The 243,793-nt window shown below is 41.1% G+C and overlaps 1 long non-coding RNA gene across 1 annotated transcript; it reads left to right on the top strand.

Annotated features, from left to right (window-relative positions):
* Positions 1-13,004: 13,004 nt before the first annotated feature.
* Positions 13,005-128,023, top strand: LOC124883233. The gene is made up of 4 exons (XR_007042122.1): positions 13,005-13,118; positions 21,544-21,732; positions 111,557-111,676; positions 127,829-128,023. It is a non-coding gene; the product is annotated as an uncharacterized LOC124883233 (long non-coding RNA).
* Positions 128,024-243,793: the final 115,770 nt, after the last annotated feature.

Here is a 243,793-nt window from a genome sequence, read left to right as displayed (position 1 = left end):
GCTATTGAAAGTACAAGAGCCAACTGTAAAGCATCCAGCAGAGGCTTAACCAGTCAATAATCTATCCTCCCTGGACCACTGTTGCCCTCATTAGCTCAGACTCTTAACAACATGCTGGTTTGAAATTGTTTCTTACTTTTGCTTGAGGTACTTTACGAGAAAGGTTTGTATATGTAAAATTAAATGCTTTACCTTTTTTCTCTCGCTGTTGAGCTGTCAAATTGTGCTCTTTTAACGGTAAGCAATCCAGTAAACAAAGGCCTATAAAGACCCAAGGCATCAATGAGCTGTAATGATCTATTTGTACCTTAATGAGTCTGTTGAACTTGCATAGTTTATCAGTACATTTGTATTAGGGTCCCATTATTTTTAAAAGAAGGTGAAGTATCTTATGGGAGGACATCTTCAAGTAAGCTTTCAGGGTTGATACGCATTACTCAAAAGTAGGACGTTTTATTTGAGCGTGTGAAGGCCCTGCTATGTATGCAAAGCATTGAGTATGAAATAATGTTTGAATTTCAGATTTTGCATTATCCATTTTGTATACCTGCTTAATCCTTGCTGGATCTTGGGGGGAGATAGCTGCTGATAAATACTATTTTTTTAATTGTCTAATAGATCTGTCTGCCCCCTATTGATATTTTCATTAATCCAGCCATTTGTCCATCTGTTCATCTCTTTGTCTATTTATATTTTCATCCATCCATCAATCCAAACACCCATATTGATCTGCCGTCCATCTCTTTATGTATTCATATTTTTTACTATTTATCTAGCCAAAAAATCCGAATAAATTGAGAATGCTGAGAATTAGGGTCTGGGGAACTTTTTGACATGAAAAATCAAAGCTTATCATTTTTTCAAGGCTTTTTATTTGGCTAAATGTCGTTAACATCATCAGCTGACAGTGCAGGGCTGGTTACAAGAAAGGAATAGGAGCAGCAAAGCCAGGTGTAATGAAAAGTGTCTACACTGTACATGAAGGCGATGGATTCTGCGGACTGTCAGTTACTGCAGTACAACCTTTATCACAAATCAATTTAAGAGGTTAAAGTCTAGGTCAAAGCCAAGATCTAGCCTGCAGACAGAACCGATTCCACTATCTCAGAGGATATTTCTGCTAAGCAATGTTCCAGAGGGAACAACGCTTCATACAGAATCCTGCCTCTAATTGGCTCGTTTATAATTCTTTATGTATGTGCCTTACTTAATGATTTCTATTCTTTGCTGTAAAAGAAATAGATTACAGCAGACTTTGCTTTTAAAGCGTAGACTGTTGAAAACTTTGCAGAGGTTTGTGTGTGCGTCTTCTTTCTGCCTGTCAGGATAACTCTTTCGCTAGATTTCATGAAACTTGATGAAGCAGTGGAGCATAAGCAAGGGCATCCATTGTTAATGTGGTGTTGATTTAGATCACCTTTCTTAAAACTGCAATATACATGTGTGACATTGGCCTGAGTCAAACCATGTTCTAGTTTGTCTCGAAAGATTGTATATTTTATGATTTATTTTTGTGGTAAATTACTCATTTGTATTAGTGAACCACATACTTAGATATACATGAGGTGTGGAGAAATCCTCCTTCTGTATTTTTTTATATGCCTGAACGTACAAAATAGTTCACTCAAAGCAACTTTACACCACAACCCAGTGCCTTACATTTTGAGAGCCTTACAAAAAAATTCATAATCAATTGACACATTTTGTCACATTACAATAACAATCTTCAATGTATTTTAATTTGATAGATCAACAAAAGTTGTACAAAATTGTGAAATAGAAAGCGGGAGTATTATTTTTTGCAATGTGTATCTGAAAAAACTCTGCTTCTGAGGCGAGACTTGTGTGTCTTTTTGGAACCAAGCATTTTCAGCAGCAGTTAGCATTGATTCAAAGCAAGGTGAACAGAGACTTTGTAATGTGTGAATATGAGGGCAATCATAAGCAAGATTAAAGGTGGCAATTTAAGATGTGAAACATTCAAGATCCTTCTAAAAAATCTCTGCTCTTTACCATTTGTCAGTGCACCACTCCAGTGGAACAATACCATTCATCTGACCTTATTCCATGTCACTCCTTGGTTCAAAAGTTCACGTGAAGAGGCACGTGCATGCCGAACATGATTCTCTGCCTGCTCTGCTCCTGTCTTTCATTCAGCGGGCTATCGGGGCTTCATCTGATGCTTGGCTCTAATCTGCCAACTCGGGGGTGTGTTTCCTGCTTCGGGGCTGTGGCCCAATCCATCTGTCTTCATCAGTGAGCTGAGGCGGCTGTATGCTTGGGCCAGCAGGACCCCGCTAAGCACCAGCTGCTAGCTGCCTTTTACACTGATTCCCACCAAGAGGGACATATTTACAGTACAGCGAGCTTCCCAGTAAGACTTGAGGATCTTTCAGTTCCTAATGGCTGAATTTTTGTTTTGTCTTGGGGTTTTTTGTATTGTTTACTCATTACTCTCTTTGGATATTTTTATTCCCTCCACAACCTGTGCTACATGGGGCATTTTGTAATCGCTCATGCTATCAAAACCACATATGTGGATTAAAACTAGAAAAGGTTAATACTCATCAGACTTAATGAAAACATTAGAACATGCCTTTTAAAATTGTGAAGATAATTTGGTCAGCATAGTGAAGATTTGATTGTATTTTTTTCACCTTTGTTTCCACCAAGTTGATTTAATCTACAAATATACTCTCTTCACAAGAACTAGATCTAACATAACATTCTTCACAATTCTTCATTTCTTTATAATGAGATGAAGTCTATAAAAAGCTGTTAAATATTGAAAGGTAGCATCATTATTCAATTAGCATAAAATGCTGTGTTCTACTTGTACTAGAAAGTTGGATATTTCAGTTTCCCATTTGGAAATACAACAAGAATGCTCAAAGTTGGAACGTCAGAGGGCACTAATCAGCCTTGAGCTCGATATCTAATATAGCAGCTATTCATATAATGTTTGGAAATGTTTACAGTATAAAAAAAGGTCTTTGCACTCTGCACAAAGTCAAGCTTGTTTCCAGTGGATGGTTGAACTCTGCCAGGGCTGCCGTTTGTTCCCAATCCTGTTTGTGGCATCAACATGGAGAGGACAGTGTCTATGGTTTGGGGAACTTGTTAGTTTTAGTGATGGTAGGATGGAGCAGGAGATAGAGACCTCAGCCAAAAAGCGAAGCCCTCAATTTACCGTTCTGTCTGCTGCCCAGCTCTTGCATATAGTTATGAGATACAAATCATGGTTTAAAAAATTAGATCCCAGATTCAAAAAGCCAAAATGAGGGATGTTTTGGTTTCCTTCTTGGACCTGTTACCCCCATGATCAGATTGGAGAGATATATATTTAATTTACACTTGTATTTAAGCTACAAATGAAGCATGTGAAATAAGGCATTAAGGTATTCATTTTATTTAAGCTATAGTATAACTTTTAAGGGTGACTATGACATTTAATGCTTGTAGGGTTGATAACAGAGATGGATGACCTCCTGGAATCAGTCACAGTTACTGGATTGATTTTTAAAGGGATGCTGCTAGTTTAGCTATTAAGCTAAACTAATTAACACCCATTAACAACTCCACCCTGGCCTTCAGTAAGGCCATAGTTTATAATGAGTGAAAGGAGAACACTTTGTGTTTCCTGGTCCTTGCTTTGGAAATCAGTTTTCTCACATATCAATCAGATTAGCTTGGTGTAGCTCTGCAGCTCAGGTGCAGGAGACAATCAGATCCATTTTCTTTTAGTTTCCCCAATATGTGGTTCTGAATTTTGTGGAAAGTAAGTTGTTTACTTCACATAGCTTTCCTAAGCATATGTATTTAAACATAGTTTGTACAGTACATTAATTTATTAATTATGTCATGACTACAAAAAAAGGAATATTTTCTGTCTTTGCCAAAGTGTGTAACTGCACATTTGTTTTTTTATTCAACACTTATCTGACACAGATGATGAATACAAGAGAGACATTAGCCGTCAGCTGCACACTTAGCTAAAATATGGAACATACCGGTTGGTGTGGTTTCATGTGTCGCTCTGGTTTTAATGTTTTCGGCGGCAAACGAAGACAGTAATGCACTCGAAAATTGGCAGCTGCAACAATGAGCCACAATGGGAGAGAACGTGAGCGGTCCAATTTGATACTGATAGTACAATGACATCTCTTGGCAGGTTCACAAAAGAAAGCATCATGCCCTCCATCTTGGCTGTGTGAATGGCATTGTCATGGAATGCGATCCAGAGAGGACTGTGAGCCCAACTGCATCTTGTATAGTTTTATTTCTCTGTGGGCCTTTTCTGACAAAATGAAGTGTGAGTGAACACACACATTTGTGTTACTTTACAGTGCCCATGAGGCACTTGTGGTATTTCATGTCTCTTTATGCTTTATACGCTTCAACTGTAGTTGAAATGAAAAATCTTTAAAAAAAACTCAGTGAAGAGCCTATTTAACTATGATTTGCTTTGACCTGGTACATGTTTGCCGTTCTGTTTATCATTTAGCAGATTTAGAGGCGAGTGTGAGTAACATCCCAGAGGAATAAGCACTCACTCCACCATCTGAGGAGCCTTGAAGATAGCTGCAGAATGAGAGCTTGCTTCGCATGGGAATAAGCTGGCTTTCTTCCTATAAAAAGCACAAATGGTAGATCCTACCTTTGGTCTCACTCTTACGCACATGAGATGGTACATTTGGCTTCTCTCTTTAGTGTACCTCTGTTTCTTTAGGGCTGTGGTGCTGTAACAGCATGCTGCAAAGAATAATATGCAGTTCTTTGCAAAAATCTTCTCAATCCATGAGCATCTGGGTGTCTTGCTCACCAGAACTATTTTTTGTTGCAATTGGAAACTGCATGTGTTTTAGGGTTTTCGGGTTTAATCCTACTTGTTTCCTAACGTTCTCACATTGCCCAACTTCCTGCTTCTCTTGCTCTATCCTCTTTGTTCCTGCTCTGCATCCGTGGTGCCTCCTTTTCAACTCGTCCGGGATTTGGGGCTGTAGTTGAGGTGTTATATGAGCTTTTGAAATGTTTATCAGTTGTAAAAAAAATAAAAAATAAAAACCCTTGTTGCTTTGGTGACGCATCATAGCAAATGCCCAAAAGTTATGTCTGGTCTCCGACTGGGCCATTCGAAGATGTGAATGCTTTTATCTAAACCATTACATTTAGTCTCTGAATGTATGTATTTTCTTTTCACAATTACTCTGTATTTAGCTCCATCAATCTCCCAATCAGTTTGCACCATCTACCATGTCCCTGGTGGCAAAAATCATTCCCACAGCAGGATGCTACCATCAACATTTACAATAGGAATGGTATGTTCAGGGTTGCCTAAAGTGTCACCACAAAGTTTTTTTTTTAAGTAGGCCAGAAAAATGTTGTCTCAATTGACCAGAGCGCTTTTTTCTGCTTGTTGCTGCTTGCCCTACATTTTGTATGTTAGGCTGCAAACAGGTCATCTTATGGCTTTCTTACTACAGTGTTTTTGTTTCTTGCCACATAAAGGCCAAATGTGTAGCATCATTGACCACCAGTTATTCTATTGGCAGTTTGTCCCACCAGAGTTGTGGATCTCTGCAGCACCTCCAGAGTTACCATTGGCTTCTTGAGTGCTTCTCTGATTAATTATCTCAATGCCTGGCCTATCTCTGTTCTCTTAAAAGTATAAGAGAACCTTAATAGAGCAGCTGTTTTTATACAAAGATTTCACAGTGGACTATTAACCATGATATCTGAAGGCAATTGGCGACTCTGGATTTTATTTAGAAAACAATCTAAAGAGTTACCTTCACACTTTAGAATTATGCATTACTTTTGTGTTAGCCTGTGATATAAATTACATTAAAATACCTTTGCGGTTGTAAAGTGACAAACTGTGAAAAAAGGCACTATGCATGGGCCTCATTTGGCTACTCAAACTTGTATATCTTTAGCTGTTTATGTGCAATTGCATGCAATCTGAGTCAAATCACTCTCAAAACCTTTATTCGTCTGCCATTCCTGGACCCACTCTCAACAACTCTTGATTGAAGTATGCATTTTTTTTGCTCCTTACTTATACTGAAACACTGCTGAATAACTGCCTTCCCGCAGCATGTTGCTTGGTTTTTCATCATTTTCTCATAATCTTTCTTTTCTCTCTTCTCCCTAAGGAATTATACCTCCACCTTAAGCATGTGTTCCACCTTACATGCGTCAAACTTCTAAAATATGCAGTAAATAAAGCTGGCAATCAACTGCAAGATGGAATGCTGTATACCATTTGTGTTGTGATTGGGACAGCAAGCCAGTTTTTCTGCAAGGATACCTTTAAAATTATATTTGTTGTACTCAATTTCATAATCGGGGAGAAAACTCTTTCCCTAAATATAGCTGTGCTTGCTCACGTAGATGAATGCTGATTTTACATTGCATAGGGAAGACATTTACATCAGCTACCCTATAGGTTTATAACAGCACGTTTAAAGCCATTGCTGAACCTAAAAGCTGCCCAAGAAGGAGTTGTAGAGCAGATCATATCAGCAGAAAAGCACAGAAAGAACTAAGGATAATCTAAAGGCAAGCATTGAGGCCTTTTCTGTAGACTCATTTTATCACCATATTTTATTCGTCCTGATCTCTAGATTTACATACCTTCACTTCTCAGTCCTGTTCTTGCTCAAAAACCATTGTCTCTCCATCACTCTAATGGGAGTTGCATGTATTTTGTCTTTTAGTCATCTTAGGCACATCATAGGCATCCTAGATTTGCTGATTAAAAAAAGGAAGCCTGCTATTTGTCTGTGTGACATGCCGATACCAGCGTATTACAATTTCCTCTCCCAAATTGCCAAATTTAATTTCAGCAGAGAAATGAAAGCCTTATTAAAACGTATCCCAATCTGGGGCACAGGATTTAAGATCTCCCCTTTTTTTATTCACAGTCTGTCTCATCTTCATCATTTTCAAAAGGCTGTGTACTGTAGTTTAAAAGCAAAAATCATAAGAAATCTGTTTTTGTACCCAGGTCATTTGGTTGATTTTACAGTATAATGTGCAAAGTGACCTCATAAGAATGCTTGTTTCCAGTGTTGAACTGTAATATATTGTTTCTGAGGTTGTATCTGATCTCCACTGGCCCAACTGTGTTATCCCAGCAGCAGAAATCTGTTTAATGAAGGACACACAATTATTTAGCATGCTAGCTTCATCAAAGGGCCCCTGATTGCTTTGAAATGTGCTATGTTGTAATGTTTCCTTCTCTCTATCGCTGGCAACAGAACACACAAACGGCACTCTTCCTAACAAAATTCAAGAATGAGTGAGTCACTCCTTTTTTGTGTTTAAGGTGCTGCACAAAATTAGTCATCAAATCGATTTTTGTCTCCAGTTGCAGCCTGAATGTCTTAGTAAAACCTACATGTGCAGTCTCTTTCCAACCAATGGCTTGCTTCATGAAAGACATCTGTGAATGCATTTAGAGTCAAATTAAATATGTACTGTAAACAGGATTTCATCTTGTGTTTAATTCTTAAATATTTCTGGCCTAGAATTTGAAAAGGTCAAATGAAATTGAAATAACCAATCAGAATCAGAATCAGAATCAGAAAAGCTTTATTGCCAAGTACGTTTTTGGACATACAAGGAATTTGTTTTGGCGTAGTCGGTGCAATACAGTACAAGTTAAACAGTACAAACATATCTACAATATAATATAAATATAAGTGCACAGTTTTAAGTGAGTGAGAGTAAATATAGAGCAGTATAAGATGAGTCCAGTATAAGAGAGTCCAAGCTGAGCGTTAATGTAACGCATAGTTACAGGTTACAAGTGTCCTGTCAGCAAAAAAAGGGGGGGTGTGGGGGAAAGGGACAGTGTCAGGGTGGTTTCCGGGCTTTGTTAACCAGGCTGGTGGCAGATGGGAAAAAACTGTTCTTGTGGCGTGAGGTTTTGGTCCGGATGGACCGCAGCCTCCTGCCAGAGGGGAGAGTCTCAAAGAGTCTGTGACCGGGGTGGGAGGGATCAGCCAGAATCTTCCCTGCCCGCTTCAGGGTCCTGGAGGTGTACAGTTCCTGGAGCGACAGTAGACTGCAGCCAATCACCTTCTCAGCAGACCGAATGACACGCTGCAGCCTGCCCTTATCCTTGGCTGTAGCAGCGGCGTACCAGATGGTGATAGAGGAGGTGAGGATGGACTCAATGATGGCTGTGTAGAAGTGCACCATCATAGTCTTTGGCAGGTTGAATTTCTTCAGCTGCCGCAGGAAGAACATCCTCTGCTGGGCTTTCTTGATGAGGGAGCTGATGTTTGGCTCCCACTTGAGATCCTGGGAGATGATGGTTCCCAGGAAGCAGAAAGATTCCACAGTGTCAATTGTGGAGTCACAGAGGGTGATGGGGGCAGGTGGGGCTGGGTTCTGCCTGAAGTTCACAACCATCTCCACTGTCTTTAGAGCGTTGAGCTCAAGGCTGTTCTGGCTGCACCAGTCCAACAGATGGTCCACCTCCCATCTGTATGCGGACTCGTCACCATCAGAGATGAGTCCGATCAGGGTGGTGTCGTCCGCAAACTTCAGAAGCTTGACAGACTGGTGACTGGAGGTGCAGCTGTTGGTGTACAGGGAGAAGAGCAGAGGAGAGAGAACACAGCCTTGGGGGGAACCGGTGCTGATGGTCAGGGAGTCAGAGACATGCTTCCCCAGCCTCACGCGCTGCTTCCTGTCAGACAGGAAGTCAGTGATCCACCTGCAGGTGGAGTCGGGCACACTCAGCTGGGAGAGCTTCTCCTGGAGCAGAGCTGGGACGATGGTGTTGAAGGCAGAGCTGAAATCCACAAACAGGATCCTGGCATAGGTTCCTGTGGAGTCCAGGTGCCGGAGGATGAAGTGAAGGGCTAGGTTGACTGCATCATCTACAGACCTGTTGGCTCTGTAGGCAAACTGCAGGGGGTCCAGGAGGGGGTCGGTGATGTCTTTTAGGTGTGAGAGCACAAGGCGCTCAAAGGACTTCATCACCACAGAGGTCAGGGCGACGGGTCTGAAGTCATTAAGCCCTGTGGTCCTTGGCTTCTTGGGAACAGGGACGATGGTGGAGGACTTGAAGCAGGCTGGCACATGACATGTCTCCAGTGAGGTGTTAAAAATGTCTGTGAAGACTGGAGACAGCTGATCAGCGCAGTGCTTCAGGCTGGCTGGTGAGACAGAATCCGGACCAGCAGCTTTCCGGGGGTTCTGTCTCCTGAAGAGTTTGTTGACGTCCCTCTCCTGGATGGAAAGAGTCGTCCTCGGCGTGGGTAGGGGGCTGGTGGGGGTTGGAGGTGCCAAGGCCCCTCTTGAGGTTGGGGAGGTGGGGGTGGTGGATTGTGGCTGCAGCTGTTGGGGGGCGTCGTGGGAGATGGTTGCAGGACTGTCCCTTTGTCTTTCAAAGCGGCAGTAGAACTCGTTCAGGTCGTTGGCGAGGCGTCGGTCGTTGATGGAGTGGGGGGCTTTCGGCTTGTAGTTGGTGATTTGCTTGAGCCCTTTCCAGACAGACGCAGAGTCGTTGGCTGAGAACTGGATTTGGAGCTTCTCAGAGTACAGTCGTTTGGCCTCTTTCACTGCCTTGCCAAACTTGTACTTAGCCTCTCTGTATATGTCTTCGTCCCCACTCCTGAAGGCCTCTTCCTTATCCAGTCTTAACCTTCTGAGTTTAGCTGTGAACCAGGGTTTGTCGTTGTTGTAACTCACCCTGGTGCATGATGGTACACAGCTGTCCTCACAGAAGCTGATGTAGGAAGTCACAGCCTCTGTGTACTCGTCCAGACTGTTGGTAGTAGTCCTGAACACATCCCAGTCTGTACAGCCTAAACACGCCTGGAGATTCTCCACAGCCTCACTGCTCCACTTCCTTGTCGTCCTCACAACAGGTTTGCAGAGCTTTAGTTTCTGCCTGTATGCAGGAATCAGGTGGACCATGATGTGGTCGGATTGGCCCAGTGCAGCACGTGGGACGGCGTGATAAGCGTCTCTGATGGTGGTGTAACAGTGATCCAGAATGTTGTCCTCTCTGGTCGGACATTTTATAAACTGTCTGTATTTGGGAAGTTCGTGGGTGAGATTACCTTTGTTAAAGTCACCAGCGACGATTACTAAGGAGTCCGGGTTGGTCCGCTCCACACTCAGTATCTGGTCGGCGAGCATGCGCTGTGCGACCTGCACGTTAGCTTGCGGCGGGATGTAAACACCGACCAGAATGAACGAAGCGAACTCACGGGGGGAATAGAAAGGCTTACAGTTTATGATGAAGGATTCCAGGTCTGGAGAACAGTGCTGCTGAATCACTGTCACGTCGTTGCACCAACCACTGTTGAGGTAAAAACAGATTCCTCCACCTTTCGCTTTGCCGGAGAGTTCCGTGTCTCTGTCCGCTCTGTAGAGCTGGAATCCTGCCAGCTGCAGCGCGGAGTCCGGTATTAATCCACACAGCCACGTCTCCGTGAAGCACAAAACTGCCGATGAATAAAAGTCCCTGTTTTTCCCCAACAACAGTTGTAGTTCCTCCATTTTGTTGGGAAGTGAGCGCACGTTAGAGAGAAATATTCCAGGTAACGGTGTTCGTAGTCCACGCTGGCGAAGACGTACCAGCACCCCAGCCCGTTTCCCTCTCTTCCGGCGTTTCACCGCGTGAACAAAGGTGAGCGCACCTTTGACCAGAATGTCCATAAATTCCAGAGCAGTAGGCAGAAAAGTGGGAAATAACTCCTCTGGTGTAGTAGCCCTGATGTTCATGAGTTCTTCTCTGGTGAAAGAGCTCCGGGTACCATCACAGAAGACCGTTTTAAAGCAAAAAACAAAACAAAACAATGCGCACCAACACACCGAGGCGACCATCTGCGGCGCCATCTTGTATGGCGCCTGTATACATAGGATCGAAATCCTATGTATACAGGTCCTTCTCAAAATATTAGCATATTAGCATATTGTGATAAAGTTCATTATTTTCCATAATGTCATGATGAAAATTTAACATTCATATTTTAGATTCATTGCACACTAACTGAAATATTTCAGGTCTTTTATTGTCTTAATACAGATGATTTTGGCATACAGCTCATGAAAACCCAAAATTCCTATCTCACAAAATTAGCATATCATTAAAAGGGTCTCTAAACGAGCTATGAACCTAATCATCTGAATCAACGAGTTAACTCTAAACACCTGCAAAAGATTCCTGAGGCCTTTAAAACTCCCAGCCTGGTTCATCACTCAAAACCCCAATCATGGGTAAGACTGCCGACCTGACTGCTGTCCAGAAGGCCACTATTGGCACCCTCAAGCAAGAGGGTAAGACACAGAAAGAAATTTCTGAACAAATAGGCTGTTCCCAGAGTGCTGTATCAAGGCACCTCAGTGGGAAGTCTGTGGGAAGGAAAAAGTGTGACAGAAAACGCTGCACAACGAGAAGAGGTGACCGGACCCTGAGGAAGATTGTGGAGAAGGGCCGATTCCAGACCTTGGGGGACCTGCGGAAGCAGTGGACTGAGTCTGGAGTAGAAACATCCAGAGCCACCGTGCACAGGCGTGTGCAGGAAATGGGCTACAGGTGCCGCACGCCCCAGGTCAAGCCACTTTTGAACCAGAAACAGCGGCAGAAGCGCCTGACCTGGGCTACAGAGAGGCAGCACTGGACTGTTGCTCAGTGGTCCAAAGTACTTTTTTCGGATGAAAGCAAATTCTGCATGTCATTTGGAAATCAAGGTGCCAGAGACTGGAGGAAGACTGGGGAGAAGGAAATGCCAAAATGCCAGAAGTCCAGTGTCAAGTACCCACAGTCAGTGATGGTCTGGGGTGCCGTGTCAGCTGCTGGTGTTGGTCCAATGTGTTTTATCAAGGGCAGGGTCAATGCAGCTAGCTATCAGGAGATTTTGGAGCACTTCATGCTTCCTTCTGCTGAAAAGCTTTATGGAGATGAAGATTTCATTTTTCAGCACGACCTGGCACCTGCTCACAGTGCCAAAGCCACTGGTAAATGGTTTACTGACCATGGTATCACTGTGCTCAATTGGCCTGCCAACTCTCCTGACCTGAACCCCATAGAGAATCTGTGGGATATTGTGAAGAGAACGTTGAGAGACTCAAGACCCAACACTCTGGATGAGCTAAAGTCCGCTATTGAAGCATCCTGGGCCTCCATAAGACCTCAGCAGTGCCACAGGCTGATTGCCTCCATGCTACGCCGCATTGAAGCAGTCATTTCTGCCAAAGGATTCCCGACCAAGTATTGAGTGCATAACTGTACATGATTATTTGAAGGTTGACGTTTTTTATATTAAAAACACTTTTCTTTTATTGGTCGGATGAAATATGCTAATTTTGTGAGATATAAATTTTGGGTTTTCATGAGCTGTATGCTAAAATCATCCGTATTAAGACAATAAAAGACCTGAAATATTTCAGTTAGTGTGCAATGAATCTAAAATATATGAATGTTAAATTTTCATCATGACATTATGGAAAATAATGAACTTTATCACAATATGCTAATATTTTGAGAAGGACCTGCATATGAAGGGACAAGACCAAATAGGACTTTTACCATCTCAAAAGAGTTCCCATCCAGAACCATCAGGTGGTCGCCGCCACTGATCTTCCTGTGTAAAAACATATGCTGACCAAGGAACATATAACATGTTTCCAGTCAGAGTAAATACTTAATATAAAAGCAAGGCTATTAAAACTGCATAATATAGAGTTGCCTATATAGAGATGAAAGATTGAACAGCTACAAAGACGTCTATTCATTAATCAATGGTAAAATCGTTGAAACTTAGACTGAGGTTCACTCAACAAGGGGTTTTATATTAACTTTATACTTTTATTAACATCATGACAAAAAGTTATGTTTGTTTTAGGGTTTGTAGAGGAATTATCCGAACAAAGACAGATCAGCAGATTAACTTCTAACGTTAAACTGACATTTAGCAACTCCAAATGACAGGACCCAAGAGAAGCCAGGTGCTTACTGAGTGAGGGTAGCTGTACTGATTACTGATAGAAGGCAGGTGTGGGGAGCTTGAAGCAGTGGGTAGTGAATGAAGACCTTAATGGATCGAAAAAGAAGGAATCAACATGTAAGGATTTGTGGCTTTTATGTCAAGGTATGTTTTGACTCACCCACTTTTGATATGTTTGCATGTGGAAGGTTAATTGTGCTAAGGTTAGCTTGTTTCCTCTGTTTTAACATGTGACTTGTTTAATTTAATTTTATGATATTACTGGATGAAAATGAGTAAATCCTCCATCCAAGATTCTAGATTGTTCAGGAGACTGTGTGTCTTCCACCAAAAGATGAATTTTCCTATGTGTCAATTCTTGACATTGCTTTCTAAATGTTGAATGTATTTGTAAAAATGTCCAGATGTTTCTAATTGCTCCAAACTGATTATGACTAATATGTGAACACAACAACCTGTGTTTACTGCATTCTGCAGTGTAGACAGTTTGTTTTAAGCGAGGACAACTTTTTAATACTAGATCAGAGATTCTCTACTTTGGACCCACTGGCATGCATGTTTAGGTGTTTTTCTGCTGTCACACACCTGATTTAAAAGAATGGGTGATTAAAATTCTTCTGCAGAATGATATCATGACTGTAAGGACAATCAATTTCAGTTGGAGTTTGTTTTGAAATTGTTGCATCAAGTATCTTTTTGTGAGTTCTTCGTAATTCAAGTTTAGAGAATTATTAATTGCTGAATTACCAATGGGGGATTCTGAGGAGTATTCCCTGAATGTGTCATTAATTTTAATAAGATCAGTAGCAAGCCTTTATTCACAGTGCTGTGAAAACAGATTGGCTTCCTTACAGATTTATTCAGTTGTTTTTGTTACACTCAAATGATTCAGCTCATCACATTTTAATCTCAGACAAGGATGACCTAAATAAATACCAAAATCATTTTTTAAATAATTTCATTTATTAAAGGAAAAGGTAAAATAAACCAAAAAGTGTCTGCCTCCTAAACTTGTTAACTAGTGGTATTGTCCCTGGCCCAAACAACTCCCATCAAGCATCACTAACTGTAGTTCTTCAAAACAGAAGAAATCCTCACTACTTTATGATATGCATTCTGGCTTTTTAAAGGTTGTCTCTCAGGTTGAGTTACCCTAATATAGCTTCAGTTGCTTGCTGGTGATGAATGAACAGTTTGAATACTTAAGGTGTATTATTGGGGGCCAATATGTTGCCTGTGTAGCTCTTTTGATGTGGAACTTGTTACCATAAAAGTAATCTTGAGGAATTGGTTGACCTCTCAGACATTATTCATTGAGGTCAAGAATAAATTAATTCATCACAGCTCAAAAACTCCTGCATGCTGAAGGCAAAGGCTGGTGGTGCTGATTCATTAGAATCAACTTTAATAAGTGTAAATGGGTTTTTAAATGATGTGGCCCTTTTTTTTTTTTTTTTTTTGCAGGAAGTAATGCATTGTGAGAATTAGCTGACACTGTGTTATTTGCACCGTGTGCTACTCCAATGCATATTCAATATGGGTGAGATTTCTCCAGTTTTGTACTTGTTAGGTCGATTTCACAAACACCCCTCCCCTCCTCTACAGGTGTTGTTTCCCTTCGGGGAGCTGAAAACGTTGCTGTTAATTAACTCGCTGCCGATCCCACATTTGTAGCTCTCTGTCAACACTTCCTTTACAAGAGGAATCTAAACGGTCTGGGAAGCCGCGAGTTCTCACATCTGTGTATGTGCGACTGTGTGTGTGAGTGAGTGAAACTAAATGGCATTCTGTCGCCCTAACACCTGCACAGCTGTAGGAGAGGGAGCAGAGGTTGAAGAGAGCAGTTGACTTCCTCAAGACACTCAAGTTGCATTTTTCCTATATGCAGCATAAACTCTTACTTTGCTCTGTTAAAGCAAAAGTTTTAACAATACAAATAATGAAATGAGTCATTTCTGTTGTGTGGAGAGATTTAATTTCCAGGAAATGACATGTTTTGTTTTGGGTTTTTTTTTCATATTTTTTTAGGACAGGAAATATTCTTTAGATTGCTGTGATGTTTTATGGTTCAACAAATCTTATATCTGTACATTGAGTCTGTCTTTCAGCCTTCAAGTACAATCATGTTTTTGATTGTCTTCTTATTAGAGATGCAGTGCCTTGCAAGCATATTCATTTTCTTTCCTCCATTTTGTTACATTACAGCCATATATTGTGTGTGTGTGCGTGTGTATATATATATATATATATATATATATATATATATATATAGCATCTGCAAGCAGCACTTTTCAAGCCTTGTCACAGATTCTCCATTAGATAAAGACTTTGACTAGGCTATTCTAATAAATATATATGCTTTGACCTAAACCATTCCCTTCTAGTTCTATCTACAGGTCCTTCTCAAAATATTAGCATATTGTGATAAAGTTCATTATTTTCCATAATGTCATGATGAAAATTTAACATTCATATATTTTAGATTCATTGCACACTAACTGAAATATTTCAGGTCTTTTATTGTCTTAATATGGATGATTTTGGCATACAGCTCATGAAAACCCAAAATTCCTATCTCACAAAATTAGCATATTTCATCCGACCAATAAAAGAAAAGTGTTTTTAATACAAAAAACGCCAACCTTCAAAAAATCATGTACAGTTATGCACTCAATACTTGGTCGGGAATCCTTTGGCAGAAATGACTGCTTCAATGCGGCGTGGCATAGAGGCAATCAGCCTGTGGCACTGCTGAGGTCTGATGGAGGCCCAGGATGCTTCGATAGCGGCCTTTAGCTCATCCAGAGTGTTGGGTCTTGAGTCTCTCAACGTTCTCTTCACAATATCCCACAGATTCTCTATGGGGTTCAGGTCAGGAGAGTTGGCAGGCCAATTGAGCACAGTGATACCATGGTCAGTAAACCATTTACCAGTGGTTTTGGCACTGTAAGCAGGGGCCAGGTCGTGCTGAAAAATTAAATCTTCATCTCCATAAAGCTTTTCAGCAGATGGAAGCATTAAGTGCTCCAAAATCTCCTAATAGCTTGCTGCATTGACCCTGCCCTTAATAAAACACAGTGGACCAACACCAGCAGCTGACATGGCACCCAGACCATCACTGACTGTGGCTACTTGACACTGGACTTCTGGCATTTTGGCATTTCCTTCTCTCCAGTCTTCCTCCAGACTCTGGCACCTTGATTTCCGAATGACATGCAGAATTTGCTTTCATCCGAAAAAAGTACTTTGGACCACTGAGCAACAGTCCAGTGCTGCTTTTCTGTAGCCAAGGTCAGGCGCTTCTGCCACTGTTTCTGGTTCAAAAGTGGCTTGACCTGGGGAATGCGGCTCCTGTAGCCCATTTCCTGCACACGCCTGTGCACGGTGGCTCTGGATGTTTCTACTCCAGACTCAGTCCACTGCTTCCGCAGGTCCCCCAAGGTCTGGAATCGGCCCTTCTCCACAATCTTCCTCAGGCTCCGGTCACCTCTTCTCGTTGTGCAGCGTTTTCTGCCACACTTTTTCCTTCCCACAGACTTCCCACCGAGGTGCCTTGATACAGCACTCTGGGAACAGCCTATTCGTTCAGAAATTTCTTTCTGTGTCTTACCCTCTTGCTTGAGGGTGTCAATAGTGGCCTTCTGGACAGCAGTCAGGTCGGCAGTCTTACCCATGATTGGGGTTTTGAGTGATGAACCAGGCTGGGAGTTTTAAAGGCCTCAGGAATCTTTTGCAGGTGTTTAGAGTTAACTCGTTGATTGAGATGATTAGGTTCATAGCTCGTTTAGAGACCCTTTTAATGATATGCTAATTTTGTGAGATAGGAATTTTGGGTTTTCATGAGCTGTATGCCAAAATCATCCGTATTAAGACAATAAAAGACCTGAAATATTTCAGTTAGTGTGCAATGAATCTAAAATATATGAATGTTAAATTTTCATCATGACATTATGGAAAATAATTAACTTTATCACAATATGCTAATATTTTGAGAAGGACCTGTATAATTTTGGGGTCGTCCCACTGGAAGGTGATGCTCTGTGTTGTGGCCTGAGGCCATTTGGGTTGCATGAGACAGCACATTTGCAGGTTGGTGATTTGCTGACCCAGTAGTTGCGTGTCTGGGATTGGATGGCCTCTCCTGACTCCTTGCAATGGACATCCCTCTGTCTGCTGGTTGGACTGTTTATCTCTTGCTCATCCAACCACAGAAAAGACTCACCTACTTATATCCAGTTAGATATAGCGGCTGTCTGTCAATAGTGCTTTTCTTCTTAGCACTCTTTTATAAAGCACAGATTTGTGGAGTGCTTGATAATAATTGTGATCATTATTTTCTGCTTACAGCTAATGAAAACATGACATTTAAGATCAGAATATTATATCAGACCAATGAAAAAACAAGTTTTAGTTCAGAAAGAACAACCTGCGACCAGAGCTGCTGTTGTCCTTCTACCGCTGCTCTGTGGGGTTGGTGCTGAACTGCGGCATCTCGCTGTGGTTCTCCAGCTGCACTGCAGCAGAGAGGAAGCAGCTCCAACGGGTCATCAACATCGCCCAGAGACTGACTGGCTGCCCTCTCCCCTCCCTGGTGGAGATTTACTTCACCCGCTGCCTCAGGAGTGCCTGCAGCATCATCAGGGACTCCTCACACCCCGGTCACTATCTTTTTCAACTGCTCCCCTCTGGGAGGCGTTTCAGGGCAATAACGACAAAAACAAGCAGACTGAAAAACAGCTTTTTTCTGAGAGCTGTTGTTGCCCTGAACGCCTCATGTACACTGTAACAACTGTTACTATCAATAATGACAAACAGTATATACATTCCGTGCAATTTCTTCAACACTAAGTGCAATATGCTACCTCATGTGCAATACTGGAACAACCTGTCAATATTCTTGTATATATATTTTTTTCCACCTGCACAGTCCTTCTTATAACTTTTTAATATTTATTTTATTTAATTTGCACTACTTGACTGCACTGTTTTCTTGTTCTGTTTTGTTATGAAAATTTCGTTGCATCCATGTAGAGCAATGACAAATAAAGAATTCTATTCTAAATGTGGACTTAATGAAAAGTATGTCTAATACCTGCCTAAAAGTTATTTTCAAAAGGTACTTTTAATCTGAAAAACAAACCTCATAGGTGTGCATTTTCTAATTTACTGAAATGTACCTGTAGGTTCAGGTTGGTTTGGATAATTGTTTTTCCAGTTTAACAAGTAAAATCAGTAACTGTAAAAGCATTTGATAGGATACATGATATACCCTAATACTTTGGGATATGCTATGGTGTAATTTGTATTCTGGGTTATGTTTTAAAATCGTTTCGGTGTCTCCGATCCCTGTCAATGTCTTGGAATTCATTTGACTTTGCATACATAAGCAATCTTCCTCTAAATCAAATAGGCTGTCTCCCACTTGCAGCAGTCCGTTTTGGCTCCAGTCCTAAATACAGGTCCTTCTCAAAAAATTAGCATATTGTGATAAAGTTCATTATTTTCCATAATGTCATGGTGAAAATTTAACATTCATATATTTTAGATTCATTGCACACTAACTGAAATATTTCAGGTCTTTTATTGTCTTAATACGGATGATTTTGGCATACAGCTCATGAAAACCCAAAATTCCTATCTCACAAAATTAGCATATCATTAAAAGGGTCTCTAAACGTGCTATGAACCTAATCATCTGAATCAACGAGTTAACTCTAAACACCTGCAAAAGATTCCTGAGGCCTTTAAAACTCCCAGCCTGGTTCATCACTCAAAACCCCAATCATGGGTAAGACTGCCGACCTGACTGCTGTCCAGAAGGCCACTATTGACACCCTCAAGCAAGAGGGTAAGACACAGAAAGAAATTTCTGAACGAATAGGCTGTTCCCAGAGTGCTGTATCAAGGCACCTCAGTGGGAAGTCTGTGGGAAGGAAAAAGTGTGGCAGAAAACGCTGCACAACGAGAAGAGGTGACCGGACCCTGAGGAAGATTGTGGAGAAGGGCCGATTCCAGACCTTGGGGGACCTGCGGAAGCAGTGGACTGAGTCTGGAGTAGAAACATCCAGAGCCACCGTGCACAGGCGTGTGCAGGAAATGGGCTACAGATGCCACATTCCCCAGTCCTGGACTACAGAGAAGCAGCACTGGACTGTTGCTCAGTGGTCCAAAGTACTTTTTTCGGATGAAAGCAAATTCTGCATGTCATTTGGAAATCAAGGTGCCAGAGTCTGGAGGAAGACTGGGGAGAAGGAAATGCCAAAATGCCAGAAGTCCAGTGTCAAGTACCCACAGTCAGTGATGGTCTGGGGTGCCGTGTCAGCTGCTGGTGTTGGTCCACTGTGTTTTATCAAGGGCAGGGTCAATGCAGCTAGCTATCAGGACATTTTGGAGCACTTCATGCTTCCATCTGCTGAAAAGCTTTATGGAGATGAAGATTTCATTTTTCAGCACGACCTGGCACCTGCTCACAGTGCCAAAACCACTGGTAAATGGTTTACTGACCATGGTATCAGTGTGCTCAATTGGCCTGCCAACTCTCCTGACCTGAACCCCATAGAGAATCTGTGGGATATTGTGAAGAGAACGTTGAGAGACTCAAGACCCAACACTCTGGATGAGCTAAAGGCCGCTATCGAAGCATCCTGGGCCTCCATAAGACCTCAGCAGTGCCACAGGCTGATTGCCTCCATGCCACGCCGCATTGAAGCAGTCATTTCTGCCAAAGGATTCCCGACCAAGTATTGAGTGCTTATGATTATTTGAAGGTTGACGTTTTTTGTATTAAAAACACTTTTCTTTTATTGGTCGGATGAAATATGCTAATTTTGTGAGATAGGAATTTTGAGTTTTCATGAGCTGTATGCCAAAATCATCCATATTAAGACAATAAAAGACCTGAAATATTTCAGTTAGTGTGCAATGAATCTAAAATATATGAATGTTAAATTTTCATCATTACATTATAGAAAATAATGAACTTTATCACAATATGCTAATTTTTTGAGAAGGACCTGTACTGTTGTTTTGAAATGCGCGTCTTTGTGTTTGGGTGGCTGCCTAAAGGTAGCAGCCCAGTGGGAATTGCTGATGTTCAGTCATCAGAACGAATGAATGTGAGGAGACAGCTGGAATGATGCAAACACACACTTACTCACACAGGAGAAGGTCCTAAGGGAGGGTGTGCACTATGCCAGGTAGGACAGATGAACAAATGACGCACGCATACTACAGCACACATCACAAATGGGGACCTTGGGCTGGTATACATATGTAGATCTAGGCCTGATTCACCTGGGAAGGAGTGAGGGAGCTGAGCCAAGAAATAGTGAAACAGACAGATGCCAGACACAATGCTGACAAAAAAATAGAACCTTGTTTTTAGGAAAACATCCTCGTAAAACAAATTGTTACTTTCAAATGGTTTATTTTATGGTTAGTTTCAGTTTAAAAGAGCATGAAAACTCTAGAATATATTTTAACAAGCTAGACTAAAATTATTAAAATTCTCAATTTATAAATTGTAACTTGACCAATAATGAGTGATTGGAATTGTAGTTAACTTTTGCCTTTTTTTTAAGTACAAGGGGGTGGAAAAGCATTCTGAGCAAGGACAGTGGGCCTTAAAAAATTAATGCCAGTCAACTGAAGTGTTAATTTATTTTTTTTAGAGGAGCTTTAATAGAGTATGGTTTGTTTTGACCACATTAAACAACAGTCTCTCTGCAGATGAATGGTTGCTTTAAAGGGCAAGATCAGGACAAGCATGCCCCCTCATGTTGAAATAGTTTAAATCATAATTTTAGCTGTGTGCAGGCCTTTCAGTAGGGTATTAAATTGTAAAACTGAACTTTTACAGCACTAATGTAGTCATACTGGGATCTCACAGCCAGTAAGCAGATCAATTTTGGGTAAGTGCCTTACCTAAAGGAACATCAACATGTGTGTAGGAAAAGCTGAAATCAAACTCGCAACATTATGATTGCCAGACAATTACTTCTCCCTCTGAGGCACAGCTGTATAAACTTAGACGAAAGGGTTGGGCCATATGGAGCAAACGCATTACAATGTCAATTAAAATGAAAAATCCTAAACATATATGTGGCCATTGACCTGAGTTGGTCAGCCCAGTAGTAATTATTTTTAATTTTTAATAGGTAAGGTTTAAAAAAAGAGAGCGCTTTCTTGGTAAGATGTTTGTTCTTTCAATTTCTATCCTCCCTATAGGTGAAAGAGGTCTTACAAGGTTTTTCTCATCTATTAACTCCACAACTTAACAATTGTTAACTGAGGGCTTACAAAAATTCCCAGGTATCTGAATCCCTGATTAGTTATTTGAAATTTAAATGTTACCTGTTACGTTTCTCGTTAAGTGACCATCCAGTAGCATCACTTCTGATTTTTTTATGCTTGACTTGATAGCCTGAGAGTTTGCCATATTCCTCTAAAGTTTCTATAAGTATATGAACATAAAATTACCTGTTTGTTTTTGTTCTTCAGTCAGCTTTATTTGTGCTCTGCATTGCTGCAGGAAAAAAAAAAAAACTAACTTTATGTTGAAACCCACTAGGTTTCTGGATAATTTAACATTGAAGCTATTCATGACAACAGACTGGAACGGCAGATCGGATTTTCAAGAGCCAACTATTCAACTGCAGGGACCTACAAAACTGTCAGCCCTAACCATCAAGAATGACCGCCGACTGACTAACCCCAGTCAGTAATCCCCACCATGGCTGCACAAGAAGCACTATTCAAGGTACATTATTAGTCACAACAAAGAACGAGGTGCACTGTAGCAGCTAATTTGAGTGAACATTACATCGCCGTGCCAGATTGATTTTTATACAAGACAGAAAATGAAATCCTCCGCTCTGATTATACATTTTGTAGAGTGTTTAACATACATTTGTTATATACATTTCAGTGGAAATCTGTGATGGAATGAAAATACTTCAGAATCCATGTCAGAATTCAGAATATGCTGAAAACACTCATCCAGGATAGACTTTATTGAGCCAACATTTGACCCTTAAATGCAGATCTTTAAGAGGTTTTTTGTTGTTGAAAAGAAAATGCACATTTGGCAGTTTATTTTAATCTTGATCATGATTATCTTTTTACAAATCATTTTACAAATGTTCAGAAGAACTAAAATGTTTCGTGAACACAAAGGGTCTCTAAGGTTTTATTTCTTTCAGCTCTTTATTTAGGTATTGCACTAATTGCACTAATAGTTTTTGCATCTCGGTGAAGAAGTAAAAAAGTTATGAATATTCAGGTTTCTATAATGCGCTGATTTAATTTTTGCTCATTTGTTGCATGTATAAACAAGTAAAAGGTTGTATTGTACTGCATACACAATCAAGGCTATTTCGTTAAAGGTACAATATAGTTTTTTTTTTTACTTACTTACTGGTGGTTCGCAGCCGAGTGTGAAGCGGCTGGGATGAGGATCAGCTCCTCCAAGTCCGAGGTCATGGTACTCGACCGGAAAAGGGTGGCTTGTCCTCTTCAGGTTGGAGGGGAGTTCCTGCCTCAAGTGGAGGAGTTTAAGTATCTCGGGGTCTTGTTCACGAGTGAGGGAAGAATGGAGCGGGAGATCGACAGACGGATCGGTGCGGCTGCCACAGTAATGGGGCGCTGTGCCGGTCCGTTGTGGTGAAGAGAGAACTGAGCCGAAAAGCAAAGCTCTCAATTTACCGGTCGGTCTACGTTCCTACCCTCACCTATGGCCATGAACTTTGGGTCATGACCGAAAGAAAGAGATCCCGGATACAAGCGGCTGAAATGAGCTTCCTCCGTAGGGTGACCGGGCACTCCCTTAGAGATAGGGTGAGGAGCTCGGCCATCCGGGAGGGGCTCTGAGTAGAGCCGCTGCTCCTCCACATCGAGAGGAGCCAGTTGAGGTGACTTGGGCATCTATAACGGATGCCTACTTTACGCCTTCCTCGGGAGGTGTTCCAGGCACGTCCCACCGAGAGGAGGCCCAGGGGACGGCCCAGGACACGCTGGAGGAACTATGTCTCTCGGCTGGCCTGGGAACGCCTTGGGCTCCACCCGGAGGAGCTGGAGGAGGTGTCTGAGGAGAGGGACGTCTGGGCGTCTCTGCTGAGTCTGCTGCCCCCGCGACCCGGTCCCGGATAAGCGGAAGAGTACGAGTACTTACTTACTGGGCACACCAAAGCTTTAAAAATAATTTTTACTTTTTCAAGGCCATTCAGCCTAAAACCCCCTTAATACCACAAAATCTTGTTGGATTCTTGGAGAAAAAAAAATCTACTAAGCCCCATTGTTTTTCCTAGTAACTGACTAAAAACACCTTCCGTCATAAAATTACAAAACTGATTTTATAGTTTCATAAGATATTAACATCAGGCTATATTGAGAAACTAAGATGCACATTTGCAAGCCTGGAGCATACAACAACCTATGTATGATTACTTTATTACATACCTCTGCTTAACTGTACAGTATTCATGAGTTTTGTTCTGCATGAAATACTTATTGGCAAAGACGAATCTTGTCTGAAGTACACATTGTGAATACATTTCACACTGTTTTAAAACACATTTATATCTGTACCTTCAGCATATCTGCACAGTCTATACATATATTATCTGTTAAAAGGCTGCAGCAAGGCTTGTAGGAGTAGGATAAGGAAAGCTTCAGGACCTGACAATGTCTCCCCCTCGTGCCAGAGAGCCTGCGCTGACCAACTGGCCGCCATCTTCACTCAGATCTTCAACAAGTTTTGGGACTGTGTGAGGTTCCCTCCTGTTTCACTCTATCATCCTATCATCCAGGTCCCCAGGAAATGTACTATCACAGGATTAAATGACTATAGACCCATCACTCTAGCATCTGTGGTCATTAAATCCTTTTTAGCAACTGGTGTTGAAGCATCTGGGGGACATCACAGACCCACTACTGGACCCTGTAGTTTGCTTACCGGGGGAAACGGGTCAGCAGATGATGCAGTCAGTTTGGGACTACGCCAGGATGTACGGCAGGATCTTGTTTGTGTACTTCAACTCGACCTTCAACACCATCAACCCAGACAGGGGCGTTTTTAGGGTCTCAAAACATTGGGGGCTTTAGCCCAAATCCAAAATATTTAGATTTCAATAAGACAATTTATAAGTAATTTAAATTTAAAATAACATAGGACATATTTCACCAGTTCTCTGTCTCGGCTGGTTTTAGACTGAATGTAAATTATTGTGAATCAAACAAAAAAGGTTTGCAATAATTTTACTTGCTGAAGCAAATAATGATACATTTTGAGGTATTTAGAAGAGAACTTAATCTGAATTTTTGCTAACAAAAGTTTTTCTTAAACTCAGAGATGTTTACTGTGGGCCAGATAAATGTGCTTCTTTTGTCATCTACATAAATTAACTTTAAACTTTACATTCTCTTCAAAGTGTTACACTCCTGCGGCTCCATTGTCTTTATTCTTTTATTTCAAAAAATGAAAGTGGTATAAAGTTGATTTTCCTAAATCTTAGTCAAATGGCAAAATCCTAAAACACAGTTATTTTACTATGCCAAGAGCTTTTGAAAGATTTTCTTAAAATTGTTCCTTTTATGAACCTGTTTTTTATCGCCATCTTTTCAGCCCTTCATTCCACCTCTGAAGAAATCTGGCCTGCCTAAAATAATAAATGAAACATTTTTCAACACAGTCTGTTGTTCTGCATGTGAGACATTAGTGCAGTTCTTACTATTAAACATTTTGAGAGGAAAGGGTTTTAAGTTGTGGTGTTTAAAATATAGCATAGAGCCTCATCCTGGACCTTATCAGTACTAATATTACAGTTATTAATAACTGTGTACATATGGTATGTATGTCTCACCTTCAGTAAAACTGTATCCTTGTTTAATTACTCGTACTCATCGTCTTCCGCTTTATCCGGGACCGGGTCGCGGGGGCAGCAGACTACCGCCCAGACGTCCCTCTCCCCAGACGCCTCCTCCAGCTCCTCCGGGGGGAGCCCAAGGCGTTCCCAGGCCAGCCGAGAGACATAGTCCCTCCAGCGTGTCCTGGGCCGTCCCCTGGGCCTCCTTCCGGTGGGACGTGCCTGGAACACCTCCCGAGGAAGGCGTCCAGGAGGCATCCGGTATAGATGCCTGAGCCACCCCAACTGGTTCCTCTCGATGTTTAATTAGTTTAGTTTATATAATATTTCATGTGTAACTCAAAAAAATAAAATGGTTGACTAATCACTGGTCCACCTGTGATTAACAATGATTTATTTCTTAATTATACTGCATCTTTGAAGCCAGAGCTGTATGTTTAGAATCAGCACAGAATATATGAAAGAGAAGAGGGAGGTTTACTTTTGAACTTTCTACTATGTCTTACTGGAACCAGGAGATATTTTCCTGGTTTATTGAGCAACACTTTTTTTCTGTCTACTTGTAGAATTAGACCATAAGACTGGGTGCAGCCATGAGATCAATGTGTTGATCTGAATGACTCTTAATGTGTTCAGCTACGTTAGGATTTAATGCTTTTATTTTGTCTGAAGTAAAGGACCAGATATTTTCACATTATGAGGCAAATCCAGCTAGAAGCTCACAAAGAAGATTGCTACTGTTTTCTATCACAGACGGATCATTTAACTTCACCTGTAGCTCAGGTGAAAGTTCCTCATCATGACCCTGAAGAGTGAATCTCCACCTCATGTCTTGCTGCGTGAATCAGTGATTAGCTGTAACTTACAATTGGCCCATTCTGAGTCAGCATTCAGGTTTTACCGCTATCTTCTCCTGGGTTATACCGCTCGGCGTCCACCTGTTCCTGAACACACACACCCACCAGTCTCCCTCTCTCTGGTTGGCTCCATGGTTGTTCTGAAATGTTCGAGGTGCTTGTCAGGTTGCTCAGTGTAACTTTTCTGGTCATGAAGGAGGCAGGTCGACCTGGAGTGAACTGCTGTTCTGGACTTTTCCAGAATGGAGTCCGTCTCTGGATGTGCGCGTAGTTGCGCATTCGCGGTGCCGCGAGTGCGCAAATAACAATTTTTTTGTCTTCTCCTTTTAACTCATCGTCAGGTTAGGTGGAGCGGGAGGTGATTATATGGAACACAACTGAAAAAAATTTGATAGTAGTTAAATAAAAATGTGAAGTCCATTTTGTGGTTGCATCTTTTTAATACTTCTAAATTTATTCTATCAAGAAGTCCGGGGCTATTCAGAAAACATCAGGGGCTTCCGCCCTGGAAGCCCAGGTCTAACTACGTGCCTGAACCCAGACATCCTCCACCAGAAGCGCACCTGGCGCACAGTGTTGGCCTCTACCTGTCAGTGGATCACCAGCTTCCTGACTGACCAGCAGCAGCAGGTGACACTGGGGAGCATCTTCTCCCACACAAGACCTTTCAGCACTGTCAACCCCCAGGGGTGTGTCCTCTCCCCACTCTTATTTCTGTACACAAATGACTGCACCTCAGCGGACTTGTCTGTGAAACTCCTGAAGTTTGCAGATGACACCAAAGGGATTGGTCTGACCCATGACAGTGAGGAGTCTGCATATAGACTGGAGGTGGATCAGGTGGCCCACTGGTGTGGTCGGAAGCACCTGGAGCTGAATCTACTCAAGACTGTGGAGATAATGTTGGACCTCCGGAAACACCTCTCATACTCTCTCCTCAGTCCTCTAGAACGCTGTCTGCTGTAAATCACTTTTGGTACTTAGGAACCACCCTTTCTCAAGACCTGAGATAGCCCTCACTCATTGGGCCTTTTTCTGAACAGTGTCTGAGACTGTACTTCCTTTGGAAAGTAAAGAACTACAACCTGCCAGAAGAGATACTGGTCCTCCTATATACTGCCATTATTCAGTCTGTCCTATTCATCACTGTGAGGCTTGGCTCATCCAGAAAACAGGACAAGTACAAACCGCAATGTTATCAGGGTCTGCAGACTGGATTATCAGGGCTGACCTTCCCTCCATCCAGAACTTGTACAGATCTAGGGTCTGGTGATGTGTTGGTCATAAACAGAATGGCTCTTAAAGTCGGCTCTTTAAATTCAATGACAGAAGCCGGCACCTTATTGGGAATCATTCTTTTTCCCAGCTTCTCTCTCTCTTTCACTTTTTTCTTCTTCAAACAGATCGTGATTGGTCAATGTGTGTCATCATCTCTGTCTGTACTAAGCAGGGGGTGGAGGGTCGGCAGTTGGATGACAATTTGGCAATGGGTGTGGCCAGCGCTGCAACACCATGTTGCTGCTGGTCCAATTAATCGGGGCCGTTCAACATTGCTTCTTAGGATGGTGATCAATGTTAATACACTCACCGGCCACTTTATTAGGCACACCTTTCCAGCTGCTCGTTAACACAAATTTTTAATCAGCCAATTACATGACATGGTCAAGACGATCTGCTGCAGTTCAAACAGAGTCTCAGAATGGGGAAGAAAGGTGATTTAAGTGACTTTGAACATGGCATGGTTGTTGTTGCCAGACGGGCTGGTCTGAGTATTACAGAAACTGCTGATCCACTGGGATTTTCACGCACTACCATCTCTAGGGGTTTACAGAGAATGGTCAGACAGTAACTCAAATAATCATTCGTTAAAGCCAAGACATACAGAAGAGCATATCTGAACACACGACGCGTCAAACCTTGAGGCGGATGGGCTACAGCAGCAGAAAACCACACCCAGTGCCACTCCTGTCAGCTAAGAACAGGAAACTGAGGCTACAATTTGCACAGGCTCACCAAAATTGGACAATAAAAGATTGGAAAAACGTTTCCTGGTCTGATGAGTCTCGATTTCTGCTGCGAAGTTCGGATGGTAGGGTCAGAATTTGGCATCAACAACATGAAGACATGAATCCATCCTACCTTGTATCAACGGTTCAGGCTGGCGTTGGTGGTGTAATGATGTGGGGGATATTTTCTTGGCACACTTTGGGTCACTTAGTACCAATTGAGCATTGTGTCAATGCCACAGCCTACCTGAGTATTGTTGCTGACCATGTCCATCCCTTTATGACCACAGTGTACCCATCTTCTGATGGTTACTTCCAGCAGGATAACACGCCATGTCATAAAGCACGAATCATCTCAGACTGGTTTCTTGAATGTGACGATGAGTTCATTGTACTCAAATGGCCTCCACAGTCACCAGATCTCAATCCAATAGAGCACCTTTGTCATGTGGTGAAACGGGAGATTCGCATGATGAATGTGCAGTCGACAAATCTGCAGCATCTGTGTGATGTCATCATGTCAATATGGAGGAATGTTTCCAGTACCTTGTTGAATCTATGCCACGAAGGATCAGAGCAGTTCTGAAGGCAAAAGGGGTCCAACCCAGTACAAGCAAGCTGTACCTAATAATGTGGCCGGTGAGTGTATATTGTGAACTAATGGTTGCAAAGCACTGGATTCACACTGAGTGCAATTCTTTCTATTGGTATCTTGGTCTCATTGCATTTTAAATTAATAATTTATTTTGGGTTTGTAATTAAATTATTGTGGGTAATAAATTGATCCTGTTTATATTTTTTACCTTCAGGTCGGTGCTGGCAAAAAAAGCTGATCCTGACAAATTTCATTTTGTCTGCTTCAGTTGATGATCAGTTCTTTTAGGAGCAAAACACAAGATTTTTGTTTTTTGTCTCTTTTTTTTTATATATATGCTGCCAGATGGAATATTTATGTGGTGTAGAATTCCGTGATGCCTTCAAACGGTAAACAAAAATCCAAGGGTAAAATTAAAAACTAAATGATGCCTCTAATTTATCTTACGCCACTACTAATAAAATAACTTTCTATTTTTGTTCCATTACCTATTTTTATCTCACTGTAGACTTGCTGGACATCATGCATACCGAAGAAGTATAGACCAAAACACCTACCTTGCCATAAAACGTACTTTTCATTAAAGAACCAAGATGCTTTGATGCTCCTAGATCATTACATTCCAGATAAATCACATTGAAAAATGCTCCATTACCGACCCAGAGAGGGCACTGTGTTGCTATGCGGGGGAAAGCTGATCCCTCAGATCAGGTGGGAAACTGCAATACTTATCCCTTCTTACACCACCTCTCCTTCTGACAAAGTGCACCGAGCGCTTCAGGGGCATACTAATTTGCCCGATGTGTATTAGCTGCCCGTATCTGCCATTCAACAAAGTGACAGTAATTTGGCAGAATAGTGGGAATAAGTCTTGTGTCTCTTCTGCATCCACTCAGAGGCTGTGTAGATTTTTTGAAGGTTTAGAATCAGCATATAAGGTTGCAGAAACTACACCATAACACAAACTTGCACAAATTTTAATTTGCTATATGTTCACTTTTATTTGAGAAAAAATTTTTCCATACTGTAAAAACAAAACATAGACAAACGTGTTAACATCAATCTTTAAGCAGATGAAAAGATTGCAAAATATACAAACACAGGGTGGCATAAGGTACATATCATGCTTCTATAAACATTAGAACAAACCTCAAATCTTGCAGTTCCTAAGTAAGGCATGAAAAGATGGAACATTGCTTGTGACAAGCATTTGACATGCAGCTGTCCATCTTGGAGACAGAAGGAAGATGGCTTTACTGTAATTATATCACAAGTCAGCTGTATAAAAAGAGGCACAATAAGCTTGATAATGTGCCTCTTTAACATCATCTGTTAACATGTAAAATTTACGTGCCAACATACTAGCTTGCATAAACAACTTGCAGCACTGTCGCTTCACATCATAGTCATAAAGATTAATTTTAAAGGATATGACCTAAATATTTCACATTGCTTACCACATTTAATACTGCTAAAAAAAGATGGAAAGTTTAGCTTTGATCCTCCTTAGTTCCAGCATTCAAAATAACACTCATTTTAAGGTTAAACAAAATGTCATGCTGGACTCCAAAACTAGCAAAACCTCTGATTAGGAGGTGCACACCAGCACTGTAGGGGAGAGACTGTCCAAATCATCATTATAGATTAAATTACTAAAGAAGGTTATCCACCATAAAACTAGTCATTTAGCTTGACAAAAAGATTATCCAGATATAAATTGAGGAGACAATATTCCACCTTGCCTGACTCCATTAGATACAGAAAAGGTTCAGATACCTCTGTACACTACTTAACTTACATAGTTTGATATGAGTACAAAAATTTTAAATTCCCCTCTGCTTTGCAATTTAACAATCAACTTTTGATGATTAAATCTGTTAAAAAGCTCATAAAACTGGTGTTTAGAATTTACGTACAATTTCCTACTATGTACCATGCTTACTTTAAAACCAAACTAATTATCAGTTATGTTTGTGTGTGTGTGTGTGTGTGTGTGTGTGTGTGTGTGTGTGTGTATATATATATAAAAATTGTTCAATCTCATGAAATCAAGAATGTGTTCGAACACTTTAGAAAATACACTTGCCAAGGCCATTGGTCTATAACTATCAATGATAGATATCAGTCTTATCTTTCACTACTGGCACTAAAATAACTGTTAACATAGAATCAGGTTAAATACCTTGGCTTTGAAATCCTCTAAATATCTTTGAGATTTTCACATGGATTCTTTGACTACTGTTGCATACTTCAGGTGCTCTGCTAATAACTGGTCTAAGCCACATGCCTTGTTTAGAGGAATCTTCCCAACAGCAAGATGTACTTCTTCAGATTGAACCACCTTACTATTATTACTAAACTTTATTTCCCTACAAAACTGGAGCTTTTTTAGCCATAGAATTAGCCTAAGTTATCTTCCTTTTTATTTTTACAGCTCTAAAAACTGATCCACTCTGGCAAATTCTCAAAATGTGGTTGCTGTGGTAGATGGGAATGTAATCGGTTATTGCCAAAGGATACAAAATCTCAACCTTAATGAAGTTCTCATGTGCATCAGCAGTACATATACAGTGATCAAGCCAAGCTGTTGTATCCTAGGATTAACAAATATGTATGGCAGTCTATTGGGAGTTTCTCTTTTCTAGAAAAAACAATGTATTGTCTTGGCCAAAGCTGGGGGTTTATACAATTTAGTCGTGCTCAGCGGTCATTTTTAAAAGAGATTCATCGTCTCTGGGCCGTGTTAATCGTTTCACAGAGCACATCTTGATGCAGTTTTTCTTTTGAATAATTTCTTAACTCGAGGTTAAATCAAGGCAAAATTTAGTAACAAAAACAATCAAAAATGTGGCCCTTTTAACATTGATTCTTCCTGCAGTGCTGGTTCCCACAACATATTTTTTTCCTTTTTCTGTTCTGTTGATGCTTAAGCTGCATGGATACTTTCCCAGGAATACGGTTTAAGCACCGGCCATATTTAACCGCTCGACTTCAAACAGTTGACGCTGCCCCTGGATCCATCGACTTCACTCTATCTGACTTACTAGTTTCCAAACAAGGAGCTTCCCGCATTTGGCCACCAGCAGGACCTGTTCCAGCAGGAGCAGTCTTCGTAGTGGTCTGGTCCTCAGTCAAAACTCCATCTTGCCGCTCCGTTTTCTCTGCATTATAACACAGTCAGCAGCTTATCACAAAGCTGGATTAGTTTACCCCATCTGTTTGAGTCGTGTTGTTCGATTACACAAAAGGTTGATTCATATTTGTTGTCACTGTCCGTAGATCCTCACAGAATGTTGTCTGAGCACGCTTGTTTCATAGAGGAAATTTCGGTGCTTAACCTGTTCAATTTTACTAAACAGACAGAAAACGTAGACTAATGGGAGGAATATCCTCATTGCAGCCTGCAGATCTAACTTGTAACTTTTATGAGTTTTGTTTTTTGTTCTAAACATTGTGTTGTTTGACCATAGGGTGAATTGCAAGGTTTGAATGAAGGTGTAATAAATCAAAAACTTTTTTAAGACTCTGTAATAATATTTTTTTATGTTTCTCTTGTCCATTTAACACAGTTTTCATGTTTACATAATGATGGCTTATTGCCAAAACCGAGAAGATGCAATGCTTGGTTTTCCACCGGGTAGCAGTAAAATCAAGTGGGGGGGGGGGGGGGGGGGGGGGGGCTTCGTCAATGCCATTGGAACTCAATGATGTCAGAAAGTCTAATGAGCAAAACATTAAAAACTGCTTATTTTCTTGCATCAAAGTAAGTAACTGGTATGCCAGTGGCATATGCCACTTTTATCATTTTTTATAATTGTTTACCAAATTCCCGACATAGGCGCTAAATGTCATATTCTGAATTTATGGACAAGATATTTTATGCAGTAATGAAAACGAATGTATATGTACGTGTGTGTAACATAGTTCGTGTGTCTGTGTCAGAGAAAACTGTAAACATTTATATTTATAAATCTTTGCCGTAGTTGTTTTCTTTGACAATGTCACCGAGTGCTCTGAAAGTGGTAGTATTTTCGAAGTATTTAAAGTAGTTCAACATATCTGTTTTACTGGTATGCCATTTCTATCTGGTGGCATTCTTTAACTTTCTTTTCTGAGTATTCAAATATTGTTCTTGTGGCATTAACCATTTTAAAAGTTATGTCAGCAGAATGTTTTTTTGTAATTTCTTTTTACTTTTTGAAAGGAATTTGAACCACTTTAAATACTTCGAATTGACACATGACTAAACAAAGAGGTGGCTTTCTGTCTTTAACAACCATGGCTTTTTTTAATGTAGTGCTTGTTTTTATTTTAAGTTTGAATGTATGAAAATTATAGTTTCGCTGATATTAAGCCACATACACCATGTACAATAGGTGGCGGTAGGCATGTTGTTTGCAACCAAAGAAGAAGAAGCAGAGCTCTGCATTTGATCAAGTCAGACTAGATGTGGCTAGGCTAATGCTTAGCAGATCACCCGCTATCAACTGCTTATTGTAATATTGATAACTGGCTGCTGCTTTCAGAACACTGTCACACTGTCAAAATTATGGCAAAGATTCGGTGATATGAATGTTTACGGTTTTCTCCGACAAAGACACACAAACTATGTCACAACCACATACATGTACTTTCATTTGCATTGCTGCATAAAATATCTTGTCAATAAATCCAGAATATGACATTTAGCACCTAGGTAGGGCGCTTGATGAAGCTGGCATGCCACTTTTGAAACTGGCATTCGCCCCCCCCCCTGTCTCGGGTTGGTTTGGATAGCCATTTTAGCCTTTAGAATTTGAAAGTTTGACTTTTTTTATAATTAGGGTCATCTTTGTCTGATATGTTTAATTTTGAACATACAGGGGTTGGACAATGAAACTGAAACACCTGTCATTTTAGTGTGGGAGGTTTCATGGCTAAATTGGACCAGCCTGGTAGCCAGTCTTCATTGATTGCACATTGCACCAGTAAGAGCAAAGTGTGAAGGTTCAATTAGCAGGGTGAGAGCACAGTTTTGCTCAAAATATTGAAATGCACATAACATTATGGGTGACATACCAGAGTTCAAAAGAGGACAAATTGTCGGTGCACGTCTTGCTGGCGCATCTGTGACCAAGATAGCAAGTCTTTGTGATGTATCAAGAGCCACGGTATCCAGGGTAATGTCAGCATACCACCAAGAAGGACGAACCACATCCAACAGGATTAACTGTGGACGCAAGAGGAAGCTGTCTGAAAGGGATGTTCAGTTGCTAACCCGGATTGTATCCAAAAAACATAAAACCACGGCTGCCCAAATCACGGCAGAATTAAATGTGCACCTCAACTCTCCTGTTTCCACCAGAACTGTCCATCGGGAGCTCCACAGGGTCAATATACAAGGCAGGCTGCTATAGCCAAACCTTTGGTCACTCATGCCAATGCCAAACGTTGGTTTCAATGGTGCAAGGAGCGCAAATCTTGGGCTGTGGACAATGTGAAACATGTATTGTTCTCTGATGAGTCCACCTTTACTGTTTTCCCCACATCCGGGAGAGTTACGGTGTGGAGAAGCCCCAAAGTACCACCCAGACTGTTGCATGCCCAGAGTGAAGCATGGGGGTGGATCAATGATGGTTTGGGCTGCCATATCATGGCATTCCCTTGGCCCAATACTTGTGCTAGATGGACGCGTCACTGCCAAGGACTACCGAACCATTCTTGAGGACCATGTGCATCCAATGGTTCAAACATTGTATTCTGAAGGCGGTGCCGTGTATCAGGATGACAATGCACCAATACACACAGCAAGACTGGTGAAAGATTGGTTTGATGAACATGAAAGTGAAGTTGAACATCTCCCATGGCCTGCACAGTCACCAGATCTAAATATTATTGAGCCACTTTGGGGTGTTTTGGAGGAGCGAGTCAGGAAACGTTTTCCTCCACCAGTATCACGTAGTGACCTGGCCACCATCCTGCAAGAAGAATGGCTTAAAATCCCTCTGACCACTGTGCAGGATTTGTATATGTCATTCCCAAGACGAATTGACGCTGTATTGGCCACAAAAGGAGGCCCTAGACCATACTAATAAATTATTGTGGTCTAAAACCAGGTGTTTCAGTTTCATTGTCCAACCCCTGTATGTGGCAAATGGCAGCAACCAAAAATCTTCAGGAGTGCAAATACTTTCTCACAACACTATATGTTATTTTGCACGTAAAGCACTTACCTTTCCAGTTATCTTTGACTGGTAAAACAATACATATTTTGTGAGAAATACTTTTAGTTAGATTTAAACATATTGGGGTGATTTTATTTTTTTTAAGATATTTTTTCGGCACTAGTGGCCTTTAATTTTTGACAGTAGGTAGACAGGAAAGAGGGGTACATAGAGGGGGAGACATTCGGTAAATGTCGCCGGGTCCGGGACTTGAACCTGAACGGTTGCTTCGAGGACTGTAGCCTCTGTATACGGTCGTGCGCTTAACCCCTACACCATCAGCGCCTTATTGGGGTGATTTTAATGTTGCTTGATGTTATGCCTGAAGGTGGCATTACACCCATTCTGGCAACTTTCATAAACACTTTCCACTTGTGAATATTTCTTCCTCTAGAATGATAGTGGACATTGAATACGATGGAAAGGACCTTATAACCAGTCCCAGAATGAAAGGCAGCAAAAATTACTTCTCTATGATCATTGGAGGTGTCTTTCTGCCTTTGCATGGCATTAACATTTGCCAAAAATCCTTCTTTTATAGAGGTGGGCAAACCTTGCCGATTATCAGTTAATCTAGTGCATTCAACCAGCGCCACCTGCCTGATGCTTTCCATCTTAAATCCAATCCAGCAAGGGTGTGGCTAGTTAATCCTGTCAAGAAAACGTTTTCTTTCAGACTGTATGTACATGTCACTATGCTGTCTATTTAAAGCAACATTTAAACAGCTCCAAAAAGTTTTTTTTATTTTTTTTTTATTATAAGCATTTGTAAAAAAGTCCTGCGGTTTTGAACTTTCATTTGAGATACTGGAAATTTCGTTTGCTGGAGTTTGCGGGGCGGGTTCCTGATTCAGCATTTCAATTTCAAACATATTTCTTTCTAGTGCGTAGTCTAATTTCCAGACATCAATTATATTCACCCTTGAAAGCAAATAGTTCAAGGAAATGTTTGCTTCCACTGAGAAAATGCCTGGCTTTGTGAAAGTTCATTTCAAGAGGCAGATTCTGACTCTTAAAGAAAAAAATTCAAGAGTCCATGTGGGATTTATTGCTTCTTAGACATTTTCTTCATTCCTGCAGCAGGAACTGTTATTAATGTGTTTTACTCACCATTCTGCAATGAGCACATTCATCTTTTGGTTGCTTGTAAATCTGATTCATTCAAATGATACGTTTCCTTCTGATGGTTCTGTTTTGTTTGCACTCCTGCACCTTTAGAATAAGTGTTGCAGAAAAATGAGGGAAACGAGATCTCATTTTCTGAATACGCTGCATGCATTGGCATCGTTTGGATTACTTACAGCTGTCTAATCTATGCATCGTTTCTCGTTGGAAATAAACCTGTATATCCTCTTTTCTTCAGAGGGTCTCATTTCTAACTACAAATGAAATTTCTTGATTTGTTTGCCATTTTTAAGATGGAAAAAAATCTGTGCATGGAAATGTTTATGCGGAACCAATGGCACCAATTCTAGAGTGCATATGTTCTTGTTAGATCCACAAACATTACATTTGAATTAATTATGTATTATACAAAACACTGTATAATGGTCAGTTAGACGTAAAATGATGCATGGTTTTCAAAGATTTTTACAAATAAACATTTCAAGTGTGTCTTACTTTTTCATTCCCCTTTACTCTAATTAACAACCAGTTGTGTTCAGAAGTAATCTGATTGGTGAATAGAGTCCAGCTGAAAATGAACTGTACAAATTACCCCTAGCACACCATGCCCATAGTGAAATAGGGTAGTGGCAGCATCATGTTGTGGGGAGTCATCTGCAGGTTGAGGGAAACTGGTCAGAGATAATGGGCAGAAGGATGGACCGCAATTCAGGGCAATCCACAAACAAAACGTGTTTAGAGGCTGCTAAAGGTTTTGGAAAGGGATGGAGGTCCACCTTTCATGTACAGTATGTAATAGTGCAAGTCAAGAGGATCTTTTGTTTCTTGTTCCAGGAAAGCATCAAATAAGGAAAAGCTATGGTCTCAAGATCTGAGGTAAGTATTTATGGTGAGGAGAAATTGAAAATGGTTCTTAGTGGTTCTGAACTTAGAGTGGGCTCCAGAGAGATGTGAATGATCTGGCAACTTTTTAAGTTTGTGTGGTAAAGTGAAGTCTCTCAGAGCTGATTTGAGGAGGCTCAAATTGGTCCGGATAGAAGCAACAGATGGCAGATAGGCATTTGGGGTTTAGATGTATGGGATGGAGAGGCAATGCAATGGGTGAGTTTCCAGGTAGGTAACTGCAGGGTGTTCCTGCTGTGGCATGGAGAATTTCCTTTCCATGTGTTCTTTGAAAAACGTTTGGGAAAACATTGGACACAAGGTAGGACACGGGACACAACAGAGCAGATCTCTAAGAAAACAGGCTTGATATTACCACTCTGGGTCAACACTAAGGCAAAGAAAGGTAATCTGGGAGCTTCTTTATCCAGACAATGCTATGTGGATGTTGAGCTTGGCCATGCCCCCCTAAAGTGGATCAGCATCAGAAAAAAGGAAAATAAACACTACACAACCCTGCATTTTCTGGAATCATGACACTCAGACTCTCTACCTAGTCTGACTGAGCTTGAACTATATTGTAGAGGAGTACTGACTCAATTTTCACTACAGGCAACGCTGGGAGAGATAACAAAAGACTTGCAGCTGTGAATGCAGGACAATATGTAGTTAGTAAATAATGGCCTTGTTTGGCCATCAATGTCTTTTATTAGGTACGGAATTTATTAAGAAAACTGTGATTTGTGATTAAATTACCAAGTCGGGGCATCACCTGATTATCATGAATCAATAGTCAAACACAGTCTACATTGGTTATTGTTCTATAAGTACCAGCCTGGAGGAGGTGTGGCAATATATAGCAATGAATGGAGGAATGAATCCGAGGACTGTTGTTCTCAATAAGCAAGCACCACACATATAGAAAAAATAAACACAAACAACTTCTCTTTAAGTGACAAATAAATTTCACATAATAACTCAACTGCATGGTGGTCCTTGCAGCTAGAAGGTCCTTGGTTCGACTCCCGGCCGGGGGTCTTTCTGCATAGAGTTTGCGTGTTCTCCCTGTACATGCGTGGGTTCTCACCAGGTACTCCGGCTTCCTCCCACAGTCCCACAGGAAATCTGTTGAAAAAGCAAAGGGCCATGTCTGTCCTGTGCTTTAATGTCACAGGGGGTTCCTGCGTTTTAGGGCTATCCTAGGCCAATGGGCTTATGTCACACCTAGGTGTGCAATGCTGTGAATACTGGGATTTAGTAGTTTTAGTTCCTTTGTTGGGCAGCTGCTGCTGTCAGGCATGTGGTCAGTCAAGCAATCAGGTATGTGAAGTTACACACAGTCCTTCATTCACTACATACTTGAATCCCAATCCCATTCTGTTGTATTACATCAATAAAATGCATTGAAGTTTGACAAAATCCAAAAACGTTTATATATATGATATGAATACATTTGCGAGGCACTGTATCCTAGCATTGCAATATCCTCCTTGTGCTTCCTCTACAATGCCAATACAAACACCTGGGTGCAACACTAGGAAATGAAAACTAATGCCACAATGTCTGGTTTGTTTTCTCCCTCAGAAGATGACGGATGAAAAAATGAGGGAATGAGCAAACATTCTAGGCAGAGGGCAACGGCTCAAAAACCCTGAAGAACCCTGTGCAACCAATCTCGGCTTCACAGGTGCAAGTTGAGGTACACTGTGGGGAAATCGCTGTGGTGCACTGCGTCTTGAGAGGGGGGGTGAGAGGCAAAATGAGAGAAAATGGCAGCAAATGAATTTGGCGAGCTGTGGAGTATTGTTCCCTCCTGTTCGTTGTAATGAACAGGCCTTCAGAACAGACTGGGGAAATTGGTCCCCAGAGGACCCCGGGCCTTTTTCATTTGTCAGGTGTGTTTGCCACACACGTAGACTCACACATACACAAACACATACCCCTGTGGATGTACATTTGTCAAAACAGTCAAAACTGTGCATACTGACACGTCCAAGCACAAACCGTTAGAAAGCACAGTATTGTTTGTATATGCAAGGACGTCCAGTTCATCACAACATTTAATCTTAACCTCCTACTAATTCTGTTGATGAAGATAGATAATGGTGCATATTTTCATTTTTGTACACAACTAAAACTGTGACATTTACTTTAATTTTCCTATATTCCAGCAATCTTGACCATATCTTGAAAGTTAATCTGATAAAGATGAGGTTTTTATTTAAGAAGCTTGTGCTTGCTTTTTCCAGTTTGAGATAATGAATAACTAACGTAATGTTACATTTCTCTTGGTTATGTGTTTATTTGTGCTGCAGCAATAAATAAAATATTAATGGCATCGCTGCTTTTCTATATATCAAGCAGTATTAAATGTATTCACTTAATGTGTTTGCTCTTAAGAGTCCCACTCTTTTAAGAGCTGTACAGTATGTTCAGTGGGCCATTAGGGAGCAGTGAACAGCAAATGCACTGAAAATAGGTGCAGGTATGTTTACATTCCAGTGCTGTGCTGGTTCAATAAAGGCTAAAGTGCATATTAGATTCATTGTCACACCTAGCTAACCTTTTAACAACACTGACACTGAAGGATGCATAGTGACTATTGTTAGAAAAAATTTGGACAGGCTAAAATGTTGTTTTTTAAGTGGGTGTTACTGGAAAAGGAAACTTAAAATTCTTATCCTCACTCTCGTCTAAATTATTACAGAAAAGAGCATAGTTATAAAATATATATATACAGGTCCTTCTCAAAATATTAGCATATTGTGATAAAGTTCATTATTTTTCATAATGTCATGATGAAAATTTAACATTCATATATTTTAGATTCATGGCACACTAACTGAAATATTTCAGGTCTTTTATTGTCTTAATACGGATGATTTTGGCATACAGCTCATGAAAACCCAAAATTCCTATCTCACAAAATTTGCATATTTCATCCGACCAATAAAATAAGTGTTTTTAATATAAAAAACGTCAACCTTCAAATAATCATGTACAGTTATGCACTCAATACTTGGTCGGGAATCCTTTTGCAGAAATGACTGCTTCAATGCGGCGTGGCATGGAGGCAATCAGCCTGTGGCACTGCTGAGGTCTTATGGAGGCCCAGGATGCTTCGATAGCGGCCTTTAGCTCATCGAGAGTGTTGGGTCTTGAGTCTCTCAACGTTCTCTTCACAATATCCCACAGATTCTCTATGGGGTTCAGGTCAGGAGAGTTGGCAGGCCAATTGAGCACAGTGATACCATGGTCAGTAAACCATTTACCAGTAGTTTTGGCACTGTGAGCAGGTGCCAGGTCGTGCTGAAAAATGAAATCTTCATCTCCATAAAGCTTTTCAGCAGATGGAAGCATGAAGTGCTCCAAAATCTCCTGATAGCTAGCTGCATTGACCCTGCCCTTGATAAAACACAGTGGATCAACACCAACAGCTGACATGGCACCCCAGACCATCACTGACTGTGGGTACTTGACACTGGACTTCTGGCATTTTGGCATTTCCTTCTCCCCAGTCTTCCTCCAGACTCTGGCACCTTGATTTCCGAATGACATGCAGAATTTGCTTTCATCCGAAAAAAGTACTTTGGACCACTGAGCAACAGTCCAGTGCTGCTTTTCTGTAGCCCAGGTCAGGTGGTTCTGCCGCTGTTTCTGGTTCAAAAGTGGCTTGACCTGGGGAATGCGGCACCTGTAGCCCATTTCCTGCACACGCCTGTGCACGGTGGCTCTGGATGTTTCCACTCCAGACTCAGTCCACTGCTTCCGCAGGTCCCCCAAGGTCTGGAATCTCCTTCTCCACAATCTTCCTCAGGGTCCGGTCACCTCTTCTCGTTGTGCAGCGTTTTCTGCCACACTTTTTCCTTCCCACAGACTTCCCACTGCGGTGCCTTGATACAGCACTCTGGGAACAGCCTATTCGTTCAAAAATGTCTTTCTGTGTCTTACCCTCTTGCTTGAGGGTGTCAATAGTGGCCTTCTGGACAGCAGTCAAGTCGGCAGTCTTACCCATGATTGAGGTTTTGAGTGATGAACCAGGCTGGGAGTTTTAAAGGCCTGAGGAATCTTTTGCAGGTGTTTAGAGTTAACTCGTTGATTCAGATGATTAGGTTCATAGCTCATTTAAAGACCCTTTTAATGATATGCTAATTTTGTGAGATAAGAAATTTGGGTTTACATGAGCTGTATGCCAAAATCATCCGTATTAAGACAATAAAAGACCTGAAATATTTCAGTTAGTGTGCAATGAATCTAAAATATATTAATGTTAAATTTTCATCATGACATTATGGAAAATAATAAACTTTATCACAATATGCTAATATTTTGAGAAGGACATGTACAAGGTTTCTCCACAAAAATATGCAATAGCGAGTGTGAGGACCCACAGACCTGCCCTATGGTCCCTGGATGGACACTGAGGAGATCCGAGCCACAGACATCCAAAGGCCCCCCCCAAAGCACAGGAACCCCAGGAGAACCACCGCCGGGACTACCGCAACCCCCCCAGAGAAGAGCAGTGGAGAGTCCCAGGGGAACCACCCAGCAGCGACAGTGCAGAAGCCCCAGGGAGCCACAGCGACGAGACCACAGGCCCCGCTGGCAGCCGTCCACGCCCAAGCAGATCCAGCCAAGGACCAGAGACCCAAGACCCCAGGACACACCACCCCCCAAGCAGAGGCCCGACAGAGCCCAGGGGGCCGGGCCCCGGCAAGCAGCCACCGGGAGTGAGCCAGCACACACCAAAGCACCCAGCCCCGGACACCGAGAACCACAAGTACACCGGCGGGTAGAGACTCCCAGGGCCAGGCGCCGGTACCCCCTAGGGGCAGCCAGCCCCTGGACCCAAGAGGTGATCCCCTTCCCTCCTGTGGCAGAGACAGGCAGGCAGCGCCGTCACCGCCCAGACCCAGGTGACCCCGGCCTGGACCCCGCCCGCCCTCCCCAAACCCAGTCTCCAACAACCCCCATCCAATATTTCAGTTAGTGTGCAATGAATCTAAAATATATGAATGTTAAATTTTCATCATGACATTATGGAAAATAATGAACTTTATCACAATATGCTAATATTTTGAGAAGGACCTGTAGACATATATACATACATACATTGCTCATAAAAAAGGGAACACTCAAACAACTCATCCTAGATCTGAATGAATGAAATATTCTCATTGAATACTTTGTTCTGTACAAAGTTGAATATGCTGACAACAAAATTACTCAATCATCAATGGAGATCAAATGTATTAACCAATAGAGGCCTGGATTTGGAGTCACACACAAAATTAAAGTGGAAAAAACACACTACAGGCTGATCCAACTTTGATGTAATGTCCTTGAAACAAGTCAAAATGAGGCTCAGTATTGTGTGTTGCCTCCATGTGCCTGTATGACCTCCCTACAACACCTGGGCATGCTCCTGATGACACGGCGGATGGTCTCCTGAGGGATCTCCTCCCTGACCTGGACTTAGGCATCCGCCAACTCCTGGACAGACTGTGGTGGAACGTGACATTGGTGGATGGAGCGAGATATGATGTCTCAGATGTGCTCAATCGGATTCAGGTCTGGGGAATGGGCGGGCCAGTCCATAGCTTCAGTGTCTTCATCTTGCAGGAACTGCTGACACACTCCAGCCACATGAGGTCTAGCATTGTCCTGCATTAGGAGGAACCCAGGGTCTACCGCACCAGCATATGGTCTCACAAGGGGTCTGAGGATCTCATCTCGGTATCTAATGGCAGTCAGGCTACCTCTCGTGAGCGCACTTTTTTTATAACCCAAGATCAGGTTAGACTAGATGGGGAGCATTAGTTTTTCATAAATCAAACATGATCCAAATCATTCCATTGTAGTTGTTGTTTGTCGGTCTTAACATGTTAACCTGAAGCTTTTTTATTCACAATCACACTTCATGCATTTTTATTACCCGTGTAAGGCTTTTCTATCCCTGTTAAACAGCATCCCCACAGTATCATGCTGCTACCACCTTGTTTCACAATTGGGAATGTTTACTCAGGGTTTTGCAGCGTTAGTTTTCCACCCCACATAACATTTTGCCTAAGTAACCTAAAAGGTTTGATCACATCTGACCAAAGCACTTTCTTCCACATGTTTGCTGTGTTCTCTACATGACTTGAGGTGGAATGTAAACATAATTCTTCTTGCTTTCTTTCAACAATGTCTTTCTTCCTGCCCCTCTTCCATAAAAGCCACATCTGTGGTGTGGACGACAAATGGTTGACGTGTTGACAGATTCTCCCACCTGAGCTGCGGATCTTCGCTGTTCCTTGGCTGCTTCTCAGATTAATGTTCTCCTTTCCCAGACTGTCAGTTTAGTTGGAATTCCATGGCTTGGTAGATTAACAGTTGTGCATACTCAATTTACTCTGGAAGATTTGTGAGATGTTCAACGCTTGGGATTTTGTTTCCCATCCCGACCCTTCTAAAGATCTTCACAACCTTAACCCCAACTTGTCTGGTGTGGTCTCCACAATGCTCTGACAAACCTCTAAAGCCTTTAAAAAGCAGCTGGGCTCCTCCTGAGATTTAAATTACACACAACTACTTTCTATTTAGGGGTTTGGTGACCTTTTTGAAGGCAACTGATTGCACTGGATTTCATTTAGCTATGCCGGAGTAAAGGGGGTTATTAAATGCAAAAGCATGCCACAGTTTGTAAATCAAGAGTTTTAATTCAGTTCAGTTTATTTATAGTGCACTGATTTACCACAGATGTCTCCCATTCTACTTTGAGATGGTGACTGATATTTAAGGCTTGACATGTAAGAACGACTACTTTAAATCCTATTCTAGATTTAACTGAGTCAGCGAGGCCTCTAATCAGAACTTTTGCTGCAGTGTTTTGGATAAGCTGATGGCTTTTTATTTAAATTCTTTTGACTACCAGAGTTCATTTGTATTAATTGAGTTAATGTGTATGATTTATCTATTTCTGGCTATTGTAAAGTTCCCTGCTTAAGTGTCTTGTAAATAACATAAATTAGCATTTTATGGGTTATATTATGTGCTGGAAAAAGGTTTTGTCAAGAGGAGAATCAGTCAAAGGAAAACCAAGATGCCTAAATAAGAGTTTTAAAGAATCTTTACTTAAACCTGGTTTATGGTTGATTATTGTTTAAGTTGGGTCGAACTCTTACTTTACTAACTTGATGATTTTTATTTAATATGAACATAATTACATTTTCCAAAGTCATAGGTTTTAGTGTATCACTGCCTCTCTCCTAACTCTCCAGTATAAGTTAGTTAACCCACCAGGTGGAAAGAAAAGCCTTTTCATGTGGTTTTCCTTTTTTTTTAACTTTTCTGCGACATTGGCATTAACCTTATTTTGTAGTTGCACTGTGCTTAAATGACATCGATCCTGCAAATAAAAGAACTGCATGATCCTGCCAAGCTTAATGCTTTTGCAAATAGGAGAAATTGGAGGAATAGTGTGGGTGAGCATCTCCAGTACAAACACCTCTGCAATCCATCAAGGCAAGATGGTAGGTAGTCCCAGATGGCACAGAATGTATGGTGACGGATTGCAGCAGTTGGAAAAAGATGAGACACTCTGTTTAGGAAAAAGTGCTCATTTTTGCTATTTTTGAAATCCATTTTGTTTTTTCGGCAGTGATGAGTGTCTTTTGGAGGAGGATGCTGAAGCAAGGGTGTATATAAGCAGCTAATGAGATGATGTTACACATATCCAGTGTGATGAACATTGCTTCCAGCTCAGTTAAAAAGAATCAATTGGAAAACATACAAAGATTGCCTAACAGCTATTGTCTAACATGTCTTGCTGTGTTAACTAGTTTTAAGGAATAAAGTTGTCAAATCCACAAGAATCTAAAAACACGGAACTGTTTTACTTTATTTTCAACGATGCAACAAATCAGAATAACTTTCATGTTGTAGACCACAACAAATTGTACAACTTTTGTAAAACGTAGATTCTTACCATGCACCATTTTTTCCTATAATCTAAAAGTCTTTTATGTACCTCGTTTTTGCTTCTTATTGTTAAATGCTTTTGAAGAAAACATGCAATGTCAACATTAGGCCCGTATAGCTCTCAATGTTGCATTGAGACTATACCATATGTTTACATACTATATGTAAAATCCCTTTGCACAACATTTTTAAATGTTTTACTTGGGTCAAGCATTGTAGATATTGTTCCACTAGCATCCCATATCAGTTTGCTGGAATTTCGGCCCGTTCCTCCAGACAGAACTAATGTAGCAGAGTCCGCTTTACTGGCTCGCACACACCTTTTGAGCTCTACTCCCAAATCTTCTGTAGAACAGATATAAGAGCTTTTTGACTGCCACTTCAAATCATTGACCCTGTTGTCTTAACTTGTAACACATTTTTCAGTATGCTTAAAGGTTTCACTCCATTTGACAACCTTTTTGTGCCAAAGCTTTAACTTCCTGGTTAATGTCTTGAGGTGTTGCTTCATTATTACCTCATAATGTTTTTTTTTTTCCTAATGATGCCATATTTTTTGTGAGCTATACCAGTTCCTTCTGCACCAAAACATCCACACACCACAATGCTACCAATCCCAAAGTTGGGGTGGTGTTCTCAGGCTTGCAAGCTTCCCCTTTTTCTTCCAAATGTAAATAAGGTGATGACAGAGAAAAACTTTGAATTTATTTTCAGACCACAAGAAATGTCTCAAAAAATAAGGTATTTCCCTCTGAGTGCGTTTGCAAACTAGTCTAGCTTTTCCTGCTCCTTTTTGGAGTCATGGCTTCTTGTTCAGCCTGCTGCCTTTAAACCCATGTCGGTATGGGCACTTGTTTCACTGTGGATAATAACATACTCACCAGCTTCTGTCAGCATCTTTATAAGGTCTTAAGCTTTTCTTCTGAGGCTGATGGGCACATTTTACACCCATAACATATTTGTCTCTGCGCCACAGAACCCATCTTCTTCCTGAACAGCGGGACGGCACCTTCAGGTATCTAGAAATTATACCAAAATGATAAACCAGACATTTTTTTTTTTTTTTACGTCCACAGTTCTCTTTCTGATGTTTTGATTGATTTGTTTTCATTTTTCCATGAGGTCCTAGAAGGAAGCTGTGTGTTTAAGGTGTTCCCTTAAAACTGTCTTCACAGGTCAGCCTCCAGTTGACTCAAATGTTGTCCACGAACTTATCAGAATCTTTTAAAGCAAGGACATCATCTTTTCCAAATTGTTTAAATCAGTCAGTAATCGAAGTGCATTTAAACATTTCATTTTACAGAGAGTAAAGTGGAAATCTATTCTAGCATTTAGAAAATCTAAATAAATTTAGTAATCCTGACTGCCTAAAACAAGTTTACTCTGATTTAATGAGAGATAGAAAAATATTTTTTGTTTTCTTCGTTTTATATACCTTTTTTAGAATTTAGATCATGGACCTATTTCAAACTGAAAAATAGGCAGCTTTTACGTTTCAACTGAGGCAGTTCTCAGGACCAAATATAAACAAATATTAAAATAATAGAAAATAAGTATATTGCTATTACTGAAAATTGCAAGCAGAATTTCAACTACAATTAACCCAGACTGTTCTTACTTTTTTCTTTAAAATATTGTATTTTACCAAGTAATGTGTCCAAGGTGTCCTTTAGGATTGCAATATTCCACACACTGATATTGTGATGGCTTTTGTGATTCGATGTATTGTACAGCTCCACTATTTAGTTATTTGTTGGTGGCTCCTTAAGTGGGCGGACAAGGAAGAAACTTTGACCTCAGAGGGACAACATACAACAACCTGCTTTCTCTTCATATACAAACGCCTGACCGGAAGGGCCCTGCGGTGCATGATTGTAATACATGAAAAGGGACTTTGCAGTAACTGAAGTTGTTTCCAGTAATTTCTGATCTGATTGTAGTGATTAAATGGGCCAGTGGAGGGGTGAGAGCTCTGTCCTCACTTTCAGCACAGTAATGTCCGCCCCCTCTTTAGTACAGCAAGCACCGAGTCTCATTACACACAAGGCCAGGCAGTAATGTGTAAAATTAAAAAGAGGGTGCTCACTTCAAGATTGGGCTGCCCTCTAATCCTCCTTATCTTCCCCTCTCTTTCGCTCAAGCCGCACATCAATTCCTTCAATGTTTATAGTTAATGAAATATTTAGTGAGAGGGGAACCTGTGTGCACAGCTCTCAGGTTTCATCTCACCCTGAAACAATGTGTATGGGAATTTGCACCTTTGTTGATTTAGATTCAGGACCTTGATGCAAAGGTTCTTGATAAGTTTGAATGCTCCATCCATGGCCAGGCTTGTATAGGAGGTGTTTACATCTCAAGGTTCATCTGATTCAATGCAGCTGTCAACAAGCCTTTAGGTAATGCCATATTTTTGTTGGTTGTAACTCTGCTCTGTATACAGAAACTTTTCTGACTTCCAAAAATGCCACAGATCTGTCATTCCCATCACTTTCAGTTTCCAAATTTAACAATTGCAAGCAGTGCTGTGAAGGCTTAATGGGTTTTAGGAGATATATACTCTGGGGTTACAACAAATTCTTAGTGTGTGACATAGATAGTCGTAGATGGCTTTACTCTAAAGCTGCTCAAAACTCACCAGCAAATCAACACATGTAATTCCAGCAGTTAATATTTTATGTTGGAATAAACTTAAAGCTCCAGTTATGATCCCTAAAATTATTGTTGCCCAGGACATTAAGGTCCCTGACATGGATCAGTTAAGCCCGTGTACTGATAGGTACATTTTGTCACAACAACCACAAACTTTAATGTTTTTTATTTGGCTTTTATGCCCTAGACCAGGGGTGGCCAACCAGTTCTGCATCAATAGCAGCATATAATCTAACAGCATTGCAAAGAACTGTACAACAAATTGTTCACACATTTATATTAACTAAATTCCATATAAAACATAAACCTAAAAAGTTTTTTGGTGTTTTTCTTAGTCTGTAACTGAGTACTTGAAAGTAAAAACATCTAAAGACAATTTTTTATTCAGGATCACTTAGGGCTTCAAGGCAAGCCACCCACAAACATGGCGCTCCCATTCAAATAAAAACATTACAACGTGTGTGCTGTGCCATCTTATGAGGGGACAGAACTTTCTGGTTTAACTGTGCTCCCCCTAGTGGATCTGTAGAAATAACTGAAATTAAAATGGCTGGACTGTCGACGTGTGTAAAGTGATCTAGCTGGATAAAGAATAAAAACAAATGCCCCAAAAACTGTAGTTAAAAGAAGAACCTTGACAAATCAGTCAAGTTTCTGCGAGTCGCGCAGGGCTGGGAAAAGAGCTGCATGCTGCTCGTGTGCCACGCATTCGCATCTTCTGCACTAGACAAACACAACATTTAAGGAAAATAATACATGGTCACCCCAAAAGACTTGCAGCTGTAATCCCAGTGAAAGGCACAGTTTCTTTTTTGCTGTTGTGAAAAACAAAAGCTAAAACTGTGTATCATTGTTTTACTTGGTCCAGCTTCCTGTTCCTGTTAAAGAAATGCATGATGTTGATGTTTGATGTTCATGTGAGTGATTATTGCTGTGTATCTTATGACTTTAGCTTTTGTTTGGACCCATTTCCAACTAAACATGTAATCCTAAAGAGAGTTATTACTCAGGATGTTGCTCAGAAGTTCTGTGATTTGTTTGATCCTTCTTTGCTAAGGGATTCCCCTGATGTTGATGTTGCTACACAGTGTTATAATAATCTTTGCTCAGATATTCTTAACATAGTTGCACTCTTGTAAATTGCCTAGTATCACTTACATAAGCTGCTTAATGGATAAATGAATCCATTCAAGTTCTTCATGGTAGAACGCCTGTAGAGATCCACTAAACTCTAGTCTCCACCTCAGAGCACTTTGTCTATAAATGAATTCATAAAAACTGCCAGCATGGAATGTTTCTCAAATTGTATTTCTTTAAATAAGAATAATTCTAAGGTCATTTTTGAAACGATTAACTCTCTTGTGTTTCGCAATGTCCTCTAGAGCTACCAATAATGACTTTCTTGAAGTTTTTTGTGAAGAAACTCAAAAATCTCAGAGAAAGCATTTGTCCATCAATGTGTCACAACTTGGTTCCTGGCTCTCCACTTTCTCAATCTCTGTGTTTGATCCTGTGACAATATATGACATTCTTACTTGATAAAAGGAAATTATCTACCTGTCCTGTACGGTGTTGTTTAAAAAGGTTTTTCCTTCTATTGGCCCTTGTATTGTAGAAATGTGCCACACTTCACTTTTAATAGGTGTGGTTTCATGTTCTTTCAACCATGATGATGTTGAACCAGTCAGTCAGTCATTTTCTACCACTTATTCCATAGTGGGTCGCGGGGGAGCTGGTGCCTATCTCCAGCAGTCTATGGGCGGGAGGCGGGGTACACCCTGGACAAGTTGCCAGTCCATTGCAGGGCAACACACAAACAACCATGCACACACTCATTCATACACCTAAGGGCAATTTAGAGTGACCAATTAACCTAACAGGCATGTCTTTGGACTGTGGGAGGAAGCCGGAGTACCCGGTGAGAACCCACGCATGTATGGGGAGAACATGCAAACTCCATGCAGAAAGACACCCGGCCGGGAATCAAACCCAGGACCTTCTTGCTGCAAGGCAACAGTGCTACCAACTGCGCCACCGTGCAGCCCATGATGTTGAACCATTGTTAAAAAATTGCAATTTGGATCCTAAGCAGCTTAATATTTACAGGCCTATTTCCAAGATCCCTTTTGTGTCAAAACCTCTTGAAAATATGGTGGCAGAATATTTATGTTCTTTTATGGAAAAACACAAGATCTTTGACAAATTTCAGTCTGGCTTTCGCAAGCTCCACTCTACAGAAAATGCTTTACTCAGTGTCTAGCTTAAAAAATAAAAATAAGTGTCTAGTGGCATTTCATTGTCTGCTGACTCCGGGGCATCTGCTGTAATGGTTTTCCTGGGTCTTTGATCTGGTTTTGACACTGTTTACCTCAGTACCTTAACAGGCTCCAAGATGTAGTCTGACTATCAAGTGTGATTCTAGAGTGGTTTACTTCCAGCTTTCTGGAAAAGTAACTGGTGTTTTAAAAACCAGATCATGTCAGACTCCTAAAGTCTGCCATGTGTGGTAGCACAGGGCTCAGGCTTAGAATCGATTATTTCTTTTGCATATTTTCCCCCTAGGTCAAATAATCAGTTTTCTGGAATCTATCATTAATACACTTGTGGGATTCATCTTGTTCTTTTAAGCCAACTAAATATTACACGTTGTCCTCCTTAATAAATTGTATTTGTAATATCAGACAGTAACTCTGACTACACTACAAGTTAACTTTGCTAAGACTAAAACCCTAATTAGTAAAGGGAACAATTATTCTGTTCTCAGTTGTTCTGAGAGCAGAATAACTGAAATCAACAATATCTTGCATTGGCTTCTGCTGTAAAACTGAACCTCAGGACCCTTGGTATTATTTGTGATGTCATTGTAGTGCCATTCTTGTAGTTTACTCAGGAACTGTGTTTTTTCCAGCTAAGAAATATTTCTTGGCTTCAAACTCTGGTGTCAAAAACTGATTTAGAGATCATTATTAATGGTTTTATTTTATCTAGTCTTGATTATTGCAACTACCTTTTTATGTGTTTGAATAAGAGCTTCACCATCTTAGTCAGTTCAGACTGCCGCTGCAAAGGCTTTTAACCAACAAGTAAAACAGACAGCACATTACTACAGTTTTGATCTCTTTACATTGGCTACCAGTACATGGTAGAACTGTTTTAAAAAAGTTTTAGTTCTCACTATTAGAGCCCTGTGTGGTCATTACTCTATCCATACACTTCTTCTCACAGCCTAAGATCTTCCAGTCAAATACTGTAAATGGTTCCATGAACACATTTTAAAACCAGGGGGGTTCATACTTAGATTATGGCCCCTAGATTGTGGAAGGCGTTTTCTCCATCTTTGCGCTCTCTTGATTATGTTGAGTCTTTTAAGAAGCAATTGAAGATTAATTTATTCAGACTGGCTTTTTTTTATTGATCTTCCGCATGAAATCCCAATATAATACATTGATGTTTTCTGCTTCAAATATGACAAAATGGGAAAGCACCATCAGTGTTGTGTTTTTGTGTTGGTTCCAAATGTGAGCATTTGGTACTTTTAGAAAGAATCAAAGCCACACATGAATCTTTGGAGAGTTTTCAAGTGGCAATGTGATCACATTGCGTGGGGGCTGGAAAGCATATTGGTGACTTGATATAATCAAAGAGGCATTATGGATACCTTGGACAGCATGAGTTCACTATGATAGTTTGCAAGCAAAGTTTTGTCTTGTATAGTGTAGTGGCTTATGACACATGTTAAGAATATTCAATTGCTAATCTTATTCTCTTGTACATTTGTATACAGAGCAAGTTTAAATCTGCATTACTATAATTTACTGTTGCAACACTCCATTTAACACAGTTATTGTTGGCAGATGGTAGTGTACATTAAGCTGGTGGCTGGTTTGCATATGAACTGCCTTGCGAGTTTGTTGAGCTAATGTTTATTCCTTTACCATGGTGGGAGCTGAGGGGGAGGTTGGCCTAGTGGTGAGATTTCGTAAAACATCATTAGTCTGAATTTTCTCTAACTAGATGGAAAATAAGCAAATAAATCAACCAAATTGATCTGGCTGGTGTTCTGGTTTACTTTGTTTAAAAGTGTGAAGTTGGGCCTTTGCTTAGAAGATGCCCTTTTTCAGGTCTGATTTATTATGGGGTTAAGAAGGACAGAGAGGTGGGATATTGAGAAAGATCACTTGGCTTTAAGTATGGTGGCAGAATGGTGGAGAGGATGTGGTAAACAAGCCAAACCATTTTTAAATAGATGTGACATCGAGGCCCCCCTGGCCATCACCTCACTTTACAGCTCAGTAAGCGGCCCTGATGGCACCCGACCAACCATCATCCACACACGCTCCTTACTTATACACACAAAAACCGTGTGACACACAGACTGTCCAAACACACATCCACATCTTGAAAGCTGGTGTGTGTTTATGGTAAAAATGCAGACCTCCAGCAAGTTGTTGTAGACAAAAAACACTTGCAATATAAAACATGACTGTACAGATTTTCTATTGGGGGAAAACATCTATATGTTTTGCCTTGCTTTAAGAATCCAAGCAAACCTACTCAGCAGTTCTAAATATAGCTTTGTCTCTTCTAGGGGTTGGCAATTATTTTTCCCAAAGGACAACTTAAGCAGGTATGACTAATGGCCAGACCATAGCTGAACGCAATGTATTTCAAGTACATATTTGATAATAAGCTGTAAAAAATATTGTGGGCTTCCTTGACAACAATGGAAATGGCAAATGAACAAAAAAAAAAATGACCCACCATACTGACTTCCAAAAGCTTTGTTCATAACATAACCCTTGGGGATCATGTAAATTGGTGGGCAGAGTATCCGAGGATGGAAATTCTACAAAAAATGGCAGGAACATAGATTTGTTTTGCAAAGTCTTTAGTTTTTTTCATTCATTGATGGCACATTTAACAAATATTTTCACCCAGTGGAAAATGACAAAACCTAAAATTTCAAATGGATATTAACACCAGAAATAGAAAAAAACATGAATGTATAAATCATTTTGGAGCACTGGAGTATACAAAATGCATTTTGAATGGCAGTCAGTGGTATCAGCAATGCTTTCTGAGCCACAAAATGCACAACTTGACCAATGGACTATAAGTATCTTTATTAAAACCATTGTCAAAACTGATTACGGTCATATATGCCACTATATGTTTGGTCTGATCATTTAGAACCAAGTTGTATTTTCTGAGAACTTTATTTTATTGAATTTTTTTGTAGAACTGAAATTTCTTAAAGTAACCCACGTCTCTATATGTAAGATGACTGACTGCTCATAATCACTCACACAAACCCTTTTATAAACAAGCTCAAACTTTTCCTTGGTGGAGAATATCCTGTACAGTGACACTGGCAGTGAAAGTAATCAGACAACTGGGCTAATGCTTTGACACAAGAACAGGGATGTGTATCTTTATTTTTATGTAACTTGAGCATATGTCTTAAAAAGGAGCAGGCCTGTCTGTCGGGTCTCCGTTTTTTTTTTTTTATAAACTTTGGCAGCAGAAGACAGATCATCGAGCATCAAGCTGCCACACATCCATCCTGCCGAGAGCATCAGCCTTCAGCATGCATTACAGTTTCCCTGAGCTACTTCAAACCAAATTTTTTGCTCCTTTATTTTTGCTGTTCTTGTTTGCTGTGGGAGTAAATCAGTGGGAAGCATCAGTGTGATGATGTCTTTGTGTATATTCAGAGATGCATCTGCTAAAATTCATTCTTCTACTTTTGCCTTTGTTTTTCACAAAACCGTCCCTTCCGTGCATTTCCCATGGTGCATTATTTGCCACTGCAAGTTTGTTTGCCTATTTGTGTGGGCCTCTCAGTGTGTGGTGATGTTTGATATGGTCTGTGTGTAGGTTTATTTGTTTTGTGAGAAAGTGTTTGTGCCAAAGAAGGATTTTTTTTTTTCTCAGTGTAATGGAGACTAAATATAAGTGAAATATTAAACTGTTCAATGTGTCTCTGCTGTCAAAAGTTTAGTACTTTAAATCGATTATCTTTGTATATTAAGGTATTGTATAGAATTAAACGTTGTGTATTTGAGCTTGTAAGAAAGCCAAAGTGTTAAACTATAAAATACATGGCCATGATGATGTGAATGTAAGGACTTTATTCAGGTACTTTAAAAAAACGTTTTTGACAGGTATGGGGATTTGATGTCTTATGAAAAAGCTGGAGAATCCTAAAGTTACACAGTCTGCACAGTGCACCAGTACTGTTGGCAGTAAATACACCCACAGCATGATGCTAACACCACCGTGCTTGTTGACACTCGATTGTGTTTTTAGGTTGGAAAGTCTTGCAGTGATAATTCCAAGCATTCTTTTCGTCTTGGCAAAAAGCTCAGTCTGTCTCTGATCTTTTTCTCAGAAGACAATTGGCACGTCTGTGTCGGCAGCTTCAAGTTTCAGCTGAGCTATAAGGTGTACATTTTGCAGCCAGGGCTTCTTTCTTCCTCGGCACCCAATCAGCTCTTTTCACTTTAGAACTGGCTTTACTGTGGACAGTAATGCCTGTGTTCCCTCTGCGTGCAGTTTATGATCTGATTGAGCTTTGGTGATACCTAGTTTGTTCTTGAAAATGAGAACCAGCTTTCTTTTGTTTTAGGGGGCCAGTAGGGATCAGATAGTTGAAACTTTGGGACTGTGCAAAACAATGCTGGTCAAAACGTGTTGTGAAATGCATAAAAGAGGCAGACATTAAACTCTCCCTAAACCCCTGACCTCAGCCCTACGGAAAACATGTAAACTATGCTTAAAAACCACAACCATTGAAGACATTTGGCGAGTTTAAATGAACTCCACCAATTCAGCAAAGAAGGGTTAGACCAGAATTATGCCGGTAGCTTGTTGATGGCTACAAAAAGCATGCGATTCATGGGAATTTAGTTATACAGTACATTTGACCTTGTGTGTAATGTATGGACCCTGTGTGGATTAGACTGTCTCAGTAAATCAGTAAACATCAGTATAAGGGTTCCTGTGTTGCCATATTTTAACTGAAAAATCAGATGCTGTTTGCATGTTTGTTTGTGAAGGATGGTAACATTTGCCCAACCACACACTCTATCACAAAAGAAATTTGGTAACATCTGTGCAGAAGTAGAAATAGGGCAACATTGTATAACTTGAGTTTAGACTATTTAAGTCAACCTAAAATAGCAGTATTCAGAAATCTGTACCTTTCTGAAACCATGTTCATCAGTTCAGTTCTCTGTGATATCTAGTGTTTCTACTTTAGTTGCAGTGTGCAGTGAAAATATTTTTAGATCATTCTTAAAAAAAGATTATTAGCATTTCATATGCTTGAACATCAGGTACAACATTGAAGACAATATGTTTAATATTTATTTTTTGGGTACACTGGCCAGTCTTGTTTTCAGCAACTTTAGGATGTTCTCACTAAAAGGTTGGCATGTCATCAGACCTTGAAAGCTCTTTGTTTTCTGTGTTGTTCTTAAAAAGCTTGGGAAAAAAAAAAAACTTTGCAGCTGAAGCCAACAACTAAAGATTATTATTTTTCTAAACCTACAGGATATTTGGTGTACTTTCTAAAGAACTCATGGCATTCACATACTTGTGTATAAACTCAGTTTGCACCAGAGAGAATCTGTGAAAACCAAGATCAATGCACACAGTGTGTAACTCATCGTCCTCTCCCTAAAGAGTTGAAGTTGCAATCATGGCCAGTAGTTGTTCGTCATCAAATATTGAATTCAATAGTGTTATGCAAAGCTGATTAACGGCTTTAATTTATATAGTTTTGGGAAAAAATACATTCAGTGAACAGGAAGATATGATATTCCATTGATTAGATTGACAAAGGTTTTATTCCATCATTCTCATCTATGATTCAATTAGCAGCCATACTGTAGCACAATAATTTCCCTTTTTCTCTTTATGGTAGTTGGCACAAAGTTCTGGATTCCCAACAATTAAGCAGTTGAAACCTTTTAACAACATTTGTTTCATACAGTAGTTTGGCACAGTACTCACAGTTAATGTTTTTCAATTTCTTGTTAGTTATGGGAACTTGGATTTTTTTTATATCGTGTTGAGTTATTGTGAGTCGCTCCCCAAACTGAGTCGAGTAATCTGAGTCACTGAATCAGTGACCCTGAGTGTAACACAATGCCTGTCCCCACTGATTCATAGTGCTTAAACCCGATTTAAAACAGGAAAATGTGTTTTTTTTTTTTTTTTTAAACATGAAAGATAACTACTACATTGAGATACAAACTTCATATGACTGGTGAAGTATTTGTTTCTATGCTGCCATGGGGAAATTGGGGTGTTAGGGGACGTAATATAAACTCAGGAAAGAGTAGCAACAAACACAGGAGCAGAAGAGTGAATGAGTGATTTGCTGTACTGGAAATGAGTTATGGATTTGTTGAAGTGGGTTGACTTACCAACATAGTGATTCTTCCATTCTGTGAGTGGTGTAAGGCTACTGAGCTAATGGAAGGGAGGGAAACAGTAAGTCAAGTTGCTTTTCTCTTAGGGTTAATACAGCGGTTAAGTTTAAATACCAATATACATACAATTACAAAAGCAGTTGGACAGCTGGATATTGTGTAAGTTCTGTTCTTTATAGTTGGCTGGCTAGCAATAACAGAAAACAGTCAGGGAATGAGATAATAGAGACAATGTGTCACGAGTCCTGAGTCAGTAAAGACTCTGAGTTTTGAATGATTTGTTTAGGACTTGCAAATGACTATTCCTTGCACACATCTACAATTATTTTGCCAATCAAGTGTTAAGAGCTTTTTTTTTTTTTTTTGAACCATTGAATGATAGCCAGCGGACCAGAAATCCTAAATTGTGGAATTAACTTTATTCTGAGAGTTTGTATATATAATTTAATGCTTTGTTTGGCCCAGCTTGTTAGGCCTACCTACACAGAATTTTGATGGCACCACAATGCAAAGAAAGAAACTGTGCATGGATGGTCTTTAGAGGGTCTTGCATGCGTGAAGATGACAGTACACTATTGTGTTGATGGATCATCAGTTCGCTGATTTTGTACTTGCATGATACTCCTGTAGCAAGGTTGTAGTGGTTTCTTATCATGGGGGCAGTGTATCTGGATACAAGGTGCTGCCCAATGGAGCCTGGTAGCAGTAGTGGTAGCTTATCTCAGAGGTTTGACCTGCCACTAATGTGGATTGGTCTTTATAGACCTAGTAGACAGTCCAAGTTGGACTGGCCACACTGGCTTCATGCCAAAGCTACAACTTCACTGAGCCCAGAGGGGGCTCCCGGGGGGAAGGGCACAAGCAGCATTTCAAAGATTTGCGGCTTATAAGAGTTACACTCCAGACCCTTGGTTTGATTAGCATCCATCCATTTCCTATCCCTGCTTAATCCTGTGTAGAATCATGAGGGTGCTTTTTTTGCCCTCCAGTGGTCAATGATAGGAAGGTATTGTAGACTACTCAGGTTGACTGTTCATCACTTGATTATTAGCTCTGTGTGTTGCTTAAAAAAGGGGTTGATGAAGCTGTCATTCAGATTGCTCTCTTCAGATCTCCTAGACAAATTGCAGACAAACATTAGAATTTGTGCATCAGAATATGTTCCACTACTTTAATAAAACTGCGTCAAACTTTTGTCCACTTTCTCGAATACTGGTTGTATGTTTTCTTCTCATTTCCTACCTCACTTGTTAGAGCAGTTTTGTCAACTAGCACATTTGTGTAAATTTGCATATTTAATAAGACTTGAACATTGCCAAAAGAAGAAAATGTGAATATTGTACACTGTGAGGGTAATGTGTGTTATTTACAAAGTAAAAACCATGAGTGGGTAATGCCTGAACGTGTTTGCACACAACGCTGAGTGGAGGGAAAGGGTGAATTTTAATGTAATGAAATCCTGTCCATGTTAAATTCAGTTCAAAAAAACATTGTTTTTAAGTTCAAGTAGTCCTTTTATTTCAAATGTAACAGAACCGACATTAACAGACCTTTAAAGAAGTTTGCTAGGGGACACCAGTTTGTTGAACAAAACCACAAAGGCAGAGCTTGAGGATGGGCAAGATGGATTCCATCATGACTACAGCTGTGTCTCAAGATAACTAATCTAATCAAAACATGTAGCCAAAAAAACCTTACCAACCAAAAAAGCAATGTAGCAGAGATGGCTAAAGTTGAGTCTTCAATCCATATCCCAAAGCTCTGTGGGCTATGTGTAATGCTAAGTGCCAACTACAGCCTGGAAAAATTAGCACGATCCTGGAGGCCTGCCAGTTCAAATTCTCCGACCAGTCAGTAAAGTAAATGACTAATGCTCTCTCCGCTCACTGAGTAATAACCAAAGAAATAGTATGTCGAAATGGCCTTAAGCATGGCGCTTAATCCCCTGACTGCTACAGAAAAGCTGCTTAGTTGCAGGAGACAGGAGATGACTTTCTCTAAGCAGTCTGAAGGTGTGATTTGTGTAGCTTTTTAAATATGTGCTGCAGAGTGGATTTTAGTAAGGGGCTTGGGTGTTTAGCAAATCCCTACATTCAAATGCACTATTTAACTAGGTTTCGAATTTTGGGTCTGTGGCTATTCAAAAGAAGGAAAATCATCTTTTTGGAAAATAGTTACTTTTACTTTAAATTGTTAATTTGATAGTCAAAACTATGTCATAAAGTCTTAAATAGGTGTTAATACCTGAGGAGATATTCCATAACAAACAGAATGTTCTAACATTTTCTGCGATTGCTTTTACTGACCCGTTTTCCCAATTTCCTGGGACATTGTAATTTAATAATATTCTTTGATCTATGGGTTGTTGTTGTTCCTGATGGAAGGTGAAGTTCCAACCAAGTCCCAAGTATGTTGCAGCTTTTAACATGTTTTGTTCGGGGTCGCCCTGTATTTAGTTCAATCCATCTTCCCAGCAACTTCTACCCCTTTTCTAGCTCTGCTGAGGAAAAGCACCCCCCACAGCATGACAATGCATCTGTATTCAGAGTGATAGTTTCTTCATGGGGCTAAATATTTACATTTTGGTCTGATCTGATTAGAGCACCTAATTTTTAGATTGCTTGGGGGTGACTTAAAATGGGAGTTTCCTATCTAAACTGTGGATCTCTGCAGCTACTCTAGAGCAACTACTGTCCTCTATGCTACTTCTGCAATTAATGCTCTAAGCTGGACAGGTATGTCTTGGTAGGTCTAGATAAATGTTATACTCTTTAGATTTTAGCTATCGACTTGAAAGTTCCTCAGTGAGATGTTTACAGCTTTGTATATTTGTGTTTTTAAATGTTTTAGAGAATACCCATGGCTACCCAACTTCTCCATAACTTTCTCCCAGACCCATCTGCTGTGTCCCCTGGTCTTCAGCATGCTGTTTGTTCACAAATGTTTTCTATCAAACCTCAAACTTACATTTGTGTTTCCCCAGTTTTTTGACCCAAAGAAATCTGGTCAGCCATTGTAGTTTGACAGGCTTATTAAGTATGCATCCCTGGCAATATTTCCAAACTATATCATTCAGCATATGACTGAGATAGGAAATATAAAGTTTTTATCAAGGAATAAACTCAAGGCCTACAGCACAAAAGGAAGGCATGGTTGACCTCTAAACCATCAAGAAACCACACTCCTATATATCAATAGCTTTATCCACTGAAGCTGTTTTAGTCCATGGTTACGGCAGAGAATTGTACTACTCCTTTTTCGGGTGCTGGTGGGCTATTAGTATCAGTTTTATTTTTTATTTTTTTTAATATCCTAACCATTCACTTATATGCTATTTTGTCTCAGTCTATTACATACAATCTTACTAATATACATTGAGGTTTGTGGTTTTAACATGACAAAATATGAAAATGTATGATTTTCTTTCTTTTTTTTTTGCAGCACCCATGGCTGTTATTTTTGTTTTTTTTTCTAAAGTAGCCAGACAGGAAGTGGGATGTAGAGAGGGGAAGGACATGCAGTACAGGTCTCTGAAGTCAGGACTGGAACCAGGGACAGCTGCGTTGAGTACTGAGGCCTTCATATAACGGTCGCGTGTTCTACTGCAACAACAAACTCAATGCCCCAGAGTCAGTTTTTATGCAGTACTTTAAATAGAAAAATACCTAAAATATCCGTGCTTAATGAAAACTACAAATGCTTGTTTTGTTTTTTGATCTTACACACACACACAAACACACACACACACACACCCACACACACACACACGAATAAGATACCTTGTTATTATAACTGACCACAAGTGTGGGTTTTTCAACCCACTTGATGGATTGTTTCCCTTATCCCTAGCTTGTTTCGAACCTTTACTTTTGGGTCTACTCTACAATGAGAAGAAACCACCAGGGACAGCACTGCCCGCTCTACTCCACGGAGCTTTAAATCTGCAGTATGAGGATTCCAGTCTCAGAGAGCGCTATACTCAAGAGCCTAAGGAAAAGCTGAAAGAGGGGAAGACAGATTGTGGGAAAGTAAAAATGGAAAACTACAGAGCGAAGTAAGAAAGTGAAGTGAATCCTTTGTGATTGCAGAGTACAGTGATAGAGATGGAATATTAAAGCTCAGTGAATGAGCTTCTTGTATCAGAAGCATTTTGCTCCTCTAGTGCTTGTAAAAGCTTTTTCATAAGTTCTACTAATCAAAAATTGCATAAATTCCTTTTTGTGTAGCAGATCTAAAAGCAGTGTTCTCCACCAAAAATATTAAACTGATTTTTGGGGATTTGAAGTTATTTAAGGTCTGATATTACATGAAAAAGTCTAAAATTGATACTAAATTGCACATTTGTTTTGTAAATCATAAAATCTAGGCTGTTTGGTATAGCAAGGGTATACATGTTGAGATACCAGGATTTAGAAATCACATGGACCATAGAGGCAACATTACCCCAACGCTGGCATTGAGATTGCTGTGGAATGGGCCAGGAATCCCTCTTTAAGCTCACTATCGTGCCTGGATCAAGGAAGAACTGCCGGAATCCCTGTTGGTTTATTGAGCTTGAAGGAGAAAGATAAAAATAGGCCCACTTTCCTATGACAGTGAAGAATGTCCTGGGTTCAGCTGAACCTCTGCTTGAACGTCCTCGCTCCAAGCACTGTTCCTGGAAATGTGGTGGAAGAACATTGAAAGAAACCCACACAAATATGGTGTTAAAATCTTGATTCAACAAGAGATTGGTTAGAAACAAAAACTCTTATCGTTGTGCAGATGGTCACATTGATTTTTATTTTTATTGTATCCTGTAGGAAAATAAAATTGCCTCCTTGTTAAATCACACTTTTTACTGATATCAGCCACATTCTTTGTGTGTCTAGAGAAACTGAACCAAAGGCCTGATTGCTTCCATACGTATAGAGTCAGGAAATCACTTAAATCAATCCTGACATCTTGAAAACAGGCCGAAAGACATCAAAAAGTAACTTTAATGGCCGATGTAAAGAAATAATATTACAAATGAGAAACAAACTCACAACAGTGGTAAAGGGTAATGGAACTATTTTTAAGGACTAGGTACCCCAGCATACCACAGGCATTAGAAAGCACGGCAAAGATTTTTGAGAGACCTAGTCAAAGTCTGGACTAAAATCCAATTAGAATGTTGTGTGACCTTAACATGCTGTTTATGCATTAAGAGTGGAATACAATTCCTACATAGTGATGTAAAAGACTGATTTCCTGTTATTGCAAATGTCGATGGCAGTTGTTGGTGCCAAGAGTGGCACAACCTTCTATTGAGTTTAGAGGACAAGTCATTTGCCATATATCTATATTTATACATAAATAAAATCCTCAGTTGAAAATTGGTCATCTTTGCCTGATGTTAGTTTGTTTAAATGAACACATTCAAAGAACAAATCCAGAAGAGGCTAAAAGCTTTTTCACGGCACCTTAACATAAATAAAAGTCAAGATAATGGGTCAATTAATCATAAATGTAATGCAGTACCATAATCCCGCAGTGAAAAAATTGGAAAAATCCAACCCGATCAATCGCTTTAAAAATATGTAATTTCATCAATTAATTTTAAATAAATATTTATTTAAGTTGAAATGACTTTATAGGAACCTTTAAACTTAATTGTAACGTAATCCAAAAATCCTCTGGGCATAAATCTGACATGATAAAGTGGCTAATTTCTTTTGGTCACTAGCAACTAGCCCACTGTTGGAGAACTGCGAAGTGACCTCCTGAGGTCATCAAATTTCAGTGACAACTCGTAAATGGAGAGTTTAATACATCCCTGGCCAAGGGGTCCGCCAGATGTTCCCAGCAGACCCTCAATATGTGCTGGGGCCTGCCAAGTCTGTCCGGCTTTCTCCTCCCCCAGCGGATCCAACTCACCACCAGGTGGTGATCAGTGGACAGCTCAGCCCCTCTCTTCACCCGAGTGTCCAAAACATGTGGTCGAAGGCCTGATGATACGACAAAGTCGATCATTGACCTCCTGCCTAGGGTATCCTGGTGCCAAGTGCACTGATGGACACCCTTATGCTTGAACATGGTGTTCATTATGGACAATCCGTGACTAGCACAGACGTCCAATAACAAAACACAGCTCGGATTCAGATCGGGGAGGCCATTCCTCCCGATCACGCCTCTCTGGGTGTCACCGTCGTTTCCCACGTGGGCGTTGAAGTCCCCCAGCATAATAATGGAGTCCCCAGGAGGGGCACTATCCAGCAGCCCCGACAGGGACGCCAAGAAGGCCGGGTACTCCGCACTACCACTCGTAGGCTGAAATGATAGACAGAGACCTCTCCCCAACCCGAAGGCGCAGGGATGCGACCCTCTCATCCACTGGGGTAAACCCCAACATGAGACTGAGCTGGGGGGCGACAAGCAAACCCACCCCAGCCCACTGCCTCTCCCTGTGGGCCACTCCAGAGTAGAAGAGAGTCCAGCCCCTCTCGAGGAGATGGGTTCCAGAGCCCACGCTGTGCGTGGAGGCGAGCCCGACTATTTCTAGTCGATATCTCTCGACCTCCCGCACAAGCTCAGGCTCCTTCCCACCCAGCGAGGTGACATTCCATGTCCCTAGAGCCAGCCTAAGCATCTGGAGATCGGGCCGCCAAGGTCTCCACCTTTGTCCGCCGCTCATTCCTCTTGGCACCGGTCCCTCACGGTTCCCCCTGCGCAGCCAAGGGCCGGAGGGGGTCTGGTTTGGGGACCAGAGGATTTTGTCTCTTCTTTTTGCAGATGACGTGGTCCTGCTGGCCCCCTCTAGCCAAGACCTACAGCATGCACTGGGGCAGTTCGCAGCCGAGTGTGAAGCGGCTGGGATGAAGATCAGCTCCTCCAAGTCCGAGGCCATGGTTCTCGACCGGAAAAGGGTGGCTTGTCCTCTTCCGGTTGGAGGGAAGTTCCTGCCTCAAGTGGAGGAGTTTAAGTATCTCGGGGTCTTGTTCACGAGTGAGGGAAGAATGGAGCGGGAGATCCACAGATGGATCGGTGCAGCTGCCGCAGTAATGGGGGCGCTGTGCTGGTCCGTTGTGGTGAAGAGAGAGCTGAGCCGAAAAGCGAAGCTCTCAATTTTCTGGTCGGTCTACGTTCCTACCCTCACCTATGGCCATGAACTTTGGGCCATGACCGAAAGAACGAAATCCTGGATACAAGCGGCTGAAATGAGCTTCCTCCGTAGGGTGGCCGGGCACTCTCTTAGAGATAGGGTGAGGAGCTCGGCCATCCGGGAGGGGCTTGGAGTAGAGCTGCTGCTCCTCCACATCGAGAGGAGACAGTTGAGGTGGCTCAGGCATCTATACCGGATGCCTCCTGGACGCCTTCCTCAGGAGGTGTTCCAGGCACGTCCCACCGGGAGGAGGCCCAGGGGACGACCCAGGACACGCTCGAGGGACTATGTCTCTCGGCTGGCCTGGGAATGCCTTCGGCTCCCCCCGGAGGAGCTGGAGGAGGTGTCTGTGGAGAGGGGCGTCTCTGCTGAGTCTGCTGCCCCCACGACCCAGTCCTGGATAAAGCGGAAGACGACGAGTACGAGTAAATGGAGTTCAGACAAAAATTTTACGTTGAAGACTCTCCTCTACTTCTGGCTCCGTCTAACTACTCCACTACCTTCTCCGCTCCAACCAATCAGTTTCTGGTCCTCATTCTTCTTCAGCCAATCCATCCCTCAAGGCTTTGCTTTAAAAGACCTTCATACGCAGAATCTCCTGCTCTTCAGCTGAGCTTCGACCCTCCTCCACCCCATCTCCACCATCAGGCTTCAAGCTCTTTCCGACTCCCTTATCTCCTCAGGCCTCCACTCCACCACCAGTATCAGGATCCTGGGGGGAAGACTTCTCCAATTCTAACCCTAAGATGTTCATTCAAGCTCATGTTATTATCAGCATCCATGTCTTCCGCTGGGGTCCAAGCGCCAAAAGAAAACAAACATCAGCTAGTAAACTTTTCTAATTGCCATCTCTGTGTTTCTCTCATTTGTGAGTCTTTTCAGGTTGAAATGCCATCTAAATTTCAAATAGTTGCTTGGGAGTGATGGTATGAATAAGGTATTCGTTCCCACGATCAGAAACACATAGAAGATAATGGAGTTTGCAAATTATTTTGCCACTTGGAACAGTGTATCCTTTGCCCCGATGAAATTGAGATGTATATATTCATTAACAAACATTCCAGTTGGGCTTGGGAAGTAACCAAGCATGAAAATGTGTAAAAGCACCTCATGCCCACTGTTAAGTAAGGTGAAAGATCTTTGGACCTTTTTCTTCAAAAGGCCTTATATAAATAGTTTGTTAAAAGAAGTAATGTCATGAAGTATTTAAAATATTGTTTTTGAAGTTTTTAAATTGTTTGGACTCTACAAGTAGACGTAAAATGCGTCATCACTGAATCTTGTCTGTCAACACAGAAATATTTCAAAAACTGATGTGCAAAGCATTAGAAGCATGGGTAGCCAACATTATTGTTGCATGAGGCCATGAAAGCTGCTTTATCCTTGTTGGGAGTTATGATTATTGATTGATTAATCTTGATCAATGATTATAATTAAAAATTATAACCTGACAAAATCAATTTCTTAACCAAAATCCTCATTTATGAATCGAGACCAGAGATGTTTCTGGTGTTGCAATTGTGGCTCAACGCCTTTGACAATTACAACTGTCAAATACTCAGTAATAATTAATAACTATTGCCGGAGATGTCACTGTTTAATCGACCGTTTCTACCGAAACGTGTGGATCTCTTAACCTTATCTTGACTGACGAATCACTTTTGCACACAATGAACACCAAACGCTCTCTTTTTATCTATGTGAATATTTATTAATCTTTACCTACTCCACATGAAAAATTCTACATAACAAGGGTAACACATCTAACTAAGCAAAATAAAGCAAACAGCAGTGGGTGTGTATTGAATCAACCAGCAGTTATGGCAAAAAGAAGGAATGAGAATATGAAAAAGGGGCGTGGTGGCGAGTGGAGGTGGGGCGCAGCTCCCTTGTACTCAGTGATGTCCGATCATAAAACTTCCCCCAACTCCTGAGCAGACAAAGTATTATAAAACTTTTTGGTGGCAAGCTAGCGAGCAGTGAGATTGGAGACAAAGGAAAATGGTAAATTTCACCATGAGGTTATTTTAACAGTCCAGTCTGACCGCGCACCTGCGCTGACTCTCAGATGGTAAAACACGCACAAAGCTAGGAACGCAGCGGCTCCAGACATCAACACGGTACATCAAAGTTTCAATAAACAAGGTTACATGCACATATCATCCAGCACACATTAGATTCTAACTAGCGATTCTGATCGCTCTACAACCTCTGACCCTGCCCAGGCCTTCTAATAAAGAAATAAAAGATTAAATAAAAGATGGGTTTTATGTGGTGAAGCTTCCTTCTGGGGCAGCGAGTGGGAGGGAAAGAGGGGGGGGGGGAGTGTTTTGAAGCGTTGCTGTGCGTCCGCAATTAAACTCCAAGAAAGCAGTCAGTCCCCGTCCTTTGGCCTTTTTGACGAAAAGGAAAAATATCATCTGACCATCAAAGTCGACTTGGGATGAAAACACGGTGGCGGTTCGTTTCCTCGAACTTTGTGTTTTTAGTTACGTGTTAAACTCACGTCTTCAATTGGCAAAGTGAGATTTCTGGCCTTCCTAGTCCAGAAACCTCAGTTATGAATTGTTCGTTGGCCAACGAGAGAGAATAAATGAAATCCACTCAGGATTCTCCTCCAGGTGATGCTTCAGATGTTGGTGATCGGGTCACGATCTCCAGCTGAAGGCATATGTTCAAAATGGGCGCCTTCATATATAGCGTCCTGTGACGTCAGACTTGGGACGCTCGTCATATCAGTCGCAGTGCTCGACGGGATATGTAGTAGCGGGCTGTCCTGGATACAAAATGGCCGATGCCATTGGAGAGGCACAGTGACGTCCAACAACGTGCAGATAGTCCAATACTCAGCAAACAAGTGGTCCAACATCCTGTTTTCTTTACTACAGTAATTCCAACCATCTAAATTGCCCATTTTATAGAGTATTTGGTGTAAATAGAACCAGTGTTGCCTACAAGTCAAAAACAACTTGACAAAGCCTTAAATTATATCTTTAGGTGCTTTGAAAATAGCAGCTTTTGGTGAAAAGACAATCTGTTACCATTTCTTTGACTAAACTCATTAAAAATATTGCTTGCATGCAACAGTTGGACAAGTACAAAACTATATTTTTCAACCGGCTTACCCATTTAAAGGACTCATTCTATAACATCTTTATTAAAGTATTGCTCATGGGACATTGTGAAAAAAATATTGCATGTGCTATGGTGTGATAAACTAAGCTGGAAAAGGGCCCCAGAATCAAATTCTGTTCAGGGCCGCATAAAACCTGGGGCCATCTGTGGTCAGCACCAGACTAACAATATTGTTGAGTAGCTGGTGAATTTAACAGACCTGACAAGGCCCATTTTTTTCCCCCAAGTGTTTAACATCTAATTAAATTGCCAGGAACTCATCTCTCAGTGAATATTAATGGTTTTCCACGTCTGCTGAATGTGTGCAAATAATAAAAAAAAAAAGCCTGCTCACAGTTGCATTCACAGCTATATTTTCAGTGCCCTGGAGTGGTGAAACAAATCAGTCATTGCCTCATTTATTAATCCACATAGCAGATAAAGGACCAAACTGCTGGCTGCCATTAGGTTCGTAAATTGTCTGTCAGGATGTTGTTGCCTTCAGCTTTTAAAAGGTGATAATACATTCCTCTGGTTTTAATAACAATTTGGAGTGGCAGAATAAAAATATTTTTCCTTTTAGGAAAATGATACATAAAGGATAAACATTGTAAAAGTGTTCATACCCCTTTTTCACATTTTTCTTATGACCACCACTACCTCTGTTTATAATCTGGTTTCAAACGTGCTTCCCTTACTGTAACTGAAGAAATATGCCTGACTTATAGTTTTGATGTTAACAGATTCTCCCAACTAAGTTGTGGTTCTCTGCTGTTCCTCCAGAGTTACCTTGGACACTTTGATTGCTTCTCTAATTAATGCTCAACTTGCCCAACCTGTCAGTTTAGGTGGACGACAATGTCATATCCAAAAACCTACAGTACACTAAGTTTCTTACACGAGGAAAAACATAGGGGAGTTTAGTTTCCAATATCATCACATACAGGTTGGATCTCTGATTTAAAAAAAAACAAAAAAAAAAAACAATTTGAAGAAAATAAAACACATGAGGTCTTGATTGGCTAAGACATGGACCAGGGCACTGATAATATTCAGAGCAGTATATTAAATATTATTTTCTACAGCCAACATAGTGTACTGACTGAATGGACCTCATGTTTTCAACTAGAATGCTGCCTGCATATCATCATGCTACGTAGGAACGAACTCTGCGAACTGTGAATACCCTCATAGCGCCTCATTAGTTCCAGTGGATCATGACATTATGATTACAGATATAACATGGCAACGTGTAATGTATCATTAATTATATTCATTTCCAGTCAGTCTGAAGTCCATGAGCAAAACACGCCAGCAACAAAACAACCATGATCGTCTTAACCCGAGCTGTGTTTCTGCAGTAGTAATGGGCTGCCGAGGCGCTGCATAAATTATTCAGTTTTAATTGTCATTTTAAAATACAACAAACCTCGTTAAAAAGGTCTTGAGTGATGCAGTGTGTGAGCAAGAATGGGGCAGTAATTCAATTATAATATTCTTGCAGGAGCAGTTTCAGAACATGTTACAGCCTTGAAAGATGAAAATGCCTTCAAGTAATAAGTTGTTCAGTCTATCAACTGCAGGAAAATGAACAGCAATGAACCTGATGCAAAGTTAAAGGCACTGGCTGTAAAACTTTCAGTAGTTACAGTTAAAACGTGTATTTTCTGACTCGGTCATATTTTTGGCTCATGGTCTGACGTTAAGTCAGGCTAAACGTTTACTGTTTCAGTTCATATAGGATTGGCAAAATTAACTGCTTGCTAAATGCCAGAATAATAAGCAAGAGGATGTTCAATTACTTTCTTCAAATTCACAAGATTATACCAAGATTACTATGCATTTAAACTATTTTAGAAAGTCTAGATCCTGATATTATGGTGTAAGATTCATTTGAGATTATTGTAAGCAAATATGTGGGCGTATTTTAAGGCAAAACCTCAAACACAGGGTATCCTTGGGTGGCTGCAGGGGAAAACCAAAAGAAGTCAACCAAGGCATCCACAAGATAATTGTGGACCTCCTCAAGCCTGGTTCATCCTTAAGTGCATTATTCCAGATGTCTGAAGGCACCATACTTTTCTGCTCAAATAATAATATAAAATTATAAACATCATGGAAATGTTCAGCTATCATACTGATGGGATCATATTGCACTGTCTCAGAAACGCCTGTGTCAACTTTAGGACAATAGGTAAAAATCTCCTAAAGATGTTGGCTGAAGCAGGTGAAAGAGTTTATTAACTACAATAAAACAAAACCTGTACCAACATGGCCTGAAAGGCCAAATGACATGGACGAAGCAATCCTAAGTCACAATTTAAAAACATCAACCAAAAATAACACAAAATGGCTTAATGACAAAAAAAAGTCATGCTTTTTGGGTCATCACAAAACCCAGTTCACAGTCCCTTTTAGAATTTTGTGTCCGAGCAAGGCGGCCTAGGAACCTGACTCGGTTACGTCACTTCTGTCAGGAATAATGCTTGTGGAAGGATGCGGAAAAGTGTTTGGTCCAAGTCATACCATAACAAAGTTAATTCTACCAAAAGCTTAGCAAATCTTTTATTTTTCAGTTTTAGTGCATTAAGCAGGCAAGAAAACCTTGTTTCTCTTTTGGTAAGGCTTTAAGACTGTGTTGCACTCCAATAATGAATAGTGGTGATTCTTTACTTAAGCAAGCCTCCTTTTGACCCCTGAATTGCACAAGTCTGTTTTACCATAATGGCTCCACTATGTTACCAACTCCCGAGGGAGCCTTGTTGCACTCGCCTCTCTCTGTCTGTGCTTTGCTGGGCTTCTCTTCTAGAGAAGTGTGAATGGGATGAAAGTAGTATACTGGTTTATGAGTGAGCGCTGATGAGGGACAGTTATTATGCTGAGATTATTATTCTCCCCTTGCACTAGGGGGGATTGTCATTGCAGAAGCCGCAGCTATTCATTATTGTTATGAAATATCACCCTACCAATGGTGTGCGCGTGTGTGGTTGTTTTACCCACAAGAAGCTGAAAGCTTTAAGGCTGAAAAATGTTTTACAAAGCATAAACTATTTGACATTATTTAGCTCAGAAATGTGCATTGATATTTGGAATTAAGTCAATATATCTTTGTCCTAATACAGCCAAGATGAACACATTGATGCTAAGGCTTAATTATCTTCTTTGATTTAGTCCAAATTCGCATCTAACATTTAAACCACATTTAGACATTTTTCCACATAGGAAACAAAGGTCTTATTCCCAGTGTGCAAGGTTTTACACAGAAATAAAGGCTGCAAACTTACCATCTATTACTCCCATAAAATCTCTTAAACTCTGCAAATAACAAATCAAACAAGGAGAGTTTAGATGACTCAAAAGAACTTATGTTACACGTGGTTTATCCATTTTGAATACAGAATTGTACCGTTCACTACTGCTTGGCTACTGCAGTGTCAGAATTATTCAACCACTTTACCATCATCTTTAGTCCTTAGTTAGAGTGCTGATTTGCTTAAATGACCTGCAGTAAATGAGGTCCATAGCCAAACAGTGTTGCTGAAGAGTCTCAGGCGACTCCTTATGGCTAAAGGCTTTCAGTTGATTAATATTCTTGTGTCCTGCAACTGTCTTTTTCAAATCCACCAGAGTTTTTCCAAAAGAGTTCAATTCGACTATGATGGGCACTCTAGTATTCTACATGACTCCTGCTGAAAGCCAGCCACGTGAACATTGATGTATGGTTGAGGTTGTTTTTATTCAGGGCATTTGCTTTCTTTTTATATCATTTTAATGCAAGACATTTATCTCTTCTCTGGACAATTATCTTGACTTGGCCATATTGCCAACATGCAAATGTTATCAACAGTCGAGGTATTTGAGGTGTTTTATCTGCATTAGTTCAATCACACCTGATTGAACTAATGAAGCCCTTGAATGGTTGCAATGTGCATGGCTGAGACCACACCTGACTTGTAAATGTGTGCTCTAATAAAGAACTTACATTAAAAGAAGGATTTGGTGTTTCAATTTAGATACAATCCTTGTAAACTTAGAAGTATTTAAGCTCATTTGTTTTCATTATGGACACCGGAACAGTTTTGAATGTCGCCAAGAGGCTTAATTTGAAAAAGAGTTTGAACAATTTCAGGTGCAACTGTATAAAAAACAGCCAAGACCTTGGTGTTGCCCCCCCCCCCCAAAAAAAAAAACAGACCAAAACAGTTTAGAGATGTACCAATCTAATTATTTCTGTTAGGTGGCTGATTTGATCTTTGGTTGTTTAAAACTTTAACCTGATGTACAGATTTTAGACTTCACAATACATTTTCTAGCCTTCCTGCATTGAGCTGATATGTATTTATATTCTCTTTTAAATTGTGCTTACTTACCCAAGTCAGAGATGTCCAAAAGGTTGCTGACATTTTCAAATCCAGCATGTTCTGACAAAGATTGAAGGCTCAAAAGGATTAAACAGGGCATTTATTCTGATACGTTCATGTTACCTGTTATTTGCTTCTGTCTAACTTCCTCTTTAAAATTAGGAAATGCAATGAACAGCCAACAAGTCCCTGTACAAACAGCATATACCCTTTTTTTTTTTTTTTTTTTACCGTGTCCTGTCGGGCAGAGTAGCGCTCAGAATTGTTGTCTGAGTGCCAAGAAATTGCCTAACAGATTTACTTTCACAAGCGGAGCATCACAGCTAATGCTGTAAAGCTCTGCTTAATATTTATAAAATAAACTTTATTATAAACTTCTTTTGGAATATTTCAATTGTTACGGACACGGAGACTGAAATGACAAGAGAAAAAGAAGCTTGCAAAAGGGAGAAAAGGAGGAAAGAGTGGAGGAGAGAAAGAAGGGAGAAGATAATACAAGATTACACCCTGCTTGCTTATACACCTGCAGCTGTTTTTTTTTTTGTTTAACAAAATAATACACAGCACTTATGAATGTAAAATGTACTTTGTGAGAGGTGCAGCCCAATATAGAACATCTGTGTATCTGTCAACACCTGAAGCTTAACACTGGTGAGTATGGATGCGCTTTTGTATACAGGTCCTTCTCAAAATATTAGCATATTAGCTAATAATAATATTAGCATTATTTTCCATAATGTCATGATGAAAATTTAACATTCATATATTTTAGATTCATTGCACACTAACTGAAATATTTCAGGTCTTTTATTGTCTTAATACGGATGATTTTGGCATACAGCTCATGAAAACCCAAAATTCCTATCTCACAAAATTTGCATATTTCATCCGACCAATAAAAGAAAAGTGTTTTTAATACAAAAAACGTCAACCTTCAAATAATCATGTACAGTTATGCACTCAATACTTTGTCAGGAATCCTTTTGCAGAAATTACTGCTTCAATGCGGCGTGGCATGGAGGCAATCAGCCTGTGGCACTGCTGAGGTCTTATGGAGGCCCAGGATGCTTCGATAGCGGCCTTTAGCTCATCCAGAGTGTTGGGTCTTGAGTCTCTCAACGTTCTCTTCACAATATCCCACAGATTCTCTTTGGGGTTCAGGTCAGGAGAGTTGGCAGGCCAATTGAGCACAGTGGTCAGTAAACCATTTACCAGTGGTTTTGGCACTGTGAGCAGGTGCCAGGTCGTGCTGAAAAATGAAATCTTCATCTCCATAAAGTTTTTCAGCAGATGGAAGCATGAAGTGCTCCAAAATCTCCTGATAGCTAGCTGCATTGACCCTGCCCTTGATAAAACACAGTGGACCAACACCAGCAGCTGACACGGCACCCCAGACCATCACTGACTGTGGGTACTTGACACTGGACTTCTGGCATTTTGGCATTTCCTTCTCCCCAGTCTTCCTCCAGACTCTGGCACCTTGATTTCCGAATGACATGCAGAATTTGCTTTCATCCGAAAAAAGTCCTTTGGACCACTGAGCAACAGTCCAGTGCTGCTTCTCTGTAGCCCAGGTCAGGCGCTTCTGCTGCTGTTTCTGGTTCAAAAGTGGCTTGACCTGGGGAATGCGGCACCTGTAGCCCATTTCCTGCACACGCCTGTGCACGGTGGCTCTGGCTGTTTCTATTCCAGACTCAGTCTACTGCTTCCGCAGGTCCCCCAATGTCTGGAATCGGCCCTTCTCCACAATCTTCCTCAGGGTCCGGTCACCTCTTCTCGTTGTGCAGCGTTTTCTGCCAAACTTTTTCCTTCCCACAGACTTCCCACTGAGGTGCCTTGATACAGCACTCTGGGAACAGCCTATTCGTTCAGAAATTTCTTTCTGTGTCTTACCCTCTTGCTTGAGGGTGTCAATAGTGGCCTTCTGGACAGCAGTCAGGTCAGCAGTCTTACCCATGATTGGGGTTTTGAGTGATGAACCAGGCTGGGAGTTTTAAAGGCCTCATGAATCTTTTGCAGGTGTTTAGAGTTAACTCGTTGATTCAGATGATTAGGTTCATAGCTCGTTTAGAGACCCTTTTAATAATATTCTAATTTTGTGAAATAGGAATTTTGGGTTTTCATGAGCTGTATGCCAAAATCATCCGTATTAAGACAATAAAAGACCTGAAATATTTCAGTTAGTGTGCAATGAATCTAAAATATATGAATGTTAAATTTTCATCATGACATTATGGAAAATAATGAACTTTATCACAATATGCTAATATTTTGAGAAGGACCTGTACAAGGTTTCTCCACAAAAATATGCAATAGCGAGTGTGAGGACCCACAGACCTGCCCTATGGTCCCTGGACGGACACTGAGGAGATCCGTGCCACAGACATCCAAAGGCCCCCCCCAAAGCACAGGAACCCCAGGAGAACCACCGCCGGGACTACCGCAACCCCCCCAGAGAAGAGCAGTTGAGAGTCCCAGGGGAACAACCCAGCAGCGACAGTGCAGAAGCCCCAGGGAGCCACAGCGACGAGACCACAGGCCCCGCTGGCAGCCGTCCATGCCCAAGCAGATCCAGCCATGGACCAGAGACCCAAGATCCCAGGACACACCACCCCCCAAGCAGAGGCCCGACAGAGCCCAGGGGGCCGGGCCCCGGCAAGCAGCCACCGGGAGTGAGCCAGCACACACCAAAGCACCCAGCCCCGGACACCGAGAACCACAAGTACACCGGCGGGTAGAGACTCCCAGGGCCAGGCGCCGGTACCCCCTAGGGGCAGCCAGCCCCTGGACCCAGGAGGTGATCCCCATCCCTCCTGTGGCAGAGAAAGGCAGACAGCGCCGTCACCGCCCAGACCCAGGTGACCCCGGCCTGGACCCCGCCCGCCCTCCCCGAACCCAGTCTCCAACAACCCCCATCCACCTCTGGAGAGGGGGCTATGTACAAAAGAGGGGTCCACATGGCTCAAACCAGCCCGCCAACCGGAGCCGCCTCAGGACGGAGCAGTCCCGACCCCCCAAGCTCCGATCCCAACCCCATGAGTCTCCCACTCCCAGTGAACCCCAACATGAACCTCCCCACAGGGCCACCCCCAACAAGGAGACCAACATCGAACGCATGCCCCTGAACCCAAACGCCACGAATACCCTCCCCCACAGGGACATGCCCCACAGGTGAACTCCATAGCCGAGAAGCCAATGAAGCCACACCCACACAGCACAAGCTCCACACACACAGCCCCACTGGTGCAACAGGGCAGACCCCACCGAGCACTGCACCCACAACAGGACCCCTGACCCCGCACCATGACGGGACAAACTTACCCACCAAGAGGTCCTTGGCCAGCGGCAGGCACCCAGGGCCAGCGGCAGGCACCCAGTGCCGGTGTCCCCCACCAAGTCCCCCTCAGCCACAAAAAACATTACATCACTGCCACTGTAACGACATGCTCCGCCACCCCATCCACCCGACCGCCAACCGCAGCCCGGTGCCAGACCATGGGCCAGAACCACAGAAGGAAGTAGTGGAAGAAGGCCATGGCAGCACCAGTTACCGGGCACCCCGCTAACTCCACCCCCAAACCCCGGGGGCGCTCCAGCCCGCCGGCCACCCACACCCCCGCATGGTGCACCACGGCCCACCAAGCAGTCCAGCTGGCCAGCCCCTCCACCAAAACGGGGCCGCATCCCACCCTAACCCTAAGACCCCCTCACCGGAGCCCGGCAACCCACCAGCTGGCAGACCAGGGCCCAAAGCCAGGGGCCGAGATCCAAGGGAACCCAAGCGATCCTAAGAGAGCCTAAACGCCAGCCCAGACAATCCCCAGACAATGCCCAAGACCCGACCCCCAACCCCAGACCAGACCTGACTAGAGGGCCCACTCCCTCTCCCGGCCTCCGACCACAGATGGGAAATAGTGAACGGGGCCTCCGCCAGCTCAAATGTGGTGTTGTGTGTTGTTGTAGTGTGCATTTAAAAAGAAAAAACTGTGGAGAAGAGGGTCTGCTCCCCCCCCCCCCCTTCCAAAAATCGGAACCCTCAATGTCTATATGCAATTATACCCTAAGAGGTGAGCACAGGCACCAGAGGTTAGGCTGCTAGGATATCCTCCCTCTTGATGCCATTGAGTGCGCCCACCCCCAAGGCCCTACATGTGAATGTCATGAAAATGTTATAAGTGAGCGTCTAATGGTAATGTGATGGAGCTGGCGGAGGGAGGTGTCCGGGGATGGGGAGGGAAGGACTGTCGGGCAAACCGCTCTCCCAGGGAGCCAGGTCCCCGGCTGACCCCAATAGGCACCCCCGTTTGCCGAGTCCCAACAAAGGAGAGAGGCAGAGGCACATCTGCCAGGCAAAATATCAGGGACAGGTAACAGGCCCCGAGAACCAACTGAAAACCGGGACCAACGTCCCCAGCCGCCCCCCCTACCCGGAACCACCCAGATCCTCAGACGATGTGGTGTTCAGTTTTTTTAGGATTCACACAAGATGCCACAAGCTAGTCATGCTTTTAACAAGATATTGGCTGCATTTTAACTTCTCAGCTGATACATGTTTCTAAAACTCTGACACTCTTCCTCAGTCAGTATTTTTGGCTTCTTTTGGGATTTCTTTTCCTCTAAAGGACAAATTAATTAGACTTCATCTTTGTTTGTGACTAGAAAATAAATGCTTAGTTGCTCCCTAAACACACAAGTTGTTCAAGTCCTAATACATTTTTTAAAATCTTGGAGCCCAATAAGAGTCTTTCTTGTACAATAAAAGAGAAGCAGAGAAAATTTGAAATTATTTCCTGCTATGGCCCCACTGCTGACCGACTGCAAGCACCAAGGCCCCCCAACGCTTTAAACTATGTTGCCCTTGTGTCTTATTACTTGTCAAGTATCCAGGTACTTTGGGAGCAAAGCCCCTCCCTATCTATCCTGTTCTTGCCACCTCACCTAATGTGTCGCCAGTCCCACGCCACAGCCTGCAGTCCTAACAGAGATTATCTCAGCAGTGATTAATGTTAGAGCAATATAGAGACCCTGCTGCTGACCCACTGTTGCTCCCCAGCCAGCTGTTGGAGTCATCTTGATAGAAAACGCTGCTATGCCTGTCCCCTTTTATCACTATTTTTGCATCCCAATTGCAGAAATCTGCAGCTTATTACATTGTGGTGACAGTAGTTTGGTGAAATATGGGACACTAGGTTGCAAACTGTGATTCAGAGTAATTTTAGCACTGATAAAAGCATCATCGGTAATGTCAATAATTTGCTGTGTATGAATATTCCCACACTTAGTAATCATTCTGTTTTAAGCACCACTTCTGATTTTGTATCTTGTATCCACTGGCAAAATGAAAAACAAAATGTAATTTCCTAAAAGATTTACAATATTGTTTAAATACAATCAGTGGTACTATTTTGGCATGGACAATGTCTTTGTTCTGGGGTTATATTTGAATTTCATATGAAAGCTTTTAGTACTTTGTTTCTGCTGCACTATAAAAATTAATTGTGCCTTTTTTGTTGTTTTTAATTACAGGATTTGCTTCATTGGGGAACATAATTTCATTTAGCTCAAATTACAGCTACATGTCATTGGGGGTATGTCTTTGCACATCTAAGTAAATTTATTTGCATTCGTATTTAGAAAATAGCTCAAGCTCAGTCAGACAGCAACATATTCTCAAGTGGACATGGACATGCTTGGATCTAAACTATTATATTGTAACTCTCACTGTATGTTTAAGGTTGCTGTATTTAGCACCATCCATCTTCCCATCAACTCTGACCAGCTTCCCTCTCCCCAGTGAAGAAAAGCTTCCACAGAATGTTTTCACTACTGTTTTTCACTATAGGGGTGATATGTTAAGCATGGTGTTGTTTTGATAAATATCACCTTTGTTTGCTGTGTTCTCTACAGGACTTGTGGCAAACTGTCTTGGCACTCATGCATGCAGCCTAGATTTGTTAAATGCACAACAATCTATTAATTAGTTGAACAATATTTTAAGGGATAGGAGTAAAAGGGTAAAATTAAGATGCAAACCTCACCTTTAAGATTTTTATTTGATAAAATCTTTAAAAATCTTGTTCCTGTCTTGTTCTATATTGCAAAAATAGGATAGAAAGTATAAATGGTAGGAATGTTTTTGCAAGACTGAATGTATCTACAGGCCAAGTTTGAGTTAGCATTTTATGTTAACTATAATTTATATTTGGAGCACTCTTCTGCAGATCTAATATACCGTTTGTCATCACAGCCTTTCAATCAAAACTCATTTTTGCAGGACTTAAAACATACCAGCCCTTGGTGGCTACTTTCTATGTGGTTGCTAGGGTAACAGGTTAAACCCAGGAGGTGGTTATATGCATTTGTATGTGTGCCGTCCACTGCGTGTCTGCAAAACTGTAACCGCATGATTATTTGAGGGTTTCCCAGTGATAAAACCCTCTTGAAAGGGTACTAGCAGGATAATATGTACAAACACTGTGCCAACTGAATGAGAGGGTTGATGACTGTGTGTTTGGATTATGAGGATGATGATCATGCTGATGGATAAGTGCTTCCTAAAACCAGTGAACCAGCCTCTCTGTCCTACGTTTACAAGCAGAGAACAGTTTGTGCATGTTTGTGCCTTTTAGTCTCTTTCTATTCTGTTATGCATTGTGTATTTCCCAAAACTGCAAGACTTGTCACCTTTTGTGTTGTAGTCAATGGGACTTTTTCCAGAGTGCCCATGGGTCATGGTAGGCTTTAATTGGCGAGCCAGTGATTTTCTGTTGTAGGACCATTGATTTTTATTTGCATAGTTATTTGTTGATGTGTTTACAGCCAGCAGCAGTCTATTGATCGAGAGTACAAAGGACACCATTGAAGTAAGATGGGCAAAATGGAGAGTGGATGATTAATCTTTGAACCTAAACACAGTGGAGCAACAGTAAAGGAGCTGTCTAAAGCCTAGGGTTGTTTTCCACAGAAAATAAAATATTTAGGCTACTAATCTAACATATGCATTAAACATAAATTATTATACAGAAGGGAAATATTGGCAGGTTATAGGTTTTTTTGTCAATTTATTTTTGTGGCTTTATTTTGACAATTTCTGGTCTATAATTTATATTAAATAAGGTTCATGCATCGCAGCCCGGAATTGTAGCCTCCTGTAAATAACCACTGCATACAAACTTGAGAGTTAGAATGTTTAAACCAGCTAATCTGCATTTTTATTTAATTAGGAACCCATAAAACCTTTTCACTGCAGGCAGAACATTATCTTTTTATAACCTTAACCAATCCCCAATTCCAAAATCCTGAACTACTCCTTTAGCATAAAACTGGAGCAAGGGAAACACATTGTCTTGTTAAGATCAATGTGTTGTTTCAAGAAAGATAATCCATTTTCATCTTGTGATAAAAATAAAATGCCAAAAACATCTTCCCTGGTTTTGTGTTTTCAATGCTAACATCTATGAAATTCTCTAATCATTTTGTTTCCTCTCCCTGTGCATATAAATATTTCCTATAGAAGGCAAGATGAAATGGAACAGAAAATACTGATTTCAAAATTTGAAAGCCTAATTTTCATGCGTGCATTTCTGGGAAATTAATTACAAATATTTATCTTATGTTACAGCCTCAAAACACACTTTATACTCATTGGCACATACTTTGAGCCTGGAAACAGAAGGAAATTCCTGACTTGGTTCTGTCCGAAGCGTAATATATTAGGACTACTTGCCGCTTCGAGCTTTGTTTGTTGAAACAAAGAATGTTAAAGATGGTAAAATTAGTTATTGTAGAAAAGATTCCTTGCAGGAACACTGACTGCCAGGTGTTGATTGGACACAGTGGCTTCAGTTTGTTTATTTAACTTAACTGCAAGGGATGAAAAGCCACTGTGAATTTGTGTAGGACTGAGGCATGAATGCATTTAGAAAACAGCAACGTTTCTTCGAAAATCTGGTTGTCTTTCAACCTGAAAAGTTAAAAATTACAAAAATCCTCAGAAACCCTTTGGTCTTATAAAAGATCAACTAAAAGTCAAATAAATTATATATGCACTAATAACCATTTTACTGGCTGATCAGCGGTTTATTGATTTTCTTCCTGTGACTATAAAAGCGCAGATCATAATTACTTTTTCATGTCTAATATTTGTGTATCAGGAAAGTGGAACCTTCCGTAATAGTAACCTGACCAATGAAATCGCCATTCGTTCGTCATTCATTCGTCATCACTTTTGATGTCTTCCGCGTCATACGGGACAAGTCACGGGGCAGCAGACTCAGTAGAGACACCAAGACTCCCCTCTCCCCAGACACCTCCACCAGCTCCTCTGGGGGGAGTCCAAGGCGTTCCCAGGCCTGTCGAGAGACATAGTCCCTCCAGCGTGTCCTGGGCCGTCTCCTGGGACTCCTCCCAGTGGGACGTGCGTGCAACACCTCCCGAGGGAGGTGTCAGTTAGGTATCCGAAATAGATGGCTGAGCCACCTCAACTGGCTCCTCTCGATGTGGAGGAGCAACCACTCTACTCTGAGCCCCTCCTGAACGGATGAGCTTCTCACCCTATCTCTAAGGGAGTGCCCGGCCACCTTATGGAGGAAGCTCATTTCAGCTGCTTGTATCTGGGATCTCGTTTTTTGGGTCATGACCTAAAGTTCATGGCCATAGGTGAGGGTAGGAATGTAGACCTACCAGTAAATCGAGAGCTTCGCTTTTCAGCTCAGCTCTGTCTTAACCACAACGGACTGGCACAGCGTCCCCATCACTGCAGCAGCTGCACCAATCCTTCTGTCGATCTCCTGCTCCATTCTCCCCTCACTCGTGAACAAGACCCCAAGATACTTGAACTCCTCCACTTGAGGCAGGAACTTCTCTCCAACCTGAAGAGGACAACTCTCCCTTTTCCGGTTGAGAACCATGGCCTTGCACTTGGAGGAGCTGATCTTCATCCCAGCCGCTTCACACTCTGCTGCAAACTGCCCCAGTGCATGCTGTAGGTCTTTGCTAGAGGGGGCCAGCAGGGCCATTTTATTTGCAAAAAGAGGAGATGACATTCACTGGTCCCCAAACCAGACCCCCTCTGGCCCTTGGATGCACCTAGAAATCCTGTCCATAACAGTTATAAATGGGTCCGGTGACAAAGGGCAGCCCTGCTGAGTCCAACATGCACCGGGAACAGGTCGGACTCAGTGCCGGCAATGCGGACCAAACTCCTGCTCCGCTTGCACAAAGACCGGATGGCCCCTAATAAAGGACCCCTGACTCAGTACCACCGCCCCGTTGTGCCAGTCCAGAGGCACAGTCCCTGACTGCCACACAATGTTGAAGAGGCGTATCAACCATGACAGCCCCACAACATCCAGAGACTTGAGGTACTTGGGGCAGAACTCATCCACCCCTGAATTCCTGCCACCGTGGAGCTTTTTAAGCAGCTTGGTGACTTCAGCATGGATGATGAAAGAGTCCAACCCTGAGTCCCCAGCCTCTGCTTCCACCATCGAATGTGAGATGGCAGGATTGAGGAGATTCTCGAAGTACTCCTTCCACCGCCTGATAATATCCCCAGTCGAGGTCAGCAGCTCCCCACCCTCACCGACGGTTTGCCAGAATCGCTTCGAGGCCAACTGGTAATCCTTCTCGATTGCCTCACCGAACTTCTCCCAGGCCCGAGTCTTTGCCTCTGCCACAGCCCAGGCCATGGCATGCTTAACCTCATGGTATCCGTCAGCTGCCTTAGGAGTCCCACAAGCCAACCACAGCCGATAGGACTCCTTCTTCAGCTTGACAGCTGAAGTACTATGAAATATTTAAGGCTTTTGTTTTGAATGTTATCTTAAAATGTATTTTTAAAGTCCAAATTACTAACTCTGTTAATGGTTTAGGGCCATTAGGTATTTGAGTCCCTTATTTTTAATGGATCAGTGGACCAAATCTTCACCCTCATTAAACTGCTGAATCAGTCTTGGCAATTTGGTTGTATAGTCTTCATGTGTTTTGTGAATCTGTCGAGGACTTATGTCCGTTTCCATCAAAGCATCCTCTGTACCCCAAGTGGGAGTATGGTTGGTCCTCGTACAACAAAATCAAGAGCAGTGTTCTATCCTCAATTTAAAATGTCAAGGTTGTTTTCAGTACAGGTTGGACTTTGTCCCCGATGTGGCTCCTGATGCACATGGTTAGGATTGTAAGGTTTAGTCATGGAAAGGAGGATGTATAGTTACTGTTCTCATCTTTTTTTGTGGATAATGTGGTTCTGTTGGCATCTTCAAGCCATGTCCTTGTGCTTGCACTTAAGTGGAACGTACTAACGTGCACACATTCATACACCAATACGCAGATCTAGTTGAGGTTAAGTGCCTTGCCCAGGGGCACATCAGCATGTCGGAGGAGGAGGCTGGAACTTCTCTCACTGAGCCACAGTCGACTATAGGTGGAAAAGTTTAAATATCTTGGGGTTTTGTTCATTAGGGATGGTAGGATTGAGTATGAGATGGATAGCCTGACTGTGGGGCCTTATCTGTAGTACTGCAGGTTTTGCTCCAGTCTCACATGGTGATTAAAAACTGTGAGCCAAAAAGCAAAGCTTATTATTTTACTTTCTGTTTACATTTTGAGGCTCACCCATTCTTGAGATATGGATCAAAACAGAAAAAACAAGATTCTGGATACAAGCAGCTGAAACTTGCTTCTTACTCTAAGAGGCTGGACTTGGGTGAGAAACATCTGTCAAACTCTATGTAGCCGTCAAGTAAAGCTGCTGCCCCTCCACTCTGAAAAGAGTCAGTTTAAGGGGTTTGGGTATCTGTACATGAAACCTCCAGGGTGGCTCACTGTGAAGATTGTCCGACCACATCTAACCCAAAGGAGACCCCGATGCAGACCAAGAACTTGCTGGATAGACTACATTTCAATGAAGATTGAAGTGTGGAAAAACTAAAGGAGCAGTATCCATTACTATGACGAGAATGCTGTTTTAAACTAAATGTACCAAGACCTGAGCAGTGGGACTCTGCAGAACTGTTATTTTTACTAGGTGTCATCTTACAGTAAGAATGTCATACCGCCAGCTGGTCCTCTGTATGACATGACAGATAATATTCAAATTTTAAATATTTAAGTTAATATTACAGACCAGACCATTAGCTAAACAAAAATGTTGTATTTTCTGTTCGATTTATCTTTTGTTTTTCTCATGAAGATCATACTTGAGATCAAACTCCTAGTCGTAGCATGTCATGCTAGTGCTTCATGCAGTGTATGCATTCACTCCCTGGTTTGCGTTCCCTTGTAGCAGAACTCTCCTTAGTCTGATTAGTTTTGTTTAACAAGGTTTTTCAGGCTGACTTTGAAACAGCTTGCCTGTTTTGCAAATAATTTATCAAATTCAGAAGAGCCAGAGCAATCCCACTCAATCTCCCCTTTCATGCTAACACCAGTGACAAAGGCCTGTAAATGGATTAGTGTAGGTGATTATTGCAATTGTCACTAGTCACTTTTGGGTGCATGTTGTGTGGTTGCACCCATATACACATGCCTTGTGTTTGAAGTTTGTGTTTAGACGTCTAGGCTAACACCTAATGAAGCAGCATTATTGTAAGAGATTTGCAAGCTCTACTCCAGCCCTGGTAGACTGAGATGAGGGCGAGAAACAGAGAGGAGTCACACAGGAGGGAATGAGCTGGGAGATGCATAACCAGGACAGGTTGGAGGCAGTGACGGGTGAGAACAATTCACACTACAAACGGTGTTAGTGACACTCCCAGCAGAGAGTGAAGGAAATTGACCAGAATGAAGACGGACCAGAAGGGGAAAGCAATGACTGTTGCTTTAGGAGGAAAGCAGGCAACGTTTGCACAATATCTTGGCTGCAGAATAGTCGGGCAGGAGGACACAAGAGGCAACATGGGATGGTGGTGTGGGTACAAGATGCAGGCGGAGAGATAGAGACAGATGGATGGAGGTGAGAGGGAGGCAGTGGGGTATTGACAGGGGAGGAATTGTATTTCAGGAGCTCAGTGCCAGACTTCCACAGATACAGGGAGGAAGAGGAGTGCAGTAAGAAAAAACATGAAGCTTTGAACGAGATAGGCAGGTAGGTTATTGAGGGGTCAGAGAGTCAGCTATAAATAGTTATACCCTTAAGGTTAACATTTTTCATGGATTTTACCTTGCAATGTTGTGTGCAAAAGATGGTGGATTGTATTTTTGTATGATTCAGCAAGTCAAAGTATTATCATCCCATAAATGGCAATCTGTGCACTGTCTACCTCTAATTACTCTCAATCATTTAATGCTAACTCTTTACCAATCTGTGAGCTAGTGCTGAACAGAACTGTAAATGTTTAGGCTTGGATTTGAAAGAAGTGGCACATATACTGTACATCAATCTCTTCGTCATGGCGCCTGTTGAATAGTGTGGTATATTTGTTGACATTTTATTCTTAAGGTTGATACCACCCTGGTCCTCAACCATCATGTCCCGGACTGGTACTGAGAAAATATTAATTTTATACATTTTATTGAATATTATCCTGAAAGATTTTTATTTTGAAAAACCAAATCATTATATCCCCACTTCATGTGTTCTGCTTTTAATGCTTGACACTTGCGCATTGTGCAAAAGAAGAGGACCCCCCAGCAGTGCCTTCTGTGGGAGTTTCCTGCTGCATTCTCATCATGCCACCATGCAATGTGGAGGCAGTAGGTTTGCAACGCACCTGAAAATATGCTGCTACGGGACCAGTCACGGGGCAGCAGACTCAGTAGACACCCAGACTCCCCTCTCCCCAGACACCTCCATCAGCTCCTCTAGGGGGAGCCCAAGGCGTTCCCAGGCCTGTCGAGAGACACATGCTGCTCTGCCTGCACCTGGCAGGGAGAGCAGCATGTGCCCCTGCACAAAATTTACCCTGTAAAACACTTATCCTATATGAAGCCAGTTTGTGGTGCACAAAAGGATGAGAAATGCTGTGCTAGAAGCAGGATGGAGGCCAAGTTTTAGGAATTAAACTAGTTGGGCAAGGGTCAAATCATCTCCTAAACTGCAGCCCCAGTGGGTTGTTCCTGCTCTGCAGTGGGCAGTATCTATCTCAAGTTATGCGTGGAGGGGGGAACCACAGTGACTCAGCAACACGGTCATGGCTGACCCAGGACAACTGATGCCTATGTGGTCCAATCCAACAGGTTACTGGTGGATATTGGCTGTGCAAGATGAAGTAAAGTAATAAAAGTGTTTCACAAAATAACACAAGCACATGTGATGGCCCACTTTATTCCCACTGTTTTTTGCCTTCTGACCATTGTGATTTCTTAACAGAGATTACATTTACCATGATTAGAAAACATATATACTTTAAACTAATAATGACCTGGTCATCCTGGGACCAGGATGCACTATAGAAAGAAGGCAAACCTGCAGAGGCTATATGATGCTGAATGTTCTGCTGGAAACCCTTGGGTCCTGCCATCCGTGTGGTTTGTCAGAGAAACTCCTTTAGTAATGTATCTCACCATACTTGCACAATGTGTTCACCTTTTCATGCAAATCGTAGTCCCCCATGGCAATGGCCTCTTTCAGCAGGATAATATTCCCTGCTACAAAGTAAAAATGGTTAAGAAATGGTTTGAGGAGCACAACATGTGTGGTGTTGCCATGGCCTCCAATCCATTTCAATCCAAACCAGCATGTCCGATCTGTGTCTTTTCAGTACTTAAGATTTACTCCTTACAGTAAATAGTGCCGGATGCCCCACTATAACTTCATGGGTTGAGCAGAGTACATGACTCAATGAGTTAGGGCTGTTTTAGAAAACAGAGGAGGACTAACACACTATTAATATTAAGCATACTGTTATCCCTGATCTAGGTGTAGAATATCATATCTAAACTTTATTATTTTATAGAGGCAGATTAACCTACTATGCATGTTTTTGGACTGTAGGAGGAAGCAGAGTACCTGGAGAGATTGCTCACATGCACAGGGCTCCCTAATTAAATCCGGTATGTTCTTGCTACAAGGCATCATTGCTAACAACTGCACCACTGTGCACCCCTTTATTGAACCCATTTTTTGATAACATGCTGTTCTCAACCATTATGCTTCTCAAAGGACAGGGAGATTCTGACTGTCATTTCTGTGCTAAAGAAGACTCTTACTTTTTTTTCTCCATCGTTAGTTTTCAAGCTCTTGTTGCGTATTTGTTTAATTGGCAAATATAATGGCAAGTTGTGAAGTTTTGAGAGGTGGTGCACAAGGGAATGTCAAATCTGTTGGGGCACCAAGGCGTTTCAGCAGGGCAAGATCAAAAGCGACAACAAAAACAAACTCCAGACTTGCTCCTCCTTTTGAATGTGCAACTCTCCAGAGTAGGTGAGCTACAAAGCACACAGGCTTACAATATGTGTATTCCACCCATGCTGTTTTTCTTCGCCTACTAGTTATGGGTTTCTTAAAGAAAATGGTGTGATTTCAAAGTGTTCCCTGTTGTACCTAATATCTAACTATCTCAACATTCTGAAGTTTACAATTTACCATTCCTAAAAATCACTAAGTGGTAATGGTCTAACATTTTGAAATTATTCCATGTCTTCAGACGATACATATACATTGTGACTGGTGCTCAGTGGGTTTCAAAGGACATGCAAATCTCTTTTCTCAGGCTGGCTCAGGCAAATTCAAATGAAACTGTAAGTTTCTGTTTGCACTCTTCAAGCTGTAACCACAGGGATGGAGTCAACAAATTAAACTGAGAGAAATGTTAAGGCTAAACCTTCAATTTGAACCTGGGTACAACTTGCCTTCTGACAGTTGTCTTTGTTGCAAACATGTCAAATGCATCAAACTGTAGAAGGTGGAAGGCACAAAATCAATGGATACACTGTTTTAAATAGTCAGATTGTATGACCAGGGACTGTCTCCGAAATGTACAGGGACAAAGGGAAAACACAGACCTTCACAGAGATACACTTTGTCTTAAAGATTTGCTTTTTTTAATTTCTGTGTGCAACCAAAATTTGAATGATTCTCTTCAAACAAAGGGGCTTTTGGCTACCAGCAACTCAAAAATCTTACATGCACTGTTCGTTTTAAATACATTTGCGTAAAATGAGTAAAGAAAATGGTGTAATTGTAATTTCATAAAAACAACCACGCTATAATACACGTGACAATGTATTGAATAATACATTAATCATAATAATACAAATCGTATCTGTAAACACATTCCACAAGGTTTAGGATTGTGCTCATAGTTAGATGAGAAAACAAGGGCTCGTATTCACATAGAATGAATATGAGCCCTAGTGACGGAAAGTGACTTATTTTTATTTATTTTGATATTGAGTTGTCTTGTAGAAAATTAGAAATTAGGTTTACAATAGAGCGGTTTCCTTTGTTTAAAAAGTATTAAAATTTATCAAGTTTTAATCTCATGTTTTTTTTTTAAATGACAAAAAAAAAATCTGATTATCCTGCACAGAATTAGGGAACTTCTCCATTAAACTAAAATACTATTTGATGCTTACTGTATGTGAGTTTGGATGGAGGGTTTGCCTTGTTTGATGTTCACTGCTCAAGAAGGGACCTGACAATGCACTGCTTTCAGTCTTAATCATCTATTCTTTGGGCATATGGTCTGTACCAAAACTCACATCGCTAGATTATCAGTGGAGGAAAGGGGAATATGTAAATAGTTTTTGGCAAAAGTAGGAGGTTGGGAATTGGCTAAATAAACTATAACCCTACCCAATGTCAAACGTTTGATAGGTAAATGGAATACTGAATTACAGTAGATGTTTAAAGCCAGGAATTCGCATTGTTAGGTAGGGTATTGCTGGATTGCCTTGGAAGCAAGATTTACTGGGCTTTTATAATTTTGTGTCTGCCAATTGACAAAAAAAGCTAAGTAATTTCATACACATGCAGTGTAGCAATTGATTTGGAACAAACTTTATAGTCTGGAAATGGTCAGTGATGTCTTAGAAGTGATACTTTAGATGTCAAACTTAGCCAACTGTTGGCTGTGCCAGTGATGTAGTCAATCTATTCAGCAGCGATATACAGGTCCTTCTAAAAAAAATTAGCATATTGTGATAAAGTTCATTATTTTCCATAATGTCATGATGAAAATTTAACATTCATATATTTTAGATTTATTGCACACTAACTGAAATATTTCAGGTCTTTTATTGTCTTAATACGGATGATTTTGGCATACAGCTCATGAAAACCCAAAATTCCTATCTCACAAAATTAACATATCATTAAAAGGGTCTCTAAACGAGCTATGAACCTAATCATCTGAATCAACGAGTTAACTCTAAATACCTGCAAAAGATTCCTGAGGCCTTTAAAGCTCCCAGCATGGTTCATCAATCAAAACCCCAATCATGGGTAAGACTGCCGACCTGACTGCTGTCCAGAAGGCCACTATTGACACCCTCAAGCAAGAGGGTAAGACACAGAAAGAAATTTCTGAACAAATAGGCTGTTCCCAGAGTGCTGTATCAAGGCACCTCAGTGGGAAGTCTGTGGGAAGGAAAAAGTGTGGCAGAAAACGCTGCACAATGAGAAGAGGTGACCGGACCCTGAGGAAGATTGTGGAGAAGGGCCGATTCCAGACCTTGGGGGACCTGCGGAAGCAGTGGACTGAGTCTGGAGTAGAAACATCCAGAGCCACCGTGCACAGGCATGTGCAAGAAATGGGCTACAGGTGCCGCATTCCCCAGGTCAAGCCACTTTTGAACCAGAAACAGCGGCAGAACCACCTGACCTGGGCTACAGAGAAGCAGCACTGGACTGTTGCTCAGTGGTCCAAAGTACTTTTTTCGGATGAAAGCAAATTCTGCATGTCATTCGGAAATCAAGGTGCCAGAGTCTGGAGGAAGACTGGGGAGAAAGAAATGCCAAAATGCCAGAAGTCCAGTGTCAAGTACCCACAGTCAGTGATGGTCTGGGGTGCCGTGTCAGCTGCTGGTGTTGGTCCACTGTGTTTTATCAAGGGCAGGGTCAATGCAGCTAGCTATCAGGAGATTTTGGAGCACTTCATGCTTCCATCTGCTGAAAAGCTTTATGAAGATGAAGATTTCATTTTTCAGCACAACCTGGCACCTGCTCACAGTGCCAAAACCACTGGTAAATGGTTTACTGACCATGGTATTACTGTGCTCAATTGGCCTGCCAACTCTCCTGACCTGAACCCCATAGAGAATCTGTGGGATATTGTGAAGAGAACGTTGAGAGACTCAAGACCCAACACTCTGGATGAGCTAAAGGCCGCTATCGAAGCATCCTGGGCCTCCATAAGACCTCAGCAGTGCCACAGGCTGATTGCCTCCATGCCACGCCGTATTGAAGCAGTCATTTCTGCAAAAGGATTCCCGACCAAGTATTGAGTGCATAACTGTACATGATTATTTGAAGGTTGACATTTTTTGTATTAAAAACACTTTTCTTTTATTGGTCGGATGAAATATGCTAATTTTGTGAGATAGGAATTTTGGGTTTTCATGAGCTGTATGCCAAAATCATCCGTATTAAGACAATAAAAGCCAAGCGTGCTGCGGCCCGGGCTGTGGCAGAGGCAAAAACTCGGGCCTGGGAAGAGTTCGTTGAGGCCATTGAGAAGGACTACCGGTTGGCCTCGAAGCGATTCTGGCAAACCGTCCGGCGCCTCAGGAGGGGGAAGCAGTGCTTTGCCAACACTGTTTATAGTGGGGGCGGGAGACTGCTGACCTTGACTGAGGACATTATCGGGCGGTGGAAGGAGTACTTCGAGGATCTCCTCAATCCTGCCATCACGCATTCCGTGGTGGAAACAGAGGCTAGGGACTCGGGGTTGGACTCTTTCATCACCCAGGCTGAAGTCACCGAGGTGGTTAAAAAGCTCCGCGGTGGCAAGGCTTCGGGGGTGGATGAGATCCGCCCTGAGTACCTCAAGTGTCTGGATGTTGTAGGGCTGTCATGGTTGACACGCCTCTTCAACATTGCGTGGCGGTCGGGGACAGTGCCTCTGGACTGGCAGACTGGGGTGGTGGTCCCCCTTTATAAGAAGGGGGACCGGAGGGTGTGTTCCAACTACAGGGGGATCACACTCCTCAGCCTCCCTGGTAAGGCCTACGCCAGGGTATTGGAGAGGAGAGTCCGACCGATAGTCGAACCTCGGCTTCAGGAGGAACAGTGTGGTTTTCGTCCCAGCCGTGGAACACTGGACCAGCTCTATACCCTCTACAGGGTGCTCGAGGGTTCATGGGAGTTTGCCCAACCGGTTCACATGTGTTTTGTGGACCTGGAGAAGGCATTCGACTGTGTCCCTCGTGATGCCCTGTGGGGGGTGCTCCAAGAGTATGGAATCGGGGGCCCTTTATTAGGCGCCATCCGGTCCCTGTACGAGCGGAGCAGGAGTTTGGTCCGCATTGCCGGCACTAGGTCGGACCTGTTCCCAGTGCATGTTGGACTCCGGCAGGGCTGCCCTTTGTCGCCGGTCCTGTTCATAACTTTTATGGACAGGATTTCTAGACGCAGCCAAGGGCCGGAGGGGGTCTGGTTTGGGGACCAGTGGATTTCGTCTCTTCTTTTTGCGGATGACGTGGTCCTGCTGGCCCCCTCTAGCCAAGACCTACAGCATGCGCTGTGGCGGTTCGCAGCCGAGTGTGAAGCGGCTGGGATGAGGATCAGCTCCTCCAAGTCCGAGGCCATGGTACTCGACCGGAAAATGGTGGCTTGTCCTCTTCAGGTTGGAGGGGAGTTCCTGCCTCAAGTGGAGGAGTTTAAGTATCTCGGGGTCTTGTTCACGAGTGAGGGAAGAATGGAGCGGGAGATCGACAGACGGATTGGTGCAGCTGCCACAGTAATGGGGGCGCTGTGCCGGTCCATTGTGGTGAAGAGAGAGCTGAGCCGAAAAGCAAAGCTCTCAATTTACTGGTCGGTCTACGTTCCTACCCTCACCTATGGCCATGAACTTTGGGTCATGACCAAAAGAACGAGATCACGGATACAAGCGGCTGAAATGAGCTTCCTCCGTAGGGTGGCCGGGCACTCCCTTAGAGATAGGGTGAGGAGCTCGGCCATCCGGGAGGAGCTCGGAGTAGAGCCGCTGCTCCTCCACATTGAGAGGAGCCAGTTGAGGTGGCTCGGGCATCTATACCGGATGCCTCCTGGACGCCTTCCTCGGGAGGTGTTCCAGGCACGTTCCACCGGGAGGAGGCCCAGGACACGGCCCAGGACACGCTGGAGGGACTATGTCTCTCGGCTGGCCTGGGAACGCCTTGGGCTCCCCCTGGAGGAGCTGGAGGAGGTGTCTGGAGAGAGGGATGTCTGGGCGTCTCTGCTGAGTCTGCTGCCCCCGCGACCCGGTCCTGGATAAGCGGAAGACGACGAACGAACGAAGACCTGAAATATTTCAGTTAGTGTGCAATGAATCTAAAATATATGAATATTAAATTTTCATCATGACATTATGGAAAATAATGAACTTTATCACAATATGCAAAGTTTTTGAGAAGGACCTGTACATTTGAGAGGGGGAGTGCTGTGGTGTGGACTATAATAGTTAACAGGTGACAGGTATACCCTGGACTGGTGACTAGTTCATTACAGGGTAGTGCAGAGATCTATAGGACAGACAACCATGCTCCCACATACCCATAACTATTTTAAATTCAGATTGGCCCGTTAACCTGCATGCATGTTTTTGGGCTGTTGGAGGAAGATAAAGTACCCATATTATCCTGCTGTGGGACAACTGGGACAGAGAAGTTAAGTGGGGGAGGAAAAGCTGTTTGAGCCTGTGAAATACTTAAGACTAAAGCAAAGATTGACATTCAAGGATGGACTATGGCCCAGTCTTAATGAATTTAAACTAAAACATTCTTTACAGTGCTATAATTTTTGCCTAACCTTTTTGTTAGTTGGTATAGTTGGGATATTTAAGCAGAGACAAAATGCTGTATAGTGTCACAGAAAATCTTACAACTTATAACAGTACAATTCCTACAAAATGCAAAGAATTTGGGTAAATGTAACCTTTTTTAAAAGATTTACAGAAGGCAGAGCCAGGGAACAAGGCAACTTCAAACACTGTGATCCCCAGCCCCTGAGGCAGCCCTGCATTTTAAAAAATACAGCCATTTCTGTTGTGGAAATCACTGCATGGATTTATGAACACGTCTAAATAAAATAACACAGGTTGTTACTACATAAACAATTATGACTAAGATCTCTGCCAAGTAAAAAAGAACGAAAGCATTCTGTATATAAACAAGAGCACTGAACAAGAACACTGCTGCTTTTTTCTTGTTCCAGCCTCATTTAACCCATTAGGTATGAATGCAACATATGCATGCTGCTTCCTTCAGGACCTGGAGAAACATTTATTTTTATTTATTTTAAATGCCTGTGCATGAATTGATGTATCAATAGTAAATTTTGCTTTATAAACAAATAGATTTCTCTTCACATATTTAACATTATCAGTTATTGACAGCAGAATTCAAAATGTTTATCTAAAAAGTATTTTTTTAGGTTTAAGTATTATCCCTTGTTCAACTGAAAAATTAAATTATTGTTATGCTAACTTTAACAATGGAGTGGATTATGGAAAATTATTCACTAGAGGAGCAAAGATCACTACATGTAAAAATGGACAAAGAAAATGGCAATGTGTACATCATTATTTTCCATCCATCCATCCACTCACCCTCCCTCTTCATGTTTTGAAAACTGATAAAAAACAGATCTTTGGGAATTTTGAAAATGTCTTGACAATGTACAAGACTATTGGAAAATATTGTGGGACCTTGGAACCAACAACAACCAGAGCTTCTGAAAAACAATCAAAAGAACAAGAAGCAGTTGTTAATGCAAGTGCATCCACTGTTGCAATGCTGTTCGAAAGAAGGTTAAACAGCACCTCAAATATCATGTGGAACTCATAAAAGCATTTTTTTGTGTTCCAGTCAATCAAAGTAGACATTAGCCCAAAGATCATCACTGATCACATCACTGAAATTTTGCTACATGTGTTTTTGCCTACATGGGTCATCTTCTGGGTGACACATAATTTTGTTTGCCCACACAAGGATATATGCCATGATATTATTCTATATAATTACCACGCTGCCATGGTACATACACACACACTTAGACATATGTATATCCACATTAGTTGAGTTAAAACCGAGAAGCAACAATTAGTACAAACAATTATTATTCTTACTGCTGCAATTAGAATTATGGCATGAATTGTCAAGAAGTGAAATTCATATTAAGTTTTTTTAAAGTTCAAAATCAGGGACTTTTCCTGTAAGCTACTTCGGTCTAAACTAAAACAAACAGCACTTTATATCTCTAGAAAATCAGTAAATGCGAAATTAGCACATCATATAAAGTTGGTAATATAAAATGTATAAAAGTGGGGAATCACAAAATAACCGATTTGTTAATTTTATTTTAACCAACATCCATTTTACTGAATTGAAATAAAACAAGACAAGCATAAACAACCAACCACACAGTATTAACTCTAACCTATAGACTATCTATTATTAGAGTAACACAAGTATAACAAGCTAATTTTTGCTGGTTGCTTAATCAAGATATATGCTCAGGTAGAACACCTGCAGTCTACAGACTTGCTGCTTGTGGTTTGCATACTCTAAAACAGTGTTACCTTAATGAATGATGGGTGGTACTCCTTCAGTTTCTACACCACAACTGTCTGCGGTTTCTGGAAGTACTTCCCATTGGCCAAATTTGTTTTTGTGGTAAGTGAAGAAAAAAACTTTAGAAGCCTTTCCTTTGCCAATTACAATTAAAGTCATGCGTATTTCATTGCATAGCCATTCTGAAACGAGACACATACAGAAAAAACATACCTAGTTGCTTGCTGAAGCTCCCAATGCAGCAGCTCTCTCCTCCTACTCAGAGATGAGTCAACCTTAAATTTCCGTCATTGGGAGGAAGCCTAGAAATCTCTCATTGCTGATGGGATTTTACAGTTTATATTAACATTTTTCAAATGTGAGAAGAATGCATAAAAATAGCAGTAGTTATCAGGCTTATTATTATTATTTGTTTATTTATTTATTTATCCAGAGTACAATGAGTAGATGTGAATTTGCTTGATAATGTTTGACTTGACACAACCTGACAAGTGCATCCACTGCATGGGAGTAGGAGAACCGTCTTTCCTTCGTCCCACACTTTCCCCAACACCAGGAATTTCTGAGGTGTCGGAAGGGTAAAAATGCAATGGAGGTCACACTTTATAATGTTACCTGTCAGACAGCCACTGCAACGATGCCCTGGAAAAAATTTAATTAGCACAAAACGACAGGCGGTAGAGAGGCGACATTAAGGGAATTGAACGATAACCAGCTTTTAATCCTATCCTGGCGAGAGAAGTGAAGAAAAGGAGGGGGAAAAAATCGTTGTCTATCAACAGTCGTGACTTTGATGGAGGTGGAATTCTTTTGACGTGATGTGCTGTGTGATACGTAATGCGCATGCGTTTACCAGATAAAAAAACCCCCAAAAAACACTTACTTGCCTTGATGTGTGATGGAACCATCCTTTGAAAATTCAAACTGGAAAAGACCCGGGGCGGACTCTCCAATGTCAGATGTTTCCAGTGTTGTGAAAACGATTCCGTTACAGGTTTCTTCCATGATTTAATTTGTCACTGTTGAATGTTACAAATTTTAATGAGACAAAGATAACTTCAGTAAATACTAATTACAGTTTACAACTTTTTTCACTGATTAGGGGAAGATAGCTATAACTTTGATTCAGTCACGATGGGAGGTTTTCAAACATGGACGTCCTGTTTAAGATCATGCCACCGCATCTTAATTAGATTTAAGGCCTGACTATGACTATGCCACTCAAAAATCCTCATTCAGCTGTGGATACCCCCCACCATGTCTGACTGTTGGTATAATGTTCTTTTTCAGAAATGCAATTAGTTTTAGATGTAATGGGATGTACACATCATGAAAGTTTAAATTGTGCCATGTCATTCTCCGGAATATTTTCCTAAAAGTCAAAACCTTTTTTGCTAGTTGGGCCTTCGTGTTTTCTTTTAAATCAGCAGTGAGTTTAACCTCAAAACACTCCCATGGATGCAATTTTTGTTTTTCCTTCATGTTGTTGAGTCATGAACACTGGCCTAATCTGAGATATGTGTGGCCTCCAGTACTTCAGATGTTGCCTGGATTATTGTGTAACCTTCTGGATAAGTCGTCAAAGCTAACTTGAACTAATTTTGGAAGGCCAGCCACTCCAGGGAAGGATCACAGCTGATTCAAGTTTTTTCCATTTGTTGGTAATGGCTCTCACTGAGATTCACTAGAATGCCAAAGCCTTAGAAATGGCTATGGTAACAATTTCTAAACTCATAGATGTCAGTGACTTTGTTTCTCATTTGTTCTTTAGTTTCTTTAGAAAAGGTATTTAATTTTTTTACAGCCAACCTCATGTTGTCAGAAGGGTTCTATTTAAATGATTTCTTGATTCTATTGGTCATAATCAAGCCTGTGACTAGTAAAATTGACCCTTAAATTTAGTTAATCACAGTTAATTCATTATTTAACAAATCTATAGAAATTACATTTCTATATGGATAGCTTTTTTCTTTAATAAATGAAATCATAGTTTATAACAGCTATCTTTAAGCTAGCAGATACTTTTGAAATATCTTTTCATGGCATTATATTTCTCTGTGCATACATTTTAATCACAAGTAACCTTGTGATCCATTCTGCAGTTGAACAGATATTAACAGAATTGCAGGTCTTTCATGAAGACAAACACTGGGGAGCATTTAATGTCTCTTGAACTGCTAAAGCCAAGTTTCTTGAAGTATGGCACTTTAATAAAGTGTGCCGTGGCTGTAACTAGGGGAACAGTTTTCTTTCTTACGTGGGGCTGTGTGTAAAGATTGTGACAGGAAAGCAAGGCAAGCATGTTTCTTCACTGAGCTAGAACCTACATTCCTTCAACATACAAATTCTTTATTTATAGCTGAGCATGACACTTCATATTGCTGTCTGTTTGAAGAAAATCATTATTTCCTATTCATTAGGACCTCATTTTGTTAAACTATTGCATATGCCTAAATGATTTACTCAGCTTGCTTCTACTTCATTTTGTCCTTTTCTATTAGCTTTGCCTCAGAAAATTCATTAAATACAAAATAAAAGCTGTGTTGTAAGGCATTTCTTTCTATAAGAGCAGAATAGAATCAAAGCTGCATGGAATCTCAAAAAGATGAAGTAGTTGACTAATTATGACATGCACACATGCTTTTATGTGTGCAGTGAACACATGAACTAAGGTTATTAGAGATTCTGAGCTGGGGAGGAAGTGCTTACACAAGAAGCAGTCTTGGAGGTGTTGTACAGATTTTTTTTTTCAGAAAAATCAATTGTTTATTATGAAGGACAGTTTTCTATAACATTAAAATTCACAATTGTTATTTAGATAGCAATTACTATTGTATTTTTGTTGCAGTACATACATTCCAAATTGATGCTTGTTATCAAACAAGGCAGTCAAGTTCAGTGCATAACTCAAATGGGTTAAAAGGTGTATTATATAAGGAATTCCAACTGATTTTTTTTTTAAATCATTGACTTGTAGCATTCACTCCTCCTGAACAGTGGGCTGTTGCTTGCATTGTCTCATTGTCTTTGCAGCATTCCCTAAAACTGATGATTCATGTAGCGACAGTGGAAAGGAAAACTCGCCTTAAAGAGGAAGAAACCTGTTAAACCGGTAAAAGGTTTCTTCTTGGCTCAGTGTGAGCAGCCATCTGGTATGACTGACTGGGGGTTTGAGAAGTAGTAGATCCTTTGCTGGATTCATCAAGGGCATAAACACAACTAATCAGATAAGGCCTGAGCCACTTCTCATGTTTGTAGGATGAAAGAGGGCACATAAAGTTAGTCACAGCAAAAGTTCAGTCAAATGGCTATGTCTCGGAGAGAGAAAGGGTTAAACATCTAAAGATAGTGCCAAGTTTATCATCAACAGAAGGAGAACATCAAGTTATTGCCAGCAGTAGCCAAGCCGATGCCCCATTCCAGGATGGTGTCACAGCTAAACAGTATGCCAGGCCAGATGCGGCTTCTCCAATGAGAAAAAACCAAGAACATAAAGTTAGAAGCTGAAATAAAAGCAAATAATGTAAAATTGCAGAGTAGTAGAAGAATGTACCAGAGTGAGGGGGAGTTGTCATTATGTCCTCAAGCAACCTAAGCCTTTACCAGCATAACTACAGAAATGTCTAAATATAACTTAAGATACTATAACTATAAGCTTTATCAAAAGGAAAGTTTTAAGCCTTGTTTTAAACGTACGCAGGGTGTCTGCCTCACGGACTAAAACTGGGAGTAGGTTCATTTACCTGAAAGATACAAGAACATTTAGACTTATCCACTTGCGGCTGCGGCATACTTGAGTTTGAACTACAAAAACGCAGTGAGAAATAAAAATGGCAAAATTATATACAAAATTGGTTTTCCAGGTCATTGGCCAGAGGTCCATGACCTTGTTTAGCAGTTCCATAGCAAATTCTGTGATGTAATGGTTCAGAAAAAGTAACGGAGACTAGAGAAAATGGAACGGATTGAAAACTATGACCCAAACAGAATATAAAAATATCTATGCTGCATGGAGAGTCTACATTCAACTTCACTGCACTCCTACAGACTCATGGTAAACAACAAAATTTATTTAAGGCCTAAAAAGTGGATTTTTCATTATATGTTCCCTTTAACTGAATCAAAACAGTCCAAACAATTGATCAGGTTCTACAGTTGCCTCCAATGCTGCTCCACTTACCAAAGACCCAGTTATCACTTTCGGGAGGATACCACAATGTTTTTTTTTGCTTTGTTTTTTTTTTATAGAATCAATTTCATTTATGAAGAGCCCATGACATCATCAATGCTGATGGGAAGACAAATATAATCCTATATTACATCCCAAAATATACAGTATTGGCTGCTGATGCACCTTCTGTCTTTGAGTTTGTTAATCTGCTTCATAAATGTATAAAACCTCAATCTGTCCCTCCGCTCTGGGTCAGGCCGCCTCTCTATCACTTGGATATTATGAAGACACATGCCTCAAGTTTACCAACTGAACCCCTCTCATTTCTGTGTCCTCTTCTCTAGTGGTGCTAATAAACAGCAGTATCTGAGACATGTTGAGTATCTTTGTAACTTTCACTTAAGTGTCATCTTAATAAAAACCTAAGTAATTAGAACAGAGCTGGAAAACGTTAATGGCTGTGCTGCGTCATTACTTTCTCCAGACTGACGTTACTATTAGGCATGTCCTCACCACTGCACACATGATTTGTGGCTGGAGGTGAGTGGCTGTGAATGACATGAAGATAGTGCTCTAGAACCTCAACTGCTAAAGATTCGGACCAAATCTAACAAGTAAAAAATATTGATGATTTGGACCACTTCATGAATGGAAAGCCGCAATTATATAAATTAAAAAGTCCCACAATTGATATTTTTTACATGGGGTAGTAAAAATGATTTAATATGTCATCATCTTAAATAAATTAAAACAAATTTTTTAATGTAAATCTTTGGAATTTCCTTAAAAATATTTTTACTTCATGGTCTTGTGCTTCAGCGCATCATGTTTTTTTGTTTTTTTTTTTTATCTCTCCACTTTACAAATCAAGTCACCCAGTGGGGCTAACGCTGCTGTAGAAAAACTGATTGGTCTGCAGCTGAGCTTCTGTAGAGCTTCACAAATCAGATGGTAAAATTTTTTCATGATGTACTTTAGCACAGAAAGTGAAAATAGTTTTGAAAACATTTAACTTTTTCTGCATGTGTCATAAAGTGTGGTTTTTGGAGTAGAGCCCAGTGCAGACAGGAACATAGAATGAGAAAAATGGCCAGTTGGCCTGATCCAGAATGCATACTACATAGTGTTTAAAGTGTCATGCATGTCACATTCATACATAAACTGAATGTTAAAAAAATTTGTGCCTTTCCTGAGATCCAAAGATTCAGAGGACTACATTAAAAACACAGAGGTCAGAGGCTGGTGAGGAGGAAAATCTTGTTAGACCGTATGCCTTGGTGAATAAGCAATGTTTTTGGTGTTATATCTGTTTATCTTACTTTAAAGTGTCCATACTTACATATGCTACAGTGCTTTGCAGATGTATACTGTTTGAACTTTCATGTTTTATTTTATGCTTCAAACCAAAATCTATAATTTAGAGGGATTTCATAGGAGATGAACATAAGGTAATGCATAACTGTGAAGTGGAAGCAAGAGTAGATATATTTTGCAATTTTATTTGTGGAAATAAACAATCTGAATATTTTACCATACATTTATATTGAGCCCTCCTAAGTCAATAATTAGTAAAACCAACTTTTACTGCTTTACTTGCGTTACCTTTGGGAGTATGTCTGTACCAGCTTTATCCATGTAGACAGAGATTTTTCCCAATTCTTCTATGATTGGGCACTTCTAACAGTCATTCTCTAGCATTACGTTTATGGTCAATGTTCTACTAAAAGGTGAACCTCCAACCCAGCATTTCTTGTATTAAGCTACATCCTTTTTACCACCAGTTTGACCAGCATTCCTGTCCTTGCTAATTAAGAAAAATGAGATTCCCACAGCATAATGCTGCTACTTAGAATTGCAGAACACCTAAACCAAGATCAAGTTAAGGTTTGGTCTTGTGCCTGATGTGTTCTGTTGTAGGTTTTGGAGGGACGCAAAACCAAGTCCAAGATCATACCATTGTGAGATCATTTTCAAACAGGGCTCCAGTCTAACTGATTGCACTTGTGAGCCTAACGTTTTCAGGTATGTCCACAGCCACAACATATAAGTAAACCTTAATTTGTATGTAAGCATGTAACAAGTTACACAGACTGTTCTGAAGAGCACAGACATCCAGCTAAATGACTTAGCATTAGCTGCAGGCAGACTGAGTGGAAGCTACTAGTGGAGGATTTCATTCACTTGGTTTTCTTTCTGCATGTTGTACAGACAGAAAAACATACACTGGAAAAAGTTTCTCTTTATTTTCTCATCCTTTTTATTGGTTGCATTCAATGAAACCTGAAATGTAACACTAAGTTGCAGTAAATGAAATATTGCAGTGGTCTTGAAAACTGAGTCCGACCCATCCAGGACAAGACAAAATAAAAATATAGTAGAGATTAAGATGAGTCCATGACTAAGGTTACATTCACACTGCAGGTCTTAATGCTCACTTCCGATTTATTTTGGTGAAATCCGATTTTTTTTTTTTTTGCGTGGTTGTTCACATTTCCAAATATATGTGACTTGTAGTGATCTCCTGTGTGAACGCATTCATAAAACTCAAGTGTCCCACATGCGCAGTTGACAACGCAATGACGTCACATGTAGCGAGCGTGCTTAGTGTTTGTGGAAGTAAATAAATGTTGGACTGTATCTTGCGAGTTTTATGTAGTTTTTTTAGCTCCAACCTTAGCCAGCACATTAACAATCATGTCCGCCATGGTTGTTGTTTTTCTTCCCGCTTCCACGTAGCAGGACCCAGAATAGTGACGTTTGTCAAGTATCAATGACGTACAGGTTGGATGAATGCAACTTGGCCGTACATACAACGGTCTCATTTGAAAAGATCAGATGCGCATCAGATTTAGGACCACATATCCAAGTGGCCTGGGTCGCATTTGAAAAAATCTGATCTATGTCGTTCAGACTGTGATGAAAAGTGTGGATACAGGTCGCATACAGGCAAAAAAAAAAACGGGTCACTTCAAGCTGTAGTGTGAATGTAGCCTTAGAGAATGTGGTTTCAAGATCAGTCTCAGATAATACAACACTGCCAGTAGCGGTTTATTAATGTGAGGTTGGTGATCTTCAGGGTACATGTAGCACTTTGCAAGTGCTATACTTGTCTGTTGTGTGGCAAAATGCAGAGAGGATTTCCCATGTCCTATGGGTTACTTGTTAAGGTTAAGGAATATTACTAGTTTTTGATGTTTTGTAAAAGAAATTGCAGATATTTGTCAAAAACAGTAATGCTGATCTGTACTACTAATATTGTGTTCTATAGTTTTCATTGACAATTACCAGTAACTAAAGATGGATGATTAATACACACCAGTAGATATTTCTTTACCAATAAGCTTTGGATTTTCTGCCAGTTTATGGTAAATGCATTGTTATAAAGCAAATTATGTTGCTTTGTTGAAACACATGATGCTTTAGGCCTTTTAAGTATAGAAATTTACTCAGATCTGGACGTTTCTTTGAGATTTTCACAACACGATATGATATGTGGGATAAATGATCAGTTGTATGACACACTTATAATATACTTGTAATTCTGATGCATGCAAGTTTTATAGGTGTCTGTGTGTATTATGCACATTATGAGTCAATATAATTAATATATATAAAAGTATTAGTGTCCCACCATTTTAAGCGGGATGAAAACACCACAGCAGTAATCCACCATCAGTTTCCATGAAGTGAAGCAGAGACTGTGCCCATTATAAAAGTTCAGGCCCTCATTGTAGGAGTCAGGAAAATATGGGTCCTCGAGCTTGACAGCAAATCTTTACTAAAAGCATGTGGCAGGAATCCTTTTGTCCCTGCACAAATGCCAACATTATGCCGCGCACATGAGTAATGGATGCAGGGACGCAGGGCTCGTGCCACTCTGCGCTCCGTCAGGCATTTTTAATATTTATTTCATCAAAGTAACAGAACACTTAATTGCAGGATACTGAATGTTAAATAGGGCAGTGTACTCTCTTAGAAGCGCAGGTTTATTAGCCTGCCAGGCTCCAGCGTTGACTTTGATCCAACAGGAAAAGTTCTGCTGACTAATGCCAGCATAAATACTTCAGAAAACATTTAATTTACTTCCAATTACTGTAATAATTTATAAACTGTGCTGGCATTAGGTTATGAGTTCTCTTTTTATTAAAAGTTAGAAACAAAAACACAAGCCGTCAGAATTCTCTAGCTAAGATGCTTCACCCTGGTCATCTCTCTCATCTATTCAGCAGCAGAGGAAGTGGTACGACAATAAATCAAATTCCTCTTTCCTGCTGTAGTGCTCCCCAGGTCCAGTTAGGACAGTGTCCACTTCCTTATACATTAATCTTTTAATGGACTCTCTTTGCCTCTCTGTGGCAGTTCCACTTTCTGCGACAGGTCAGCAACGATTGCTAAGGTCGTTAGTCCTCCGATAGGCTGAAAGATACGATCAGCAACAATGGGGACAAGGTGTGGGAGAGGCAGGGTTGAGCAAGCTGTAGCACTGCAGGTTAAAGAGGGAATCAATTTTGAAAGGTTTTTGCAGAGAGAGAGTGAAAACTGGAGTCAATTAGGCATCCAGGAGCAGTTCCTGTATATCATTTTGGATATGTCTCCATTGCTCTTGAACATCACATTTTTCTGTTAGCCGCCACAAACTTCCAAGTATTCTATTTAGATTGTAAAGCAGAAGGAAATTCTTCCTGAAAAGTGCGGAGTGCATTTGCATTCCAATTACTGGTTTGACCAGTCCATCATGATTTGAAGCAAGTGGACATTTTCTTCACTGGTCCAAGGTATTCTTGCTGGCCCAACGATGATTTTTGTAGAGGATAGTGCTGTTGCTTAAAGTGCCATCAGGAGACTATACATCAATGACGAATCTGCATTTTTCAATACAATTACACCATAAAAAGACAGATGGTGTTAACATTTGCCAATTGTATGCTGTTTTTCAGTCCTGGTTGAAATAGGTGAACATAGCTCACAGACTTAGGTACAGTTCGACTCAGAAGGAGAAAATACATGAAATGAGGTAAACATCTGAAGTGTGCAATACAGTGAGCTTTAAGTACTAGTGTTTGAGACCACTGCTCTACATGACTTTTTGACAAACTGTAAATGAGGTGTCTTATATCTTTCATGAAATCAATGGTTTTCTTCATGCCACTCTTCCTTAAAATACAGATTGGTAGAATAGTTAACAGTTGACTTGTCAATAGATTTTTCCACCTGAGTTGTGGATCTGTGCAGCTCCTCTGGGTTTTATGTAGCGGTGTCAGATTAGGGGGAGCTAAAAACATATGCATGCCTTATTTTTTTGAATTTTTACTTTGTGTTGATCTCTATGATGGCTAAAAAAAATAGTTGTTTGTGGCTTTGACTGGATGTACAAAGGGATATCAACACTTTGGCATGGCACTGTAGTTGTATAGAACTACTAATATGTGCATAGATGCTTCAAGAATAAAGTCAAAGTTATAGCAGTATTGCATCGTCTATACCAGCATTTTAAAATGTTGCTTCATTGGTGCTGACAGTTATCATTGCCAAAATATTTAAGCTTAAAATGATGGCCTACACTTCAAGTCCTCTGCTGTTGGAAGACTACATAAAATGGAAATAAACTGTTTAGGTTTTATAGTGAGCTGGCCAGCAGATCAAGGCTGACTGTGAATACTATGACTGAGATCTCTAGTTTAGATCTGAGAAGTTAAGGCTGGAGGGAAATGTATTTTGTCTCTAATGTGCTCACAGGAGGGTATTTGATAACAAAAGACTAGAGTCTCCTCTCCAACAGTTCTTGCTGTTTGCACAATCTCATCCAAGTTAACATTACATCAAGATGAAATGATACAATGCTTTTTTTTGTCAGACACGGCTAAATGGGCTGATGGGTTGATACTGGGTAAATGTATTTCTTTCTCTACCCTGGGGTCTAAGGGTAACTGGGTAAATGTGGAACACCACTTACAACAAGTCCTGCGAGAGATTATTCAAATTGCCATGTTAGTAAATGAATTCAGTGACCTACAGCAATGTGAAATTTATTTGCACACCGATGACTATTGGGTAGTTGTGTCCAAGCAGGTCCACGCATGTTATTTCCATAAAAGCAGTCTTAACTGAATGGATAAAAAGACGCAACAGAAAAAACGATAGTAGAAGGGACTTTCAGCACGGTATTTGGCTTTGGAGTTATGCAGTGGGTTAAAAAATTGCGTGCCAAATGGCCAATACATTAATTGTTCTTGTTTTTTCCCCATTATGCTGCTTCTTGAAAATAGTTCATTCTAATTACAGTTTAAGAAGTTGTTCCTCAAGAATATTACTTACCCTGTGTATTAGTAAGGGCTGCTGTAACTAGTGAATTTCTCCATTGTGAGATTACTAAAATCTGTCTAAAGCTCAAAACTATATTTGGCTCTTGAGTAACGGACTGGCTGAAAACTGCATGCAAAATGGTGTTTCTGTTTACAATCAGTTTGTTTCCTATTCATTTGGAAACACCATTATTATCTTCTAATTGCCGCTGCTCTTCATTAGCATCCGTAAATGTCTTGTTACTAAAAGAGATTAGGGTTAGGTTTACTCTAAGCTTAGGTTCAATAACAAGTTGTTAATATAACTTCTTAAAATCCTTACAATCTGATGTTTATTGTACCTAACCCACTAGGGTTACCTTTACTCTATACGATAAGTTCAACCAGTTTATCCTACTTACCACATTTTTATGAGAAATGTATTAAATTTACATTATACATACTACTATTGATTTCAAAGTGAATGCCAGCCTTTTATGCTGTTTTTTTCAGATTGCTATTAAGCATAACTTTTTTAAAATCTTTACATTTCTTTTAAGTAGGTACAATGTTTATGTCTACCTAACCCCTATCTTCCAAGAAATGTTAAACAACTAATCAGCCTCTTAAAAATAAATTATATATTTAATAAATATAAATTATATGAAGAATGATCCAGAGTGACATTTGGCTTTGAGGGCCAACTCCAACTGCCTTACAAGTGTGTTGTTTTGTTATTTTCCCCATAATACTAAACATTTGTTTCTTGTTGGTAATAACAGGCACGGGGTTTGTGGTATACTAATCTTGTCCTCCATGTCTGACAAGTTATTAATCAACATTTTAACAGGAAGTACACTCCCAGTCAAAAGTTTGGACACATCTTCAGGAGGGGTAGTTTGCCTTTATTTTTATTGCTGCCACTGGGAACTCCTTCAAGACTTTTAGAAGACCATTTCAGGTGATTATCTTATGCAGCTCATCAGGAGAGTGCCAAGAATATGCAAAGCAGTAATTAAAGCAAAGAAAGGCTATTTTAAGGAATCTAAAACATAAAAGATATATTGATTTATTCACAAATTGTTTGCTACATAATTTCATATATTTTTGCTTGATGGTTTTGATGTCTTCACTATGTATATTGATAAAAATGTGGCGCACTAGACTCTAATTTTACTTTGTAGGATGAGGAATTTCTAAAATGATTTTAGAATATATATAGGACACATAGTATTTGCACTTTATCAGCAATGTTCGGTGCAATCATTTTAATTCCAGAATAAATAGGACCACAAAGATCCAGCAACCTTTACCCAGAAGCAGACTTGTGTGCAGCCATTCATCATAGTCGAAATACAGAAAGCATTTCTGAATAGTGTAGCTCAATCTATTCTTGTTGCTGAGAAATGACAAAACAAGTCCTATAATAAAATACACATTCAATGTTAAATATTTGGGAAATATTGCTGTTTTCTATTCACTTGTAAGGTACCAGCAGCAATGAAGTAAAGTTTTTGGTTTTTTATATCTTCACATTTTTATTTGTTATACCAGCTGGGAAGAGGCCCTGGGACAGACCCAAAACTTGCTAGAGGAAATACACAGCCTGGCCAACAAAAAAGTCATCACCAAGACAAAAAACGGTCACTCACTCAAATATTACGTTTGACCCCCTTTAGCTTTGATTACGGCACGCATTTGCTCTGGAATATTTTCAATGGGTTTCTGCAATGTCACAAGATTTATTTCCACTCAGTGTTGCTTTAATTTTTCACCAAGATCTTGCATTGATGATGGTAGAGTCTGACCGCTGCACAAAGCCTTCTCCAGCACATCCCAAAGATTCTCAATGGGGCTAAGGACTGGACTCTGTGGTGGCCAATCCATGTGTGAGAATGATGTCTCATGCTCCCTGAACCACTCTTTCACAATTCGAGCCCAATGAATCCTGGCATTGTCATCTTGGAATATACCTGCGCCATCAGGGAAGGAAAAACCCATTGATGGAATAACTTGGTCATTCAGTATGTTCAGGTAGTCAGCTGACCTCATTCTTTGAACACAAACTGTTGCTGAACCCAGACCTGACCAACTGCAGCTACCTCAGATCATAGCACTGCCCCCACAGGCGTGTACAGTAGGCACTAGGTATGATAGGTGCATCACTTCACCTGCCTCTCCTCTTGCCCTGATGAGCCCATCACTCTGGAACAGGGTAAATCTGGACTCATCAGACCATATGACCTTCTTCCATTGCTCCAGAGTCCAATCTTTAAGTTCCCTAGTAAATTGAAGCCTTTTCTTCCAGTTAGCCTCACTGACTAGTGGTGTTCCTAAGGCTACACAGCTGTTAAGCCCCAATCCCATGAGTTCTCTTCGCATTGTATGTGTGGAAATGCTCTTACTTTCACTATTAAACATAGCCGGGAGTTCTACTGTTGTTTTTCTTCACTTTGATTTCACCAAATGTTTAAGTGATCGCCGATCATGATTATTCGGGTCACATTTCTTCCTTGAAGACGATGGGTCCCCACTATCCTTCCAGTTTTTAATAATGCATTGGACAGTTCTTACCCAATTTTGGTAGTTTCTGAAATCTCCTTAAATGTTTTCTCTGCTTGATGCATGCCAATGATTTGACATGGTTGTTTAAGAAATGAGAAGCAACTCCTTGCACCAGTTGGGCTTAAACAAAATTACCCATGCAGTAATTATCCAATGGGAGGCTCGTACTTATTTGCTTAGTTAAATCCAGGTGGCGACTATATTTAGGCCAGGCAGTATAGATATATCCCTTCTAGGCTGGTAACACCTAAGGATCCATGAGAATGAGCAGCAGAAAGTTGCTGGGGAGAGGGATGTCCAGATTTTTCTCTTGGACCTGCTACCTCAGTGACCCAATCTCAGATAACTGATGGATGATTTGGAATAACCTTGCCCTACCCTCAAATTTCAATATCAATTTGTTGCTCAACTTATTAACCACATTTTTATAAGAAATTACATACTGAATTCAAATTATGTGAAGCATTTTTTTACATAAATGTCGGGATAATTGTTGCTAGACTCAGTTTTCTTTTAATAACAAGTATTAGTTATTGTTCATATTACCCTGTCTTCTGTTACAAATGTTGTTTAACTTTTTTTAAGAAATAATTGCCTTGACCTTCAATTATATAAAGTTGTTATTACAGAAATTAAATGTTCCCATTAACTGTAATTCATATTTAGGAATATAGCTAACAGATTTTCTATTGACTAATGCAACTCTGGTTAGAACATTTCAAATCCATTTTCCTGCCTTCAACCTAATCAGGATTGAGGAACTTAAACCAGTTCTTGCTATCAAATCAGGGAGAAGGCAATGTTTAACATAAACAAGCAACATCTTTTTCCACAAAATGTGCCCTCTTTTGCTGAGTAATTATATTCTAGTCACTGATCAAATTAGGCTGCGGTTTGTATAACAACTACCCAACAAAGACGTGTGAGCACACAAAATAAAACACGAAAGTCAAATGAAGTAAGCAGCGTGGGCTGTTGAACCCTCACTTAGCGCAACAGCATTTCCTCTTGTTATATTTTAGCAGAGACAAAAACACTTGGACTGATTGGTTCAGGAATAAATGATCTCTAATTAGTTTAAGTGCTTAAAAGGGAATATTTTAAGAAGAATGCCTGGATAGCTACACAAAGAAAAAAATCCAAAAAAATAGAAGCCTTTTCATTTTCTTTGTCTTCTCAAATGCTAAGCTGCAGAGAGGTTTGGAAAAAGAGATGGAAGGTGGGTTAGTGGTGTTTGTGTGAGATCCATGACTGACTCCTCTTGTAGTTAAATCAATAAACCATGAAGCATGAACACTTAAAAAGGAAAAGTCTGGGATCAGACAGTTTCAAAACATGAAAATCAGATATTGTATAATTCTGTATTTGTTATTCACCTCACATGCACCAGGAATCGGAGAGATAGAAAGGAAATGGTATCTTGGTAGCCTGCTCACTCTCTCAGCAGAACAATTACTTTCTGGAACAATTACCTGATATGAGCATAGAAATCAGTCAGGTGAATAATATTGCACAAGACAGATTTAACACAGAGGCTGCTTTACAAGTTCTACTAAATGGATGAGATGAAAAACCCTACAGAAATAAATCTTAATGTCTCTTTGCTTGTTGACTATGGCATTAAACACACTGTCTATTCTGTTTGTCCTATTTCACATTGTTTTATTCTTTCTTATATGATGCGGCTAATTCTGGACAACAACTTTACAGTTCTACGTGATGTTTGATTTTTCTGTCACAAAAATACAAAATTCTTCTACAGCAGGATTCACCAAATAGGCCGTCACTGGAATCACAGCTGCAAGTCTTCTGGAGTCTGTCAGTTTTGCAAATCTAGAGATATAAATTTGTGCCAATTCTTCTTTGTTAAACTGTTAAAACTCATTCACACTGGATGGAGAGCATCTATGAATATCGATTTTTAAGTCCTGGCACTGATTCTTGATTAGTTTTAGGCTTGGATTTTGGCTGGGGCATTATTGATTTAAACTATTTCACTATAGCTGTATGTTAAGGGTCAGGCCAGCAGACTGCTTTTCCTGGGAACGGGACAAGATGCTCTTAGTTGGGCCCCTACTCACAGCATTCTGTAGCTAGTAGAACATTTCTAATATTTTACATATTGTATAATTTACTAATATGTATCATTTCAAGATAAATGATACTTCATTCTATCTTTTTCTCAAACTTTTCATTTTCTCCCTTACTCTCCTCCTTCCCGAGCTTATCTGCTCCATACTTTTTAGGTTTCCTCCTTAGAACAGTTTCTAGAATAGATCATTTATCAAGATGGTCTCAACTTTTAAATTGAAGAATCAAATGACAGTATGAATCACATATATAGTAAAATCACACTCACAATCCCCAGGTGTTTGGTTTTCATTGTTTGTGTTTTGATCACTTCTGAATTCTCTATTATTGCTGTTTAAGGTCTTGCTGTATTCATCCATCTCTCTGTGTTACGTGTGTTAAGTGCTAGTTAGTTCTTGCCTTATTAGTTCATGACATTGTATTTAATTTCTTATTCTATTACTGTGTCCTATTCCCTGTGTATTTTAGATTATTTCCAATGGTTTGGTATTTGTCTTTCTCCATGGTTAAGTGTTTCCTTGTGTCTTAGTTCAGCTTTGCTGTATTAATTTGTCTCCCTTCCTCAGTCTCCATGCTTACCTTCTTCCTCAACTGCTCCATAAATCCCCTGATTGACATAGGTGTATCCAGTGTCATTCTCCTCACATCCCTCTGTATTTTTGCTCTCTGGTTCTCATTGTTCTGTGCTGAATTCTTCTGTTTGACCTTCCATGTGCCTGTTACTGTCGTGCTCTCATGTCCTGCCCATTTGCTCTTCCTGTGCTCCACATCATGTTGTTCTTCTGCCACCTCTGTATGTTTACTCATTTTTAAATAAACCTTCACTACACTCATCCTAAGTTACCATCTGCCTTTGGGTTCTACACCAAAAACCACACTTTGACAAATGCATAAAAATTATTTTTTTTATTGTTTGTTTCTTTTTTTTTTTGCTTCCTGTGCTAAATGAATTATTCAAACTGCTGCTATGTACAGATAAAAAAAACCACAAAAAAAAACCCCTAAATGTATTTAAAATAAATAGTTAAAATTTCCCCTTGTATAAATGTAAATTTTGGGAATTCAGTTTATTGAATAGTGACACTTGTGGCTTTCCGTACTTGACGCGGTCTAAATCGTGTAACATTGTGTAGATCTGAGCTCCAAATGCCAAGGGCCATACCGTCTATTGGTAGTTGCGTTTCTTCATGTCATTCACTGCCGCTCACGTCCAGCCACAATTCCTTTTTGCGAGGACATGCCTGGTAGTAACGTCAATCTAGAGCAAGTTACAACACCGCACAGCCATTGATATTTATCAGCCTCCAAACCTTTCCTATCGGACCTGTTCTAATTACTTTCATGTTTTATTCAGTACTAAAGAGGATTAATAGACTCAAAGTCAGAAGTTGTGTCAGCGGCTAAAACACATCTTTTTTTTCGGGGTGGTGGGGATGTTGTTCTTCCCCATTACAGCAAGGACAGTTGGGAAGAAAAAAAGCAACTTAACTTAAAAGTATAGGTTTATATTTGTCTTCCCTAACAGGCCCCTTCCCACCATGGCCCCACGACAAATGACCTGGTTGTCCCCCCCCCTTTCAGTGGGCATGTCCTTGACAGAGAATGCCAACCTCCTAAGTCCCTTATGAAGAGTCATCCACTTTGGGGTTACTCCTTCACTCTCCACCTCAACTTGTCCTCACACAGGTTAAGTATTACTGTGCAAAAGCCCATTGTGTTGTGATTGCAACACAGAAACCACATTCTGTGCCAAGTGGAGGTTTATGTAAGGAGCTTAAAAAAATGCAGCTTGGCTAACTCTGCAAAGATTTACTGCCCACGTTTTTCAGCATAATAAGCTTTCTTACTATTGCAGCATTTGAACCATTAGCACGCGATGGCTTTGCATCTGAGCCTGACAGAGACGAACAAAGGCGTCAGATGTCATGACAAATAATGAGCAACCTAAGCTAAGTGCTCCTGGCCAGGACAGAACATCAACAATCAGCAGTCCCTATGGCATACACAAAGTACCTTAGAGCAGCTTCCTTTGCCAGGTACTGCTCAGTTAAAGAAAACATTATATTCCTATAAGAGGATAACTTAAACATGCATTAACTGATGTCCTTCTGAAAGTCTCAGGAGAGCAGCAGGGACAAGCTATTACATCAGCAGAGTCATGACACCAATTATCTTATTATTTACTATTAGTCAAGGTAAACAAATTGCTTCAAGGTGTGATGGGTTTATTTTTGACAAGTAAGGTGGGGGTTTTGCAAAACAAACTCTATAAATTATTTATTAAACAGACCAGTTATTGCTTTCATTTAGATGTTGCAAATCTGTTTTTTTAAAGACCACTGCAGCCAAAACAACCATAATGTGAAGCACTTGTTCCATTTTTAGCACCTAGTGAAAGTATTCATACTCCTTGAGCTTTTTCACAGTTTGTTACATTTTTACAAAGACCCTAAATGTCTTTTTAAACACAAAAAAACATGTCTCTAACAGCTTTACTCAGGAGGTAGGAGGTTCTTGCCCATTCTTTGAAAAACAACTATATCTTAATGAGATTGGATTAAACATTTCTTTGCACATTAGTTTTCTAAATAATGCTGCTGATCATCAAGTGTATTTAGGTTTGTACTTTAAATAGGCAATTCTAACACATTAATATGCTTTGATATAAACCATTCCATAGCAGCTGTGGTTGTATGTTTAAGGCCCATACATACAGGTCCTTCTCAAAATATTAGCATATTGTGATAAAGTTAATTATTTTCCATAATGTCATGATGAAAATTTAACATTCATATATTTTAGATTCATTGCACACTAACTGAAATATTTCAGGTCTTTTATTGTCTTAATGCAGATGATTTTGGCATACAGCTCATGAAAACCCAAAATTCCTATCTCACAAAATTAGCATATCATTAAAAGGGTCTCTAAACGAGCTATGAACCTAATCATCTGAATCAACGAGTTAACTCTAAACATCTGCAAAAGATTCCTGAGGCCTTTAAAACTCACAGCCTGGTTCATCACTCAAAACCCCAATCATGGGTAAGACTACCGACCTGACTGCTGTCCAGAAGGCCACTATTGACACCCTCAAGCAAGAGGGTAAGACACAGAAAGAAATTTCTGAACAAATAGGCTGTTCCCAGAGTGCTGTATCAAGGCACCTCAGTGGGAAGTCTGTGGGAAGGAAAAAGTGTGGCAGAAAACGCTGCACAACGAGAAGAGGTGACCGGACCCTGAGGAAGATTGTGGAGAAGGGCCGATTCCAGACCTTGGGGGACCTGCGGAAGCAGTGGACTGAGTCTGGAGTGGAAACATCCAGAGCCACCGTGCACAGGCGTGTGCAGGAAATGGGCTACAGGTGCCGCATTCCCCAGGTCAAGCCACTTTTGAACCAGAAACAGCGGCAGAAGCGCCTGACCTGGGCTACAGAGAAGCAGCACTGGACTGTTGCTCAGTGGTCCAAAGTACTTTTTTCGGATGAAAGCAAATTCTGCATGTCATTCGGAAATCAAGGTGCCAGAGTCTGGAGGAAGACTGGGGAGAAGGAAATGCCAGAAGTCCAATGTCAAGTACCCACAGTCAGTGATGGTCTGGGGTGCTGTGTCAGCTGCTGGTGTTGGTCCACTGTGTTTTATCAAGGGCAGGGTCAATGCAGCTAGCTATCAGGAGATTTTGGAGCACTTCATGCTTCCATCTGCTGAAAAGCTTTATGGAGATGAAGATTTCATTTTTCAGCACGACCTGGCACCTGCTCACAGTGCCAAAACCACTGGTAAATGGTTTACTGACCATGGTATCACTGTGCTCAATTGGCCTGCCAACTCTCCTGACCTGAACCCCATAGAGAATCTGTGGGATATTGTGAAGAGAACGTTGAGAGACTCAAGACCCAACACTCTGGATGAGCTAAAGGCCGCTATCGAAGCATCCTGGGCCTCCATAAGACCTCAGCAGTGCCACAGGCTGATTGCCTCCATGCCACGCCGCATTGAAGGAGTCATTTCTGCAAAAGGATTCCCGACCATGTATTGAGTGCATAACTGTACATGATTATTTGAAGGTTGACGTTTTTTGTATAAAAAACATTTTTCTTTGATTGGTCGGATGAAATATGCTAATTTTGTGAGATAGGAATTTTGGGTTTTCATGAGCTGTATGCCAAAATCATCCGTATTAAGGTAATAAAAGACCTGAAATATTTCAGTTAGTGTGCAATGAATCTAAAATATATGAATGTTAAATTTTCATCATTACATTATGGAAAATAATAAACTTTATCACAATATGCTAATAATTTGAGAAGGACTTGTACTCTGCAAGAATAGAATGTCAGCATTGTGTTCTTCCAGCTGTGGTTTGGAAGTTCTTGCAGCTTGTTCTGAACTAAAACATGCAGTGGGTGTGTTGCAGTTGAAGCCTCAAAGCCTGATTCTGCCATCTCTAGATTTTACTGTGGGTCTATGATGTGATATAGGCAAAGTTAAATTTTGGTGTCATCAAACCAGACCGTTTCCTTCCACTTGTTTGTCGTATCTCCTGTATTCTTGTGTTCTTGGTTTCTTTCAACAATAGCATTCTTCTTCACTACTCTTTCAGAAAGGTCAGATTTGTGAACTTCATCACCAACAATTTTTCTGTTAACAGGTTCCTTCACATGAGTGGCAGACCTCTGCAGCCCCTCCAAAGTGGCGCTTGTGTTCTTGGCTGCTTCTCTGATTAATGCTCTCCTTGCCTGGGCTTGCCTATATGGACATCTATGTCTTGGTAAGTTTGCAGTAGTGCCATACTCTTCATTTCTGAATGATAGATTAAACAGTGTTTAAAGCTTGGGATATTGCTTTAGAACCTAACCCTGGTGCGTTTTTTGGTCTTCGAAATATTCTATAACAAACCTCTAAAGCCTTCACAAAACAGCTGGATTTATACTAAGAATAAATTACACAAAGGTGGACTCTGTTACCAATCAGTGGACTTCTGAGAGCAATAGATGCACTAGATTTAATTTAGGGGAATCAAATGCACACCACATCACCCTCCATTTTTGATAAAAAAAAAACTATTTAGAAAACCATGTGTCCTTTTCATTTCACAATCATGCATTACTTTGTGTTCAATCACTTAAAATCCCAATAAATGCCCTGCATGTGCATACTTGTGAAAGGCAGTGAAATGGGGATGAACGATCAGTCAAATGAATGACAAATTAGAAGAAAAATCCTGCTGTCTCTCTCGCGAGCAAGAGACAGCCTTCATGTGATATTTAAATGAAAAGAGAAGGGTCAACGTCTTACAACAAAATGAAAACCCCTGGCATAAATGCCTTTCTTCTGAAACATGCTGACAGATTGCTCGGTTGTCACCTTGAGGGTGAATTCAGAGTAAGAAAACTTTAGGAGAAGGACTGCCATGTGTCTTTTCTTGCTATTCAGATACTGTTTAGGACATTTTTCAAACATTTCTTAAAACGTGTCTTCTTCAACTTCAGTATAAGGTAATTGCATCAGACTTTGCTTTCTTTTTCTGGCATAACTGCCCCCAGCTGTTCTGAGGGCCCTGTTTTTGACCTAAAAATTTCTTCTTTTGATCCACCTATACAACTTCAAATCAAGATAGGAATAAATAAGATTTGATCTGATATAAGATATAACACAGAATCTAGACTTGACTCAAAGAATACAGCCATGCAATTGATGAAAAGTTACATTGACTTCCAAAAGGCCACAAAATATACATTTTGAGGATGAAACAGTGTATATTTAGATGTATAAATTGTTTGAATCTAAAAAAATTGTTTTGACTAGAGGGTTACTCCTCCAGTCTTCTAAAGAAGTGAACAAAAGCTGAACTGTGGGTTTCATTAATTCATTAGATTTTTCTTTACCACTGAGTTAACAAAAGTTGACAAAAAATAACTACAAGTTTAAACTGGGAGAAGACTGAAATAAAATGCAGTAAATGTTCAACCAGTGATAAGCATTTTTCACACCCAATCACAAGTTCCACTGTTAGTTCGTGGTCTATCAGAAAGTTTGTACCTCTGGAACTGGTTCTTGCAGTGTTACAAAAGGGGGCCACCCAGACAAATACCCTGGTGACTTTAAAAGGATCCTGTAGTGGAAACAAACCCACACAGGCCCTCTCTCCACATACCCGATCACATTCTGTGCTAAAAATCACAACAATAGAGAAGTTGTTCTTATGTTTTCTCCCAACAGCTGTAATGCTTTTTCATGAATATATTTATTTTAAACTCTAGATTTAAAGATAATGAAGTTACTCAGTCACACAGTACTTTACCAAATAGTTTTTTACTCTTACATGAGTACTCTACCCATCTCTGTTTTGGCAATATTCAGGATGTTCTTTTACATTTTAAAGTAGTTGATACAATATCAGGGGTGTAATTTTGGGTCTAGCATTGGGAGGGTTAAGCTCTCTGCCTAATTGTTTTTTTTTATTGAATCATTCACTTTTGTAAAAGGAGCCAGGCTAATTTTGCGTTCCTGTTTTAGAAATTAATTCAAATGCTTTTACTGTGATTTATGTAACTTTCCTGTTTTCTTTGTATTTACTCTGCAATTTTTCTGTTCCACATCACTTCAGCAATTAATAAAAAGCTTACTTTTACTTCATCTTTTTTCTAACACAGAACCAAATATTTAACATTTTTAGAGCACCTTCATATTCATGAATGCTGCATGGTGGTGTTTCAAAAGCTTCATAATAATTTGACTTGGTTTTAATTTTTTGTTAGTAACTTAAGTGAAGGATGAAGATTAACAGTTTACAACTGATGAAAAAAAACATTTGGCTGAAGCAGATAATGACACATTTTGTGATATTTAGAAACATCTTTCTACTCAGTCTATCTGACTTAAGTTGTTCTTAAACTTAGAGAAACTGTCTACTGTGGCTCAAATAACTGTGCTTCTTTTCTCATCTAAGTAAAGGAGATTTTAAAATTTTACTCTCTCTCCCACATCTGAGGCTCCATTGTCATAATTTCTTACATTTCTAAAAAGAAAACTGGTAAAAAAAACATTGTTTTTCTTAAATTTAATGGAATGGTAACCCCCTAAAAACACATTTATTTATTTTAATTTTGTTGTGAGCTATCCCAACATTTCATTAAAATATGTTCCTCCTTTCATGAACCTTTTGACTAAAGATCAGTTATTTTTCACATCATAATGCAGATCCAGCTCACAGAGAGGGTTCTACTGTTTTCTATCACGTCCAGGCCATCCAACTTTACCTGTAGCTCAGGTGAAAGTCCCTCATCATGACCCTGATGATACTCATTAGTGAACCTCCACCTCATGTCTTGCTGGGTGAATCAGTGATTAGCGCTAGCTTACAATTAGCCCATTCTGAGCCACCTCTCAGGTTGAACACTAACTTGAGTCTGGGTTAAGCCGCTCTCCTTCCACCTGTTCCTGGGCGAACACACCCACCAGGCTCCCACTGTCTGGTTGGCTCTGTGGCTGCTCTGAAATGAGCTGTCTCTCCTATTGTAGCCCTGTTTGATGCACTCAGTGTAACTTTTCGAGTGATTAATGAGGCAGGCCGACGCTTCTGGACTTGTCCAGAATGGACAAATTGCGAGTCCGCCTGAGCCTGTGCACGTAGTTGCGCAGTCGCTGTACTCCGTGTGCACACTTTTTGCCTTTTCCTTTAGACTCGTTGTCAAGTTTGGTAGAGCGGGGAATGATTATATGGAACACAATAGAAATTAATCTTATTGTTTTTAATAAAAATGTGAACTCTGTCATTTTGGGGCTTAATGCATCTTTTGAACAGACATGAACTCCTAAATGTCTTCTTTCATGAGATTCGGGGCTGTTCTGAAAACATCTGGAGCTTCAGCCCCAGAGGTCCAGGTGACAGGTATAACAAAGCACCTGGGTACGACTGTATTTCGAAGCTAGTCTTCATGCGCCGCCATTCAGTGTGTCTGCGTGTACAGGCGTGTGGTGAAAACTAACTTAACAATACATATACACTCACCGGCCACTTTATTAGGTACACCTTGCTAGTACCGGGTTGGACCCCCTTTAACCTTCAGAACCGCCTTAATCCTAAGTGGCATAGAGTCAACAAGGTACTGGAGACATTCCTCAGAGAGGTTGGTCCATATTGACATGATAGCATCACACAGATGCTGCAGGTTTGTCGGCTGCACATCCATGATGCGAATCTCCCGTTCCACCACATCTTAAAGGTGCTCTATTGAATTGAGATCTGGTGACTCTGGAGGCCATTTGAGTACATTGAACTTATTGTCATGTTCAAGGAACCAGTCTGAGATGACTCGTGCTTTATGACATGGCGTATTATTCTGCTGGAAGTAACCATCAGAAGATGGGTACACTGTGGTCATAAAGGGATGGACATGGTCAGCAACAATACTCGGGTAGGCTGTGGCGTTGACACGATGCTCAATTGGTACTAAGGGGCCCAAAGTGTGCCAAGCAAATATCCCCCACACTATTACACCACCACCACCAACCATGCTTTCATGTTGTTGACGCCAAATTCTGACCCTACCATCTGAATGTCGCAGCAGAAATCGAGACTCATCAGACCAGGAAACATTTTTCTAATCTTCTATTGTCCAATTTTGGTGAGCCTGTGCGAATCGTAGCCTCAGTTTCCTGTTCTTAGCTGACAGGAGTGGCACCGGGTGTAGTCTTCTGCTGCTGTAGCCCATCCGCCTCAAGGTTCGACGTGTTGTGAGTTCAGAGATGCTCTTCTGCATGCCGTGGTTGTAACGAGTGATTATTTGAGTTACTGTTGCCTTTCTATCAGCTCGAACCAGTCTGGCAATTCTCGTCTGACCTCTGGCATCAACAAGGCATTTGCGCCCACAGAACTGCCGCTCACTGGATATTTTCTCTTTTTCGGACCATTCTCTGTAAATCCTAGATATGGTAGTGCATGAAAGTCCTAGTAGATCAACAGTTTCTGACCAGCCCATTTGGCATCAATAACCATTCCACGTTCAAAGTCACTTAAATCACCTTTCTTCCCCATTCTGATGCTCGGTTTGAACTTCAGCAGATCGTCTTGACCATGTCTACATGCCTAAATGCATTGAGATGCTGTCATGTGATTTGCTGATTGGAAATTTGCGTGAATGAGCAGTTGGACAGGTGTAGCTAATAAAGTGGCCGGTGAGTGTATATTTACCTCATTTTGATTTTCGCTATATTTACAAGGTGGTGTTGTCGACTAACAATGGAAAATCGTTGTCTGTCTGCTTTTTTTTGAGAGTACAACCACTCTCACCAGTGACTGATTCAAAAGTACAGCAAACAGTGAATGCTTACTGGAGAAAGCGGGTTGGGTGATGCCAAGTTTTTGGGAAGAGGAAGGGGGGTTACATTACTAGATGGTGTTATTTTGCTGGCAAATGAAAACAAAAGAAAATCAACACGTTATTTATGCGTTATTTGTAGATCGCAGTGATATTATATTGGGGGGGGGTCATATTGACTTGATCAGATTTTTTGGGGGGGGTCATAACCCCCCTAACCACTGTAAATTACGCTCATGTACAGTATCAACAATATCAGCACCTGCTAGAAGAGCACAGATCTTACTGGTTTGGATTGAAAACCCACAGACGTAGACACATTTTTGTGTTTTGTTTTTCACAGAGGAAATTAATATCTGTTTAAAAACATTTTAATAGTATTGTATATGGGAGCCACAGTCTTTGCAGCATTTCTTCACAAGCATAAATGCTTAATAGGACTGTTTTACCAGATATCTGAGACCTCACAGGCAAAGTGATGAAAAACGTCTAGAAACCTTCCATATTTCTGAAATAGTATGAATTGGAAATGTTGCAATAGAAATGATGGAAACAAACTGGAAATTGGTGGTTATTTATTAAACTGTATCATACATAACTGGAACAATTTTGTTTTTCACATGCACAAACATGTGATATTTGCAAGATAAACATTACCACCATGCATTTAACCAATAATATAATCTAAACTTATTTTGATTCATGCAGTCGACTGGCTCAAATGTGTGGCTTGAATAGTCTTTTGCTCAGAACTCAAAACATTTGACCTCAGTTGTCCATGGTTGTAGAAGAAAATCTTTGGATTTGGTGGGGGAATGAATAATGCATGTAGGGGGCATTGCTTAAATAACCCTGCAGTAAGTAGTGTGCTTTGTGCATGTGACTGAGGAATAGCACAGACACATTTAATTGTACTTGCATGAAATCTGGTTGTTTAGTTAAGATTAGCATTATTATTTTTTCTTCCAGGTTATTCCCATAAATTTCTATTACTTCACATAAATTCCAGTTGATTCCCATTAAAAGTTTCAAACTTTTAATGGGAAATGCTGGAAATGTTGTAAGCCTAAATATTCATAACTGAATCATTGGGTGTTGTCGATAGGGGCACAGTAATATAAACTACCACTGAGTCCAAAATGGTTTGGATAAAGTTGTTCAGTTAGCAGGCAGAGTAAGGTAGCAGTACAGATGAAGAGTGAGAAGTTGGCTGAGCTTTTGATAGGATAGCTTATTGGAATACAAATAAAGCTTTAAAACTGTCTACATGCCTCAAAGTAACATTTATCTTTTAAATCTATCAGCTGTCGATTTTACGTCGTGCTAGGCATCAGCAGGTTCTTGCTGCCATATACAGGTCCTTCTCAAAATATTAGCATATTGTGATAAAGTTCATTATTTTCCATAATGTAATGATGAAAATTTAACATTCATATATTTTAGATTCATTGCACACTAACTGAAATATTTCAGGTCTTTGATTGTCTTAATACGGATGATTGTGGCATACAGCTCATGAAAACCCAAAATTCCTATCTCACAGAATTAGCATATTTCATCCGACCAATAAAAGAAAAGTGTTTTTAATACAAAAAATATCAACCTTCAAATAATCATATACAGTTATGCACTCAATACTTGGTCGGGAATCCTTTTGCAGAAATGACTGCTTCAATGCGGCGTGGCATGGAGGCAATCAGCCTGTGGCACTGCTGAGGTCTTATGGAGGCCCAGGATGCTTCGATAGCAGCCTTTAGCTCATCCAGAGTGTTGGGTCTTGAGTCTCTCAACGTTCTCTTCACAATATCCCACAGATTCTCTATGGGGTTCAGGTCAGAAGAGTTGGCAGGCCAATTAAGCACAGTGATAAAATGGTCAGTAAACCATTTACCAGTGGTTTTGGCACTGTGAGCAGGTGCCAGGTCGTGCTGAAAAATGAAATCTTCATCTCCATAAAGCTTTTCAGCAGATGGAAGCATGAAGTGCTCCAAAATCTCCTGATAGCTAGCTGCATTGACCCTGCCCATGATAAAACACAGTGGACCAACACCAGCAGCTGACAAGGCAGCCCAGACCATCACTGACTGTGGGTACTTGACACTGGACTTCTGGCATTTTGGCATTTCCTTCTCCCCAGTCTTCCTCCAGACTCTGGCACCTTGATTTCCGAATGACATGCAGAATTTGCTTTCATCTGAAAAAAGTTCTTTGGACCACTGAGCAACAGTCCAGTGCTGCTTCTCTGTAGCCCAGGTCAGGCGCTTCTGCCGCTGTTTCTGGTTCAAAAGTGGCTTGACCTGGGGAATGCAGCACCTGTAGCCCATTTCCTGCACACGCCTGTGCACGGTGGCTCTGGATGTTTCTACTCCAGACTCAGTCCACTGCTTCCGCAGGTCCCCCAAGGTCTGGAATCGGCCCTTCTCCAGAATCTTCCTCAGGGTCCGGTCACCTCTTCTCGTTGTGCAGCGTTTTCTGCCACACTTTTTCCTTCCCACAGACTTCCCACTGAGGTGCCTTGATACAGCACTCTGGGAACAGCCTATTCGTTCAGAAATTTCTTTCTGTGTCTTACCCTCTTGCTTGAGGGTGTCAATAGTGGCCTTCTGGACAGCAGTCAGGTCGGCAGTCTTACCCATGATTGGGGTTTTGAGTGATGAACCAGGCTGGGAGTTTTAAAGGCCTCAGGAATCTTTTGCAGGTGTTTAGAGTTAACTCGTTGATTCAGATGATTAGGTTCATAGCTCGTTTAGAGACCCTTTTAATGATATGCTAATTTTGTGAGATAGGAATTTTGGGTTTTCATGAGCTGTATGCCAAAATTATCCGTATTAAGACAATAAAAGACCTGAAATATTTCAGTTAGTGTGCAATGAATCTAAAATATATGAATGTTAAATTTTGATCATTACATTATGGAAAATAATGAACTTTATCACAATATGCTAATATTTTGAGAAGGACCTGTAATTATGCCTGAAATAAAAAGGGCACTTGGGTTGTGGCACTACAGCACAACACAGCTGGTATAATGGACAGTGAGGAATCCATTTGTTATCCTCTGTTCTTTCCTAATTCCTCCTTTCAACCTCACTCCACTTTGTATTTTTCATTCCTCCATCTCAGCCCATTTTAGCCTTTAGTATTTAAGCCATTGTCGTTTGTCTCCTTTGTTGCCACCCTTTGTTATTCCTTCCTGTCCTTGAGTGAAAAGAAAGACTGGGTCGCATAAGCCTCAAAAAGAATCCCATAATAGGAACTAGGAAGCACGAGGGGGGCATTACCAGCTATCCACACAATGTGAATTCAACCAAATTGGAGAACGTAACTGTTCTCTCAGCAGTGAAACCCTTATCAGGCAGCTGGGTGTTGGCAGGTGGTTTAAAAATATTTTGGGTGGCCATTTGGTTCAGTAAGGCCTGTTCAAACCAGATCTGAGTGCAGCACCAATGCCTGCAGAAACTCTGCTTCTGGCAGTTTGGCTACACAGTAGCCCAAAGAAACTGAAGACCTCGGAGCCAGTAGGTGTGTTGATCTGCCTTCAAAAATGTGTGTGTGTGCTTGAGGACCAATTCAGTAATTGGTCCTTGAGGCTTTTACTTGGCACCATTGACTTGCCATCTCCCTGACATTTCTGGCTTTATTTTATTTTCTTCTGGCCTGATACGCTACTTAAACATCATTACTAATAAGTCTGCTAAATGTTCCAAATACCATAAAAGAGGTAGACAGAAATAAAAGGTGTGCATTTTTTTGCATTAATTAGAAGTCAGACTTTTGTTAAAGGTATGCAATCTATTTCCATGCACATCACAAAGGGAGCAAATGTTCATTTCTTTTGCCTTCATTATGGATGAGTTCTGTACAACCTGGCTCTTATTAAAAACAACAGGGGGTTCCGCTCTGTGCCTCTAACGTCTATGTTTTTAAACATGTGCTAATTAATTTAAGACGCCCTGATTAAAATAATAGAATTGCCAGTGAAGACTTTGTTTTTAGCTTATACATATTCAACACAGCTATTAGAAACAGTATGTACAACAGTGTATTTAATCATTAAATACTTTTAGGTGACTCTAAGATGGTCTGGAGCTTAAGCATGTGGATCTTTTAAATGGCGTGTAATGTCACTAAATTCTAAAGTATTGTACTCCTACATTTTATTCCTTCATATCTATAGCCCTTGACCTTTTTGCATGAGTTTTTCTTTAGCCTGTTCGTTCTTGCAAAGCAGCTCAAGCTCAGTCCAATGGAAAGCATCTGTGAAAATCAGTTTTCAAGTCTTCTCATGTATTCACTGCTGGACTTTGACTAGGCAATTCCAACACATGAATATACTTTAACTCCTGCTGTTTTGGGTGATCTGTTAAAAGGTGATCCTCTGACTCAGTTTTAAGTCTTTTGCAGGCTCTAACAGCTTCCCTGTCCCTGCTCAAAAGTATTACCACATTCTGCTGCCACCGTTTTTGGAAAGTTTGTTCAGGCTGGAGTGCAGTTCCAGCATTTTTAATCAGTATTCTGAGAATAACTTATACATAGACAAACTTATTTTACTAATTTGGGGACTTCCGAAGGTATTAATCAGGTGTGTAAATACAACTGCATGTCACACTCTTCAGGTTTTTACTTTTGAAAAGATTTGAAAATCATGTATCACCTTCCTCCAGTTTACAGTTATTTGGTACTTTCTGTTGGCCATCACATAAAATACATATAAAATAAATTTATTTGTAAAATGTGAAAATGGGTGTAAATTCTTTGCAAAGCGTTAGGTGATCGGACACCTTTAAAATCCACTACTGAAGGTGTGTAATGTAGCTGTGAAAATTACTGCTTGCACATGATTGCCAAAGTATGACCTTGCCTGCTTAATGAAGCATCTGTCTGGTGTCTATCCAAAGTGTCAATGAGCAACAGACAGGGTGAGCTTGGGATACATTCCTGGTACATCCCTGAAAAGTGTAGTTTACTTTGTGAGCAGACAGAGAGGATAGACATGAATTAAAACTTTGCTGGATGTTCTACTCCAAATTTGTTCTGCATTGATACTGACAGTGGTACAGTACCTTGTCTTCACCATGATAATGTCACACTGTACCAGTGCTGACAAGCCAGATGTTACTGGAAAAATTAACGACTTCAGAACACAGATGTCTCTTTGAGTACTAAAGGACTTCCGATTTTGTTAGTTGCAACTGTCTATGAAAATTCAAATAAAAAGAAAGCATTTGCTTTTGTTTAACACCTTGTCACTTGGAAACTATTTCTCCATGAACCTTGCATAAAACATCAGTGGTTTTCGGAGGGTAATTGAACGCAGATATAGGTTTAAGGAGTTTGTACCAGTCTGAGAGTAAAGCATTTCAAGAATAATCTGATAGTTCCATCAGCTCAAATCTTGCAAACCTTGCTGAACCTGTAAATCTGCTGCTGTGTGATGAGTTGAGCAACAAAGTTTTCTCAGGGGAACCCCTTTTACACATTTTTGACACCCTGGTGAAGTTGTTTAAGAAAGTATTAAATAAATAAACCTTTTATTGCAGCAGCAAAAAATATTTAAAAAATATCCAACATTTCATTTGAGAACATTCAGTGGTAACAAAATCCAGTGGTTTGTTCATTTTTAAGAAAATCACCACTGCCAAATTTATTGCTAATGTAGCAAACTCTGAAATAAATGTGATGGAAGGATTTGTTTAATTTATACTGTAGTGTTGAACAGAGTGTCCAGGAGCTTACATTTAGAAATCTACAACTTCATGTTTTCTAGGAGTATAAATAAAATAACACAGGCCAGTGTTTTGTTTAACCACTAGCCAGTTGGCTGGATCAGCAACAATTTTACCTTGCAACCACAAATGTTATCTACATGTCAACAGGAAAATGACTTTTCTGTTCTACCTTCAGAAACATGGAAATACACAAATGGATTCTTATTTGAAACGGTGTGCCTTAAGAGTTTTTTTTTTTTTTTTTTTGCAACATTCCAGGTTGATTTGGCATCAAAGAAATGATAAATATGTAGGAAAGCACTTCATACCTACTGTTTAGTATGGTAAAGGATCTGTGATGCTGTGGACCTTTCTGTCTCCCAAAATCTCTGGAAACCTTAAGTTGATTGAATCATAAACACTTTAAAATACTAGGAGGTCTTAAATAAAAATCTGGTGAACAGTTAGAGGACTAGAACTTAGTCATCAGTGGTCCTTAGACCAGGATAACTTGTCGTCACTCTTTAAAATTGAAAAGAAAAGAGGACACCAGTCAAGTCAGGAAATAACTACAAGAAAAAATTCTCCAGGTCTAAAGTTAGAGCAATAACTAAAACATTTAAAACAACTGGAACTGTGAAAAACAAGGTTGAACCAAGGATCCAAGTATACCTGTCACCATTCAGATGGATGGTAAGGAAGGTGAAGAAAAAACTCCATGTTTCACAGTCAGAGAACTGCAACACACTGTTTTTAGGGTCTCTATAACAACAAATAGATGCCATCTACATGACAACCATTTGTTTGATAGACATATCTGATGAAAAAAGCATTTTCTTTTATCCTAATTGCTGCTGTGACTTTTGCTGGAACCATATAGTTTGGTCAGATGATGGACTTCAATTGCTCTTAGAAAAAAGGGATGAATATGTGGCAAAGAACCTTATCCTCACTGTAAAGTACAGAGAGGTTTTCAAATGCTGTAGGCCTTGGAAAACTTGTTGGAGTAAATGGCATAATAAACTCTTTGAAATGCCAGGACATTTTAAATAAAATTGTGATGAACTCTACTTGAAACCTGAAAAGGGATAGTGATTGGGTGTTTAAACAAGATAATGGTCCAAACGATATTTCAAAATCATCACATAAATGGTTCACAAAAAAATCTACTTTCTTCTAATGACAATTGTGTTCTGAGAGCTAGATCAAGTAGAAGTCAAAGCTATATTTACAGTGTAATCGTTTTCATGGTGGAAAAGAGTTGGATGTGAGTCTTGAGGTGGCATCTGTGATGGTTCCCAAAGATGATACTGGATGGTTACATCAAAACTAGAAAAAAAAGACATTAAAAGGTTTGTAATGAAAGCTTTTTTAGTGTGTCAATATTTTTGGTTTTTCTTCCTACAGGCTTTGGGAAACAATTAAACGTTCATGTTTTTTTGTTTTTCATTTATAATTTCAATGTGGTTTTGAGAAGACTCTGAAGATAGCTCGGTGCAACAAGCTGTCCAATATTTGTGCTGATTTCTACTTGCTGTGACACTGTAAGGTAGAAACATGTAATATGTTGTTAATTTGAGTTGAGGCCTTTGGTGGTGAACATATTTTTTTACCTGGTAAATTTAAGCATCCTTTGTCACTTCCAAAGTTATTCTTATTTGCCACCCATTTTAGGAGCTCATTTGTATCAAGGGCCTTTCTTTCTAGAGCCTTCCACATTTGCTCAAAGGGCATATTATGTTGTCAGCTCAAACCAAGGTGCCCTGGTCTTCACTTATCTGCCTGACAGGCTGGTAGCTAAAAGCTCTCTTTGCTTACAGCGAGCTAGAACACACAGAACCTGCGGTTGGAACTCTGAGTGCTCATCACAGACTGACAGCAGCCCGTCCCCCAAGCTTTACCGTAGTTGACAGCAATCTAACACCTAAAATATGCTTTGACCTTAATCATCCTCTTTGTTATGCATTGCTGTTTTTTAAATGATAAACATGAAATGTGCACTGCTTTCCCTAATGTCGTGAAGTTGAGCTCCATTTAGAAATAAATTAAAACTGTAGGGACAAACATTGGCTTCCTAATGTTGAAAAAAGTTCTAACATTTACCTTAAAAGGTAAGTGTTTGGTGACTGCTGAGTTTTCATGCATGTGTGTTTAAATCTAGACATGGTTTGGGCTGTTGCTCACACAGTTAAAACCAAATACTTCCATGCACTATGAAAAGAAACATAACCCTTTCCTCCCTCAATGACTGACATGTAATCAGACAAAGCTTTTCTTGTTTTAGGTCAGTTAGGTTTTCCAAAATTATTTCTGCGTGCTAAATATCAGAATAATAGATACATTTTTGAGAAACTATTTTTATTTTTATTTTTTTAAGTTTGTAAACTTCTGTATTTGAAAAACACTAAGATTACTATGTCTTTAAAACATTTGAGATCACTGGAGACCCAACTGTGGATGTATTAGAAGGCACGTCTCAAACATACTGTTTCGTACTCTACAAGTGTTGTTCATCCTTAGGCAGAATTTTCAGATGCCCAAATATGGAGAAATGTTCTATGTTATAATAAAACTTATAGTGTTGATGTTTTTGGTTGCATTGACCATTGCTAAATTTAGATGAAAGGGGGATTGCAAGCCTAAAAACAAACGTCCTTGTCTGAAAGTACGGGGATGGTTGCATCATGTCGTTTTTTTTTTTTTTTGTTTGTTTGTTTGTTTTGATTTGTTTTTGATTCAGACATTGAAAACATTTGACCCAAGTCAGTACTGCATGCATAAAAAGGGCACAGGTTTTGTGTCTCCTGATATTGATAATTTATGCTTCTCCACTCTCTTTATACCTGACTTTAAGGGCTTTCTCTTCACTTTAAATGTAACAAAGCAAACTGCAGGCTTGTTGCCCAGTTGCCCAATCATCTAAACTGGACCTGGTCTTTGTTGTTGTTGTGTGAGAATTAGATACAGGCAGTGACTGACAGTTTGCCTCCAGAGCAGTCACAGAATAATTGAGTTTGCAGTTTGCAATGCATTCACATCTATTTTTGCTTTTTGAGCATCACAGAGGTGACTATAGCTGATATAACAGCACAGATATTTAAAGACTTTTTGGGGAGCTTTTTGAAGAGAGTCAGGGTTTTATTAAGGAGGAACACAAACCTTGATTACAGTCTTAATGGACAATTCTCTGTACAACTTCACAATTTGTTTCTGACAACTAAAACAAAACAAAAGGTGAAAGAAAGCTGCTTTGAGAGACTGGCCACAATACAATACAGTATGTGTTGGCAAAATGAGAGATATAAGCAGATGTAAATAAGCTGGAAAAGGTTAGATTGCACATAGTGGACAAACCATCAATATGCTAACTGACCCATAATGTCATTATCTATATAATATGATATACTTTATTTCATAAAACAATGATAGTTGAACAAGAATTATGTACAATAGATGACGTAGTTCAGTTTTAAGTGTGTTTTATGTATGACACAGTCTCAAGTATTTTAAGAGATGTGAAGACTTTTGCAAGGCACTGTAAAACGAGAGCTGCTGGACACATAGGTATTTTGCAGTGTTGGCAGAGGGTGGACAGAAGGACTGGCTGATTTATGTGGCTCATATTCCTCCAATAGAATCCTCATTAATTTAGCATTTTCTTCTGGCAGATGAGTGCTTTTGTTGAAGAATACACTGTTGATTGTCATTTTATGCATTTATTTACTCTGCTGCCAGTTTGAGCAATAGGAGGGTGTTTACAGTGACTATCTGCCAATAAAAAAAGAACACATCCAGGCTTACAATAAGAATAGCTCATACTGAAGACCCTTATGGTGTGTATACACAGCGAAACAGTTTCCAAGGCGACATTATCACCCATTACCCATCAGTGGAAGCAACAAAATCCAGGCGCTGCTATCTGTTCTTGTTGTTTTCTCAGAGATGAAGGTGACTGACAGTGTGGGTGGAAGGGAGTAGTTATTGATCAACACAAGCCCAAGCCTGTCCCCTTACTCGTTCTCTGATGGCAATCCTACAGGGCTTCCACAGAGCTCAGCAGTGGGACTATCTTGTTCTGATGTGAAATGTCTGTAGGACGTGAAGGACCATGCAGCACTAAGAAAATAAGAGCCAACTCAACAACATTATTAATTTTTAGACTGGTCTTTCCTCAGTTTATCAGTTTTAGGTCCTTACAAAGCGGCTGTACATTCAGTTATTCAGTCTCCTGTTCCTTGCTCCACTTATAATCAGTCCAGTATTTAGGCTCTTTGTTTTCAGTCTCTCCTTGCTGGACCTTTCTGTCAGACTCTATGTAAACTCTTTTCCTGGTTGTTGCCCAATGTGATAACTCTAGGTTTTGTTTGCCCTTTCTTTACATGACATCCACATATGATTTTGCCTTTCTCCTGTCTGCATTTTGGGCCTCCAAAATCACAAATCCTGACAATAAATAATGAAAGTCTGTTCTTCATCACCAGACACCCAGTTTTGTCTCTTTTTGTAGATGAGAGAAAAGTGTAATACTCTTTTTTTCAGCCAGCTGACCAGTAATATGCATGTTGGAGAGGGGCAACACTGGATTATTAGCAAATGTTTAAAATCTTCATATATTCTGGTACAGAACATCGACAATAAAGATAGCAATATTTTCTCAACGAATATATTTTTTAAGAAGTGCAAGTCATGCCACTAGACCTCACCAGGGGGCGCATTATGCCCTTTGCCACCCAGTGCTTGAATATTAACAACTAGTAGGTCTTCCAGCATGCCAGCTGTTTTTTTAGTCAATCTCATATAAGTCAAACAGGCACTTCATATTAGGTGAAAATTCTACACATAATAAGTTGTCCTTTCTATGGCCCTTGGACATCCCAACTAAGCCTCGTGCAAACCTTAGATTTCTTTGGGACTTAGCTGATACCAGGTCATTGGCTGTTGTCCATTTATAGATTAATATTATTTTAAGTGTTCCAAAGCTCAGTGTAAGCAGGAATGGGCTTTACCAAGGTTGGTTTATCTGTTGGGGGACCATGTTCAAAAACATTAGTCTCACTTGAGGAAAAATGCTTACACTATAATATTAACCTGCCGACTATAGTTGTGTGGTCCTGGGGTTGGTACGTACAAATGTATGAGATACAAATACACAATAAGACTCAGCTTCACCTTTTAGTGACACCTTCCTGAAGGGTTTTTTACCTAATGGTAGTTGAGCTAAATGTAAAAAGAGGAAGGCTGGAGTGGAAAATGAGGAGCGTGACAGGGTGCTTGGTTTTTTGTGTTCTCCAAGTCAAATTCTTTTAATCTAAGCCATTCTAAGCCATTCAGTGATGTGCCAAGCAAGTGCGTAGGCCTTTTTTGTTTGTTCATTCACTAATGTTCTCTAAAAAACCTCTGAAGCCTTCACATAACAGTGGGACTTAAATTGTACCTTCTTGTTTACTAATTAGGTGTCTTCTGAAGGATATAAGGGGAAATGGGTGCTTGATATAAATGCACACTCAGCTTTCATAATTTATTTTTTAATACAAATCATTTTCTTTCCTCTTCATAATTATGCACTACTTTGTGTTGGTATAATACAAAAATGGGAAGCCACTGTGTAACACTTAAGTCCTAAATTTCCCCCACCACCCCTTCACTCCTCTCCACCCCTCGGCGCTCAGTGTAAGAGTAGTGCAACCCATACAAAGATGGCCTTCCTCTGTTAGGAGAGATATATGAGATGGAAGGTACAAAGCCAAGGCTGTTAATAAAAATCATCTATTTTTGTCAAATCTGGCCAGGGGAAAATTTGCAGCAGTATCAGCGGACAGCCTTTTTTTTCCCTCCACTTCTTTATCTCACCCTACATCCATCTCATCCTCTTTCTATCTCCCTCTCCATCAGAGTAGCAGCATGCATTAAACACGGAGAGAAAAAGAACGTCACCTGAACCGGCATTGATACGTCCTCAATCATTGTCTCTTTCTGAAGGCTGACCTCTTTGCTGTATATTTTGGAGCTATCAAGTGGTGCTGAAAGTCACACTTATCACAAGGTAAGGGATGGCGACCAGACTTCCATTCATTTTATGATTTCACCCCGATGGGAATGTGTAGTTGTGATTGAATTCTTCTACTCCTACGTACAACAGCCAACAGTAGGAAATGTTACTCCACTGTCCAAACTGTGGCATGCACTTCTCTAACCAGGATATTGCTCCCTCATTGTCATTACTTGGCTATATGAAGAAAGATATTGGAACAGTGGCGCAGCTTAACCCACACTTCAAATAATGCTCTGCTGATGTTGATGGCTTCTGAATCACTCCCTGTAAATGTAGAGTATTTTGCAGTGAGGATACAGAAGGGTAAATATGATAAGAGAATGCATAAACACATCAGTCATACTGGTGCTGTGGGGGTTGCTGATACGCTCCTGTAGGTGGAATTGTCATGCCTTGGGATGATGGTGCGACTCCTTTCCAGGAGAGCATGAAATGGGATTACAAGCACATCAGCAAACATGCAGACCCCAACCTTTTACACTATGTCGGGCATCTGCTTGTCAAAATTATATGCTTCCTGGCTTTTATCTTTTTTAGGATTTATGGGCTTTGATGAAGCTTGCTTACTTTAACAAACAAGTATTTAGTTTTGTCACATTTTATTCCCAGAACAACATTATAAAAAGAGCACCGTGTGGGACCTGACAAGCATTTTTGAATAGTTTCACAAATATTCTCATCCATACTTATGTGCATAAAAATTCATATCAAATTAACATTTGTGTATAGATATTGCTTCTTTCACAAGTCGCAATGTAGCGTACAGGTTTTAAGTGCTCAATCAAAGACAAGTTTAATCTGCTTTTAGTTTGTCACCCTTAAATGTTTTAGATCATCAAACAAACTTTTATAGATATAAATATCAGTTTTTGAATAAGGATTGCAGTTGAGGGCAAAAGGCAATAAAATCCAATCTGGCCCTATGTTAAAAAGTAGTTGTCCCTTTTTGTTAAATCAAGTAACTGGAATTAACTGAATTCAGCTGTGTGACTCAATCAGACAGCTGTCACTGTAGCTCTGGCTGTATGTTTAGGGTCCTTGTCCTGCTGAAAGGAGCACTGCCAGTCCAGTCTAAGGTATTTTGAAGCTGTTTTTTTTTTTTTTTCCAAGAACTGCCTTGTATTTAATTCTGTCTCTCCTGCCATCAACTGTACCTAGCTTTCCTGTCTCCACTGAAGAAAAGCTATCCCACAGCATAATGCTGCCACCATGTGACACAGTGCCATGCATTGGTTTAAATACTGGCCAGATTTATGAAGTGCATGACTACCACTTGTCCTGTTGACAGATTAACAAGATTGTAAAGTTTTGAAATCATTGGGTAGAAATATTTTGGATTCTTCCTTGAGATTAGGCATTTGTTTCCCTTTAGAATATTCCAAGCTTTTCTGAAAATAGATTTTGGAAAAAATAAATTGTCAAAAAACATCAATGTAAACAGACAGGTCTGTCAAACTTATACTTCGGTACCATTTTTACTCCATTCAGTTTGAGTTGATGTTGCGTATTTCTGGTTGCGTCAATAAAGCCTGTTATTTCTTCATAAGGATGTCATATACCATCTTATCAATACACAACAGAGTGCAAAGGAATTCAGAGCTCTTCACGTGTGTTAAAGTGGTTCTTAACCATGACTGACAGCTTTCCTGCCCGCAGCTCAACCATTTATATCCATGCACGAGCGAGACCTCCTTAGACAGGTTGCAGCAGGAGAGCAGCGGTGCTGTGAAAGTAAATGTTCCCCCCCTCTTAGAAGAATAAGATTGGACCTTGGCTCTCTCCTCCGTGGCGGTTTAACTGGCTTCTGCATTTTCCCCTCTGATGCTCTGTTACCTGTCGTTTTTGTCATCCAGCTCCCATCATGCCACATGTTTCTCGCAGCTATAGCTGTGGGCAACAAACACCTTGTCACCAGCAGGAGCAAGACGATATGCCTACGAGTTAAGAGCACACCCTCATCTTGCATATTGATGTGCGTTTCTTTCTTTTTACGCTTGTCAGATCACATAACCAAACAGTATCAACTGTGCTGTTTACAGACTTCCCCACCGCTTCACCATCTGACCACTTCCTGTCTGTAAATTGCACAAAATCCAATCGCCGCACAGCTTGTAGTGTGAAATGAAAGGCAGCAGACACCCTCTAATATGATCTGTCACAGTCTGTTGGAGGGAGGAAACACAGAGCAGGGGGGAAAGCTCACCTTGATAAACACGAGCCTTTGCTGTTTATACACAATTTTAAAGATGAACACACACTACAAAGATGTATCTCCTCCCACCACCCACATCTTTTTCAAAGGACCCCATCTCCTTTCGTCTCCTCCATGTACTCCAGTCCAACTCTTTTTTTTTTTTTTTTCACTGTCAATGCCTCTATTCACTTTTTTAAGCCTGCTTTTAAATGAACTTGGCTATGGCAAGTCTTTTAAAGATTTAATATCTGGAGATTATTATTAAAAACAAATCCAATTGCTTATTCCGTATAGTATAAATTACCATGTCATTTATCCAGTTGTATGCAGTTCTTGATGTGCAGTGTTGTTTTTTGTGCCAAGCATAGTTTAGTTTTATCATACAGTGGGAAGAACAAGTATCTGATACACTGCCAATTTTGCAGGTTTTTCCACTTGCAAAGCAAGTGTTTAATTTTTATCATAGGTACTCTTCAACTCTGAGTGACAGAATGTAAAACAAAAATCCAGAAAATCACATTGTGTGATTTTTAATTAAGAATAAGTACATCAGAAAAACTTAATTTTATATTTGGTACAGAAACCTTTGTTTGCAATTACAGATACAAGATGTTTCCTGAAGTTCTTGACAAGGTTTGCACTCACTGCAACAGGGATTTTGGACAACTCCTCCATACAGATCTTCTCCAGATCCTTCAGGTTTCAGGGCTGTTGCTGGGCAATACGGACTTTCAGCTCCCCCAAAGATTTTCTATTGGATTCAGGTCTGGAGACTGGCTAGGCCACTTCAGGACCTTGAGATGCTTTTTACAGAGCCACTCCTTAGTTGCTGTGACTCTGTGCCTCGAGTCGTTGTCATGCTAGAAGACCTAGCCACGACCCATCTTTAATGGTCTTACTGACAGAAGGAGGTTGTTGGCTAAGATCTCGCGATGCATGGCCCCATCCATCCTCCCCTTAATACGGTGCAGTCGTCCTGTCCCCTTTGCAGAAAAGCATCCCCAAAGAATGATGTTTCCACCTCCATGCTTCACGGTTGGGATGGTGTTTTTGGGGTTGTACTCATCCTTCTTCCTCCAAACACGGCGAGTGGAGTTTAGACCAAAAAGCTATCTTTGTCTCATCAGACCACATGACCTTCTCCCATTCCTCCTCTGGATCATCCAGATGGTCATTTGCAAACTTCAGACGGACCTGGACATGCGCTGGCTTGAGCAGGGAGACGTGTGCGCTGCGGGATTTTAATCTATGGCGGTCTAGTGTGTTACCAATGGTCTTCTTTGAGACTGTGGTCCCAGCTCTCTTCAGGTCATTGACTAGGACCTGCTGCGTAATTCTGGGCTGATCCCTCACCTTCCCCATGATCATTAATACCCCACAAGGTGAGACCTTGCATGGAGCCCCAGATCGAGGGAGATTGACAGTCATCTTGAACTTCTTCCATCCATTTTCTTATCATGGGGGTCGGGTATTGACGTCACTGAAGTTGCAGCCACACTTCTAGTCCGCCATCTTGGGTGTCACCGTATGGCTTCACGCTTTTCACAACATTGCAACACTGAATACTTTTTCGACCTTGGATAAGTATCTAGAGTTGGTACAGCCTCCTGATAAGGCCATGCACGTCAAGAAAGTGCAGTCATAAACAAGGTGGATCCATATGTCACAGCACAGACTGCTGGGTGGCAGTGCTGAGCTCATGGTCTTGACAGACTACTTTCCAGAATATTATTACAATACATGTAGACGAGCATTATTTACTTACCTGTCACAAAATGTTCACTGCACACTCAGGTGTGAGTGAGGTTCAAGCCGTCTAAATCCGCCAAGGATATCTGATTCAGCCACAGTAGTCGACGTTGTGTACTCAGTGTTTTTGTTTTCTCACACTGATTTTCTATCACGGCTGGCAGACGATAGAATGAACGTTGGTCTTGGCGAACATGCGCAGCACAACCCACAATTAAGCAAGTTTTCCCCATAATTAAATAAATAGTCTGGAATTTTGCTTTACCGATCCCTCTAAAACAACAAAAAGAGGAGGCAGCTGCCACCCAAGATGGCGAATGCGAAGTGTGGTCACGTGATTGCGACTTCATTTGAAATCCCCTATTGCAGCAACAGTTTTTGCCTTCTCACCAAGCTGCTTGGCAATGTTCCTGTAGCATCCCAGCTTTTTGCAGATTTACTATTTTAACCTTGATGTCCTTACACAGCTCTCTGGTCTTGGCCATTGTAGAGAGGTTGGAGTTTGTTTAAGTGGGTGGACAGGTGTATTTTATACAGATAACGAGTTCAAACAGGTGCAGTTAATACAGGTAATCAGTGGAGAACAGGAGGGCTTCTTAAAGAACTAATAGGCCCGTGAGAGACGGGATTCTTACTGGTTATGTGATCAAATACTTATGTCCTGTAATAAAATGCAAATTAATGTTTGTGGGAATACCAGCAAAATTGGCAGTGTATCAAACACTTGTTCTCCTCACTGTACATAGCTTTATTGAACATGGTTTCACAATATCTTAGCCACACCTGGATGTTTTCTTTGTCTTCAACCCTTCTTTATAGACTAGACATAAAAATGATAGATAATTGTTGTGTTGTGCCCCATCCATGGATAAAAAACATGGATAAAACATGAACCCTTGACTGTGTACAAATGAAGATGCTGGTAGGAGACTTTTAAACACTTTTAAATACAGCACTAACCTACTTCTAGTCCAGTCCAGGAAGGAGTCATCACAGTTGGGATCCCTGTGATGTCATGCAGCCACTGACAAAAATACTTTCTCTGCTCATTCTCTGTCCCGCTGATGAGCAGCTAATGAAGAGAAAGCTTGCACAAACTGAATGTTCAACTTGCTGGCAAGCTGGACTAATTCTTGAAACTAGGATCCAGATTTGACTACGATCTGATGTTGGGGAATCAGTCGATCAACAACAACCAAAAGTTAAGTGTGATCTGCTGTTAGAGTACCCAGTGGTCATGCAAAAGGGAAATTCAGACAACCTGTCTTCACCTTTTCTGCCTGAGCTTCTGCAGAATAGCAACCTGTCGTCACGTTTTCTTTCTGAGCTTCTGCAGAAAAGCAACCTGAGCCAGAGGTGTCCCTGAAGAAACGTCGTCTGTAATCACGTCGATTGAAGCGGCTTTCTTCCTTCTTGCTGGAGAGGAGACGACAGAAATCACAGTATTGAATCCTTCCAATGTGCCAGCCCGGGCATAGGTATCTACCCTATTTTCCATAATGAGACTAGCCACAGCTTCTTTGTACGTGCCTACCACGTGGCTGGGCAGACCTATGTTTGATACCCAAACCTGCTCCCTTTGGACCTCCCGTCCTCCTTCTTCAGACTGGTTCACATAAGAGGTGGTCTTTGGGCAGAGAAAATTAGTTGAGGATGAAACAATTAAAATGTTTTGTATTCCATGATGTTTTTGTTTTGTGTTTGTACTTTTAAAGGTTGTACTATAATCATCTAATGTGATCTGACCTTTAAGGCTAGTTATTTGTTCAGAGTTGTGTTTTAAAGTTACAACAAACTTTATATTGTATGGTTTGAAACACAGATCGGCCATAATGTACTGCCATTGCTCATGTGGATGTCAATATTTATATTAATGGTAGTTAAAGGTATGTTTGATTGTAAAGAAGTGTTGAAAAAGCTATTAGCTATTATTATTTCCTTTGTTAGCTAAAACTTCTAACGGCTAATGCTGGTGCCAACCGGTCACATATTTACAGCTGACTCGTCGCCATCATATGAGAGTACAAAGACATTTCTCGAAGCCATTTCAGTAGGTCATTATTCCATGTGTTGGCTAGTAAAAAGTTAGGATCAGTTGTCCAAAAGATTGATTTCTTATCCAGCAAATGATATTTTCTTAAATATTATTTCACTAAGTTAAGGATGGCAAATTAAACATTAAGAATCAATGATCCAAAAGGGTTACAAAGCTATTAGTTTTTTCCTTAATTTTTCCTTGGTAGTTTTAGTGGAATTGTTCTAGCCTAGTAAAGAGTTTGCTAACTGAAAATGTTTAACATGGAGTTGATTTGTTTTTGTTAATACATTCTTATATTTCAAGGAGAAGTAGTGAATGTATTCCATTTTTGTGCAGAGTGTGCTGTTCAATAATGCTAGTGCTCACACTTTCATCTGTTGTCCTACTGCCTCTGCCATATTGGCCTGGAATTCCCATTTGGGATGTCCATTATTTATATGCACCTTTTTAAATGTCAGTAAGAAGATTGACTGGGAACAATGTATTTACAGGTACCTATATAGATATGTAAAATATCTCTTGATTTTTTTTTTTAAATAAAACTTGCAACCCATAAAATTGTTATAGATATTAATAAAACCATTTATCCTAGTCAAAATAAAAATCAGTATTAATCTGAATGGTCATTTCAGATATCCGCATCCACAAAACAGCAGGATTATGAATACCTGAAAATAATGTATAACAGGCTTTTATATGTATCTGCGGCTGCAAACACAACACAAAATTAAAACAAGGACATATTTTTTTCCTAGGAAGACTGATCTTTGAGAACTGACTCATAGAAATGTAAAATAAATATTTTAAAACTGCCATCTAAATATTTTTCAAAGTTGTGGTATGTTAAACATTTTAGAATATTTTTGAGTAGGATGAATGATAAAATTGCCATCAAAAATTATAATTTGAGATTGGTGCATTATTATTAACCTAGCTTGCCATATATCTCCTCATCTTGACCTCTCATGTAGTTTTCATAGAAGCGAAAGTAGCTAGCCTGTTAAATTTAAACATGAGAACAGACGGAAGGTAGCGAACACATGGCATGTGGAACTCAGGAACTGGGTAGATATGTTTGAAAACAAGCCCCATTGGTGTCTCCTGCTAAACCAACATACTGAAAATGTTCATAATTTAAATTTTCACTCAGCTCACAGTCTAGACTGTGAACTCTTTGAAGCTATGTTTCAATAGCATATTTTTGAAGCCTGGGTTTTGTCTTTTCCAAAGGTTCCAAGGTCTCAGTTTACTATGAAGATTATCATTTATGATCTGGAGAAAATAGTATTTGATCAGACATGATCAATTTGGCTCACATGCGCAAACGTTTAATAGAGTGAACACAAATGCACAGAAAAAACACACGCAGCCCTTGACTGTGACATGAATGCAAAAGCAGCAAAGCTATTCCAAAGTTACAATATTGATGATCTTAAACCTGTACAGGTCCTTCTCAAAATATTAGCATATTGTGATAAAGTTCATTATTTTCCATAATGTCATGATGAAAATTTAACATTCATATATTTTATATTCATTGCACACTAACTGAAATATTTCAGGTCTTTTATTGTCTTAATACGGATGATTTTGGCATACAGCTCATGAAAACCCAAAATTCCTATCTCACAAAATTAGCATATTATTAAAAGGGTCGCTAAACGAGCTATGAACCTAATCATCTGAATCAACGAGTTAACTCTAAACACCTGCAAAAGATTCATGAGGCCTTTAAAACTCCCAGCCTGGTTCATCACTCAAAACCCCAATCATGGGTAAGACTGCTGACCTGACTGCTGTCCAGAAGGCCACTATTGACACCCTCAAGCAAGAGGGTAAGACACAGAAAGAAATTTCTGAACGAATAGGCTGTTCCCAGAGTGCTGTATCAAGACACCTCAGTGGGAAGTCTGTGGGAAGGAAAAAGTGTGGCAGAAAACGCTGCACGAGAAGAGGTGACCGGACCCAGAGGAAGATTGTGGAGAAGGGCCGATTCCAGACCTTGGGGGACCTGCGGAAGCAGTGGACCGAGTCTGGAGTAGAAACATCCAGAGCCACCGTGCACAGGCGTGTGCAGGAAATGGGCTACAGGTGCCACATTCCCCAGGTCGAGCCACTTTTGAACCAGAAACAGCGGCAGAAGCGACTGACCTGGGCTACAGAGAAGCAGCACTGGACTGTTGCTCAGTGGTCCAAAGTACTTTTTTCGGATGAAAGCAAATTCTGCATGTCATTCGGAAATCAAGGTGCCAGAGTCTGGAGGAAGACTGGGGTGAAGGAAATGCCAAAATGCCAGACGTCCAGTGTCAAGTACCCACAGTCAGTGATGGTCTGGGGTGCCGTTTCAGCTGCTGGTGTTGGTCCACTGTGTTTTATCAAGGGCAGGGTCAATGCAGCTAGCTATCAGGAGATTTTGGAGCACTTCATGCTTCCATCTGCTGAAAAGCTTTATGGAGATGAAGATTTCATTTTTCAGCACGACCTGGCACCTGCTCACAGTGCCAGAACCACTGGTAAATGGTTTACTGACCATGGTATCACTGTGCTCAATTGGCCTGCCAACTCTCCTGACCTGAACCCCATAGAGAATCTGTGGGATATTGTGAAGAGAACGTTGAGAGACTCAAGACCCAACACTCTGGATGAGCTAAAGGCCGCTATCGAAGCATCCTGGGCCTCCATAAGACCTCAGCAGTGCCACAGGCTGATTGCCTCCATGCCATGCCGCATTGAAGCAGTCATTTCTGCAAAAGGATTCCCGACCAAGTATTGAGTGCATAACTGTACATGATTATTTGAAGGTTGACGTTTTTTGTATTAAAAACACTTTTCTTTTATTGGTTGGATGAAATATGCTAATTTTGTGAGATAGGAATTTTGGGTTTTCATGAGCTGTATGCCAAAATCATCCGTATTAAGACAATAAAAGACCTGAAATATTTCAGTTAGTGTGCAATGAATCTAAAATATATGAATGTTAAATTTTCATCATGACATTATGGAAAATAATGAACTTTATCACAATATGCTAATATTTTGAGAAGGACCTGTATGTTGCTCCATTGATTCTCCATGTTTGAATTCCCAGGACTATTTCAGAGCAGCAAGGCCATTGGGCACACTCAATAAGCACTTTTTGATAAACCTAAGTAATTAAAACATGCAGCACAACAATTTATAATTAGAATCAAGAAAAAGCAAGTGTTGAAAGTCTCATTAATATTGGTGCCATATGCTGTGTCCTGACCTAGACTTAGCTGTGGTATATTATATATACTGTACATTAATGTGAGTTGAGTACAGCAATTCAATTTAATTTTAGTTCATTGACAGTTCATATCCACTTATATGACATCCAAATTAGTCCAAATATATTTCAAAATCAGTTAAGTGAAGTTTATTATATTGCACTAATTCACAAACAACTCTCTTTTATGACACTTTATATCACAACATTGGTACAATTCATACCTCCTGACTTTGGTCCCAATTCAGTTAGAGAATATCCAGTTCACAACCATGAGGTAAATAAAATTCAAGTCAATTTAAAGGGAAAGGAAGAATGATAATGCACATTGTTCATCACAACAATAGTTATTTAAATTGCTTTGCCCAGAAAATGTACACACTTAAGCACAGAACCACTGAGAGCAGTTGGGATGAGAAAGAAAATCAAAGACATTACAGTTAATGACTGCAATAGATTTCCCAGTCGATCCACTTGGATAGAGAGACAGCTAAACACAGAGGTGTTGAGCTGAAGCACTTTCTATGAGGAGAAAATGTAAAGAACAGTTGACAGCAATATTTAAATCAGTGTCCTTGTCCAGAAAGGAAACACAGTTAAACACAAAAACACTTAAGCAGGAGTACTTCCTTTGTCAAAGAAAAAAAAGTACTGAAGCACATAACCAGGTCAACATTCTACAGTAAAGGGCATTTAATAAAGTTATACATTTAATTGCAGAAATAGCTCATTTATATAGTTTCATCCAGGAAAAAGTTAGTGCTAAAAACAGAAGCAATGGGACATGGGAACTTTCTACGGGACAAAGACAAAACTGTGAGCACAGGTAGTTAATGGCGGCAAAAGCTCTGCCATGTCTTCATCTTGGAAAAAGACATAGCTAAGCATTGAGGCACTGTGCATGGTGTCTACTTCCGTCTCTCTGCCTGCTCAGATGCTTTACTCCTAAGCTCCCTGCTTGCTTGCATTATTTTACTTCTAACTGTTTATCTCATAGCAGAAAATTACGGAAATATTGGACTAAAACTACTTACCAGCGACTCCAAGGATTTCTTTTTTTTTTTCTGAAGGGTTTTGATGTTTTTTATAATCGAACTTGAAATAAAGACAAGTTGATGCCAGCTAATCAGCACAAAATGCCTCCCTTCACCACAGAGGACTTGGACAACCTTTTACAGAAATTGGCTGTTTTGGAGATGAAAATTCATCGACTAGAAGTGAATGTGGAGGTGAATATGGGGTACAGCAATGATTCAACTCTGTGACAGCCAGCTTAACGACTCATCCGGCAAACAGAGCAATCGCCACTGGTCTGCCTGTACGTTTATTGTCAGTGTTCTAAGACTGCAAGGGAAGCTCAGCTTCCCCTAAAATGTCAAAAAATAAGTGAACAAATATATACTGTTGTGTGTACATGTCATTGACTACATATACGCTCAACTTTTGTTCAGAATCAGCTTCTTATCGCTGGTAATGACGTGGCTTTCCTCTCACTCATTCCCGCAGCTTCACAGTGCTTTAAACAGTGAGTTCAATAGCGAAGCAAAAATGCTGGGTTTTGTCCTGCCCATCAGCTAAGCGTCTCTGGGGTCTATGGGGCAGCCTCGGCTGCAGCGAAACAAGATGAGTCATTGGGTAAATGGTGGGTTTTCTCCCGCCCATCGGATGCTCAACGTCTCTGGGGGCCTATGGGGCAGCCTCGGCTGCAGCAACATGAGACAAGTCATTGGATAAATGCTGGGCTTTGTCCCCGCCCATTGGATGCTCAGCATCTGTGGGGGTCTATGGGGCAGTGGGCTGGCCATGGCTGGCCCGGATGCTCAGCTTCTGAATGATGATTGGATGATCTGTCTGAGGCTGAATCCCTTTTTGACTGACAGTGAAATGAGCAAATCAGCGATCTTGAAATTGAGCTTCCCCTCCTTAAAAGACCAGCATCCGCCACTGCGGCAGACCCACTTGGCATGTTTTAGGTGCATGCCCAAAAAACCAAGGTTGACGACTCACTGGAAGATCTCGGCAATTAAATAAATTAGAATGGTCAGAATTACAGAGAAATGCCCCCGTTTCCCCTGGGAAAAAGGGACTTCGACAGTGAGCTTCTGGCACAACAACTGATAGGAGTGAGACAGCTGGAAATAATGGAATTCCCCTCCAAAACAGATTGCCCCTCTACAGAATAAAAACCAGGAAAATTATCCATCTTCTGAGAACAATAAAATGTTTGAGAACAACATTCTAAACGGTTTTCTCCTAAATTGCCAGAGAAAAAGCGCCCCATCGGACCAAGAACCTTAATAGTGGGCAACACTGCTGTGGATGGGATTAAAAACTTCTGCAACAAGAAAAACACAGAAGTTATGATTGGTACCAGTAACGTGGTGTCAGACATCTCAGAGAATATTCTTGAAATCACAGAAAACGCCCGTCTCTAGAAAACCTTATTATACACTGTGGAGCCATGGATGACGTGGCTAAGAAAAAATCAGAAGGACTGAAGGAGGAATTCACTCGTCTGCTGAATATTGTAGGAGGTCTCAATATCAAGGTGTTTCTCAGCGGACCCTTTGCACCGATTTTCTGTGGAGGAGATTTTTTTGAGACGTCTGAGGATTAATAAGTGGTTGAAAAAAACGTGCTACTACATCTGTGAATTTCGACAACTTATATATTTTTTGGGAAAAAAGACAACTCTTCAAGCAAGATGGTTTCTGTTTGAACGAGTCGGGAGCTAGACGTCTCACATCTAATCTCTTCTATTCAGTAAATAATCCGCCAGCAGCTTCGACCTTCAGCAGAGAACATGGAGTATCAACAACAATGATAACGCTGCCTCCAACAGCTCCAGCAGAAACAACCAGCCAGTTGGCTGAGAGAGAGAGGTCATCACAAAAGGTCTCCTCATTGAAATCCACAGGAGAAGTGGACCCCCACATTATACCCCCTTCCCCCAGACCCAGACAGACCGCCCCCGTTAAACCCCCCTCACCCCAGACCCCAACCCAGACCGCACAGAACTATTCCATCTCCCCACTGAGCCCGCTTTTTGCTTTACTGGATTTTGATAACATGAAAGGAGCTCTTAAGATTGGGACCCAAATGACTCTGACATCTTCTCCATTCAACACACCCCGTGGCCGAGGACCTGCTACTAAACCAACAACTTCCAAATGCCGCAGAGCCCCACCACCTCCTAATCTATCTCCTCCTAATCAGGACTTTCAAATCACTTCTCTGTGATACAGTCTGGGCCCCAGTGGTAACTCTATCAGAAATGAGCATGTCCAGGAAAAACCTGGGCCCATAATAAGAGAAAGTTGTAAAATCTCTGTGCTTATACATGACAGAAAGAACAAGGCCAAAAGGAAAATCATTTTTAATCAATGACTTCATTACTGACCTCGATCTTGATGTTATGTTTTTAACAGAAACATGGTGACATGAATTTAATGAAGTTCCCATTGTGATAGTCAACGCCTCCGAACTACAACTTTCTTTGTGAGAGCAGACGGCAAAGAAAAGGTGGAGGGGTGGCCACTTTGTTTAAAGATTTACTAAAGTGTAAAAAAGTATTTGGGGGCAAATTTGACTCTTTTGAATATTTGGCTCTCCAGGTAAAGAGCCCGGTCCGAACCATGTTCTTGAATATTTACAGGCCTCCTAAGTCCAAAACAAACTTTATCAGTGATTTTAATGAGGTTTTATCTGTGATATGTGTTGATTTATGACTGTTTAATTATTGTGGGAGACTTCAGCATTAACATGGACAATCCTGAAGACAGAAGTGCAATAGATCTATGCGACACTCTAAGATATTTTGGTTTGACTCAACATGTTAAACAGCAAATGCACAAACAGGGACATATTTTGGACTTGATCATCACTAAGGGTCTAAACATTTCCAAGGTGTCTTTAACTGATGTTGCCCTAACTGACCACTTTTCTGTTATTTTTGAAACCATCATCTACAATGACTCAGTTTGCCAAAGAGACATAAGAAAACGCATCTTTAAGGACGGTGCTGCTGAAACCTTTAACCAGATTTACTCTTCTACCTCCACCTTGCCCTGTAACACTGTAGATGAGCCGACAACTTTCATTCTAAAATCTCGGACATCATTGATTCAATTGCTCCAATTAAAGTGAAAGTCGTTTCTGGGAAGAAAATGTTTCCGTGGAGAAGTGCTCCACCAGTCAGAAGTGGGGAAAAAAAGGAGTGTCCAAAAGCTGAATACAGGTGGCGAAAGACTGGACTCCAGGTTCACTATAGATAGACTATACAGATACAGAAAAATGCAAGGGAATCTTTCTTTTGAGATCATCAGCAAAAACATAAACAATGCTCGTGCATTATTTGCCACGGTCGACAGGCTAACAATCCCTCCTGTAACTGTAGCATCTGAACTCCACTCTACCAGGACCTGCAATGAATTTGCTAACTTGTTCACTGAAAAAACCCAAAAGATCAGAGGGGCAGTAAGCACATCCACATCAACTCCATTACCAAAATTGTCTCAAACTAGAACTGATTTTAACAAAATTTCACCAAATTAACAACATAAACTTAGAAGAAATTGTACACCAACTGAGCTCTTCTTCCTGTTGCCTCAATGTTTTACCCACAGCTTTCCTTAAGAAAGCTTTGCCTGTAATAACATCTAATTTAACACAAATAATAATTTCACGTCCCTTTTGTCAGGTGTTTTCCAACAGGCCCTGAAAACAGCAATTATCAAACCTCTATTGAAAAAGAGCAACTTAGACAAGCTGCTACTGCAGAACTACAAGCCTATATCAAACCCCCCCTTCATCAGCAAGATTATTGAAAAAGCTGTGTTTCAACTGTTAAACAACTTCCTAACAATTTCGATGTCTTCCAGTTAGGCTTCCGTGTTCACCACAGTACAGAGACTGCTCTTGTCAAGGTGTTCAATGACATCCGTATAAATGCAGACTGTGGAAGAACCACAGTGCTGGTATTATTGGACCTTAGTGCAGCATTCGACACTGCTGATCACTCCATTTTATTAGAGTGCCTGGAAAACTGGGTCGGCCTTTCTGTTACAGCACTCAATTGGTTTAAATCCTACTTGAAGGACAGGGACTTTTTTGTGTCAGTAAGTAACTTAATATTAGAGACCACAAAAATAACATGTGGTGTTCCCCAAGGGTCCATCTTTGGGCCCCTACAGTTCAATATCTACATACTGCCCCTTGCTCAGATTTTAATAAACAACAACGTAAGTTGTAACTACGCAGACGACACAGCTATACATTACAATGTCACCAGGTGACTATGAACCCATTCAAGCACTTGGTAAATGCTTAGAAGAAATCAATGCATGGATGTGCCAAAATTTTCTTGAGCTGAATCAAAACAAAACTGAAGTAATAATCTTTGGACCAAAGGAAGAGCGTTTAAAAGTTAGCACATAGCTTCAGTTAATACAGCTAGAAACCACCAATCAGGCTCAAAATCTGGGTGTAGTGATGGACTCAGACCTGAACCTTCAGAGGCACATAAAGATAGTAACAAGGTCAGCCTTCTATCACCTAAAGAACATCTCCAGGATTAAAGCACTAATGTCCCAGCAGGACCCTGAAAAACTAATTCATGCGTTCATCTTTAGTAGAATTGATTACTGCAATGGTGTTTTCACAGGTCTGCCTAAAAAGTCGATCAGACATCTGCGTCCTCGCTAGAACTAAGAAAGTGGAGCACATCACCCCGGTTCCCTACACTGGCTCTCTCTCTCTCTTGCTCTCTCTCTCTCCCTCGCGCTCTCTCTCTCGCTCTCTCCCTCACGCTCTCTCTCTCTCTCTCTCCCTCGCGCTCTCTCTCTCTCTCTCTCGCGCTCTCTCTCTCTCTCTATATATATATATATATTTACGCACACCCATATTTTCATTTAGCTGTTAAACTTGTGGCCTTAAATAACATTTTTTATTGTGTGTTCTTGTAAGGCCTCACAGTGATATTAGTGTACTAACAAAGCTCAATCCCATCCATAATTGGCTCTTGCTTGATGAAACCTTTCCACATGAAGTCAATAAGCACAGTGGTATCCAGACTGCCAATGTGCTGCTAAAGCCCCTAATTGTTAAAGCACCAATCTTTTGTCAATATTTGCCCAGTGTACAGTGTCTCTGACATAGATCTGTGCCACAATAATGAGGCAGAATTGATTAGCTTTGCTCCTCAAATGAGCCCCTCACAAGGAAATTGAAATAACACACCGTCAAACCATATGGACATGATTAATGTTGTTTTAAGATTCGATCTAGTAGTATTTACATAATCAGCAGGCGAGAATTGTCCATTTCCATTATATTGTGTTGCCTGCCTGTGCTTTCTTCGTGGCTCTTCTCTTGCGTCAACCTGTCACTTTGATTGGGCTGTATTGTCTTCAAACCTTGATTTCTCAAAAGGATTTAATGAAGGGATTGGGGAAATGATAACAAGAGAAGTGAATTTCCATCTGTGTAAAACAGAGTTGAGAGTTGGCAAAGCGGCTTTATGATTAAGCTTAATTGACATGTTTTTATGCAATCATGACTATAGACAGTGCACGGAAGTTAGCGCAGTGAACAATATGCCCTCAAAACTTTACATAATTTAACTGCTCACATTGTGAGACATTCTTGAATAATTTAATTGGATAAAATATTTTAGTTTTTAATAACTTTGTGGAAATTGTTTTGTCATATTAATAATATTACATAGCTATTAATAAATGACTGTATAAACATATAAAAGAGAGCCACATTTCAAACTAATATATAAATAACCCTAACCCTATAAATATTTTTTAATCCATAAATAATATGTAATTGCCAAAATAAAAAAAAAAATGTGTCCTTTTCTAAACAGTTTTTCTTAAACAATGCATGAAATGCACCAAAACAGAGATGAAGGAGATGAGGGAGAATAGATCATAAAGCTTGCCGATACGTCTACTATGCAAGCAAAATGTTTAACATGACCCAAACACATAGAGAATATATGTATTATTATCAAGAGGAAGCTGAGACAACAAATCCAACCATTTAGATGAGCTCAATGCTACTTTTAAAGCAACATGGGCTTTATCTCCATGCCATGCCACAGATGCAGTATTTAATCCAAAAGAAGCCCTAACTATTGCATATATGTACAGGATATTCACATACTTTTATTTGGGGTGACATTTTTGTTTTAAAATGAATTTTATATTGGTATTTTTAGTTTGCCAACTTGCTGAGAAATAAAAGTTTGAATTGCGCTTGTATAATCATGGCACTTGATATTATTTTTTGTAATATTCTTTCATACAATAAAGCAGAATATGGTTTATTCAAATTATGATCTGACAATAAATGGTACTTTACAGAATAACAGGGATTTTATGTGTAATAGAATAGCTTTGACGATAAAAGGGTACAATATCCCTTTAAAAAATCCAATTGAGCTATGACAATTAGCCTGAATGGAGTAAGCAATTATCATGTGTTGGTTTGCACAAAATGACCATGCACATTTTCAGTGTTGTGTTTTTGAATACCAAAGAGACCCCCAACCCGCTGCTGCAGCAAAATATAAATTTACCAAAAAGAAAAGGGGTGAAAAAAGTGACATTTGAAAACCATATACCCATCAGATTCTTATTTGGATTTTTAATTGGACTTGTTAAACAGACTGGCCACTGTAACAGTGTAATAAGAAGTGTAAAGTGAAAATCTGGTGCCAGGGACAAACCACCATGAGCATTTCCAAGTGAAGCAGAAGATGGATGGAAAGGCAGACTGCCGAAATGTGTGTCGTCACGGCAGGTGACAATGTGCTCTCAAGAGAGACAGTCAGCAGTCAGGTCAGGTTCTCATACATTCTGTGCTGCATGTCAAAAATTAAATTCCTGCTGTGAAGTGTTTTTTAGCACTACTAAAGTAGAATAGTGGTTAGTACTTCGCAGAAAGAAGGTCACTGATTCAGATCCAAGCTGTGAAGCCTTTTTCTAAGAAGCAAGTAGCTTTTAATTTATTCATATTCACTTCTGTCCAGTAACAAGTTTATAAGGGTTTGAGTTCACAGTCATCTAAGTTGCAGTAGACAGTAGAAGAGAAATGTCAGGTCAGCCTCATGTAATTTTTTTTCCAAAGTTAGTTGTAGACTGTAGTAGAGCAATCTTCTTGTTTGTGTCTTAAGTTAGTGCAAAGATTTTATATAAACTCTAGCTGGCTTCTCATTAAGCGTGTTAAAATGAAACCAAGTTTTTCCTGTTTGAAGTAAACCTGCTGAACTTTGCTTGCAGTTGTAGCTGGAACAAAAAAGTCAAATTAATGCTTTAATGTTAAACACTTGTCCAATTTAATGTGTCCTTCATCTTGACTTTTAAAAACGTAAACGACAAGTGTTATCATATTCCATAGCTGGAAAAACTCAAAGGCTAAAAGTAAATCACAGCCTGTATTTTAAAGAAAGTAAACTATTTTAAATTCATCCCTAGATGCCATGTCATCTAGGGATGAAGAGAGTGATTTAGATTGCCAAATTTCTTTTTACGAGAAATATATTGGGTTTATGTCAGGACACTTATTGCCAACACAGAAAGGAATGCAGTGAGTACTTTTACTTTGCCCAAAATTGTTCTGCCCAAGAAAAGTATTTCTAAAAGTGACGAGGAAGGACAGAAACCACCCAACTGGGGAAAGAGGATACAAAACACTTGGTAATGAGAGATAGCTCTAGTAAAGTCATGGAGACAGTGGATGTTTGTGAGCATAAAGTTTCTCAGGTAAAAAAAAATACATTTTATCTGGGTTTTACCTATGTGTGTGTGCTGTCTTTACAAAATGTCTTCTGATGTCCATCTGTTCGTGTTAATTAAATCAATAATCGCTCTCCGTAAATGCTCCTTCCCTTTTACGTATTGTTTTTCCTCGGTGTATATTATATTTGAATAAGTTTTTATTGCAACTGAACATTTCCCACTGTGGTATATTATGATTTGACCTGACTCATCACATATTGGTGCTGGTTTGTTAGGTTAAGTTGCTGCTTTCAACATTGCTCCAAACATTCTCCTTCTCACTCGATACCTCTATGAAAATCTTTACCGTATGAACTCAGATTCCAGCTAGGGACTTGGCTGGTTATTGTGTTTTGCATTGATACCCAGGTTTGATGTTTCACACACATCACTTTTCATCAACCTTTGACAGTGTGCTCTGCTGCCTTGTGCTTGCTTCCTTTCTTTTAACCTTGCAAAGCAGCTGACAAGTCAAAGTTGAAAAAATGTATCATTTGGGGTGCGGCTGAGAGGGTAACTTTTACATATCACAAAATGCATTTTATAACTCGATTCTTAAAATCCTAACATCTAGCCTTGGGTCTTGTTAACTCATGTGAGCCAAGTATTGGCACAAGCATAAAGGTACGCCTTGGGACAACTACAGCTACTGCATGTCCTCTGCTTGTTCTAATGCAGAAAGGTCACTGCCATGATTTATGCACCTGTTTTGCTACTGAGACTGGAACTGTTTGTGCTTTTAGAGAAACCCGACCGGCTGAAGTAAGTTGTATGAAAATTTAATTCTGCTGATAAATTGATTTGCAAGGTTGATCCAGGGTACAACATCGTGTGACTTTGAGGGGATAAAAATTCATATATTATACTCACATCTTGGCAGCTTGTAGCATTTATTCCATGTGTTTTGTATCTGCATAGGTTGTATTTTGGTTCTACCACTGTCTTGGAAACAACGTGTGCATTTTTAAACATGGCAGCTCAAAGTAAAGTGACATAGATGGATTTTGACTTCCTAGTGGGACAAGATGTACATGGATGATGTGATCATGGTTGACGAGCTGTTTCTTATCTGTATCTTGTGGTGTTTTTATATACAGGTGGGCATTTATATCACTTTGTATTTCTTGTTGGTGGTTAAACAATTAATCCAGGTTAGAATGACATTTACAAATGAATAGTTGATGGAATTCCCACATGAGTATCCGTATTTTATGAAACTGACTAAATACTTTTGCCAGACAATAAAAGTACATTCTGACAAATTAAATAAAATATGAGAAGTGTTTTATTTACCCAATTCTCCCTGGTGGCCTGTACAATGTTCAGACTCTTTTAGTGTCTTGTTAGATACATCAACTGCTCTTTAGCTAGTCTGCAGGGAAGTCCACTTCCATGTGTGTTCTTTCTGACCTACAAAACCATTTAACATGCTGTCCTGCGCCTGTAATATTTACTTACAGAAGCTTCAACTTCATATATGAATCTATTCTAATCAAATAGAGTACAATACACAGCAGATCAGAGATTTCAGCTAATAAAGCAGTAAATGGCAAATATGAAATTCTTGCTGGAGGTAAATAAATGGCACTTGTATGCACAACCTTGTTTAACACAACAGCTGTGTTGGATACATTACTGCATTAAATCAAACTTAATTACTGCTCGCTCATTGCCCCCCCTGCCCCGAGAGGCAGTTGATGCAAACAGATGAAGTGCTTCTTGTCCACAGCAATACTGCGTTAAGTTCAAGATTCTTGTGAAAGATGCAGTGAACAGATGTTGATTTCACAATACATTGTTGCAAATATCCAAGGTTGCACTCCTGATCCAGGAAGTGTATAACAGTCTTTAATGCTTTTGTGTCGTTTTTGAGTTTCCTGCAGTATGCTTGGGAATCTCTCTTGTGTGGCCTAGAGAGCTGATGCAAAATACTGTTTGTGTGCTTTCTGCCTCTTTAGAAGGACAACCAACACACTGATGTCCACTCTGCAGCCTGCATCCTCCATCTTGAGTTGATGAAGCAGGCTTTTGGGGACAGTGCCACTGGGATTGGAGACTAGATAAATAAAGGACACAGATAGAGCAGCATTATTTAGAGCATGTGATAGAATGAAGAGAGAACTGTACTGTCAGACATTAAAATAACAAACAACACCTTGTCTGATCAAAGTGCTGTGCCACCAGTCTTCTCCAGTGGGACACACTGGAGGTGTCTGTCAGGTCAATTAACACTATGGCGCTCACATTTTCCCCCTGACGTCCTTTATTCCTTTTTTTTGTCTGAAGCTTCCACGCAGCTCAGTTTATCTGCATTTTGTAAAGCATTTTCCTTAAACTTGAAGCAGTTCACAACTTCAGAAAGATTCTTCAGCAATAGTAGTGGCATTTACATAATCTCTCAAACTGTTTAAGTATTTCATTAGTAAAATGCAAGTTCATGACCCTAAGAAATATACACTGCTCAAAAATATAAAGGGAACACTCAAATAACACATCCTAGATCTGAATGAATGAAACATTCTCATTGAATGCTCTGTTCTGTACAAAGTTGAATGTGCTGACCACAAAATCACACAAAAATCATCAATTGTAATCAAATTTATTAACCAATGGAGGGCTGGAAAAACACACTACAGGGTGATCCAACTTTGATGTAATGTCCTTAAAACAAGTCAAAATGAGGCTCAGTATTGTGTGTGGCCTCCACGTGCCTGTATGACCTCCCTACAATGCCTGGGCATGCTCCTGATGAGACGGCGGATGGTCTCTTGAGTGATCTCCCCCCTGACCCGGACTTAGGCATCCGCCAAGTCCTGGACAGTCTGTGGTGCAACGTGACGTTGGATGGAGCGAGACATGATGTCCCATATGTGCTCAATTGGATTCAGGTCTGGGGAACGGGCGGGCCATTCCATAGCTTCAATGTCTTCATCTTGCAGGAACTGCTGACACACTCCAGCCACATGAAGTCTAACATTGTCATGCATTAGGAGGAAACCAGGGGCAACCACACCAGCATATGGTCTCACAAGGGGTCTGAGGATCTCATTAATCTCTGTCCCTAATGGCAGTCAGGCTACCACTGACGAGCACATGAAGGGCCGTGCGGCCCTCCAAAGAAATGCCACCCCACACCATTACTGACCCACTGCCAAACCGGTCATGCTGAAGGATGTTGCAGGCAGCAGATCGCTCTCCATGGTGTCTCCAGACTCTGTCACGTCTGTCAGTGTGAACCTGCTTTCATCTGTGAAGAGCACAGGGCACCAGTGGTGAATTTGCCAATCCTGGTGTTCTCTGGCACATACCAAGCATCCTGCACGGTGTTGAGCTGTGAGCACAACCACCATTTGTGGACGTCGAGCCCTCATACCATCCTGATAGTCAGTTTCTAACCGTTTGTGCAGACACACGCACATTTATGGACTGCTGGAGGTCATTTTGCAGGGCTCTGGCAGTGCTCCTCCTGTTCCTCCTTTCACAAAGGCGGAGGTAGCGGCCCTACTGCTGGGTTATTGCCCTCCTATACGGCCTCCTCCACATCTCCTGGTGTACTGGCCTGTCTCCTGGTAGCGCCTCTAGGCTCTGGACACTACGCTGACAGACACAGCATGTGCTGCACTACCTGAGCCACTTGTATGGGTTGTAGAGTCCGTCTCATGCTATCACGAGTGTGAAAGCACCACAAACATTCAAAAGTGACCACAACATCAGCCAGATAGCATAGGTACTGAGAAAGTACCTATGCTATCTGCAGAACCACTTCTTTATTGAGTCCTTGCTAATCGCTAAAGATTTCCCCCTGTTGTCTATTCCATTTGCACAACAGCATGTGAAATTGATTGTCAATCAGTGTTGCTTCCTAAGTGGACAGTTTGATTTCATAGAAGTTTGACTTACTTGGAGTTATATTGTGTTGTTTAAGTGTTCCCTTTATTTTGTTGAGCAGTGTATTAGCCAACCATAGCCATATTAGCCAGTTACTCCAAACAGTCCTTTGCACACACTGATATTACAATGACAATAGATATGTGAGATATTGTGCAGCCTTAGCCACCATGTTTTACGGTGACATTAAGTTTTAAGAGTGAAGTGAACAGTTAGTTTTCTGCCATGTTTTGCATTTTGTCCAACAAATTTAGTTTTGGTCTAACTGACTGAGCTCTGAAATATTGGATAGAGAAACTTTTTTTTATCTTGTCTTTAGCTTCATCAAAATTCTTACCAGCTGTGACCAGCTGCCCTGTCCCTGTTGAGAAAAGCATTCATTCAACAGTATGCTGCTGCCACAAATACAATGATGGTAAAACGTTTATACGTTTTAATGCATTTATAATACAGATTATGTCACCTGAGCTGTGTATCTCTGCAGCTCCTCTAGAGTTGCTGTGAGCTTGTCTGCTTGTCTAATGCCCAGTGTAATATTGATACTCAGGAACATCTCAGTAGGGTCTGGATGTTGAACTGAACATTGCTCCTTCAGATGGCCATAGCTTAGGATATTGTTTCATACCCAAACCTTGGTTTAAAATCATCCTCAACTTTATGCCTGGTGTGTTTCTTTCCCTTCACAATGTTTGGTTAATAACATTCTGAGGCCAATAGCAAACCTGAGGCCCTCACAGTAATGCACTAACTCACTCCCACTAAATAAAATTTAGACCTGCAAAACCAACTGCGCCTTCGAAAAAGAAAGCTGGGTAGGCTTGGAAATATTTATCATTATACAAATGTTTTTTGTTTTAGTTTTTTTTTATTTTGAAATTAACGAAACCACAATTGGTTTGCTCTTTTAGATTTTTGTACAAAGATAAACATTAACCGTTTTATTATAAGCCAAAAAAAAAAAGAATACTCTTTTATGAGCAGAAAGTGGCCAGCTAACTGCTTTTAAAAGAAAAATACCCCATAATACCCCATAATTACCCCATAATTACCCCATAATTCAGAGACCTTATGTCATATAAACACAAACATCCAAATTCCCTTATAATAATTTTGCTAAGATATTGCATAAAAACATACAAATGTGTTAACATGAGCCAACACCTTTTATTTAAAACCAAACCATTGCTTACTTATACATCAGTTTAGTCATTATAGTAATAAAAAACATTGTGTAAGAGCCAAAACACCATGTATAGCTCTATTACATAAAATCCAAATAAAATCTAAAAAAAAATAAAACATAAAATTGACATTTCTGTTTGTAAAGTGAAAAAAATTCTATAGAAATCAAGATGTCTGAATACCTTTGCAAGCCATGTAAATGACTTCATTGTGGCTTTTTCCTCACAGTTTAATCAGTTAATTTGTGAAGTGTGCAACAGTTGCGTCTCATGAGGATCCTGGTTGCCACCAAAGGCTTAAAAACGTTCCCCTACAGGTCCAGAATGGAAATGCTGAAGACAAGATTCATAATCAAGAATTGGCTCATGTGACAAATAAAGAAATTAGCATATTATTAAATAGTAGCTGATTGATTCAAAGTCTACATTAACATGTTATCTTAAGTTCTATTAATTAACTCCCTGTTTGAGTTGCCAAGGGACCAATTATCCTTCCCAATGGTCACCTTCTGCATATTTTTAATTCCAGGAAAGACATAGCTTGTCATGCAATAGGAAATGAAGCCAAAATGGACTGATATATGGATAATTGAAGCACTGATCCCTGGCACTTATTTATACAACCAAGTGTCCGCCCTCAAATGAATAAACCCAGGTTCTGCCAAGCCTTAGAAATTAATGTGTCAGAATGTGTGGTGACTCATACAAATGCAAAATGTACAAACCCAGTATGAAATGCTGAGTCATGAGAGTTCTTTAAAGATTCCTAAAAAACTGCACCGCCGAGGTCTTTTTTTAAACCCGTTCTTTGATGTTCTGGACTGAGAAGGTGAAGTGAACATCTATTTTGTGAAGGCCCGGAAATATGACAGGAAGGTTTTGAAGGTGTGATATGGCAGAGGAGAGATGACTCTTTTTCTTTTGAGCCACCCGCTGGGTCCTGCTATCAAAGCCCCATCAAAGCACTTCACAGCTGCTCATCCCATTTAGGGTTTGTGCAATTAAATACATGCATGCAAGGGATCCATCTGATAGTATTAACAGCCAATTGGCTTGAGCTGGTGTCACAGGTCATTTAGAGATGGCTTTGAATTCATATGGCAGTGACTGTCATTGAGAATGTACCCGAAAAGGTTTCATTCTGAGCAGTACGAGTCATCTATCATATCAAGCTGTGAAACAGGACTGGTCAAGGGACAACCATTTAATTCTACAGCAAATATTGAGCCGTCTCCTCTAATGCAATGCCTTACTAGAACCTATTTCCATTTGTCTTCCCCATCCGTTGGACTACTTTAAGGCCTTACCAACCTTAACTGAGCGAATAAATCGCCTTCACACTCCTCAAACACCGGGATCGCCTGTCACAGCCTTTCACATCAGTTTCCTTTATTGGATGTGGCTTACGCCTCCAGATATTTATATCTTTTTACAGCCCTGGTACTGTAGTGGCTAACAAAAACAAAAGAGGTAGGGAAGCAGTGAAGGAGAAAGACGAGACGGGATGGCTGAGTAGGCAGCTAGGTGAATAATGTCATTGAATACAGAGGAGGGATATGTGGACCTCTGGCCAGAGAGAGGTTCCATCTTTTCTCTGCTTACAGCCTTAGTGCTGTGGTAATGGCCACATGGCATGGGCATTTGTGAGATTACAATACAGGAGATGAGGGATCTAAGGGTAGAGAGGCCAAACTAAGAGGTGGTTTCCCCCCAGCAGAGGCCTCTTTATTTTCAGCGTAGAGGAGGTGACGGCCATGCCACCACAGGTGGAGCCGGGGGGTGAATGAGCAAATTGCTCCCCACTGGAACAGGGCACTGGTGGCTAACTGAATTGAACATGATACACAGCGTCATCTGCTGCACTTCCCCCTCTGTTCTCTTCATACGCCTCCGCACATATGAGGTGCTAATTTCCTCCACTGATCTGTTTATCATTTCCTTTGGTGTTTTGCATGTCTGAGTCTTTACAATCTATGGATTTACTGATGATTACAATATTGTAGTTAGGGAGCAAAAGGGTATCCATGAGGAACGAGCCCAATGAAAAACATTGTGGGAAGAGGAAAACTAGCACCCTAAACACACCATGCCCACTGTGAAGCATGATGTTAGAAGCATCATGCTGTGGAGATGTTCTTCTAATGAAGAGACAGGAAGCCTGGAGAGTAAATGCAAAGATGGATGGAGCTAAATGCAAGGCAATAGTGTAAGAAACATTTTAAGAGGCTGCAAAACACATGTAGGGTTGACTGGCTACTAAGCTTATTTGTGCGGTAAACCGGGCTTATCCAAGGGTCGAAAGCCTTTACAATCCAAGTAGCCGTTTTTGGCCTTAGTTCAGCTAAATAAAACTTGTTTTGAGCTGCAAATGTTACATGACCTCTTGAAAAAAGACAACTTCTCAATTTTGATACATACCTATGATATATTTGGTTTCACTTTTAAAAAGCCACCATTTTACAAATGCAGTAAAAAAATTTAAAAAAAGCAAATGGATCAAAATATCATATTGGTTTCTTTTTGCTTAACTATGTTCAACTTTGTTTTGGTCTATCACTTAAAATCTTATAAAAATATATTAAAATGTGTGGTTGTAATCCAACAAAATGTCAAGAATTTCATTAAAGATTTTTTTTTCAGCACTAGTGGCCTTTAATGACAGTAACTAGACAGGAAATGGGCAGAGAGAGAAGCGGGGAAGACATGCAGCAATGGTCCCAAGGTCAAATCCAGGCCGGCTGCATCGAGGAGTATAGCCTCTGTATATGGGGAGCCTGCTCTACTGCTACATCACACAGCGCCCCAAAATGTAAAGAAATTTGAGGGGCTTTCAAATTTTCTACAAGGCATGTTGTGTGGAAAAAAAGTGGGTTTGTTTGGAAGTCATGAAAAATCCCTTGTTGCTTTGCTTTAGGTTTAAAAGCACTAGCTCTATACATGAAAGCCAACAATACATTGTTTCTGACCCACCAGGAAACATTTGCTGGTTTCACATTTAAATCGGGAGGAATAAAGTCCAGCAATAACGTCGTCTGAGATTGGAAACAAAACATGTAAAGCCTTGTGAGTGGAACAGAATGCAATTCTTGGCGCATTTACATTTCCCTCTAAAGCTGTTAAGGCTGCTCAAGGTTTTTCCCTACAGTGCCGAATAAAATCTTTACCTTCTCACCAGAAAGATGGTGTCTTACTTACTGTTTGGTGCTTCCTAATAAAAGAGTGCAACTTTGTCTTTTGTGAACAAAAGCACTTTTGAATATTGATAACAAAGGTCATACATTTTTTTGACCTAATAGGATATTAGGAAAAGAGAGCATGAAAAAAATTATTATTATTATTATTTTGATAAATACTTGTGATACAGTTATAATCACCCCAACTGGTAAAGCCTTATAGTCATTTTGGCGATAGGACAGCACGTTAGCTGTGATGGACTAGCAATCTGTCCATGATGTACCCCTGTCGTCCATAAACTTGACAGTTGACTTAAGTTTTACTAGATTCCTCTTATGCTTCATGCAAGGTCACCTTAGCTTCATTTAAAGTCTCAGCAGTATCAGCAAACTGCACACTAATGCTTTTGCAATGGTAAAACAGAAACAGACGTTTCCTGACATGGCTCCCAAACCAATGGTTGACATTTAGATGGTGTATAAGGATTGCTAGACTTGACACACCCAAGATTAACGGTGAGATTTAAAAATTGTTTTATCTCCCCCATCCTCCTCACTGTGCCTGGTCCCAAGATAAATATGGGTCCTTGTCCGGCATTTCCACAGTTCGTGTTGTTTTAAACACTTCAGTTATTGCTTTGACTGTAGATATGAACAAGTTTAGAAACGTTTTCTTGTAACCAGTTTGACTTATGAGGAGGAAGATATTTGCTTCACTCTGTTCTTTTGTATTTCCCAATTTGTCGAATGGGTCTACATTGTGTCATATTTACATTCTATGGGATCTATAGTCTTGGTTCTGCTCCCGAAGAAGTACCAGTTGGTTCAATTTAGCCCCTCTCTCATTATTTTAGGTCAAACATTAAGTGTATAATGGTGAAAGCCACATCACTGAGAGTACACCCCTCAGTGCAAAACTTTCAGCCATTTTAATTGATGTCCATATACCACAGGGACATTTTGGGATTAGAGAAGTTTTGAGCCCTGGCCCTCTCCTAAATGTGTGGAATGAATATTATATAAGGGCATAAAATATCCTTATTAGAGCAATATTAAATTGAATTGCTAATAGAAATGGTAATAGATTTGAAGGATCACCAGAGAGAACTGTGTTTTCATTGACATGTTTAACATGCACCAGAGCTCAGATCTTATATAGTAATGAGACAACTACCTCTTGACTAAAAGGGACATAAGCTCTCCAAGAGAAGCAAGTGCTCTTAATTTTCAATCTGCCACAGGATTTTGACATGCTTCTCTAAAACAGTTGACACTTTCTAAATTAAAACAATCCTTCTCTTTTCTTTTGTGGGGAGTACTTCATTAATTTGTATTGTTCATCCATGGCATGAATACGAACGGTTCATATCCAGAGTAGAGAAAAAAAAAAAGAAAACAGGAGCTCTTTCTCTTATAACAACATAAGATAAAAGTGTAAAGCTGTTGAGGAGGTAACGAAATGGGATACAATCAGCTGTGAATGCACAAGGAGCAAAAATAAATGAAGGTGTTGGGAAGGGGAAAATTGCTTCTATGTGCTTTAAGAGTCATGGGATGATTTTAGGTTAGTTAGTTAGTTAGTTAGTTAGCTAGATCTTTTCTTGTCTTTAAGTACAGTTCTGGGCAAAGGTTTACATAAAGCAGGTCTTGAATTTAGGAACTGAAATTGTATATTTGAGCTATTCCTTTCCAAGGTGGTGGTATTTTACAACTGCAATTAATTTTACAAAAAAAACTTGATGCATAAGTTTAAATCTATTGTGGATGACATTTAGCAATTTGCTGAGAGACCATGCACTTTCTGGAGCTATCAACAGGCTTCAGGCATAATTCTGTTCATTTTTTATACCATTCTTCTGATCAGATGTAGGAGACCTGTTTAAAATGTTGATATATCTGCACAAATTAGGGTTTAAAGGTAGTCTGTAAATTTTCATTAGGGTTGAGACTGGGGCTATCCCAACACTGGTATTGATGTACATTTAGGAACTATGCCTTGTTGCAACACTCAGCTTCATTCAAGTTTCAGCGTGCTAGCTGTTTAATCAGCCCAAGTAGCAGACCAGTAAGGCATGAAGTAAGCGTCGTCCCTTATTCCTCTCACTTTGTGCAATGCACTAGTAAACCTAGGACCAAAATAACTCCAGAGCAAGATGTTGCCACCACTATGTTTAACAGGTGGTGAATTGTTCTTGTTGTTTTAACAGCCCACACTTTCTCAAAGAGGAACTAACCCAGCTTTAAAGAATATTCTCCACCATTTTTAATGTTTTATGTCGGGGCCATTCCAAAACCCAATTTTAATTTGTTTGTGATCATCGATCTTTTGGAAAATCCCATTGTGTCCAGGTTTTAACCAGATTAGCAGTTGATAAGAGGCCAGTTGGACAGTTTGAAGGTAGATTTCCTCCTTCATCAATGCACTTTCTGTGATAATCCATTACCTCTGGTAGCAAAACTGCCCCCCACATAATGCTGCCACTACCATGCTTGGCATTGTTCTTTGGTTTGGATTACTCATCTTGATTTCACAAAACATTCTTCTTGTGGCTGATCCTAAAGCTTTTCTCCCGAAGGCATTTGGCATGTCCCTGTGAGCAGCTGAAAATTCCAGCTGAGTTTGAAGGTGTTGATTTTGAAGCAGAGGCTTCTTCTTTGTCCATACTGTTGATGTTAAAAGTATAGTTTAGATATTTTAAAGTACATTTCTGTGAATTTAATATCAATAACCGTTGCCTTCCCTGTAATAGAAATATTTCAGAAATATTTTCATCACCCCCAGCCCCCGAGAGGACTTGTTAAAATACATAATTAAAAGTACAAAATTAATTAATTTTATGCCCATAATGACTGTATATAAACGTTTTGCAGGCATTTTCAAAATAATCTTTGTCTTTTTTAAGGATATAATGTGATTGGGCAAGTTTGTAAATATTTACCAAATGTTGCACAAGTGCGAGCCTTTCCTCCCACGCATCACATCAGATCGGCTTCTGCACACAGCTGAAGGCTTTATGTACGTCTTTGATTGCCAAGGCCGGTGTCGGTGCGAAAGGAGCTGACACCTATCTAAATAGCTCATGGCTGTGTTGTTGTATGTCTTCTGCCAGGACATATATTGAAGCAGTAAAAAAGGAGACACTGACAGTGCTACTGCTAGTATTTCATCTGACTGAGACGTTGTAGTCTGGGTATGGTGGAGGTGATTACTGTGGCACTGCTTTGACAGCCATGAGTGACATTTGCAATGTTTGCTTACATGCTGGGCAGATGGACACACACTGATAGACAGTGAGACAGGGAGTGATGGGGGGGGGGAAGGAGCCAAGGGTAATTCAACTCCATGGACGGCTATGATCAGACATCTCTCCAGGCAGCATTTGTTTGCTTTCATCCTCAGGAGATGATTTACTTGCAGCAATGCTGTGTAAGCGCACTGATTTGAAATGCCACCGGAGCTTGAGTTTGTTTCTTTCCCTATGTTCAGTGCGGTAATTGTTCATCAGCTTTGCAGTTAATGAGCCCTTAAACTGTACATGTGCAAATTATGTGCTGCTTCAGTGGTTGGTTTGATGTCAACTCTTTTACCTAGACCTTCAAAGCTCACCAATTTCTTCCTGTCACTGCATGGACCTACAGACCTGAATGGGACTAACAAGATGGGTGGCAGTGCCTGATTCCCCCATGCCACTTTTCCATGACCTGAAAAGCTCACGCTGTTGTGCTGAGATGTTTCATCACTATTGACAAAACCCTGGGGTTGGTAATGTGGGGCACTTTGTGTTGTGCTGCTTCCACAGCAGCAGTGACCTCTTTTAAGTTAAATCCCCTTACAGCAGCTTGGTTTTTAGTGTAGGTTATTAGTAGACTGCTAAGTTCTACATGAAAGAAATGCACATTACCTAATTAGGGGCAACGCTTTAAATGTTAAACTGTAGCTCAGTGTGCACTGAATACTGAAATTATTGAAGGCTCTCAGCATTGTTCCACAGTGCAGCCCTCATTCACATTTTCTTTCCCACCATTTAAGTTCTAAATATACTATCTTTAATGATATTGTATGTGTTTAACGATTGGTTTGTGCCATCCTCTTGTCTGAAAAGATTTTTTTATATTTTATCTGAAGATTGGCTCATTTAGGGTTTCCCCCTTTTTACGATAGTATTCAGTGTCTGAACTTATTAGTTGTAACTTCTCTTTTGTGTCTATATCTTAAATGGTGTGTGTGCGTGTGTGTGTGTGTGTGTAGAGAGAGAGAGAGATATATCTATATATAGATATAGATCTATATCTATATATAGATCTATATCTATATATATATCCGTGTCCGTAACAACTGAAATAACACCAAAGCAGTTTCTAATAAAGTTTATTTTATAAATATAAAGCAGAGCATTATAGCGTTAGCCGTAATGCTCCACTTGTGATAGTGAATCTATTGGGCTTCTGCTTGTCACTCAGACAACAGTTCTGAGTGCTAATCTGCTGGACAGGACACGGTAAAAAAAAAAAGAAATGTCACATTCAGTGTACATGTGCACCACTGCTACAAAACACATAGAAGAGAAGAATTCTTTATTTGTCCCTCAGCTGGGAACTGCTGTAATGCTGCCGTTCATGGGGCGTAAGACATTGTCCAAGAGTGATGTTATTTCTGCTAGAGATCTACTGTGTCCACAACATGCACTGGATCAATGGGGCATCCTAGGACAGAGCTGGCCTTCCTTATAAGCTTATCCAGCTGTTCCTTTGCACTGTTCAGCTGCCGCACTAGCAGACAACAATATAGAAATTAGACTGATGCCACAACGTAGCCAAAAAGGACTTATGTAGCAACTCCTGCACTTCAGAAGACCTCAGCCCCTCAGCAGTTAGTCGGGTCTGACCATTCCTGTAAAGTGCATCAGAGTTATTTCCGGTCCAGTTAATTGATTAAGTGAACACCCAGGTCCTTATAGCTTTCCACTACCCTAATGTCCATTCCATGGATGTTTAACAGTGTCAGTAAGTGGTACAAAATTGTTGTAGCAATGAATAATAATATTCATTCATCACGTGCAACATAGTTGCTTTATCTGCACTGACAAAGATTCATTTACCTCACCATGCCCAATGCTTAGTGTCTGACATAGCCCTATTTAATAAATAAGCCAACTAACAATCATTTCACTACTTGAGAGCATTAATAGACGGTAAATACAGCACCGAACGTAAGATCTTAAGTAACCATGGTTAGTGATTCAGTAATTATAAAAAACAGAACACGATGCTAAAACCACAATAAAAAGTTTAAATTTCAATGCAGTAGCGCACGGTAAATTGGACACCCTTCATACTATTACACAGGAAATACAAATGTAACCAAACTCCTCATGAATAATACGTGTACTTGATATACATGACAGGGCTTGATGTTTCGGCAAAATGTGCTTAATTTCCTCATGATTGAACCCACGTGAAAAGCATTTTTAAAGATGCCAACATGCATGGCAAGATAAATGGTGACTGCATCTTCTAAAAATCATAGACAAGCTCTCAAGTGCTGACAGTGTAGTTGACCAGTTGTGTGTTTTTCAAACTATTGTGAGTCAGTATGTTAAATTCAACGTACTTTTGTGAGTAAGTTGACTAGTAGTCAAGCACCTCATTGTATATGGATGCCTCACTGAATTTGCACCACTGTGGAGTTTTCCATAATTACAGGTCCTTCTCAAAATATTAGCATATTGTGATAAAGTTAATTATTTTCCATAATGTCATGATGAAAATTTAACATTCATATATTTTAGATTCATTGCACACTAACTGAAATATTTCAGGTCTTTTATTGTCTTAATACGGATGATTTTGGCATACAGCTCATGAAAACCCAAAATTCCTATCTCACAAAATTAGCATATTTCATCCGACCAATAAAAGAAAAGTGTTTTTAATACAAAAAACGTCAACCTTCAAATAATCATGTACAGTTATGCACTCAATACGTGGTCGGGAATCCTTTTGCAGAAATGACTGCTTCAATGCGGCGTGGCATGGAGGCAATCAGCCTGTGGCACTGCTGAGGTCTTATGGAGGCCCAGGATGCTTCAATAGCGGCCTTTAGCTCATCCAGAGTGTTGGGTCTTGAGTCTCTCAACGTTCTCTTCACAATATCCCACAGATTCTCTATGGGGTTCAGGTCAGGAGAGTTGGCAGGCCAATTGAGCACAGTGATACCATGGTCAGTAAACCATTTACCAGTGGTTTTGGCACTGTGAGCAGGTGCCAAGTCGTGCTGAAAAATGAAATCTTCATCTCCATAAAGCTTTTCAGCAGATGGAAGCATGAAGTGCTCCAAAATCTCCTGATAGCTATCTGCATTGACACTGCCCTTGATAAAACACAGTGGACCAACACCAGCAGCTGACACGGCACCCCAGACCATCACTGACTGTGGGTACTTGACACTGGACTTCGGGCATTTTGGCATTTCCTTCTCCCCAGTCTTCCTCCAGAGTCTGGCACCTTGATTTCCGAATGACATGCAGAATTTGCTTTCATTCGAAAAAAGTACTTTGGACCACTGAGCAACAGTCCAGTGCTGCTTCTCTGTAGCCCAGGTCAGGCGCTTCTGCTGCTGTTTCTGGTTCAAAAGTGGCTAGACCTGGGGAATGCGGAACCTGTAGCCCATTTCCTGCACACGCCTGTGCACGGTGGCTCTGGATGTTTCTACTCCAGACTCAGTCCACTGCTTCCGCAAGTCCCCCAAGGTCTGGAATCGGCCCTTCTCCACAATCTTCCTCAGGGTCCGGTCACCTCTTCTCGTTGTGCAGCGTTTTCTGCCACACTTTTTCCTTCCCACAGACTTCCCACTGAGGTGCCTTGATACAGCACTCTGGGAACAACCTATTCGTTCAGAAATTTCTTTCTGTGTCTTACCCTCTTGCTTGAGGGTGTCAATAGTGGCCTTCTGGACAGCAGTCAGGTCGGCAGTCTTACCCATGATTGGGGTTTTGAGTGATGAACCAGGCTGGGAGTTTTAAAGGCCTCAGGAATCTTTTGCAGGTGTTTAGAGTTAACTTGTTGATTCAGATGATTAGGTTCATAGCTCGTTTAGAGACCCTTTTAATGATATGCTAATTTTGTGAGATAGGAATTTTGGGTTTTCATGAGCTGTATGCCAAAATCATCCGTATTAAGACAATGAAAGACTTGAAATATTTCAGTTAGTGTGCAATGAATCTAAAATATATGAATGTTAAATTTTCATCATGACATTATGGAAAATAATGAACTTTATCACAATATGTTAATATTTTGAGAAGGACCTGTATATGCTACTGCTTTTTTACCAGCCCTCAGCTTCTGTCCTCTTATCAGTGTGGTCCAAATCTTATGTTCCTGTTGAATAAAATCATACTTTGTGTTGGGCTGCTGCAGCACAGACATGGAACTGCTTCTGTACTTTCTCTGCTACACTCTGTGGTTTGCATTTGCACCCCCAACATTTGATCTGTAACACTGCTCAGCTTTTAATCAGTGCTTTCAAATTTGACCTTGACTTGAATCCATCAAGCTGACATTTCTGGAGAAAAGGGGGCCTGATGGCGGTCTCTAAAATCCAATGATTATCTCTTTCTCTCCTGTGCTCTGAGTAGATGACGATTCTATGCACTTCGAGCTGTATAATCACGAAGGTAGCTCGATTTCAGCCTCCAGCAAAACGTATGGCACCAGAGAAAGCTAGCAATGGGTAATCATCATAAGAGTTCCTGGAACAGAGCTCCATGCATAGGAGATTATACTTCTCTCCTTCCTCTCTCATTATTTCTTCTCCTATTTGTGAATAACTTTTAACCTACAATCCAAACAGCTTTGACAGGAATTATGGAGTTTTGATGAGAGACAGAAAGAGGCTGCAAGAGAGTGTGTTTGGGGTAATGAAGCAGCAATGTCAAGGAATGATTTATGAGCATTTCCCTTCCCTCCACTCTCCCTTCTCTGGGATTTAGTCAGTTCAAATATCACATTACAGAAAAATTTAATTCTGACCACGCACAAAGTGATCACTGTGCCATTTCAAGAAATTGAATAGCATTGTTTGTTTAATATGGTATTCCAAGCCTTCCACTGATATGTCAGCAGTATTTCCACATAACAGCAGAACAATGCACATTCTTGGCAATAATGGTGAAAGACTGCAAAACAAAATGAAGCATTTATTGAAATTCTCAACTTTTCTTTTTTGTAATGTGCCTCCGAAGCAATGTGTTAGAACTTCAGATGCGGGAGTCAATTGCACACATAGCCTGGGGTTAGTGGTTGAGCTAATGACCTGTTTACAGTCAACATCATTAACCAAAGAAAAGACTACATCGCACTGTTAGAAATAAATCGCTGCACAACATAATGTTCTCAAATAACAAAATAATAGCTAAATTCGGAATTGTTTTTCAATTCTGTAGATTTATAGAAGCATGTTAGATGGCTTGGCTGTCATTCTTCTCTTCCTGATGAGATTAGTGCAGGATTTTCCTGCCAAAGCATATTCATATTTGGGACATTAAGCTGACATTTTTATCCTTTCTTGCCTATAATTAGAAAGTGGGTAAGAGATCCAGGACAAATCAACATAAGAATAATCGCTGATGTTGACACATAGTTACATAACAGTAATAAATTGCGTAGCTTTTGCAGCTAGTTGATGGAGAAGTGATAGTATAAAATAGCTGATAAACTTTTCCTATCTGCCTATATGAATGACCAGCTAAAGAGCAAACTTTTGAAGGGTTCTAAGCATATAAGAAATGGTAATAAAATATTTCACACAATAAACTTATAGCTAAAACAAATCTTCTTAGAGCCTAGAGTTGAAGCTGCCAGATAAATTAAATCTCTTAACTTTAGGATGATGTTGGGTGACTGTGCACAATTGGAAAAGAGATATATCAAGCTAAAAAAAACACTGGTGGCTTTTTTTGTATATCTATGTATATATAGCTATAGGTAGGCAGGTAGGTCTATATACAGAATAAATTACGATATTGTTGAAAAGGTAATTTAGTTCAGTAACTTAACTAAAAAACATCATGCATTTACTTCACTCGAACTGATGTTTTCAAGCCTTTATTTCTGTTAATTGTGAGGATTTTCTGCTTGCAGCCTATTGAAAACACGACATTTAAGATTAGAGTATTTCAAACTAAGAACACTTTTTTACAACAGAAATGTGGGCTTTTTGAAAGGTATGTTTTATAAATGCCTAAAGGTTATTTTCATAAAATAATCTGACTAACAATCCTTATTGGAACACATATTCTATTTTTTAAATACAACTGCATATATATATATATATATATATACACACTGCTCAAAAAAATAAAGGGAACACTTAAACAACACAATATAACTCCAAGTTAATCAAACTTCTGTGAAATCAAACTGTCCACTTAGGAAGCAACACTGATTGACAATCAATTTCACATGCTGTTGTGCAAATGGAATAGACAACAGGGGGAAATTTTTAGCGATTAGCAAGACGCACTCAATAAAGGAGTGGTTCTGCAGGTGGGGACCACAGACCACTTCTCAGTACCTATGGTTTCTGGCTGGTGTTTTGGTCACTTTTGAATGTTGGTGGTGCTTTCACACTCGTGGTAGCATGAGACGGACTCTACAACCCACACGAGTGGCTCAGGTAGTGCAGCTCATCCAGGATGGCACATCAATGCGAGCTGTGGCAAGAAGGTTTGCTGTGTCTGTCAGCGTAGTGTCCAGAGCCTGGAGGCGCTACCAGGAGACAGGCCGGTACACCAGGAGACATGGAGGATGCCGTAAGGGGGCAACAACCTAGCAGCAGGACCGCTACCTCCTTTGTGCGAGGAGGAACAGGAGGAGCACTGCCAGAGCCCTGCAAAATGACCTCCAGCAGGCCACAAATGTGCATGTGTCTGCACAAATGGTTAGAAACCGACTCCATGAGGATGGTATGAGGGCCTAATGTCCACAAATGGGGGTTGTGCTCACAGCCCAACACAGTGCAGGACGCTTGGCATTTGCCAGAGAACACCAGGATTGGCAAATTCGCCACTGGTGCCCTGTACTCTTCACAGATGAAAGCAGGTTCACACTGAGCACATGTGACAGACGTGACAGAGTCTGGAGACACCGTGGAGAATGATCTACTGCCTGCAACATCCTTCAGCATGACCGGTTTGGCAGTGGGTCAGTAATGGTGTGGGGTGGCATTTATTTGGAGGGCTGCACGGCCCTCCATGTGCTCGCCAGAGGTAACCTGACTGCCATTAGGTACCGAGATGAGATCCTCAGACCCCTTGTGAGACCATATGCTGGTGTGGTTGGTCCTGGGTTCCTCCTAATGCAGGACAATGCTAGACCTTATGTGGCTGGAGTGTCAGCAGTTCCTGCAAGATGAAGACATTGAAGCTATGGACGTGGCACCCATTTTAAATATTTTGGTACTTGTGGGTGTTTCTTTGCCTTTTCGTCTTTTTTGGAGCTTTCAAGAGTAAATATAAAATCACTTGCAACATATATTCTTAAATCATCTGTATTTTTACCTGCAAGAAAATCATGTGTAAAATCCCCTCTGTCTCATTTCTACTTTTTCTCTTGTTGGATTCCATTGGTCTTCATCACAACTACCTTACAATCACATTTCCCCAGTGTTCCCAGAACCACGTAGGACGGCAGTGACTGGTGGAGTGATTATGTTTCCTGTACAGGTGATGTTTTTCATTTACAGCACGATGTGGATTTTTTTCACATTTACATTTGACTATGTATTGTTAGAGCTGAGCAAAAGACAATACAAAATGCACGGTTATTGGAGACTGACGCCTCTTATCGCTTGTCTTTGGAAAATGACTGGCTTTATTCATGAAGGCATTAGATGAGTGTTATTGTGTTGTGGGAGGGAATGAGCTGGTTTTTGAATGAGGCCTTGATCATCACAAATGCACATCAACAGACATTTGTTGTGGCGGCACTGCTTTTTATGCAGGATGCAACTTCACTGGTAATCAGGAAGAACAAACTTAACCAAGCTTTTAATTGTTGTTTGTGTAACTGTCTGGTCCCATTTAAATCACACCGTGGGATCTGCACCACATAAAGATCCATAAATTGAATAATAAGGGATTTTACTATAGAATGAAATGGACTTGTGCAAATCATGAGAAAATACATACATATGAAAGGTTTTAGAAAGCACAAAAAAAAACAAATATGCTAAATCATTTCTCAATGGCACATAGGTGCTCTTGTCACCACCTCCTCCAGCTGCTCCATACTGTAGCATTTCATAAAAAAGCATTTTGAGGTGGGTTATAATAATGTAATGATGGCAATCAGTAGAACTCAGCCACTGCAATTCCATTTTGTGATATGCTAGTTATGCTTGTCAAGGTTTAATGGATTATGAATTTATATCTCTGTACCCCATTATCTACTTGAAATGGGGTAACATACAGATTTGCCTAAAATGTGAAATTAAAATAGTTCAGTCAATTACAACAGTCACTGGTTACCATATCTACCCTTATCCCCTTTGCAGTCATTTTATTACGATAAACTAAAAATCTTGTTGGCAGAAAAATATGTTCATCATTTGTTCTTGCTTAAATTAAAACCTAATTGATGTAAGTAAGAAGGTTTTGCAAATAAATGTACAAATTGTTGCCTCCACAGATAATCTATTAAATCTGGTGATAGTAGCACCTGAGAGCCAGACCTCACTTAGTATATTATTTCTGCGTCACCCAATGAAAGCACTGGGTCTGGTACTGAGAAACTGGTGGTATATTAACACCAGCTCTTTGCAAGGAAGAGCTCCTTTAACTCACTCAAGTGCTTAAGAGTGAGTTAAAGGAGATGCACAACCCTTTAAAATGTCCATTGCGCCATGTTTAAATCATCTTAGCTTTGCTTTTAGCCTGCCTGTTTAAATATGTAAACATCTGCTATAGAAATACAGATGTTAATTTTCTCTGGTCTTTCAGTTTTCTTTTTTTTTGCCCATTTGACTACGCCCCTTTGCCAATTTGTACCAACGTTAAGAATCAGTTGTCCAAAAATATTATTGATTTCTAAATCAGTAAATTATTTTTGAAACATTATTTTATTAAAATAGTGTTTTATTTTTGCTTGTGTTGCATTGTGAACTAATTGCTCGAACACCTAGCAAGTTTTGTTCTTTGTTAGTTTTCAGAGCTCATTTGGCATTATCTTCCAATTTCTCAAAACAAACTTTGGTTGTTAAACATGCATATTCCCCCTGAACTGTGATATTCCTGCAATGTTTTGTTGGTTATTGTTTCGTTCGTTCGTTCGTCATCTTCCGCTTATCCAGGACCGGGTCGCGGGGGCAGCAGACTCAGCAGAGACGCCCAGACGTCCCTCTCTCCAGACACCACCTCCAGTTCCTCCTGGGGGAGCCCAAGGCGTTCCCAGGCCAGCTGAGAGACATAGTCCCTCCAGCGTGTCCTGGGCCGTCCCCTGGGCACTCCTCCCGGTGGGACGTGCCTGGAACACCTACCGAGGAAGGCGTCCAGGAGGCATCCGGGATAGATGCCCGAGCCACCTCAACCGGCTCCTCTCGATGTGGAGGAGCAGCGGCTCTACTCCGAGCCCCTCCCGGATGGCCGAGCTCCTCACCCTATTTCTAAGAGAGTGCCCGGCCACCCTACGGAGGAAGCTCATTTCAGCCGCTTGTATCCGTGATCTCGTTCTTTCGGTCATGACCCAAAGTTCATGGCCATAGGTGAGGGTAGGAACGTAGACCGACCAGTAAATTGAGAGCTTTGCTTTTCGGATCAGCTCTCTCTTCACCACAATGGACCGGCACAGCGCCCCCATTACTGTGGCAGCCGCACCGATCCGTCTGTCGATCTCCCGCTCCATTCTTCCCTCAATCGTGAACAAGATCCCGAGATACTTAAACTCCTCCACTTGAGGCAGGAACTCCCCTCCAACCTGAAGAGGACAAGCCACCCTTTTCCGGTCGAGTACCATGGCCTCGGACTTGGAGGAGCTGATCTTCATCCCAGCCGCTTCACACTCGGCTGCGAACCGCCACAGCGCATGCTGTAGGTCTTGGCTAGAGGGGGCCAGCAGGACCATGTCATCCGCAAAAAGAAGAGACGAAATCCACTGGTCCCCAAACCAGACCCCCTCCGGCCCTTGGCTGCGTCTAGAAATCCTGTCCATAAAAGTTATGAACAGGACCGGCGACAAAGGGCAGCCCTGCCGGAGTCCAACATGCACTGGGAACAGGTCCGACTTAGTGCCGGCAATGCGGACCAAACTCCTGCTCTGCTCGTACAGGGACCGAATGGCCCCTAATAAAGGGCCCCCGATTCCATACTCCTGGAGCACCCCCCACAGGGCATCACGAGGGACACAGTCGAATGCCTTCTCCAGGTCCACAAAACACATGTGAACCGGTTGGGCAAACTCCCATGAACCCTCGAGCACCCTGTAGAGGGTATAGAGCTGGTCCAGTGTTCCACGGCTGGGACGAAAACCACACTGTTCCTCCTGAAGCCGAGGTTCGACTATCGGTCGGACTCTCCTCTCCAATACCCTGGCGTAGGCCTTACCAGGGAGGCTGAGGAGCGTGATCCCCCTGTAGTCGGAACACACCCTCCGGTCCCCCTTCTTATAAAGGGGGACCACCACCTAAGTCTGCCAATCCGAAGGCACTGTCCCCGTCCACCACGCAATGTTGAAGAGCCGTGTCAACCATGACAGCCCTACAACATCCAGAGACTTGAGGTACTCAGGGCGGATCTCATCCACCCCCGAAGCCTTGCCAACGTGGAGCTTTTTAACCACCTCGGTGACTTCAGCCTGGGTGATGAAAGAGTCCAACCCCGAGTCCCCAGCTTCTGTTTCCACCACGGAATGCGTGATGGCAGGATTGAGGAGATCCTCGAAGTACTCCTTCCACCGCCCGATGATGTCCTCAGTCGAGGTCAGCAGTCTCCCGCCCCCACTATAAACAGTGTTGGCAAAGCACTGCTTCCCCCTCCTGAGGCGCCAGACGGTTTGCCAGAATCGCTTCTAGGCCAACCGGTAGTCCTTCTCCATGGCCTCACTGAACTCTTCCCAGGCCCGAGTTTTTGCCTCTGCCACAGCCCGGGCCGCAGCACGCTTGGCCTCACGGTACCCGTCAGCCGCCTCAGGAGTCCCACAAGCCAACCACAGCCGATAGGACTCCTTCTTCAGCTTAACAGCATCCCTTACTGCCAGTGTCCACCACCGGGTTCTGGGATTGCCGCCACGACAGGCACCACAGACCTTACGGCCGCAGCTATGGGCAGCAGCATCGACAATAGATGCGGAGAACATGGTCCACTCGGACTCTATGTCTCCAACATCCCCCGGGATCTGGTCGAAGCACTCCCGGAGGTGGGAGTTGAATACATCCCTGGCCGAGGGCTCCGCCAGGCGTTCCCAGCAGACCCTCACTATGCGCTTGGGCCTGCCAAGTCTGTCTGGCTTTCTCCTCCTCCAGCAGATCCAACTCACCACCAGGTGATGATCAGTGGACAGCTCAGCCCCTCTTCACCCGAGTGTCCAAAACATGCGGCCGAAGGTCTGATGATACGACAACAAAGTCGATCATCGACCTCCTGCCTAGGGTGTCCTGGTGCCAAGTGCACTGATGGACACCCTTATGTTTGAACATGGTGTTCGTTATGGACAATCCATGACTTGCACAGAAGTCCAAAAACTGAACACCACTCGGGTTCAGATCAGAGAGGCCATTCCTCCCAATCACACCCCTCCAGGTCTCACTGTGGTTCCCCACGTGGGCGTTGAAGTCCCCCAGCAGAATAATGGAGTCCCCGGGAGGGGCACTATCCAGCGCCCCCGACAGGGACGCCAAGAAGGCCGGGTACTCTGCACTACCACTCGGCCCGTAGGCTGAAATGATAGTCAGAGACCTCTCCCCAACTCTCTCCCCATCCCGAAGGCGCAGGGATACGACCCTCTCATCCACTGGGGTAAACCCCAACACGAGACGGCTGAGCTGGGGGGCAACAAGCAAACCCACACCAGCCCGCCGCCTCTCCCCATGGGCCACTCCAGAGTAGAAGAGAGTCCAACCCCTCTCAAGGAGATGGGTTCCAGAGCCCACGCTGTGCGTGGAGGCGAGCCCGACTATTTCTAGTCGATATCTCTCGACCTCCCGCACAAGCTCAGGCTCCTTCCCCCCCAGCGAGGTGACATTCCACGTCCCTAGAGCCAGCCTAAGCATCCGGGGATCGGGCCGCTGAGGTCTCCACCTTCGTCCGCCACCCAATCCTCTTTGCACCGGTCCCTCACGGTTCCCCCTGCAGGTGGTGGGCCCACTGGGGGATGGCCTCGCGTCTCTCGTTCGGGCTTGGCCCGGCCGGGTCCCGCGAGGAGCAACCCGGCCACCAGGCGCTCTCCGACGAGTCCCGACCCCAGGCCTGACTCCAGGGTGGGACCCCGGCTCCACCATACCGGGCGACGTCACGTGCCTCGATATTTTGTTCTTCATGAGGGGTTCTTGAACCATTCTTTGTCTGACCCATCACCTAGAGCCTGTTTGCCATGGGAGACCCTACCAGGGGCATTTAGGCCCCAGACAACATAGCCTCTAGGATCATTTGAGCACTCAAACCCCTCCACCACGTTAAGGCGACGGTTCAAGGAGGGGGGTTATTGTTTTGTTTATGCAATTATTTGTTCCTTTTTAAAAATTTTTTAGAGTTCATTAGTTTTGCTTATTCTTTTCATTGTTACCTAGTAGTTTTGTTATGTTACTACCCTAGGTAAAGAGTTTCTTGACTAAAATATTTAACTGAAATTAGAAGTATTTTGTTGATAAATTCTTGTATTTTGGAGAGAAGTTGTTGGTGTTTTTTCTGTATACTGTATGTGTGCATGGCTTTCTGTTTGAGAACACCAGTGCGCAAATTCACCCCTTGCTTTATTGTTCTATAATACCACACCTCACCTGGCAGGTATTCATAAAACAATAACTAAAAGAGATTCAGAATTGTTTGATTAATAATTTCTGATAATCAGGTGGTGCCCCAACGTGTTACTTTTGATTAAAAAGTACCAGCTTTATTAATATTTGGCCTTGACACTTCTTAATTATTCATAGCAGGAGCAATCCTATTGTTGCACAACTAGTGTATAAATAATAATCAGAGTTTGGAAATGCTAGATGTCACTGTAAATAATATTTACAAATATTGATTGCTGTTTAAGTTGAATTATTTCCTTGTACCCTATTAATTTTATTCTTTCTGATGTCCTGTTCCATCCCAGTGCATCTCACTTATACTCAAAATCCCACTTTAAGCTTTTTCTGACATTTGAATAAAAGAACACATGCAACTGTGGTTTCATTACTGAATTCTGTCTGCTGCAAAGCCAGACCTCAGCTGAAAACCTGCTGACAACTCACAGAAGGAAAGACTGGATATGAGCTGTTCAGCACATGAATTACAGCCCGAGTTGAAACAATTATGGCGCCGAATTCCTTCTAGGCATCTGAGTGACAGATCAACGAGCGTCACTATTTCTGTTAAATAAGACATTGGCCATTATGTTGAATGAAAGAGAATTCTGTAGTCATTCCCCCAAGTGGTGCTGTTGAATTGAATTTGTAATAGAATCCACAATATTTTAAACATGACAAGGTTTTTGTCTCACTTAGTACCAGTTTTATTGCACAGTATTCATTGGCAGTAAAAGTTTGTCACAGTTCTGCTTTTAGAATAATATCAGGAGGAAGTTCAAACCCTGAATTGGAAAGCAGGCACAAGTATTAGCTCATCTCCAATAACTGACCTAGTATTCTACTTGATGCTTATCTTTTTAGACATTTGGACCTCCAATGTACAGGAACTGATTAAAACGAGTACATATTATTTAAAAGCAAATTCCAGTTTGGAGTTTTCACTTCTCTGCATTAACCATCCTCACCATCAATAAACAGTGAATTAATTTGATAAAAGCATCCAAAAAAGCAAATATTCCTGAAGATCTGGCTTCTCTTTCTAAAGATGAGCACCACACCACACTAAAGGCAGAATGTCGGAAAACAGACTTCCCAGCAGAATCCAAACCCACTTCCTAGCTCCTGTACATGAAATATGGAAGCAGGATGAATTATACACAACACCTGTTCATTTGACATGCCAAATATACTTCCCACCCCGATGCAGCAGCTACAGGATCCTGTATGGCAGCACACCTGTTCCCCGATGTGACAAGTCACTGATGCCTCATTTAGGTGCCCCCGCTGAATCATTCGGCCGGATGCATTATTGATACATTTAATCTTTCATGTCGCTCAGTGTTTGACCTCTCATTGCGGGCTTCAGAGGCTGGTTGCATCATAGACTGTACACTCTTTGATTTGTCAGTGTTTAATTGCTTTTTGTGAAGAGATTAATGTGTTTTAGAGGCGACAGGTATTGATTTGAGGTTGAGCTTGAGGTAATTTTGTGTTTTACTCTGAAGATTGCCAGTCACATGAGCTTTGCCGGTTGACGTTCATGATCTCAATGTGATACTCAAAGTGCACTGATAAAATAAACATTTAGAACTAAAACAAGAAGAATGTAATTTGCATGCATTTTATTTCTGTAAATAATAAACATTATAGAGTTTAAATTGTTCAAGCTTAACAGCTGAAGGACATTTGAATAAATTAAATACAATTCCAATACATTTTTCTAATCCACGAAAGATATTTAGTTAGTGTTGTAATGCTTTGCAGTTCATTAGTGAAATAACAGTGGAAACATATGCACAATTAGTTTCAGTTCATAAACAGAAGAGTAATGGCATGTATTTCAAAATTCCCAATCCAGAATCATGTTCCTTAATATATTAAAACATGCAATAACAATAAACACCAGATACGCTGTAGAATAGTTTCACAGCTGCACGCATTAATGGCTGCAGAGGAGCCCCTCTATCACAACAGTTACCTTTGCTAGTAGACTAATATATAACAAGTACCTTCACTGTTTCTTTTATTAACCTATCTGATTTGTCTTCCATATAAAAAAATTATAAATACGTTATTAGGTAATAAAATGTTACTGACAGTGCAATACTGTATAACTTTTAATATCTGTTCTAACAAGATGATATGTAGACTTTTTCTTTGACCACAAGATGTGCCGACTCAGGGTTTAAAATCTCCACTTGCTATCAGCATTGTTGATGTTGCTGCATTGGCTTAAACTAGACACAAGCTTGAATTCTTGAAAACAGCATCCAGAATCTGAATGATCCATCTTTGGAGAGAATTATTCTGAGTCAAATCTTTGCTGTCACACACAGTTAGTCAAAATATGAAAAATATGTCTGTCGGTACCTGGTATATCAAAAACCGAACCCTAGAACCCTAGTCAGATATATTTGACCGACAATCATGCCCGAGTTTGCGCTGTTACGCCATGCTTTTCCTCTCATTGCCTCTTTGTTATTTTATGATACATACCCCCCGTCTTCCTCTGCCTACTCACACTCATGATGATAGTCATTATAACATTCACAAGACCTATAATGGCGAGTGCCAAGGAACACTTCTGAAAGGTTACACAGGAGGAGCGGCTAAAGGGAGCTTAGACAGGATGGAGTGGGTCACTGAATCACTGAGCAAATATCTATAAGCCAAATCAAGACGAAACACAGGTGTGGGAACAACAGTCTAGGTCATAATGCATGAATGAAGATTCTGCAAATAGGAAAAATACCAGAGCATGGGCTGAACCCAGATGGTTGCATCTGTCCTCTGGACCCTCTCAAAAAATGGGTTTAAAACTCTAGAAATAAATAGGGAGTAGCTACTAATGGCAATATTTCGTCTCACCTACTGTTGCATTTTTGTTGCCTGGGGAATCATTAATGTAAAGCAAAGTCAGTCAGGTTCCAACATTCTAATACCACCTTATGGGTCAACTTTGCAGGAAGGAGCTCTGCCATGCTTCATTTTTATTCCATTGGTTACCTATAATACCCCATTTAATTAAGATCCAGATTGTTTGCAGGCCATTTCAATGATGGAGATGGGATTTGTGGAATTGGAAAACTGATATTTAATTCTGTAAGCACCAGACTTGATGGCAAAAAGCCCGAGAACCAAACAAGTGCAACGCAGTTTGTATTATTCATTTTAAAGAGCAGGTGAAATGTTTTGGCTCATTTGTGAAAATCACAATTCTAACCAACGATTTGTTCTGCTTGTCCTGATGAAAAGTGACCTTATAACTATACAAGCATTTGATTAATGAAATGAGAAACTTGTCAATACTTCCAGCTAACAGGAAGTGACAGTATACAAAATGGCTTCATAAGAACGACATGAGGCAATATTTTTTTCATTATTTTAAGACAAATGAGAGTCCTCCCAGTTTACTTAATATTTTAAAAAATGTAATTATTATTTCACATCTCACAGCTGCTGTGTTAAAAGATAATCAATGTACAATAATTCAGCCCAGGTTTGACCAATTTATTATAATTACATTTTTTGCTTACTTGTCAAATTGTAAATTGGTCCTAATCCCATAAATATTATTGAAGATGCTGAAGATGATGTCATCAGCCTTTTTTACTTCCATGCTTTGAGATCCCTATCAATAAAGATCACAAATCAAAACCAGGTCAATAACAAGACGTAGACCTATTGGGCTCCAATCCGTCCTGGGGTTATGCTTGACCCCATGCCAAAAATGCAAACCACACTTCTTGTTTTTTATACTAGCACTAGACAGCCCTTAAAAGGATGTGAACATGATATAAGTAAGTAAACATTTTCAACACAGTAAATTTCTCCCCAATCTGTGCAATACTCTTGGGGCACCAAGCAGAAGAAAACTATGCAGAGATGCTAATTCATTGTTAAAGCATGAGCTTTTTGTAGTCTTTAAAAACTAATAAACTAGATTACATTACTCTTTTTTTTATTTTATTGAGCATAAGTATGGCTCATTTACAGTCAATGGAATAGACCGTAAGATATTGGGGTATTAGAAAAATGTTAGTTGATTAATGGATTCAGCCGATTTATAGGACAACAAAGCAACAATTTCAAGATAATTATAGAAAGGAAAGTATATTTAAGCAACCTTTTTAGAAAAAATGATAATTGCACCACTGCTGCAGACTATAAATTAAATTTTGAACTAAGATAGCAAAGACCCTCCTGTTAAACAGGATTAGACAAAATTATACAAACACCCATCCAGATGACTCTTTAGAATAGGCAAGGAGAAAATGTGAAAAGACTGTTTTTACCTAAACTTAAATAGCTAGTCAGATATTGCACAATGCTCAAAATAACCTTTAAATGTATTTTATTAGTAATTAGGCTTTTCACATATTTTACATTTGAAATTTAATGTAAAATTTCAAACAGTTAAATTTGTTAGGCCATTTTTGAGATATGAAGCTGGGGGCACACTGCACAAATTACATAGTCTTCACAGATTTTGAAAAGACCTGGAGTTCACACTAACAGGCTGGTTGTAGCAGATTTTTGTTTTGTCAATTGAAAGGATCACACACTTAACTGTGTCTGCTGAGGGATCAAAGACTACAGGAGCTGTCGGTCCAACTAAAGCAAATTGAATGTAATAAACTGTTTTGGAAAAACTCACAAGGTCAACAGATTAAAGGGTAAAAAAAACACCAGCTGGTGGTGGTGAAAGAAAAAATTCTCAGAATTTTGGACAGTCTAAGTTACTTTTCTTTTTGGCTCAACAAATTCAAACATGGTTGACTGCAACAAAGTGTGGTTCCTCTCACACACCTGCAAACTCCCATCTTAACCTCCCTCTCGCACTAATGCATTCTTTTGCCAACTCACCCTGCAGATTGCTCCCAACTATTGCAGATGGATGCAGACTTTTCCCAACTGGGAACTGCAGGTTAAACCTTGCAAAAAAAAGTATGTAGTTTGTCCCCAGCTTAAGGCTCAGCTCCGACCATCAACCTGTTTGGCATAACTAGTCCAGAAGTATTTTCCAGTCAAGCTTTCAAATTTATTTATGCATGCATAAAGCATTTGACTGACAGAACAGTCAGACATTTTAACATTGTTTGATGTTTTAAAGCAAAAAAAAGTGCAACTACTGAGAAGTACTTTTTCACTCAATTGGTGTAGTTTTAGCTGACATTAACCCTACAGTAGGAATCTAGGAAAGCATGCCACATGTCACATTAGCCATTTTGAAAAATGTATTCTAATGTTTTCTTACCCTGTCGGTTGCATTTCAGATTAAGTTCCCAAACACTTGTTAGGAATATATTTCTGGTAAACTAGCAGAAAAATGTGAAAAGTGATTGCTTTTAAAGGGCATTATTTGATATGTATTCATATCAAATAATGCCCTTATTTTCAGTGATAATACATATGTATATTCCCTTGATGTACCAACATATCATTTACTCTAAAATGACCAGTTTCACCTAGATAAGTTGAGCTCTCGAGCTTGTTTTTGTCTCACGAGTTTCAGTTTTTCTAGACACATACTTATCTAGTATTGCAATTTTTATTTAATAATCCTCACATACCTATGCATAGGGTCAACATTTCAAATCTGTGTTTGTGAGACTTTAATGTTCCAGAAAATGGAACAAGATAAATTGTTTCTTGTCATACCTGTATAGACTTTAAAAATGCTCAAAGCAAATTCCCAGTTTCCAAAACTGTGTTGGAACCCTTAGTGACAGTTTCAGTCAACTCAGCATGTGCTAAATTAGACAAAATACAAGAAAATGTTGATGACACAGAAAATGACAGAATTTTACAAAATGACAGAGGCTTTATTAGAAAGATTAAATAATGTGGTACAAAAAGCATTCAATCCATTTACGCCTGTGCAGATCTGCCTTCACTTTGTTAAATGCGATTAGGCCCATCCACTCTGTCCAAGTGACACTCAGAAAGCCTTTTAAGAAGTCAGCACACATAGATCCCTGGGCTGAAAAGAAGAGAGAGGGAGAAAAGATGAGGCAAAGAGAGAGGAAGGATAAAGCAGAGACGGAAAAGGACTATCCCATTTTGGTTTGGTGCTTGAGATAACCAAAAAGAAAGAAGTACAGACCTTCAAAGGAGTCAGCATTGTTTAGTCCAACAGGGACACAGGCATGGATGAAAAGCAAAAGAAGCGTTCATAAATCATACTTTGCTGTTTATTCACCTACCAACCAAACCCGTCCATGCATCTTTTGTTTTCAGCACTCGTTCTTGCTCTCCGCTGAAAAAAGCAAATAATACATTGAGGTTGTAAAAGAGCAAGGAGGCCTGCTAAGCTGTGTTGTGCAGTTATCTTCTCCCATGTGATCTTCCTCATCAGATCAAACACAACAGACATACCTCAGAGCGGCAAACAGAACGCGTGAAACCAGCCAAAGTATTTCTTGCTTTCTGTACTGTCTTTGCTTCACTTTGTTTCTGCTTGTCTTGCTACATTTGTCTTCACTGGGTCTTGCTTGTGGATGCTACCCCCCACCACCAACATCCACACACTGCATGATCTCACTTTGTAACAGAAGCCTTCAGTGTCTGCTCAGTGAACTGATTTCAATGACCAGTATCTATAAAAAACTGTTTTTTAGGCATCACAGCTCTGTTGTTTGTCCAGTTCAACAATATCCAGGACATCAAGCCACTGATGGTGAGTGCATGTGTGTGGGCCTCTGGTAGGTGGTTGGAGAGCTTCTGTGTGAAACAAGTTTCTTTTTTTTTTCATTTTACACTCAGTCTTGCAGAAGTACAGCCCTTCATCCATGTCAACAGGTTCGATTTGATTCTCTCTGTAGCACAGCTATCTGTCATGGCAGTGAGCACAGGACTGTTGAGTTGTAAAAACTGAGACTCCACAGCGGAAGCTCTACTTGCCGGCAGGCTGACTTTTGCCGTGACCCTGTGATCCACATTAAAAAGTAGACCTGGCTCCTGCTAGCATTTCTTAGGAACTTGGCGAAAGTTGCACTTAACCTGAGGGAATTTTGCTGCTTCAAACACATAGTATTTTTATTGATGAAAAGAATGCTTTATAATTTGTAATTGTTACATAGTAAAAAAGAAAGAATTTAGCTGCAAAAACTGGGTAAACTATGCAGTGTGAGATTTTTGTCATTCTTAATCTATTTAATAATTAATGACTAATCGGTTGCATTAAAACACAATTATTGTTGTTTTTAATTAGGAAAATAAATTATATTTAAAGCAACCAACAGAACCAAACTCGTATCTAAAAATAACCTACAAAAAAGATGCATTCCAAAAGACAATAAACCCCATAAATCTTATTTAATTCATTTCAATTCAATTCATAAATACTTTATTAATCCCAAAGGGAAATTAAATGTTGTTGTAGCTCATTATGAAGGTTTCTTCAAAGAGCAATTGTAGATGCTGATGGCTGTGGGCAGGAAGGATCTCCTGTAGCGCTCCGTCTTACAGCAGATCTGAAGAAGCCTCTGACTGAAGACACTCTGTTGTTGTAGGACAGTCTCATGAAGACCTCTGGGTTCTCCATAATGTTCTTTATTTTATGAAGAATCCTTCTTTGCACAATGATCTCCAGAGGTTCCAGAGGAGTCCCCAGAACAGAACTAGCCTTCTTTATCAGCTTGTTGAGCTTTAAGACCCTGGCTCTGATGCTGCTTCCCCAGCAGATGATGGCAGAGATCACCCTCTCCACAACAGACATATAGAAGATATGCAGCATCTTACTGCAAACAACAAAAGACCTAAGCTTCCTCAAGAAGTACAGTCTGCTCTGTCCCTTCTTGTAGATGGCTTCACAGTTGCATCTCCACTCCAGTCTGTTGTCCAGGTGAACACCGAGGTATTTATACTCCACCACCTCCACTTCTTCTCCCATGATGGAAATAGTTTTTGACTTATTCCTGTTTCTCTTAAAATCTATAATCATCTCCTTTGTTTTCGTCACGTTCAAGATCAGATGATTGTTTCCACACCATGCCACAAAGCGGTCCACCACCTTCCTGTACTCAGCTTCTTGTCCATCTCTGATCCACCCCACAACTGCAGAATCATCAGAGTATTTCTGCAGATGACAGGAGTCTGTCTTGTACTGGACGTCTGAGGTGTACAGAGTGAAAAGGAATGGTGAGAGTACAGTCCCCTGTGGTGCTCCTGTGCTGTTGACGACCTGGTTAGACTCACAACCCTTCAGTCTCACAAACAGTGGACTGTTTGTCAGGTTGTCTTTGATCCAGGAGATTGTTGAGGCCTCTTCCTGAGTCTTCTGGAGTTTCTGACAAAGCAAATCAGGTTGGATTGTATTAAATGCACTGGAGAAATCAAAGAACATGATCCTCACAGTGCTGCTGGCTTTGTCCAGATGACAGTGGGTTTGTTGAAGCAGGTGTATGATGGCATCTTCAACTCCACAGCGATAAGCAAACAGAAGGGGGTCCTGATAGTTTGTCTGCTTACTCAGGTGGGCCAACACGAGTCTCTCAAGGACCTTCATCATAAGTGATCATATTCATAATACTGATGGTCATGTTTAGTTTAAAATGTGAAGACACTGGCAAGATATTCATGACAACTATACGTTGTAATTTATACAGATATAAACTACAATGAAACAAATAAAAAAATGAAACAAGATAGTGGCATCATACCTAAAGTAATGTAATTAGTTGGGATGCAGCAGAGCACTGTGAATTTCACAACATTGATCCCAATACACATGCACTATTCAGAAAAGGAGCACATGAAAAGCACACACATTTCAAAAACAGCTTTATTTACCAGGTTTGTGCACACAAACAAGGAATTTGGCTTCTGTTTCACTTTCTTTCAATGAAGACAGCCTCAAACACTTGGAGCTCATCCGTTTTTTTTATTGATTCTCCTTTTACATTGATCTTCTGAGAGATGCCTATCTCATTCCCTGTCAGAAACAAACTTATTGGTGTGATGAAAGTAATTTCAAATCTAAATCCACCAGGCATATGAATAATTTGATGCTAACTGGACATTTCTATCCTGCTAACAGGAATTATAATTTGGATATTTTTTTTTTATTTGGATTTTTTTAAAGATCTTTAATTTTTTTATTTTTTTTTTTATTAGAGTCTAATGTCCTTACCATAACTTTTGAGGCACATTTCAGGAATTAATGAGAAGAACTGCATGGCTTTGCCACCACTGGCATTAGGGTTTGAACTTCAAACAGAAACCATATCAGCATATTCTCCTGCTAGGACAGACTGAATCTGAAAAGCCCCGACAATCACTAAAATCCAGATGCCTGAGTCAGTGCTTTCTGAGAGGCCTAAATATCTTCCTTGAGCAAGTTCTGTAACATCAGCAACAGGCTCTGGCTGTTCTTTTTTTCAAAAATTAGCAAGCTGGACAACCACACTAGTTGCTGTCGTCTGTTTAAAAAAAAAAGTAGATTTAACAGAAATGGTAATATTCAGATTAATATTTATTTATTTATTAATTGTTTGCTATTTGCATTTTACAAGCGAAGAGTTTTCAAATATTTTCATAAACTAACTTCCAGATGCAGCTTATCTCACATGCACAACCTCAACTGGTGGCAATATGTTCACTGACAGGTTAATCAACTTAGCTGACAAGATGCTAACCCATATAAGCTCATCAGGTTGCTTCCTTTCACCCTGGCATTTCAAACGCTTCATATTTATGCAAACTGAGAGTGAGCGTGAAAGAGAAAAGATTAAATACTCAATGGTTGCTGTCCTCTGAGTTCTCTTTGTTCCTGCTGGTTTTAAATTTGTTTTCTGACAGCATTGAGTAATGGTGTGCATTAATGTGTTGGAGTGTGAGGATGAGTCTGTGTTACGCTACTTTTAATTAGAGGGTCATAGTTCTATCTTGTGCTTTTTTTCTGCTCTCACACCAGTTTTTTGGCAGAGTAATGCTTCTTCACATGAGTCATTACACCGATTGTCCCAATTATTTAATCAAGGCTTCAGTATCTGCTTAACCTTGAATTTTATCTCTTTACCTTTTTTTACTAAGTTTGTCTGTTAAACATGCCGGTAATATTCCCTTTTTGTGCGTTCATGCAGAAAGATACTTTCTCTGTATGGAGATTGTCTGGTCCTGGAAATTTCTCTATGGCACACTTTCAAATAAAGGCTGCAAAGCAGTTGAAATGCAAAGCTGAAACTTTTTTTTCCCCTCAGATAAAACTATTTTGTCACAACTATTACAATGTTAAAGAATTTCTCCCAGTTATTTTTTACCCCCCAAAAAACTGAAAGGAGGAGCAGTGTGGTTTTCGTCCAGGCCGTGGAACCCTGGACCAGCTCTATACCCTCTACAGGGTGCTCGAGGGTTCATGGGAGTTTGCCCAACCAGTTCACATGTGTTTTGTGGACCTGGAGAAAGCATTCGACTGTGTCCCTCGTGATGCCCTGTGGGGGGTGCTCCAGGAGTATGGAATCGGGGGCCCTTTATTAGGGGCCATGCGGTCTCTGTACAAGCGGAGCAGGGGTTTGGTTCGCATTGCTGGCACTAAGTCAGATCTGTTCCCGGTGCATGTTGGACTCCCTTTTCCCTTTGTCACCAGTCCTGTTCATAACTTTTATGGACAGGATTTCTAGGCGCAGCCAAGGGCCGGAAGGGGTCTGGTTTGGGGACCAGAGGATTTTGTCTCTTCTTTTTGCAGATGACGTGGTCCTGCTGGCCCCCTCTAGCCAAGACCTACAGCATGCACTGGGGCGGTTTGCAGCCGAGTGTGAAGCGGCTGGGATGAGGATCAGCTCCTCCGAGGCCATGGTACTCGACTGGAAAAGGGTGGCTTGTACTCTTCAGGTTGGAGGGGAGTTCCTGCCTCCAGTGGAGGAGTTTAAGTATCTCGGGGTCTTGTTTACGAGTGAGGGAAGAATGGAGCGGGAGATCGACAGACAGATCGATGCGGCTGCCACAGTAATGGGAGCGCTTTGCCGGTCCGTTGTGGTGAAGAGAGAGCTAAGCCGAAAAGCAAAGCTCTCAATTTACCGGTCGGTCTACGTTCCTACCCTCACCTATGGCCATGAACTTTGGGTCATGACCGAAAGAACGAGATCCCAGATACAAGCGGCTGAAATGAGCTTCCTCCGTAGGGTGGCCGGGCACTCCCTTAGAGATAGGGTGAGGAGCTCGGCCATCCGGGAGGGGCTCGGAGTAGAGTCTCTGCTCCTCCACATCGAGAGGAGCCATTTGAGGTGGCTCGTTCATCTATACCGGATGCCTCCTGGGCTCCTTCCTCGGGAGGTGTTCCAGGCACGTCCCACCGGGAGGATGCCCAGGATACGCTGGAGGGACTATGTCTCTCAGCTGGCCTGGGAACGCCTTGGGCTCCCCCTGGAGGAAGTGGAGGAGGTGTCTGGAGAGAGGGACGTCTGGGCGTCTCTGCTGAGTCTGCTGCCCCCGCAACCTGGTCCCGGATAAGCGGAAGACGAGTATGAGAAAACTGAAAAAAAAAATTAACTGAACACATCAAAAATTCTAATGAGTTTCGGCAAGAAAAGTAGGTCAAAAACACAAAGAAAACTGCTTTGCTAACACAGTGAGCTTTATGGAGGGGTTGTGGTCTTTTCTATAGCAAAAAACATGTTTTGTCAGATTACTTTTTTCCTTTCCGCATTTTTGCCATGCATGTCCTCCACACAGTCCCATTCACCATGACTGATTTTAGTCCATTTGTACATCACATGGTTATTAGTTTATTGCTATTACCTTTATATTTACAAACTGTTCTAATATGTCTTGTCCCATTTTTTTTTTAAAGATTTTTTGCAGCACTAATGGCCTTTACTTTTGTTATTTGAAAGTAGGCACACAGAAAGTGGGGTGAGGAAAGGGATAACATGCAGCACAAGTCACCGGGGCTAGGACTCGAACCCGAGACAGCTGCAGCGAGAACAGAAGCTTCCATATATGGGTCACGTGGTCTACTGATAAGCCAGGAGCCCCCATCTTGTCCAACTTCTCTGTCAGAACCCATGAACCATGTTGTGAGACATCAACAATCTGACAAAAACCTTTTACATCAGTTTATATAAAATTAATTCATGACAAATAAAAAGGGGGCACAAAAATAAGGTGAAAAAACTTGTCATGTGAAAATATGAAATAGATAAATGGTAAACACTCCCCTCTTTGGTGTTGTTAGAGCATCAGTTGGCACTAATTAAATGCCTTGTGTGATATTAAACAGTGTATTGGGCACGACCAGGCATTGGCTTATTAGCTGAAATGTGTCCTTTTTGGCTCTCCATACCTTCGAAGCTTGCTGTACATCATTGTAATTCTAAAGGTACTCAAAACTTTTTCACATCACTTACTGGAAAAAAAGACGTTGAAGCTGCTGTGTGTAATCCTCAATCTTGCCTTTGTGTGGAATGCTTTTGGGGAAATTTTCATCTTCACATGCTCACCTGACTGTAATAGGGGCGGCGCAGGGTGACTAACCACTACCATGTCTGTAGCTACATAACTAGCTATAATATGAAGAAAAAAAAACATCTTTGCTGTGTGAAGGAGCAGATATCTAGGGTTATGGGTACCATGATGAAGTAGGGTTCAGGTTTTAACCTTTGTGGCTTTCAGTCAGAAATATTGTGCCATTAGCAAGTATGGTATAATTAACAATGATAGTAAAATTGCCATTAGAAATCCTAATTGTTCTCATTCTGATACATCAGATGACTTTTGGTAGATAAACATGACTGCAGCAATTGGCAATTATATGCACATCATTCTCACTGGAATTACATTCCAAATCTGCGCTTATCAGAGGGACACTTGTGGTGCAAGGTTTGCGAATCTTCTGCTCGCTCAAGGGCACAGCAGTGGAGACAGATGTTACTGCTGCTGTTTTGCCACTTCTACTTCCAGCTGTTGAGTCTGCTTCGCCAAAATAATCCTGCTTCCCACACGCTCTTCAGAAAAATGATATACAAGGCCCTGTAAATTGTTAATTCGCTTCGAACCCTTTCAGATTGTGTCATTACTACCACAGAATTGACTTATTGGGATTTTATGAGGTAGAGAAAAATTAAATATGGCATAATGTAAAGTGGAAGGAAGTGGATAAAAGAATTTTCTTATTTCACTTTTTACTGCCCTAAATCATTGCAGTTCAATACATTTTTTTCTGCAGTTTCCACAATAGATCCACTTTTTGCCTACTCCACATATTTAACTCATTGTCAAATTTTTAATTATTTAATTTAAGAGTTATAGTCATGGATGGATGATAGTCCCTGTCTATTTCTGTTAAATACACGTCATCCCCTTTACTGTCTTGCATATGTTAAATTCTGTCATCCAGTAGTCTAATTTCTTTTTAGGATGGAACTTTTCTGTCTGCAGTTGTCAGGGAAATAAATCGCTCCACAAAGCTCAAGCAGCACCGTGAAATGGAACCTACCTCATCTTAGCTTAATCAATAGCAAAGCCTCTAAATGCTTCTTCACTTTCATACGCTCATATATGGAGCTAAATTGGGGCCATAAAGTTTGTTCAAAAGAAAAAATTTGAACCTCAAAAATAAGTTTGTTCAAAAGAAAAAAATTTGAACCTGAAAAATTATTTCGAACCAGCCCAAAAAAAATTTGAAAACTGGAAAAAAACGTTTTGCCCCTGAAAAAAAACCAGATGTGAAACTGGAAAAAAAAAGTTCAAAACTACTTTTCAGATTCAAGTTTTTTTTTTTTCGAACTTGCAGATTTTTTTTTTCGGCTTCAAACCTCTGGCCCTATTTTGGCGTAGGGGGCGGGGCCTCAGATCACAGGGGTGCGGAATCATGACTGACAGCTCAACACAGCGGCTGAACAACATATTCCCAGCTGTTGCATTCAGAGACCGTGGGAACTGGAATTATCTGTAACACATCGATATTCTATATATATGTGATTGGTTTTGAATTATAACATGCTTCACCGATAGAAGCAGCTTACGTGAATACACGACGTGCATCTCAGAGGAGAAAATATGATCTTGACAGATTGGCACAGCATTTTAAGTCCGTGTTGGAGATTTCCCATGCTCTCCACAAAAAGCAAAAGAACTGCCTGACTAAGCAGCAGGAATGAAACCAGATGCAAAACGAGCCGGTATTTTCCGAATATCCTTGCATAATTAATATATACTGTACAGACCAAATGTTTGGACACACCTTCTGATTCAAAGAGTTTTCTTTATTTTCATGACTATGAATATTGTAGCTTCACACTGAAGGCATCAAAACTATGAATTAACACGTGGAATTATATACTAAACAAAAAAGTGTGAAACAACTGAAAATATGTCTTATATTGTAGGTTCTTCAAAGTAGCCACCTTTTGCTTTGATTACTGCTCCGCACACTCTTGGCATTTTGTTGATGAGCTTCAAGAGTTAGTCACCTGAAATGGTTTTCCAACAGTCTTGAAGGAGTTCCCAGAGATGCTTAGCACTTGTTGGCCCTTATGCCTTCACTCAGCTCACCACAAACCATCTCGATTGGGTTCAGGTCCGGTGACTGAGGAGGCCAGGTCATCTGGCGTAGCACCCCATCATTCTCCTTCTTGGTCAAATAGCCTTACACAGCTTGGAGGTGTGTTTGGGGTCATTGTCCTGTTGAAAAATATATGTTTGTCCAACTAAACGCAAACCGGATGGAATAGCATGCCGCTGCAAGATGCTGTGGTAGCCATGCTGGTTCAGTATGCCTTCAATTTTGAATAAATCCCCGACAGTGTCACCAGCAAAGCACCCCCACACCATCACACCTCCTCCTCCATGCTTCACGGTGGGAACCAGGCATGTAGAGTCCATCCGTTCACCTCTTCTGCGCCGCACAAAGACATGGGGGTTCGAACCAAAGATCTCAAACTTGGACTCATCAGACCAAAGCACAGATTTCCACTGGTCTAAAGTCCATTCCTTGTGTTCTTTAGCCCAAACAAGTCTCTTCTGCTTGTTGCCTGTCCTCAGAACTGGTTTCCTAGCAGCTATTTTATCATAAAGGCCTGATTCACACAGTCTCCTCTTAACAGTTCTTCTAGAGATGTGTCTGCTGCTAGAACTCTGTGTGGCATTGACCTGTTCTCTAATCTGAGCTGCTGTTAACCTGCGATTTCTGAGGCTGGTGACTCAGATGAACTTATTGTCCACAGCAGAGGTGACTCTTGGTCTTCCTTTCCTGGGCCGGTCCTCATGTGAGCCAGTTTCTTTGTAGCGCTTGATGGTTTTTGCGACTGCACTTGGGGACACTTTCAAAGTTTTCCCAATTGTTCGGACTGACTGACCTTCATTTCTTAAAGTAATGATGGCCACTCGTTTTTCTTTTCTTAGAATTTGTATTATGGCAAGAAAAAAGCAGCTAACAGTCTATTCAATAGGACTATCAGCTGTGTACTGTATCCACCTCCTGCACAACACAACTGATGGTCCCAATCCCATTTATAAGGCTTGAAATCCCACGTATTAAACCTGACCGGGCACACCTGTGAAGTGAAAACCATTTCAGGTGACTACCTCTTGAAGCTCATCAACAGAATGCCATGAGTGTGCGGAGCAGTAATCAAAGCTAAAGGTGGCTACTTTGAAGAACCTACAATATAAGACATATTTTCAGTTGTTTCACACTTTTTTGTTTAGTATATAATTCCACGTGTTAATTCATAGTTTTGAGGCATTCAGTGTGAAGCTACAATATTCAATGATCCGAGGTTCACTGAGCTCCTGGCGAAAGCGTGCTGGCGCGCTGGTAAAGCTCCGCAAAAGAGGACTTCACACACCACTGCTTTCAATCCACCTGGCAAATGTCCGCTCTCTCAACAACAAGATGGACGAGCTGCTTCTTATCGGTAAAAACACGGACCTCCGTGGATCAGCGGTTCTCTGCTTCACCGAGACATGGCTGAGTGAAAACATCACGGACCGCACACTGCTGATGCCGGACTTCCAGCTGTTCAGAGCGGATCGCAGCGAGGAGCTATCGGGGAAGAAGCGAGGTGGCGGAATCTGCTTTTATATAAATGAAAGTTGGTGCAGAGACGTAAAAGTGCTGGGAAAAACATGTAGCCCGGATCCGGAGTAATTTTCCATAATCTGTAAGCTGTTTTACTCACCGAGAGAGTTTTCCTCGTTTATAATAATCGGCTCATATTTTCCACCGCATGGCTGCACTTCTGCCGCGGAAAAACATCTTGCTGAGCTGATTACAGACCTGGAGAAAAAATACACGGACTGTTTAATCATAATACTGGGAGACTTTAACAGCGCAAACCTCTCAAATGAACTCCCCAAATACAGACAGCATATTAAGTGTCCCACCAGAGACAAAAACACATTGGACCATTGTTACACAGCTTTAAAGGACTCATATCATGCTGTTACCAGGGCTGCTCTGGGTTTTTCGGATCATTGTCTTATCCACCTCATCCCAACCTACAGACAGAAACTAAGAGCTTCCAAACCCAAGGTTCACACTGTTAAGAAGTGGACTGAGGAATCAAAGCAGATGCTACAGGCCTGCTTTGAATGCACAGACTGGACTGTTTTTGAAACCTCAGCCACTGACTTAAACCAACTAACTGATGTGGTGACATCATACATCAGTTTCTGTGAGGACATGTGTGTGCAGACCAAGACCTTCTGCACCTTTGGCAATAACAAGCCATGGCTTACTCCACACCTCAGGAATCTGCGCAGGGAAAAGGAAGAAGCTCACAGCAGTGGAGATTGGGCGCGGTACAGGCAGGCCAGGAACAGACTAACAAAGGAGATCAAAGCAGCCAAGAGAAGCTGTAGTGAGAAGCTTAAGAACAGTCTTTCTACTGGTGACACTTCAGCTGTATGGACCGGTCTGAGAAACCTGACTGCCTATAGGAGCCCCTCCACCCATCCTGAACAGAGTCGTCTCCTGGCCAACCGTCTGAATGGCTTCTACTGCAGACATGACAAGAAGCCATTCACACCTCAAATCATCCCCTCCACATCCCATTCAGGAACAAATTCCTCCCATAAAGCAACCAACCCCCTACCTTCAGATCCTCTGTCTGCACTAAAGATCTCAGAGGAAGAGGTAAACAGGCTCTTTCAGCGCATGAAAACAAAGAAAGCTGGAGGACCTGATAACGTCTCCCCATCATGCCTGAAAGCCAGCGCACATCAACTCGCTCCGATCTTCACGAGGATCTTCAACAAATCACTGGAGAAATGTGAGGTCCCCTCCTGCCTCAAACGATCCACCATCATCCCGGTTCCCAAGAAACCCACCATCGTAGGATTAAATGACTACAGGCCTGTAGCCCTGACGTCTGTGGTCATGAAATCCTTTGAGCGGCTGGTGTTGAAGCACCTGAAAGACATCACAGGCCCCCTACTGGACCCCCTGCAATTTGCTTACCGAGCAAACAGGTCGACAGATGATGCTGTTAACTTAGGTCTACACTTCATCCTGCGACACCTCGACCACCCAGGGACGTACGCCAGGATCCTGTTTGTGGACTTCAGCTCAGCCTTCAACACTATCATACCAGACATCCTCCACCAGAAGCTCACACAGCTCAACGTCCCAGCCTCCACCTGTCAGTGGATCAACAGCTTCCTGACAGACCGACAGCAGCAGGTGAGACTGGGGAGCATCTTCTCTCGATCCAGATCAATAAGTACTGGTGCCCCCCAGCGGTGTGTTCTATCCCCACTCCTCTTCTCTCTGTACACAAATGACTGCACCTCATCGGACTCGTCCGTGAAACTCATTAAGTTTGCAGACGACACCACTGTCATTGGACTGATCCAGCACGGTGATGAGTCTGCATACAGACAGCAGGTGGATCGGCTGGTACACTGGTGCGGTCAGAACTACCTTGAACTGAACCCACTCAAGACCGTGGAAATGGTGGTGGACTTTCGGAGAACACCACCCCAATACAACCCCTCACCATCCTCAACAACACTGTATCGGCCGTGGACCACTTCAGGGTTTTAGGAACCACCATCTCTGAGGACCTGAGATGGTCTTCGCACATAGACACTGTTCGAAAGAAGGCCCAACAGAGACTGTACTTCCTGAGGCAACTCAAGAAGTTCAACCTTCCACAGGAGCTGTTGGTCATCTTCTACACTGCCATCATTCAGTCTGTCCTGTCTTCATCCATCTCAGTGTGGTTTGTTGAATGTGCTCACAACAAAATCACACAAAAATCATCAATGGAAATCAAATGTATTAACCAATGGAGGCCTGGATTTGGAGTCACACACAAAATTAAAGTGGAAAAACACACTACAGGCTGATCCAACTTTGATGTAGTGTCCTTAAAACAAGTCAGAATGAGGCTCAGTATTGTGTGTGGCCTCCACGTGCTTGTATGACCTCCCTACAACACCTGGGCATGCTCCTGATGACACGGCGGATGGTCTCCTGAGGGATCTTCTCCCAGATCTAGACTAAAGCATCCGCCAACTTCTGGACAGTCTGTGGTGCAACGTAACGTTGGTGGATGGAGCGAAACATGATGTCCCAAATGTGCTCAATTGGATTCAGGTCTGGGGAATGGGCGGGCCAGTCCATAGCTTCAATGTCTTCATCTTGCAGGAACTGCTGACACACTCCAGCCAAATGAGGTCTAGCATTGTCCTGCATTAGGAGGAACCCAAGGCCAATCGCACCAGCATATCGTCTCACAAGGGGTCTGAGGATCTTATCTTGGTGCCTAATGGCAGTCAGGCTACTTCTTGCGACCACATGGACGGCTGTGCGGCCCTCCAAAGGAATGCCACCCCACACCCTTACTGATCCATTGCCAAACCGGTCATACTGAAGGATGTTGCAGGCAGCAGATTATTCTCCACGGTATCTCCAGACTCTGTCACGTCTGTCACATGTGCTCAGTGTGAACTTGCTTTCATCTGCGAAGAGCACAGGGTGCCAGTGGCAAATTTGGCAGTCCTGGTGTTCTCTGGCAAATGCCAAGCGTCCTGCATGGTGTTGGGCTGTGAGCACAACCCCCATTTGTGGACGTCGAGCCCTCATACCATCCTCATGGAGTCAGTTTCTAACTGTTTGTGCAGAGACATGTACATTTGTGGCCTGCTGGAAGTAATTTTGCAGGGCTCTGGCAGTGCTTCTCCTGTTCCTCCTTGCACAAAGGCGGAGTTAGCAGTCCTGATGCTGGGTTGTTGTTCTCCTATGGCCTCCTCCACATCTCCTGGGGTACTGGCCTGTCTCCTGGTAGCGCTTCCAGGCTCTGGACACTACGCTGACAGACACAGCAAACCTTCATGCCACAGCTCGCATTGATGTGCCATCCTGGATGAGCTGCACTACCTGAGCCACTCGTGTGGGTTGTAGAGTCCGTCAGATGCTACCACGAGTGTGAAAGCACCACCAGCATTCAAAAGTGAACAAAACATCAGCCAGAAAGCATATGTACTGAGAAGTGGTCTGTGGTCCCCACCTGCAGAACCACTCCTTTATTGAGTGTGTCTTGCTAATCGCCAAAGATTTCCCCCTGTTGTCTATTCCATTTGCACAGCAGCATGTGAAATTGATTGTCAATCAGTGTTGCTTCCTAAGTGGACAGTTTGATTTCACAGAAGTTGGATGCACTTGGAGTTATACTGTGTTGTTTAAGTGTTCCCTTTATTTTTTTAGCAGTCAATGTGTGTGTGTATATATATATATATATATATATATATATATATATATATATATACATATATATATAAACGGTGGTTCACTTCACGGGCTGAAGTCCACCGGGGATTTTCACTTGTTGCCCCGTATGCCAATTTGCCCCTGGCTGTGAGTCACTTTACTAAATGAAGACCAAACACGTTTTAATCAGAAATGCACCAGAAACCGAAATCCGAGTCCAGTCCATGTGAAAACAAGTCCAGGCTTAATTATGCAAGGGTTTTCGGAAAATACCGGATCGTTTTGCATCTGGTTTCATTCCTGCCGCTTAGTCTGGCGGTTCTTTTGCTTTATGTTGAGAGCATGGGAAATCTCAAACACGGACTTAAAACGCTTTGCAATCTGTCAAGATCATATTTTCTCCTCTGAGATGCGCGTCGTGTATTCACGTAAGCTGCTTCTATCGGTGAAATTTGTTATCTTTCAAAACCAATCACATATATATATAGAATATCGATGATGTGTTACAGATAATTCCAGTTCCAACGGTCCCTGAATGCAAACAGCTGGGAATATGTTGTTCAGCCGCTGTGTTGAGCTGTCAGTCAAGATTCCACACCCCTGTGGTCTAAGGACCCGGCCCCCACGCCAAAACAGGGCCAGAAGTTTCTAGCTGAAAAAAAAAATCTGCAAGTTTGAAAAAAAAATAACTTGAATGTATGAAGTAGTTTTGAACTTTTTTTTTTTTTTCCAGTTTCACAAGTTTTTTTTCAGTTGCAAAACGTTTTTTCCAGTTTTCACTTTTTTTTTTTGGGCAGGTTCAAAATAATTTTTCAGGTTTAAATGTTTTTCTTTTGAACAAACTTTTATTTTTCAGTTTCAATTTTTTTTCATTTGAACAAACTTTATGGCCCCTATTTAGCTCCATACATATACTCTGCAACCTGTAATTTTCTGTACACTTCAAACACTTGAATCAGTCTTTACCATTTTTTTCTTTCCAGCTGGTCGCAGTAAGTTTTCATTCCCCGCCCCTTTTCATCCACAACTGCTTTCCCAAACACAGGAAATGAATGTGCACCAATGTCGAGCACCACTTTAGGTTTTATGCATATGTGAACGGGTCATAGACTTATGACTTGCAATTATGTCAAGGTGCCTTTGAAATAAAATAATCAATGCTAGCTCTTAAGTGATTTACCTTTGCTTTTACTTTCGGTACATTTATTAAAATCTGGATATTTTTTATGGTTGGAGCCACACTGGCACCGTCAGATTTCATGATAAAAATTGAAATAGTAGTCAGCATTGAATATTTATTCCATGGTCTTTTATTTTTTCATCACCACTAACGAACAATTCAATAAATGCTCTCAGTTGGATAGGCTGTGGTGCCATAAATCTCCCCACAGTAATTTTTTTTGACTTTCTTCACACCATATAGGTAATTTGCAGCACTTTTTAAAGAGAACAGAGGAATCCTAAATGGGATGAATATTACAAAGGTCAACGCAGGAAGTGGATCTAAATAAGATGGCTGTCCTCAGTGCGGTGACGGAGAAAAAGTCGCCACAGAGAACGTCAACAATATTTCTAATGTGGAGGTGTCAGATGGGAAGCAAGATCGGGGGCGGCTCTGACATCGGCAACATGCCTCTCTGCCAGAGGTGGCACATTTTGAAGATTTCATGAAGGCAAATTTTTGAAAATGTTTTGTGGTTTACCCCATGAACAAGGTTTCTTGGGCTTACTTCCATATCCAGTTGGTGGAAGTATGATTCATTTTTTTTGGAGTGCACAGTGTAAGTAAAATGCTGCTGTATACCGCAGAGGGCTGAAAAAATTGGTAACTAAGTCTACTAATTTGCCCTTTTTTGTTGTAGGTAATTTTTTTGTTGTAGGTAATATGGCTTGTTGCCATGGGTGCAATTGAGCTGGGGGTGTACCAATGTGTATTGTATATTCAATAATGAGAGGTAGAAAAATATTTCTTAACATGAATGCTTTCAGGGTCTATTACTGTGAAAGCATGAATGACCATTTCAATAACTCCCTCTACTGTGAATTTTTAATAAAATATATTCCTATTCTAAATATATTTTTATATTTTCTTTACATATTAAATCATGGAAAACAAAACTTTTCTGCATCTTTTTTATGACTAAATGAATTCATAATTTCTAATGTGATTCATTAAGAGAGACTTTAAGTAAAACTCAACTCTGGGACTTCAGAACAAGTAATAAAAGTTTCCATTATATTTCAGTCTGTTGTAAACTTTTTGACATCATTTGAAAAATGTAATCAAGAAATATTTTTTTCATCTGAAGAAGATAGCCACAACGCGACTGTTTGTCTTCCGGTACATTGCAGACAATCTTTTACATGCCTTTATAAGTTGCAGAGTAGATCACGACTTTATCTGTATGTCCTGTTGTAATACTGCTGTGTGGCCCAGTTGCTGAAAGGAGGGGACCATGCTCTGCTTCAGTATGTCACAGTACATGTTATCATTCATGGTTCCCAAAATGAACTGAAGCTCCCTACAGCTGGCAGGACTCATGCAGCCCCAAACCATGACAATTCCAACACCATGCAGATACACTTCTCTTTGGACTCCTCACCTGGTTTCCGCCACACACGCTTCACACCATCTGAACCAAATCGCTTTATCTTGGGGTCATCAGACTACAGGACATGTAGTAGACTGGACTTCTCTTGTTTCTTGAATACTTTGCCCCTGTCATCCCAAAAGACTTGGGAAACTGTTACTGAAAATAATTCCAGGCTGAGGGGGCAGCGTATTGAAACACTCTTACCCAGTTCTGTTTTGACTCTGGGAACTAACATACGATGAAAAACCTGGGTGGTAAAACAATCCTAATGGCATAATGGCAATATTTATTACTTGGTCTGAAGGGTTAAATTCTCAGGGTTCAGAGATTTACCAAAGGTTTCTGTGACTGAATAGCAATGCAAATTGTGAATCAATTTTGTAATGAACAAATTGCAGGAAATCTGTATCTATGATTTAGTACTAATTAGTACAAAAAATGTTTAAAATGGAGACATACAGGGGTTGGACAATGAAACTGAAACACCTGTCATTTGGTGTGGGAGGTTTCATGGTTAAATTGGACCAGCCTGGTAGCCGGTCTTCATTGATTGTACATTGCACCAGTAAGAGCAGAGTGTGAAGGTTCAATTAGCAATATGGGTGACATACCATAGTTCAAAAGAGGATAAATTGTTGGTGCATGTCTTGCTGGCACATCTGTGACCAAGACAACAAGTCTTTGTGATGTAGCAAGAGCCACGGTATCCAGGGTAATGTCAGCATACCACCAAGAAGGACGAACCACATCCAACAGGATTAACTGTGGACACAAGAGGAAGCTGTCTGAAAGGGATGTTCGGGGGCTAACCCGGATTTTATCCAAAAAACATAAAACCACGGCTGCCCAAATCACGGCAGAATTAAATGTGCACCTCAACTCTCCTGTTTCCACCAGAACTGTCCGTCGGGAGCTCCACAGGGTCAATATACATGGCCGGGCTGCTATAGCCAAACCTTTGGTCACTCATGCCAATGCCAAACGTCGGTTTCAATGGTGCAAGGAGCGCAAATCTTGGTCTGTGGACAATGTGAAACATGTATTGTTCTCTGATGAGTCCACCTTTACTGTTTTCCCCACATCCGGGAGAATTACAGTGTGGAGAAGCCCCAAAGAAGCGTACCACCCAGACTGTTGCATGCCCAGAGTGAAGCATGGGGGTGGATCAGTGATGGTTTGGGCTGCCATATCATGGCATTCCCTTGGCCCAATACTTGTGCTGGATGGGCACGTGACTGCCAAGGACTACCGAACCATTCTTGAAGACCATGTGTATCCAATGGTTCAAATATTGTATCCTGAAGGCAGTGCCGTGTATCAGGATGACAATGCACCAACACACACAGCAAGACTGGTGAAAGATTGGTTTGATGAACATGAAAGTGAAGTTGAACATCTCCCATGGCCTGCACAGTCACCAGTTCTAAATATTACTGAGCCACTTTGGGGTGTTTTGGAGGAGCGAGTCAGGAAACGTTTTCCTCCACCAGTATCACGTAGTGACCTGGCCACTATCCTGCAAGAAGAATGGCTCAAAATCCCTCTGACCACTGTGCATGACTTGTATATGTCATTCCCAAGAGGAATTGACGCTGTATTGACCGCAAAAGGAAGCCCTACACCATACCAATACAGGTCCTTCTCAAAATATTAGCATATTGTGATAAAGTTCATTATTTTCCATAATGTCATGATGAAAATTTAACATTCATATATTTTAGATTCATTGCACACTAACTGAAATATTTCAGGTCTTTTATTGTTTTAATACGGATGATTTTGGCATACAGCTCATGAAAACCCAAAATTCCTATCTCACAAAATTAGCATATTTCATCCGACCAATAAAAGAAAAGTGTTTTTAATACAAAAAACATCAACCTTCAAATAATCATGTACAGTTTTGCACTCAATACTTGGTCGGGAATCCTTTGGCAGAAATGACTGCTTCAATGCGGCGTGGCATGGAGGCAATCAGCCTATGACACTGCTGAGGTCTTATGGAGGCCCAGGATGCTTCGATAGCGGCCTTTAGCTCATCCAGAGTGTTGGGTCTTGAGTCTCTCAACGTTCTCTTCACAATATCCCACAGATTCTCTATGGGGTTCAGGTCAGGAGAGTTGGCAGGCCAATTGAGCACAGTGATACCATGGTCAGTAAACCATTTACCAGTGGTTTTGGCACTGTGAGCAGGTGCCAAGTCGTGCTGAAAAATGAAATCTTCATCTCCATAAAGCTTTTCAGCAGATGGAAGCATGAAGTGCTCCAAAATCTCCTGATAGCTAGCTGCATTGACCCTGCCCTTGATAAAACACAGTGGACCAACACCAGCAGCTGACACAGCACCCCAGACGATCACTGACTGTGGGTACTTGACACTGGACTTCTGGCATTTTGGCATTTCCTTCTCCCCAGTCTTCCTTCAGACTCTGGCACCTTGATTTCCGAATGACATGCAGAATTTGCTTTCATCCGAAAAAAGTACTTTGGACCACTGAGCAACAGTCCAGTGCTGCTTCTCTGTAGCCCAGGTCAGGCGCTTCTGCCGCTGTTTCTGGTTCAAAAGTGGCTTGACCTGGGCAATGCGGCACCTGTAGCCCATTTCCTGCACACGCCTGTGCACGGTGGCTCTGGATGTTTCTACTCCAGACTCAGTCCACTGCTTCCGCAGGTCCCCCAAGGTCTGGAATCGGCCCTTCTCCACAATCTTCCTCAGGGTCCGGTCACCTCTTCTCGTTGAGCAGCGTTTTCTGCCACACTTTTTCATTCCCACAGACTTCCCATTGAGGTGCCTTGATACAGCACTCTGGGAACAGCCTATTCATTCAGAAATTTCTTTCTGTGTCTTACCCTCTTGCTTGAGGGTGTCAGTAGTGGCCTTCTGGACAGCAGTCAGGTCGGCAGTCTTACCCATGATTGGGGTTTTGAGTGCTGAACCAGGCTGGGAGTTTTAAAGGCCTCAGGAATCTTTTGCAGGTGTTTAGAGTTAACTCGTTGATTCAGATGATTAGGTTCATAGATCGTTTAGAGACCCTTTTAATGATATGCTAATTTTGTGAGATAGGAATTTTGGGTTTTCATGAGCTGTATGCCAAAATCATCCGTATTAAGACAATAAAAGACCTGAAATATTTCAGTTAGTGTGCAATTAATCTAAAATATATGAATGTTAAATTTTCATCATGACATTATGGAAAATAATGAACTTTATCACAATATGCTAATATTTTGAGAAGGACCTGTAAATTATTGTGGTCTAAAACCAGGTGTTGCAGTTTCATTGTCCAACCCCTATATTTTGTAAGAGTCACTGTAGAGGGAGTTATTGAAATAGTCATTCAGGATTTCAAAGAGACCTTCAAAGCATTCATGTGAACAAATATTTTTTAAGCTTTTATCATTAAATACACTTCAATTTGAGTTGTCTGCTAGCCCACCTCCCCCAAGTCACAACTCTTGATGCTCTTTACAGGAAGGATCAGAGAAGACTCTACCTGCTAAGGAGACTTCTACATACTTTGGTAGAAAGCAGGTAGAAAGATAAAGTAGTAACCTGGAGAAAATACTAGTTTTTTTTCCTTTGTTGTCAAGGGAGAAGGTGAGTATGACTCCTGTGCTTGCTCTTGCCTGAAGAGATACAAACCAAATTTCAGGAGTAGAGAATCATGCATCAAGTATTTTGAAGCTGAAAGATAAGGTAAGATCTTGTTTGCCCATTATTTGGACAGGGGGAACAGATTGTGGCAGGGTCACACTGATATAATTTATATCCCCATGTATAGAGAGTTACCACCTCCAAATGTACAGGAGTAATAAGTCATTAGAACTAATGTTTATGAACTAAAAAGCAAGAATGTGGAATACCGTTTGGCCTTTGTTTGGATGGGGCAAATTGTGGCAGGTTCAGCCTGATTCCATCTGTCCTAAAGTGCTTGTGACATCAAATTTTCATGATAAATCCTATTACATTCATGGAAGGGAAACAGTGATAAAATATTTTAAATAGTAAATTAATGCATTATGGCTAACACTATAATGCTCGGCTGGAGATATATATACACACATATATATACACACATATATATATATATATATATATATATATATATATATACACGTATATATACACATGTATATATATACACATATATATATATATATATATATATATATATATATATATATATATATATATATATACAGGTCCAAATTAGCATATTGTGATAAAGTTAATTATTTTCTATAATGTAATGATGAAAATTTAACATTCTTCTATTTCTTATATTTTAGATTCATTGCACACTAACTGAAATATTTCAGGTCTTTTATTGTCTTAATACAGATGATTGTGGCATACAGCTCATGAAAACCCAAAATTCCTATCTCACAAAATTAGCATATTTCATCCGACCAATAAAAGAAAAGTGTTTTTAATACAAAAAACGTCAACCTTCAAATAATCATGTACAGTTATGCACTCAATACCTGGTCGGGAATCCTTTTGCAGAAATGACTGCTTCAATGCGGCGTGGCATGGAGGCAATCAGCCTGTGGCCTTGCTGAGGTCTTATGGAGGCCCAGGATGCTTCAATAGCGGCCTTTAGCTCATCCAGAGTGTTGGGTCTTGAGTCTCTCAACGTTCTCTTCACAATATCCCACAGATTCTCTATGGGGTTCAGGTCAGGAGAGTTGGCAGGCCAATTGAGCACAGTGATACCATGGTCAGTAAACCATTTACCAGTGGTTTTGGCACTGTGAGCAGGTGCCAGGTCGTGCTGAAAAATGAAATCTTCATCTCCATAAAGCTTTTCAGCAGATGGAAGCATGAAGTGCTCCAAAATCTCCTGATAGCTAGCTGCATTGACCCTGCCCTTGATAAAACACAGTGGACCAACACCAGCAGCTGACACGGCACCCCAGACCATCACTGACTGTGGGTACTTGACACTGGACTTCTGGCATTTTGGCATTTCCTTCTCCCCAGTCTTCCTCCAGACTCTGACACTTTGATTTCCGAATGACATGCAGAATTTGCTTTCATCCAAAAAAAGTACTTTGGACCACTGACCAACAGTCCAGTGCTGCTTCTCTGTAGCCCAGGTCTGGGGAATGCGGCACCTGTAGCCCATCTCCTGCACACGCCTGTGCACGGTGGCTCTGGATGTTTCTACTCCAGACTAAGTCCACTGGTTCCGCAAGTCCCCCAAGGTCTGGAATCGGCCCTTCTCCACAATCTTCCTCAGGGTCCGGTCACCTCTTCTCGTTGTGCAGCATTTTCTGCCACACATTTTCCTTCCCACAGACTTCCCACTGAGGTGCCTTGATACAGCACTCTGGGAACAGCCTATTCGTTCAGAAATGTCTTTCTTTGTCTTACCCTCTTGCTTGAGGGTGTCAATAGTGGCCTTCTGGACAGCAGTCAGGTCGGCAGTCTTACCCATGATTGGGGTTTTGAGTGATGAACCAGGCTGAGAGTTTTAAAGGCCTCAGGAATCTTTTGCAGGTGTTTAGAGTTAACTCGTTGATTCAGATGATTAGGTTCATAGCTCGTTTAGAGACCCTTTTAATGATATGCTAATTTTGTGAGATAATAATTTTGGGTTTTCATGAGCTGTATGCCAAAATCATCCGTATTAAGACAATAAAAGACCTGAAATATTTCAGTTAGTGTGCAATGAATCTAAAATATATGAATGTTAAATTTTCATCATGACATTATGGAAAATAATGAACTTTATCACAATATGCTAATATTTTGAGAAGGACCTGTATAACAGAAATGTTATCAAAATGTTCATGGTACTAATTAATGGAAAATGTATTTAGTGGTAGCTGTGGCTCAATATGGAACATCTGTGTATCTGTTAACACCTGAATACAAACACCTGTGGGTGTATGGGTGTATGTGTGTGCGCGATAGTATATACAAGGTTTCTCCATTAAAACATGCAATAATGAGTGTGAGGAGCCACAGACCTGCGCCCTGGACCCAAGACAGACACAGAGGATATCTGAGCCACACACTTCCAAAGGTCCTCCAGAGCACGGGAATCCCAGGAGGACCACCACCGGAATTACTGCAACCGCCCCAGAGGAGGGCAGAGGAGAGCCCAAGGGGAACCACCCAGCAGCCTCAGTGCAGAAGCCCCAGGGAGCTGCAGCGATGAGCACACAGGCCCCACTGGCAGCCGTCTTTGCCAGAGCAAGACCTTGGAGACCCAAGACCCTGGGGCACATCACCCCCCAAGCAGAGGCCCAACACAGCCAGGGGGCCCAAGCCCCAGCAAGCACCGGCAGTGAGCCAGCACACACCAACACCCCCAGGACACAGAAAACCACCAATACACCAACGGGCAGAGACACCAGCAGGGAGGAAATAGGCGCCACATTTAATGGGGGGCCTAAGCAGGATAGGGAGAAGCCCAAGACCCAGTAAGACACAAAAACAGGCGCACACAGTCACATATTCCCACCCTCATGTGTACACATACAAATACTCACAACCACACACAACAATGGGCATCATACACTCACACTACCCATACATACTCTGTACTCCCAGATTCTGGTACCGATACCCCGGACAGATATGTAAATTTAAATTCTGATTGGGTGGAATAGATAAGGCAGATTTTGACAGTGGTGAATGCAATAACACCTGATGTTAGAGCAGACTGTGTGTTTACTGAAGAGAATATAACATAAACAGATTGTATGTCTAGTGTTGATGTTTGGATGTGTGAATTAGCAACACAAACATTAAATATGTCAAACCCGGCTGTATTGAGGTTAAAAGTAGTGATCTCACTGGAGTAATCTTAACATGTTGGAGCAGCTCAGCCAGAGTCCTGTCTTCAGTCTGACGGATAAACTGTGGAGGGAGTAGGAGATTAAAGTTATTGCAAGGAGGGCTTCCACCAAAGGAAAATGTCAAAATGCCATTAAAAACTTTAAAAAAGTTATAAAATGTGTTTGAATGTGCATACCATTTTAACACAATATGTATAAAAACAGATTTTTTTTAACTTCTCTTACATTCTTATACTCGGAGAGATATCTGACTTGTTTCCAACCTACTAATTGATTAAATGAAAATCACTTAATCTGGATTTGCTAGAGTTATGAATCATTTTTGGCATAACTTTATTCATTTTTTGTTTTTATTACATTTGAGAAAGTGGAAAATGTATTTACGTTTCCAACCTTTGGCGATGTGCAACAATCAGAGCAAATAGTATTTTTGTAGGACATCTGAAAACGAACACTAAGCTGTTCACTTGTTGAAAATGTTAATGTTTGTATGAATCGAGTTAACGCCGAGGTGTTTATACTCTTATTAAGAAAATGTTCTCGGTTTGCTGAAATATTCACATACAAAACCACATGAGAGCAATTAACATGTCATGTTCTGTTTTAACCCACTAACTGAATGAAGTAATGACAGTAATCTTTTAGTTTTTCACAAAAGTAAAACACCACTACTTCCACGTCTAGTTGGTTTTAATTGAGGCGCAGTCAACTGAATGCGCTCTTCCTGCCCAGCGCGCCCTCCTGACGCAGGGGAAACAAATTCTGCTGCGTATAACTACCCTGGCACGACACCGCCACTAAGGTGCATAAGTCATGGATTGATGGACTACATGAAGACAACAGAGCAGAGGAGGTGAACCCATTAATCTCCCTCAGCTGACCTACCTGATGCCATGGTATGACCATGTTTATACAGTTCTCACAATGTAAAACTAAAGATCACAAGCTCATTTCATCTAATGGCCTAATTAAACTTGAAGTCCCTTTTTGTCTCCTCTTTTTACACTGCTGTATGTATATTTGGTATAAATGGAGAGTAGATAAAACCTGATTAATGATGAGATGACTCCTTTGGCCTTGGCTGATTAAAAACTGTTTAATCGGGATTTAGTTGTTAACAGCTGTGGGCGTCCAGTGACTCATTTGTTAAGCATAAATGTGTCAGACACTTTCTCCTTGCTCTTCCAGTCTTTTTTATCCCCTTTTCTGTCAGACTGTTCTCCGTTAATGATCTTTACTTTGTAATTTTCTCAACTGACAGCAATCTGATATGCCTTATTTTATGGAGGAAACATTATCTGACTGCCTTCATCTCCCTTCCTCACTGTCATATATTGCACCAGCCTTGGTGACAGATTGATAGCACTCATATGGCCTTGTTTGGAATATGAATATAGACCCATAAAAGGGTTTGCTGAGCCTAAACACTGTAAAGAGAAGAGTAAAGGCTTTCTATACCTCCATGTGTTTTTAATAAACCAAAGCAGTATACTGACTTAGTTGTCATCCACAGGTTCTCCACAGGGTCCTATCTCCATTGTTGTACATTCTTTATACAAATGACTGTAAGAGCAACCACAAGGACAGGCATCTTCTTAAAGTGGACATATGCTTTGAAATTCTTCCTTTTCACCCATAAAATGTTCTGCTGTGATGTATATAAAGTGGAACTGCAATGCTTAGGTCTGAATTCCTTGTTATTGTAGCTCCACAGGCCTCTCTTTTACCCCTGTTCTGAGGTGCGTCTGAGAGCAACTTGTTTTGGTGCCGTCTCTTTAAATGCAACTGAGGCACTTCACATCCCGACCCCCTCCAGATCAAAGAACGCTGCCCTTTAACCCGTTTGGCTGTTTTTGTAGTTTGACAACAATTATCTAGCGCCGCAGAAACAAGACAAAAACGGCCAAAACAATGCATAACTGTTTATGTAATAATACTATTCAATACACACTGTATAGTTCTGTCCTCAAGGAGCTAAAAGCAACACACAGCACTAACATATGCAGAAGGCACGACACTACTGGTATCAACACAATGGCCAGGATGTCGTATCAACACACAATAAATTCATCTTTAAAATAAAGATTGTTAGTTAAGCGTTATTTGGAGCTTGCCGCTTTGCTGTGTGTCGTTTCCATAGACGGAAGGAACTGACCCCTTAATCAGATGAAATCCTTTAGCAAATCCATGAAGTGGGGATATAGGAGTTCCCCCACAGATGTGGGACAATTCCATGAAATACAAAATTTATTCAGGCAATTCGAAGAGGTGATGATGCTGGGGGACGGTGTCATGAATTGTGTGGGTTAATACACCCAACAACCGAACCAAACTTATCCTCTTTCAGCGTAGGCATACTTGAGTTTGGACTACAAAATTACAGTGAGAAATAAAAATGGCAAATATGTGAAATTGATCAGTCAGAAGTCCATGGCCTTATTTAGCTGTTCCGATAATACTGTGATGTAACCGTTGGAAAAACGTAACAGATGCTTGAGAAAACTGAACAGACTGACAAAAATGACCCAAATAGAATATAAGGATATTTACGCAGCACTTGGAGAGACTAGATTCAACTTTCTGCACTCCTACTGACTCCAAGTACACAACAAAATGTATTTAATGGCTAAAATAGGGGATTTTGCGTGATAATTATGTCCCCTTTAAGATTGCAGATGTCACGGTTTTAATCTGTCTGCTCCAGGAAGGACAGGTCACTCATGAACCAGCTCTGGAGGACCTTGTAAAGCGATGTGACAATCACTATCTGTGTAAAAAAAAAAAAAAACTGAAGATATGGCTGTCAACTTAAGGAGGAGAACCTCGCCTCTAATCCCACTACTTCAACACATCTGCTGTCTGCAAAAGAGGCAAAAAATACTTTATATTCTATGTAGACTGAACTCTTTCAATGTGGACAAAACCCTGATCGTTTTATCTACAAGTCTTTAATTGATTCAATCTTAACTTTTGGTATTTTCGCCATATGATAACCTTGCAGTGCACTATAAAATGCAAATGTCAGACATTGCCATATAACAGCTCTCTCTGTCCCGCATTGATGACGGTTAAGTCCTGAAAAAGTCACAGGTCATTTTGGCCAGTCCTGATCACCCACTCTCTGAGAAGCCTCTGGGTGGCGATTCTGGTTCCCGAGGTGGCTAATGTAAAAGGTACAAATTTTCTTTTAAACCTACGGTAATTAAAATGATCAATCCGCACTCTGTACTTAAATGATAATTTCTCAGCACTGACTGAAGGGACAATAAAAATGACTGACTTGTAGATGGTAACACAAAAAGAGAAGGTTTTTCAGGAGGAAAGGGATCCAATTACCATGTACTGTTTTAAACAGTCCTTCAACAGCAGAGTTGCTTTAATTTTTCCATAGCCTCCATAGTATAGGTGAAATGGTAAACACTGCAGATAAAACTCAAGATTAGATTCAGGGCTTGGCTTTAAAACCATGGTTTGACGATGTTTGGTTATGGAACAAAAAAAAAAAAAAAACCAAGCACTATCCTTTCCCTGTGATTTAACAGAAAAAAAGATAACAAAAGCAAGACAGAAACTGCCTTTGCAGCTGAGATGATCTAACTTTCAAATTAAAACAATCAAGAATAGGATCTTATACACCAAAACTATGCCTTACAGGTAACATGCTGACCTAAATGTCTTATTCAATCTGCAACTGAAAAAAACTCATTCAAAATAAAAGGCTGTGTGTAAATTATTCTAAAAGAAATTATATGCCACCACTGTGGCATTCTTTAAGCTGCAGTTGGAACCTGTTAAAGTGCCTGGCAGTATCTGCTTGACTCATAGTGGTGCTTATTGCTCAAATTTTTTTAATGCGTACGTATTGAGGCTTCTCAGATGCTCATTGACCTTTTCGATCATCTTAGAACTTCTGATACAGTAACTTGTAGAGTCTCCAGTGGCAAATGTATAGTGCTTTTATGTAAAATCTCTCCGGAACATTTGGGTCAACATGTGAAACTCCGTACTGGTAGAACCAATAAAAGATACAATACTCAGTTAACTATTCCAAGACATTTGGCTAAAATGAGAACCTGATTTCCAAGTTTAGTTTGATATCCTGCCCAGTCATGAATCATATCAAACCTCTAAGGAATATATAGCAGTTCAATTATTTTTGATATAGCAGTGCTACTGAGCATTAAAATCAAAGTAAAGCAGGTTAATGAGGTGTTTAAATAATTTGTAAACTCAATATAATTAGATTTCAATCATCCTATGCTTTTAAGCCCAGAGAAATATGTTTTTATACATAAATTTCCTCATTAACAGGTTAGAGAGTTCAGTTTGCTTCATGCTACCAGGTGAGCTGCAGGCGTTGTACCTCAGAGTCAGGTGCCTACATGTCGTCCTTGTCCAAAAAAGCACTTTTTTTAAATTGTTGTTTTATTAGACATACCAAAATAAATCAAGTTAGGACAATAAAATCTTTAAGGTTGTCAACAAAGTCAAGGACCATTTATTTTAAGGTTTTTATCTTGTGATCACAAGCTGTTATATGACCTTAATAAGACTCTCTTGTGATTACATGGTGATTTGTTTTTTTCACTCCCACTCTGCCATTTTTTTCTTCTTTGCAGAGTTGTTATGGGGAACACAAAAATAAATCTGGCTCATCGGATCACGGCTGCATTTGAAACTGTATGCAAAATCCCACTTTGATGCTTTGGATGCCAGTAACTGGGTTAAAGAAAAATGGTAGATGAAAAGTACATTTTAATCTGGCTTTTTAAGGTTTAAGAATAGAACAGAAATATCCTTCATTGTCCCACAGTGGGGAAGTTCAGATACACTCAAAGGTTCACGAATATACAAACAAAAAATAATAAGAGACTGTACAATAATGAAAAGATTTACAACATAAGGAATAAGGATATAATACAGGTATTAGAAGCAGAATACAAAGATTAAACACAATTTGCAACTAAGCATGTATATCTGAGCATATAAAACAACTATTTGCAAGAAATGGAAAAACTGCAAATAAAAGCAGAAATGTAAACACTTAATGAGTTTGTTGGGAGCAGTGACGTTAGAAAGTCTAACAGCAGCTGGGAGGAAGAATCTGCAATAACACTCCTTTGTGCACCTAGGATGAAGCAGTCTTTCACTGAAGGTGCTTTCTAGTAATGCAACTGCTTCATGCATGGGGTGGGAGACATTGTCAAACAGTGATGTCAAATCCTGCCTCCTACCACCTGAACTGGATCTAGGGGACATCCTAGAACAGAGCTGGCCTTCCCAATGAGCTTATCCAACTGCTTCCTCTACGCTGTGGATAAAGTGCTGCCCTGAGTCATCTGAGAACTTATAAAGATGGCAGCCGGGGGAGCTGATGAAGGAATCTGCAGTGTAGAGGGTGAACAGGAATGGTGCCAGCACAGTTACTGGCAGGGCCCCTGCACTGCAGACCAGCCTGTTGGAGACACCGGGCAGTGTTACATACTTTGGACGGCCAGTGAAGTAGTCCAGAATCTACTGGGAGAGGTGGTGGTCCACTCCCGACAGCTCCAGCTTGTCTCTGAGAAGTCGAGGCTGGATGGTATTAAAACAGTGGCGATTGCTCTAAGACTGCAAATGTCTTTAGACTAAAATGTCAAAAAATAAGTGATCAAATATAAACTGTTGTGTGTACATGTCATTGACTAAATATGCGCTACAACGCGCTCAACTTTTGTTCAGAATCAGCTTATCACTGGTAACGATGCGGCTTTCCTCTCACTCATTCCCGCAGCTTCACAGTGCTTTAAACAGTGAGTTCAATAGCGAAGCAAAAATGCTGGTCTTTGTCCCGTCCATCGGATGCTCAGTGTCTCTGGGGGTCTATGGGGCAGTGGGCTGGCCTCAGCTGGCCCGGATGCTCAGCTTCCGCATGATGATTGGATGATCTGTCTGAGGCTGAATCCCTTTTTGATTGACAGCGAAATGAGTGAATCAGCGATCTTGAAATTGAGCTTCCCCTCTTTGAAAGAACAGCATCCACCACTGTATTAAAAGCACAGGAGAAATCAAAGAACATGATCCTCACAATGCTTCCAGGCTTCTCCAGGTGGGACAGAGAGCAGTGCAGTAGGTATATGATGGCATCATCCACCTTGATACCAGGCTGGTAGGCGAACTGCATCCGATCCAACAAAGACCTCACCAGGGGGGCGAAGATGATTGAGGACAAATCTCTCCAGAGTCTTCATCAGATGCGAGATTGGTGCATCCGGCCTGTAGCTGCTGAGGTCATTCTAAAGTGTGCTTTGGGCACTTGTACCACACAGGAGGTCTTCTACAGTTGTGGTACTTTTCCCCAGTTTCAGGCTCATGTTGAATATGGATCCGATAATGCCACACAGTTCTGCACAGCACCTCAGGACCCTGGACCTGCAGCCTTTTGCACCTTGATCTTCCGCAATTGTTCCTCACCTGAAGTGTTTAAAGAGACAGGATGGTGGTGAGGGAGGCGGGCTGTGGGATGGAGTCCTCTGAAGCGGAGAGGGTGGGTTTAGGAAACATTGAGTTTTTCTCATTGGGCCGGGTTGGTTTGGACATCTTTTTCCATTAATAAATCTAATCATTATTTAGAAACGGGTTTTTTTGTATTCACTCGGGGTATCTTAGTTTATTCAAATGTGTTTGCTCTAAAACATTTCAGTTTCACAAAAAAGCAAAAACAAAAGAATTCAAGTAGTTGTGTACAGCCCTGTACAACGCACTACACCAGTGAATTAATCTATTTAAAAAAATAACCATTCCTGTTGGTTACTTTTTCAGCTGTAAGCACTTGATATTGTTAAGATGCCATCTACAGCTGGCAGCACACCCCTGGTTTGATAGCTAGCAAAGAAAGAAATCCTTTGATGACTCAAAACTGTGAAATATTTATTTTTCAAGAGAATTTGACCTTTAGTATACTGAGATAACAGCCTGAATGAATTTATTATCAGAACAAAACACGTTTTGTTATCTAGAGATCGTGATATAATTAACTCATGATCTTGAGATAACGCCATTAAAGACTTCAAAGGTCATTCTCAACTCGCATAATAAAACATAGCTTGCCTTCCAGTACACTCTGTGAAAGGCCTTTTAGTCGATCCCACCCACATTTGTGAATTTTACAGATTTGGTAATGGAACTAAACGTCTCATTTAGAGTCATAAAGAAATGTCTTTGACCACAACAATTTCAGGTTCATCCTGTATATTTTAGACTTTCCTGGAACCTTATGAACGTTTTCTATAAAGTGGCAGTGATGATCCTCATGCAAGCTCTGCTAGTCTTCACAAAAATATTTGCCTTGGTTAAGAAGCACTTTTTAAATGCAGTTTGAAGTGGTGCATACTTTACTCACATTCATACCATGCTTTGCAAAAGTACTAGCCCCATTTGAACAAACCGCATCATGAAGACCAAAGAACACACCAGACAGGTCAGAGATAAAGCTGTTGAAGATTAAAACAAGACTGGATCATAAAACAAAATGCCAAATTCAGAACATCTGCCGGAGTGATATCTATCACCAGAAAACGGAGCATGGCACAACTGCTAACCTACCAACGCATGGCTATCAACCTAAATTAACATGCCTGGCAAAGAGAGCATTAACTAGAGGAGCAGCCAAGTGGTCCATAGTAACTCTGGGGGAGCTGCAAAAATCCATTGCTGAATTGGAAGAATCTGTTCACACTGTGCACTCAAATAATGGTCTTTAAAATAATGGTCACTCTAACAAGTGGGAAGAAGTAAGCCATTGCTAAAAAACTGGAAAAAGAAACCAATTTTAAATTTGACAGTAAACATTGTGGGTAAAGCTGCTCTGGTCAAGTGGGACCAAAGTAAAACCTTTTGCTCTACATGTAGAAAGCTGTGATAGACAACTAATTCTGCACAACACCCAAGCTGCACCATAGACGAGGTAAAACATGGTTTTTAAAGCATTATGCCGTGGGGATCCTTTTCTTCAGCAGGGCCAGGAAAACTAGGAAGATGGGTAAAGATGTCCATAAGACAGGCTGTTGGAGGCTGCAAAGACTTGAGACTAAGACAGGTGTTCGCCTTCCAGCAGGACAACTATACTAAACATACAGAAACAGCTACGGTGGATTGGTCCAGATTGGCTACAGGTCCAGTCTTCAAGAGCTTCTATCATAGAACTTTTAGATGCAGCCCTGCAGCGACACATCTGAACCAAATGAATGAGTCTTTACCATGGCCTCTGCAGAGCTGAACAACATGCCAATGAGGGAATTCAGCCATTTTCAGTCAAGAGTGTTTGGAGTAGGGATGCTTCTGAAGGTAGCAGGATAGTAGCTCTTGAGGACTGGTTTAGATCGAAGCATATTCATGTGTTGAATAGCACAATCAAAGTCCAAACATAAATCATACTCAGAATGTGTGGCAAGCTTTCAAAAATTTATGTTCACAGCTATTTTACAAAGACTGTGGAAAACTTCAGTGTTTAGATGTGAAAGGCTGGTAGAGATATACCCAAAAAGACTTGGAGCTGTAATTGCAGCAAAAAGGTGTTTTGCAAAGTAATGACTCCAGGGGACTGCAAATGCATACCTTGCATTTTCTCATTTTTAGCTAGTATTCAGTTAATATTTCAAAGACATCAATGCGTTCATTATCAAAGTGCCTCTTCAAAGATGGACATTCTCACTTATTTATTGCACTTTAGGAGTTAATAAAACCCCATGAAAGTAGCATAGTCGTAAAAATATTTTTAAGTGTTTACATACTTTTTACCATCACTAGTGAAGTGAATGTTACAGGAATATGGTTTGTGGTGGTTGAGATGTGCTGAGTTGGTTAGAAAATGTCAGATAAAAGCCAAATGCTTGCACCAGAGGTGCTAATGTTGTTGTTGAATGTTGTGCTTTCAAAAAACAAAAATTTCAAATATTTTATTATTTATAAAATGTTTAGTAGCCTGAACCAAAGTCAGAAAGTCAGGTCAGGATCAAATCCCCAGTTATTGCTCTTTTCCCCCTTTGGCAATATATGCTCTGCAGGGACACAGGGAGAGCAAGTTTTGGATGGTGTGTGCAAAAGATAAATTGAGTAACCTTCTTCTGTCATTAGTAATACCTTTTTCACAAGTGAACAGTGAGATAAAGCAGTGCGGTGGGGTGATGGAGGAAAGATAGAGAGCAAGAGGTGTGTGTGGAGGAGTGGATGAGAGCCAGGACTCGGCGGTAATTAGCCATGAAACAAAATCCCGATCGGACTCAGCTCTGGCTTAGATTTTACACCTTGAGCCATCCCCTTCGTGCCTCTGATGGTGAGAGCTCAGTGAGGGCTGAGACCTCTGCTGTGTCCAGCTGAAACCGAGAGCAGACCTGTCGCCCTGTCCTGGCTCTGTCTTTCATCGATCACACCGCCTACACACTTTTGTCCTCAGTCTGGCTGGCTGGAAGGGAGGATCTGTGTCTGGCTCGCTTGTCAGGTCTGTCTGGGACGCATTGTGGATCCCACGAGAGCTGTAGATACAAGTAACTTCACAGGACATAACTGCAAATAGAGTGATTTCAGCATGATCATCCAAATGTATTTATTCTTATTTCATTTTTCACCACTTTTATGCATTTCTACTTATTTTGAATCAAATAAAGTGGATACATCTCACATCTTCACATGCATTTCTTTTACCTACTAAACAGTTATTGTTACCTGTGCAATTTTCATTTCTAAGCCACTATTTGTGTGACTAGTTTAAGTAAAACAGGGGGAGCTTGATCCTATCCTTTTTGATGTTAAATGTGAAATGACAATAGATTATGATCTATACATTTGCATTTTAAAGCTACCAATATTTAGCTGTCATTTACAAGCGGTCTTTGTCTTGGGAATAGATTTTAGCATTTTCTGATTGATCTCTCCTTAATTTATAGGGTATCAGCCCACCCATTGCTGATATATCATCTGCAAATCTTTAAGGAAGGGTCTGTACAAGGTCTAGCAGCGTGTTTATGGGCATCTCCAACCATTATTTCAGAAATACATTTGTGGCACCATTAGCTGATGTTGGACAGTTTCCGCTCTAATTAAGCTGAAGGTGCTCTTTCAGGTTAAAGTCAGCACTTTGTTCCGGCCAGTTAAATTCTTAAAGACCAAACTTGCTTATCCGTGTCTTGAATGTCTTGGACTTTGGTTCGTGCGCTGGCGCACTTTCATGTTGAAACAGGAATGGACTAAATCTTTCCCAGAAAGTTTGGAGCACCAAACTATACATTGCACGCAGAACAGTCAGGGTCTTCTGGCAACTGCCGAACCCAGAGTCGTCCATTGGATTGCCAGAAAGTGGCATGAAAACATGCCTCTACTACTTTAGAGTAGTCCAGTGATGACATGTTTTACACCACTGCATCTGTCGTGTTGCATTGTACTTAGTGATGTAAGGTTTGGATGTAGCTACTCGGCCATGAAAACCCATTTCATGAAGCTCTCTGAGTGCTGTTCTTGCAGTGATCTGAAACCCACATGGAGCTTAAAGGTCTATTGATTCTGCAGGAAGTTTATGACCTCTGCACACTATGCATCTCAGCAACTGCTGACACCACTCTAGGATTTTACATGGCCTATAAGACCTCGGCTTTAAAGGGTGGTGCTGGTAACATAACCTATTGGTGCCTATGGTGTTTTACCAATTGAAAAAAATGGGATTCTTTGAGTTTCTGACTGGCCAAATCTGTTCAACAGACCATTTCTGTTGTCATCTCTTATGACAGTATAACAAGAAATTCATACCTTCCAGTTAAATGTAACATCCCCAAGATTCAAATTGTGAATGACGTGTATTCCCTTCTGCAATATACCAACAACATATTTATATGCAGACCTAAAGTTATGTTCCCTGTTTATAGCTTAATTTATCCAACAGCTCTAATTGGTGGATGAACAATGCCTATTTTGAGGTTTCCTGGGGGGCCTGATACTACTGTCAGAAATTGACTATTTGGGTCATTTGGACCCATCTGAATAACAGAACGTCATTTTTTACAAGAGGAAGTTGCACTAAAATAAGATGAGTCTCGTTGACCTGGTCATAAGGTTATGCTGATTGATGTATTTAATTAAGGTTATTAAAGAGATGAGAGCTTAATAGTAATCTAATTCAAAAACATTTTACTTGTTTTTCATTTTAAATGAAAAATTGAAGTGTGGCTCGGTGAGTTAGTTTGCCCCGGTAGTCCATGTGAGTCCTATTCGTTAGGACCTCCAGGTGTGCACTGGGAAATGATTAGAATGAAGCAGGTGCTGAAAAATACCGCTGATCTGTTTCAGGTTTCCTCCCCAAGATGGGATCCAAGTAGGGGGTTCAGCACTGAGATCCCTCCTACTTTCTTGACTGCACTGTTTTTCCGGAGAGACCCATGCTGACAGGGCTTCATTAGAGGCTTTGTCCTCAAAGAGCTTAGTACATAATTAATGTCTCCATGATGGATTACATGGGTAGGTTACAAAATGCAAAGAGGTCGGCAGAAAACAGGAGAATTGAGGCAAGGCTTTTCTTTTTTCTTTTTTTTTTCTTCACGCCTACTGTGTGTCCCTTTTCAGCATTTCCACCAAACTACTGATTAGAAAGTCGCAATATTTACACAAAGTTTACCACCGGTATCTAATACAGGTGCGAGTGACAATTAAGCCCTTGTGTCTTTACCTTCCCTTTTTATGTGGTGTTATTTTTTTTTGTTTGCATGCTAATCTAAGACATCTGTAAGCTTATGAGCGATCATCTTGAGAGGATCTAACAGGTGGAGCAATGGGAGTATGTGAGCCATTAATCAAAGCCCATGTTAATGATGCAGAAATCACAGTGGAAATTAAAGCCCCTCTGTTCATAATTTTGTAATATTGAGGTGATCTATGTTCAAACTGGTATGACAGGGATTGTCAGGATGAAAATGTTTTTTTTTAAGTCCCAGCTTTTAAAGGCCCCTCCTTGAACCGCCACCTTAACGTGGTGGAGGGGTTTGAGTGCTCGAATGATCCTAGAGGCTATGTTGTCTGGGGCTTAAATGCCCCTGGTAGGGTCTCCCATGGCAAACAGGCTCTAGGTGACGGGTCAGACAAAGAGCGGTTCAAGAACCCCTCATGACGACTACAAAATCGAGGCACGAGAGGTCGCCCGGTACGACGGAGCCGGGGTCCCACCCTGGAGTCAGGCCTGGGGTCGGGACTCGTCGGAGAGCGCCTGGTGGCTGGGTTGCTTCTCGCGGGACAAACCCGGGCCAAGCCCGAACGAGAGACGCGATACCATCCCCCAGTGGGCCCACCACCTGCAGGGGGAACCGTGAGGGACCGGTGCAAAGAGGATTGGGCGGCGGACGAAGGTGGAGACCTCGGCGGCCCGTTCCCGGATGCTTAGGCTGGCTCTAAGGACGTGGAATGTCACCTCGCTGAGGGGCAAGGAGCCTGAGCTGGTGCGGGAGGTCGAGAGATATCGACTAGAAATAGTCGAGCTCGCCTCCACGCCCAGCGTGGGCTCTGGAACCCATCTCCTCGAGAGGGGCTGGACTCTCTTCTACTCTGGAGTGGCCCACAGGGAGAGGCGGCGGGCTGGGGTGGTTTTTCTTGTTGCCCCCCAGCTCTGCCGTCTCGTGTTGGGGTTTACCCCAGTGGATGAGAGGGTCGCATCCCTGCGCCTTCGAGTTGGGGAGAGGTCTCTGACTATCATTTCAGCCTACGGGCCGAGTGGTAGTGTGGAGTACCCGGCCTTCTTGGCGTCCCTGTCGGGGGTGCTGGATAGTGCCCCTCCTGGGGACTCCATTATTCTGCTGAGGGACTTCAATGCCCACGTGGGAAACGACAGTGACACCTGGAGAGGCGTGATCGGGAGGAATGGCCTCTCCGATCTGAATCTGAGCTGTGTTTTGTTATTGGACTTCTGTGCTAGTCACGGATTGTCCATAATGAACACCATGTTCAAACATAAGGGTGTCCATCAGTGCACTTGGCACCAGGATACCCTAGGCAGGAGGTCAATGATCGACTTTGTTGTCGTATCATCAGACCTTCGGCCGCATGTTTTGGACACTCGGGTGAAGAGAGGGGCTGAGCTGTCCACTGATCACCACCTGGTGGTGAGTTGGATCCGCTGGGGGAAGAGAAAGATGGACAGACTTGCCAGGCCCAAGCGCATAGTGAGGGTCTGCTGGGAACGTCTGGCGGACCCCTTGGCCAGGGAGACAAAGAGTCCGAGTGATCCATGCTCTCCGCATCTATTGTCGATGCTGCTGCCCGTAGCTGCGGCCGTGAGGTCTGCGGTGCCTGTCGCGGCGGCATTCCCCGAAGCCGGTGGTGGACACCGGCAGTAAGGGACGCTGTCAATCTGAAGAAGGAGTCCTATCAGCTGTGGTTGGCTTGTGGGACTCCTGAGGCGGCTGACGGGTACCGTGGGGCCAGGCGTGCCGCAGCCCAGGCGGTGGCAGAGGCAAAAACTCGGACCTGGGAGGAGTTCGGTGAGGCCATGGAGAAGGACAACCGGTTGGCCCCGAAGCAATTCTGGCAAACTATCCGGCGCCTCAGGAGGGGGAAGCAGTGCTTCGCCAACAGTTTACAGTGGGGGTGGAGAGCTGCTGACCTCGACTGGGGACATTATTGGCCGGTGGAAGGATTACTTCGAGGATCTCCTCAATCCTGCCATCACGAATTCCCTGGTGGAAACAGAGGCTGGGGACTCGGGGTTGGACTCTTTCATCACCCAGGCTGAAGTCACTGAGGTGGTTAAAAATCTCCGCGGTGGCAGGGCTTCGGGGTTGGATGAGATTCGCCCTGAGTACCTCAAGTCTTTGGATGTTGTGGGGCTGTCATGGTTGACACGGCTCTTCAACATTGCGTGGTGGACGGGGACAGTGCCTTCGGATTGGCAGACTGAGGTGGTGGTCCCCCTACATAAGAAGGGTGACTGGAGGGTGTGTTCCAACTACAAGGGGATCACACTCCTCAGCCTCCCCGGTAAGACCTACGCCAGGGTATTGGAGAGGAGAGTCCGGCCGATAGTCAAACCCCGGCTTCAGGAGGAGCAGTGTGGTTTTCGTCCCGGCCGTGGAACACTGGACCAGCTCTATACCCTCTACAGGGTACTCGAGGGTTCATGGGAGATTGCCCGACCGGTCCACATGTGTTTTGTGGACCTGGAGAAAGCATTCGACTGTGTCCCTCGTAATGCCCTGTGGGGAGTGCTCCAGGAGTATGGAATCGGGGGCCCTTTACTAGGGGCCATCCAATCTCTGTACAATCGGAGCAGGAGTTTGGTTCGCATTGCCGGCACTAAGTCGAACCTGTTCCCGGTACATGTTGGACTCCGGCATGAATGACCTTTATGGACAGGATTTCTAGGCGCAGCCAAGGGCCGGAGGGGTCTGGTTTGGGGACCAGAGGATTTCGTCTCTTCTTTTTGCAGATGACATTGTCCTGCTGGCCCCCTCTAGCCAAGACCTACAGCATGCGCTGTGGCGGTTCGCAGCCGAGTGTGAAGCGGCTGGGATGAGGATCAGCTCCTCCAAGTCCGAGGCCATGGTACTCGACCGGAAAAGGGTGGCTTGTCCTCTTCAGGTTGGAGGGGAGTTCCTGCCTCAAGTGGAGGAGTTTAAGTATCTCAGGGTCTTGTTCACGAGTGAAGGAACAATGGAGCGGGAGATAGACAGACGGATCGGTGCGGCTGCCACAGTAATGGGGGCGCTGTGCCGGTCCATTGTGGTGAAGAGAGAGCTGAGCCGAAAAGCAAAGCTCTCAATTTACTGGTCGGTCTACGTTCCTACCCTCACCTATGGCCATGAACTTTGAGTCATGACCGAAAGAACGAGATCCCGGATACAAGCGGCGGAAATGAGCTTCCTCCGTAGGGTGGCCGGGCACTCCCTTAGAGATAGGGTGAGGAGCTCGGCCATCCGGGAGGGGCTCGGAGTAGAGCCGCTACTTTTCCACATCGAGAGGAGCCAGTTGAGGTGGCTCGGGCATCTATACCGGATGCCTCCTGGACGCCTTCCTCGGGAGTTGTTCCAGGCACGTCCCACCGGGAGGAGGCCTAGGGGACGGCCCAGGATGGACTATGTCTCTTGGCTGGCCTGGGAACGCCTTGGGCTCCCCCCGGAGGAGCTGGAGGAGGTGTCTGGGGAGAGGGATGTCTGGGCGTCTCTGCTGAATCTGTTGCCCCCGCGACCCGGTCCCGGATAAAGAGGAAGACGACAAGTACGAGTACGAGCTTTTAAAGGGACAGACGAGATTCTGTTGAGTTTACAAACAATCTTTACCACACCTTAACATTTTAGCTAATGGCTCTGTTTGTACTTTACATGTTCTGCTTTGCAAAATGCAATTTGCATATTTAACATAATTATCCATTGGAGTGGTTCTGACATATTGAAGAAGTACATCAGAACCTGGCTTGTCTTTTATTGGTGGGTTGAGCAGAATATAAAATATTTCAACTTAAACACTGCAGCCATGGCTTCGGACTTTTACTCTGCCCAGTAAAAACATTCTGATAACTTGAATTAAATGTTCTTATGGTTTTATCTTCGTTTCCTTGTCAGAAACAAAGCAGATCCTACAGGGAATTGCTGAGTACTTTTATAAGAAACCATTATAACCTTTGTGAGTTTTGTTTCTTTCTCAAATTTTGCTACCATTGGCTGCAGTGTACCTTATGTTCACTTAATTGGGGTTATAATGAAGGATGTTGCTCATGAGATGAGGCAATAGTTCAACATGATATTCAGACCAGATTTTTGTCTTTTGGATTAAAATTAGAACCTCTGTTTTGGGGGGCATGGGGGTCACAAGAAGTAACGCTTTCACAAATCGCAAACTGTGTTTCAAAGAATCTGTAATAGAGTAATGTAACTATGTCCAACTTTAACGTATCACTATGTTTGCCTTTCTTTTATGCTTGGGCAACTACAAGGTGGTCCTTTTCCCCAAATAGAATGAAATGCTAATGTTTGGGTTTTCACTAATATAAAGGTTTCAGAATTCTAAAATTGTGTTTAAGAGAATCTCTATTCAGTGTGTAATTTACCATTTGACTTTCAACCAATCCAGGTATTGCAGAGTTTGAGCTAGAGCCAACAAGTACAGTAACTCTCATTTAAAAAAAATTCAAAGGTTTGTGATTAGAGGAAGCAGATGCTAACTTTAGCTGCATTACTGGTCAAGGGTTAGCCAGTCTTACTAACTGTTCATAGCTTGTCTCTCAGCCTTACAATGTTTGTTTTCTACAGAGTACACATAACTCAATTCAACGAGGATGGAGGCTTCCTCAGTTTTTAATGTGTTCTGTTTTACCTCCCTACCTTCATGTCAGAAGTTCATGATTATAGCTCAGACTTGATCACATCTTGACTACACCTAGATTGCACTTTACTAGAAACTTTGACAAGAAATGTTGTGCCGTTTCATTATTGCAAGATCTCGTTACACCCTAAGTTGATGCCAGAAGATTTCTTCTGAGTAACACAAAAGGGAGCCATCAGTGTACCATCAGTGATGCACATGACTATCTGAAACCCCCTGATACCATCTCAATCAAAGTGATTCATTATGTATTTTGACATAATCCCTTAACTGAACTACCCTTTGAAAACATGATGTACTCATTTTATACATTTATCCAAACATGAACATACAGGAAGTTATGATATTGATGAATTTTACTATAGGTTTCTTCTGCCTACAAACAACTTAACATTCACGTTGGCTGCACAGCCTTTAGGGCATGTTTTAATGATACAAAATAAGCCAGGACTAATTTTAGCACACTGTTTTTACATATGTGGACTCAAGTGGAAAGCCAACTAATTAAGAGTAAAGAAGATTTTTGATCTTCGTATTTTCAGTAAATGCCAACTCTGGGGATGCCAACTGCAATTTATTTGTTTCCAGTTTTTAGTTTCACGATTGAAATCTGTCAAATAAATTCTCCTCTAAAGGTTAAAGATTTAGCATCCTAAAACTTGCCGATGTGTCAGTCAGCTCTCTGGCAGTTATGGAGGTTTCAGCTGAGGTGACTTTGTGTCTTAACGGTCTGTGGTACCAGTGGATGAAATGGCTTGCTCAATTATGCATTTGCTTAGATAAGTAATAAAGTCCTGCCACTTTCTGCCAGCCCTGAGCCTGATTATACTGGCTGTACAAGTTGTTTCCAGCCTCCTGTTCCTCCTTTTTTACTGAACACACTTCCTACACAGTTTGGAGAAGTATGAAATATTGATTTCAATATTTTTCCAGGTCTGGAAAGGAACAGAGAATATGGAAAGCTATTTGTAATTGCTGTTTTTATTCTTTGTCCTGTTGCCTAAATGTTGTCTTTCTTTACATCCTCTGCTTTGTACCACCCCTTTCCTTCTTACCTTGTTTATTTATCTTGTGTCATCCCTTCATTTTCTGTGTCCTACCCTCTTCCTTCTGTCCCTCCTTCTGCCATTTTTCCACCCCCTTCCTTCCCTCTTTTCTTCTGTCCTTCCTTTTTTTCCCTGCTGCGCTCTTTCTTTTTGTCCTACCTCCTTTTCCCATCGTTAATTCCTTACGTAATATCCTTCCTTGTTGTTCCTTTCTGTCCCTCTTGTTTTTCATTATTTGTTTTCCATCTTTCCATCCTTACCTTTTTTACACATCCCTTATTTTCCTACATTCTGTTTGTCTCTATTTTCTGTGCTTATCTCTTTAATCTTATTTATTTTTCCTTCCCTTTCCATTCCTTGTTACATTCTTTGCATTTGTTTTTTCTGGTGTTGGTTCTCCTGTACTGCTTTAGACCTACCTCCCTTCCTTCTTTTTTCTTCGGTTTTCCTTGTATGCCCCGTATTTTCTTAGTTCCACCATTTTTCTTTTCTCCCTTTCTTACTTGTTCCTTCAGTCCTTAACTAATTTCCTTTGTCCTCCCCCTTTCTTTCATTGTGTCCTACATTGCTCCTCTTCTTCCCCTCTTTTTTTGCAGGTTCCATTTTTAAAACATACCTACTGTAGAAATATCTTATATAAATTCACAGTGAACTTAACTATGTTAGATTTTAACTCTGAAAACCTGGGTCTGGAAAACATTTGAATTTTCACATGAACACTGAGTTATCCTGAACAGATGCAAAAACAACCTCCAGCACTGCTTTTATGCAGTCAAAAGCCCATCCTCTATGGATTTTCTGATGAGAATCTGTTCATTTCCCCTCTCAGGTGGGGTTCTAATCATTAGATAAAATGTGAAAGCTTAGTTTTTGGACATACTACAACGTTATCACTCCAGCCTTTAAGCATTTCTCATAAGGGTGACTATGGCTCAGTGGGTAGAGTAGAAGTCTTGTAATCAGAAGGTTGTAGGTACGAGTTCAGCTTACTCCTGTAACATGTCCATGTACCAATCTGCATATCAATGGCTGAATTAGTGTGTGTTTCTGTATGCAATTGGGTGAATGTAGCTATGTGCCAAGAAGGAATGTCCAAAATTATCAGGATGTCATCAGTAAAGACAAAACGAGAAGTGTCAATGGTGATCAATAATTCATTTATAGCTTAATGGGGAATGAATATTTAATTTTCCTCTTTGCTAGCAGTTTGCTCCACTTGGATGAAAGCATCTTTGAGCAATCTGGAAGCAGTGAAAACTGTTTATGTAAAAAGTACCAATCTGTGCCTTTCCTCTTATCTCATTTTGTGTTTAAACTTTCACCAGTTGATTTGGTTATTAGCACGGCTGCCATGAAGCAAGATGATCATTCATATGTTATGAGATTTTTCTCCAGGTACTAAAAGTAAGGTTGATGACTCCAAATTGCATGTATCCATTATAGGTTCTTTCCTAGCTATGCTTCGAGGTGGCTTGTTTTCTGGCATTTGAGCTTTTGCCCCAAACTGACACTGAATAATGCTGGTACCTAAACTGAGTGAGTGAACTATTACACCCATTACAGTTCGTGATTTTAGGTCCTATCTACTGTTGTTTTGTTTGCAATGGCAGTTCTTTAGTTAATCTTGCCCTGGGTGTGCCCCCTGGCATCATTTTAAAAAACATTTTAACAAAAGTTAATATATAGGTCTAAACTTTTCTTTTTTTATTTTACAAATGGAATAAATGATGTTTTGAAGGACCCCTCCGGTTCAAGTCTCACCAACTAAAAATGATCAAATACAATCCAGATGAAGCCCTTGAGACATCTTAGCAAATTGTTCAATGTTTAATGCAGCTTATCGGACCACCCTCCCTTTCATACAAGTGGCTAGTGACATTATCTGGTGGTGCTGAGGACTCTAAAAATCTGTCTTACCTATTCCTCTCTATGAGCAGCCCAGGCTGGATCTTGGTCAGGAGCCCACTGAGCTGGTTCTACCATTGCTGAAGGTGCTGGAGTACACGGCAGGTGCACCAAACCCGTTGTCACCTGTTAGATCCTGAAGAGAAACATGTTTCCTCTCTGGCGTCACCTCTAGACTCAATGTCAGGATGTTGTAGATTCTGCTTATATCCAAAATAATGTGAAACATCTATAAAAAATAATAGTGACAACATAATAAATAAACTACAAGAACCATCCGTACAAAATATATACATATCAGCAAAGTGCTATAAAACAATGAAATAAATGATAAATGGCATCCCTTGTCTAAGTTGACAATCGTCCAATTGCAGCAGCTGTAATACAATATGATTTGGGGTCCTGAAACACCTCAAGTTGCTTCTTGCTTTGCAGCAATATATTGCAGTTATGCCTGTATGGAGGACCAATCCTGACATAATGAAAAATAAAAGCAGAAATATATATATTTTCTTTTTCCTTTTCCTTAGACATGTCTTTGTCCTTTTTACATTTCCTCGTCTCTTTTTCCTTTACCGTATGCATTTCTCCTTCATTATGCAAATGAAGAGGGCTGCCTTCTTGCTCCAGCTCATCTACTATTGGTCAATAAACAGAATGGAGGAGGACCCATGTGCGGGCCGAGAGTGTGTCCCAATTCAGTGGCTGGATCCTTCCAAGACCATACTTGTAGGTCAATTACGTCACGGCGCGGAAGGTCTGTCAAATGCGGGAGACAAATGTGTCCTCCTTTTGCCCAATTTAAAGGATGGGTTGTGAGTATCCTTCGCGGTCCGTCATTTCCCATGATTCATTGTGGGTCGAAGCGGATTGGTCGAGCAGGGGCAGCCAAGGCAGACCACAGTGGCAATAGCTGTGAGTGAACTGTGAAAATTTACACTTTCTGTGACACAAATAAACTTTTACAATGTTTTTAGTGCATGAATATAACTGTATAGATGTGAAAAATCTGCTTGATTTATCAAGACATCGCTTAGTTTCAAACGTGCTCCGACGTGTTCGGAGTTTTCCGCTCCTGCCGTAGTAACTGCCGGCTTGCCTCCGCCAGCCTCCCCGGCGGTGAGGCAAGCTAGCCTGGGAAAGATCTGACCGGACTCCCGGCACTGAGCTCCCGCTGGCAGTGATCACAGTGAACGTTAAACACAAGTGATTTCTAACAGTTTGTGTTAGTATTTTAATTTATTGTGTCATTTGTTAATGTAAGTCGATTTGACATTACAGGTGATGTTAAAGTTAACCTGAATAAATGGACAATTTTATGTCAAAATAAAGGCCACTAGTGCCACAAAATAAAAAAGGAAACAAAATGATCTGCAAAAAAGCTCCAACACCTATAAGCGTGTTGCATTTTTAAGGTTTTAAAACGAGTGTTAAAGCTGCGGTTTCCTTGATAGTAGACACTGTGGACATCACCTGTGTCTAAACATGCAAATAATTAATAGAGAAGCGAGCAGCTGATGGATGCCTTTTTGCCTTTGAGTGCTGGTGTCACCATCCCCCAAAAGAGTAGGGCCCTGGGCAGTGAGTGACACCTTGTGTAAGAAAAACCACCATTTACCACAGACTAGAGTATAAAGTTGGGGGCTAAACGTATTTGGTCTTCCTCAGACACTGGCAGTTTTCTGAAAATTGTCAGCGAGTGATTGTGACTATCGATCTTTTACTCATTTTCCCTGCAGGTTCTAGAAGCAAAAGTCTCACACCTGATGGGTGCTTGATATTAAACACACAAATCAACTGCTATGGTTTTCTTTGTCTCTGCTTTCTTTTTCTGCAAGATGACATAGATTTAACCCCCTTGGACTTTTGTAATTTGTATCTGCTCTAGATTTATGAAGTGTTTTGTATAAGGTGTGATATTCCTGAGGGAAGTTTTTTCTTTATTCCTACATGGATGACCTAGGCAGATTCTGATTCGACAGCGCATAACTACTCGTCATATGCAGCATTCGAAAAACGATGACACACAGACACATAGCGCTCCACTAACTGGTCGTACACACGTGAAAGAGAGAGCTTCATTTAAAATTAATCATCCAACATGTTCACCTTAAATTAGCCAGAGTAAGATCCAAGCCATGCTTTTATACCTCTCCTCCATCTCCCACAACCTTTCCTACATACAAGTAGGCACTCTGTCTCACATACTGTAACAAACGCCTTGGTAGCAAAGAATTTCACAACTACCACTCAGTTATGTACAGATTCCAAACGGTAATAGATCTGTCACTTTTTTCCACCTTTACACCTTCATGACTGGAAACTTACAGCTCTGCCAATTAGCACTGCAGGGCCTGTAGGTGCAAATTATTATTCATCACTTCACCATAATGTGCCTTAATGAAAATAGATACCTTGAAACTTTTAACACTGGAAAAGTTATTTGCTTAGGTATGCAGTGTAGAAACATTTACACTATACTTCTAAGTAATAAAAGATTTCTCCCAAACTGCTTGCAATGCCCTATAAAAAGTTCCAATCATTTTTGGAAACATCTGCTACTATCCTTGCACAGTTTGACATTTATTTTCAATTTGGGATGTGCGCCTACCTGTCAAACCTGGCAATCTTCAAAGAAAACAATTAGCGACATCTTTCTCGTCTACACAACAGTGATTCAAGGTAGAGCTGTGAAAGGGCATCATTGATAAAAATTCAAAATGAAACTCTTCGCATATCTGCATGAACAGTAACAATGGCGCTGTTTCCTCTTAAGTATATTTATCAAAAGAAATACAACATTTTAGGCCACAGTTTATTGCCCTGATATTTTCAGACAATTAAAATTACAGCTCTTCATCTTCGTTTTTGACAAATTATGCCTTTCCTTTATGACTTTCAAACACTCCGCCTTAAATGTATGACAAAACACATTTCTACTTTGCATTTTATCTAAAAAGGTCCAATTCTTGTTTGTGCTTTACTCATTTGTGTGCAAAGAGCTGTTCACATGACCATTCAGGTGTCCAGAGAACAATTTTGTGCAGTAATGAGCAGTGTAGAGAATAATAATTTCTCACCAAAGTTTGTAAATGATAGACTGTGGCACCAGTTTTAAGCGGTCAAAATAATGTAGCACTTGTTAAGCTACTATTTCAGATCTGATCAATCTAATTTAATAAAATATGTAATTTATCAGTTCCATGGTGCTTTCATTTCATACCTCTTCTGAATAAGGAGAGCAGTTTGTTTTAAATGCGTTTATATATTCTTAGAATCACAACACTGACACCAGTTGAAAAGTGAATGATGATATTGCATATGTTTTAAAGAATTCACAATTAACACATCATTGATACATATCTTAATGACTAAATCTCACTCCTTAAAGGGAATTCTGAAAGGACTGAACGTTCAGATTATCATTAGCTGATTAAAGATTTGACTATTTCAAAAGCATCCTAATGGCTCTCGCTCAATGCCAGTTTATCTTTTTTTATAAATCTTTTTGTCAGATTGTCCTATACCAGAAAAAGGTATGGTTATTAAGTGTCCAGAAGTGTGTTCTTATGTTTTATGACATTTATTAGAAACTTTCTTGTCATTTACTGCTCTTCTGCGAGCATATTGAGTCTTGGAATGTGGGCTCAGAGTCATCAAGACTATATTTTAACACCAAAGCTTAACCCCTTAAGCTCTGTTTATTTGTCTTGAAGTCTGAGATAAGTGATAAATATTGATAGACTCAAAGTTCAATGTTCTTAGAATATTTGTTGGTGTAGACCTCTCCATTTCCTGTTCAATAAACCATATCCATTTCTATCCTTGGAAATATAAGGATCACATATTTTTTTTAAATTTTTTTTAACCTATATGCCATTTTAATTGTAAAATGTCAAATTTTTTTATCCTATTGTAAAACGACTTCATATGTAAGATCATTTTTGTCCTCCCTTCTACATCATGGGGCTTAGCTCAGACTGTACTCCCAGATTTTCCACAGGTAGAGCCCTTGCTACATTTTCCATCTAAGGTGTGCCAAGTCAGAAAGAACTACAAGGACAAGACAAACAAAGCTGGCAGCACAGAGCGATTAGGAGCAGAAACAATATGTTAACTACCGGAGGAAATGTCCCTCACATTAACGTCGTCATGGCAAACCCGCAGCACTAGGCCGGACATCAAAATGTAAACCTTCTTTCTTTATCTTCTGTGTTCACACAAGGTGATGCCGATGTGTAGCCAATTGGTTTAGGAGGCTGCAGTGATTTTGACTTGGGGGAAGAGTTAAGAGTCTCTCATGCGAATGTACTGATGCCTTTCCACAAAAGCTGACTGGTGGAGGTTTAGGTACAGCTCTCTGTCAAAGGCAGAGGACAGGGCCCTTGTCAAGACTAATGGGGAGGGACATTTCTGTTTTACCCTCCCCTTCCCTCAGTCACATATGAAGCAGCCAGAAGTCATGATGAATCCACACCTTACTGACTTCTACTGTCATAAAATGTGTTATATCCTTATTGTGTTAGCAAATTGAGTTTACTTCAGAGGGAATTTCTTGCTATCAAATGTGGCTTGGAGAATAGGTGTTTAATGTCATCTGTTCATTCAGTTTAGTTATTCTGTGTGCAAAACGTATGCCAAAATACACCATCTGTTTGAAAACAAGAGCAAAGATCTGTTGTATGGGTTCAGTGAAGTTACGTCGTAACCAACCATCAAACCTTTGTCAATGGTCACCACCTCCCATTTTAAAAATAGACAGCAGACTGCAGCCTGATTACATTTTTTAGGAACTATCAACAAAACAACACAAGAATAAAATTCTCCAAAACATGCAAATAAGGACATTTCAAATTAAACACTCTAAAAACTGCTGGATTAAAAACAGCCCAATTTGGGTTATTTTGCCAAATCTATTTTCGATCAAAGATATAGCTAAGTGTAACTTGTACTAACTACTAAGTAGGCAAAAGGCGGATCCTATCTTTAGTTAAAAAAAACTTTATTTTGTTAAAGAGTCATTATTACAAGTATCGTAACATTATTATTCCCCATAATAGTCAAAGCTATCCAGCTTTTGTTCTAACAGCAAGGACAAGAGAAATAAGCTCAGAGCTTTTTTTGTTTTTTTTTTGTGTACATACATTTAAAGTGGGATTTTTATACCATTGAAGAAACTACAGCTATTGTCATTAAACGGCATGTATTGCTACCAGTTGTCATGGAAAAATCTAATAGTTGGGCTCAGAGAAATCTAGGAAACTTGACTGTGACCAGAATTAGTGAGAATAAATATAATTGAAGCATTTTTCTTTACTTTTCCAAGCTGATTAAAGTATCAAAGAGGCTTTTATTGGCAATTCATGACTTCCTGTGTCCTTGCTGCATTCAAGTGAGGAAATGGCCTCAAAGATAAACCTACCCATAATTACATTAAGAGCAATAATTAAAAAGTTTAGGCAGGACCAGAAGGATGTTAAGGAATTAAACACCTGAAAGCAAACTTTTCTGTGTGAGATTGCAGTAAAATGTGTTATTAGCCTTTTTCACATTTTTACCAGGAGTGCCAATAATTCTGACAGCCACTAAATATTGTTTCCTGGTCCTTGCTGGTTTCATATTGTCAGAAGGTTAAATATAGATTAACAGTGGGTCATGCACACCCACATCTACAGTTAGCCCTTGCACAGAATGACTTGTTAGCATGAACAAGGACAGGGGAGCCTAAATCACATTGTCATAGTAATTGGATTAGAAAAGCAGAATGGTTGCTTTAAAAGAGAATGGTGGCTGAAATCATTCTTCTTTTGTCAGCTATGGTTAGCTCCAAGGAAACATGTCCTGTCATCTCCGCTTTACATCAGAAGGGCTTCACAGCCAAGCATATTACTGCAAAAGATTGCACCTAAAGCTACAATTTATCGAATCATCAAGAATATCTTCAATTTCAGGGTGCCCAGGACAGTTCAGCAAAAGCCATGGCCACCTACTAAAGGCATTTCAATTGAGTTGTCAACGGTGCAGAGCTTGTTCGGGATTGGCAGCAGACAGTTTCAAGTGTTAAGAAGAGAAACAATGATGCCACTTCTCTCCAAGAAAAACATCCAGGACAAAATGACATTGTGCAGCGCTGGACTCCAAAGTGCTGTGGAAATTTTGCTTCTGGGTTCTGTGATCTGCCAACAGTGAAACATTCTGAGACCATCAAACTGAGGGTTTGCTCTTTTCACGTGAGTAAGCTACAGCAAAAAATAAATAGAATAAAAAGAAACTCTGGGTGCAACGTTGCTCAATTATCCAGAGGCAGTTTTTTTTGATGAAAAATGCTTTTTCCAGAGGGCAAAACTCATTACGAGGTGACTTAGCTTTAATAACACTGGCCAGGAAATTCCACAGATCTTACCTACTGACACTTGTATACTTTCAAAAAAAAAAAAAAAACATTCAGAATGTCCAAAGAAAAATCTCACCAAAAGATCTAACATTACTAAAGTGGCAAACTTTGTAAGAAAAAATATAAATACCATGAAGTGTACTTGAAAACCAGAGTAACCATTACATAACCCAGCCATTTACAAAAAAACAAACAAAATCAGAGCAGTTAGGCACTAGCTGGCAGATCCAAACTAAGAACCATCGTGTTGTAGAGATGTGTTCATGTTGTCCGTAAGTTGGTGCAAACAGATGAGGTAGTAATGAACTCTTTAAGGAAGCTCACAGGATTGGAGGATGCATTCTTGCTCCTGCACACATCAGATTTATAGTCTGATAAACCTGTAAATGAGTCACCTTTAAGGTTGTTGCGATACCTAAACAGCTAAACCTAAGGTAAGCTTCAACTTGATGCTCAAGACCTGATTTCAGGTACAAAATAATGCTTAAAGCAAGAATGCAAGTCTTCTAAATCTAAAAAGTTGATAGAATGCTGAATATGTATTTCATCAAGGATGGTAAACAATGAAATGCTTCTGCAATTTATCCAAGCCTCCTTGTTGTGTGCTTTAGAACAAACGACACAGAGGGAGACTTCATAGGCAATAGGTTGCAAAAGCTAGAGGAGAATATGTGCATTTCTCCTTGTGTCTCTCAAAGAACCTTAGTGCTTTAAGGTTGTTGTTTTGTTGAATCCCTTTTCCTCACCCTGTGTGGCATTCTGACAGAAGCAGCTGAACTCCAAGACCTTTCAGTGTCACCCTCTGTTGTCATTTCTGACTGCTACAGTCCAGACAATGATGCACTCACTCTATGGGAGGGGTTGATGTACAGCCCAACCCCAAGGTCTGCCTGACTCAACGTTGTTTTTATCACTGCTCTGTCAAAAGGCATACACTCGCTACTTTCATGGAAACTGAAAAAAGGAGAGATTATTGCAGAAATGCACAATAGGTACTCAAGAACTGGAGACCGGGACAAGATGATCTAAGATGGGCCCTCACCCATGACATTCTGTAACAAGTAGAGTTAACTAATAGTTTGCTAGTTTCCAGATGACATTTCTGCCATAGAAAGCTAACAGTTACACAAATCTAAAAATAAATCAATTTAGCTGCAAATAGCCTTACAAATCAAAATCACTCAGAGGAGCTAACACTACTGATTTTGATTTGTAAGGCAGAGACATAAAGTAAATTCATATTGTCTGCAGCACATGACCCTAAAGTAAAAATAGTTAAAAAAAAATTTGTAATAATTTGAAAAAAATACATACTTTTTTATATATTTCTTTTTTTAGGATAAAGATAGATTTCCCCACGTATAAATATCAATTTTGGGACTTCATTGTCTATCAGATTGTGACACCTGTGGCTTCCATACCTGCTTTTGCTTGTGTGACATGTTTAGATTAGAGCTCCAAATGTCATGGTTCAAACCTTCCTTTAGCAGCTGAGGTTCTACAGCAGTATCTTCTTTTTTTTCAGGGCACTTACCTCCAGCTACAAATCCTGTGTGCAGCGGTGAGGACAATCCTGGTAGTAACGTCAATCTAGATCAAGTTACAAAACAGCACAGCCATTAACATTTACCAGCCTCCAGACTTTAGCTGTCGGGTCGGTCCTAATTATAACTTCCACTAGCAAAGATACATAACATGTATCTGACAGAAACTGCTGTGTTTGTTTGCGCCATTATACCAGTGGACTTGAAGATGGGGTCAACCTGTAGTCTGTAGGTAATAATGGAGCACAAGATAGAACCATAGGTAGGCTGTACCTGCAAATTGAGGCCTCTTCCTTAGGTGACATTTCTTTATGTCCAAATGATGGAGCTGCTGCCTGACCTAGAGTGGAGGGACAGACTGAAGCTGTGTATTTTCCTGTCTCTCTGCTTGTAGTGCACTAAGTATTTTATACTTTAGCAGAGCGGCTTAATGAACTCAAAGCAAGAAGTGGTCCGCAGTGAAAGCATTTTTGTGATTGAGATGGAGTGTTTCCTGACCTCTACTTCAAGGATATCAGAGAAGAATGAGTAAATAAAAACGTTTTTTTGTTTCGCAAATATTATGGCTACATTTTGTTTAGAAAAAAAAATACAGTTGGAGGGCCCGGTTTTGCCCGCCCCCCCTACCATAGTCACTGGAAAACTGACCCAGTTGTCCCCCCCTGTTGGCGGCCAGACTTAGACATGCAAGCATCTAGCATTAGATTCCAGCTCTGAAGCTGATGAAAATGTGTGGAATAAGTGCAGTACTTGGATACCTTGCAAGAAATAAATGTCATTTGGACTTTTTTTCAATTTAAATGAAGAATCACCAAGACTCAAAGTAAAAATAATCATAACTGTAGTTCAAGATTTTATGACTTAAAGTCAGTCGTTGGCTGTTTCATTGCCCCTGACAATATCTTAGAGGCTTGGTCCCTAAGGCAGTGTGTAACTGAACACATGTTTTCCATAACACATGTACATGGAGCTGATGCAAGATGGCAGGAGTAGTTATATTGCAGCCTTGGCTGTATCTCGTGCCTTCTGCTGCAAAATGGATCTGTCGCTAGGGCTGTGAAATAGCGCGGCGGTTGCGTCACTCACAGCCCTGCTCCTTGATTTCATTATCATACTGGAGCAAAATCTGCATGAATTCATGTTTATGTTTAGTGAATTTGTCCTAGCAACAGGTTTTGCATGTCTACAAAAGCATTCTCTTTAAATGTTTCACAATTTTCAAGTAAGAAGATGATGCATGGTTTTAATAATTGTTTTACAAATAAAAATCTGGATAGTGGGTTGTGCATTTGTATTCACTCCACTTCACTCTGATACTCTTAAAGACATCTAGTGCAAACAGTTGCCTTCAGAGGTTTTAAAGACCTCTCAGATTTATTAAAGAACATTAGAATATAATAGAATTAAAAGCGTGCCAAGAAAAAAGCCATAAGTCCAGTTTGCACTTTGCCACAACCCATGTAATGAACACAGCAAACAAGTGAAAGATGGTGCTCTGGTCAATTAGGACTAAAAGGTAAGTTTTTGACATATATCTAATGCAGTGTTTGTGGCAGGCAAATTAATACACATCACCCAAAAAACACAATTCCCTTTGCAAAACAGGGTGGTGGCAGGATCATGCTGTGGGGAATGCATTTCTTTGTTAATCCTTAAGTTAATCCAGGAAGAAAACTTCAGACAGGGTTACGTGAACTGTAGCCTACAAAGTCTTAACAAATGCTTTAGATCAGGGGTTGGCAACTTTAACAACCCAAAGAGACATTTTTTTCTAATTTGGCTTCTCCTAAAATGATTTGTTGAGAGCAATCAAACCTAAATTTTCTAGAAAAAGGATTACTGGTTCTCTAGCACAAAGAACATATCAAACCTTTGTATAGAGTGAATTCATAATTGTTCTTAAATGGAGCAATCCAGACTTACGAAAAAACCATGTAGTTTCTGGCATAATGACAAAACGATGGATTCCTTGTAATACTGGTTTTGTTTTATCATAGAAATCATATGCAAATGCTGCAGGCAAATACAAAGAAAATCTGCTAACATTAGCAAACTCAGTAAGTGGCACTTTAGAGGTCCCACAGGTTACAGACTAGTTTAGATAAAAGAATATTGATATGCTACAATGATCCATTCAAAGACCAGGCCTAAATCCCAGTCTGAATCTATGGCAAGACTTGAAGTTGATATTTGACCCACTTTCCTCCCCATCTGGCTGAGCTTCTTTCCATTTCAGAGTTATCTGCTACTTTAAGTCGATCACACAAAACATTTGTGGTTAGAGACAAAATGTAAAAAGGTTTAATGAGTATGAAGATTGTTGCAAGGCCCTGTATTTAAGATTGAAACATGCTCCAACAGTCACTTCACTCAGAAACATCTGTCTTTGAGAATTTAAACCTGACTGAGAAGACAACCTTTGGACTGTTCGGTCCAACTAAACTATTAATCTGCTTTCAACAGAAACCTCCGTCACTCGATCAGGGCATCTCAGCACAGTTACCTATAACCATGTTCTCCTTATTGATCCCAGTCTGCCTGTAACCTCGTATCAGGGCTTTGCAAAGTTCTCTGCTGCATTAAGTCCCGGTCCTAATTGAAGCCTCCCAGAGGCTAACTGGCTCGATTGCTCTGCCATGTCAAAAAGCATCAGTCAGTTAAATGAGGCTGGAAGATGGAGAGTCGCAATTGCTGCTGTTGCTGCCTGCCAGCAGTGACCTTGTGGTGAGACCGAGCTGGGAATGTCTCCTCTAAAGTCACTGCTTCTTAGGAACACCTAGGTACTATTCCTGACCAGCAAGGGTGGGTAGGTGCAGACAATTTTGTGTTGTAGGTGTCTTCATTGGAATCATGTGGGTGTGTGTGAAGGGGTATTTTTTTTATCTATTGGCCTAGGGCTATAGAGTAAAATGAATGACATTTGTTCTTGCTTACTGGTGTTATTACAGCAAATTATCCAAGCTGCTGAAGAGACACAATTACAGAGAAAGGGTCAGAAAATACAGGGATGCTTGTAGGAGAGCTACAGAATGTTGCCATAGTAACACAGACTTGACGACAATATAATAATGTATGTTGTGTATTCACATTAAATTTACTGTAGAAAAGGTAATTTTACAGCCAATACACTCTGTTCCACATATCTGTCAAACAAATGCATTAACCTGTTTATATATGTCTGTAATTGCCATATGAAACCACCCAGTAGGAAGTTAGGAAGTCTTTACCGTGTCAAAGTAATATGTATCTTCTTATTCAGATACCTTAATGCACTTTTAATGCTGCTGCAAGTGTGAAAGAAAGGTGAAGGACTTACACTATGACCTCTGAATTCAGAATCAGCTTTATTGCCAGGTTTGTACAGACAAACAAGGAATTAGATTCTGGCACACTTTGCTCTCAGTGAGGATTTTTTTGTTATTTTATTATATATATAACAGTGGAAATAAAGAATATCTTTTTAAATGTACATATATACACAATTGACTTTACAATAGAATATACCGTGAGGTCTCTCCAAGTATGCATGGTGTTGTTCTGGAACTCTGACTGTCAAGTGTTCATCAGAGAAACAGCCAGGGGGCAGAAACTGTATCTGTGGCGGCTGGTTTTAGCAGACATCGCTCTGTAGCAGAGACCTGAGGGTAAAAGCCATATAGTATCCATACCTTTCAGCCCCTAAGGTCAAAGGATAGACATTGTGCAGTCCATGCACAGATACCATCAACTACAGCATCCTGCTAAAGTATTCATACTGATTGATTGTTTTTCAAATTGCGACCACAAACTTTAACCTATTTTATTAGGATTTTAGGTGATGGACTAACATAAATTAAAAAAATTGGTATACATTGTATTCAGCCCCCTTTATGGTGTTATCCCCAAAGAAAAGAAGAACTGATGTAGCAAAATGCTAGTTTGAAAAACTGTGATACCTGATTATTTTCCTTTTTCATCTGTTCACCAACTTGTGTTGGTCTATCACATAAATTCCCAAGAAATATATTAATGTCTGTGTTTGTAACATCACAAAACATAAAGACTTTTAAAATGTATGAATGCTTTTGCAGTGCACTGTATCCTGACTAGTGCAACGGCATTACATCCCACTACTGAATCACTGTTAGCTGGTGACTTGTCTTCGCTGAGCTATGAAGCACCATGGTGTTATGGCAGAGAAGCAGAACAAACAAGCTGGTTTTAAAAAAAGAAACTGGCCAAAACAGCCTGAGGGCAGTGGTGGGCCAGAGGGCTCAAACCTACCTGAAATCTGCCCAAAGGACAACTATCCACCCCTTCTGCTGTGCTGATGTTGACTGTGGCTAACCAGCCTCTGGCTTTTACCTGAGGTGCAACATGAAGGGCTCTGGGGATCTTGTCCTGTACATCAGAGGTCCTATTAAGTAAGTAAGTTAGTAAAATTTTATTTATATAGCACCTCTCAAGACACAGATCACAAAGTGCTTCACAACACTAATACAAAGTACAATTGGAATAATATATTTATAAATGTAAAATAGAAGATAAGATAAAATCAAAAATAAACTAACCAAACGCAAGCTTAAAAAGATGAGTTTTTAGCTGTTTTTTAAAAGACACCACCGAATCCGCAGTCCTTATACACAAGGGGATAGAGTTCCAGAGTCGGGGAGCTACTGTTGCAAAAGCTCTATCACCCTTAGTTTTCAGCCTTGTGTGATGTACTGCCAGTAGGACTTTATCGCATGACCTCAGAGACCTGGGGGGATTGTACGGATATAAGAGTTCACTGATATAAGTTGGGGCTTGACCATGAAGACCTCTATAAGTCAGGACCAGAATCTTAAACTGAGCTCTGAATTTAATGGGGAGCCAGTGCAGCTGGATGAGTAACGGTGTGGAGTGGGAATACTTAGAAGATTTTGTCAGAAGTCTAGCAGCAGCATTCTGAACAACCTGGAGACGTTCCAGGGAGTTTTTGCTAAGACAGGTAAATAAAGCATTACAGTAATCCAAACGTGAGGAAATGAATGCATGGATAGTAATCTCAAGTTCAGAACGTGACACAATGGGACTTAACTTAGCAAGGTTACGTAAATGATAAAAACAAGAGTGAACCAGAGATATGATGTGGGTATCTAAGGAGAAAGCAGAGTCAAAGGTTACACCAAGGTGGAAGATTTAGCAAATTTGCCAAGAGTGACCAAGAGCTTCCATTATCCTGGGTATAAATCTATCAGGGGCACAAACAAGGACTTCAGTTTTTTCATCATTAAGTTGGAGAAAGTTATCAGCCATCCAACTTTTGATAGATTGAAAACATACAATCAGCAACTGTAACTTAAAAACATGTTCAGGCTTAAAGGAAATAGACAGCTGAATATCGTCAGCATAACAGTGATAAGAAATGCCCTCAAAAGTGCTCAGGATATACTGTAAAGGAAGCAAATACAATAAAAATAACAAGGGCCCTAGGACAGAACCTTGGGGGACACCACAAGAAAGGGAGGCTGGAGAGGACCTGTACCTAGAGGCAGCCACACAGAAGCATCGTTCAGATAGATATGAAGTGAACTACTCTAAAGCATAACCAGATACACCCACCCAATGTCTCAGCCTATCGAGCAAGATATGATGGTCAACAGTATCGAAGGCAGAAGTAAGGTCCAACATCAGCACAGCAGAACACTCTCCTGCATCACTACGCAACAAGATATCGCTAGGAACTCTAACAAGAGCTGTTTCTGTGGAATGAAACTTACGAAAACCAGACTGATATTTGTCAAGGATATTGTGTTTGTCCATGAAGGCTATCAGCTGCATAGATACAACCTTTTCCAGAATCTTAGATAAAAAGGGTAATTTTGAAATTGGTCTATAACTGTTGAAAATAGAAGGGTCAAGCTTGGGTTTCTTTAAAAGTGGGTGAATGATAGCGTTCTTAAGGTAAGTGGGTACATGACCAGAGGCCGGTGAAGTGTTAATTATCAAAAGCACACTGGGACTGATATGGCGGAAAACATTCCTAGAGGTTATGTTGTCTGGGGCCTAAATGCCCCTGGTAGGGTCTCCCATGGCAAAAAGGCTCTAGGTGATGGGTCAGACAAAGAATGGATCAAGAACCCCTCATGAAGAACAAAATATCGAGGCACGTGACATCGCCCGGTACGGCGGAGCCGGGATCCCACCCTGGAGTCAGGCCTGGGGTCGGGACTCGTCGGAGAGCGCCCTGTGGCCGGGTTGCTCCTCGCGGGACCCGGCCGGGCCAAGCCCGAACGAGAGACGCGAGGCCATCCCCCAGTGGGCCCACCACCTGCAGGGGGAACCGTGAGGGACCGGTGCAAAGAGGATTGGGCGGCGGACGAAGGTGGAGACCTCGGTGGCCCGATCCCCGGATGCTTAGGCTGGCTCTAGGGACGTGGAATGTCACCTCGCTGGGGGGGAAGGAGCCTGAGCTTGTGCGGGAGGTCGAGAGATATCGACTAGAAATAGTCGGGCTCGCCTCCACGCACAGCGTGGGCTCTGGAACCCATCTCCTTGAGAGGGGTTGGACTCTCTTCTACTCTGGAGTGGCCCACGGGGAGAGGCGGCGGGCTGGTGTGGGTTTGCTTGTTGCCCCCCAGCTCAGCCGTCTCGTGTTGGGGTTTACCCCAGTGGATGAGAGGGTCGTATCCCTGCGCCTTCGGGTTGGGGAGAAGTCTCTGACTATCATTTCAGCCTACGGGCCGAGTGGTAGTGCAGAGTACCTGGCCTTCTTGGCGTCCCTGTTGGGGGTGCTGGATAGTGCCCCTCCCGGGGACTCCATTATTCTGCCTGGGGACTTCAACGCCCACGTGGGGAACCACAGTGACACCTGGAGAGGCGTGTTCGGGAGGAATGGCCTCCCCGATCTGAATCCGAGTGGTGTTTTGTTATTGGACTTCTGTGCTAGTCACGGATTGTCCATAATGAACACCATGTTCAAACATAAGGGTGTCCATCAGTGCACTTGGCACCAGAACATCCTAGGCAGGAGGTCGATGATCGACTTTGTTGTCGTATCATCAGACCTTCGGCCGCATGTTTTGGACACTCGGGTGAAGAGAGGGGCTGAGCTGTCCACTGATCATCACCTGGTGGTGAGTTGGATCCGCTGGAGGAGGAGAAAGCCAGACAGACTTGGCAGGCCCAAGCGCATAGTGAGGGTCTGCTGGGAACGCCTGGCGGAGCCCTCGGCCAGGGATGTATTCAACTCCCACCTCCGGGAGAGCTTCGACCAGATCCCGGGGGATGTTGGAGACATAGAGTCCGAGTGGACCATGTTCTCCGCATCTATTGTCGATGCTGCTGCCCATAGCTGCGGCCGTAAGGTCCGCGGTGCCTGTCGTAGCGGCAATCCCAGAACCCGGTGGTGGACACTGGCAGTAAGGGATGCTGTTAAGCTGAAGAAGGAGTCCTATCGGCTGTGGTTGGCTTGTGGGACTCCTGAGGCGGCTGACGGGTACCGTGAGGCCAAGCGTGCTGCGGCCCGGGCTGTGGCAGAGGCAAAAACTCGGGCCTGGGAAGAGTTCGGTGAGGCCATGGAGAAGGACTACCGGTTGGCCTCGAAGCATTTCTGGCAAACCATCGGGCGCCTCAGGAGGGGGAAGCAGTGCTTTGCCAACACTGTTTATAGTGGGGGCGGGAGACTGCTGACCTCGACTGAGGACATTATCGGGCGGTGGAAGGAGTACTTCGAGGATCTCCTCAATCCTGCCATCACGCATTCCGTGGTGGAGACAGAGGCTGGGGACTCAGGGTTGGACTCTTTCATCACCCAGGCTGAAGTCACTGAGGTGGTTAAAAAGCTCAGCGGTGGCAAGGCTTCGGGGGTGGATGAGATCCGCCCTGAGTACCTCAAGTCTCTGGATGTTGTAGGGCTGTCATGGTTGACACGCCTCTTCAACATTGCGTGGCGGTCAGGGACAGTGCCTCTGGACTGGCAGACTGGGGTGGTGGTCCCCCTTTATAAGAAGGGGGACCGTAGGGTGTGTTCCAACTACAGGGGATCACACTCATCAGCCTCCCTGGTAAGGCCTACGCCAGGGTATTGGAGAGGAGAGTCCGACCGATAGTCGAACCTCGGCTTCAGGAGGAACAGTGTGGTTTTCGTCCCAGCCGTGGAACACTGGACCAGCTCTATACCCTCTACAGGGTGCTCGAGGGTTCATGGGAGTTTGCCCAACCGGTTCACATGTGTTTTGTGGACCTGCAGAAGGCATTCGACTGTGTCCCTCGTGATGCCCTGTGGGGGGGTGCTCCAGGAGTATGGAATCGGGGGCCCTTTATTAGGGGCCATCCGGTCCCTGTACGAGCGGAGCAGGAGTTTGGTCCGCATTGCTGGCACTAAGTCGGACCTGTTCCCAGTGCATGTTGGACTCCGGCAGGGCTGCCCTTTGTCGCTGGTCCTGTTCATAACTTTTATGGACAGGATTTCTAGATGCAGCCAAGGGCCGGAGGGGGTCTGGTTTGGGGACCAGTGGATTTCGTCTCTTCTTTTTGCGGATGACGTGGTCCTGCTGGCCCCCTCTAGCCAAGACCTACAGCATGCGCTGTGGCGGTTCGCAGCCGAGTGTGAAGCGGCTGGGATGAGAATCAGCTCCTCCAAGTCCGAGGCCATGGTACTCGACCGGAAAAGGGTGGCTTGTCCTCTTCAGGTTGGAGGGGAGTTCCTGCCTCAAGTGGAGGAGTTTAAGTATCTCGGGGTCTTGTTCACGAGTGAGGGAAGAATGGAGCGGGAGATCGACAGACGGATCGGTGCGGCTGCCACAGTAATGGGGGCGCTGTGCCGGTCCATTGTGGTGAAGAGAGAGCTGAGCCGAAAAGCAAAGCTCTCAATTTACTGGTCGGTCTACGTTCCTACCCTCACCTATGGCCATGAACTTTGAGTCATGACCGAAAGAACGAGATCACGGATACAAGCGGCTGAAATGAGCTTCCTCCGTAGGGTGGCCGGGCACTCCCTTAGAGATAGGGTGAGGAGCTCGGCCATCCGGGAGGGGCTCAGAGTAGAGCCGCTGCTCCTCCACATCAAGAGGAGCCAGTTTAGGTGGCTCGGGCATCTATACCGGATGCCTCCTGGACGCCTTCCTCGGGAGGTGTTCCAGGCACGTCCCACCAGGAGGAGGACCAGGGGACGGCCCAGGACACGCTGGAGGGACTATGTCTCTCGGCTGGCCTGGAAACGCCTTGGGCTCCCCCTGGAGGAACTGGAGGAGGTGTCTGGAGAGAGGGACGTCTGGGCGTCTCTGCTGAGTCTGCTGCCCCCACGACCCGGTCCTGGATAAGCGGAAGACGACGAACGAACGAACGAACATTTTTGAACAGAGAGGCAGGTAGAATATCAAGAGAGCACGAAGATGCTTTCGTTGAGTCCACTAATTTTTCCAGCTCAATTAAAGAAATAGGAGAAAAACTTTCTATAACATCAGGCCGAGTTGGTGCAGGTACGGTCAGTGAAGAACCAGACGGGGAGATGTTAGATCTTATATTACTGATTTTATCTACCAGAAAAGAAAGAAAATTATTACAATCCTCATTTGAAGAAATTGGAACAACGGGTGGAGCAGGAGTAAGGATATCAGTAATTGTGTCAAATAACACCTTTGGATTCCCTCTACTCTTTATGACCAGATTTGAGAAGTAAGCTGCCCTTGCATTTTTGACTGCATTATTAAAAGAGACTAAAATATCCTTTAAGTGAAGCAAATGAACGTGTAAACGGGTTTTCTTCCACAGACGCTCAACTTTACGACAGTCACGCTTTAAACAGCAAATGCTGTCATTTACCCAGGGTGAAGTTTTTGAAGCAGGAGCTAATCTGGATTTAACAGGACAAACTTCATCTAGAATAGACAAACAATGATCATTAAAATGATTTGTTAAGTGATCAACATCATTACAGGGAGATAAAAATAAATTAAACCTGTCAGAGAATTTCTCTGCAGTAGAGGAGTTTAACATGCGAGAAATAACTACCCGGCGGGCAGGGGACCGAGTGACCTGATAAGACAAGTTTAACAGAATACAATGGTGATCAGAAACAAAAATGTCTTTCGAATAAATAGAATCAATATTTAGACCCAAAGTAAAAACAAGGTCCAGAGTGTGTCCTTTAGCATGTGTGGGGCAGGACACATGCTGAGTAAAATTAAAAGAATTCATGATGCTGATAAAACTTCTGCCAAACAGGTCAGAGTCATTATCAATGTGAATATTAAAATCCCCAACTATGACCAGCCTGGACAACTTTATAGTGGATAAGAAATCACTAAGTTCCTTTAAAAACATGTTACTCCGGGCAGGAGGATGGTACACCACAGCACAGTACAGACGATCCTCTTTTCCAACTTTAATCAGCTGTAGTTCAAACGAAGAAAAGTGACCGACCTTTATTGAGTGACAAGAGAACCTGTCCCGAAACACCGCAGCGAGACCTCCTCCACGGCCAGACATACGGGGATGGCTGATGAAGGAATAGCCATCAGGGCAAAGCTCGATGAGGGAAGAAAAGTCAGAGTCACGCTGCCAGGTTTCAGTAAGGAATAAAAAATCCAATTCTTGGGAGAGTATAAAATCGTTCAACACGAACGATTTATTAGTCACTGATCGGGCATTAAATAGCGCCATGCTTAGCGGGAGGGAAGTCCGATTTTTAAGTGATGTTCGAGTTAGAGGACGTAAATACTGAGGGTTTGGGCCACGACCATCGTAATTTCCACTAACCGAGGGGACAAAAGGCCAAACAGCAGGAGAGTCTGGGAAAAACCCGCCTGAGATAGCAGAGTCTCACACAGCCAGGCCGTTAACATCCAAGCCGGTACTTTGAAGAATAACCCTCTTCCATGGAAACCGACAGATTACAGGAAACCAGACACGCTTGGCGTCGCATTCCCACCAGACCCCACTTCCAGAACAGTCTGAGCTTCACCTGGAGACCTGCTCGTCTTCCTCTCCTCCTCCGAGGTTTGCGAGTTCCCATAAAGGCAACATTAGGGACACCGGACGTAGCTTCAATCCCTGGGAATATAGGATGAAAACTGCTGTCACCGGGAGATAAAGTATATTTAACCATCATTGAGGATCGGATAGACATGAGTGTCTGGCGATCATAAACCAAGGCAGACAGAACATCGGTGATACAGAGTGAAAACAGCAAAGCAGAGAAAAATAGCATTATCACAGAGCAGAACAAACTGCGACCGGCAGCGGCAAAGCCAAACACAGGCGCCATCTTGCCCAGTTCCACCAAGAACTGAAGTGTTAACAGCAGAAGCAGGGCACATGGACCTCTCTATGTAAATTAAAACACCTTATGATGTATTTTACTATGCTTAAGATTAGGCACAGGACTTTATAGAAGAAAATTTTACAGTTATGGAACTTGCAGATATGATCATTGGTGTCTGAAATGGATCTTAGAGTAGATCTGTTTGTGTTAATGGTTCATTGATGTGGCATCTTGTTAATTATAAGTTATAATTGACAGATTCCAATTCTCACTCAGGTGAAATTAATCACATTTTGGTTTTTACGACACTCAATTTTACCATGTTCAGTGTTTCACACCTTCAGTTCATTTCAAGTTAATTTTTGTTACTTTGACCCTCCATATTTAATTGAGTAATGTGCTTCTAACAAGAAACAAAAAGTAATCATACTAATTTTCAATCATTCGATCAATTTGTTTGGCTAGTAATGATGTTAAAATTAGGCTTTTGATGGTGTATGTAAGCAGCAAAAGTGTTGATGCATAGGGACTTTGTGTTTTATCCATAACCTTTGGTGTTTTTTTAACAGTTGACTGCCATTTTTGCATGTTGCATTAGATAGATGTTTTCTTCTCAATGGACCCACTTCAGATGACGTTTCCCACTTACCCCTAAGTAAGTGTCGTTATCTCTGCACTGTTAACAGAGCCAGTAGATGGTGCCAACATTGGACGGTTAAACTGTAAACTGCGGAATCGGTTGAGTCTACCTGTGATGTTCAGAAAAAGCAAAACAAACCAATCACACCCTTCCCCTTGGAAAAATGACACCCAAAATCTGTAGACTGAAACAGGCCCACAGCATCACACATACCCCACCGTACTTAACAGTTGGAAGGACATGCTTTTACACATATTCATCCTTTGTTTCAGGTCAGTGCCACCTGGATTGTTTGTTGGTGAAAAGCTCAAACTGTCTCTGATCAAAGTTCCAATTAAAGTCACAGTAGTGTGATGGGAGGACAGAAAACGTGTTTTCTTGGCATGGTTTAAACTGCTTCATCATTGCTCTGTAGATAGTAGATAGACTGTAGATATGGGGCAAGATGAGAGCGTATTGTCTTGTAGCCATTTCTTAATTGATAATGGTCAACATACCTTTATCAATTAGATATTTAATTGTCTTCAACATTTTGTAGAGTGAGTTGGGATTATTTTTTCTCTTACCGTCCTCCTCACTGTTCGAGGTTCCAAGGTATGATCTTAAAATAAAAGTAAGGAAATTTCTATTTGGTCCGTTATGTCTTTCAATCAATGCTTCTTGGCAATAAATCTTGTAACTTTGAAAAGTCTGTTCGGATTAATTTGTGCCACATTTATAAGGAAAATACGTTTGAGCTGCAGAGCTGAGTGTGTGGGTTGTTCCCATGGAAATTTGCCGAATCCCTTAGCCAATGCTAAATAGCCTTTTCTGCTAATGACTCTTTTTTTTTGTTTCATTTACTGAATTGCGCAATTGAAGTTTGAAGAAACATGACATACTGGCAATTTAATAATATATTCATTGAACAAAAATGTGCATCAGTAGTTTGTAGGGGAACCATAGCATCCTGGTATAATCTCCTCATGCTGTACCAGTTTGGTCACAAACTGCTGCAGGATTGTATCTTTTTCTTCAACCAGCATTTGTCACAAGTCAGTCAGTATGGATATTTTGGTTTCTCTGACATGAACAGCTCTCCTGAGCTGATCTCACAAGTGTTGGGGTGGAGGGGTCCACAATGGGGTCAGGACTGCAGGCAGGCCATTCTATCCTCTCCACTACCAAACCCCTCTCTGTGGTGTTTAGTGTTATCTTGGAGAAAAGCCTTTGGTGCCTAAGAGTGGAGATATGGGATTGCCACTGGCTACAGAATATGATCACAATATCTCTTTATGTTGAGATTGCCTCCAATGATGACGAGCCTTCTTTTTCCAGTGAGTGAAAGGCCAACCTATACCGTCACACTGCCTCCACAAAAAGTTGTTTGGCATTGGTAGAGGATTTGGCAGGTGCTGCATCGGTGCATCTCACACACTCAACTCTGCAGCTCAACCTACAAATTTTATTTGTATTTTCCCTACTAATGAGGCAGCTTTTAAGGAGAACCAAATAGCTTTCCATTGGTACAAGAGTTATTGTCAGAAGCAGTGTTACAACTGTTTGTCACAGTTTTCTTTGCTTTAAAAATGTTTCACCTCACAAAATTTTAACCCCATTCTCACAAACTTTGTCATTCAACCTTATTTTAAGCTGAGTCATGAGCTAGAAAGAATGAGGCTGTTCTATGTGGTCGCCTTAACCTTTAGCTAAATGCTTCGCTGGTACTTTCTGCACATTCGTGTTATCATTAAGGATCAGTACGGTCAGTGATGGGATGTTTTATTCAGGCATCTGGGCAAACTTACCTATTTCAAACTCCATGCACACATTGTACTTGTTTCATCTATCAGTCTGAGTTGCATTCTGAATGTTCACTTTAAAATGTAGTCTTGACTAAAGAAATCATCACTTTCAAAAAATTGAGTACCTGCCTTCAGGGTGCTCTGGTAGCTTAGTGAATGTCACCCGTTAAAATAAAAAAAATGTATGCACTCACACAGAGTGATATGCTTCTCCACAAACGCCTACCTGGGTCTTTAATGTAGACATTCATTCCACTAAACTAGAGGTTTAACCTTTGCAACTATCAGATCAATGTATTCTGATCCAAGGAGAAACACTGTTTCTGGGCTGGTTGTCTTTCAAAGTGTAGCATGTAGTTTCCGATGTAGTACCAGAATACACACAGCCTCTGAGGCTGAAAACACTTTTTGCTTTGAATCCAGCTTTCCTTTAATTTTACTTGAGGTTCTAGTTATTTCAGTAATTCAAAAAGCCAAACGTAGAGGGATATATCTTAAGCCTTTACTTATGTAGTATTCAGTTTTGTCAGTTGTGATGAGTATGGCTTAAGTAATGAAAACCCAAAATTCAGTTTTCAGAAAATTAGAATTTTATTTCCAAAATGGATTTTTAATACTTAAATTTCAACCCACTGTAAAGTATGTACTGTAATCAATACAAGATCAAGGGTCCTTTTGCCTGAATTACTGCCTAAATTGCATAAATACAGCATGGCATTGAAGTGATCAGCCTGTGGCACTGTGGAGGCATAATGGAAGCCCAGGTTGCTTTAATAGTGCTCACATAATGGCCTTGAGCTCGTCTAAATTATAATGTATGTCATACAAGCTTAAATACAATGTAGGTTGTTTTTTGTAGTCACAAACCCAGCAAGGGACAAACATTTCAAATTAGCACAGGCCTGTGGTCTGCAATCTTTAAAATCCAAAGCCATTTTAGCCTTCATTCTTACTAACTAAAATTCGCCTAGTGTCACAAAAACTACACAAACCTTTTAAAAAAAAAAGATTTAAAAATCAAGTTTAATCCCTGCAATGTAAAATTTGTACAACAATTTATAGGTTTTTATTAGCTGTAAGTCATAATCAGCGAAAATCACATTGAAATATGTCCTTTCTCTGTCTGTAATGACTTAATGAAATGCATGAGTTTCACTTTTTATGCTGAATTACTGAAATAAATTAGGCCTTTGAAGAGATTCCTATTTATTTAGATGTACCTGTATGTTTCAGAGCAGTTTATTTTGTGTATCTCTGCAAAACAGTTTTGCTTTCAGATGTTAATTTATTCCACGTACAAATCTTTATTGAAAAAAAACAGATTCACTTGCAGCTAAAACCTCTTGTTGTTTGCTATTCATCACTGAAGTAATACTTGCACTTAAAATAATTACAGCCAAATTAAATGTTGAATTTTCCTCTAAATGACCAGTTATACTTTTTCTTTTCCCACTTTTCTTGTTTCATTTGCTGGCAAATGTAATTTAACTGCTGCAGTCTTCTGGAGAAACCAGTAAAATTATTTGGGTTTGCAATTTGCTGAGACACAAGAGTAAGACAATACCCCCACCAGCCAAACAACTGTTCATATTCTACAAGTCTGAGCAAACCAGACACAAATTAAACTTTGGAGCAGAGTTTAATGTTGAAGTCACATGTGTATGCATTTTCTGTTGCTTTGAAAATGAAAAATTATGAAGTCTTTCACCACAATTGTCTATATAGATGCCAGGAGTGCCTTTGCTTACACAGCGCTGTTTGTCTGAAACTGGCAACGACACGGACCATAAATCACTCTAATATTTTCATACATCCAGGCTATCCAACTGCTTCTAATGTTCCCTGTCTCTGCTTTCTTTTTAAGTCATTTGAGCAGAGCGGTGACGCATGACAATGTGTGCATTAGAATTAGCTCGGCAGAGACTCAGGCTTTGTGTAGATTGCCTCAAAGTGCAACTTCTCTGACCTTTCAGACACAAGCACCATTAAGATTCTGTAGGAAGAAAACATGAAGAGAGAGTTGAATTAGAAATATTTTCTACCAAAATCTTTTATGAATTATTTAATTGTTTTCCATATTTTTCCTACAGTTTTCACAGTTCTTATTTAACCCTGACCCCTCACAGTATTTCTTGCCGGCTCAAGGACCAAGGCAGCTGTTGTTCTCACCGTCAGCATGACCTGACCTTTGCTGCTGGTCACACTCGTATCAAACACTGTCTTATGGCACCATAGGGCCCAGGAAAAGCAACCAATCTGATATCTTTCTGTCTATAAAACAAGATGAAACGATTTAGCCAAACCCACAGGTTCTCTAAAGGATTTGCTTCTGGGGACTGAGATGGCCATAGAAAAAAGTAAATTTTTGTCTTGAACCATTTGTTATTTTGGCCTTGTGCTTTGGACCGGTAACGACCTAATTATGACCTATTTTTAGTTAAATGGGTAAGACCTGCTATTTCAACAATGTTCCCAGAGCATTTAGAAGAGAAATAGGTCCACAGCAACATCGATCATCCACCGTACATTAACAGTGGGCATGATGTACTTCTCCACATATTTGTCCTTGGTTGTCAGAAACATAAAAAAAAAATATTGCAAACTCTAGATGGGAGCATGTTGAAACACATAGCTATTTTTCTTGCCATTTATCTACTCATGAAGATCAAAACATATTAGCCTTACTTTATATAAATTGCATGTTCTTTTCTTTCTTATTTTACCTAAGAGAAATGGATCTCTGTCATATCCTGTTTATACCTCTAGGAAACAGAATATGATGGATTACAGAGTAATAGGTCCTAAACACTGAAATCCATTTTTCAAAAGTAAAGCATGAATAACTACAAAAATGCTCAAGTTAAAATTTTGATTGAAAAATATTTGATTCCTAATGTGCAGTATGTTTTGTTTTTGTTGCTATTTTCATTACTTAATAAATGTACTTAAACAGATGGATTTCTTACAAATATTTAGTATGAGAAAACTGAAAACATGAACTTATTAGAAGCCTTTTTATACATCTTTACCAGGGGTGCTATTGAATGTAATATGTTCTTGAATTCAGACAAAAAATACATTTGTTGCCCCAATACTGATGACACAGATTGAGATTAGCACCATAAATATGCATACATGTAAAATAACAGTTTATTCAATCTATATACCATGCTCTACATTTGTATTACTTTGTAGCACTCCCATTATTCACCAATTAAATTCTGGACTCTGCAGGTTCTCTTATTTCCGTTGTTTGACATCAGTAAATATTGTTTTAACCAGGGTTATATATGCAGTTTCAAGTTAACTAATTTAACAAAAAGCTACTATAGTGCATTGAGAAGACTTTGGCTAAAATAATAAAGTACTTGTTTAATTCCTAAACATATGTCTGACTTGGCTCACACAGCTTTCTTCCACATACTCCCATCTTGCTCTTGCTGAGTGGTCTCTGTTTTGATCTGCTTTGTTGATATTTCACTGTGATTCCAGTTAATCTTGTGCAGACGGAGCTTACAGAAAAAAAAAGTCGTTCTCCTTTTTCATACTGTTTTAAATGTCATAAAATGGACTGACCAGGGTTTCAGCTGCTCGCTATGCAGTTATATTGGGAAACTTA

This window comes from Girardinichthys multiradiatus, chromosome 17 (genome assembly GCF_021462225.1).
Source record: "Girardinichthys multiradiatus isolate DD_20200921_A chromosome 17, DD_fGirMul_XY1, whole genome shotgun sequence".
NCBI lineage: Eukaryota > Metazoa > Chordata > Actinopteri > Cyprinodontiformes > Goodeidae > Girardinichthys > Girardinichthys multiradiatus.
The sequence above is the reverse complement of the archived record's forward strand: the minus strand, read 5'-3'. Positions and strand labels throughout refer to the sequence as shown.